The sequence below is a fragment of the Schistocerca nitens genome, chromosome 5, assembly GCF_023898315.1.
Source record: "Schistocerca nitens isolate TAMUIC-IGC-003100 chromosome 5, iqSchNite1.1, whole genome shotgun sequence".
Lineage (NCBI taxonomy): Eukaryota > Metazoa > Arthropoda > Insecta > Orthoptera > Acrididae > Schistocerca > Schistocerca nitens.
Window position 1 is genome coordinate 480916674 of NC_064618.1, and position 224717 is coordinate 481141390.

At 40.7% G+C, this 224717-nt stretch overlaps 1 protein-coding gene across 1 annotated transcript; it reads left to right on the top strand.

Annotated features, from left to right (window-relative positions):
- The first annotated feature begins 60882 nt into the window (after positions 1 to 60882).
- On the top strand, positions 60883 to 218632 carry LOC126259724 (helicase SKI2W). The gene is made up of 19 exons (XM_049956704.1): positions 60883 to 61074; positions 61319 to 61498; positions 66572 to 66800; positions 78030 to 78328; positions 82404 to 82574; positions 95218 to 95330; positions 95489 to 95720; positions 95905 to 96155; positions 116235 to 116571; positions 118533 to 118643; positions 121445 to 121676; positions 139281 to 139558; positions 159021 to 159215; positions 167847 to 168079; positions 177872 to 178079; positions 186338 to 186488; positions 186625 to 186809; positions 199338 to 199481; positions 218331 to 218632. Exons 1-19 carry the CDS (start codon positions 61051 to 61053, stop codon positions 218544 to 218546), a joined length of 3789 nt encoding a protein of 1262 aa, XP_049812661.1. The 5' UTR covers positions 60883 to 61050; the 3' UTR covers positions 218547 to 218632.
- The last annotated feature ends 6085 nt before the right edge of the window (positions 218633 to 224717 follow it).

The following is a 224717-nucleotide window of genomic DNA, read 5'->3' on the forward strand; positions in this document are numbered from 1 at the left end:
TGGGCCCAGGCCGGACAGTGTATCACGAGAGGGTTATTGAAGGCTCCCGGGACATCGCAATTTCGGCTCCGGTAGCCCACTTATACAGGATGGTCCATTGATAGTGACCGGGCCAAATATCTTACGAAATAAGCATCAAATGAAAAAACTACGAAGAACGAAACTTGTCTAGTTTGAAGGGGGAAACCAGATGGCGCTATGGTTGGCCCGCTAGATGGCGCTGTCATAGGTCAAACGGATATCAACTGCGTTTTTTTTAAATAGAAACCCCCATTTTTTATTACATATTCATGTAGTACGTAAAGAAATATGAATGTTTTAGCTGGACCACTTTTTTCGCTTTGTGATAGATGGCGCTGTAATAGTCACAAATGTGGTGTCACCGCTAGACACCACACTTGCTAGGTGGTAACTTAAATCGGCCGCGGTCCTGTAGTACATGTCGGACCCGCGTGTCGCCACTATGTAATCGCAAACCTAGCGCCACCACATGGCAGGTCACAAGACACGGACTTGACCTCGCCCCAGTTGTACGGACGACATAGCTTGCGACAAGACGTATCACGTCTTCCTCTCATTTGCCGAGAGACAGATTAAATAGCCTTCAGCTAGTCCATCGCTACTACCTAGCAAGGCGCCATGTGTATCATTGCTAATTGCTTACTACTATGCAAGAGATGTATTTCAACAAGAAGAACATCATTAAAAGTTAAGTAGATGACAATCTCTCTTCTTTTCTTTATAGTTTTTCATCCAGTCTCCTGTTTCAGAATTTACGCCCGTCTGCGTTAGTTTCGCGTGCACCTAGCCACTCATTGTGTCGAGACCTTAGGGAATCGACACAACAATATTTTGGCGACGAGATGGGATGCCGCGCCCACGTTGCAGTCTTTGTGTTATACTTGCTCTAATTTGCTTGTGTCATGGCTTCGCCGCATTCTCCAGATGTACTGTCCGAATTTTTTCGCTTGCAGAATCAGCAGACGCAGGCGTTATTGGAAGCCCTTGGACAGCTCTTCCAGGGTCAACGTGCGCTGCAAACCGATGCGGCGGCAGCCGCTTCATCGCTACCGCAGCCACACAACGCTGTCGCACCGCCATTTAGGCCCTTTGAGGCCCATAACGAGAGCTGGACTGAGTGGGCCGATCAGTTCCGGTTCCACCTCACAGCTTATGGAATTCAAGGTAAAGAGCGGCAGCCGTTTTTGCTTTCTTGTGTCGGTGTGTCTACCTACCGTGTGATAGTGAAATTGTTTCCCCGACGCGACGTAGCAACTCTGTCCTACGAAGAAATTTTGTCTGCTTTGGATGCCTATTTCAAAGAAACAGTAAACATAGTTGCCAAACGGTATACGTTTTTTCGTACAAAACGTACGGCCGGTCAGACTAACAGGGAGTGGGTAGCAACTTTGCAAGGACTTACTAGAGACTGCGCGTTTGCCTGTGAATGTGGCCTCCCATATTCAGATACTATGGTGCGTGATGCAATTGCACAGAACGTTTCTGATGTTCGCATAAGGGAACAGATTTTGAAGCTAGTTAATCCCTCCCTGCAACAAGTGATAGACATATTGGACAGGCAAGACACACTTGACTTTGCTCAGGCATCATTTGAAACTTCGCCAGCAGTGTGTCACATTAATCGGCCCGCCCGGCCCGCTGCACGGGACGCTAAGCGGCCCTCGCGCCCGACTTCGCAGCGGCCGCCTCGCTTGCAACCACGTGCGCCGCGTAAGCAAGCAAATGCAGTGAAATCTTGCCCGCGGTGTGCCACTAGACATTCGCGTGAACATTGCCCGTCACGCCAAGCTATTTGCTTTTACTGCCAAAAGAAAGGACATGTACAAAGTGTTTGCCAGAAAAAGTTAAGATCAGACAATCACACAAATTCCAGGCCCTTTGCTTCGCGCCGGAATCGAACCCAGGACAATCAGGCTCGTGGACCTTCGCCCATGGACATTCATGTAGTTCATGCCCACCCGTCCAGTGACACTTTAGCTAACAGTGACTGTGTTCGTCCCACCCAACGTGTGCGTCGACGTCGCCGGAAATCCCGTAAAGTTGCAAGTGCTTCTCGACCTGTATCAGTTCAAATTGCACGAGACAGTCGCTCTTGTCGTCAACAAGACAATAAACTTTTTGTGGACTTAGACTTTGCAGGAAAAGTGATACCATTCCAGCTCGATACCGGAGCTGCTGTTTCATTGCTCAATCACGACACGTACAAACAACTGGGCGCCCCGCCATTGCGTGCCGCAAATGTTACGTTAACTAGTTACTCAGGACAGCACATACCTGTGTTAGGACAGTGCAGCCTTCTTGCAACATACAAGGGACAGACAAAACTTGTGTCATTTTATGTTCTTCGTTCCTCTAGTGCAGTGAACTTGTTTGGTTTAGATTTGTTTCAATTGTTTAATATGTCTATTGTAAATCAGGTCCTATCCGTGAATCAGACTGTGCCTTCCGCCAGTGTTTCTAGTCTTTGTGAAGAATTTGCAGACATTTTTGCTCCGGGCCTTGGTTGCGCTAAGAACTATGAAGCGCATTTGGAACTGAAAGATAACGCGCAACCGAAATTTTTCAGAGCGCGCAATGTTCCCCACGCATTGCGTGATGAGGTCGCAAGAACATTAGCCGAATTAGAATCTCAAGGTGTCATTGAACGTGTGCAGGCTTCTCTCTGGGCCTCACCCTTAGTCATTTTGCCAAAACCTTCCGGAAAACTGAGACTTTGCGTGGACTTCAAGGCCACTGTGAATCCACAACTAGTGACTGCTACTTTTCCTTTGCCCCGCCCGGAAGATCTTTTTGACAAACTGTGCCCGGGAAAATATTTTTCAAAATTGGACCTAGCAGATGCGTACTTGCAAATACCTGTGGACGACGAATCCCAGCGCGTCTTGGTGGTAAACACGCATCTTGGCTTGTATCGCTTCAAAAGACTGCCATTCGGGTGTGCATCCGCCCCTGCTTTATTTCAGCAATATTTACAAACTATTTGTGCGTCGGTCCCTACGGCTGCGAACTATCTGGACGATATTGTAATCTCCGGAAAGACAGAAGCAGAACATTTGCAGAATCTCCGAACATTATTTCAGGTATTGCGTCAGAATGGTCTTCGCTTGAGGAAGGACAAATGTGTGTTTTTTGCTCGTGACTTACCGTACCTGGGGCATGTCATAAATGCCCAAGGTATACATCCGAGTCCAGAGCACCTTCGTGCCATTCAGGACTTGCCGTCACCGCAGAACTTAAAACAGCTACAGAGTGTGCTGGGTAAGGTAAATTATTATCACCGATTTGTGCGCAATGCTTCTTCCATTTCAGCTCCGCTTCATCGCTTACGCCGTAAAGGTGTTCCGTTCGTCTGGACGACGGAATGCGAACGCGCCTTTCGCCAGTTGAAATCGGCGTTACTTTCAAATACTTGCCTTACGCCATTCGATCCCCGAAAACCCCTTTTGTTGATGGTAGATGCCTCGGATTTCGGGATCGGTGCTGTGCTTGCGCACAAGGATGGCTCGCATGATCGCCCTATTGCCTTTGCGTCAAAATTGCTCTCATCTGCGCAAAGAAATTATTCCCAAATAGAGAAGGAAGCTTTGGCTCTTGTGTTTGGTGTAACAAAGTTTCACGATTTCTTGTATGGTCGTCACTTTACAATCATCACGGACCACAAACCTTTGACATCACTTTTTCATCCGAACAAGCCTGTACCTCCACGTACAGCGCAGAAATTCATTCGCTGGTCTCTTTTTCTCTCGCAGTACCGCTACGATATCTTGTATCGGTCCACTGCTAAGCACGGCAACGCTGATGCGTTGTCCCGTTTGCCTGTTGCTGAGGATAAAGCATTCGATTCTTCCGAACTTGCTTGCATGTTCATTGATTCGGAAGCCGATGACGTGGTCGCATCGTTTCCGATTGATTTTCGTCGTGTAGCTACTGCCACAGCTGCTGACCCTGTCCTTGCTTCCGTTTTGCGTTTTGTTGCTTCGCAATGGCCCTTATCAAAGTCACGGATCGAGGATCCTTTGGTTCGCCGTTTTTTTGCTCACAAGGAGAGACTTTTTGTACGACGTGGTGTTTTGTTGTTGCGTTCCGATAATGATCAATCCCGAGTCGTGGTCCCACGTTCGTTACAGTCCTCTGTCTTAAAGCTTCTTCACCAAGGACATTGGGGTATAGTGCGAACGAAACAGCTTGCTCGTCAGCAATGTACTTGGTTCGGAATCGATGCTGCGATTACGAATTTGTGCTCCTCTTGTGTGGCGTGTGCCGAACAACAATCCGCACCGCCGCGGAAATTCTTTGCATGGCCGAAAGCCACTTCCCCTTGGCAACGCTTGCACATCGATTTTGCTGGTCCATTCTGGAATGCTCGATGGTTGGTTGTGGTCGATGCTTTCAGTAATTTTCCTTTTGTTGTCCGGATGTCTTCCACGACGTCTTCTGCCACAATCCAAGCCTTGTCTGCTATCTTTTGCATTGAAGGTCTTCCGCAGACTATTGTTTCCGACAATGGCCCACAATTCATGTCCGCAGAATTTCAGTCATTCTGCAAGGCCAATGGTATTCCACATCTGACATCCGCGCCGTTTTCGCCTCAGTCAAACGGTGCCGCTGAACGATTGGTCCGGACTTTCAAGTCGCAGATGTTGAAGTTGAAAGAGTCGCATTCTCGGGAGGACGCTTTGTTGCTCTTTTTGTCTTCATATCGCTCTCAGCCTCGCGATGGTCGCTCGCCGGCTGAATTGCTCCACGGTCGTCCTCATCGAACTTTGATGTCTTTGCTGCATCCGCCACATCGGGTTCCTGTGCAGCGGCAGACACCTGCTTTTGCTCCTGGCGACGTTGTCTCTTATCGCAACTATCGCGGTTCACACCGTTGGCTCGCAGGGCGCATTCTTCGCTGCCTCGGCCGCGCGATGTATTTGGTTTTGGGGGCCTCTGGTGAGGTGCGTCGGCATCTCAATCAGCTGCGCCTCTGTCGTCGCCTGGGTTCTGCCGCTCCCCGTCTGCTTTCAGCGACGGAGCCGTCCGGTCAGCGCCCTGGGGACCCATCTACTGGCTCGCCTCATCCCCAGGTGTTACCGACGATGCCTTCCATTTTGCCTCATGGCGTCGCGCCGCCGCAGCCGCCGCCGGCGCCGCCAGCAGCGGCCGCTTCGCTGCAGCCGCCTCGCGCCTCCCTGGGTCACGCGCCGCCGCTCGCTTCCCGTGACCAGCCGTCCTCCGCCATGGACCTCTTGCCCGCTCCGGACCAGATGTCGTCTTCGCCCGTCGGGTGCTCCGACCACATGGAGGTCGACCCTTCTGTCTCATTACGTGCGCATACACCTCATGTTGACGTGCACCCTGGACTAGGTTTGCAGGCGTTTCCTAGCTCCCCTCGGACCGAATGGCCGGGTGCGGGTGGCACAGCCTCGCCTGTTGTTAGGCTCCCCACCTCATCGCATACGTCAACATGGGGTCCTCCCCACGGCGGGCGGAAGCCTTATCTCACGACCGTTCGCCGATTTGCGGGGGAGGAATGTGGTGTCACCGCTAGACACCACACTTGCTAGGTGGTAACTTAAATCGGCCGCGGTCCTGTAGTACATGTCGGACCCGCGTGTCGCCACTATGTAATCGCAAACCTAGCGCCACCACATGGCAGGTCACAAGACACGGACTTGACCTCGCCCCAGTTGTACGGACGACATAGCTTGCGACAAGACGTATCACGTCTTCCTCTCATTTGCCGAGAGACAGATTAAATAGCCTTCAGCTAGTCCATCGCTACTACCTAGCAAGGCGCCATGTGTATCATTGCTAATTGCTTACTACTATGCAAGAGATGTATTTCAACAAGAAGAACATCATTAAAAGTTAAGTAGATGACAATCTCTCTTCTTTTCTTTATAGTTTTTCATCCAGTCTCCTGTTTCAGAATTTACGCCCGTCTGCGTTAGTTTCGCGTGCACCTAGCCACTCATTGTGTCGAGACCTTAGGGAATCGACACAACAACAAACGTATAAGTACGTGCTATCAGCCGGTCGGAGTGGCCGAGCGGTTCTAGGCGCTTCAGTCTGGGACCGCGCGACCGCTACGGTCGCAGGTTCAATCCCTGCCTCGGGCATGGATGTGTGTGTCGTCCTTAGAATAGTTAGGTTTAAGTAGCTCTAAGTTCTAGGGGACTGATGACCTCAGATGTTAAGTCCCATATTGCTCAGAGCCATTTGAACCATTTACGTGCTATCACGTAACATTCCGCCAGTGCGGCCGGTATTTGCTTCGTTATACATTACACGCGTTAAAATGGACCGTTTACCAATTGCGGAAGAGGTCGATATCGTGTTGATGTATGGCTATTGTGATCAAAATGCCCAGCGGGCGTGTGCTCGTATGCTGCTCGATATTCTGGACGACATCGTCCAAATGTCCGGACAGTTCGCCGGATAGTTACGTTATTTAAGGAAACAGGAAGTGTTCAGCCACATGTGAAACGTCAACCACGACCTGCAACAAATTATGATGCCCAAGTAGGTGATTTAGCTGCTGTCGCGGCTAATCCGCCCATCACTAGCAGAAAACTGCGCGAGAATCTGGAATCTCAAAAACGTCGGTGTTGAGAATGCTACATCTGTGGTGTCACCGCCAGACACCACACTTGCTAGTTGGTAGCCTTTAAATCGGCCGCGGTCCATTAGTATACGTCGGACCCGCGTATCGCCACTGTCAGTGATTGCAGACCGAGCGCCACCACACGGCAGGTCTAGAGAGACGTCCTAGCACTCGCCCCAGTTGTACAGCAGACTTTGCCAGAGATGAATCACTGACAAATACGCTCTCATTTGCCGAGACGATAGTTAGCATAGCCTTCAGCTACGTCATTTGCTACGACCTAATAAGGCGCCATTACCAGTTTATATTGAGATTGTAATTATGGATCATCAAGAGCGATGTTCTCCAATTATGGATTAAAGTTAAGTATTCCAGAAGCTATGTACTATTTTTGGCTACTATAATTACTTTACCTTGTTCCAGACCTCACGCCAGTCTGCGTGAGCTTAAACGCGTGCATTTCGGCCTCCTCTAGCAACACGGTGTTGGCTCTTCTGCCAACACATCAACATCAACATCGATTGCATCCGTACCATATTTCTATGCACCAGGAATTGCATGGCGACGACTTTGAACGTTGTGTACAGTTCTGTCACTGGGCAGAAGAGAAATTACAGGGCGATGACCGATTTTTTGGACGCGCTCTATTTAGCGACGAAGCGTCATTCACCAACAGCGGCAACGTAAACCGGCATAATATGCACTATTGGGCAGCGGAAAATCCACGATGGCTGCGTCAAGTGGAACATCAGCGACCTTGGCGGGTTAATGTATGGTGCGGCATTATGGGAGGAAGGATAATTGCCACCGATTTTATTGATGGCAATCTAAATGGTGCAATGTATGCTGATTTCCTACGTAATGTTCTACCGATGTTACTACAAGATGTTTCACTGCATGACAGAATGGCGATGTACTTCCAACATGATGGATGCCCGGCTCGCGTGCACTTGAAGCGGTATTGAATAGCATATTTCATGACAGGTGGATTGGTCGTTCACCGGATCTGACGTCCCATGATTTCTTTCTGTGGGGAAAGTTGAGGAGTATTTGCTATCGTGATCCACCGACAACGCCTGATAACATGCGTCAGCGCATTGTCAATGCATGTGCGAACATTACGGAAGGCGAACTACTCGCTGTTGAGAGGAATGTCGTTACACGTATTGCCAAATGCACTGAGGTTGACGGACATCATTTTGAGCATTTATTGCATTAATGTGGTATTTTCAGGTAATCACGCTGTAACAGCATGCGTTCTCAGAAATGATAAGTTCAGAAAGGTACATGTATCACATTGGAACAACCGAAATAAAATGTTCAAACGTACCTACGTTCTGTATTTTAATTTTAAAAAACCTACCTGTTACCAACTGTTCGTCTAAAATTGTGAGCCATATGTCTGTGACTATTACAGCGCCATCTATCACAAATCGAAAAAAGTGGTCCAACTAAAACATTCATATTTCTTTAAGTATTACACGAATGTGTAATAAAAATGGGGGTTCCTATTTTAAAAAAAACGCAATTGATATCCTTTTGACCTATGTTAGCGCCATCTAGCGGGCCAACCATAGCGCCATCTGGTTTCCTCTTTCAAGCTAGACAAGTTTCGTTCTTTGTAGTTTTTTCGTTTGACGCTTATTTCGTGAGATATTTGGTCCGGTCACGATCAATGGACCACCCTGTAGAGATGAGATGGGCTACGCAGTTTTCTTTTGACTCCTCTGACAGGGTGTTTTGGTAGTGTGGCGGGCATTTCAATGTATTCCAGAACGACAAAAACAAAAAAAACAAAGAATTAATTACATAAATTTATTTTTCGAGGTGATAATTAAGATTTTGACTATCCTGGAAAACGTACGTGCAACGGCCGCCACAGCCACAGAAGCAGCAGCAGCAGCACCATCAGCACCAGATTTGTTCTCGACTGTTGGTGGGCGACCCTCCTGCGTCTCTGCTACTGCTGACGCCCGTGCAGTCTCCGGTGTCGCTGACGTCACAGCCCGCTGCGTTTAGACTCTCGCGGGTGCACAACAGCCATAGCAGCTGCTAAGACGTGCAGTTTGCACAGCAACATAAAGAATGTCTCTACTAATTACATGAACTCTTTCTCAACACGGGACTGAAAGTGCGCTGTTCCTTTGACTATGGCGTTGCCTTCTTTCACGTACTTTTCGTGGAATTGCTTCTATAAGACGCCATACGGTACGCTGCTTTTGAGTGACATTACTGATGATTTTCTTAAGCAGCGCTAAGTCACTCGGAATTAGATGTAATGGCGATAAGACAGTGTTATGTTAACACTGCTTAGTACCCCTTCGAGAGCGACTACCGAAGTGACGTAATTGAAACTCGATCAGTATACAAGTCATTTCGTATCACTTCCGGTTATGCACGAAGGATACAACTTATTTATTCCCTATACACACTTTGCACGTTTATATGACTTTTTCCCCACATGGACTACAATCCGTTTATGGACCCGACGTACAGCACACACCCCTTTAGTGCAGTCATTAAAATGAGCAAATGTTCTTTTACAGTGTTGTAGAAGCTCTCACATTATGATCGCTAAAATCAGAGCAAAAGTAGAAGCTAAATGCAGTTTCTATAAAAAAAAATACATACATAGTCTTATAGAGATTTATAGCCAATTTAGATCTCCGCTTTTAACACAAAGTTACTAGCGAAGCAAGAGGTTGATCGGAATAGCCTAGTTATGATACTGTTAACAATTGGTACACCTACACTACTGGCCATTAAAATTGCTACACCACGAAGATGACGTGCTACAGACGCGAAATTTAACCGACACGAAGGAGATGCTGTGATATGCAAATGATTAGTTTTTCAGAGCATTCACACAAGGTTGGTGCCGGTGGCGACACCTACAACGTGCTGACATGAGGAAAGTTTCCAACCGATTTCTCATAGACAAACAGCAGTTGACCGGCGTTGCCTGATGAAACGTTGTTGTGATGCCTCGTGTAAGGAGGAGAAATGCGTACCATCACGTTTCCGATTTTGATAAAGGTCAGATTGTAGCCAATCGCGATTGCGGTTTATCGTATCGCGACATTGCTGCTCGCGTTGGTCGAGATCCAATGACTGTTAGCAGAATATGGAATCGGTGGGTTCAGGAGGGTAATACGGAACGCCGTGCAGGATCCCAACGGCCTCGTATCACTAGCAGTCGAGATGACAGGCATCTTATCCGCATGGCTTTAACGGACCGTGCAGCCACGTCTCGATCACTGAGTCAACAGATGGGGCGTTTGCAATACAACAACCATCTGCACGAACAGTTCGACGACGTTTGCTGCAGCATGGACTATCAGCTCGGAGATCATGGCTGCGGTTAAACCTTGACGCTGCATTACAGACAGGAGCGCCTGTGACGGTGTACTCAACGACGAACATGCGTGCAAAAATGGCAAAATGTAATTTTTTCGGATGAATCCTGGTTCTGTTTACAGCATCATGGTGGTCGCATCCTAGTTTGGCGACATCGCGGTGAACGCACATTGGAAGCGTGTATTCGTCATCGCCATACTGGCGTTTCACCCGGCATGATGGTATGGGATGCCATTGGTTACACGTCTCGGTCACCTCTTGTTCGCATTGACGGCACTTTGAACAGTGGACGTTACATTTCAGATGTGTTACGACCCGCGGCTCTACCCTTCATTCGATCCCTGCGAAACCCTACATTTCAGCAGGATAATGGACGACCGCACGCTGAAGGTCCTGTACGGGCCTTTCTGGATACAGAAAATGTACGACTGCTGCCCTGGCCAGCACATTCTCTAGATCTCTCACCAATTAAAACGTCTGGTCAATGGTGGCCCAGCAACTGGCTCGTCACAATACGCCAGTCACTACTCTTGATGAACTGTGGTATCGTGTTGAATCTGCATGGGCAGCTGTACCTGTACACGCCATTCAAGCTCTGTTGAACTCAATGCCCAGGCGTATCAAGGCCGTTATTACGGCCAGAGGTGGTTGTTCTGGGTACTGATTTCTCAGGATCTATGCACCCAAATTGCGTGAAAATGTAATCACATGTCAGTTCTAGTATAATATATTTGTCCAATGAATACCCGTTTATCATCTGCATTTCTTCTTGGTTCAGACGGTTCAAATGGCTCTTAGCACTATGGGACTTAACATCTATGGTCATCAGTACCGTAGAACCTAGAACTACTTAAACCTAACTAACCTAAGGACATCACACAACACGAGGCAGAGAAAATCCCTGACCCCGCCGGGAATCGAACCCGGGAACCCGGGCGCGGGAAGAGAGTACGCTACCGCACGACCACGAGCTGCGGACTCTTCTTGCTGTAGCAATTTTAATGGCCAGTAGTGTATATTTTTCGTTAGTGCACTGTACTAGGGCCGAGCGGTTCTAGGCCCTACAATCTGGAACCGCGCAACCGCTACGGTCGCAGGCTCGAATCCTGCCTCGGGCATGGATGTGTATGATGTCCTTAGGTTAGTTAGGTTTAAGTATTTCTAAGTTCTAGGGGACTGATGACCTCAGATGTTAAGTCCCATAGTGCTCAGAGCCATTTGAACCATTTTTGCATTGTACTATATCAGTCTAATAGCATCTGATTATAAATAGGAATTGGATAACTAATAATTACGAGTAATAGGTTACAACGTTCCAGTTTCAGCCGGGTAATATTTTCAAATGGTTCAAATGGCTCTGAGCTCTATGGGACTTAACTTCTAAGGTCATCAGTCCCCTAGAACTTAGAACTACCTAAACCTAACTAACCTAAGGACATCACACACATCCATGCCCGAGGCAGGATTCGAACCTGCGACCGTAGCGGTCGCGCGGTTCCAGACTGTAGCGCCTAGAACCGCTCGGCCACTCTGTTCGGCGGTAATATTTTCCAGAAACCTCTTAATTACGTAATAGGCCTCACGTTCACCGCGAAGTGGACTGAAACCAGGAAATGCACAAACGGAAAAAAATCGCAACATTAAGAAATAATTAATGTAGCGTGATGAAATTTCTATAATACATTTGTCAAGGTAACATATTTAAGAGATTAACATTACATGATCACAAGTTAATGTAAGAGCGAGATACGTCATTGCTAATGTGAGTTGCTGGTACGTTAATAACCGGTGCAACCGCCAGAATGTTGGATGCAAGCATGCATTGTGTTGTAAAGATGGCGGACGTCAGTTTGACAAGGAGTGCGTGCTGCACTTGGTCGGTCAATACAGGGACCATTAAAGCTGTTTGTGATGACTCCGGAGTTGTCGTCCGATGACACCCCATATGTGCTCGACCGGAGACAGATCTGGTGATCTAGTGATCTGGCCAAGGCAACAAACTTGTCGACACTCTGTAGAGCGTGTCTTATTCTGTTGGAGTGTACCCCCTGGAATGCTATTCATGAATGGCAGCCGGCCGAAGTGGCCGTGCTGTTAAAGGCGCTGCAGTCTGGAACCGCAAGACCGCTACGGTCGCAGGTTCGAATCCTGCCTCGGGCATGGATGTTTGTGATGTCCTTAGGTTAATCAGGTTTAAGTATTTCTAAGTTCTAGGGTACTAATGACCTCAGAAGTTGAGTCCCATAGTGCTCAGAGCCATTTGAACCATGAATGGCAGCACAATAGGTAAACTCACCAGACTGACGTACAAATTTTCAATCATGGTGCATGGGATAACAACGAGAGTGCTCCTGCTGTCATACGTAATCGCACCCCTGACCATAACTCCAGATGTAGGTCCAATGCGTCTAGTCCGCAGACAGGTTGGCTGCAGGATCTCACTTGGACTCCTTCTAACCAACAAACAGCTATCACTGGCATCGAAGCAGATCCAGCTTTCATTAGAAGAAACAACAGAACTCCATCCTGCTCTCCAATAAGCTCTCGCTTGACACTACTGAAGTCGTAAATGGCGGTGGTTTGGGGTCAGTGGAATGCATGCTACAAGGTGTCTGGCACGCATTCGTCATTCAAGTAACCTACACTACTAGCCATTAAAATGGCTACACCAAGAAGAAATGCAGATGATAAACGGGTATTCATTGGACAAATATATTATACTAGAACTGACATGTGATTACATTTTCACGCAATTTGGGTGCATAGATCCTGAGAAATTAGTACCCAGAACAACCAACTCTGCCCGTAATACCGGCCTTGATACGCCTGGGCATTGAGTCAGACAGAGCTTGGATGGCGTGTACAGGTACAGCTGCCCATGCAGCTTCAACACGATACCACAGTTCATCAGGAGTAGTGACTGACGTATTGTGACGAGCCAGTTGCTCGGTCACCATTGACCAGACGTTTTCAATTGGTGAGAGCTCTGGAGAATGTGCTGGCCAGGGTAGCAGTCGAACATTTTCTGTATCCAGAAAGGCCCATACAGGACCTGCAACATGCGGTCTTGCATTATCCTGCTGAAATGTAAGGTTTCGCAGGGATCGGTTGAAGGTTAGAGCCACGGGTCGTAACACATCTGAAATGTAACGTCCACTGTTCAAAGTGCCGTCAATGCGAACAAGAGGTGACCGAGACGTGTTACCAATGGCACCCCATACCATCACGCCAGGTGATACGCCAGTATGGCGATGACGAATACACGCTTCCAATGTGCGTTCACCGCGATGTCGCCAAACACGGATGCGACCTCATGATGCTGTGAACAGAACCTGGATTCATCCGAAAAAATGACGTTTTGCCATTCGTGCACCCAGGTTCGTCGTTGAGTACACCATCGCAGGCGCTCCTGTCTGTGATGCAGCGTCAAAGGTAACCGCAGCCATGGTCTCCGAGCTGATAGTCCATGCTGCTCCAAACGTCGTCGAACTGTTCGTGCAGATGGTTGTTGTATTGCAAACGTCCCCATCTGTTGACTCAGTGATCGAGACGTGGCTGCACGATCCGTTACAGCCATGCGGATAAGATGCCTGTCATCTCGACTGCTAGTGATACGAGGCCGTTGGGATCCAGCACGGCGTTCCGTATTACCCTCCTGAACCCACCGATTCCATATTCTGCTAACAGTCATTGGATCTCGACCAACGCGAGCAGCAACGCGATAGGCTACAATCCGACCTTTATCAAAGTCGGAAACGTGATGGTACGTATTTTTCCTCCTTACACGAGGCATCACAACAACGTTTCACCAGGCAACGCCAGTCAACTGCTATTTGTGTATGAGAAATCGGTTGGAAACTTTCCTCATGTCAGCACGTTGTAGGTGTCGCCACCGGTGCCAACCTTGTGTGAATGCTCTTAAACGCTAATCATTTGCATACCACAGCATCTTCTTTCTGTCGGTTAAATTTCGCTTCTGTAGCACGTTATCTTCGTGGTGTAGCAATTATAATGGCCAGTAGTGTATTTGTTAAAGTTCGTCTTGTCAGTGTGGTGCCAACTGCTGCAGATGCAGTACGATGCGCCAAAGCCAACGCCGAGAACGGTGTGGTCTTACCTCTCGGTGGTGCCACTTGACCGGCCAGACCCCCGGTCTCCTTGCGTTCGTACACTCTCGTGACCGCCGCTGTCAGCAGTCATGTACAGCAGCTACATTCCTGCCGTGTCTTTCTGCACATCAAAGAAGGAACATTCGGCATCTCTTAGCACTATTACACGACCTCATTCAATCTCAGTGACGTGTTCACTAACATCAACCAATCTCAAAGGTATCTAACGCTCACGACGGTTAGAGTGTCTGTCTACAGCAAACCTGATATGCAATATCGCAGTAAAGGTAAGGCGACCGTTCGCGATAAGCGGAAATCCGGGTTTGAGTCGCGCTCCGGCACAAATTTTCACTGTTGTCATTCCATTCTACAGCTGATGGTTGCATTATTCGCAATTGCGAATACATTTAATGCATTTCATAACGTCTCTTGTAGCCGCAGTGTCTATTCCTTTGGACACGGCCAGACTCATGGTTGACGACATATGGGAGTTTTGGTGTGACTGTGAATCGTGCACGGATAGCCAAATGATAAGACGACCGCTCGCGATGAGCGGGAAATGCACAAATTTTCACTGTCGTCATTCCATTCTACAGATGATGATTGTCGTTATCCGCAATTGGGAACACACTTAATGTAACCTGATATGCATCCTCATAGTGGCACTACTAGCTCCACTCTTATTCGACTGGAGCGAAATTTGAATAGACATCATCTATCAGCTGTAGAAACACGCCTACTAACTTTCTTTTATGTCGCACAACACCTTCTTGGAGTTGTGAAATTTTTCCCTCATTTTAATTTTCATTACCGAGGAAATATTTTCTAAGCATTTTATATGGTTCCAGAAATCTTGAATTTTTGTTTCTGTTGCTGGACAAATAAGATTAACTCCGTGAATACGGCATGCAACAAAGGGCAAATTGTCATTCAGTGTACAACTTGCTCAGATATCCGAACGATTAGTATTTGAGCGCTACCGACGAAAGCTGGGATAAGCAGCGCCATCTATATTCCTGAAAAAAAGGAGATATTGTGCAGTAAGTTCCTCACTCATAAATCACATTTTAATGTTTGGTATTTGTGAGGAGACCGTCCTTATGCCTCGCGTAAAGAGGAACATCTACTAGCAAACGTCGCAATGCAGCAGCCTCAGGATCGTGATCTATCAGGGTTGTGTTTCATCTTCTCAAGATATTTCTGCTCGCGTTGATCGGGATCGTACAAATGTTATGTGTACTGGAATCTGTGGGTTCGGGAGGACAATAGTTAACGCCATGCAGGATATCAACGCCACCGAACGACATCGTTGGAGATGACATACCGTTCGCTCCGCCGAGTTTAAACGTAAAGCCACGACACGTGCTTTGAACGCCGTTCCGGCACCTTCTAGGGAAATTTTTTTCACTGGGACAAGTCTGTACCAGAGGTTTAAAATAGTACACTTGTATTAAATCTCGGTGTAACTGTAATTTGCCGGTGCCTCTGTAGCAGTGAACGTGGCAAAAGGTGAGCAACACAATGCGATAGACAGGGTCGTGTTCCGAAGTTGTGGTCTGTACATATCGCTAATCTTCGTGTCGACAGTCTTTTGTTCACGACTGCAGCAATCTCGGAAATCTATGGTACAACCAACATAAGTCATCGTTACATATCGCCTTTTCTTTACGGCTGCCACCTACCTCAGCTGTCTACAAGGCGGTTATAATTAAAGTGCAGCTACTCACTGGGTCCAGTGTGGGCTGTAATCAACGTATGGCAGCGAAACTTCGCAGATAGTCTATTGCTTTAGTGCGGAACCGATAAACGCTGGGAAAAAAGTTTCGGTTTCGGCCACGAGGTGCAAATCTGACGCTGTGAATGCAAGAAAGTATAGACATGTTTCCATGTGTGATGGATTAGGAACGGGACGTGGCCAGAAAGGGTGAAACAAATGAGACAGGAATAACGTTGATTTTATTATTAACGGTCGCTTGCACAATTTCTTCAATATGACCACTGGCAAAGTCGACGATGCTGTGCAGCGCCTGATTTCCACCAGGTGGCCAAATTTCGAACTAATTTTTTACAGCGTAAATCCGTTCCGCATTAGCATATCTACCAAGTTTCCGTGCCATACGATAATTACAGCCTACACTCGACACTGCGATTAGCTGCACTTAGATTAAAACCATCCAGCACCAGCATGGCGACGTCTCGTATTATGTGTGTCAATAAAAAATAAATAACGTAAGGAGTGTTTGAAAATTAGCGTCTGTATAAAGAGCTTTTACGAAATCTTGTTTCTTCTGTGTCGTATTTTATGCCATAGCTGCTGATCAACTGCGTCTCGTAAACATGATTCCCCTCACGTCGCTTTGACCGTGGCGCTCAAGATCTCTCTCTCTTTCCCTGCCCCCCCTTCCTCCCCTCCCCCCCCCCCCCCTTGTTAGAATAATGATCGATGCTCAACTTGTATTATCTATACAGTAGATGGGAGCTCCCAGCCAGAGATACTTTTAACTCCCGATGCTAACTAACATACGTGTTATACGTTTCAGAAACCCGAACTTCAGACCAGTATTATTTTAAAAATTATTTCTCATTGTAAGTCTTATAACAAGTTTTCAAAATTAAAAACTTGCGATTTTGATGGCTGGAGAGAGGCGGAGGGAGGGTGTCTGGATGGCTGAAGACGTGCGTCCCTGCACCTAAAGTTTTAGAAACCAAGCACTGAGTGTGTGGATGCTCCAAGAAGAACGAACGTTGCCTAGGTGCACTCGACATGGTCATACGGGCCCAGCAGCTGGAGTGATGGGTGCCACTGGATACGCAGCACAATCGCTTCTGATGTGCGTAGCCGGCAGTTTTCGTTTGCAGGCGTTACATTTCTGGCATATCAAGGCTAAAGGTTGTGACATGTCTTCGAGATCTCCGTGACGTTTTCTTTCAACCTGTCCTGGAATGTGTAGATACTGAAACGTAACAGCTCATTTTTCTTAAGATTTCGAAGCTAATTTGGGTTGCACGATTAACTGTTATGTCATCAGATACGCCTCATGTAAGTAATTTCGCCTTTTGAGCTCTGAAACGCAATTTTCAACAACTGCATGTCTAGGTACTCATTAATATTACTTCCATCCATTGTTAGGAACATGTATTGTCAATTCGTTTGATTGCAGTTAGGGCTTTTCATTTACGAGCAGTCGACTAACAAAACAGATACCAAATATATGGTAATTGTAATGTCTGAAACCTGTAATAACTATGTTTATCATACTGTTTGCTTGCTATACTTTCGACTAACTCAATATCTAATAACCTCGTATTTATTGTAATTCATAAAACATAGCCAGATTGACAATGCAAAGAAAGTGTTTATTTGTGCAGCTGTATTACATATGGAAATTTTGTTCACGCTCAAAAATAATGTACACATACTTGATACAGGAGACATGGTAGGAATATTCAGTGCAGTTAACAAAAATGTAATTCGCATTGTTTATTCGTATCATTTCACTTATTTTTACGTGAGAACAAGAGATCTGTTATTTTCTTTGTATTTTATTCCATGTATTTCAGTTATAAGCATCGGATGGTAACGTTTTTTGTAATTATAAACAACTTCTGTAATTGTATTTAACGAATTTACTATACGCAAATATACATCACTTGTTAGGAAGAGTATATAAGACCCAGGAGAAATCGTGTGAGCGACCCAGTACGGCGTAAGATCTTGCGCAAGCCTGAGTGACGTAATAAGTTCTACACCTAAAACGATAACCGACTTTTCACGTCTTTTGAGAACCATGGTGTTCTCTGGCCCGTTTTCATTTAAGAAACTTGCAGTAGGAGTCATCTGCCGCGAAGTATTGAAATGAAAATAAGTTCAGATCAAACATTTACTACACTACTGGCCATTAAAATGCAGATGATAAACGGGTATTCATTGGACAAATATATTATACTAGAACAGACATGTGATTACATTTTCACGCAATTTGGGTGCATAGATCCTGAGAAATCAGTACCCAGAATAACCAACTCAGCCCGTAATACCGGCCTTGATACGCCTGGGCATTGAGTCAGACAGAGCTTGGATGGTGTGTACAGGTACAGCTGCCCATGCAGCTTCAACACGATACCACAGTTCATCAGGAGTAGTGACTGGCGTATTGTGACGAGCCAGTTGCTCGGTCACCATTAACCAGACGTTTTCAATTGGTGAGAGCTCTGGAGAATGTGCTGGCCAGGGTAGCAGTCGAACATTTTCTGTATCCAGAAAGGCCTATACAGGACCTGCAACATGCGGTCTAGCATTATCCTGCTGAAATGTAAGGTTTCGCAGGGATCGAATGAAGGGTAGAACCACGGGTCGTAACACATCTCAAATGTAACGTCCACTGTTCAAAGTGCCGTCAGTGGGGACAAGAGGTGACCGAGACGTGTTACCAATGGCATTCCATACCATCACGCCGGGTGAAACGCCAGTATGGCGATGACAATTACACGCTTCCAATGTGCGTTCACCGCGATGTCACCAAACACGGATGCGACCATCATGATGCTGTAAACAGAACCTGGATTCATCCGAAAAAAATGACGTTTTGCCATTCGTGCACCCAGGTTCGTCGTTGAGTGCACCATCGCATGCGCTCCTGTCTGTGATGCAGCGTCAAGCTAATCATTTGCATATCACAGCATCTTCTTCCTGTCGGTTACATTTCGCGTCTGTAGCACGTCATGTTCGTGATGTAGCAATTTTAATGGCCAATAGTGTATTTTGAACAAAGTGAATTGCAACTACCGTATTTTAAGAAAATTTATTTCAGCTGCTGTTGACAAAATTAATATACCATGGTGAAGTTTACTTTCAGTTATTTTCTTTTGGCAACTTTGGTCCCCAGCAAGGCGGATACAGAGGGGCTCGGCTACTGCCGTCGCCTGCACGTCCTCCTGATCTCTCGCCCACTAAACACATCTGGTTGTGTGTTGCCCATACACTGTTACGCCACCACAAGCCAGCCACGGCGCCTGATGAATTTTTAGTGCAGAGCTGAAGCAATAGCAACGTGAAATGTCTGTCGTCCTAGCTCAATCCGACTCGATACCTATCCAACTTAGATCCGCTGTTGTTGCCAGAGGTGGTTGCCCTGTGTCCCAATTTCCGAACCCTTTATACCTTAAACCACTTACAGATTAAAATGGTTAAAATGGCTCTGAGCACTATGCGATTTAACTGCAGAGGTCATCAGTCGCCTAGAACTTACAACTAATTAAACCTAACTAACCTAAGGACATCACACACATCCATGCCCGAGGCAGGATTCGAACCTGCGACCGTAGCGGTCACGCGGTTCCAGACTGAAGCGCCTAGAACCGCACGGCCACACCGGCCGGTTTCAACTACTGCATTCTTTTCATTCCTTAGATGCTTACGATTGCAGTATGGTTTCTGTACAAGTTGTAAACAACTTTTCGCTCTCTCTAATGTGAAAATCTTCATGTTTCTAAATCTGAAAATGTTATAAAAGTAGGTTTGCCTTTCTTTAAACTACACTACTGACCATTAAAATTGCTACACCACGAAGATGACGTGCTACAGACGCGAAATTTAACCGACAGGAAGAAGATGCTGTGATATGCAAATGATTAGCTTTTCAGAGCATTCACACAAGGTTGGCGCCGGTGGCGACACCTACAACGTGCTGACATGAGGGAAGTTTCCAACCGATTTCTCATAGACAAACAGCAGCTGACCGGCGTTGCCTAGTGAAACGTTGTTGTGATGCCTCGTGTAAGGAGGAGAAATGCGAACCATCACGCTTCTGACTTTGATAAAGGTCGGATTGTAGCCTATCGCGATTGGGGTTTATCGTATCGCGACACTGTTGCTCGCGTTGGTCGAGATCCAATGACTGTTAGCAGAATATGGAATCGGTGCGTTCAGGAGGGTAATACGGAACGCCGTGCTGGATCCCAACGGCCTCGTATCACTAGCAGTCGAGATGACAGGCATCTTATCCGCATGGCTATAACGGATCGTGCAGCCACGTCTCGATTCCTGAGTCAACAGATGGGCACGGTTGCAAGACCACAACCATCTGCACGAACAGTTCGACGACGTTTGCAACAGCATGGACTTTCAGCTCGGAGACCATGGCTGTGTTGGAAGCGTGTACTCATCATCGCCATATTGGCGCATCAACCGGCGTGATGGTATGGGGTGCCATTGGTTACACGTCTCGGTCACCTCTTCTTCGCATTGACGGCACTTTGAACAGTAGACGTTACATTTCAGATGTGTTACGACCCATGGCTCCACCCTTCATTCGATCCCTGCGAAACTCTACATTTCAGCAGGATAACGCACGCCCGTACGTTGCAGGTCCTGTACGGGCCTTTCTGGATACAGAAAATGTTCGACTGCTGCCCTGTCCAGCACATTCTCTAGATCTCTCACCAACTGAAAACGTCTGGTCAATGGTGGCCGAGCAACTGGCTCGTCACAATACGCCAGTCACTACTCTTGATGAACTGTGGTATCATGGTGAAACTGCATGGGCAGCTGTACCTGTTCACGCCATCCAAGCTCTGTTTGACTCAATGCCCAGGCGTATCAAGGCCGTTATTACGGCCAGTTGTGGTTGTTCTGGGTACGGATTTGTCAGGATCTATGCACCCAAATTGCTTGAAAATGTAATCACATGTCAGTTCTAGTATAATATATCTGTCCAATGAATACCCGTTTATCATCTGAATTTCTTCTTGGTGTAGCAATTTTAATGGCCAGTAGTGTATGTTGCAAGATAAGTTGTACGGTCATTTATTGCCTCGTGTGTTTCTATATTTCTCTGGAACTCAAACTGATCTTCCGCAAGACTGGCTTCTTTCACTTTTATCAGTTCACATACGAGCTGCTGGGTTTGGGACTGGTAGATGCTTCGTGAACTCAAATTGGAATATTTGGAGGGAAGACGACGTAATCAGAGGAAGTAGTAAAGAACACTAAAGAGAATTTTGCAAAGGGGGCTTAAGTACAGGGAGAACAAATAGAAACTTTGAGGCTAGTTGACGTCATTTTAATTCTGTCAGAGATGGCATGGGACTTAGAAACGTACTTTAACGGAATGGATAATTTCTTGGATCGAGATTATAAAGCGAATATCAACAAAAGCAAAAGAGGGGTGATATAATGACTCGTCTTAAATGAGGCAATGCTGAGAAGATTTAGCTTAGGAAATGAGACAGAGAAAGCAGTCGATGATATGAGCAGCAAAATTACTGATGGCGCCTGAAGTAGTAAAAATACTAAATGTAGACTAGCAGCAGCACGAAAAGCACTTCTGAAGAAGAGAAATTTGTTAATATCGAATATACTTTCAACTTTAGATGTTAAGAAGACTTTTCAGGAGGTATTTGTCTAGTCGACAAACTGCGAACCGACTAGTCGTACGGCATGTGGTTTTCAGACATATTTTGATCTAAGAACTAACAGGCAAGTCCAAAAACATCGACCAACTTTAAAGTCTTCTTGAGAGCGTAACTTTGTTGCACAGTAACTAACAAAAATTCTTGCAGCGACAGTAATATTTTAAGATGTTGTTGTTGTTTTGGTGTTCAGTCCTGAGACTGGTTTGATGCAGCTCTCCATGCTACTCTATCCTGTGCAAGCTTCTTCATCTCCCAGTACTTACTGCAACCTACATCCTTCTGAATCTGCTTAGTGTATTCATCTCTCTACGATTTTTACCCTCCACGCTTCCCTCCAATACTAAATTGGTGATCCCTTGATGCCTCAGAACATGTCCTACCAACCGGTCCCTTCTTCTTGTGAAGTTGTGCCACAAACTCCTCTTCTCCCCAATTCTATTCAATACCTCCTCATTAGTTATGTGATCTACCTGCCCGCATCTCGTGGTCGTGCGGTAGCGTTCTCGCTTCCCACGCCCGGGTTCCCGGGTTCGATTCCCGGCGGGGTCAGGGATTTTCTCTGCCTCGTGATGGCTGGGTGTTGTGTGCTGTCCTTAGGTTAGTTAGGTTTAAGTAGTTCTAAGTTCTAGGGGACTGATGACCATAGATGTTAAGTCCCATAGTGCTCAGAGCCAAATTGTGATCTACCCATCTAATCTTCAGCATTCTTCTGTTGCATCACATTTCGAAAGCTTCTATGCTCTTCTTGTCTAAACTATTCATGGTTCACGTTTCACTTCCATACATGGCTACACTCCATATAAATACTCACAGAAACGACTTCCTGACACTTAAATCTATACTCGATGTTAACAAAATTCTCTTCTTCAGAAACGCTTTCCTTGCCATTGCCAGTCTACATTTTATATCCTCTCTATTTCGACAATCATCAGTTATTTTGCTCCCCAAATAGCAAAACTCCTTTACTACTTTAAGTGTCTCATTTCCTAATATAATTCCCTCGGCATAACCCGACTTAATTCGACTACATTCCATTATCCTCGTTTTGCTTTTGTTGATGTTCATCTTATATCCTTCTTTCAAGACACTGTCCATTCGGTTCAACTGCTCTTCCAAGTCCTTTGCTGTCTCTCACAGAATTACAATGTCATCGGCGAACCTCAAAGTTTTTACTTCTTCTCCATGAATTTTAATACCTACTCCGAATTTTTCTTTTGTTTCCTTTACTGCTTGCTCAATATACAGATTGAATAACATCGGGGAGAGGCTACAACCCTGTCTCACTCCCTTCCCAACCACTGCTTCCCTTTCATGCCCCTCGACTCTTATAACTGCCATCTGGTTTCTGTACAAATTGTAAATAGCCTCTCGCTCCCTGTATTTTACCCCTGCCACCTTCAGAATTTGAAAGAGAGTATTCCAGTCAACATTGTCAAAAGCTTTCTCTAAGTCTACAAATGCTAGAAACGTAGGTTTGCCTTTCCTTAATCTAGCTTCTAAGATACGTCGTAAGGTCAGTATTGCCTCACGTGTTCCAACATTTCTACGGAATCCAAACTGATCTTCCCCGAGGTCGGCTCTTACCAGTTTTTCCATTCGTCTGTAAAGAATTCGCGTTAGTATTTTGCAGCTGTGACTTATTAAACTGATAGTTCGGTAATTTTCACATCTGTCAACACCTGTTTTCTTTGGGATTGGAATTATTATATTCTTCTTGAAGTATGAGGGTATTTCGCCTGTCTCATACATCTTGCTCACCAGATGGTAGGGTTTTGTCAGGGCTGGTTCTCCCAAGGCCGTCAGTAAAGGAATGTTGTCTACTCCCGGGGCCTTGTTTCGACTCAGGTCTTTCAGTACTCTGTCAAACTCTACACGCAGAATCGTATCTCCCATTTCATCTTCATCTACATCCTCTTCCATTTCCATAATATTGTCCTCAAGTACATCGCCCTTGTATAAACCCTCTATATACTCCTTCCACCTTTCTGCTTTCCTTTCTTGGCTTAGGACTGGGTTCCCATGTGAGCTCTTGACATTCATACAAGTGGCTCTCTTTTCTCCAAAGGTCTCTTTAATTTTCCTGTAGGCAGTATCTAATTTGCCGCTAGTGAGATAAGCCTCTACATCCTTACATTTGTCCTCTGTCCATCCCTGCTTAGCCATTTTGCACTTCCTGTCGATCTCATTTTTGAGATGTTTGTATTCCTTTTTGCCTGCTTCATTTACTGCATTGTAATTGACGTTGGTGAATCCGGTCGTGAGCTTAGCAGTCTTGGCCGCTTACCTCAGGGGGAGAGCGGTAAGCAGCGCGGCTTAGAGTATGTGAGAGGGGGAATATCGTACTGTTCGTCTCAGCTCTTGGGCGTGCCTTGCTCTTACATTGGAAATTACCCATCGCAAAAAATGGTTCAAATGATTTAACATCTGAGGTCATCAGTCCCTTGGACTTAGAACTACTTAAACCTAACTAACCTAAGGACATCACACACATCCATGCCAGAGGCAGGATCGAACCCGCGACCGTAGCAGCAGCGCGATTCCGGACTTAAGCGCCTAGAACCGCTCGGCCACAACGGCCAGCTCCCCATCGCACACCGCACCCCTCAGATTTAGTGGTAAGATAGCCCAGTGGATAGCCTATCAAAAACTGAACACAGATCAAGCAAGAAAACACGAAGAAGGTACACTAAACTGTGAAAAAAGAAGCAAAATCGAAATAGTAAACGGTCCAAGCGCAAGATGTCTAAGAGTTACGGCGTCGTCGTTATGTGGTTACGGTGTTGAGTTGCGAAGGGGAAATCACTGTTCAGATCTCCCTCGTGCGCCACTCTTTTTTGACAAGATTATAAACTATCCGCCCTGCCACAGACGTGTCTGTTCGCTGTATTAAATTTGTGTACGTGTCGTGTAATGTCCGGTTGCAACAGCGAGGTGTAAGGAAGCGATCTCCATACGCATGAACGTCCTATTTGTTCTACACAAGTACCATATGTTTTGATTGTTGCTTTCCATGTTGGAAGTCTTGCCTCTCTAATTCCTTTACTGTAACATAGTCCACATCCGATTATTTGTTGTTTTCTTTTTTGTGAGAGTTCTATGCGGCATCTCACCTGCTCGCACTGTGCATCACATTTTCTGGCGACACGTAATATATTCTTACCACATGACTCATATTCTGTAACCAAGGTATAGTATGACGGTTGCCAAGACTACAGAAGGAGAACAGACACTTAAATGACCGGATGGGTTGTTCATAATTTTGTGAAAAAAATGGGGCACGTGCAAGATTACAACACGGATCTCCCGCTTTGCATCCAACACCGTGACCACACAACACCGACGCCGTGGTGCTTGGAATTCGCTCGATGTTGCACATCTATAACTTGGACCGTTCACTGTTTCTATTTTGTTTCTTTTTTTCGCAGTCTAGTACACTTTCTTCCTGTTTTTATATTTGATCTGTGTTCAATTTTTGACGGGCTATCCACTTGGTCATTTTACCACTAAATCTGATGGGGATACGATGAGGAGTTTCCCTTGTTAGTCATCAGCTGTTATTGTATAAATTTTGACACAGAAGTAACACGGATTTGTGAATGAGCATTACACAGGCGATTATCTTCAAATGCGGCGCTTATTTGTAGCTAGGAACATTAAATTAAATAAGGCTGTGGCAAGCCAAGGCCACGAGTAGAAGAAAAAATGCATTAATAAAACATTTAGTGAACATTCGTGATGGCGTCTTATACTGTATAAAAGCTGTTATTAATCAGTTAATTATGCGCTCACACATACAAAACAACAACACTTCGCCAGGCAATTATTGTGTCATAATTTTGGGGACGCTGTGGCAGAGATCTGAAACAAAGAACAGTCGACAGGAAGTGTTTCGAATAGTGAGTACTTTTAACGATCAGCACTTTGAGGCCGGCAGCCATGTTATCTCGCCCTTAATATAGCTAGTTTTTTTCACGGCTCATAACATACTAATTTATGTAGGTTACTAACTAATCATAAGATTGGCACATAGTACCACCCCACTATGAGGTCTTATTGGTTCCTGAGCAAAAAAAGTTTGATGACCACCGGTCGTATAAAAACTTTGAGGTTCGCCGATGACATTGTAATTCTGTCAGAGACAGCAAAGGACTTGGAAGAGCAGTTGAACCGAATGGATAGCGTCTTGAAAGGAGGATATAAGATTAACATCAACAAAAGCAAAACGAGGATAATGGAACGTAGTCGAATTAAGTCGGGTGATACTGAGGGAATTAGATTAGGAAATGAGACACTTAAAGTAGTAAAGGAGTTTTGCTATTTGGGGAGCAAAATAACTGATGATGGTCGAAGTAGAGAAGATATAAAATGTAGACTGGCAATGGCAAGGAAAGCGTTTCTGAAGAAGAGAAATTTGTTGATATCGAGTATAGATTTAAGTGCCAGGAAGTCGTTTCTGAAAGTATTTGTATGGAGTGTAGCCATGTATGGAAGTGAAACATGGACGATAAGTAGTTTAGACAAGAAGAGAATAGAAGCTTTCGAAATGTGATGCTACAGAAGAATGCTGAAGATCAGATGGGTAGATCACATAACTAATGAGGAGGTATTGAATATAATTGGGGAGAAGAGAAATTTGTGGCACAACTTGACTAGAAGGGATCGCTTGGTAGGACGTGTTCTGAGGCATCAAGGGATCGCTAATTTAGTATTGGAGGGCAGCGTGGAGGGTAAAAATCGCAGAGGGAGACCAAGAGATGAATACACTAAGCAGATTCAGAAGGATGTAGGCTGCAGTACGTACTGGGAGATGAAGCAGCTTGCACAAGAGAAAGTAGCATGGGAGCTGCATCAAACCAGTCCCAGGACTGAAGACAACAACAAATCTACTTTTCCAACTTGTTATAGAGAAAATGTGAGCTTAGCCGTGGCCGTCTGGAAGGGACACAAAGCAGATAAGGACGGGGAGCAAACGTAGGTAATTTCCTCCCTCCGACCACCTAACGAATCTGGAATACTGGCCTTTTATTCATTACAATATAATGGTATACCTCAAGAAATCACTGTCTATGATTCTGCTAATCCGCACTTTTAGAAAACTATCACAACGTGGACGGCTACAAAGAGAAAGACTATGGCTTTAACGATCGCTGCATAACTTAATATTTGTTTGGTTGTCACGCTGCTCATGCGAAAGTTCGGTTCTAAATACACAAAATGATTTAATGTAATATGAACAATTTGTTTACATCGGTACGTAATATATTGCAATGGAAGGTTACGAGGCGTCTGGCTTGCCTCCTTCCACTTATTCTAAATGTAACTGCCCCTTGTCACTACTGGAGATAGGGAGGACAAAATTATTAAGGCATTCGTGGCCACTTGTTGGCAAATTGCATGTTGACTTCTGTCTCTGGTTCTTTGGCCGACGTTCGTCTGATGATTTTTCTGACGTTTCGCCACCACGAGTGGCTGGCCTTGTCAAAGATTCACCCTCCCTCAATGGATCCGAAAAACCCGAGACAGAAGCCAACAGGCAGTTTGTCATAGGCAGGACACTTTGTTGCACCTACATATAGTCTCATTATGTTGATTTATTACAGTCAATCGTATTTTATAAAATTTCGGTGGTCGTCGGTAAAGGGTCTCATACTTCCAGTCCGTGAATACGTGAGAAATGCACAGCTCGCGCACTGCTCTGAAAGCGGAAGGTGTGTCGTGGGAACACCGAGCTTTGTCCTGGTTTGCGCGTGTCATTGGCCACTGAAGAAGCTTACGGAACGTACCGGTCCTTTTCACAAAGTCGGGGTTAGCGGTCTGTGGCACGACACGCCTCTTGAGATGGCCCATGGCAACAGTTTCAAGTACTTGCTGGGCCACCACAATTTATGGCGAAAACGTACAAGTCTTGAAATGTAGTCTGGCCTCGGGAAATTCAGAAGTGTTAAACTACGATCTGATTCACTTATCGCCGGCTGACGTCATACGGGAATTTCTAGGACAAACTATCGAGGAAGATGTGTCCTGATTGGCCTGTGGCTGACGATATACCAGGGTGGTGATTTGTTAAATATGGCACTGACACGCTATTGGCGGAAAAGAATTATATTTTCGTGATTGGAGTTTGCGGACAGACTGGTGCAGAACTGCCATGTTGGGAGCTGGTAGGAGAAAAAGAGACACTTTGTGTCGGATTGTGGATGGAGACAGATCGCTGGTTCGAGACGTAGTGGAGTTTGGAGGTGCCCAAGTCCTGAGGAGCCAGATTCTGATTCTCCACTACGACCACGATCCTCCGACTCACCGCCCCAGCGGATTGGTGAAAGCATACAAAAAATGGTTCAAATGGCTCAAGCACTATGGGACTTAACATCTGAGGACATCAGTCCGCTAGAACTTACCACTACTTAAATCTAACTAACCTAAGGACATCACACAGGCTACGGTCGCAGGTTCGAATCCTGCCTCGGGCATGGATGTGTGTGATGTCCGTAGGTGAGTTAGGTTTAAGTAGTTCTAAGTTCTAGGGGACTGATGACCTCAGAAGTTAAGTCCCATAGTGCTCAGAGCCATTTGAACCATTTGACATCACACACATTCACGCCCGAGGCAGGATTCGAACGTGCGACCGCAGGAGGATGTGAGAGGGGGAATATCGTACTGTTCGTCTCAGGTCTTGGGCGTGCCTTGCTCTTACATTGGAAATTACCCATCGCAAAAAATGGTTCAAATGATTTAACATCTGAGGTCATCAGTCCCTTAGACTTAGAACTACTTAAACCTAACTAACCTAAGGACATCACACACATCCATGCCCGAGGCAGGATTCGAACCCGCGACCGTAGCAGCAGCGCGATTCCGGACTGAAGCGCCTAGAGCTGCTCGGCCACAGAAGCCAGCGACAGTATACAGCAGCACAGCTCACTTAGTGGTGATTAATGTTTTAGATAGGAAGCGTACCGTTGTCACAGCTCCACTGAACACGATTCAAGCCTTAGTATTTTTTAATGTCGTATCCGATCAACCACTGCAGTTACTAACTTAATCGTTGGGTTGTAGTGGAATAATGATTTAATGTGCAGCTAGGATATGGTAGCCGTCCCTTTACTTGCCTCTCTTGTTAGTTGTCATCAGCAATTAGCTTTGCTTTTCATAGAACGTTGATGCAAATACTTTGTAAACTGTTAATATAATAAATAATAGGTTTGCGTTCCATTTGCATTTTTATTGGAAGGAGCACATGGTTCTCTTCAGTTCACTGATATATTCTACTGATTGAATGGATAGTTATGTAGCATGATTATTGCAATTTCCCATTTTATGAGTCTATATTAGGGCATTTCAAGATAGAGATTCCGTTGCGTAGTTTACAGTTAACTTGGCGTCTTAAAGGGCGTGTGACAGAAATTGGGTAGGTCCATTATTCTGATAGGTTTCATAGTCTCACACACCGCGGGATATTGCAACATAACTTTCAGGAAATTACAATTCAGAGAAATACATTATCATCAGAAAAGTACTAGTACAAAAATTTGAGAAATACTTGTATCACGCAATCATTTAAGAACTGCATTAGCAACAGACTTTCATAACTTCTACTTCATAATTTATCCGGTATAAAATCGAAATGGCCGCTTACCATTATGTCACACAGCACTACATCTGTAAATGCAGGTCTACAGTCAGTGGACATGTGAGAGTGTAAATGGTGGACATGCTATTTCCTTCAGTCAATTTCGTGTTTCTGTTATTTATTTCCCCTCAGCCTTCCTTACTCGCCTTCTTGTGGTTTGCCCGTTTCACCTGTGGACCCACGAAGTGTGACAAGAGTTGTTAGCAATATGCAGAGCAGCTTGGTAATATTTTTTATACACAACTGCCTTGTGCGACATTTCGCGGGCGCGATGAAAGTCTCGCGTCAAGTAAACACACCTTGAGAAGACAACCGGCGAGGTGACTAATGGGAGTAGCTGCGTCAGCTGAATTCGAGTGCCGTTAAGGTATTGACTCATTTCTGTTCGTACCAACTTAAGACTGAGTTCAGTGGGTCTAAAATAATAATAAATAAAAAGTTTGGAAAATTTGTTATATGTTTTGAGTAATGATTTGTCTAAAAGTAACAAATAAAATAGTTTAGAGAAACACTTGATGCACCTCATTTGGTGTTCATGATTTTGAGCATCATTTTCGTTCTGTATGCATTACAAGTTTAAAAAAACTTCAGCACAGTCGTTTTCGTTCAAGAAATTATGCGAGTGCCTTATTTGTGGCAAGCGTCTCAATTAGTTAATCCAACTGCAACACACACTTTTGTAACTTTAGTCACACCACTAATTTTATATTGTTTATCAATTTGGAAGGAAACTGTCGGTCCAAGTTGTTCAAATCCACCAATATAAAAGGACATTAGCTCGACAACTTGGCAGCAGTGTAAAATGCGAATTAGAGGAAACATAAACGAATTCACTTACCGTGCCTGCTGTTCAGCAAAACTGGGATGCGGTGTGGGAGGAAATAAGTCAAACCTTGGCACCATGAATCTTGGAATCTTGCTAGATAGTGGAATTCCAGCGCTGACTGATGTCCTTCAGATAGCTAAATAACATTTCTTCATGACATTTTCATTTTCCTTCTGGACAAAAATTTACTTGGGATGAACAAGATAAATGGGACATACTGTGTATTGAAACTCTTATTAATTAATCTCATCTTTCCTTTATTCACACTTTAAAAAAAAAAATCTAGCGCATGATGTCTGAGCACCTTGGAGCAATCCAATCCTCGGCGGTAGCCATTAATTCTCTGGAATATAGTACATTCTCTGCATCTCCTATAAAATTTAGTTCTTGCGGCATGACAGCTATCCAAATTTACCACCTCATTTTTAGATTGAAAAAACAGGACAAGTGCAAATAGACTCGCTTTCTGAGGATTCTGTAAAAACTTAATTATGTGTGTGCGTTATGGAGTCCTAAAGCAACGACTGCACACCAACCAGCACAGCCCCACGAAACGGTATCAAGAAGGCGCTGACCCACGCGCCAATGGAAAGAGCACCAGCGCCACACCTCCAGGAAGACAGAGTTCCGTGTCCCCTGTCAACACACTTAAACAGACGCCCATCACTAGTCGGCCCCAGTTCGCTCACAGACTTCGAGAGCATCAGTACTGAGTAATAGGAATGTTACTTAGCCTGCGTTCTGCGAGTAGTACTAGAAAGTAAAGTACTTGTATGTAGGAGGCACAGGAAGCACAGGAATCAACAGAAGTTAAGTTTGTTTTCTACTTGGAAATAAAGTCGTCTGTTAATTAGAAAGTGTTTTGTGCAGATGATTTTGGATTCCTGCCACTGGCCATCGCAACTTCTCTCCTTTCTTGCTTTTGTCGGTGCTTACTCCCATAGTAGCTGACAGAGCATAGATAATAGCAATAATTTCACGTGGCACAATTGTCTCGTGCAACTCTTTCTACTGGGCGCCAATCCGGAGATCTTTGCATCCCTGACTTGCACCAGTTATCCAACTGGGGACTAGAGACCTCCAGTTTAATTCGGAATCCGAACCATGTGTTGTTTCTGACGACTCATCACATCGCTGAAAGGGGAAGGCTAGGCTGAGAAATCAGTGGTCCGATCGAGATTCGATCCCGCGGCCTCTCGGTTTCTAGGCGAGCGCTTTACCGCTCTTTTCCGCCACAGAAAGAAAAAAAAATCAGTTCTAGTTGTGGCCTACAACAATTTTGTGTGTTTTTTCTATAAATTAAACAAAAAAAAACAAGATAAACAGGGCTACAAAAACGAAATAAACTGTCTAACAATACACCTGAAAAGGGACCGTGACGAAAATACCAAGAGGACTGTATAATTCAACACTTTCTTCCTGTGGTTGTTTTTTGTCTAGTTTACCAAAACCATGGAAACAGAAATGAAACATTCGAACAGAAAAGGGATTTTACACTTCATCCAACTCCTTGACGATTAAATACCAGATACAGCATATTCGCAGAAGTTCACGATAGTGCGGCATCCTTTGTCATGTCCAATGACCACGTACTGGTAACAGAGACAAGGGTCCGGGTCATAGCCGCTCCCCCCATTTAATGAACATAATGCCCGACGAGTCACATAACTGTATTGTTCTTCGTTCTGGGAAAGAAGGTTGAATCGAGATGCAGGAGAACCTCACTGGAGATTGCCGTTTCCGTCGTCCCGGCAAGAAGACCAATTGTCGGTGGAGCCAACTCCAATGTCTGTGTACGTAGGCGACCAACCGATGATATAATGTATCTGTTACACTGCAACGATTGCTTCGGTCCGTCTCACAAAGGCCAATGCGAAAAAGTCGAACGTTGATGGGGAAATGATTACGAACGACTTGGTACCATGAGGACGCCACTTCAATAGGAAAAATAGGTAGGCTGACAAACAACCTTCCAGTCTGTTTCTGAGCGTAGGGACTCCACAGAGGAAGCGCGATTCGGAATCGTCCAGCACACAAGAGAGATGTGACTGGGAAATAATATCAACTACCAAATAACTGGCATCAATAAAAAATTCCCGAATATGCTTTAATTTATTATTTATCTTTTCAACATCTACTGGAAGGGTTAAGCTCGCAGATCGGAGACACGCAAAAAGGCGAATTGTAAGTGATTGGGGGACGCCAAGACACGTCAAAACAGTGCTGCACAGAAGTATAGCAGAAGCTTTGGCCCCTACCGCTAGACCACCATCCCTGACATATATATAGAGAGCTCATCTATAGGTTTTGATTAATGAATTTTCACCGAGCGAGGCGGCGCAGTGGTTAACACATTGGACTCGCATTCGGGAGGACGACGGTTCAAATCCGCGTCCGGTCATCCCCATTTAGGTTTTTCGTGATTTACCTAAATCATTTCAGCCAAATTCCGCGGTGGTTCCTTTGCAAGGGCACGACCGACTTCCTTCCCCATCCTTCCATAACTCGATGGGATTGGTGACCTTGATGTTTGGTCCCCTCCCCCAAATCAACAACCAATTAATTTGCGAGTATCAAAATATGTGATATAAATGACTATATCTTTTGATTGCACAGATTTAGAAGCTTAAATTTTTTACACCGCCAAGGGGCAGCAGACTTTGGTATTTGACTTAGACTCAACGTGTCTACCCGTTTCTGAGAAAAAGCGCCTTAAAAGACGGACTGACAGGCAGACAGACAGGCAAGAAACAAAAATAAAATGTAATATAATTACAAATTAACAATTTTCAGTTGTTTTCCTTTATTTGTACTGGGAAACACTGCTTCTTGTCAAATGTCATGAGTCCAGGTCAGCAGGAAGTAAGCTGCAATTTCAGATGAGTGAGTTTGCTGGTATCGAAATATGTGACATAAATGGCCGTACCTTCTGATTTCGTTGACTTACAGGATTAAATTTTCCATAACGGCAAAGGACTACAGACCTTAGTGCGTGACATAAATTTCAAATTGATACCACCCCGCCAGGGAGGCAGACAGACAACGATGAGATCCTTTAAGGGTTCTGTTTTTACCAGCTGAGGTACCGAACCATAAAAATGGCATTTTTATAGTCTTTAACCCTTTGGAAAAATTTCTGCGGACGCACAAGAATCTGTCACAACGAAAACATGCTAGCTATTCAAACTCAGGAAACTGGTGGTAGCTATGTGTTCAGATTTCCAGTGGAGCTGACATGTCCTTTGTTGCACACAGTATTTCGACCACTAACTTAGATGTGCGCTCGCTGCCTGAATTCCAGGTTTTTCCTCATCTTTCACTCCACACCCAAGTGAGCAGTGGAGCTGGTTGTAGAGCACATGGTTCTTTTTGCCAAAATCCCAACGAACTGGGATTGGGACACAGGGACTCCCGGTTGGAAATATCTGGCAGGGTGTTACCATTTCCCACATTTTTGTTTAGTTATTTATGTATTCATTTCACTTAGCAAAATCATCCCCATTGCGATATTCTGAAATACATATCTCATCGTTTTGCTGTTTTAGGGCCTAGCAATCTGATTAAAACCTCAAATGGAGCTTCCCACGATTGTAAATACTTTAGTTGACAGTTATGATGAGAATTCTGGAGATGGTATCCTTGCAGAAATTACGTGTCTAAGAAGATTGATATAGGCTATCAAAGTTCCAAAAGAATATTCTCTTGATTGGACAAGTTTAAAATTATTATAGTTTGTGGATGTATGTGAATTTTCTGAATCTGTTCCCAGCTTCCTTTTGACTTTAAGATTTTCTTAACTTTTTATGTTTCGGTAGCGTTATGTGAGAGGAGCTTTCCAAAACTCATACTAATGAAGAATTTTCTTAGGCCCACTATGAGTCAAGCCCGACTCTCTAGATTGTCAGTTTTGTTGATTAGAAAAAGTGTAGCTAAATGTATCGATTTTGTTGACGCGATTTCAAAATTTGCGGCAGAAAAGTGTGAGAAGCTACGCATTAAAGCTACTAATCACTGAGAAGATCTTTTTTTATTTGAAGGGCTTGTTTCGATAGTGGTACAAGTCGATTTTTGTTCATTCTGAGATACAGAGTCCTCATGTTAAATGAGCGCTAAAAAATCTGCAGTTGAGATAACAGAAATATTCAAGTATATATACTTGAACATTTACCTCAACTGCAGATTTTTCAGCGCTCATTTAACTTTAGGACTCTGTATCTCAGAATGAACAAAAATTAACTTGTGCCACTATTGAAATAAGCCCTTCATTTGTACTGGTTAATTAATATTCAGTTATCTTATTATTCATAAAAATGCGTTTTACGTTTTATTTCCATTCATAAGAATTGTTTACAAAATAGTCAACTTTTCTTACTTAACCAATTGTATGAAAAAATTGCATCATCAAAAACCTGTTCGATGTTTTTCTGAGGTCAGTGGCAAGTTAAAACTCCGCATCGGATGTCAAAATATCTATTTACAGGGATTGCCCAAAAATACGGAAACACCGCGAGAGAATGCATCCATGAACATAAACGCAAATCCTAGCCAAGCCTGCAGGTTCCGCTGTTGTATTTAGCAACGAGCAGCACCTACGCTATGTCCTCAATAAGTTGCAAGTGTCAGTCAAGGCCAGACCAGTGTTCTACGTATTGTGAGCGAAATGCGCTGGAGCTAAGTGAATTCGAACACGGGCAAATTGCTGGTGCTCGTATGATGCGTGCTTCGTCATCAAGGGGACCGAAGTGTTTGATGTTTCAAGAGGCATCATGTCACCATGTCGAAGATTTGGATCGCATACAGGGATGAAGGAAAAACTTTATCTGCGAAGTACACTACTGGCCATTAAAATTGCTACACCACGAAGATGACGTGCTACAGACGCGAAATTTAACCGACAGGAAGAAGATGCTGTGATATGCAAATGATTAGCTTTTCAGAGCATTCACACAAGGTTGGCGCCGGTGGCGACACCTACAACGTGCTGACATGAAAGTTTCCAACCGATTTCTCATACACAAACAGCAGTTGACCGGTGTTGCCTGGTGAAACGTTGTTGTGATGCCTCATGTAAGGAGGAGAAATGCGTACCATCACGTTTCCGACTTTGATAAAGGTCGGATTGTAGCCTATCGCGATTGCGGTTTATCGTATCGCGACATTGCTGCTCGCGTTGGTCGAGATCCAATGACTGTTAGCAGAATATGGAATCGATGCGTTCAGGAGGGTAATACGGAACGCCGTGCTGGATCCCAACGGCCTCGTATCACTAGCAGTCGAGATAACAGGCATCTTATCCGCATGGCTATAACGGATCGTGCAGCCACGTCTCGATTCCTGAGTCAACAGATGGGCACGTTTGCAAGACCACAACCATCTGCACAAACAGATCGACAACGTTTGCAACAGCATGGACTTTCAGCTCGGAGACCATGGCTGCGGTTACCCTTGACGCTGCATCACAGACAGGGGCGCGTGCGATCGTGTACTCAACGATGAACCTGGGTGCACGAATGGCAAATATCATTCTTCCGGATGAATCCAGGTTCTGTTTACAGCATCGTGATGGTCGCATCCGTGTTTGGCGACATCGCGGTGAACGAACATTGGAAGCGTGTACTCATCATCGCCATACTGGCGTGTCAGCCGGCGTGATGGTATTGGATGCCATTTGTTACACGTCTCGGTCACCTCTTGTTCGCATTGACGGCACTTTGAACAGTGGACGTTACATTTCAGATGTGTTAAGGCCCGTGGCTCTACCCTTCATTCGATACCTGTGAAACCCTACATTTCAGCAGGATAAAGCACGACCGCACGTTGCAGGTCCTGTACGGGCCTTTCTGGATACAGAAAATGTTCGACTGCTGCCCTGGCCAGCACATTCTCCAGATCTCTCACCAATAGAAACGTCTGGTCAATGGTGGCCGAGCAACTGGCTCGTCACAATACGCCAGTCACTACTCTTGATGAACTGTGGTATCGTGTTGAAGCTGCATGGGCAGCTGTACCTGTTCACGCTTTCCAAGCTCTGTTTGACTCAATGCCCAGGCGTATCAAGGCCGTTATTACGGCCAGAGTTGGTTGTTCTGGGTACTGATTTCTCAGGATGTATGCACCAAAATTACGTGAAAATGTAATCACATGTCAGTTCTATTATAATATATTTGTCCAATGAATACCCATTTATCATCTGCATTTCTTCTTGGTGCAGTAATTTTAATGGCCAGTAGTGTAATTGTTGAGTGATCGTGATAGACAGTTATTGAACTGTATTTTGACGAAAAATGAGAGGACTGCTGCAAAAATCACTGCAGAACTGTACGACTCACTCGAGGATTCTGTCAGTACCAAAACAACACGAAGGGAACAGCTGGGAACTGCAGAGCGAGCTGGGATTCCAAAATCACCTATCAGTGTCGCAAGACAGGAAGACCTGGTGCCGAAGACGGAAAACCTGGACTACACAGTAAAAGAAGAAATTCATTTGGTCGAATGAGTCTTGTTTCACATTTGTTCCGACTTCTGGCAGAGTTCACGTCCCGAGAGCTGGGGCTTGGTGATGGTTTGGGCTGCCACATCGTGGTATTCTATGGCCCCCATGGTGACTCTGCAAGGTGCCATTAATGCCAATGACTAATTTTGGGTGATCCTGTCCGTCCCAGGGTACAATGTTTGTTTCCCAACAGTGAAGCTGTGTTCCCAGACGATAGGGCCCCTGTTCACACAGAACCCATCGTCGAGGACTCGTTTTGTGAGCGTGAGGAGAAATTGTCGCATCCCCCTGGCCACCACGATCACGAGATCTCAATATTATAGAGCCTTTGTGGTGTACTTTGGTGAGATGGGTGCGTGTTCTCTATCTTCCTCGAGCATCGTTACCTAAACATGCGACAATTTTGGAGGAAGAATGGTATGAGATTCCGTTCGAAACCGCACAGGACCTGCATTCTACATCTACATCATTACTCTGCAACTCACACTTAAGTGCTTGGCAGAGGGTTCATCGAACTACAATCATACTATCTCTCTACCATTCCACTCCCGAACAGCGCGCGGGAAAAACGAACACCTGAACCTTTCTGTTCGAGCTCTGATTTCTCTTATTTTATTTTTATGATCATTCCTACATATGTAGGTTGGGCCCAACAAAATATTTTCGCATTCAGAAGAGAAAGTTGGTACTGAAATTTCGTAAATACATCTCGGCGCGACGAAAAAAGTCTTTGCTTTAATGACTTCCATCCCAACTCGCGTATCATATCTGCCACACTCTCTCCCCTATTACGTGATAATACAAAACGAGCTGCCCTTTTTTGCACCCTTTCGATGTCCTCCGTCAATCCCACCTGCTAAAGATCCCACACCGCGCAGCAATATTCTAACAGAGGACGAACGAGTGTCGTATAAGCTGTCTCTTTAGTGGACTTGTTGCATCTTCTAAGTGTCCTGCCAATGAAACGCAACCTTTGGCTCGCCTTCCCCACAATATTATCTACGTGGTCTTTCCAACTGAAGTTGTTCGTAATTTTTACGCCCAGGTACTTGGTTGAATTGACAGCCTTGAGAATTGTACTATTTATCGAGTAATCGAATTCCAACGGATTTCTTTTGGAACTCATGTGGATCACCTCACACTTTTCGTTATTTAGCGTCAACTGCCACCTGCCACACCATACAGCAATCTTTTCTAAATCGCTTTGCAACTGATACTGGACTTCGGATGACCTTACTAGACGGTAAATTACAGCATCATCTGCGAACAACCTAAGAGAACTGCTCAGATTGTCACCCAGGTCATTTATATAGATCAGGAACAGCAGAGGTCCCAGGACGCTTCCCTGGGGAACACCTGATATCACTTCAGTTTTACTCGATGATTTGCTGTCTATTACTACGAACTGCGACCTTCCTGACAGGAAATCACGAATCCAGTCGCACAACTGAGACGATACCGTGTAGGTCCGCAGCTTGATTAGAAGTCGCTTGTGAGGAACGGTGTCAAAAGCTTTCCGCAAATCTAGAAATGTGTGAGATGAGTGAAAGCTGTTTTTAATGCGAACTGGTTTCCTATACCTTACCAGGCATGGTAACGTGTTGTATTTTTAGTGTTTCCATATTTTTGTCTCATACCTGTAGCTACGCCTCTGCCGAAAGGGAACCTCCGCCAATGACAACAGATGAAGTTTTAATCTCGTCTTCGATGCAGAGTGATTCCGAATAAGGAAGGGAAACCTGCCGAAAACCTTGGTCAGAGCCATGAAACTAGAGCTATTTTTAATTTGTTTACGTGACAACATTATGCCGTATGACCAAGGTGACTTCGCGGTGGCATTTGCGTATAAAATTTTTTCAGTGTCAAAGTCGCATCCTGTGTGATCTAAAACTCGATCTTTCAAAGATATTTCTCCTTTTCCAAGGAGTAAACTTTATATCATATTATCCCAGATGAAAATCAAGATCTAAAATGTGTGTGTGTGTGTGTATGCGTGTGAATAACTGTGGTGGGATCCGAGTTGGCGTCGCAGCCCTGCCCGAAGTCTATTTCGACTCCCAACGTTCGCTACGTCCTTTGACGCACATTTATTTTCTGCACACATGCCGTCATTCTGTGAACTGCAGACACTTCCTCGATATTTTCCGACTCTGAGGCATAAGGTAGACACGCATCTCATCACCCATCTCAGCTGTCAGAACCTTAAAATAACATGCAAGTGTGCTCTCTGATTGGCTGTTCTTCGGAACTGAAACGTGTCTATTGACAGCGGCTTCGTCCGCTAGCACCAGAAGTTGACCTATTCTAGCCGCGTTCATTCATTTTATACCATCAGATTTCGTGCTTTTATATGTTCTTAGCTTTTATTTTATTGCTTGTTTTGTTTTCTTATAAAATTGCGAAAGTTCTACACGGACTTGATTTTTTTCTTCGAGACTTCTTCCATAAGAGACCCTATATCTAAAAACGAAAAAATTATTTGTTTTACGATATCTGTACAAAAAGAACAACATAAAAACAATCATGCAGTTTTCAAACTGAAAATCGCTTCAACAATGACTGGTACTTAAAAGGAAAACGAGAACCGCGGGATGAATCAAAGAAAATACATGTATGGTGTTTCAAATATGTTTTGTTGCGTTTGTATGTACTTATTTCCTCAAGCAAGTAAGAGTTATATTTTGGTATGTTTGTGTAAGAACCCGGTAGTGTGTAGAACTGACCATTCCACCTATTTAGGAGCAACCCTTATGAATTTTACTGTTATAATTAATAAACCCTACTATCGTTGCTGGTTCCTTAATGGTGGAACCATATTCCGATCTTTTGTAAGAACAACCATTATATCAGTTTTCAATACTAGACTCTCAGCGATGCATTGTTAACGTTGACGTATTACATGTGTCCCCCCCCCATGAACCATGGACCTTGCCGTTGGTGGGGAGGCTTGCGTGCCTCAGCGATACAGATGGCCGTACCGTAGGTGCAACCACAACGGAGGGGTATCTGTTGAGAGGCCAGACAAACATGTGGTTCCTGAAGAGGGGCAGCAGCCTTTTCAGTAGTTGCAGGGGCAACAGTCTGGATGATTGACTGATCTGGCCTTGTAACATTAACCAAAACGGCCTTGCTGTGCTGGTACTGCGAACGGCTGAAAGCAAGGGGAAACTACAGTCGTAAATTTTACCGAGTACATCCAGCTTTACTGTATGATTAAATGATGATGGCGTCCTCTTGGGTAAAATATTCCGGAGGTAAAATAGTCTCCCATTCGGATCTCCGGGCGGGGACTACTCAAGAGGACGTCGTTATCAGGAGAAAGAAAACTGACGTTCTACGGATCGGAGCGTGGAATGTCAGATCCCTTAATCGCGCACGTAGGTTAGAAAATTTAAAAAGGGAAATGGATAGGTTAAAGTTAGATATAGTGGGAATTAGTGAAGTTTGGTGGCAGGAGGAACAAGACTTTTGGTCAGGTGATTACAGGGTTATAAATACAAAATCAAATAGGGGTAATGCAGGAGTAGGTATAATAATGAATAAAAAAATAGGAGTGCGGGTTAGCTACTACAAACAGCATAGTGAACGCATTATTGTGGCCAAGATAGACACGAAGCCCACGCCTACTACAGTAGTACAAGTTTATATGCCAACTAGCTCTGCAGATGATGAAGAAATTGATGAAATGTATGACGAGATAAAAGAAATTATTCAGGTAGTGAAGGGAGACGAAAATTTAATAGTCTTGGGTGACTGGAATTCGTCAGTAGGAAAAGGGAGAGAAGGAAACATAGTAGGTGAATATGGATTGGGGGGAAGAAATGAAAGAGCCTTGTAGAATTTTGCACAGAGCATAACTTAATCATAGCTAACACTTGGTTCAAGAATCATAAAAGAAGGTTGTATACCTGGAAGAATCCTGGAGATACTAAAAGGTATCAGATAGATTATATAATGGTAAGACAGAGATTTAGGAACCAGGTTTTAAATTGTAAGACATTTCCAGGGGCAGATGTGGATTCTGACCACAATCTATTGGTTATGAACTGCAGATTGAAACTGAAGAAACTGCAAAAAGGTGGGAATTTAAGGAGATGGGACCTGGATAAACTGAAAAAACCAGAGGTTGTAGAGAGTTCCAGCAAGAGCATAAGGGAACAATTGACAGGAATGGGGGAAAGAAATACAGTAGAAGAAGAATGGGTAGCTCTGAGGGATGAAGTAGTGAAGGCAGCAGAGGATCAAGTAGGTAAAAAGACGAGGGCTAATAGAAATCCTTGGGTAACAGAAGAAATATTGAATTTAATTGATGAAAGGAGAAAATATAAAAATGCAGTAAATGAAGCAGGCAATAAGGAATACAAACGTCTCAAAAATGAGATCGACAGGAAGTGCAAAATGGCTAAGCAGGGATGGCTAGAGGACAAATGTAAGGATGTAGTGGCTTGTCTCACTAGGGGTAAGATAGATACTGCCTACAGGAAAATTAAAGAGACCTTTGGAGAAAAGAGAACCACTTGTATGAATATCAAGAGCTCAGATGGCAACCCAGCTCTAAGCAAAGAAGGGAAGGCAGAAAGGTGGAAGGAGTATGTAGAGGGTTTATACAAGGGCGATGTACTTGAGGACAATATTATGGAAATGGAAGAGGATGTAGATGAAGATGAAATGCGAGATAAGATACTGCGTGAAGAGTTTGACAGAGCACTGAAAGACCTGAGTCGAAACAAGGCCCCGGTAGTAGACAACATTCCATTAGAACTACTGATGGCCTTGGGAGAACCAGTCATGACAAAACTCTACCATCTGGTGAGCAAGATGTATGAGACAGGCGAAATACCCACAGACTTCAAGAAGAATATAATAATTCCAATCCCAAAGAAAGCAGGTGTTGACAGATGTGAAAAGTCACGGATGCAAAATACTAACGCGAATTCTTTACAAACGAATGGAAAAACTGGTAGAAGTGGACCTCGGGGAAGATCAGTTCGGATTCCGTAGAAATGTTGGAACACGTGAGGCAATACTAACCTTACGATTTATCCTAGAAGAAAGATTAAGGAAAGGCAAACCTACGTTTCTAGCATTTGTAGACTTAGAGAAAGCTTTTGACAACGTTAACTGGAATACTCTCTTTCAAATTCTGAAGGTGGCAGGGGTAAAATACAGGGAGCGAGAGGCTATTTACAATTTGTACAGAAACCAGATGGCAGTTATAAGAGTCGAGGGGCATGAAAGGGAAGCAGTGGTTGGGAAGGGAGTGAGACAGGGTTGTAGCCTCTCCCCGATGTTATTCAATCTGTATATTGAGCAAGCAGTAAAGGAAACAAAAGAAAAATTCGGAGTAGGTATTAAAATTCATGGAGAAGAAGTAAAAACTTTGAGGTTCGCCGATGACATTGTAATTCTGTCAGAGACAGCAAAGGACTTGGAAGAGCAGTTGAACGGAATGGACAGTGTCTTGAAAGGAGGATATAAGATGAACATCAACAAAAGCAAAACGAGGATAATGGAATGTAGTCAAATTAAATCGGGTGATAATGAGGGGATTAGATTAGGAAATGAGACACTTAAAGTAGTAAAGGAGTTTTGCTATTTAGGGAGTAAAATAACTGATGATTGTCGAAGTAGAGAGGATATAAAATGTAGACTGGCAATGGCAAGGAAATCGTTTCTGAAGAAGAGAAATTTGTTAACATCGAGTATAGATTTAAGTGTCAGGAAGTCGTTTCTGAAAGTATTTGTATGGAGTGTAGCGATGTATGGAAGTGAAACATGGACGATAACCAGTTTGGACAAGAAGAGAATATAAGCTTTTGAGATGTGGCGCTACAAAGAATGCTGAAGATTAGATGGGTAGATCACATAACTAATGAGGAGGTATTGAAGAGGATTGGGGAGAAGAGAAGTTTGTGGCACAACTTGACTAGAAGAAGAGGTCGGTTGGTAGGACATGTTCTGAGGCATCAAGGGATCACAAATTTAGCATTGGAGGGCAGCGCGGAGGGTAAAAATCGTAGAGGGAGACCAATAGATGAATACACTAAGCAGATTCAGAAGGATGTAGGTTGCAGTAGGTACTGGAAGATGAAGAAGCTTGCACAGGATAGAGTAGCATGGAGAGCTGCATCAAACCAGTCTCAGGACTGAAGACCACAACAACAACAACATTACATGTCTCTAAGAATAATAGCCAATCACGGAACACGGAAGTCCTCTGTCCTATCCTGATCTATGCAGAGGATGTAAACATTTGTACATCAAAGCTCGTAGAGGATACCGCGAGTCGAACTCTGGTGTATGCAACACAATTTTTTCTGAAAGCAAGTTGGTTTCATTCAGGATTACACTACACCATATTATTGCTCACTCTTTTAGCTACAAAACCTATTTTTGAACACAATCTCCGTTCAACTGGCCTTACGCCACCTAACTGGGAGGGCATGTATGGCCCCATGGTAGCACTCTACCGGTCGGCGACGGAACCAACGTCTTGCTGCATCTGCAATCTCGCCACCATCCGCGTACTGCTTCCCACGAAGTTCATCTTTCATTGGGCCAGCGGATGGAATTCGGAAGGTGCGAGATCCGGGCTGTTGGGTGGATGACAAAGAACAGTCCAAATAAGTTTTCTGAGCTACTCTCAGGTGCGCAGACTCGAGGAGGCCTTGCGTTGTCATGGAGAAGTAGACGTTCCTTTGCATTTTTGTGGCGTCGAACACGGTGAAGCCGTTTCTTCAGTTTCACAGCTATGTGCTGCCAACTGGCACGCGGGAGATCGGACAGGTTTGCGCGACATTGTTGATGATGACAGACGCCTCGCCCAACCACTCACCGGGCTTTTGTTCACTGCCAGGTCTCTACAAGCGCCTATAAATATCTGCACTGCTCTGGTTTTTCGCCAAAAGAAACTCAACGACAGCGCTCTACTTGGAACGCAACTCCATTATAGACGTCATTTTGAATGCTACGTATAGCGCTGCCACCTGTCGGAAGTTAATGAAATAATAGGGACTGAAGCGGTTTATATTCCTCGATGTCGCACAACAAATTCTCAATTTTCGAAACCAAAAATGGCCGAGAAAAATAATGTGTTGCATTACTTATTGAACGTCCCACGTAAATAGCGGTGCGACAACGATACGTTATGGTCTAAAATAATTCCGATCCCTCGGTTCCGATTAAAGTTTTCCGGGACATTGTCCTTGTTTGTAAAGAACAGGGTGACAATTGTTGAACTATATGAAAAATTACGGCTTGCACACACTTTATTGAACATGTAAACGTCACTACAGTTATACGGATTTAGGTTACGACATGTTCGATATGCCTGCCACCGTCGGCGATGATATGGTGCAGGCGAATAGCAAAATTCTGCATGACCCGCTGAAGTGTCGGAATATCGATGTTGTCGATGATCTCCTGAATGGCTAGTTTCGGCTCAGCGACGATTTTGAGGTTATTGCTGTACACTTTGTCTTTAATATAGCCCCGCAGAAAGGAGTCGTAAGTTTTCTGATCCGAAGAGGCCGGCCGCTGTGACCGAGAGGCTCTAGGCGCTAGGGTCTGGAACCGCGCGACTGCTGCGGTTGCAGGTGATAATCCTGCCTCGGGCATGGATGTGTGTGATGCCCTTAGATTAGTTAGGTTTAAGTAGTTCTAAGTTCTAGGGGACTGATGACCTAAGATGTTAAGTCCCATAGTGCTCAGAGCCATTTGAACCATTTGAACATCCGAAGGATATGGCGGCCAAACGAAGCACGTGCCAATGGTGGCCTCTGGGTATCCCAGAGTCAAAATGCGGTCCCCAGCGTGTTCCTCCAGGACATTAAACACTCTCCTGCTTCGATGGGGTCGACCCCCGTCTTGTGTGAACTACATATTGTCGAAATCAGGGTCACTTTGGATAATGCGGATGAAATCATCTTCCAAAACTTTCACGTACCGTTCGGTAGTCATGGTGCCTTCAAGGAATATTGCACCGATTATTCCGTGACTCGACACAGCACACCACACAGTCACCTGTTGCAGGTGAAGAGACTTTTCGATCGCCAAATGCGGATTCTCAGTTCCCCAAATGCACCAATTCTGCTTACTGGCGAACCCATTCAAATGAAAGTGGGTTTCGTCCCTAAAGCAAACCATACTGTGCATACTGATTCCCACCATGCCCCGAGGCCAAATGTGCAGTTTGAACGTCCAGACTCCAACCGTTCAAAAGTAATGATGATTTTAGTTCCTATAGTCCAATAATTGTCAACCTGTATTTGTAAAATCCACTCAAAAATTTCCCCAAATGAGACTCCCTACTGGCTCATTGTCAACTCGGTCGGATTTAATTGAAAAGACCCGACAGTGATTCGATATGTAAAACAGCTCACATTGCCCACTAGACAAAGAACTAAAATATAAAGAACCAGTGGAGAAATCCCACAGGAAAGGTTAATATGTTAGTCTTTAAAAGACTCTGGCAGAAAAGTGGGGAACCAAAAATTTTGGCAGGAAACATTTCGCACTCTTTTAACACAGACCATTCTAAACCCTTTTATCCAGTCTCTCTTTGTAGCTAAGTCTTCTTACTCAGCATTTACCTCTCCCTGCCACTGAATACATGTCTCTCTCCCACTGTCTCCTTTTTCTCCCACTGCCACTGTCTTCTCTCGCACACTGTTTCTTTTTGCCCACTACCAATGTCTCCGCTATATCTCGGCGGCTCACATATAATCACGAATTTAAAATTTCAGTGCCAAATGCGCCCTCCACGTGTTAAAGTTCGCGGGTCTGGGAGAAGGGTCCTACATTCCCCCTCACACCAAGCCTATATACAGTCTCCAATCATCTGAATTTTTCATTTGTACTGTCTTCTCTCCCTTTTGTTCTCACTGCTGTTATTTCTAGCCTTCTATCTTTCCTTTTTACTGCCATGCCTCTCACTCACCATCAAAATCTCCTCTATCTGTGGCTCCCACTGCTATTTCCACATGCATCTCTCTTTCTCTTCCAGTGCCACTTTCCCTCCCACTGACACTGTCCCCTCTCTATTTCAACGTCTCTCTGCTACAATCTTTCAGCACAGAAAATCCCGAAATTGTTCGCTTGCCAAAATTTTTGATGAGGAAGGTGGATTGAGGATTCAGGCACCTAGTTTCCCACTTTTCTGTCAGAGTCGTTTAAATAGAAACATATTCGCCCTTTTTGTGCACCGACAGGAGCATTTTTCCGCTGGTATCCCCTCTTTGCTGATTGTAGAGACGAATTCTATAGGTCAGTAAGGTTTTGACAGTTTTTTTATATACTTCGACTCATTTATGTACTTTGATACATTTAAACAACAAATAAGTACGCATAACATAAGTTTATCACAAAATCATTTGCTCTACTTCTTTTCTGGAATGATTAAAATTCTTCGAAAATGCCCGACTTGTGATTTGTATCTTGAAAGAGTTAAAATGTTATTAGAAATATTTTACTGAATCTGCAGTCTTTCCCATTTCACATATTTTTTGAAAGTCATGTTAAATTTTTTCCAGGCACATTAAGACCCATTTTAGCCCACTTTTGTCACCATAGTAGCGCTTTGGGCTTATTTGTATAGGAGTGAAGTGCTCTTTATACAGAAAATTGAGTCAATACATACTTTTATTGGAGAAGGAAATGCTGACTAGTTTGGTAACCTCACAGCTCTTATGAAGACCCTAAAACCCTTGCCATGTGTGCTATACGTCAGTTAAAACTACATTTATGGCTCCGACCCGATATTACGAGGGTTCAATGAAAAGTAATGCCTCCACCTTCGTTAATTTGGTATGGAAGGGAATAATTTAATAAATGAAACGCAGAAATAATCCTTAGAATGTGATCTTTAAGTACCAATATTCATTTTTCCACAATTTGATACATTTCTGCCAGCTGTCACAATTGAATGGATAAAGGCGTCACCTTCGTTCTCGTAACGCGAGAGGAGTTCCTGGCAAATTTCAAGTCTGTGCACTTTCTTTTTTGCAGTCAGCATCCGGGGTACCCATCGTGCACAGATCTTCCGACAGCCAAGCAAAGCAATAATGTGACCCACACGTTCTTGTGAAATGCCAATTGTGCTTGCAGTTTCTCTCTGAGTGATACAACGGTCGTCCTGAATCAATCTGTCAGCATGCCACAGGACGTCCAACTCTTTGTTTGTCATACAGGTAGATGTTCCCGCCTCAACATCTTGAAACTTACTCGCCCAACGACACGCAGTACTCACATAAACACAATCATCATAAAGTGCTTTCATTCTCTGATGAATCTCCTTTGGGGTGAGAGCTTCTGCTGTCAAGAATTAAATGACTGCACCTTGCTTAAATCGCATTGACCGACCGTCTGCGCAGGGTTCCATACTTTACACTGTAACAACACAACCGTTCAGTGCTAAGGCTTCCCACCAACTGGAGCTGTAGAGAAGAAGCTACAGAACAAGCCAGTACCTCCCGCGTAACAATGCTGCCAACTGTCAACCCTCGTATTTTACGTGCGCAAATACGGTAACCTCTGGATCTCGCTAATGGATAATGACATCGAAAAAAAGCTCCGAAGTTCCGTAAGAATATCATCTTAAGAATATAAGGTAAAAATCTCGAAGATTTGCCATGAACAGAAATTATGAAGTGAACATCTCGACAATGGGTACTTCTCGTAACCAAAAACCATGGTTTTCAGGGATTTCTCAGGAACCGCCCATGAACGAATGGTACTTTTGTAAGCCGCCTAAGGCTCACCCCAGACCACACTGAAAGGTCTCTGTTGGATTCCTTTCATGTTTAATTTCTCAAAATTGTTGTCTTTTAAGAAATAAATTCCTCTTCTAAATTTACTGTGGCGTTTCTGACTATCTGGGAGGAGACTGAGTAGTGGAACGTGTTACTTTTACACGTAAACAAGAACGATCTCTCACACTACTACACTTTAAAGCACAGTTTATATGTAATTCTTATATGTAATTCATGTCACACAGTCTCATACGGAACCTACATCCGCTTTCTTTTATATACTGTGTATGATAAGATACTGTCATCCCCCTTCCCTTCTGTGTGAGAGGATGAATGATCAAATGTGTTTGTAGCTGCATGCTTGAGGGTAGCAGACAAGGCTATCTGCTAGAGAACAGTAGGACCAACGTTGAAACAGGTAGCTACGGTTCCTAAAAGCAGAGAGGTTTCCGTTCTTAGTATGGTCCGGTCCGTCCCCTGTCATGTTGGTATAGGAAGCTGCCCCTCTGGCGCCTTCCGTTGGTCTTTGTGAGCGACTCTCGGGAGCACGCTGGGTAGTTCAGTGGGAGTCTGGCAGCTGGAGAGTAAGCAGTTGGAGTCCAGTAGTAGCGCAGGGCAGTCCAGCAGTAGCAGTCTGGCGGTAGCGAGCGTCTGAAGTGGTAAGATCTCCGGCCAAGCGCGTGTCTGTTAAGTCCATAGGACAATGGATTTGTTAAGTTCAGGTTAACTGAGAATTTAATCATTTTATTTCGGGTTAGCTTTAAAATAGCTAAGGTTATCTTTAATTGCAGCGGAGTGTAATTCTCGTGTCCAGTTCAGATCAATTGGCGGTAGTTGCTTTGTTATTACTTTGTGAGTAAAGTGGAACCACGTGTTGGTCAGTAACTCTAAGTAAGATCAGTCTTAAAGGCAAATGCTTGTGTGATTATAACGTATCGTCTTGAAAAGATTTTGAATATACCAACTTTTCTTTATGTTCAACCCACGTGGCGTGTACTTTGTGAGACCAGTACCACGTGCTTATATAACTGTTTGACCCATCAGGTTAGTAGTAAGACGTTAGTAACCAGTTCGAGGTTTTTCTTTTGTAATTTGCTTTTCGATCGAATGTATTTTTATTATCTAAATTATTGTGGAGTTATACGCTTTCTGTAAATCAAGTTGACCACGTGGAGCATGTGGTGTAATCACCAAAGTAGCCATCAGCTATTCTTCTTGGGAAGATTTCACAAAGATTTAATGTGAATTTAGTATACCAGTGTGTGGTAATTACATGACGGACAGGATTGTGCTTCGAACGGAAATTCTTTGGGTAAAAAAAAATTTGAATCTGTTTGTAGTGATTAACTTTCTCTTGCATGCGTTTCAATGTTCTTTGTGTGTTGTTTTATGAATGCAGTGTTGTATCCAGTCTCCCAATCTTGACTCCATATTTTATGTGATCCGTAATATTCCAATCTCACAGTCTCACAATCGTAAATAAGGCACCAGCTCAGTTATAACTCACGTATAATATGCTGAAATTTCAATGAACAATCTTTAAAATAAATTTGCAAATATAAACTGATTTCTTTCTTTTTATTTAAATTCTCCTTTTATATAGATATATTACCGGTTGTTGTATGACTGTAAAAGATTATAATCAATGTTAGTCTGATTGGTAAGGTGGTAAACCTAGACTAGTTACCTGCTGAAACAGTGGCTCAGTAAACGCACGGTTAACCTCCCAAGACAGCTCACAGTTTTAAACCGCTTTCATGGTCTAATTAGCACCCGATTTCAGCATACCAAATTCAAGTCACAATCTTACGCTATTCAGCAAAGCAAATTAGAGTTACAATCTTTCACATGGCGACCCTGTTCTGTGATTCCGCTAGACTCTGGAATCTCTGAGACGTTAGATTGCAAGCGTTGAATAATCTTAATTTTTTTCCCTACAGCGCTCAAACAACTTTTGCGTTGTTTCCGAGCAGACGTTCAAAAGATTCACGGCGTTGTTGATCGGCGTTGCGTTGTTTGTCTTGTTTTGTTTTCTATATTTGTGTGTTTTATATGTGTGTGTGTGTTTTTTTATCTCTAGCTTGTAAATTCCACTGTTTCGATCAAACATAAAAATTTGTTTTGCATGTGAAAAAGTACGTACTAGGTTGGGTATCTTTCTTGTGACTGTCGTAATTTTTGGGGGATACATTTGCTGTGATTAGTGTGTTGCGTACTGGGTATAAACTAAAAGTAAGAGGTCCGACAAATTAAGCAACATGGACCAAGGGGATAATTTGATTTCCAATATTAACGCGTCGGGCGGTTCCGAAAATGCAATGGGGAATACTTCAGACGAAATGCAAAACAGCACGAACGGCCTCACATCAGAGCCACAAATTAATGTGCCTCCAACTAACCAAATTGATTTGGCAGAACTCGTGAAAGCCTTATTACAACAAAATAAAGAATCGTTCCGAGAACAAAAAGAAGCATCAGAAAAATCGTTCCGAGAACAAAAAGAATTATCAGAAAAATTGTTCCGAGAACAAAAATTATCCGAAAAATCGATCCGCGAGCTAGGCGAACAAATGACGCAAAAATCTGAGAAATCGATCCGAGAGCTAGGCGAACAAATAGACGAAAAACTAATCCAGCAGACAAATAAAGTCGACAAGTCGATGCAGAGAGTGTCCGACGATATCTCACAAAGAATAAACAATCTGGCAAGTGAAATAAAAAGTGACATTATGAAAGAATTAGGCCGTACATTTGAACAAATCGATGACCGTCTGCAAGCCCTAGAACAGAGCAAGCGCAGTGGCGAGGCCGAATCTAAAGAAAGCGAAGAACGGATACTTAGGAATTTCCAAGAGCTGAGAGAACAATGCCAAAGAGATCGCCAGCAGGTACTGTCGAGGGTCCAGAAGGCTGAAACGCATTGTCCCACGGCCGTTAGCAACACAATAGCGGACAACAGTTTAGCGATCCACGCGTTGGAACTGCAGGTCGAACAATTGAAGCAGACTGGGGCGGAGGACAAGAGACAAATAGATGAGAAGATCGCGGCATTAGCGGACATTGTAGGCACGATGAAGCTGACGGAAAGCGAGAACAATATCACACAGGTAGCGGCCGCAGAGACCGAAGAAGTGCGTTCGCTTCTTAAATTCCAGAAGGGACAGTTTGAAGTGAACAGACAGCACAAAGCTGTAACAGGCGATTTACAAGAACGCGTGGCGCATCTGGAAAACCGCATGGCGTGTGATTCCGAACTCGCCAATAGCAATAAAAATAGCCGTACGAACAGTGCAGAGAGGGACTCCGGCCACGAGGGAGATTTTGACGACAGGGAAGAATGTAATTTAAGGGGCAGACATGAGACAAATAGAAACATTCAAGGGCCTCGCCAGGAGGAAATGCGGGGATTTGATTTCAAACATTTCCTTACGGTAAGAAAATTTGAGATATTCCGAAATTCTCAAAAAGGCATACATCCACGAGCATGGCTCGAGCAATTTGAGTTCTGTCTTCCTCCCGACTGGGCAAGTTCACATAAGATAGAGTATATGTGTGGCTATTTGGAAGGCGAACCGGCGAGTCGCATGAGGTCGGCAGCGCGTCACTGCAACTCCACTAGGGAGTTTCGACAAGCCTTTCTGTCCGCCTATTGGTCGGAAGCGGCACAAGATAGGGTCAAACATGGCATAATTATGCTGCCAAATTTGAACCAGTCTGGTTTCGGCAGCCCTGCACGCCTATTCGACCACATGCTGCAGGCAAATCAATTTTTATACGACCCATACGGACCTGCGGAACTAATTAGGATATGCATCACCAAATTGCCGATGCACTTGCGGCACGTCATTCTTGCGGGACGATGCAAAGAGGACGTGGAAACGTTTAAAACGCTTCTCCAAGAGTTGGAATACAATACACCAGAATGCCCGCCTAATCAGGCACAAAGTTATTACGGGGCTCAGCAGCGCGATCGCAGTCGTGGCCGTATTACTAATCAACGGCGTGACTGGTCGTCGCGACGCGAACGAAACAATAATCGAGACAGGCCGTATAGAAACTGGGGTAACAGTCGCGAACACAGATGGAGCAACAGAAATGATAGAGGATGGGGACAAGATCGTGAGCGCAACAGGTACGGCAACCAGCATCGTTACTACGATGAACACGGTGGGAGTAGAATTGTAGGCGGAGCCCCACATGATGTCGAAATTCGGCCAGCCAACCCCAGACATAATCCAACAAATGGGAATGAACGAAACCGGCAATGACAAATGATCAGCCCAGAAGGCGCCAAATCGGAACAAATGAGCGACATGGCAAATGAGTACATAGGGTTTATAGAGAGGAGAATGAATTGATTAGTTTAAATTTATGGCGTAGGCATTTTGAATAATATGATGGTAAATATAGTGATAAAGATATTTTTATGTGAGTGATTGAAGTGATGTTGTTAATTTGTTTTCTTTCCTTGTGCAATTAGGATTTAGTTTGATTCAAACGTAAAGATAAAAGGTTTCCTTGTGAACAAGTGAAATGCTTTTTTTTGTGTCAATTGAAAAGAGTTGCTCCTGAGAGAAGCAAGATCGTTGCTGAAATTGCAAAAACTCAGGGGAATATCCGATCTGTGGATATTATGGGTCTGGCAAACCCAGGTCCCCAGCTGTTAGTAGCCTTGTTTCCGATTTTCTGCTTTCAGTGCTACTATCTACCTATTACTATCCTATATCTGTCAGTATAAATGAGGATCTCTTACTATAGTATGCGTGCTGTATGAATATTTTAAGATAGGAGAACTCTGAGAAAGGAATGAGTAAATCTGGAATCTTGAAAACAGGATGTGATAATACGATTGTTTAACCAATGGCTTCCCAATATGCGATGATATGTTAATATTGATAATATATGTTTTTTTTGTTCTTTATAGCTGAGTACGTAAAGTGATGTCTGTGGATCTCGTAAGTATATTGATTCCCTTCAAGGTGAAAGAAGAATTGTGGTTTGTGTAATTTACGTGGCCCTGAAATATTATTGTGGTAGTCATACGAGCGGTTTTTTCAGCAAATGGAGAATGGAACGGAAATATGGATCCTTTTTGTAGTCTTGATTGATGTTGAGCCAAAGCCCGAAAAATTATTCTGCGTTAATACTTGTCCTAGAAAAGCGACGTTTATGTGTTTTGCTGATGCTGTGAGCATTGCAGCTTATTGTTTTCGCTGGTGCGGGATGCACTGCAGCCTATAGGATTTGTACTGAGGAAATTTCCCTCCTGAAGGTAGAGGATGATTAAATAATTTTGATTATGGGAACGAAGGAAAGCTTGGTTTAAGGTAATAAGGATGAAGCAAAACATTTGTCATTTAAACCACAGGAGGATTCGGATCTTTTGTGTCTGTTGTAAGTTCAAATATGTAAAAGATGAAACTGTTTTACAGAATAGAGGTGACCACAATTTTGCCATTCATGAGAAATGAATCCAGAATAACCACCACAGGCGAAATAACTGATTTGAAGGCGAAAGGTAACGTAAAGAAGGAACGAAATCGAAGCAAAATGGGTAAGAAAATGTAATATAACCTGTATAATTAAAATATTTTACCTACTCAGAGCCATCTGTGTGATTAATTCTTGTAATAACGTAATTTTAGATGAAATTTTCTTACTGTGTTATGTGTGAAGATATAAGTATGATAAATGTATAATTGCGAGTCTCTTTTCAGGTGTGCGAACTGGTATAAATGTTTTTGCGTGTAAATAACCATTGTTCTTTTTACTGTGTATGTTTAAGGAAAGTTTCTACATATTTATCATGTGACAAGACGTATGCCGCGAGCGTCAAGAAGAGTACGAAGTAAAAAAAAATGTTGTAGTGGTATATACACGGTGTTGAAATAGCATTGAAGTAGCTTGTTGGATAATTAGTAGTGGATAGAAGTAGAATATTGAGTAATGCATGTTTAGGGGTAGTTAGTTTGTAGAATAGACAACAGGTGTGCATGTGTGTGTGTGTGTGTGTAAATAACATGCGAACCCTATGCTGTCCTGACCTATACTTGCGCAAGGCATAACCCTATTCATTGTAGTGAATTAATAAGTGGCATCTGATTTATTAAAACACAAGTGAACCACATTAGTGATGTGGATTTAAATATTATGTTGTCAGTTCATTTAATTTTTATTTTTACATTGTAAAGTCATTTCACTTTTATTTTTTATATTGTCAAGTCATTTAACTTTTAATTTTATATTGTCGATTCATATAACTTTGTTCTTAAAAATTGTGAAAGACAATACTAAGTGGTATTATGTATGACATTGTGTAATCACATAAGGATGATAAAAAAATTTCTGTGAATGCAGTTGAGAACGTGAAAGCGAACCGGCAAAACTCTTAAGAGACAGCGGGAGCAGCCAGCTAGTTGTAAACTGGCGGGTTTCCCAGCGGGACACGCTGTCAGCCAGGCCACTTCGGGAGCGCGGCCGACAACAAAAGACCCTACGCCGCAAACACTTTCCCGTATACCTGCAGCTAATGGGCGGCCGCCCGCGCGACCCTAGCTGAAGGGAATGACCTGAGATGGGCGAGCGGTCCACCGCGCGGAAATCCATCTCCTGGCAACGCACCTCACGCACGCGACCGTGACGAGACGGCCGCGGTGAAACAAAACAAGGGGCGTGGAGCCTTTTGACAGGTACTGTCCAAAGAAACTTGCAGACGTCAACGACGCCTATCGACATTTCCTGACGGATGCCTACTGTCAAGCGACAGTAATTCATGGTTAGATGTTCTCTGGTCGCTAAGGGTGACACGAAGAAGAGCCATTGAAGTGTCATCCTTGCCCAGGAATATCAACCTGGCATGTCAATCGAGGATACTGCACGAATTTGACAATACAAACATGGAACAAAATCGAGATGTTCGTGACACAAGAGAAACTTCATGAGAGGGCAGAGACGGTGGGATCGCACGCAACAGATGGACAAAAATCCCTACTGACAGCTGCGGCGACGAACCCCCTCCCCCTCCCCTTATCTTGTGCCACGGAACAGTGGAACTAGTGAGTGTATAAGTGAACAGTGATTATACGGTTCTTAGTTCAATGCATATACGTGTGTTTCTGTCACAGAAACTTTGACTCGTGTGTTTTGCAGGGACTCGATTTATTGGTCTTTATTAAACTTTGACTCTTGTATTTTGCAGGTGTTCTATATTTTTTTTAAAACTTTGACTATTGTATTTTGCAGGTGTTTTATTTATTGGTGTTTTGTTTTAGATGTTGACTATTGTACTGTTTTATTGATCAATGTTTGTTCTTGTGTTAGGTATTGGATCTGTGATATTTTGTTTCGAAAATTCATTGCTGTGGCAATGCTTCCTTTATGAGTCAGATAGCTATTCATTCTCATTGGACTGTGATCGATTAGCCTTTGCATGGGGCATATTTATTGTGAGGAACCCCTTAAGGGTAACGATCACACAATTATTGTACTTTCAGTATAATGACACAGTGCTCATTGTTTGCTAAATAACTGAAATATTGTAGAGTGATTAAATTAGTGCCACATAGTTAGGTTAATCCTACAGATTATTAGTTTTATAAGATATAGAATTTTTTGCGATAACCACTTAGTAAAACATGTTTTTTTGTCGATTTTTTGCTTTTGCGAATTGTGCATTGTAATGTTCTACTTTATGATACTGATGTTATTTGATGTTCTTTTTTTTAATTGCTGTGGCACCTTTGCTATTTTCATAAATTTTGCCTGTTAATAAACAGTCATAAATTCGCCTGTGATCAGTTGGCTCTTGCAATGAGCAAATACTGGTGAACTCCATAAGGGTAACAACCAGAAATTGTTTTCATATTAATGACACAGGAACCATTGTTTTTACTTGCTGACCGATTTAGGTCTACATGATCTTTTAAATAGGTGTCACAGATTGTGTGTTTTTATTTTTCTCTCTTTGAAATTGGTAGATTGTAAAGATGTTTGAAATTATTGTGTTTTAGCAAGTAGCTGGTGACCTTTTGCCTTTTTCTTTACACTTTTGGTTTAAGTAGGGTGTGAGAAGCCTGCTTGGGAATGTCCTAGCATGGCCAGAAAATTCCCTGCACAGTCTTTTCCCGGAGCGTTGGGGTTATGAAAGGTCTCTGTTGGATTCCTTTCATGTTTAATTTCTCAAAATTGTTGTCTTTTAAGAAATAAATTCCTCTTCTAAATTTACTGTGGCGTTTCTGACTATCTGGGAGGAGACTGAGTAGTGGAACGTGTTACTTTTACACGTAAACAAGAACGATCTCTCACACTACTACACTTTAAAGCACAGTTTATATGTAATTCTTATATGTAATTCATGTCACACAGTCTCATACGGAACCTACATCCGCTTTCTTTTATATACTGTGTATGATAAGATACTGTCATCCCCCTTCCCTTCTGTGTGAGAGGATGAATGATCAAATGTGTTTGTAGCTGCATGCTTGAGGGTAGCAGACAAGGCTGTCTGCTAGAGAACAGTAGGACCAACGTTGAAACAGGTAGCTACGGTTCCTAAAAGCAGAGAGGTTTCCGTTCTTAGTATGGTCCGGTCCGTCCCCTGTCATGTTGGTATAGGAAGCTGCCCCTCTGGCGCCTTCCGTTGGTCTTTGTGAGCGACTCTCGGGAGCACGCTGGGTAGTTCAGTGGGAGTCTGGCAGCTGGAGAGTAAGCAGTTGGAGTCCAGTAGTAGCGCAGGGCAGTCCAGCAGTAGCAGTCTGGCGGTAGCGAGCGTCTGAAGTGGTAAGATCTCCGGCCAAGCGCGTGTCTGTTAAGTCCATAGGACAATGGATTTGTTAAGTTCAGGTTAACTGAGAATTTAATCATTTTATTTCGGGTTAGCTTTAAAATAGCTAAGGTTATCTTTAATTGCAGCGGAGTGTAATTCTCGTGTCCAGTTCAGATCAATTGGCGGTAGTTGCTTTGTTATTACTTTGTGAGTAAAGTGGAACCACGTGTTGGTCAGTAACTCTAAGTAAGATCAGTCTTAAAGGCAAATGCTTGTGTGATTATAACGTATCGTCTTGAAAAGATTTTGAATATACCAACTTTTCTTTATGTTCAACCCACGTGGCGTGTACTTTGTGAGACCAGTACCACGTGCTTATATAACTGTTTGACCCATCAGGTTAGTAGTAAGACGTTAGTAACCAGTTCGAGGTTTTTCTTTTGTAATTTGCTTTTCGATCGAATGTATTTTTATTATCTAAATTATTGTGGAGTTATACGCTTTCTGTAAATCAAGTTGACCACGTGGAGCATGTGGTGTAATCACCAAAGTAGCCATCAGCTATTCTTCTTGGGAAGATTTCACAAAGATTTAATGTGAATTTAGTATACCAGTGTGTGGTAATTACATGACGGACAGGATTGTGCTTCGAACGGAAATTCTTTGGGTAAAAAAAAATTTGAATCTGTTTGTAGTGATTAACTTTCTCTTGCATGCGTTTCAATGTTCTTTGTGTGTTGTTTTATGAATGCAGTGTTGTATCCAGTCTCCCAATCTTGACTCCATATTTTATGTGATCCGTAATATTCCAATCTCACAGTCTCACAATCGTAAATAAGGCACCAGCTCAGTTATAACTCACGTATAATATGCTGAAATTTCAATGAACAATCTTTAAAATAAATTTGCAAATATAAACTGATTTCTTTCTTTTTATTTAAATTCTCCTTTTATATAGATATATTACCGGTTGTTGTATGACTGTAAAAGATTATAATCAATGTTAGTCTGATTGGTAAGGTGGTAAACCTAGACTAGTTACCTGCTGAAACAGTGGCTCAGTAAACGCACGGTTAACCTCCCAAGACAGCTCACAGTTTTAAACCGCTTTCATGGTCTAATTAGCACCCGATTTCAGCATACCAAATTCAAGTCACAATCTTACGCTATTCAGCAAAGCAAATTAGAGTTACAATCTTTCAACACGTAATGCAAAAGAACCAACCGATTTGTTCAGTTTGCCTGGGCTGGAGGAAGTGTATAATGTTTGAATTTTGTTCCTCACTCTAGGGTAGCTACAGTACGTCTATTCCTCCGATAGATATACAAATGGTCGCTAGTTCAAGGGCTATCCAAAACAGTTGACCCCTTATCGCTGTGGTCAAGTGATCAATAGACCCCGAGTTCCATCTGAAAACCGTTTTTTCGAACATGACTTTTTGCGACATACTGGTTCCGTGCAGCGTACACTGCCGTGCACGGACCGCCAAGATGAAACCCAAACGGGGAGCACATAGAAGACCACCATTAACAGATGGCCACAGGATTAGTCATCTAAATATTGTGCGAAAAAGTGACATCGTTAACTGGGATGAGAACCCGAAAATGTGCAGCCAATCAACTGCATATAAGAATATTCCATAAAATTGTTTGGAAGTACGTCCCTAGCTATTTTCAGTGCAGCAAGAGGAAAAACACATTATGTATTTTAATACAGCCAATACATGGAGCGGGTAAGGTAGCGCTAGAAGAAACAGAACTGAAAATGCTGTGTTTCTCTTAATTTTTTTTATTTTACATCTGAGCGCCGAACAGGTCGAGGAAGTCTTAAAGCAAAAATTCCATCCTATGGTCGTTGGGTGCGAAAAAAATTTTAGAATGCCTTGGTTCTAAGAACAAATGAAATTTTTTATACATATTTGGCAGCTATTTTCTAACTATTTGCGATTTGATTGCCCTGTAGCTTATTCGATTTGCCCTGACCGTCTTTTAATTATTTTAATTTAAAGATTTTGTATTCACTGACACATGAATTTGACTAGAGAACATTTTTGGGCTATGTCTTTTTTAATTTCTATTTTTTAAGAGTTTAAATCGTCATTAAAACCTAAAGAATGTGAAAACAGGTTTAGAAACGCATTTGGTGTAGAAGCCCTATCTAAGATAAAAATTAAATCCAAAACATTTTACATCTACAGTTAGACAAGATAAAACTTTGTTGTCGATGGACTCCACATAAACTGACAACCGATCAAAAACAACAACGCACCGACTACAGCAGAAAAATTCTGGAAAAATTTCACAGCGGCACTTCAAATTTGGTTTGGGTTATCGTTACTGGTGCTAAATGTTGGATTTTTTGTTGTGATCCTGATAAGGAAAGTCAGTCGGCTCAGTGGGTCTCTCTTTCAGAGCCTAAGCCTACAAAAGTCCGATGAATCCGCAGAGCTAGTAAGTAGATGGCTGCTATTTTTTTTTTCTGAAATGGATCATATTGCGGCTGTAGCATTAGAATTTAGAAGTATAGTTGTTGCTGATTTGTACACAAACGTTAGTTTACCGTAAATTTTCGAAAAAGTTCGTGAAAAAGGCCCAAAAGGAAAAATAGTTTTACGTCACTACAGCACACTGTAGCATACAGCAAAACCAACAAGTGAGTATCTGAATACACAAAGGTGAGTAACAGGAAACCACCATCGTACTGCCCTGACCTGGCACCTTGTGAATTCTTTTTGTTTCCAAAAATTAAACATAAAATGCGTGGAATCACTTTTTCGCCATTACAAGAAGCAGTGGAACATTATAAAAACCTGGTTTCTGAAGTTCCGCGGGAAGAGTCACATCATTGCCATGGTTTATGGAATGCAAAAATGTAACGAAGTTACAGGGGAATATTTTAAAAAGCGATAAGATCGCTAAAAAGTTTTAAAAACTAATCTTTGTTTGATTTTCTAAAAATTTTCAGTGTTGCCCAAAAGGAAAAATAGTTTTACGTCACTACAGCACACTGTAGCATACAGCAAAACCAACAACTGTTATTGATTGTTATGTCTGCCAAGCACACGATGTCATTCGCCCCAAAACTGCGTTCGGCCTTGAAATGAAAGAGAAAGCCACAAACTTCTTGGTATAATTTCATCCTGTAAATAACCTCATTTTGTCAGCGAAAAAAGGTCCTCTGCCAGCATTATATTATGTTCATATGAACAATGTATTAGCACGTATAAAACAACGGGAAACATAACTAGAGCATCAGAAATAGTAAGTAACATGCTAACAACGCGATATGATAGTGATTTTCGCCTGAATTAATGAAAAATCGATAAATAGAAAGGTTCTATTGTTTGCAGACGAGAAACTATATAATGTATGATACATATAAAATTAGCAGCACAAAATAACTGATAGCATTTTGTAAGGTATGTGACCAATTGTATAACTATCTTATTTTCCAAATTAGTGTTCTAAGCCTAATTTTCAACACAGCATTAACGAACAACATTTCATGGCTCAGATACGTCATGTATCTTTAGTTATATATTTAACTAACGTAAAGTTTACCGTAAATTTCTGCAAAAGTTCTTTAAAGCGCCAAAAAAAAAAAAAAAAATTACGTCACGGCAGTGCATCGTCGCATACAGCAAAACTGAGTATCTGAGTGCCCTAAAGGTCAGTAATGGATCCTCCACCACACAGCTACGAAACAACATAAGGGAGCGAAATGCATCTCACGGAAACATTCGTGTACACATTAACAAATGATCGGCTCATATCTGCTTTCCACACATCTGGCGAACGCAATCTACGTGGCTGTAGATAATTGTGTATGACTACCTCGCTAGAGATTTTTAAGCGACATTCACGCTCGGTCCTTGATTATGTTTCTGTACCTCTTTAGCAGTTATAAATCTTATCTCATAATTGCTATTTGATCAAAGTCTAACTTAGCTTAACGATATACTGTCAAAGAGTTTAGGTTGTCTCATCACTAGGTCTACCTGGACTTCCAACTGACGCTGCGTCTCGGATACGCAAAAGTTGTTCAAAATGTTCAGCAGCGAACCAATAAATGTCTCTGGGTTGTTTACGGAGAACTTCTTTCGCCAAGCCTTCCAGCACCGCAGCAAGACCAACTGGAACTCCAACAGTCAGCATGTTTTCTCTTGTTCGACAAAGCTTGATGCTTCCTGCTCATGAGAATGAAAAGAAACTACAGTGCGGTGTGTGATGAAGGAAAACACGAAAAGTGAAAACAAGATCAACGCCTACAAAAAAATTAATAGCAGAATGTAATTGACGTCATGCGTAGGTATTTGTATGTGAAGTATTTTGTTATGTTTCTAAATCACCAAAAAGAAGGAAAGTGAAAGTTGCGGCTGCATTAAATCATTAGTTTAAAGCGTGTATTTATATGAACTCTAGGAAAACCGATAGGTTCTACGTGCGGAACTTAACGTATAGCATTCGTTTCCCGTTTGTAGCGTACCTTCGTAACAAATTTACGTGATTCGAAACAACGCAAATTTGTCCTTTGACGCGCTCTTCGTTTTCGAAGATGATGTTAGTTCTTTATCAATCTGCCTGGAATAACGTGATTTACAGCGTGATATTGCTGTCTGGTCAAAACACTGTACTCGTTTAAGTATGCGACGATGAATACCAGGCAACGCTGCTATTGATCAAACACGAAACTAGAGATCACCGCCAAAACGATGTATGTAAATGACCATTTCATTGAAAAAAGGCGCACGTGTTTCATAAAACGTTCTTAAATATTCTTCTGTCGTTGAATATTGTTTCACAATACATGCATTGATTTTATAAAAGTTTTAAAATTACGTGAACAAGCAATACGAAGCGCTGTCACAGTGCGATAACGATTTCGTATAAGTATCGATACGCCTTCTCAGTTCGCAAGCAGAATATCTCTGACACAGCTGTTAAAGACATGTGTTTCACCGGCGAGCGATGTGGAGCTATTAAAACAGCAGAAATGAACTGAAAAAAATAAATAGTTGATTGTTACGTAGAAACGTTATAGTACTTCTTTTTGAACTACATAACTCAGATTGTAACTACTCGTTAGATTTGGTGCTTGCAATGGTAGCTGAACCGGAAGTTTCGGTAAATAACGTAGCAAGCAACACTTCAGATTTTTTACACACATGATTAATTTTAAATGTTATGCATGCGTATATGCTTCGCAAAAAAATAAAGTATTCCCGAAGTATTGTACTTTATATTTAATGTCATCTGTCTTGTGGCTGCATGTCAGAATGAGAAAAGTAGAAACTTAAGTTTATGTTCGTATTATATTCAGTTCAAGAAAGTAATTTACGGTGGTTCATAAATTCTTGCTTAATTCCAGCTGCCTTTCGGGCCACCTCCGGTGCTTCCAGATGTCACCAAGCAGCTGCAGGAGTATCTGTTGTGCCCTGACAGATTACCCATACATGACTACCGCAATGCTCAAGATTTTTGGCCAAGAGTTTCGAATCCACGTTCGTTGTACCATTACGACTTGTCCCCCATCGGTACCACTCTCAAGGTACTAATTATATTCTTCCAGCAGTTTTGTAAGTTTCTTTACCCAGAGTGTGCAGCAGCATCCCTCACCCCCACCCCCAAATGTTGATTTTGGTGACAGATTGATCTGTAGTGCAGCCCAAGGTCTAGCTTTGATTGTGAGTTGGCGAAGCCAACGAATGTTAAAGCCACATAAAGATTGCGGTAATAAATTGACCGGTAGGGTGCAGAATTTTAATTTAGTTTAGTTCATTATTATCCCTTGCATCACTTACCTGATACAGAAATTTTCATAATACTGTAAAGCATATACACAGCCCAAGTGTACAAATTAACATTTTACAATGTATAAAAAAAATTGAACAATGTACTAATTCAGTGGTCTTATTTATGGTCTCTGAACAAGTAAATAATGATCTGACATATGTGCAGAACACTTTGAAAAACAAATTTATCACACCATTTAGAGTGAAAGGAGACTACAAACAACATATAAAATTTGCAGTGAGAACAGCATGATTCAAATGAAGTGAAGGAAATACAAGTATTAGTTAGTGATTTAGTTATTCAAAATATTCCTCTCTGTTATAAAAACAAGTATTTTTGTAAATTCTAACTTAATTTTTCCCTTATATTCCATTCCCTTGAAGCAAATTAGCAGAGCATTATGCAACTTTAGTCCATAACGACTCCACACTGTACTGGAAAATGGAAGGGGGGAGGGGGTCCAATCATGACTTTTATCCTTGCTATTATAAACATACCAGACACATGCCACAAGGAGCCAATCTCCTGTGTGTAGCAAGTTATTTTAATATGCAGTGGTGTGTGTTATAGATTAGTAGCTATGTTCATAATCATTTTGGATTTTTTAGCGCACTAAATAAATCTCATTTGAGATATTTAGATGTGGGCAGTATCTGTGTATATAAAATTAGGAGTACCTCATAAGTACAAAAAAAAATTGAAGTACTCCCTTTTATAAAGACAATTCCCATATTGTGTAGATCAGATAAGCTGATGTTGGGGAGAGGAGTCAGCCACAGAAGTATAGCACATTGTACTCAGTAATGTGTTCTGCTAGTAGGCAGTGAACTTTACTGTGTACCTCAGTTTGACAGTGGCCATTCTTTCAGGTGTACAGTTGTTTGCTGTTCATCTCCATATACAAGAGGCAGTGCAGGAAGGGGCTCTTTCACAGTTGGTTGAAAGTGGCTGTTGAGACTTTAAGGGACATTTGTGGATGTTACTGGGAGGGTAGTGCCTCCCTGTGAAGGCCTTAATAAGATCTCCATCAAGGGATTGATCCATAGGCAACTAGACCATATTGGAGCCATTTTTTAGTGTGGGTGAAGGTACTGTTTATGATTGATGGGCTTTCTAAGAGAAAACTGAATTTTGCACACTTAAAAAGTCTATTTAAGTATACCTCTTACATAGTACACAGTACAGCTGCCACCCGTTCCATACCAGAAGTCCCTTCCATATAGTCCAGCCACCCATGGGTGTCGCATCTGTAGTAATGAACTGTCCATCTTCAAACATACCAAGGGTCTCACTGAGGCCTTCACAGTCCAAAATGACCCATTCAACATTGTACTGAAACAGATCTTCCATTCCTTATCCGTCCAGTCATCTACCACCTCCTACATACTCACCATCCAGCCACAGAGGAGCATTCTGCTCATGACTCAGTACAACCCAGGACTGGAACAACTGAATTGCATTCTCCTCCAGGCTTTCAACTACCTCTCATTATGCCCTGAAATAAGGAATATTCTACCCATTATCCTTTAGCCCCACCCACTGTGGTATTCTGCCACAAACCAAACCTACCAAACCTATGTAATACCTTCGTCCAGCTCTACTCCTACCCTACTCCCAACCCCATGCCTCATGACTCATATTCCTGCAATAGACCTAGATGTGAGACCTGTCTCATATGTCCTCCCACTACCATCTGTTTCAGTCCAGTTACAGGCCTCTCTTATCCGACTAGAGGCAGGGCCACCTGTGAAATCAGACATGTGATCTAAAAACTAAGCTGCAACTACTGTGCTGCTTTCTACAAGGGCATGTTATTCAACAAGCTGTTTGTCCGCATGAATGGCCACCAAAAATTGTGGCCAAGAGACATCTGGACCACCTATTTTCTGAATGTGCTTCTCCTCAATGACTGTTTCAGAGCCTGCGCCATCTGGATCCTTCCTATCCACAACAGCTATTCTGAACGACACAGGAAGCTCTCCCTGCAGCATATCCTCCCTTCCTGTCACCTCATTCTCCCCCCCCCCCCCCCCGCCCTTTCCTCCTACCCATCTCCCTCACCTTAACATTTGCTAGTCCCTCTCCTTCACCTACCTATCCCCTTCCCTGCTCCAACTCCAATACTATACAGCCTTCTACTCCTTCAATGCACCAACTAGTCTTTTCTCCCCCTTGTCTACGACTCCTCTTTACCACTGCCCTTCCTCCCGTAACCTGTTGACTGCACCCAGTAGACCTACCCTATCATCACCACATCCGTGCATGCACTCACAAGCAATGCTACACTTTTCCCCACCCCTATCCTGCTCTCCGTCCAGCATCCCTACCTGCTATCTCTCCATCTCCCTGCCCCAGCCTCCTCCTTGCAATCACCACCCCCAGACTGCTTTCCCATCAACTGCAGTTGCTGTACGTAGTCTGGCTTCAGCAGCCAGAGGCATGTGAGTTGTGCTTGCTTAAGTGTGTGGGTGTGTTTTGTACCTCAGAAGAAGGCCTTTTGGGTGAAAACTCAAATGTATAGCAGTCTTTTGTTGTTCCTATCTTCAAATCAGTGTCTCATCAGCATGGTAAGTAGCAATCTATCCTTTTTGTAATTCATTTGGCTTCAAACAGATCTTGAAGAATAGAAGAAAATTTTACATAAAAACCCACTTTGCCTTAATTAATTCCATAAAAGTTTTTGATGGTTGTGGTGGTGATGGTGGTTGTGACTGTGGTGGTGGCGGTGATTTCGTGTGGCCAGGCAGGTCTTTCAATTGGACGTCAGTTCAGCAACTTGTTTGTCCCTAACCAATCCAGTTATCCAAGTGGGGTAGCTGACCAACAGTTGAACTTGGAATCCAAACCATGTGTCATTGAGAGGCAGAGTAAAAAAATCTGTGGTCCGACTGGGTTTTGATCTTGCAACTTTTGGGTTTCCAGTCACATGCCTCATTGCTAGGCCACCAGGCCCAACGGTATAGCAGATAGCAATTCTGAAACATAATGAAAAAATGGGCAACCTAAACACTTGAATCATGTTATTCAAGATATGTATGACATAGTATCTCACACATCAGTACCACCCCACAGGTGCCACAGTTGGCAATGGAATTGCAAGTTTCTGTCAAGTGGTGATAGTGGTTGTGCAGAATCCGGCAAACCCAATGGTGCCTCTTGTGGCTCTGGACCTACTAGCACCCTCTGTCACCGCAATATAGGACAACTGGCAGCGGCGGCCACATAGCCCATTCACACTTGGAGTCTCTTCGTTATGTGATGCTATGCAGATGCTGCCAATTGCAGCTCTAGCACCATTGTTCGTGCTTTAGCTCAGAGAGGCTCTTCCTTGTTGACATTGAAAGCTGGGCACTGTTTCTTGCTGCATTTGTTGCAATGACACTCTGTACACATGGGAAATGTAAGTTAAGTAAATCTTCTGTACTGTGTTATCTTGTTCGCTAAGCATTTCAGTGCCTGTTCAGCTTTCCTACAACAACAGTTGCTGCACTACTGTGCAACCCACCTGTCCTTACCATTGTATATGAAGTTGTACACAACACATGCAAAGACAAAAATTGTTTTCATCCGGCATAAGTTAATAGAAGAAATTCTGATTAATCGAAGAGTATACCAAGGTTACAGAATTAGCAACTGTAAGGAATATGTGCACCTGGAGTGTACTTAAATAACACTAAATATATAAATACTATGCTTTTTGCAGATAATCAGTTCATCATACAGGATGATGAAGATGAGCTTCAGAAAACATTATGTGCACAAAATATAATTTCTAAAAGATATAATTTTGTTATGTAGGACAAAAGCAAAAGTTATGTTGTGGTAAGGAAAATACACATCAACCAATGGAACAAGTTTCATCTTTCACTTATCCGGGTTGTGATTTATCTTTGAACAATGATATTGAAGTGAAGAAAAAGTTTCATCCATTTCAATACATGTGTGAAACAATTCTGCAAACATGAAAGGGTAATGTGAGAGAAGAGACTTGAACTTAAATTTTCTAAAATTATGACTTGTCAACATTAGCGTACTGAATCGAGATTTGGTTGAATAAAACAAATTATTGAAAGATAACCCCTAATAGGCAAAACTATAATAAATAGTAAGCCAGCAATTAAGTATATTCTCATTGAATGATAGAATTTCCCAAAATGATAGAAATTGGGAAAAATCACATTTTAGAAGGGAGGACAACAGAATTCCGAATCTTGCTCTTAAATATCATCCTACCAGAAGACGAGATGTTGGTTGACCCATGAAGAGCCGGCAGGAAAACTGAGGTCAGAACAGGCTGATAGCCTATCTCGGAAGAAGAAGTTAGTTACTTTTAATAGCAGTCTAGTATCTGAATCTGAGTTGCCAGCCTATTGTTACTTCCAATCTGTTTCTTGTATACTTTGCTTTCTGAATTTGAAACACTTTTTCATTCAACATACATCACTCAAGTCTGTCACCACATTACGTTGTTTACATCCCACAATATTTTCCCAAGGCATCTTCTCAACACTGTCATGTAGTGGCTGCTGGTAAGTAACAACTGCTGCGTGCATACAGTAATTACCAGGCATACCTTGATGATACTGAGTAGATGCCTAGAAGGAACACATGAGAGGTACATAACCTGATACACTGGCATTCCTGAGGACCATATATTGAACAGATCCCTGGGAAAGCTTGATGAGTCACAAGTTTTCATTCCTTTGAGAAACTATACTACATACCATTTATCTTTCCTGTTTTCTATCTTTGCAGGAAGTTTATAAATCTAACATTGTTATTATTTGTTTCAAGTTTTATTTGTGTTACTTTTATGTTTTTGTTACAGGTGGAGAGAGATCCAACAACTGGACGTCTTCTTCAATTTAGGGAAGTGTCTGTTGAAGACATGGGGTCAAGTGCAAGGAATTCCCTGTCTTTCCGACGTGCTCCAGCACCAACTGAATCGGTGAAGGGTGATTCAAGTAACTTCCCTTTCATGCCAGGAGGATTTCCAGATCTCTCAACTGTTTCAGAACATGACAATGGAACACAGGAAGAAATTAATTTTGAGGATGGTAATTATTTAAGATTATAAAATATCTTCTTGTTCAGACTAAGCTTTCTGATACAATTTTGTGTGTTTTGTGTGGCTGATTAGCTAGAAAACCCCATTTTATAATCAGGGATGAACACAGCAAACAGTTGTATATCAATCTGTATTTTGTTGAAGATCTAGCTAGATTTCAACTGCAGTATACCATCGTCAATGCTAAAAGAAAAATATAGGAATCGAATCAAACCTTAGTATTGATGTCGGCTTTGTTGTTGCTGAAATCTAGCTAGATCTGTAATAAAATACAGGCTGATACCCAATTGTTTGTTGTGTTCATCCCTGGTTATAATCATTTCATGGTCACTGAGCGCAACGATTCCTAATGGAACCCACACGATGAAAATCCTATTTTTCTGGTATTCTGTCCCCCATCTGTCCTTGCTTCCCACAATTTTTGTTTCATGCTGAACTATTCTTTTGTTTTAGTATCCAGTCCATATCAAATGTGTTGTTTTTTACTTGATTAATAAGCAAAAACGAACTAAAATTTCATCTGGACCATAGTTTCAGCTACAGATTTAATTGAGTAGATAAAACTTGTTTTGTTTACATATTACAGACCCACTTCATTCCTTCCAGCATTGTACAAATACTATGAGAAGTGTGTAGATGGTAGAATATAGAGACAATTTCTTCATATTCACATCGGCTTGAATTCCATAAACCTATGAGTTCTTAAAGGTCTAAACATCTTAAAGTGTTTTGGTGGAAGACACTAACATATTTTATAGAACTTTTTTAATTTTGGCTTATTAGTATTGGAATGTGATGTGATAGGTTCTACCCATCCATCCTACATAAATGCCTTCTACTCCATCCATTTGGAGATCATTGTAGGACAAACTCGGCTAATTATGCAGTATTAAGGTTTTTTGCCTGTAATATTTAATTTTTGCATTAAATGATAAGTAAAAGTGGTATAATTTGTTGGTATAAATGTTAAATGTTGAAAATTAAATTTCAGATACAAAAAAAGCTTTTTTAAAATAGTGCTAATTTACTGTATTAATAAGAACTCAGGCAATTTCACAACACTACTTGGATAATTTCGCAGTAGCAGTTATGACTCTAAAAAAATACTTTTGTGTCAGCGGAACATGATTTAATGTAATCAAATACATAATACACGTAACATTTACTGTATTTACTATTACTAAATTATTATAAATAATGTAATCAATGGTAATATAATTAATTAATTACATACTTTATCATAGAAATGAATAATAAAATAAATAAAATTAATTACTGCAGTCATACAAAATCTTAAAATCAGAAATTTAGTTGAAGTAAGTTCTTAAAATTGGAAATGTGATTCAAGTTAATCAGAATCAGCCTCAGTGCACAGATGGCATGTGAACTGAGCGTGGTATGCCTTCATTCTTTGGTAAGACAGATGAAACAAGCACTCACACTTCAAATAACAAATCCACTTTTAGCAATCATTGTCATTTTCGTAATTCCCACCACACGACAAACAAATGTTGTCATCCTTTCCTACATTTCTTATTAATATTCTCTGTACAGGCATACACCATCTTGTTGAAGGAACTACTTATGCACACACTTGCTGTTTTCCCATTCTAGCTTTTGAGGTGCTCACTTTTCCTTGTTGCCTCTCTGCTGGCACATTCCCCTTTGATTTGGAATTTTCTCTGTCTGCTTCCCTTTCTTAAGGGATCTTTAGGCCTATTGCAACCAACAAGCCTTCATCAGCAATAACTCTGGGTGAAGTAGCTGCATGTTTCCTCTTTCTCCATGATTTTATGGATTTTGGGAGAGGCATGTTAATTTGCTCCTGTATATTTTCAGTTTGATCTATTGACTCTTCCATCTCAGATGGTACATTAACAACAGCTCCTTTTTGCTCTGCTGATATGCATCCATCTACTTTTCTTTCAGGTAGCTCTACTTGTCCAACATTGAAGGTCTCATGAATGTGGGAAACATTCAGACACCTAGAATGGCATCTCTATTCATGGGGAAAATTACAGTTTTAGAAAAAACACTCTTGATGGTGGCTGGAGTTACAATTTTGTCCATGGACTTCTCGAATAAATGGTAAAAATCCATCCTTGTAGGCTTGTAACAACAAGTTTTCATTAAGTCTCTCACATTCCTTTTCCAAGCCATTTTTAGAGGAGCAAACATAGACATATCACACAGCTGTAAGATCTGAGTGGTGTGTGATGAAAAGGTAACAAAAATAGTGCCATTTTCTTGTCTGAATTTTAGAGCTTCTGGAGAGAGATGGCTAGAATGTGAGTCCGTCATTAGCAGAACAGGATGAGCAGGAGGATTGTGGTTAATGAATGCTTCAAGAACTTCAAGATAATTTCTGAATTTATCCAGCCATTTTATGACACTGCTACCTGGCTCAGTAGAGGAGCATTTTCCTTCAAGCTATTGGTGACACAAATCCCCTTGAAAATAAACGTAGAAGGCACTGCCTGTCCCACAGCATTGGCAGCAATCACAATTGTTGTGGTATCCCACTATTCAGCTGTTGTCTGCTGGTGGACACATTTTGCTCAGCTTGTTCACCATTGAAAATCCCATTTAATGTAGATTCCAAATTAGATTTGGCTTCGTCCTGAGCCCTGTTTTCTCATACACAGTACTTAGAACATCATAAAAATCTTTCAAATTAGAACGATTCGAAGCTGTGGCCCTGCGATATAATAGATTTTCTGGCTGATGTAAACTTAAGCCGTATCATTTCTTAAGTGAACTCCACTAGTCCCAGCCTGCGTTGTCTCTTTCTTCCCCAAATGGGTCCCCGTGAGGTCTCTTTGATGCTAGTTTGTTAGCATAATACCGCATATCATTTACCAACAATCTGAAACCCAGTTTGTTAAAAAGGAAGGGACACCCCTTTCTCACAGGAGCACAGTCCGCAGGATCGGCACAAACTCTTAGTCTATCCTTTAGGGTGTTGTAGGGTATGCCAAAATCTTTACTGGATCTATAAACTGACCAGCCATTCTTTAACACTGTACAGCTTCGTCCAAATCCTTCCTGCAGTACTGTTTTGCACATTTGCCTCTAGGTTTAGACATCTGTAACAAATTAAATTGATAAATACCTTAAGCCTTCCTTTACGAATGTCAGTATTGCATCCAAATCACAAAAGCACTTTAATTTGGCATAACATGTAAAATATGTTCTTTTATTTTATTCATGCGCTCCTCAAACTTCTTTATGTGCCCGCCAGCAGCACCAAACTCATTAAGAACTTCAGTACCAGCAAAAGTGAATTACGAGCAAACTGTTGGTGTCAGAATGGCGAACAGGACCTTAAATTAAACAGAGAACAGTGAAGAATCCATCAGTAAAAGTCTTATACTTACACTTCAGATTATATCAGCAGTATCGATAAAAAAAAAAACAGAAATTTGTCACTGAACACATGCTACACTGAAAATATTCTCAACCACACTGGAAAAAATTCTACCACAGCCACAAGAATACGCTCAGGTAGCTGGTTTCTCTACCACACACTGCTGATAGGTGCTGCTATGTGTGGTGCAATGTTCGTACTTAAAATCAGTTCGTACAATTCCACGGTGAAAGGATATGTATGGTACTGCGAAATTAGCCATACTACAAAATTAGCTGAGTTTGCCCTTTAGGGGAGACGGAGCCTGAATGAATAAATGAAAGAAAAAGCACCGTATCAAGTTGTTATGCAAAGGCTAGGGAATTGCTTTTAACCATTAAGTGGACGTGCATACAAGGACTAGTTTAGCCCATTAAAAAATACCTTCCACTGATCCCTCTCAGCTGATAATGAAACCTACTAAATTTCAAAATGTAATGTAGTACAGAAAAAAACACACACACCAGATTTGATTTTGAAGTAACAGGCATTATCAGTTTCATTGCATCAAACACACAAAAACAGATAAAATCAGTTACTTAAACTTGCTAAGGCACAAAACACTGTGTGTCCAACTGCTCAGACACATAGAAGCACAAAACTGTAGGATCCAAGTCAAAGTCCAGAAAACAGAGGTACACCATGCCCCTGATGTGGACAACAGCACCGTGGTGGTCATAAGCAATGTGTAAGTGCAGAGTAGCACTTACCCACTGCACCCTCTGGCTGACAGGGCTGTGGATGAACTGAAGTGGCATCCAAGTGTTGCTTGGTCAGATGCAGTGCTGTAGACAAACTGGTGTGGTGTATGAATCTATCACGAGGTCAAACACAGTAGGTTTCATAGCAACATTTTTATGTAGTCTCAGATGAGCACTGAAACTTTACAGATAATTCCATTGATGGGTCTGTGAAAATGGGACATTATCTATCACTCAGCAGTTTCCACTAGCAATGTTTTTAAGATGTGGTATCTAGACACCGTACACTGGTGCTCGTGAAATTTGATAAGTGCAAAACTTTTCTCATCTGTTACAATTCTCTGATGTGTCTTCAAACCATTCACAAAGAAATATCTTGCAGACAGAATGGTGCAGATCATCCAAAACACCTGTTGTATACTATAATAGCAAGGAAAGGATTTTCAGGTTGCATGGAGATCATTGGAGACTAGATGGCTAACATTATGGCTGTGAAAAGAATGATTTACTATACATCATCATCTTGGAAGTTATTGCATAGCTGTTAACAAGAAAAGTCATCTCTGTTGGAGAAAGAGTCACCCAGATGAAAATTAGTGATGTGGTCCTGAGCACATTGCCAGCTCATGTGGCAGAGTAATACCATGAGAAATGAGCAATTTTTGGCCAAGTGAGACCGGATCTCTATTTTAACCAATAAAGAGAGAGATTTTAAAATTTTATGTATCATCTTGTCTCTGTAATGGAATTTTGAAGAATATGATACAAATTTCAGATTTTTACAATATTTTTCGTTGTATTTATTTGTTTACAAGGTAGTTCATTTTATTTGTGTATTTAGTAGTTCTTTTTTCATTATATAATGGTGTGTGTGTCAGTGTATTTGCTGCATCTTTTATTTACTACACATTAATGGCAGCAACGTTCATGCTATCTTGTGCCCTAGCCTGATCAGCTAGTATTTGACAAATAATTTCACTACAGTAACTAAGTTTCCATAGATGAAAACAGGAAAAACCATGTGGTGTCATTGATTTTATTAAGGCCTTTGATAATTAAGATGATTAAATGCTATGAAGGTAAATACAAACCCTTTGGTAACTTCAGTCTTACCTCCAGATCAAAAAACACATGTTTTGTTTCAGAGTAAGACATTAAAATTAGTATATACTTCATTGCTGAAGTCATCAGTCCACAAATACTGTAAACATGAAACTTCCTGGCAGATTAAAACTGTGTGCCACACCGAGACTCGAACTCTGGGCTTTTGCCACAACTGGAAGGAATACGGTAGACACCCACCTACCACAAACTGAGATTGTCCTTAATGGGACCTAAAAGGACCTAGTCTTAGATTGAGGTCAGAAAATACATTTCACATCATATTTCTGCAAAATACAACCAATATTTTTGGAGATGCTCCCTGCGCAAGGAAGAAAGGCTGTAGACCTTGTTACCAACTCATTACCATCGCTCAACTGGTGGACAGTCCGTCACTAGCACAACATGTCTCATCTGTCTTTCAGTATATCCATTCTGATGGAAGGTGACCTCAATATGAATTAACTCAACTGGCAGACTCTCAGGGTTTGAAATGACATGGACCCTTTGAACTAAGATACGAAGTGTCCCTTGACGTTGAGATGGATTAGATTAGATTAATACTAGTTCCATGGATCATGAATAAGATACTTCGTAATGATGTGGAACGAGTCAAATTTTCCAATACATGACATAATTAAGTAAATTTAACAACATACTTAAGTTAATATAACAACTTTTTTTATTTTTTGTGTTTTTTTATTTTTTTTATTTTTTTAAACGTATTTTTTTTCTTTTTTTCCTTAATTTATATCTAAAAATTCCTCTATGGAGTAGAAGGAGTTGTCATTCAGAAATTCTTTTAATTTCTTCTTAAATACTTGTTGGTTATCTGTCAGACTTTTGATACTATTTGGTAAGTGACCAAAGACTTTAGTGCCAGTATAATTCACCCCTTTCTGTGCCAAAGTTAGATTTAATCTTGAATAGTGAAGATCATCCTTTCTCCTAGTATTGTAGTTATGCACACTGCTATTACTTTTGAATTGGGTTTGGTTGTTAATAACAAATTTCATAAGAGAGTATATATACTGACAAGCTACTGTGAATATCCCTAGATCCTTAAATAAATGTCTGCAGGATGATCTTGGGTGGACTCCAGCTATTATTCTGATTACACGCTTTTGTGCAATAAATACTTTATTCCTCAGTGATGAATTACCCCAAAATATGATGCCATATGAAAGCAATGAGTGAAAATAGGCGTAGTAAGCTAATTTACTAAGATGTTTATCACCAAAATTTGCAATGACCCTTATTGCATAAGTAGCTGAACTCAAACGTTTCAGCAGATCATCAATGTGTTTCTTCCAATTTAATCTCTCATCAATGGACACACCTAAAAATTTGGAATACTCTACCTTAGCTATATGCTTCTGATTAAGGTCTATATTTATTAATGGCATCATACCATTCACTGTACGGAACTGTATGTACTGTGTCTTATCAAAATTCAGTGAGAGTCCGTTTACAAGGAACCACTTAGTAATTTTCTGAAAGACAATATTGACAATTTCATCAGTTAATTCTTGTTTGTCAGGTGTGATTACTATACTTGTATCATCAGCAAAGAGAACTAACTTTGCCTCTTCCTGAATATAGAATGGCAAGTCATTAATATATATTAAGAACAACAAATGACCCAAGACTGACCCTTGTGGAACCCCATTCTTGATAGTTCCCCAGTTTGAGGAATGTGCTGATCTTTGCATATTATGAGAACTACTTATTTGAACTTTCTGCACTCTTCCAGTTAGGTACGAATTAAACCATTTGTGCACTGTCCCACTCATGCCACAATACTTGAGCTTGTCTAGCAGAATTTCATGATTTACACAATCAAAAGCCTTTGAGAGATCACAAAAAATCCCAATGGGTGGTGTTCGGTTATTCAGATCATTCAAAATTTGATTGGTGAAAGCATATATGGCATTTTCTGTTGAAAAACCTTTCTGGAAACCAAACGAACATTTTGTTAGTACTTCATTTTTACAGATATGTGAGGCTACTCTTGAATACATTACTTTCTCAAAAATTTTGGATAAAGCTGTTAGAAGGGAGATTGGACGGTAATTGTTGACATCAGATCTATCTCCCTTTTTATGCAAAGGTATAACAATAGCATATTTCAGTCTATCAGGGAAAATGCCCTGTTCCAGAGAGCTATTACACAGGTGGCTGAGAATCTTACTTATCTGTTGAGAACAAGCTTTTAGTATTTTGCTGGAAATGCCATCAATTCCATGTGAGTTTTTGCTTTTAAGCAAGTTTATTATTTTCCTAATTTCAGAGGGAGAAGTGGGTGAGATTTCAATTGTATCAAATTGCATAGGTATGGCCTCTTCCATTAACAGCCTAGCATCTTCTAATGAACACCTGGATCCTACTATATCCACAACATTTAGAAAATGATTATTAAAAATATTTTCAACTTCTGACTTTTTGTTCGTAAAGTTTTCATTCAATTTGGTGGTAATACTGTCTTCCTGTGCTCTTGGTTGACCTGTTTCTCTTTTAATAATATTCCAAATTGTTTTAATTTTATTATCAGAGTTGCTGATTTCAGACATGATACACATACTTCTGGATTTTTTAATAACTTTTCTTAACATAACACAGTAGTTTTTATAATGTTCGATAGTTTCTGGGTCACTACTCTTTCTTACTGTCAGATACATTTCCCTTTTCCGGTTACAAGATATTTTTATACCATTAGTAAGCCATGGTTTGCTACAAGGTTTCTTACGAGTATATTTAACTATTTTCTTGGGGAAGCAGTTTTCAAATGCATTTACAAAAATGTCATGAAATAAATTATATTTTAAATTGGCATCAGGTTCACGGTACACCTCATCCCAGTCTAACTGCTGCAGGCTTTCCCTGAAATTTTCAATTGTTAAATCGTTGACTGAACGTACTACTTTGGAGGACTGTTTAGTATTGCTGAATGGAGCTATGTCATATATTGTAACTAGCTGTGCACCATGATCTGAAAGACCATTCTCAACAGGCTGAGCATTTATCTGGTTAAACTTATCTTGATCTATAAAGAAGTTATCTGTCAGTGAGCTGCTATCCTTTACCACCCGAGTAGGAAAATCAATAACGGGTGTCAAATTGAAAGAACCGAGTAATACTTCAAGGTCATTTTTCCTATTACCCTCTTTCAGAGAATCTACATTGAAGTCCCCACAAATAATAATTTGCTTCCCCATGTCTGACAGATAGCACAACAAGGAGTCCAAATTTTTCAGAAACAGATGAACATTTCCTGATGGAGACCTATATACAGTTACAATTATAAATGTGCCTTTATTTAATTTAAGCTCACAGGCACATGCTTCTATATGTTTCTCTAAACAAAACTTTTTTGTTTCTATACTTTTTGCACAATGATAATTTTTGACATATATGGCAACTCCTCCTTTCTCCATATTTTCTCTCATTACATGTGCAGAGAGCTTATATCCACTTACATTTACCTTATCCATATCAGTAACAATGTGATGCTCAGATAGGCATAGTATATCTATTTCATCCTCAGCTTCTAAATCTTCTAAACAAACCAGAAGCTCATCTATTTTATTCTTTAAACTCCCAATATTTTGATGAAATATACTTACATTATTTTTAATTATACTTTTATGAGAACCTTTCCTTATTCTAACATCTGCAGTACTCTCCTGTCTGAGTTTCTCATTGTGCTTAGGCCTAGTTCCTATACCAGTTGTCACATGGTGTTCAGAAAGGCAGATTATGTCAACTGGGTTGGGTGACTTTAATTCATCAATGCAATTACCTAGGACTGAGATACAACTTGGTGGAGATAAAATTTCTGGTGATAGGTGAAAATTTATAATTGACAGCTGTGATTGGTGATCCAATGTGCTAGAATTGTGCTGTTTAATTTCTTTCCTAAACTGAAGATTTGTTTCAATCCTGACCTCTCGTAGAGCTTGACATCTTTCTGTCTTACCTATCCTAAAAAAGGTGCTGCTCCAACACCTGTAACCACTGGTATTTTACCATTCATGGCAGTGCCTCCCCTCCTTAAATTTCCTGCTATTACCCCAGCCAGTTTCCCCCTTCCCTTTCCTGTTGGGATGTAGGCCGTGCCTGGTATAGTCCCACCTACTGAGAGAATCAACAGGAACCACACCAATATGAGCCCCCACACCCTACCCAAGCAGCCGTTCCAACTCCAAATTAACTCTCCCAACAGAAGAGTTCAAATGAGGCCGGTCATGGCATTTCAGGACAGAGACAAATTCAACATTGGTGTGTTTCGATGCCGACGCTATCTTTACCAAGTCACACTCTATACTGTACCCAGGATCTCTGTCGATGCTGTTCCCTGGCCCTCCCACAATAACCACGGTGTCTTCCCTGGTAAATCCTTTACAGAGTGAACCTAAATCCTCTGTCACCTGATCCAGACTAGCACTTGGTTTGAAAAAATTTGTGACCTGGTATTCTGGTCCTAATTCCTCCTGCAGAAGTTGGCCTACACCTCTGGCATGAGAACTGCCTAACAACAAAACTTTCTTCCTTTTCGATGACTTTCCTACATTATTTTTCAATTTCCTATTGAAAGTTTGTTGTGTCCTGTCTACACTTACCTCTGCTTGAGGCTCATCAGTTTCTAACTGAAGCAACAGGTCAAACTTATTTTTGACATTCACCACAAAACTGTCAGACTTAGTTCTAGGCCTGTTCCTTCTGCTACCTGTTGCCACTTCCCACCTCTCTTTGCCCTTCTCCCTCCTTAACCTGTCCAGATCTTCCCTAGCCTGATCTAGCTCAGCCTGAAGGGCAGCAATTTTCCCCTCCTGTTCCACTATCTTTCTATCTCTGCTGCAAATCCTACATAACCACTCATGAGTCTGATCCACTTTCCCGACACCCACGCCACTGCAGTCCCCCCAGTGAAAAAAACTACTGCATCCATCACACCAAACCCCGGAACTAACAATTCTATGGCAAGTCAGGCACTTCTCACTCATGGCAAAAATAATACTTTAGCTAGAATAAATCAATTAAATAACCGAAAATCAAAAAAGACGTTACAAGAATTAAGCCTATTCACAAACGTATATAAGCAAGTTTCTGACTTAAAATTCCGCTGTTATTCTGAGATCTGTATTAAAAACAATGAAGGTATACGCTATTTATTATATATTTCACTCGATGGAATGAAAAAAAGGACAATTAAATGAGATACTTTAACTTTGATTCTCCAAAAATGTTACAAGAATTAGGCCTATAAACAAATGTATATAAGCAAGTTTCTGATATAAAGTTACGCTGTTTTTCTGAAATCTGTATTAAAACAATGAAGTTATACGCTTAGGTGCTGAGAGCTATCAGCCTGTAGATACAAGTCGGTGTGAGTAGGCTTCCTATAAACAGCATGTCTCAATGTACCATCAATGTTCCTCCTGACCAACACATCAAGGAAGATAAGGCAGCAATACTTTACCACCTCCATCATGAAATGAATATTCAGGTGGATTGAATTCAGATGTTCTAAAAAGTCATTCAAGTTCTCACTGCCAAACAACAAAAGTATCATCTACATATCTGAAAAAAACACACAGGTTTCAAAGCCACCGACTCTAAGGCATGTTCCTCGAAGCCTTCCATAAACAATTGTGCAATAATATGTGACAATGGTTTTCCAATTGCATCTCTATCTGTCTGCTCATTGTACTGGTTAGTGAATAAAAAGTGGAAGTCAACACATGTCAAAATAGATTTATTAATTTAACACCAAACCTAACATCAGTTAACCATAATGAATCAGACAGAGTAAAATGAGTGAAGAGAGAGACCAATCACATAGTCATCCAAATGCATTATCTCTAATTGACAGATATCTGCCAGGTCCACTAACTAGTGGACTCAGCAGAGAAAATGGTCTTTTATACCTTATTGAAAAGAAAAAGCATAATATTTTGCTGCTGTTGATAAACAGGAATTATATAGTAACTATGGAAAAGGTTTTTTGCAGATTTGTTGACAGTGGCTCCAGGTTTGGATTATGGAATAGATTTCATGCCAGATGGTTTTACTCCAAGAACTGGAAAAGAAGATTTTCCTGCATTGCCAAAAGTGGAGGAAACTAAACCCATTGCGGAAGTTGAGACAGAAGAATCAGAAGTCAATCTCATGAATATATTGCAACAGGAGGAGCACCTTGTAGATCTGTGGAAGGAGGCAGAATCTGAAACAAAAGTTGAGAAAGATGACAAAAATGTTGTTATTCGAAGTTTGAAAATAGAAGCAGAGGATCTTAAAGTTATTCCTGAGGTAACGTAACTGTATTGTTTTTCCTGATTGCAGGAATCTATAAATGTTATATTTGTATACATATCTATGAAACATGAAATTAAAGATTTTATGTACGAACTTGTTACTTTATCTACAGCCCCCCTCCTCAAGCAACCATACGGTGCAGTGCAGAGGCTATCACATACCACTGTTAGTCATTTCCATTTGTGTTCCACTCACGGATAGATTGAGGGAAAAATGATTGTCTATAAGCCTCCATAAGAGCCCTAGTTTCTGTCACCTTATCTTCATGTTCCTTATACAAAATGTACATTGGCGGCAGTAGAATCGTACTGCAATTGGTCTCAAATGCCAGTTCTTCTAAATTTCCTCAACAGTGCCTCACAAAAAGAACATCATCTTGCTAGGGATTCACATTTGAGTTCACAAAGCCTCTTCATAATATTTGAAGGCTGATCAGATGTACCAGTAAGAAATCTAGCAATCTGAATTGCCTTTATGTCTTCCTGTAATCTGACTTGTTGGGGATCCCAAACACTGGAGGAATAAGGTTTTCAGAAGGTTTTCAGAAATTACTGCAACTGGGTTTCCATTTAAACCTGGTGACTTCGTTTTTAACTATTTGTATTGCTTCTCAGTGCCAGGGGTACCTATTTCTATTTTCTCCATACAGAAGCCTGTGGGACAGTCAAATGGAGGAATACTCAAGAATTGGTCCCGCTAGTCTTCTATATACCATCTCCTCTATCAATGAACTACACTTTCCAAAATTCTCTTAGAAAGCAAAGTTGACCATTCATCTTCTCTATTACCCTTCAATTTCATATCACTTTACAATGTTACACCTGTATATTTAATCAATGGCTATGTCAAGCAGCATTTGAACATTACAGGATTGGAGTTTTCCTACTCATCCAGATACAGTTACACTTTTCCACACTGAGAAAAGCTACCATTCATCACACCAAGTAGAAATTATAAGTCATCTTTTATCCTCCTACTCAGTAATGATACATTCTGTATACCACAGAATCATCAGCAAACAACCATAAAATGCTACTCATCCTGTCCTTCGGATCATTTATTTAAATAAAGAATAAGAACAGCCTCATCACACGCCCATGGAGCACTTCTGATGATTCCCTTGTTTCTGATGAACACTTGCGATTGAGAACAACATACTGGATTCTATTACTTAAGAAGTCTTCGAGCCACTCGCATATCTGGGAAACTAGTCCATATGCTCGATCCTTTGTCAACAGTCTTCTATGGGGCACAGTGTCAAATGCTTTCTGGAACTCTAGGAAAATGGACTCAAACTGTTCCTCTCATCCCTGGCTCATAGGATTTCATGAGAAAAGGGCAAGCTGAGTTGCATGCAGGTGATGGTTTCTAAATCCACATTGATTTGTGGACGGAAGATTTGCTGTGTTGAGGAAATTTATTACATTGAACTCAGAACATATTCAAGAATTCTACAACAAACTGATGTTAAGGATATTGGTGTGTAATTATGCAGGTCCATTCTTATACCTTTCTTATATACAGAAGTCACCCGCACTTTTTTTCCAGTCACTTGGGAGTTTGCTCTGTGCAAGAGACTCATGATAAATGCAAGCTAAGTAAAGGGCCAATGCCACAGAGTGCTCTCTGTAAAATCAAACTGGGTTTCCATTTAAACCTGGTGACTTCGTTTTTAACTATTTGTATTGCTTCTCAGTGCCAGGGGTACCTATTTCTATTTTCTCCATACAGAAGCCTGTGGGACAGTCAAATGATGGTTTGTTTTTGTGATCCTCTCGTATGAGTAATTTCTTAAACGTGAAATTTAAAACTTTAACTTTCCTTTTGGTTTCTTCTATTGCCACCTCAGATTGATCAATGAGTGACTGTTTTATTCGACCTGCTTTGTGATCTTATGTAAGACCAGAATTTTCTCACATTCTTGGTAAAATCTTTTGCTAATGTATGGTGGTGGAAGTGGTTGTGCGCTTCGTTCTTCTTAAGGATGCCCAAATTGGTACTAACTTTTAAGTATTGATACTTGTGCATTACTTTTTGAACTGAGAGTGCAAGAATCTCTGTTTCTTCCCCATTTTCTGAATTTTATTATTAAATCACAGTGGGTCTTTTCCGTCCATAATCCACTTATGTGGTGCATTCATCTCCAGAATGCAATTTGCCCTCAGTGTAAACTTTGCCCATAATTTCTGTGTGTCCATCATATTGGAATTAAATGATGTTCATTCATTGTGTAAGTGGAGTGCGAATAACTACTTATCTACTTCTTCTGGCATAAATACTCTCCTAGATTTCTTGATGGACTTGTTAACTTTAGTAACCTTCATCACTATAATGACATCATGATCACTAATCCCTGTCTCTACTAACACCGTAGGTAAGTTTAGTCTTGTTTGTAGCTGCAAGGTCTAAACTATTTCTGTTGCATGTGGGTTGTCCAATTAGTTGTTCAGGGCATTTTCGGAAAACACTTTTAAAAGTACTTCGCAGGGCTGTCCATACCGCTTGCAATGAATCCACAGGTGTCCCCAGTCTATACTTGTTATATTCAAGTCGACTTCAACTAAGATTTCTTATCTGGGCAGCTCTGCACTAGCGAACACGGACTTTCTCTGAATGATTCTACAGCGGTTATGGTGGAATCAAATGGCTGGTAAAAACTTCCAAAACTGACATGAGTTCACCTAGGCCTGCTACGTGTGTCCAGATAATTCAGCAATCAGACTCAGTTTTGACCGCGATATGCACTATGTTTTTGTTGACAGCAATGAACACTGCCCTTCCTACATCATATAGTCTATCTTTTCGATATACATTTCATGCCTCACTAAATATACTAAAAGTATTATTTATCTCAGTAATAACATTGAAATGCACTTTGAAATGATAACTGAAATGTAGGAACAAACATCAAGTTCCTTCGGGGTATTTTTTTTGGGCCAGGAAGCATGTTGAGATAGTGTAGTATTGAGGCGGCTGCTCACAAAAAGTAGGAAATTCAGAAATGAGTTCTGAACCTGGTACAGATTTTCACTCGTCAAATTAGTACTATTATTTTTTTATGTAGGTATTTTACTCATACAGTAAGTTGTCAGGTTGTAATTCCCCAGCTGTTTATATGAGTTTCACCATTTTCCTTGTTGGTTGCAAGAAATAGAATACGATCCATATGTTTTGATCAATACTTCGTAATGTCAGTGGATATTCCTGATATATTTATTATTCCATCTAGAATTTTCCATTTTTGTTATGTTGTATAACTTCATATATTTTCACGTCTTTTTTGTGTTAGTGTCATTAAATGCTTCGAACAGTTTTTATGTGTCTGTTCACAATCACACATTGCTGTTTAATGCTAATCATGTATTTCCCACTTAAATCAAACAATGGAAAATCCAGGATGGAATGTAACAATATTAGAGAAGGAAAGTTGCTACTCACCATGTAGCGGAGATGCTGAGTCGTGATAGGCACAACAAAAAATGGCCAAAAGCTATAATTGTGTGAATCTTTTTGTTGTGCCTATCGCGACTCAGCATATCCGCTATATGGCGAGTAGCAACTTTCCTTCTCTAATATTGTTATATCCGCTATATGGTGAGTAGCAACTTTCCTTCTCTAATATTGTTATTTCCCCACTTAAACAGTCACAAAATCAAATTGTACTTCACTAGTTTCATTAAGTAATTAATGATCATTTCACTTAACTTGATCCTCATTTTCTGTAGATTTAAGCTGTAGATATCACAAGCAATTGCTCTTATGCACAATTATTTTGCTAATTGTAGTGCCTAATAGTGTATGTGTCAGAATATTAAGGCACTCGTGATTCAACTGTTGTTTCTATAAGCCAGTTTCATCATTATTGTCAATACCATAATGACTGTTGCCACTAAAATTCTTGATAGTTGCTTGGACATATTAATTGTAGAACTAATATGAATTGCATATTATTTCAAGTATTGAGTAAAGGATTTTTTTATATACTATTGTAAATTTTGTAAGAAATATATTTATAAAAATACACTTTACTAAAAAATACCTACATGAACTTTGCCATTTTATTTTATAGAAGGATAACATCCCAGTACTGAAAATTACAGAAACAGCACCTATTAAACAGCCAACAAAAACAAAGTGGGCTGAAGCTGTGGACGTCACGGTGCCTGTTTCAGATTTCCACCAGAAAATTCCAGATATGGCACATAAATTCCCCTTTGAGCTTGACAACTTCCAAAAGCAGGTAATGTTCTTTATTTTGCTCAACATTAATTCCTTTTACATTCTGACTTTGCATCTTCTTAAGTAGCATTTGTAGAAGGTGACAATTAATAAACTCTACAAAATAAAATTATCATAACTTCTGAACGCTTTTTGTTAGGACATTCAAACTGCACAGTTGGCTGCAGGGCATGATGGGAATTAGTATGCACAGTATGGTTTGGTTTAGCAATGAAGCTCTCTTTCATTAGGATGGGTTTGTAAGTAAGTAAAATTAGCACATTTGGGGGATTGAGAATCTGCATTTCGCAATTGAGAAGTCTCTTCACCCTCAATAGATGGCAGTGTGTTGTGCAGTTTCTACTCATGGAATGATTGGTGCAATCTTGCTTGATGCCATGGTGACTACCAAAAGGTACGTGAAGGTTTTGGAAGATGATTTCATCCCCATTATCCAAAGTGATCCTGATTTCGACAAGATGTGGTTCATGCAAGACGGAACTCGACCCCATTGAAGCAGGAGAGTGATGTCCTGGAGGAGCACTTCGGGGGTTACTTTCTGGCTCTGGGATACCCAGAGGCCATTGGCATGAGCCTCGATTGGCCACCATATTCTCCGGATCTGAACACATGCAACTCCTTTTTGTGGAGCTGTATTAAAAACAAGGTGTACATCAATGTCCGCAAAACCATTGCAGAGCTGAAAATAACCATTCTAGAGGTCATTGACAGCATCAATGTTCTGACACTTCAGCGGTCATGCAGAATTTCGTTATTTGTCTGTACTACATCATCGCCAATGATGGCAGCCATATCAAACATGTCATAACCTAAATCTGAATATCTGTAGTGATGTTTACATGTTGAGTGAAGTGTGTGCACACTGTTACATTTTTTTCTTATGTTCAATAACTCTCATCTTGAATCTTAGCTGTGTACTTCAAATAGTCTTAATTAAAAAATGATCTTGGGCATTACATGCCAAGGATAAATGCATTTGCGACTTCTGTGCCAATTTCACTCTTCATTTTTCTGCCAATTTTGTGCGACTCTTTCCAGTTTATGAACTTGTTACCACTCTCTACCATCCATATTCACAAAATGGTGAACTAGATAATTAATACTATGCAGGCATCACTCTGTCAGCCTTATAAGCACAGTTCTTTGAAGGTGGAAATTGATTTGCATTGGAATTACAGCCCTTTTATCATGGAGTTCTGTTGCAGATATTAGTGAGGTCATTGAAGTATATGAAAAGGTTGGAAGGATATGTATTGACTGATGATATAAATTTTGGGCACTAAACAGTGAGCTCAGTAGTTCCTGTTCTCAGTATAGCAGTCACTACAGTTAAAATTAAAGACAAAGATTAAACATGTAAAACACAATCATTAAAATATTGCACAAAGTATTGATAAAACATTTTATTGTAGAAATATTGCCAGTTGATACTGCAGTTAGTAGGATGAATCAGCAATCCAGAAATACATTAAAATCTCTGTCCAATAAAATATTGTAGGGACTCTGGCACCACACAAAATTTCAATATTTTTCTCCACCAGATGTTAAGAAGTGATGACTGTCAGTGTTATTCCACAATCACTGCATTTCAGTGGATCCCCATGCAGCAAGAGTAAGCGTATGTCATTGGGCTATGTCTAACACAATGGTGAGTGAAGATCACTTCATGCCACCTTTGAGATTGGAAGGAAGTGAATGATCATCATAATGGTAGCTTGACTGACTGCAGCTTGTTGTTTCTCATTTCCTGGCACTACCTCTCCTACTATGTTTCTTTGTTACCCATGACTCTACGGCCTCTGTGTGGATATTACAGTTAACTCTTGTGTTTTCCTGGCAGCTTGCTGTCACTACTCAGTTAGCTATCTCATTTCCCTAGATCCCAGTGTATCCAGATTCGTCCAGCAGAATTCCACCTAATTTTTCTGCCTTTGTAGGAAATAGGATAGTGTCTTGGACCATCTGAACTATCTTATCTGCTGGGTACATTTGCTGAATGACTTGCAAAGCACTAAGAGAGTCTGAGCAGACAAGAAATTTCCTCAATCAGAAATCTAATTTGCTTTAGTATCTTATTTATCTTCCAGAGCTCTGTGTTCTACACTGAGAAGTGCCTTGATAATGGGTTTTTATGATTCAGTGAGGAAACATAGCAGGGCTACTGACATTATCCTCATGCTTATATCCATTGGCGAAAAACACCATGTGCTCACAGTATCCAATAAAAAATCGATAAAAACGGTTTTATAATAGTGGGTGGAGTGTTTTTCTTACTGTACTCCATCATGACCAAGTTAATTACTGGCCTGGCTGTCATTCAGGGCTGGCCGCTGTGGCTGAGCAGTTCTAGGCACTTCAATCCAGAACCACGCTGCTGTTACGGATGCAGGTTCGAATCCTGCCTCGGGCATGGATGTGTGTGATGTCCTTAGATTAGTTAGGTTTAAGTAGGTCTAAGTCTAGGGGACTGATGACCTCAGATGTTAAGTCCCATAGTGCTTAGAGCCATTTGAACCATTTGTCATTCAGGGAGGATATTTGTTCCATCCCTGTTTAAGCACTGGTATGTCTACTACGTCAACATATGGTACTTATAAAATCTTCCTGTCACAGATTACAAGTTATGACTGGATCCTTTGTTATGTGAAAGTACAGTACTGATCATGTAACAGGTCTCTAATTGCAGCAGGAAGCAAGCAGTATGAATATTCTTACAAACTTGATGTTAACATTGACCTGTGAAACAACTTCATGTCCAGGAAGTTTTCAGGAAAACAATACAGTATTATAAAACAAGTGTCTTATTATTTAACAATGGGCACTACAGTGGCCAGCAGCTCTGTTTGCCATATAGTCTCATTATCTAAAATATTTCTTCAAAATGCCCCATAGTTTATAGTGATTTGTCAGAGCACAAAACAGATTTGTGCTGTTTTTCTGATCATGATTCATCTCTCTGCAGCTTCACACAGTGATTAGTATCTGTTAGTAAGATGTGTTGTGTGTAGATGACTGCTGAGCTATGAAAACCCAAAATTTTGCTTTTGGCATTATTGTAGTGCATACAGTAAATCATGATAGCAACACAACTGGCACAGTCCCAGGATTTGTCTAAAAGTTTTTTAAAACAGAAATCAGGCAATATTTTTCTTCAGGATAGGATTGTAAAGCCTTAATCATTAAGCACTGTGCCACCTCCGTGTTTCTGAAAGCTGATTTTTATGTAATGTTTTGTTTCCCTTTCAGTCTTGTGGGACTATCATAATTGTTCCTTAAGACTGTTACTACTTAGTATTTGTTCTTGCCATTTGGTGCTACTTTTATGGTTTCCTCCTCCTTTGTTTGTTGTTTGTAAGCTCTATCAGTTTTAGCTGTTTGTCATGTCCAGCGCATTTGATAAGCCACACATGCTGCCCCCCTTCCCCCACACACAAGTGGTGCTAAATGATGAGAGCCTACAAGGATCTGCATTCATTTGCTGGGAACAGGCTTGGCAAACCTCAGTTCCCTGAGCCAGGGACTCAGGGGCTGGTAAGCACTGCCAGTCCTCTGTAAATGTAAGTTCTGGGCATGCATCAGCAGCTGCCATGTAGTGCACTGGTGGAACAATATGTGCCACAGGGAGTGGGAATGTTGACTTAACTGGCCAGGTTGCAAGGACAGTAAAAACCTCCATATAAAATCCCTCAGTCTCAAGATATGCTGCACAAGGATTGTTAAAACCACATTAAAAAATTCCTCAGTCTAAATAAATGCTGTTCACCAATGAGATGTATGACTGTTGAGGCAGAGCTGTCATTTGCGAGTAACCTCCAGGAAATCTGCCACATCTCATTTGTAAAAGGCTCACACAGGCAAGTAGGGCTCCGGGTGGACACTTATTTCCATAGCTACTCATGGGACCGAGAGGAAATCCTCAAACTTAAATTTATCTACTCCCACCATAATGGGTGTACCTTTAGTGGGTATCAACACCTAACCTCACAAGGGGGCTCATCTAGCCAGTCCTCCTAACTTATGAATTATTCACTGTACTTTTTTTTGTAGTAACATAATGCATATTGCTGATCAGAATGTGTTTTTAATAGTTAAAAGGAAAGACTTGTTTCTACAAATCCTCCAAAGTATGTAAATTGCTGTGGGGATCACCTCATCTGGGGTAGGGACTGCAGCTTCTACCTTGATGAAAGGGAGATATGGGACCTGAAACTACTGAAGCATATCCTGTACAGAGAGGCTAAAAGGGTCTACAATGCCATGCAACCTCCCACATTCACTACTTCTTTCACTTCAGCTGTTAAAAAGCCTATTCCAAAATCTGATGTATATACACAAATGAAGGCTGCTAGTGTCAGAACCTCTGCTTGTCAGTGCACTTATAAAGGTGCTATTATATCAGAGCCCATAGCCCCCTCTGCCCCCACCCCCAGAACATCAGAAATAGCCAACATTGCAAAACTTGCAGCATCCCCAAAGGCAGAATCTGCTAAACACAACAGCGCTGCCACTACTACGGCTGCACTTGTTCCTACAAAGCCTTTTCCAGCAAAAACCAAATGGGAAGCTTCAGTAGCAGACAAAACCAGGTAGTAAACCATCAGAGCATATCAACATCATTCTGTCTGATGGTTCTAATTATTCTGTTTTATAGCCAAAGGAAGATGAAGTCTGCCTGCGGCAACCATCTCACTCTCAATCTTGGACTGAGCCTCCATCCCAACCATTACAGGCTCCACACCCAGTCAGGGAGACAGGTGAAAGTAATCACCCACTCCGGCTCTGATAAGCAGTTCTTCCCCATGCCACAGTGGGACATCAATAGGTTCAGGGCACATGTGGAAGGAACTGAAACTCCTAGCACAGGAAAGCCCCCTATGCTTTTGTTTACAAGGAACACATTTTAGAGCTACTGACACCCTTCTGCTACGGAGCTGTACCCACCTTCGCAAGGATGACCTGACTGGGGAAAGGTTCACTACCTACTGCTCTGCTCCCCAGCCCTTGCAGATTTGACTCAAAGGAATGTTGCTCATGACTTACATCCCAGTGGCCGCTTTTCATTCAGGAGTCATCTACTATATGGAGCTCTCCCTGAAAGATCATTGCCAAGATGGATGATCAGCAGAGCTAACTGGATTCTTTTCAAGCAGCTGGTTGTGTTCAGACACCCAAGAATGTGTGAATCAGATCAAATGAGTGATCTATCCCGAAGTCATCATGTCATATTAGTAGGCATCCTGTAGCCTGGTGGACTGATGTGTGCCACTCAGCAACCTGGGTCAGGAATGCAAGACTATGTGACCATTTAAGTGTCACCCATCAGCACAAAATCTCACAGCTTTTCGATTTGTGAGAGCCAAGACGGATGTACACTCAAGGAGAGCAAGAAAAGGTTGTGGCGAGCATTCCTGGGATCTCTCAACAGCTCCACTTGCTCTTAGGAGGTGTGGGAAGACATCCGGATTATGTAGGTGGTTGCCTGCAGCTGTGATGGTGAAATAATAGGTGTCTCCAAACAGTGCTTGGAGATGTCGCTCAGACAATGAAAGAGCATTTTATGATGACTACTGCCACTGCCAGCCAGAATCCAGCATTGTGTCGTTACCATGCCGCCATAAAAATGGATGAGTTGGACCTCAGGTGCAGCAGTTCTGAGTCCCACAACTGCCCATTCTCTGTGTGGCAGATAGATTTGGCATTGTCTGCGGCTTGTGAAACTGCGCCCAGTAATGACCAAAAACAATACTGCAAGCTGTGTAACTTGAAAATGGCATCAAAGGAACTCGTCTTACAATGGGTTTATTCAATATGGCAGACAGGCCAATTTCCCAACTCATGGAGGGAGTCCATTTTGATACCTATCGTCGAACCAGAAAAAGACAGAACTTGCCTCAGTAGTTACCAGAGCACCGCGTTAATGAGGCGTGTAGGAAAGACCCTGGAGCAAAACGTCAACCATCTTCTGGTTTAGATACTAGAGCCCAGGCAGCACCTTAGCCTTCTGTGTGGATTCAGGTAGTATCAATCCACTGTCAGCAGCCTGATCCTGTTAGAGGCAGCTATCCAGCAGACTTTCCTAAGTAAACAGCATTATACTGGTATATTCTTTTACATCAGTAAAGCATGCATCACTATTTTGAAACACAGTATTCAAGGGCAGCTCCAGTGACAGGGCTTCCGTGCCCACCTCCGCTTTGTCATTCAGTCCTTCTTATCTAAGTGCTTTCTTTGGTACAGAGTGGTGACATGCTGTCAGATATCTTTGAACAGGAAACGCTGTTCACCTGGGAAGTGTTTTAAGTGTTACCCTCTTTGCCATAGCCATAAATAGCATAACTTTTACAGTAAAGGGTCCTGGCCAGTACTCTGTATTTGTGGACAAGTTTTCCATTTTCTGTTCCTCTCCAACACAACAATAGTGACTAATCAGTTGCAATGTACACTGAAGAGGTTGGAGGAGTGGGCTGCAAAGATGGGTTTTACATTTTCTGCAAAGGGATAAAGTTCTACCTTTCAAAGACTCGTGAGGTTTCTGGGTCTCATTTTTATTCCAAACTGTCACAGTTACCACACCTAAAGGATAAGAAGGCAAGGATCCAGAAAGCATTGAATATCTTAGAGTGTCTTAGCGGCAATAGCAACTCCACTTTCATAGGGCTTTTGTGAGATTACGGTTAGACTAAGGGTGCACAGTATACGGGTCAGAGAGACGTTCTTACATGGAGGTCGCTGACACTACGCTCCATGAGGGGATCAGGTTGGTCATGGGCGTTTACAGAATCAGTTTCATACCCAGTATCTGTGCTGAGGATGGGGAACTGCCACTCACCATCTGGCTATTTGGGATCTATGTGAAGTTTGAGTTGCAGTCACTTTACGTTGGGCAAGTACAGGCCCAAATCCAGGGTATTAACTGATTGCCATACTGGTTACTGCAGAGGCCCAGTGTAATTTTTGCTAGAGGGTGGGGCAGGAGAGGTTGCCCTCGTGCACATGTTTTGTAATGTGATATTTCTAGCAGATGTAATAGTTCAGGATACCCAGAACATCCTTTTCCATTTACAAAGGCTGGGAAAGAGGTGTGTCTGCTGGATGCCAGGGCACATGAGTATGGGGGAACAAAATGGCGGATGTTGTAGCCAAGGTGGCATGTCATTCCATGTGCCATGCTATCGCCCTGTTGTTGAAGTACAGAGTCTGCATCAGTGAAAAGAAAAGTGGCAGGGAACGACGGACAAGAAACTGCATCTGGCAAAGTCCTCAGCTCAACCACGGCTATCTCCTTCCATCCATGCTGACAGAGTGAAGTCCTCCTCAGCCAGCTTCGCATAGGGCACAACCCTCTTTATTCCTGTGAAGCTATTTTAGTTTTCCTCCTGTCTTGTGTTTTAATTAACATTTTAGAACATCTGACCATTTAAATGTGATCTAACACGATGTGATCTAGTGTGATTGTGCTGTTGATCATGGGTGAGGTGAGGGGAGACTGAGTGTAATTTTGTCTCATATTGCTTTTTATTTCTGTTATCGCATTTTCTACATTTTAACCATACTCATTTCTCTTAATTTTTGCATGAGCACTGATAACCTTGTTGTTGAGTACCTGTAACTTACAAACACAACAATTGAGTGATTGATGCTGCTGCTGCTGCTGCTGCTGTTGTCGCTGTCAGTGTGACTGATATGCAATAGCAGTCACACAGCTGAAACCCACACTTCAGTGGACGCCAACTTCATGACTCACTGATTCAATGTACATCCTGTCCTCGTGGCCAGTATTTATATGCACCAGGGTGGGCTTGTTGTCGGATACTCAACACAGGTGTAACATTTGCCACTTTTCACAACATCATCGAAGTGTCCCAGGTTGCAGTAACTTTGTTGGTCATTGACCAGACAGTCAAGCTGCAGCTCCTAGGCAGCTGTTGTGGCGTACTGCTGTGCCAACTGATCACAGCAAGTAATAAGATTTCAGCAATGAGCCCCTGTCTTGGCTCACACCATTACGATGTATGTACTCTCACAGGTGACCCTACCTCTGATAGGTTAAAATATTCCTAGGTCAGGAATCTGATACCTTGATCTATCAGGCACAAGTGACAGGCATAGCAAGGTGTTGGAAATGAATGTGACATAAGTGTGGAACAGGAAATTGCATAGATTGGGCGGGCACTGGAGTTCCACTTTGGTAAATGGTGGGTGGAGATTTCTCCTTTCAGGGTATAATGAAGGGTAGAGGATATGGTTAAGTTGTTCCAGACTGAAGTGGTATTGGGTAATAAGAGAAGTGCTGGTTGGCAGATGTTTAGTGAATGTGGTTGATGTATGAGGAACATATGTGTATATAGTGTGGGAGATCTGTTTGTGGATTTGGTTTGTGTGGTAGTGCCTGTCTGTTAATTCTTCAGCAAGGTTTCCAGTGTACTGGGTAAAGGACTGATTATCCATATAGATGCTCCATCCTTAACACATGGCAGTTGCAGGACATGTCCGGGCTGTTGGGTGGATGCTCAACGTGCTCCCACTTGAACTTGGCTGTTAGATTTTATGTGACCATAGAGTCGTGTGGATTTGGGTTATTGTAGAGCAGAATCACTTCCTCCATGAGCAGCCCAGGGCATTTGCTCTTGATGGACTTGCATAAGCTGTGGAGTGTTTTACATTACATGTCGCTGGTAATGGTTTTTCCACACTCAGGGAATTTGATGAGTAGTGGGCCTCAAATGTCGAAAAAGAGTGAGCACCATATTGCCTGCTGATGGCAAAGCTTTGAATTTTTTTAAAAGGAAATGACAATGCATTCTTTTATGCAACACTACATTTGCATCGTTAGATGTCTCACAGCACTATCCCAAAGTGGCATATGCAAATTTCAATCAGTTTGTTTGTTACAATGTTTTGTACCTTAAAAGATGGTTTAGTAGGTGTTAGGTGCTTCACTGCGTGTCTTTCATTTTGAAAATGTATTGTATTATCAAACTAAATAAAATTGATTTATTGCTGGGTGAAACTTGGAGAAGTTAAAAGACTGGTTTTTATAGATCCGTCAGATGTAGAAGCCAACTTACAGGAAGGTCATATGTTAATTTAAAAGGGATCACATGAAAGAAATTGAAATAAAAGGTGCTAAAGCTGTGGAGGAATGAGGATCAAGTATCATGTCCCAGGTTATACAGATCTACCAAGTGTTTAGGAGCTAAGGTGATTAAAAGGATTTATCTAGATGCTTTGGTGTATAGAGGTATCATGTGGGTACCCATGGCCATTCCACAGATTTGTTTGTATATCTTTTCTTTGAAGGAGAGGTAGCTGTTGGTTAGGATATAAGCAGCCATGTATAAAAAGGATGGTGGGTCTGGAGCAGGCACAACATTGAGAGAGAGTTTGGCCATTTGAAGGTTGTAGGCATAGGAATATAAGTGTTGAGGGAGTTGGCATCACCCTGCACATGTAATACTGGTGTAGAGATGGTGGAACCTGCCACAGTGGAGCATCCAGGGTGATTAGGATTGTAGTCTATGGAGCATGTGAACAATGGATATGGGGGGGATTGGTGAGAAAGATGAAGGAGTTGGATTTGGGTGAGAGTCTCTCGGGTGGTCCTTCTGTTTTTGCATTGGGGTCGAAAACAGCATTATGATGACAAGGGTTGTTGGTGGAAATGCCGGACAGCTCGCACAGATCTTTTGCAAAGTAATTACTGATTCACTATTATTACTGTATACTTCTTTCTTTAATCTTATTGATGTACATCCTACCACAGAACATAACATGGCTTTCTCATTTTTCTTGTCAAGTACTCTTTAATTCACTGATAATACAGAAGTCAAGAACTGATTTACCTCCATTGTTTCTGCTGCAGAATTGTAGCATATAGTTTTCCCTCAGAACAAGTTTCACCACCTACACTTCCTGCTTTTTCCTGTCACAATCTGTTCTCCAGCCTGTACAATGATCACCATAACAATGACTTGTGGGTTATTTTTTTCAGATGGTGTTCAGAGATAGTACCACAGGAGTTTGTAATACAAATGACTGTTCCATTATGCTTTTCTGTCATTCCTTTGGCTATACAGCAAGCAGGCATTTTAAAGCTGTGTAAAAATGTATCTAGAGAAACTGCGTAACAAAAACCTCACACTTATGTACTCAGTTAGCAAGCTGTAATGAAACTAATTTGGTGTTCTCTGCTGTTTTTTATTCCTCTCATAGTGATAGTTTCTGGTATGTTGACAGTGTTTCACCTTGTTGGTGTGCAAAAGGATACATATTTGTAATACTGTATTAAACTTCCGTATTTTTTAATATTTTTATGTAAGTTTTGTAATGGTACAGTACTGATCTGGCAATAGGAAAGAGCCACATCAAAAACACAAAATTGCAGTATTAATTTTGAGTCTCTTGGTTTATAGAAATCAGGGGTGGAGCGACATGGGTCAACAACAGATTTCTATCCCAGACTACATCAAAACTGACTTTTTGTATTTCTTCATCATGCCATATACAGCATATGAAAATCTAGCAAAGATATATAAATGTAAACCTCTGAGAATTTTGATCACAAGATGGAAAGCATACTACCCGCCAAGCAATGTGGTAATTACTATATAAGGCTGTTGAGTTGAATCAGGGAACATTAGATATAAGTAATAATGGTTATAGGTAAAAGAAAATTAGGTTCCATTTGCATTGGTGTGGTTGTGGTTTGTGTTGGATGTTCCAGGTGGGTGATTGGGGGGGGGGGGGGGGGGTCATTAGACAGCTGCTTGTGACGTCAGACCAGGCAGGTGCTAAGAGTCTGCAGAGCAGTGCAATGTGCCATGGAGCTCAATCTGTGGCAAAGTTTCATGATCATGGGATTTGGTAACTAAGGACATTTATGTTACAAAACAGAACTGAATTTGATTGAGAACCATAAGGAGAGTCTATTCATGTTATTATGTGGTTGTATGAACTTATTGTCAATCAGAAGTTAAACCAGTTTGTAGTTGTTTGTGGACCTACCAGCACCTGTTAATATTAGGCATTTCAGAGGAAAACTCCGGTGGAAGATGAGGTCTCTCCAAAATGAGCAAGAAGACCACTTACAGAAGTAGAGAACACTCACATAAATAAGAATTAACACTTCACACTGAAAGTGAATTTATTAAGCACAGTCAAAAATAAAGACAGCTGAACTGCCTGCCTCAGCAGAGTGTCCTCTTATTTATGCATATACAGAATGTTGTAGTGAATTCCAATATTCCAGAACCTTCAAGAAATTCCAAATATTAAATGATAAATAACTGCAACCATCCCCCTATCCACAAGCAGGTGGTAATGTTGTTATAAGAAAGGTGGATGGAACAAAACACTTTATCCTTGAAACAATACCAACAACAACAAAAGGATCAATTTATGACAGTAGTTTGTTCATCTTTTTAAACAACTGATTAACTGAACTTGCATAACACTTTTATTTCCATATATTTTTATGAACATGTTGCTTACATGACATTTCGAACAGTGGAAACTCCAAGTTGGAACATCAACAATATTAGGACATACATGATCAAACTTAAAATTTTAGTTCACACATTGAATTGTACTCCAGATTATTAATATGTTTACTGCGACTGCTAGGAAAAATAGTTTTTGATTGGGAAATAATACATTAGCATATTAATATAAGGCTAATACAGAAACTAAGGTTACATTAATTTTTTGAAGTACAAAAAATGAAATTATTTTAAGAAAATTTGCATGCATTGTAATATAGGTCTTGAATTATTTTTCCACATAGTCAGCATTTACCTCAATACGTTTTGTCATCTGTGGGACCAGTTTTTTTAATTCCTGTGTTACAGACGTCTCCTGCCATCTTTTTCAGCCAGTTCTTCACTTCGATTTTCTCCTCATCGTTGCCAGAAAAGTGTTATCCCCAAAGGTGTTCCATCAATTTAATGAACAGATGATAGTCACTGGGGTGTGAGATCAGGGCAGTGAGGGAGGTGGCTTAAAACATCCAAACCAAATGAAGTCAACGACCCTTGCATTGCATGAGGGGTGTGCAGACACAGTCACAACAGATGGTGTTCTGCTTCTGTCTTCATCATGGATTTCTGTCCTTCCAAAATTGAAATTCCTTACCCATTTTGTCATATACTGCCTTGACGTGATTCACAATGAATCACAGTGGTATACATGCCTCAGCATTTAGCTAGAGAATTACAGCGTGCAGTTTGCACTTGACGGAAGCTGGAATGAGAACGCTCATCTCTAACAGTCATCACAACACTAATCAACGAGCTACTAATTGCTGGGGATGCTTGTTCCTTCCACTGGCGTCTCGCTACGTGGCAGTGGTACCAACTTCCCACACAGACATTCCATGCTAAGGCTACATGCCTTGTAACCTTAGTTTCCGGATAACCCTCATAGTCAACTTGACAGATTGGGGGTCCATCATTGTTGATCAAGCTAGTAAATTATTCTCATTTGCTGCAAATTTATCATGTATCTTGATGTTTAGTAATCAGCTGTAGTATGTAGTTCAATAGGCAAATCTAGGTCTGTTACATTACAGAATTGCTCTTTACTTAACAACATTCTAAACATGAATTATTGTATGTTATTTTCTGAAGTAACCATGTACCATGTTACAGGCCATTCTCCGAGTTGAGAGACATGAAAATGTTTTCGTTGCTGCCCACACATCAGCAGGAAAAACTGTTGTTGCTGAGTATGCTATAGCATTATCACGCCGGCATATGACACGGTTAGCACAGTATTTCTCAAAATAAATAAATAAATAACATGGAAACACCTCCTAGTGCAATTTGTTTAGTGTATTCTGTGAAACCTTACACTTTTAGTTACCTTAAATGACAGTTTAATTAGGAGAAAAATCACATAAAATTATGCCTTACTTTCCAGAACAGTTTATACATCACCCATTAAAGCTTTATCAAATCAAAAGTACCGTGATTTCAAAGAAACCTTCCAGGATGTTGGTCTTATCACTGGTGACTTTCAGATCAACCAGAAAGCTAACTGTTTAATTATGACAACAGAAATTCTGCGTTCAATGCTTTACCATGGAAGTGAGGCTATTAGAGACCTTGAGTTTGTTATTTTTGATGAAGTCCACTATATAAACGATGCAGAGGTAAGTTTTCTGTAAATTTTTTGAAGTGTTCATATTTGTAAGCTATTTCCTGAATTGTTAAAGTATAGATAGATACTTAACAAGTGAGCTTTTATAAACCAATAATTACAGTAAGAGAACAATTTATTTGTAAGTATGATATACAAAAAAAACATGTTTCATGTCTTGTCACTTTATTTTACAGCGTGGTTATGTGTGGGAGGAGGTTTTGATATTACTACCACAGCATGTTACAGTTGTCATGCTGAGTGCAACAGTTCCTAATACCCTTCAGTTTGCTGACTGGGTTGGAAATATTAAGCAGAAGAAGATCTACGTAATCTCCACTCTTAAAAGACCAGTACCCTTAACACATTACTTGCACATACCTTTCACTAAATTGAAAACTCCATGGTTCTTAATTCTGGATGCAGATCGTAAATTTAATGAAGGAGGGTGAGTTCCACAACTGCTTTTAAGAAAAGCTTCTCAGTTACTCAGTGGCATCACATTGTTTCAGAATTAAAATATATGATTGTTTATATGCAGAGTGGTATCATTTCTTTACAGTTTTACACATGTTGTGTATATTTGATTTTAAAATAAGTGAACAGAGAAAAGGTAGGGGCATAGAAACTTGCAGATATAGGACTGGGCTGTGGCAGTGATTAGTGCTGTAATTCAGAACATCTCAAGAGTTAGAGCAGTAGATGTCATAGCATGGAGAAATCTTGGGATTGGTTCAAGCTTTCATTCCCCACACGATCTAGTGATGTGCATTGGTATAAGACATAAGATGGCTCCCACTGCTGTAATTTATTCTCAGAATCACAATTAGTGTTCATTCTAGTTCTCAGGTGTTTTATTCTGTTTACTTGACATTTAATTTGTAGTCGATTTCCTTCCTTGTTTGACCAAAATGTTCACATTTTGTTTTCAGGCTAAGTTAAAGCTCATAACTTTTTCACATGTTATTTTGGTATATTAACGGAGATTGATATCAACATTATCAACCCACTTGGTAAATATTTATAGTCTATACTAATCAATGAGATATCATAGTCTGTTCACAGTCAGGTAATATTTTAAAGGCCAAAATATCTGTCTTTGACTTGAAAGTTACCATAAATGTTTTTACTAATTGTCTGTTTAATGAGTTATAAGAAACATTTTCTATGATGTCGTAGCAGATATTTGCAGTTTAATTTTTACAATGTACAGATGGAGTTATCCCAAACAAATACTGCTCATCACCAGTTTCTTGCGATTATGGAAATCTCAGTTTGTTCTGGTGAAACTCACCAGGCTGCAGCCAGCTTCACGTTTCACTCTTTTTCATCCAGAAATTTTAGCTCATTGATATGATAGGGCAATTTCTTACATAATATCTTATCTATATGCAGTATATATCAGTATTATCCATTGGAGTGAGTGATGATTGTTGAGGATTTCGTTTTTTTTTTTTTAATTCTTAAATACATGTTAACTTCATTTATATTATAGTTAATGGGGAGTGATATTGTGGCCCATCAATTTCCACTACCCACAGTAGGCACAGTGAATCACTGGATGCACAACAGGTTGGGAGAGGGGGGACAGGGGACACCCAAGTGCACTCCAGCCACCTGAGAGGAAGTCCTGGGCCCATTCTCTTGTGGCTGAGGGCTGCACGAGCCTCTGAGCGGATTAGCGGTGCTTGCAAAGGATGGGACCTGCAAGCTGCAAGTTCAATGCCCACCCTAGATCCCACTGCAATGGTGGATATGAATAAGGAGTTTCTCTGAAGGCTCGTGGCCACCTGCACAGTGCTGCATACCTAGAAAAGATACCATCTTGCTGTGCTGTGGGAGATGCAGGACAGCTCTGTAGCCAAGACTTTGTATCGTGCCACCAGCGCCACAATCATAAACATTGCTAAAACAAATTTACAGAAAGTTTTGGTGAGATGGCTTTTGGTTGCTCAGTACTTGCAACTTTTAGGAGCAGAATTTACCATAGGTCAGCAGACACAGCCTGCCAGAATGTGATGCTGAACATTCTGGACTAAAGTTGTTAGAAGATTTCTGATTGGGAGAATATGGGATGCAGCCTCGGATTATCTTAAACTGCAGTTTTTGGTGGCCTCACACCCCCACACTGCAAGTTCTGGCATTCCAGCTTCAGACTTCAGAGATTTGGCATTCCTTAAAGAGACAGCATTTGAGGTTCAGCATTCTAGATTAGACATTCAGCATTCTTGAGAGCAGATAGGCTGTGTCATGCCAGAGTCCATTACTGGCCATGCCTCGCCTCACTGTCTCTCATACAGTTGGGAAAAGTTTCACAGTGAAGTGGCATACAAAAATCGTTTTGGATTATAATTGCATATTCTCGTATTGATCTTTCTCCTTTACGGTGACCTCTTGGCCGTGAGTTTGCTCTTTGGGGTTCTCATTCCTTAACTCACTAACATTCCAGTGCAATCATCGTCATCAATTTAATTTTTCAGATTAAAAGTCAGCCAGCAAGAGTGGACACATTGTTAGCAATTCAGTTTACTCTGTTAGAGCAGTTCTGTTCCTGTATTTCCCAGGCACCCATGATTATTACTCATTGATATTCATATCTGCACTAATTTTCTCCTAATGAGTTACTTGATTCATTGTCCGTCTTGAGCATTATTATTTGAATTCTCAGTCAGTAAATGTATGTTATTTACAACCCTTGTTTCATTACAGTAATTGATAGGCTCCATCTCTACTTAGTTATTTATTAATGTTTATCAGGGCTTACAACTATGGTTCACATATGAGAGCTACCCTTGCTTCAGTTTCCTCATGCACAGTTAATTTCCTCTCATCTGGACTTTAGTGGCGGCTTGCACCTTGAGAGGAAATGCTCAGTGCATGCCAGTGGCAAATTTTATTGAGTGTATCCCAACAATATGCCAACAGCCTTGCCGCAATGGTAACACTGGTTCCCACCAGACCACTGAAGTTAAGAGCGGCCAGGCTGGCTAGCACTCGGAAGGGTGATTATTCAGTTGCACCAAGTGCTATTAGCAAGTGGAGTACACTCAGCCCTTGTGAGGCCAGTCAAGGAGCTACTTGGTTGAGAAGTAGGAGCTTCAGTAATAAAAACTGACAGTGGCTGGGAGAGTAGTTTGCTGACCGTATGGCCCTCCATATCGGCACCCAGTGACACCTATCGACTGAGAGTGACACAGAAGTGGTCGGTACCTTTGGGCCTAGAGAAATGTTCAGACAGAGAAGAGTGTATGTCCTGATCCAAGGGTGTGTTGCATTGGTTACAACGGACTTTTGTGTGTCTGTTTGATAGAATGATCTCTGAATTGTCTAGTATGGTAGTCAGTTTAACATGTCCTCTACCTCATGCCATATTGGTTTGTATTTATTCACCAAGACTACTTTCTTCAAATTGCCCTTCACATGTAATGCTCCATACATGGAAATGTGGACAACTTGCTGTTATGTTCCATTTTGGGCCCATCGAGCTACTGGTCATATACTGACTTTTACTGTTTATTTAGCCATTAGAAGCTAGCTCATTTATCACATACATTGCTTAGGTAGATCATTGACTTCAAACTAAACATCTTGAATACTCAACAACAAAAAAAGGTAAGCAAAATGTGACAAAAAATATCTTTAGTTACAAGAATAAACCCCAGTTTTCAAGCTGCTGTCATTTTTAACAATGACAACAATAGATTTTGCAGTTTTTGTGAAAGCAATGAGCCCAAATACCTACAGGATGAGCTGTTTGAGACTTTCACAATGTAATAACTGCTTCACTGGTTCACGGGCATCACACTAGAGAATGTTGTGAAAATGGCACAATATTTTAATGAGAGAGATGCTCGTCACCTCCAGGTGCTTACTGAGGTGTGCTGCTGTGGCCCACAAATATATGTGCAGTCTCATTATGCATTTCAACCTGCATGCACTAAACTTCAAGAACACTCAGAAGAAACAGATAACTCCACAAGGGTGCTTTTTGTACCTCGTGTTGGTGGTGTGTCAAAGATCACAGACTGTTCAAGAAACATGAAATAAAATGTGTCTTCCGCTCTCCTGTGACAGTGTGGGGAATCATACAGTGGCCAGACATGTTGCACTGTTAAAGATAAATGTATTGAACACAGACATCACACCAAACTGTGTCAGCTACAAAAGTCTGCTGTTGCTGAACGTTATCTTGCCACGAAACATAGCATGAACTACGGAGAGACAATGATCATCTTGTCCGCCTCCACCTATTGGGACTCCATCATTAAAGAAGCAGTTAAATATGCATAAGTAATGACCTGATTAATAGAAACACAGGATTTCAATTTAGCAAGACATGGGAACCTGTGTTGGCAGTATTGAGGCATCTTCAGCCACAGACCAACGAATCAGAGTCAAAACAGACAAGGAATCGGCTTCTGGGCACACTGCCCACATGCATGCTGGGCTGTGACGTGCAGCCACACTTTTTCTGCATCACACATGTGAAGACTATGGCTCATTTCTCTGGCAGGGGGCACTGGAAGATGTCGTCCTCTATGATTCGTCTACAATAATGTTATAGCGCCACCCCTTGCTGCCTGAACTTTTCTAGAGAGCCAGCATGTATATTGTCAAGTCACTGCAGCGTGTCAATAAGCACCTGCAGGTGACAAGCAGCTGTCTTGTTGTAATATTGTGCAGCTTACACAAACATTATCCAACATGAAGCCCGTAAACCACTGAAGCATCTACAGGAAGCGTTACCAAAATACAGACAAATTTAAATGTATTGCCACATCATTCTTTCACCATAGGTCATTGTTGGTGCTCAGTACTATCAATTGTTTCTAGTGACCAAGACATTGAAATGCAGTGCCAAATATTCCAGTTTACCAGAAAGGAAGCGTAACTCTGAAGACTGCATCGCGAGGGCCCATGAAGTTGTCAAAAGAGATCAAGCATTATTTTCAGAAAATCCAAGTCAAGCATCACAATAAATGATTGGGATTATCAGCATAAGCAAACCAACAATGCCGAGAATTGTTAAGAAGGTTCTTCAATACAAATCAGACACATTAAAAGTAAGACACATGTCCTCCAAGACTGCTTGTTCAAAGCATGTCAGTCACTGTAATTTGCTTCTGTGTTCATTTAAAAATGATGCCATAGAGCATATAAAATTCTTTTCCAAGAGATAAGATTGCTGGGTCACACAGGATTCAAAGGTATCCCCCTTTGTTAACTAGAGCAAACTTTCCTATCAGTCTTTGTATACTAAGAGTTACGTGCAGTGGTATCATCTGATACCCCGTATAGAAAACTGTTATGAAATAAGTTTATCTCAACATTATTTCCAGTAGCATTGTAAAGCCGTGAATACTGTGGTGTCTGGAACTCTACATCAAGATGGTGCTGTTGTGGTTGGCAGGAGAGCCAACACCATGTTACTAGAGGAGGCCGAAATGCACGCGTTTTAGCTCACGCAGGCTGGCATGAGGTCTGGAACAGGACAAGGAAATTAGAATTTAGAAAAAACGGACATAATGGTGGAATACTTAACTTTAATCCATTAATGATGAACGTCGGTCTTGACGGTACTATCGTCTAGGCAAATGAGAACGTAAGTAGGCAGTGAACCATCGCTAGCAAAGTCGGCTGTACAACTGAGCGAGTGCTAGGAAGTCTCTCTAGACTTGCCGTGTGGTGGCGCTCGGTCTGCAATCACTGATAGTGGCGACACGCGGGTCCGACGTATACTAACGGACCGCGGTCGATTTAAAGGCTACCACCTAGCAAGTGTGGTGTCTGGCGGTGACACCACAGGTGCAGTAACCAACCTGAACCATTAGGTACAAAAACTGGATGTCAGACAATTTTGGTATTGTTTAGTCTAAGGAGTTTTGGGCTCCAAGCAGACTTGGTTTAAATTCCCTGGATTTACTCTAAATAGAGCATAGTTGACAAGGTCTCCAACTAATCTCAACATCCCAATGTGATCTCATGATGGATTGCCACTTGAGGTGTCATTCAGATATGTGGATTCAAGATATATTACATTGTGCATGCACACGCTGAAGGCTGAGATCCAAGGCTATTATTCGAACTAAAATAGTGTATATTGAATTATTGTGCTCTATAGGTGATTGATAAGAAAGCAGGACACATGAGCTGCTCAAGTAGAAACACTTGAGTCGAGTAGAGGATACACATTTTAAGTTTTAATTTATTCCAAAAGACATAAAACGAGCTTCATTGGTATTAGCATAAATACTGACTGACTAACTTCCAATGTGATGAATATATTAAAGTTAAATCAGCATTAAATGAAGGAGCAAGGCAACAACCTTACAAGAGGCCGCAATCTTAAAAAATTCATCCCCACCTTTTTTTTCTTAAAAGGGGGAAAAGGAAAAGAATCAAGAAATCACAGGCTCATTTTGCATGACCAATTGTGACAGCACAAGCCACTTAGCCAACTCGATCACACAACTGCACACTGTGCACTAGGCAGGACACTTAGACTATGAGCAGCTAGATCTAAAACGTAAGAAAACACTATTAACACACAGAAGTTGCTTCAGCAACTAAACCTTGCTACATCAGCCAGTAGGCAATTTACAAGCTTGGGCATTGTCATGAACAAGGGCACTACTGGTTAAATTATCTACACGACTATAGCTACTACTCATATTCAAAATTATTTTTCAAAAGGAACGGTGAAGCACAAACCTTAAACGTACCACCAAATACAAATTTTGCACCTTAACTTTCGAGTATGGTATTCTCATAACACCACCCTTTATACATGGCTTAAACAGCCACTAGAAATATTAACACACCAAACAGTTTTGAACTCAGCTTCAACAGCATTTGTTTAACGTATTAACTGGGACAGTCCCATGGTAACAACTAAGGGGAAAAAAATTAAAGCTCTCAACAGAGATAATTACATGCCTTTAGCACAACAAGAAAGCACAGTCAGTTTCCTTTCTATATTCTTAATGCTATGTGCAGAATGGCCAGGACACAGTCAGAACCAAAGAATGAGCTTGGACAAGGCATGAAGTCTGCAAAACTATTAACGCTGGACACAATGGCTTTAATGCCTTAACAACACAGAGTATGAGCTTGCTAAATAGCCAGATGTGGAGCAGTAAATGTGGCTCACTGTTTAATATTAATTCGAGCAGCTCAGCAAGGCAGCCTCTTCCACCACGGTGGCGTTCCTCTGGCTCCCAGGACACGCTGGTATCTGTGGAAATGAGGCGGCCGATATAGCGGCCAAGGCTGCAGTCTCTCTTCTTCGGCCAGCTATTCGATCGATTCCCTTCGCCGATCTACGGAGCATTTTATGTCGTCGTGTTGTTCTTTTATGGCACGCACATTGGTCGACACTTCCCCATAATAAATTGCGGGACGTGAAAGCTCTTCCCTGTGCTTGGACCTCTTCCTCCCAAACGCGTAGTCGGGAGGATGTAATTTTAACTAGACTCCGGATAGGGCACTGTCTTTTTAGCCATCGACATCTTTTAAGCGGCGATCCTCCCCCACTCTGTCCCCACTGCTCTCAGCTATGGACGGTAAGACACCTTTTAATTGAGTGCCCCTATTTTACTCCATTACGCGCCCGTCTACAGCTGTCGCCTGATATATCATCCATTTTAGCAGATGACACGCGCTCGGCCAATCGCATTCTCAATTTTATTAGTGCCAGTGAGATGACGTCAGTCATTTGAAGCTCTTTTTGAGGACAACCAACCCCTTTCTGTAGTGGATTTTTAAGCTTTCCTTCTGCTTTTAGTTTCTCCAACTTTTTGAGTTTCGTTCCCATTGCTGCTGCTTTCCATTTTCGCTTTTTACCGTTTCCTAAGTCACAGTCCAGGCGCTAATGACCATAGCAGTTTTGCGCCCCAAAACCAAAACAAAAAAACAAAAAAAACTTCCCCAGATCAGCCACAGTGAACACAGACAATCATCGAGAGCCCTCGGCAGCGATCATGTCCTCTTCACACCCCAGCCAAACACCAACCAGTTATCAGGAAGACACCACACCATGTTGTCCCAGAGAGCTGTGCTGCTAAACTAACCACCATGCCACACAGTGCCCACTTCTCAGTACCGACTGCCTCCATCGCGAGCTGCTGCCCTCTTTCTTTGTAGAAAGAGCACGGCAGCAATCAACCAACTGCAGTAGCTGCAAGCAACCTTCTACACTCTTGCAGATAAACCAGAGTGAACCGAACCGCTCAGCGAGCCCATTCGAGGCCGGGTGGAATGGTGCCGTGTGTACCTGCTGGATACCATTTAATGTAAAAAATGTCTTAAATTCTGCAGAGGAAAATTGGGGCCCATTGTCTGATACCATCGAGTTGGGGGGGCCCTTCGATGGCAAAAATGCGCGCTAAAGCTTGAATTGTTGCTGCTGACATTGTGGACGTTATCTGTGATACGTAAGGAAAACCCGTCGTGGAGTCGACAACGATTAACCAGTAGTGGCCGAGGAAGGGCCCTGCATAGTCGATGTGAATCCTAGGCCATGGTTTTTCTGCCGTGGGCCACGCAAAATATTTCTTAGGAGGTGCTGTTTGGTGTAGCTGGCACGTCATACAGGGCTATGGTGTCCTCAATTGCGCGAGCGATCCTTCCCGCGCCAGTAGAGCTGTTTGCGGGCCAGCTGTTTAGTCAGTACCATGCCCCAATGTCCTTTATGTAATAGATCCAGTGCTTTCTTGTGCAGGGCCGCTGCAATAATTGCCCTGGTAACGTGGTTTTCACCTGGCAGAAGTATGACGCCGTGCCGTGTCAACAATTCGTGTTGCCTGTCCCAGTATGCCTTAAGGTCTGCGTCCTGTATCTGTTTCCTGTTGCCTGGCCAACCAGTCTTAATGAATCGGAGAAGTTTAAATAGGACTTTGTCTTCAGCCGTATGTTTGGCAATGATTTTTGCATCCAGGGGAAGCTGTGCCAGTAGGTCCTCTGTGTCCTCTTCTAGTTGACAGCTGATGACTGGGTCCATGTCAAAGGCTGGATCGTCTTTTGCCGGGAGCCAAGACATGAAGTCAGCATTCACGTGTCATTCTGATGAACGGTATTGTATGTCATAGTTATACTCTGCCAGGAATAGTGCCCACCGCTGAATTTGACGTGCCGTCCAGATGTGTATGTCGGCCGATGTTTTGAACAGTGGTACCAGAGGCTTGTGGTCCGTCTGTAACACAAAATGTCGGCCGTACAGATATTCGTGGAACTTTTTCACTCTGAATATTATTGCCAAAGCTTCTTTCTCTATTTGGCTGTAATTGCGTTGAGCTGTTGTTAGATACTTTGAGATGAACGCTATTGGTCTTTCCGCACCATTGATCACATTAGAAAGGACTGCTCTAAGGTGGTGCAGTGGTTCCACTATTGGAGCAGCGTGAGGGATATACCACATGAAATAATTGATTTTCCCCAATACTGATTTGAGCTGTGTGGTATCCGTGGGTGGCGCCAGTTTTTGAACGTCCTCTATGTATGCCGGACTGGGTTGTATGCCTGAAGCACTAAATATGTGGCCTAAGTATTCCACTTGTGGCACCCCAAAAAGCACTTCTCTATGTTACATTTCAGATTTGCCTCTTGAAATACTGTAAACACTTCTGAAAGGGTCCTTATGAGCTCCATTGTGTTCCGGCCTGTGACAATGATGTCATCCAAATAATTTGCTGTGCCCGGGATGTGGTGGATTAGTTGTTTGATGAACCGCTCAAAAATCGCCAGAGCACGAGATTCCGAACAGGAGGCGATTGTATTGAAACAACCCAAAAGGTGTGTTGATTACTAATTTTTCTTGTGTCTCTTTGTCAATCGGCAGCTGTAGGTATGCGTCTTTTAAGTCTATTTTCGCAAAGAGTTTTCCTCCAGTGAGTCGAGTGGCAATTTCTTCTATCGTTGGAATAGGGTAGGATTCTGTGACTGTTTGTGCATTGATGGTGCGTTTGAAGTCACTGCAGATTCTGATCGCCCCATTCTGTTTCTCTATTATGACGATTGGCGATGCCCGACGACTGCTTGCTATGGGCGATATGATTCCATCCACCTGTAATCTCTGCAGATTTTAGTTTTTCATGGAGTGCATGTGGGACTGGGCAGCTTTTGCAGAATTTCAAAACTGCCTGAGGTATTAGTTCAATGCTTGCTTGAAAATTCCGTACTCCAGCCGTTGGAAGTTGAAAAACAGAAGGAAACTTTTCCTGGAATTGCACTGCATTAATTTCCGGCTCCACGTTATGAATTTGCATTCCGAGGGCGTAAAAGATGTCCAGTCCCAGAATGTTCGTGGCCGTTGAGCTTGGAACCACCAGAATGCGGCCTGTGACTGTCTGATGTCCGTAGCTGATCGGTGTTGTGAAAGCTCCCTTGACCCGAATGGTATCATTAGTGAAGCTCTTGAGCTTAGATGTAAAGGGGCTGAGAACAGGGGAGCCTAGTTTTTCATATGTCGGTTTATTGATTATTGTTACTGCTGACCCTGTGTCGATTTGCAGCTTGATGTCCTGATCATGAACTTTGACCTGTACGAACATCTTGTGAGACGATGGTGGCATCAGTGCTTTGACCATCGAGACCTCCTGTGGTTCCGAACCTGTGTCGGAAGCAGTATCCTGCGTGAGGTCCACATCCATTTTTCGGTTGAACGACAGACTTCTGCCTTGTGACCCTTACATCCGCATGCTGTGCGTTGAACTCTGCGAAACCTGCAGTCTTGTCTGTTGTGCTTGATGAAACAATACTTGCAGGATGGCAGAGGCTGTCTGCGTTGTTCTAACTGTGGCCTGCACCTAACATTAGTCATTGTGACCCTGTTACTCCGTTGCGGGGGAACTGATGTACTGGAAAAAACTAATGCCAGTTCCTGTGTGGCTCCAACCGAGCACTGTGATTGCTCAAAGGCTCGAATGATTGGTAGGCAAGTTTCTAAGCTTGGGTCTCTTAAGTTTAAGTAGATCATGTCTTAACGACTCATCTGGTGCGTGAACCAGAATCATGTCCCTCATGAGAGAGGCTGAATATGACTTTTGACACCTTACATTGGTGCATGCAAACTTACAGTCCCGTGATAATCCTTGCAACCGGGCTATCCGTTCTTGGTAAGTTTCGTGCTGCCCCTTATGACAGTTGAAAAACATGTGACGAGCTGCCGCTACATGTATTTGTGCGTCAAAGTACTCTGCTAAACTGTTCTTTATCTGCTCGTACCTCAAATTTGGTGGATGCTCATCTGGGTGGAGTTGCGTTATAAGTTGATAGATAGCAGGGCCTGCATGAGCCAATAGAAAAGCGCGTTGCTGCGTCTCACCTGATACTCCAGATGTTGCGAAGTGTTGCTCCAACCGGGCCATACAGCAGCTCCATGGTTCTACCTGACGGTCAAAAACTGGAAAAGGAGGCAGCATTGGGCCAGCCGATGAGGGAGGTGTCATTCGTTCGTTGTCGCGTAGCAACCTCTGCATCTCTTGCACCAGCCTCTCATTGGTGGCTTGTAGATTCTGTATCATGGTCAGCACTGCCTGGCTCATGTCGACTGGCTCCGGATTCGCCATACTGAAAATTGCACCAAGCTTTTATCCTTGTCGCCAACTGTTATATTCTCTGATCAACACCCACATGATAATGAAATTTGATTTATTAGGTGTAGCCAGGACACCACTTAATTTTACACCGGATAACCTTCTTTGGAAAATAAAAGGTCTTTTCTCCTGCCCAAAAATTTAGTATCAAAACACAAATATACAACCTGAATAAAATTGACTTTTATAACTGAACTGATTTTATGTTCGTTGGTAGTGCTCTCTCGATGCTCTCCCACGGATGCCTAGGAGTTAGGCGGGCGCCGCTTCCGGGTCGAAGACTGGCATATTGAAGACGGCACCTGGTCAATCCAGCTGCGACGATGTTTCCTCCTAGTGGCGGGTCGAAAGACACCAGTTTGCTTTCCTGACGGCTATTTAACCCGGCGGCTCTAGTCTTCCTCTGCGGATTCTGTCGTGAGGATTGGCGGCTGTTGGCGATACCCTATTGGCGGATGGTGATGTCGTCGTATTATCATCCGCGTTGGATAAAGGGGTCGCATGTGTGCGTATTCCGCGGCTGCTTTCATGTTTGGCAGGAAACGCCTCTTCTGCCGGCTGACATAACGCGCCGGAACTATGTTGCAGGTGCAGCTTATTCTGCAGCGGTAGCTGCCTGTTGTATTGCCATGGCAGTGTGCACCACGGCAGCTTTAGCAAAAAAAACTGAAAGCTACAGGACAAACATCAGGATTCTGGAGTAGTTTTTATTAACTACATATGAAAGAACTTAGCTTATTTGCTAATGCAGACACCATTCTCCTCCAGCTGCAAAATATTTTCAAGAGGTCAGATAAAAGTTTTTCTTTTTAATTGAATCAACTGCAGGTCCTTGGTGAAACATTTAAATTAACTAAACAGACACTTTTTTGCCTTGTTTCACATTTTGTTATTAATGTTACTGCAAAACCTAGGTTTCGGGTTGTAAGCACATTCTGAAGTACTTTACTGATTCCCAAAGATGATGATGCACAGATAAACATGACAACAAGGCAAAGATAATCGTCTCAACTTCTTAAGGCATTGATCCATAGCTTAATGTAAAATTACATCAGTGGCCATTTTTTGACAAATTTCATATGTTACCATCATTCAGCAATTACATTAACATGACAGGACTGGAAGTTATGCATCAGCCAAGAACTGTTTAACTACGATTGACTAGGGCCCAAAGTTTTGCTTGTATTCTGGGGGTTGTGATCTCATCTAAAAAGAGATGAATAATGGAATTGGGTTTACTTGTTTAATAAAAGGTGTGGGCTGTACACATCTGTCTTTTAATTTCTAAATTTCTAATTTGTTGAGTATAGCCCCCTTCTCCTCTTTGTGAAAGAGTTGTACATCTATTATGTATTTGTGGTTATTGTTCAGGCAATGTTCTACAAAGGCTGTCAGGCTTCTTCAGTCTCCAGCTTCGGTGATGTTCTTTAAGCATGGTGCTGAATGACCTCCCCATCTGTCCAATGTAGCAAGACTGATAGTCATGGTGTGTGATTTTATTAACCCCACTTTTTGTTATCCCTGGTTGTTTGCCTTTTACATTGAACAAGCAACTACCTATTGTCTGAGGGACATAGAAGAACACAGAGAAACCCTTTGCCTTCAAAATGTTACTTATGCTATTTGATGTTTTCTCTATAAAAGGTAATCCGTATCATTTCTTTTCCAGTTTGTCAGTGTTTTTCATTGGGGATGGTAGGGACCTGGCTTGCTTCTTCATCTTTTTGCCTAAAATATTATCAATGATGATAGTGTTAAATTCATTATTTGTGGCTATTGTTTTTATTGTGTTATATTCCTGGTCAAAGTGTTCCTGAGACATAGGGATAGAAAGGAGACAGTGGATCATCTGGTGGAATCCTGCATGTTTGTAGGTTGTAGGATGATTGTGTCAGTGAAGGAGTCTTTTCGATAAATTTTAAGTTTGCGGTTACTTTCTTCTATCTTTAAGCTAATGTCCAGGAAATTTATGCTGGGCTCACCCCACTCCATGCTGACCTTTATGTTAATGTGCCACTGGTTCATATTTCCACAAATTTGTGGAGTTGTCTACTGGAACCTCTCCACATACAAAGAATCTCATCTAAATACCGTTTTGGCTGCAGATTCCCTGACTTGCGCCATAGGGTGGTGGGGTTTCGGGTTCCGCTGAGTAGATCAGGAGTTCACTACACTCAGCTGGTGGCTACACGGGTAGCGGAGGCTGTGTGGCATAGACTGGGCGGTTTTTTAGGTTAGAAGGCCTCGGGAAAGTATGGGGTGGGCTGCAATCTCAAAGGGTGCATGGCAAATACAGGATGTGCTTGGATCAAGGAACAGTCGGAATTGTGGTTGTAAATTGTTGTAGTTGTGCTGGGAAAGTCCCTGAGCTTAAAGTGCTAATAGAAAGCACAGAAGCTGAAATCGTTATAGGTACAGAAAGCTGGCTAAAGCCTGAAATAAGTTCTGCAGAAATTTTTACGAAGTCTCAGACGGTGTTCAGGAAAGATAGATTAGGCAGAATTGGTGGTGGAGTGTTTGTGTCTGTCAGTAGTGGTTTATCTTTTAGTGAAGTCGAAGTAGATACTCCGTGCGAATTGGTATGGGTGGAGGTTATACTTAACAGCTGAACTAAGTTAATAATTGGCTCCTTCTACCGGCCCCCATACTCCGATGATATAGTTGCTGAACAGTTCAGAGAAAATTTGAGTCTCGTAACAAATAAATACCCCACTTGTACGGTTATAGTTGGTGGGGACTTCAACCTTCCCTCGATATGTTGGCAAAAATACTTGTTCAAAACCGGTGGTAGGCAGAAAACATCTTCTGAGATTGTCCTAAATGCTTTCTCCAAAAATTATTTCGAGCAGTTAGTCCACGAACCCACGCGAATTGTAAATGGTCGCGAAAACACACTTGACCTCTTAGCCACAAACAATCCAGAGCTGATAGAGAGCATCATGACTGATACAGGGATTAGTGATCACAAGGTCGTTGTAGCTAGGCTCAATACCGTTTCTTCCAAATTCACCAGAAAAAAACGCAAAATAATTTTATTTAAAAAAGCGGATAAAGTGTCACTAGAAGCCTTCCTAAGAGACAATCTCCATTCCTTCCGAACTGACTATGCAAATGTAGATGAGATGTGGCTCAAATTCAAAGATAAAGTAGCAACAGCAATTGAGAGATTCATACCTCATAAATTGGTAAGAGATGGAACTGTTCCCCCATGGTACACAAAACAGGTCCGAACGCTGTTGCAGAGGCAACAAAAAAAGCATGCAAAGTTCAGAAGAACGCGAAATCCCGAAGATTGGCTAAAATTTACAGAAGCGCGAAATTTGGCATGGACTTCAATGCAAGATGCCTTTAATAGGTTCCACAACGAAACATTGTCTCGAAATTTGGTAGAAAATCCGAAGAAATTCTGGTCGTATGTAAAGTACACAAGCGGCAAGACGCAGTCAATACCTTCGCTGCGCACTGCCGATGGTACTGTTACCGATGACTGTGCCGCTAAAGCGGAGTTATTGAACACAGTTTTCCGAAATTCCTTCACCAGGGAAGATGAATGGGATATTCCAGAATTAGAAACACGAACAGCTGCTAGCATGAGTTTCTTAGAAGTAGATACCTTAGGGGTTGCGAAGCAACTCAAATCGCTTGATATGGGCAAGTCTTCAGGTCCAGATTGTATACCGATTGGGTTCCTTTCAGATTACACTGATACAATAGCTCCCTACTTAGCAATCATATACAACCGCTCGCTCACCAATAGATCTGTACCTACAGATTGGAAAATTGCACAGGTCGCACCAGTGTTTAAGAAGGGTAGTAGGAGTAATCCATTGAACTACAGACCTATATCACTGACATCGGTTTGCAGTAGGGTTTTGGAGCATATACTGTATTCAAACATTATGAATCACCTCGAAGGGAACAGTCTATTGATATGTAATCAGCATGGTTTCAGAAAACATCGTTCTTGTGCAATGCAGCTAACTCTTTATTCGCACGAAGTAATGGCCGCTATCGACAGGGGCTCTCAAGTTGATTCCGTATTTCTAGATTTCCGGAAAGCTTTTGACACCGTTCCTCACAAGCGACTTCTAATCAAGCTGCGGGCCTATGGGGTATTGTCTCAGTTGTGTGACTGGATTCATGATTTCCTGTCAGGAAGGTCGCAGTTCGTAGTAATAGACGGCAAATAATCGAGTAAAACTGAAGTGATATCAGGTGTTCCCCAGGGAAGCGTCCTGGGACCTCTGCTGTTCCTGTTCTATACAAATGATCTGGGTGACAATCTGAGCAGTTCTCTTAGGTTGTTCACAGATGATGCTGTAATTTACACTCTAGTAAGGTCATCCGAAGACCAGTATCAGTTGCAAAGCGATTTAGAAAAGATTGCTGTATGGTGTGGCAGGTGGCAATTGACGCTAAATAATGAAAAGTGTGAGGTGATCCACATTAGTTCCAAAAGAAATCCGTTGGAATTCGATTACTTGATAAATAGTACAATTCTCAAGGCTGTCAATTCAACTAAGTACCTGGGTGTTAAAATTATGGACAACTTCAGTTGGAAAGACCACATGGGTAATATTGTGGGGAAGGCGAGCCAAAGGTTGCGCTTCATTGGCAGGACACTTAGAAGATGCAAAAAGTCCACTAAAGAGACAGCTTACACTACACTCGTTCGTCCTCTGTTAGAATATTGCTGCGCGGTGTGGGATCCTTACCAGGTGGGATTGACGGAGGACATCGAAAGCATGCAAGAAAGGGCAGCTCGTTTTGTATTATCACATAATAGGGGAGAGAGTGTGGCAGGTATGATATGTGAGTTGGGATGGAAGTCATTAAAGCAAAGACTTTTTTCGTCGTGGCGAGATCTATTTACGAAATTTCAGTCACCAACTTTCTCTTCTGAATGCGAAAATATTTTGTTGGGCCCAACCTACATAGCTAGGAATGATCATCAAAATAAAATAAGAGAAATCAGAGCTCGAACAGAAAGGTTTAGGTGTTCGTTTTTCCCGCGCGCTGTTCGGGAGTGGAATGGTAGAGAGATAGTATGATTGTGGTTTGATGAACCCTCTGCCAAGCACTTAAATGTGAATTGCAGAGTAGTCATGTAGATGTAGATGTAAATATCTGTACCAATACACAACGTGTTTTGTCAGTGGTTCTCTCGTCAGAAAATCAGTCTCCCACTTGCCCATGAACAGCTCCCTTGAAAACATAAATAATTTTGATTTAAACAACGTTCCACTGTACTAACAATGCCCAACTGCTCCTCTAGATTAATGTTGTGTGAATACAATGATTGTGACAAAATATCTACACACTCTTTCACTGGAATACATGTGAACAAGCTATGCACATCAAGAGAGACTAATTTTGCATTTGTTGGAACCTTAACATCTGTTAACTTGTTAACTAAATCTAAACTGTTCTTAATGCTATGTTTCCCTTTGAAGTTCAGTTTCTTCTTCAAGATGGTGTTGCAGCTCCTGGCGATCTTGTGTACTGGACCTTGCATTGCAGATACCACAGGACGGATTGGCAGTTCTGGTTTGTGGAGCTTCGGTAAACCATAAAGCTGTGATGCCCGTGGGTTCATTTGCAGAATGCTTGGAAAAGATTTTGGAGCATTTGTTTACTACCCGCTTATGTGGATGATTGTAACTAGCTGTTGAGTCTCTCTGTAGTTTTTGTAGCTGCACTGATTGGAAAAAATCGTCAACTTTGCTTGTATAATCTGTTTCGAAACCTCTTGGCAGATTGAAACTGTGTGCCGGACTGAGACTCGAACTCGGAACCTTTGTCTTTTGTGTGCTAGTACTCTACCATCTGAACTACCCAAGCACGTCTCTTGCCCCCATCCTCACAGATTCGATTCTGCCAGTATCTCATCTCCTACCTTCCAAACTTCACAGAAGCTCACATGCGAGCCTAGCAGAACTAGCACACCCGGAAGAAAGGAGGCAAGGGTCCCAAATTCAAGTTTCGGTCCAGCACACAGTTTCAACCTGCCAGGAAGTTTCATATCAGCACACACTTCGCTGCAGAGTGAAAATTTCATTCTGGAACCATCCTCCAGGTTGTGGCTAAGCCATGTCTCCACAATATCCTTTCTTCCAGGAGTGCTAGTTCTGCTAGGTTCGCAGGTGAGCTTACGTGAAGTTAGGAAGGTAGGAGACGAGATACTGGCAGAATTGAATTTGTGAGGATGGGGCATGAGATGTGCTTGGGTAGTTCAGTTGGTAGAGCACTTGCCCGCAAAAGGCAAAGGTCCCGAGTTCGAGTCTTGGTCCGACACACAGTTTAAATCTGCCAGGAAGTTCCATATTGGTGCATACTCCACTGCAAAGTGAGAATTTCATTCTGGATAATCTGTTTTATTTAACAGCACTACAGTCCCTCCTTTATCTGCCCTAGTCACAAGTGCATTACTGTTTTCAATCCTAGTTTTAATTTCCTTCGTGGTTAAGAACTCATTGTGCTTCTTGTTGTTGTTGTTTCTGTGCCTGCTTGAGTTCTTCTAAACATTGCACTTTCATTACTGTTTCTTTCTGTAGGGCTAGTTCCAGATATACCCTTAGATGGTCTAACACTTGAGGTTTTGTTATCATGTCTGGGGCGTATTTGTGGCCTTATGATAATAACTTTTCTTCTGATTCTGAAAGGGTTAATGTTGATAAATTAACAATTCTATCTGCAAAGTGGATCGTCATTTTTGGGGTTAAGATTCTCTCCTTCACTGATAATAATTGTTCTAACTTCTTCTTTAGACGAAGAAAGATATTATTAATGATGTTTGAAACTGTTTGAAGAGTATTGTCCAACCACATAAATTCACATGGATGAAGCAAGTGAGTAAACTGCTACTATCAAGATCAAAGAAACATCAGCTTCCCAAAGACATGTGAAGAAGGCAGCAGAAAAACTATAGATTAAACAAGAAATGTTGCATTGATATAGAGTTCCTGATAATGTGAGTATGCACCAGAAATTAGTACATATGCAGCTTACTCACTTTCTTCATCCATGTGAATTTAATGGACAGACAGGGAGATTAATCTGCACCAGGCTTAAACAACACCACAGAAGCTGGAGATTGAAGCCTGATTCAGCCTTTGCAAAACATTGCCTGGACAGTAACCACAAATATGTAATAGATGTACAACTCTTACACTCAACCAATTAGAAATTTTAGAAATTGTACATCCCCACAATTATTAAACAAGCAAACCCAATTCAATTATTCACCTCTGTTAGATGAGATCACAATCCCACGATAGAAGCAAAGCTTTGTGCTCCAGTCGATCATAATTAAAAAGTTCTTGACTCATGCATAACTTTAGTCCTGTCATGTAAGTGTAATTTCTGAATTGTGTAATAACGTATGTAATTTGATAAAAATGGTCACTGATGTAATTTTACATTAAGCTAGGGATCGATACCTTAAGAAGTTGAGATGATTATCTTTGCCTTGTCGCCATGTTTATCTGTGCATTATCACCTTTGGGAATCAGTAATTTACTTGAAAATGGGCTTATGACCTGAAACCTTGGTTGTGCAGTAACATTAGTTATAAAATTGTGAAACAAGGCAAAAAGCAGTGTTTGTTTGGTTAAAAAATTTTCTCCTGCAAGGTTTCTTATTACATTGCTTTCGTAAGCTCTCATTCATTACTGTTACTGACTGAACCTCAGTATATTATGTATTCTGTATACCTAGTAATGTTGTTCTGTTTTTGGCAAGGAATTTTTTACTAGTGTAAGGTATAGTGCAAAATGTAGATGCCTTAGAGATAAGGGCATGCCATGAACAGTATCACCAAAGCATACCGTCTGATAACTTTTTTGATAGATAACAGCCCACAATTGCTTATTTTGAGTAAAGTGTGAATGGTACATGTGCCATAGCTGTATTTAGGTTCTGAACTTTCTATTAAATTTTGCGAACTACACATTAATTACAAGGGTAGGAATGAAAGTAGACTATAAGTGTACATATTGGATATTAAAACAAAATGGTATTGCATTTCCTTTGTCTCTGGAGTATGAGCTATAGCTATGGTCTTCAACACGAAGTGGTACATCATGAACTGACATAAAAACAGCAACAGTGCTGCAAAAAATCAGTGCTGATTAGCAGAAATGAGTTTTCATTTTACAATCTTTGGAAACAAGTACTGTTCAAAGAAGATGCACCTGGCTGAAATATTTAAATTTTTATTAAGTTTCTTATAGTAGAGCAAAAATTGTTTGATGCAAATATCATACATAGTATTTTGTTTAAAGTTACTTATTGTAGTGTAGAACAGCAGCAGTCTCGTGAAGTTTTCCTCCCCTCCAGCCACAAAATGTAAAACCAAAACACTCTGCACTGTGGCATTCCTCCACTTCTGAAAATACATAATACTCGCTATGCCATATGCTCTATACAGGAATTTACTGCCAGCCCACACTGTGCTATTTGGCTGCTGTCACTGTGTAACAGGGCTATTTCTTCTCTGTTGAAGTAATGGTACTTCTTCATGCTTTTTTTGTTCCTATTAATACACATTGTTAAACAGAATATCACTGTTTGGCAGCACTGTCAAATGGACAGATATAAGTTCACTTTTAAAAAATATTTTTTATGTAACAAAAAACAAACCAGTGTATCCTGTTTGGCATAGGCATTGCATGAAACATAGAGTGCTTAGTGTTTGATTTGTGCTTAGTGCTAACACATTCCAAGAATAAAAAAAGGGGGGTGGGGACAATATAAACCAATCAAAAAAATAATGGATGCCGGAGCACAGTGTTCTTTGTACATGTAGTATATTCTGAAGAACAACATAACTTTCAAAGCTGGGCTAAAATGTCAACTCTTATTTTATAGTGACTGTTTGTCTTGTGTCATTTCATTGTATGTAAGGATAGTTTCATTCAGTCTGTGCACCATTACAGGTATTATCATGCAGTGGAAGCAATGAAGCCCCCCGCACAACCAGCAGCAAAGGGCCGTGGTGGCAAGCAACAGAATGCCCCACCTCCCCGTGGGCAACTTCGATACCGACTTACATTCAACCAAGAAACTACGTTATGGGTGAACTTACTACAGAACCTTGAGAAAGAGAAGAAATTACCTGTTATTGCATTTACTTTGTCTCGAAAGCGATGTGATACCAATGCTGAGAACCTGAAAGGCATAGATTTCACAACTGAGAAAGAAAAGTGGAAAATATCACAGTTCTTCCAGAAATGTTTGCAGAAACTGAAGGAACCAGACCGGATTTTGCCACAGGTGTGAATCTATTATGAAATGTTATTTTCTCACTACACCAAGGACTTTGCTCTAGATCTGCCTCTTCCTCATCCCCCCATCCATCCCACCACCACCACCACCACCACCACCACCACCACCACCGTCCATTCCACTACATCTATTCCAGCATTTCCTAACAGCTGTACTAACCTGCTCAAAATAGTTTTACACCACTCTCATGACTTCCATGTGTTTTATGTTTATAAAAATCAGTTAAATCTTTCTCAGCATCCTTTTGATGACAGAAAAAAGCTACAAGCCACAACCTGGGTATAGGAGTAAAAATATGTCTTTGTGGGAACTACGTTCCACACTTAAATCAGAACTGTGTTAACAAAAAAATACTTTTCATATTGGTAACACACAGAAGACATTCATCTTAAGCAAGTAAGTACACACAGACAAGGCAGGAAATGGAAAGTACTCCAGAGTAAGTATATCAGTCAAAGCGACCTACAAATTGTCACCCTTACGTATCTCAAGGAGAATGCAACGGAACTGTACACTGTCTTTTTTTATGCAACTGTAAGAGCTATATCAACCAAGATGGTATGCAACCATCTTCACATGATCAATTGGTCCATTACAAACAAAAATGAAAATTCCACAGTATTGTGGCATGCAAAAAAGATAAATAAGGGTGCACTCAGAATGGAACCTGGTTGAGTTGTGTCAGGTGCTCTTCACCAACAAGTGCTGGAGTTGCCTGACATTTGCTGATCGTATGAGATTGTGGAGGTGACCAGGTGACCAATACATTTCTCAGACCTGTAGTCCCACAGCTTCAACACAGAGATGACTCAGTCATTTACTGAAGTGGTATTTTATACAGATGTTAGCGCTTCTCGTCACTTTCGAGAATAATGTGAGGACTGTGCATTGGTATGACAGGATCCCCTAAAACAGCATTTCTCAACCACATATCAGTGTGCCTTGAGATATTTAATGTCTTCTGATTTGCCACAAATAAAATATCTAGAATATAAAAGATTTGTCACCAAATAAATTCTCCGAGTAGTTCAATTTGCAAGAAATCGCCCATCATTGTATGTGATTATAAACATAATAATATAATAATAATAATAATAATAATAATAATAAAAGGGTATGTACTTTAGGCATTTGCTTTTTTGCATCTAGCTAAAAAATCACATTTAGGGACTCGCAAAAGTTTGAAACATATTTTGGTGCACCCCAAAGAAAAAACTGTTGAGAAACGCAGCCCTAAACAATTGTCCACTCCTACAGCCAACTATCTGGTAATGGGTTCATCTTTAAAGGCAATGATGCACAAGCAGCCTATATCGTAAGCATCTGGGAGGTAGTAATCAAATGGCCTGCAAAATCTTGACATTGACATGGCTGAACATATCTAGGACCATTTGAAACTTGAAGTGCATTGTCACAGGAACTGTCCTCACACACTGGATGACCTTAGGACAGCTGCCATTGACAATGGGACAGGCTTGGACAGCAACATCTCATCCACCTTATGGACAGTATGCCAAAGAGGTTCCAAGCATGTTACAGTGCGCAAGCTGGAGCAACGTTGTATTGAATTTTACCCAGCTGTAGATTTTGATTTAACAATTGTGTAAAAGATGTACAGTTTTTAATAGAATGCTTTAATTTCGTTTATTGTTCCATTTTATTGTGCAGCAAATTATTATTTTTGTGATTTTTTTCTGTATAGCTTATTCTTTCATTCCATAATTTCTTTGAATCCAGGCCGAGACAAGTTCAAGATGCGTAGGCAGTGCAAAACTTTTTTAAAAAGTTTATATTATTTTCTTCCACATTCCATTTTTTGTTGTTACTGAAATCAAGAAGTCGTCATGCAAACAGTTACTTCCTTTTTATTACACTACTATAATATTACAGCACATTTATTTCAGAGTAGAGAAATCACAGTGTTAAAAATATCTAATTTTCCATTTCAGGTTGTGAAAATGCAAGAATTACTGCAAAGAGGCATAGGTATTCACCACAGTGGAATTTTGCCCATCCTGAAGGAAATTGTGGAAATGTTGTTTCAAAAGGAGTTAGTGAAGGTACAATGATAATACAGAGCAATACTATATTGTGCTTTTATATGTTTTTAAAGAAAATTTCCTTTCTTCTTCTTCTTTTCTTCTTCTTCTTCTTCTTCTTCTTCTTCCTTTTCTTCCTTTTTTACGGCACCATTGGTCTATTTCAGCCAGTCACTTTCTGGTTATCTTCTTAACTAAGTTTTCTTTCCATATTACCCAATATCTTTTCATTGCTTCTGGTTTTTTTATGTTTTTCAGTTGCTTTAAATTTTTTGTTTTGTTTTGAAAATCATTCAGGGTTAATCCTAGCTCTTTCTTATTCTCCCTGATTTCCTTAATCCATGTTACTTGTTGGTTCATGTTCCAAAGTATCTCTACAATTTTTCTTGGTAATTTGGGTTCTGGTGTCCTCAAAATGTGACCAAAAAAAGAGATCCTTCTCTTCTGTATGGTATCAGTAGTTGGCCCCTATTCACTGTGCACCACTTCATTTGGCACTACCTGCCACTGTTTATCTTTTTGATATTTATTATTTATGCATTTTCTAGTTATTCTTCTCTCTCTTTTTAGGATTTTGTCGATTCTGTTTTTCTGAGTGACTTAGGAAATAGTTTCACTTCCATATGTTACCTCTGGTTGAACCACCATCTTCCAGTATTTAATTTAGTTTTGGTTGATAGACATTATTTATTGCATGTAGACCATGTTAATTTATGATCTTTTATATTTGACTTTCTGTAAATACAAATTAATTTAATATGTAGAATTGTGAAGCAAGTGCTGTGAGGAAAGGCAAATGATCAGTTACTAAACAGATGAAATCACAATGATTACCCTCTGTTACTGGCTGAAACTTCAGTTGTGACTGACTGTCTTTCACACATTTGTGAAAAGTACAGATTATTAAAATGTTACATCCATATGGAGCCATTGTAATTTTGATGAAGAGTTTGCAGTTAACAGCCAAGATGATGACTTCTCTACACCATTAGTCATGTGGCTGTATATCTATTTATTGTCAAACAATAGAAATTCCAGGATGGAATAATGACCATGTTCTGAAAACGGAAGATTGATACTCACCATATAGCGAAGATGCTGAGTCGCAGACAGATATGATGAAAAGACTTACACACGTTGAGCTTCTGGCCAAAAGGCCTTTTTCTAAATCTGATAAAACACACACACACACACACACACACACACACACACACACACACAAATGACTACTGTCACAGCTAGTAGCCAGAGACAGTGGGTGGGTGGGTCTTAGTCTTTTGTGTGTGTGTGTGTGTGTGTGTGTGTGTGTGTGTGTACATGTGCGCGCATGTGTGTGTACGTGTGCGCGCGCGCGTGTGTGTACGTGTGCGCGCGCGCGTTTGTGTACGTGTGCGCGCGCGCGCGTGTGTATACTTAAGAAAAAGGACTTTTGACCAGCAGCTCGACATGTATGGCAGTCTTTCTGTTGTGTCTTTCTGCAACTCAGCATCTCATGTAGGTGGCGATTAGCAATTTTTCCTTTTCTTAATATCATCTATTATAATTTTTGTCTCAGTTACGTGCTTCAATATACAAATGACTATCAAATTAAAGTAAACATCTGAAAGAAGAATACAAGTATTATGGCACTGGATCATCTGTAGCCAATTTTACGACTGTAATTGGCCATATAATAGGTATACACAACTTGTAAAATTTTTAGAGAGGTATTTTATACCATTTGCTACCCCTTTCATCAAATAGTACTGTTTACAATGATGAGAGAGGAAATATGCCATTCATTTTCTATTCTATGTGGCCACAGATCCTAGGTAATGTTAAAAGTTCAGTGAAAGAATAGAGTGAAGGAAATATTTGTTTCCGTGTTTGCCAAAAATCATCAGAACAGAGCTACTAGTGTAAATCTAAGCATTTCCATCTCAAAAGAAAGCATTATTTCATGGGGCAAAGCATCTTTATCATAGGATGCAGTAGTTTGCATAAAACATCCCCCCCCCCCCCCTCCACACACACACACACACACACACACACACACACACACACACACACGTTGCATTGACGTGCATACAGACACAACGAAAAGACTACTAAACATTTAGGTTTTCAGACAAAAGGCCTTCTTTGGAAGTAGAATATTGTTTTGTCATCCTGGACTTTCCATTATTTAAATAAGTTCCTACTGAGCTACATCTTTGTTGTAAGTAAAGTATGAAATGACCCATCAAATATTATTCTTTTTCTCTATCGTAATTTGCCCATGCCACCTGGGATTGTCAGCATTTGTGTCATGTTAATTCATTCTGGATGATAAGTGATTTGAAGACAACCATACAGTTGCAGATGTTCTATGTTTACAGCCTGCATACAGTTGAGACTGCAGAAACAGACTGCTTGAGATACTGATTGATTTCTGTGTAGGATAGTACAGACTGTTGCTGTAGTAAGTGGAGAAAATTACAAGAAAACGCATAAATGAACTGCATTGCCAGAGAAAGATAATCTTATTTTGGTTAATAGAAGTGTGTGTTATGTCTTTTACCGTATTCAGTCAACATTCTGTTTTAATTTGGCACTTGCAAGTATATGTGCTCACTTTCAGAACTGCCATGTCTACTGCTAAGTAATTGGACAAATTATGACTTGAGGATGGCCTGTAAGACCAAAATTGGCCTATCAGGTGAAAATAAAGTAAATGGATGTAAACAACAGCTGAGGTGGAACCATTACAGTGTCCTTCAATTTTTATAATCGTCTGTTCGCAAACTCCTTAATTGTTTGAAATATGGCACTCTTTTTCTGACATATGATTTATGTTTTTGCAGTTACTATTTGCTACTGAAACATTTGCAATGGGTGTGAATATGCCTGCACGTACTGTGGTATTTGATGCCATTCGCAAATTTGATGGTAAAGAGTCAAGGGATCTCCAACCAGCTGAATATATTCAGATGGCAGGAAGGGCCGGCCGAAGAGGTCTTGATGCTACAGGAACTGTGATCATAATTTGCAAAACTGATGTTCCTACAGAAATGAATCTTAAGAATATGATGTTGGGTAAGTTGTATGACTTATGTATGACTGTTCCTTTTATATTAAAGTTCACACTGTAATTAGTAAATTTATAACTGACCATTTGAAAAATATTGAATATAAGTTTCCTGATTATCTATAGGCAATAATATCATTTTTAAAGTCGGTGTGATGTAGAAAATCCATGCTGGAATATAAATAATGCAAGGAATAAAGACACACAGCTAAATTATTCCACTGCTACATCCCAACTGTGTAGCAAGCTTGTGTTGGGTGTAGTGGATGTGAGGAGGAAGGATGTGGGAAGGGGAAGGTTGTGAAGGATGGCTGACAGCTTGCAAGGAGTAGGACACAAATGTGACATCTGTGAGCTCAATCTGAAGCAGACAGAATCAGTTACGTGTGATATATGATGAAGTTGAGGAGTTGGTTGGGAAGTGGGGTAGAGTGGTTTGCAGAGGAAGGAGGAGACTGCAGAGGCTCCTAGCTTCTGTCTCCTCTAGCCCCTTCCCACACTCGCACCCACACCCACTTCCATCCCTGTCTCTGTGCCCCTCACATCTCCCCGTTACCTACACATTCTTCACATTCATTCCTTTCTGCTGTCCTCTCTAACTCCTGCCCCTCCCAACTCATCATATGTGTTACACAACTCCCTGTCAGTGCCAGGATGAGTGCACCTTGCACCATGCTAGTTCGAATCCTTTGGAGTGGGTCCATCTGCAACTGTTTCCTCACCCAGTCACTCCTCCTACCTATCACCTTACTCCTCTGCACCTGACACACAACCCCTCACCCTAGTCAGTCTCCAGTGCCGAGAAAATGTGTGTGTGTGTGTGTGTGTGTGTGTGTGTGCGTGCGTGCATGCGTGTGTGTGCGCGTGCGTGCATGCGTGTGTGCAAAGGAGGACATTGTCTGAAAGCTCAGCCACTTTTCCAATTTTGTTTATGCGTATGTCATCTGCTCAATGTTTCAGCTATATGGTGAACAGTTGCCTTTACTCCTAGCATCGTTTGTAAAGTCACTTTCTTGCAGATTTGTTACTAGCTCTGTTCAACAAGGAAAGAATTGGAGTGTGTCTAACACTATCGTAGGAGAACCTGGAATTTATGTTTCGATTGCACATTCACAGCACAAATCTGAGAGAAGGAAGATCGATTTATCAGTGAAAATGTCATCAAAAGATTGAATATCCACCAGTTAATTTATTAGCATTGGAAACCTCTGCTATCATATGTAATGTGTCCTGTACATAGTAGCAGATTTTCTTATTGTGAAATGTGTGAGCGGACATTATTGGAAACAAGAATGCTTGGCGTACTGTCCCTACTTAAATGGAAAGGGGTGAGTGGCAGGGAATCTTTGCAGCTATTACATAGCCACTGCTGAAGTCCAAAGAAACTCTTGGAAGACATCCTAGTGGAAGAATTTATTTTTCAAGAATGTTTATTGATGCCTTAGTTATTTAGATTGAATGATGATTTTGTTCTGAAAGCCACATTTAACAGATTGGTAGAAGAAATTTCTTCACGAAAGAAAGAACTAGAGTAGATAGGAATGTTATAAATTTTTTATCAGAGAACAATTCTTTAGCATTTCATCAGCAGCTTTCTGTACTAGTGACTTGAATCTTAAGAAGGCTTTTTCAATGGCATGCTGAGGACATTGAAAATGTGTAGGCATACAAAATGAAGAAACATTTTTTTTTCTGTGATGTTCAAATTTTTTTCATAGAAGTAATGATTGTGTTTTTGTAATCTGAGAGATTTGCTGGATCCACCCCTGAAGATTTATGGTACTGAATTCGAAGTTTTTGCAGAATCTGAATATACTTTCCAGTACAAAAAATTTCTGCAGTGGAAAGCTCCCTCTGGCATTTGTCCATTGCTCTCAAGTAATTCGGTAATATTTTAAACTTATCTTCACATATTTCCAGCATTGTGGAGCTTTGTTTGTTTCTAGGCAGACACTTAGATCTTCTTCCAAAGGAGTAGTCTGTGTGCCAGCTCCAAGTTCTTCTCTTTCCTTCATCTTCTAGCATTTTCACCAAGACAGACTCCACACACATTCATCACAGCCATTTACTCTTAGGAGACTTTATATGCAAGCTGCTGGAAAAGTGACAAGTAGAAAGGTGTACACAAGGTAAAGATTTACATGAAAAAAGTATAATTGTGAACATATATAAAGTATTAATTGTTAGTTAAAAACACTGAGACACAGGAACAAAAAACTATCATTCACCAATGAAAGAGCTTACAGAAACATCATTCAACTGATTCTTGAACCTTGCTCAGCAGACTGAGACCCTTAATGGGTAAAATTTAATAGACGAAATAGAGAAGATTGAAAGAAGTTCAACAGGTGTCATCATTAGTTTCATTTAGTAAACTCAAGAATATCACAGAATTGCTCACCTAACTCCAATGGCAGGTGTCAAAAGAGAGGTGTTCAGCCTCATAAAGTGGATTACTGTCACAATTCCAAAAATACCCTTCCCACTGCATGTATTGTGTGCAATGACCATGGTAGTAAAATCAGATAAATTCAGACTCGTACCAAGGCTCATAAACAGTCATTCTTTTCTGTGCATCATTTTCAAATAGAACAAGCAAGGTAGGAGGGAAATGCTAGTGTTACCCAATGTACCCTTCACCAAACACCGTAAGATGGCATGTGAAGTGTAGATGCAAGTGCATTGTGGACTCTCACTCTGGAGTGAAAATGCAAACAGACACAAAATAAATAATACATATCTACATAATATACATATCTACATAATATACATATCTACAAATATTCTTCAAACACCAAAAAAACTGTTGCCAAGGAAACAAACACTACTCCTTTAAACAGTTGCATAAAAATGCTGATATGGCTCTCTGAAGGAGGTCACAGGTCACCAGCTCAGCATGGCACAAAATAATTAGAAACATAATTTCATGTTCAAGTCCTTCGCTGTTTGTGACAGAATTACTGTGTCATTGCCAAACCTCAAGTTTTTTTGTTTTTCTCCCTGGGCTTTAATTCCTACTCCAAATTTTTCTTTTGTGCCCTGTATTGCTTGCTCAATATACAGGTCTAATAATGTATCAGGGATAGACTACAACCCTGCCTTGCTCCCTTCTGAACCACTGTTTCCCATTCATGCCCCTTGACTTTTATAACTGCCATCTGATTTCCCCACAAAGTGTAAATAGCCTTTTGATCCCTGTATTTTACTCCTGCCACCTTTAGAATTTGAAAGAGAGTATTTCAGTCAACACTGTCGAATGCTTTCTCTGAGTCTATAAATGCTACAAAAGTTTGTTTGTTTTTCTGTAACCTATCTTCTGTGACAAGCCATAGGGTCAGTATTGCTTCATGTGTTTCTATAATTCTGTGGAATCCAAATTTATCTTCCCTGAGGTCATCTTCTATCAATTTTTCATTCTTCTGTAAAGACTTCATGATAGTATTTTGCAACCATGACTTATTAAACTGATAGGGTTCGGTAATTTTCACATCTGTCTGCACCTGCTTTCATTGAAATTGGAATTATTCTGGTCTTAAAGTCTGAGGGTATTTCGCCTGTCTCATACATCTTGCTCATCAGATGGAAAAGTATTGTCGTGGCTGGCTCTCCTAAGGCTATCAGCAATTCTGATGGAATGTTGTCTTCTCCCTGGTCCTTGTTTCAACTTAGGTCTTTCAGTGCCACGCAAAATTCTTTACACGGTATCATATCTCCCATTACATCTTTATCTACATCTTCTTCCATTTCCATAATATTTCCCTGAAGTACGTCACCCTTGTATAGATCCTCTATATACTCCTTCCACTTTTTTGCTTTCCCTTCTTTGCTTATGACTGGTTTTCCATTTGAGCTCTTGATATTAATACTGGTGGTCCTCTTTCTCCAAATGTGCCTCTAATTTTCCTGTAGGCAGCATCTATCTTTCCCCACGTGATATATGCTTCTAAATTCTTACATTTGTCCTCTAGCCGTTCCTGGGTAGCTGTTTTGTATTTCCTTCAGTCTCATTGTTTAGACATTTATATTCCCTTTCACCTGCTTCATTTACTGCATTTTTATATTTTCTCCTTTTATCAATTAAATTCAGTACCTCTTGTGTAATCCAAGGCTGTACTTTCACCTTGCTTTCAACTGTTTGCAGTACCAGCACAGCAAGGCCATTTTGGTTGATGTGTTACAAGGCCAGATCAGTCAATCATCCAGACTGTTACCCCTGCACTATTAAAAAGACTGCTGCCTCTCTTAAAAAACCACACATTTGTCTAGCCTGTCAACAGATACCCCTCCATTATGGTTGCACTTCCAAAATGGTTGCACCTATAGTACAACTATCTGTATCCCTCAGGCACACAAGCCTCCCTATCAATGGCAAGGTCAATGGTTCATGGGGGGAGGTCAGAGACAGCGAAGGACACGAAGGAGCAGTTGAACGGAATGGACAGTGTCTTGAAAGGAGGATATAAGATGAACATCAACAAAAGCAAAACAAGGATAATGGACTGAAGTTCAGTTAAATCTAATGGACTGAAGTTCAGTTAAATCAGGTGATGCTGAGGGAATTAGATTAGGAAATGAAACAATTGAAATAGTAGACGAGTTTTGCTATTTGGGCAGCAAAATGACTGATTATGGTCAAAGAAAATAGGATAGAAAATATAGATGCATTGGCAACAAAAGTATTTCTGAAAAAGAGAAATTTGTGAACATCAGTTATAGATTTAAGTGTTAGGAAGTCTTTTCCGAAAGTATTTGTTTTGAGTCTAGCAAAGTATGAAATTGAAATTTGGATGATCAACAGTTTAGACTTGAAGAGAATAGAAGCTTTTGAAATGTGGTGCTACAGAAGAATTCTGAAGATTAGCTGGATAGACCGTGTAACTAATTAGGAGTTACTGAATAGAGTTGGAGACAAAAGAAATTTGTGTCACAAGTGACTAGAAGAAGCGATCGGGTGGTAGGACACATTCTGAGGCATCAAGAGCTCACCAATTTAGTACGGGAAGGAAATGTGAGGGATAAAAATCATAGAGGGAGACTAAGAGATGAATACAGTAAGCAGATTCAGAAGGATGTAAGTTGCAGTAGTTAGTCAGAAATGATGAGGCTTGCACAAGATAGAGGAGCATGGAGAGCTGCATCAAACCAATCTTTGGATTGAAGACCACAACAACAATAATTCCATTTAAGGATAGGTTGACCTGAGACCTTCCTTTATCTAATAGCACACTAACAAGCAACTGATTTATACACATAGACTCAGAACCATGCAACACCCCATTTCACTTTGATGATGAGTGCAATGCATTGTGACACGGACTCAGAGACAACAAAGACATTGGGAAGTCATCTGTATCCATGCTGCTCAACCATCACCAGCAATCCATGTAAACTAAACTACCAGCAATTCATGGAGATTGATCAAAGCTACGTTTCAGGCACACCATCTTACTTGATGGGGTTTAAGATATACGGAGTAAGATTGAGGTCAGGTAAACTGGGAACCATCAAGCTCTCTCAGCTCCATTTAGCATTCCTTAACCAACCTGATACAGTTAGAGAGGAATAGAGTTGTACATTACCTTACTGAAGTTTAGGTTTATCTTCAGAGCAGTATAGGCAAACACAAGGTACATATCATTAGGTAATAGTGCCTTGTATCCGCTAGATTATGATATGCATAGTAGAGCCAGTCATCTCAGCCTCCAGATTAGATTAAAAGCGTGTCGCCACCATGTTGTGTACGTGTAGCCACAAGATGGAATGGAGCAGGATTGCGATGGAAACTGGGCGTGATGAACCTATGCATTCCCACTGCACTTATGTGACTCATAGACACTTGAGTGCCATTTGTCACAGAGCTATGATGATTATGGAGCACCTTCTATGAATTGTAGCAGACCTTCTACTAGACAGACCCGGAATTAACTGGTATAGTCCCAGCTGGAATAATTTCAAACTACTGTTTGGTTAATTTTATTAGGAATTTGGGTCATTTCATGTTAGGTGGACGAGCTGTACACAACTGAGTTACCAGATTTTCCTGAAGCTTCTCATTTGCTCTTACAACTCTTTGTAAGAGTGCAGAAGTTCATACCTCTTTTAGTTTCTGAACAGTAGTGGATTACAACTATAAAAACTAATCTATTTCTTTTTCTCATCATCTAATTTAAGGAATCTATGTTTCACATAAAACTGAAAAATTCAGTCGTGGTAAAGGGATATCACAATGTGTGGCAGTTACAAAAATTTAAAACATAAAATAATTCTTGGGAATGGAATTAGATAAAGTGTTCCTTTGATCCCATCAAACAGTTTGAGCGATATTTCGTATTAACTGAAGGAACTGTCCACATTTCCAACTTGGCACCATTGTGGCAATAATAATCATATTTTCTGCTTTGCTTTTTCCTTGCCTCTAGTTTCAAAAAATATCCTTCATTATTGCCTGAAGTAAAGGAAGCCATGCATTCGGGAGGACGATGGTTCAATCCCGTGTCTGGCCATCCTGATTTAGGTTTTCCGTGATTTCCCTAAATTGCTCCAGGCAAATGCTGAGATGGTTCCTTTGAAAGGGCATGGCCGACTTCCTTCCCTAGATCGATGGCCTCGCTGTCTGGTCTCCTCCCCCAAACAACCCAAAAGGAAGCCATTGATCAGAATGGCTTTTCATCTACGCTGACGATACTGCTGTGGTTGCTCAGGGAAAGACGTTTGAAGAAGTAGAGGAAAGGTTGACTTCTGTGCTAGATACGCTTGGCTCCTACTACAAAGTCAATCATCTAAAGCCAAATCCCAACAAGTCTCAGGTGTACACATTTCACTTGAAGAATAGAGAAGCTCGGCAGGAACTGGACATTACATGGCAAGGCAAACTACTGGAGCATCATTCAACACCAGTATATCTGGGTATTATCCGACCAAACTCTGACCTTCAAGAAACATTGCCGTAACACCAGGCTGAAAGTTAGTTCATGGAATAACATCTTGAGGAAGCTCACATCCACCGCCTGGGAAGCAAGTCCTCCCGTCATGAGAATTTCGGCTCTTGCTTTGTGTGTGTCCGCTGCAGAGTATGCTTCACCTGTGTGGAGTGCATCCACTCACACCAAACAGATAGATATTGCAATCAATGAGACTGTCCGAATCTTGTCGGGATGTATGAAGCTCCAGTCGATAAAATCTACCCGATTGTTAGAACAGCTCCCCCCACTATTAGAAGGGCTGTTGCTGCTGATGTAGAGAGGGCTAAGCAACATCCAACATCCACTGCATGATCATCAGGCTGTAGTCCTTCGACTGAAGTCGAGAAAGAGCTTCATCGCCAGGACTCAACCACTTGAGGGAACACCAGAGTCTAACTGCATCACCAGGTGGAAGAGCAAGCTACCACCTGATATCCCTGTAAAGGAAGAGCTAGCTCCAGGAAATGACTTGCCCTACCCTATTTGGAGATTGCTCAATTGTCTTAGGGTGGGCATTTCTCTATGCCAGACCAACGTGCGAAAATGGGGAATTCTTCCAGCTGGTGGAGATATATCCTGTGAGTGCGGAACAAGACAAGACCTGGCCCACCTGCTAATATGTTCTCAACTTGAACAACCCTGCACAACACAGGACCTGATCGAGGGAACCAGCAAGGCCATTGGAGTTGTTACCATCTAGAAATGCTGACCGGACATGGAAATGAATGAATGAGAATGAGTGTGCTATGACGTGCAATCTCTAGACTGACAATTATTGCAAAAAAAAATAGTATCTTACTGTCACATCCAGTTTTACTGTAGTCTCTGAAGACAGGTATGAACTAAGGAACAATATGCTTCCCACAACAAAGTTTCCAATTGTTATAAAAACAAATGGATATATTCTTACAGATTTACATGAAAAAAGTGTCTGAGATAGATTTATCTCGTCTGGTACTGAGCAAAGTGACATTTGTAAGGGACCAAGGGACGAACATAAAAATATCTGCATAAACATAACATTAAGGCACAGATAAGATGAAAAGTTTCTTAGTGAAGAATTTCCTGATGTTTATAAATCCATCAAGATTGCGTAGAAATGTAGGATATTACATCAAGGCGTTGAAACTAGATTGAATAGCATGTACAAGATATTGAATAAATTCAATTCATGCACAAAAAGAATAAAAACCATTGAGAATTTGCTGTTTGGGAAAAACAAAGAGGAAATGATATGCTTGCATCAGCCTGATCTAATAGATGGTGTAATTAAATTCCTGGAATCTTTTCAAGAAGCCACAAATGATATGGAGGGTGAAACAGTACTGACCCTGTCTTTTGTAGCACTATGCACATTTGGTTTATATAGCAACGTCAAAGTGAAGATGACTGTCGTACTTACATTGCTGATAGGACATACAGAAGATTTCCTAAAGGAGAAGGTTGCTAAGAAACCGCAGTATTCTCACTACATGGCTACATTTTTCCATTCATGTTTCAAGCAACTCTTAGTCATGAGTGAGGAAAAGCAAGAAAATATATAACCAACTGTTAGTTGAAAGCTAGATAGCATAGTTGAGGAAGAACTCGAAACAACATCTCATCTCCTCTTATGTGAAAACATTTTGGAGCAGGCAGTAATCAACTTGTGAACTTAAAGATGAATCTGTGAGATATTTGAACATGGATGGCCCAGGCAATGAATTCAAAAACATTCTATCTTGGTGGAAAGCCAGTGGCCGTGCCCTCTCCCAAGTGACAAAAGAAGTTCTGTTTGTTGACACCATTAGTGATGCAAACAAAAGAAATTTTATCAAGACAAGCTTAATTGTATCAAAGGAGCATTGCTGCATCGATCCAGATGATGTCAATGACATTTTGCTAACGGGGTTTGGACGTCAAACGGGCCAACATGGAGCAGGAGAGGCATCACAGGACCTTTTAATTTCCACTATCTATACTTTTACAAATAAATACATAAAACTTTGTCAGCATGACCAAGAAGCATTCAGGATTCACACTCATAGCAGTGAAAGTTCAACAACATTTTTTGTTTTTGTTTTTCTTGTTTTTACATGTGAAATTTCATCATTTTTTCACTTACTATTAGCTGCATTTGCTATAAGAACACTTTTCTTCATAAGTAAGAGAAATTCTTCAATGAATTTTGCGCTGCTTATTAAACACAAAACTCCTTAATGCAAAACTCTAGAAATTTCCAAATCTATTAAAAACGGTGGTAAAAATTGAGATAATTAACTATAAAATTTGAGTTTTTTTTCTAAAATTGAAGTTTAAAATGTAACAGCTCATTCATTCTTTCATAAATTAAATGAATTCTAGAGTTTCATACATCTGTAAGTATGGTTTGTATGCTGTGCAAAATTCATCAAAGAATCTCTCTTACTTATGAAGAAAAGTATACCTATAGGAACAAATGCAGCCAATAGTAAGCGAAAAAATGATGAAATTTCACATGTAAAAAAAAAATTATATTGCTATATTTTTGAACTTCCCATACTATGAGTGTGAATCCTGAATCCTTCCTGGTCATGCTGACAATGTTTTATGAATTTATTTGTAAAAGTATAGACAGTGAAAACTAAAATGTCCTGTGATGCCTCTCCTGCTCCAAGTTGGCCCATTTGATGTCCTACCCCCCTTAATTCATAACGATAACAGGGTCAAGTAGATTTTTTTCTGAAGACAGTCGTACCATAAGAGAGAAAATGCAAAGAATTTGTGAAAACACAGTTTTCTATTCTGAAGATACTTTTAATGCAATCTAGATACGTAGCAGTCATGTTGTTATATTATTTCTTCCGCTTAATAGTCATGAAATGACTTTATAAATTGAGTATGATAACAAACAAAAGTGTTGCTTCTAGGGACATTATCAACAAATGAGTTGTGTGACCATTTTCTGATACTATGATGTTTAGAAACAAAAGAGCAAGTAAATGCAAAAATCGAAATATTGTAATGTATTCATTCAACATCTATGTATCATGCATTCAGTTTTTAATCACAGGTAATTAATTATCACACTTTGCTGATTTCCCTTCTGTTAAGAGTATGATCAAGTTACGTTTGAGCATGTGTACACGAGCCATGAGTTAATCCCTCCCCCTCTGTTGAGCAAATACCAAGTTTACAAGCAAGCTTGATGCATGTGCTGACCACCATTAGTGCAAAGACTCCAGGCTCTGACATACAGTTTTGTAATTGGGAATGTATATTGCAATTCTTTTGGTCTTCTGTCAATTTACTGGTGATGAAAATACCTTATCTCATTAAGATCCGAATAAGTTAAATTTCACCTTAACATTATACTAAGGCATAAAATGCTATCCTTAGAAATAGACGACGTTCTAGAGAATGTGTGAAGGTGGCGAGCCTTTCACAACTGCTCATGATAATTTTAAATTAGCTGTAAAAATTGTGTTTAATATAATTTTCTTTTTATCCTTTCGATAGTAGGAAAAGGGAGAGAAGGAAATGTAGAAGGTGAATATGGATTGGGGGTAAGAAATGAAAGAGGAAGCTGCCTAGTAGAATTTTGCACAGAGCATAACTTAATCATAGCTAACACTTGGTTCAAGAATCATGAAAGAAGGTTGTATACATGGAAGAATCTTGGAGATACTAGAAGGTATCAGATAGACTATGTAATGGTAAGACAGAGATTTACAAACCAGGTTTCAAATTGTAAGACATTTCCAGGGGCTGATGTGGACTCTGACCACAATATATTGCTTATGAACTGTAGATTAGAGCCGGCCGGAGTGGCCGAGCGGTTAAAGGCGCTACAGTCTGGAACCGCACGACCGCTACGGTCACAGGTTCGAATCCTGCCTCGGGCATGGATGTGTGTGATGTCCTTAGGTTAGTTAGGTTTAAGTAGTTCTAAGTTCTAGGGGACTTATGACCACAGCAGTTGAGTCCCATAGTACTCAGAGCCGTTTGAACCATTTGAACTGTAGATTAGAACTGAAGAAAGTGCCAAAAGGTGGGAATTTAAGGAGATGGGACCAGGATAAACTGACTAAACCACAGGTTGTACAGAGTTTCAGGGAGAGCATAAGGGAACAATTGACAGGAATGGGGGAAAGAAGTACAGTAGAAGAAGAATGGGTAGTTCTGAGGGATCAAGTAGTGAAGGCAGCAGAGCATCAAGTAGGTAAAAAGACGAGGGCTAGTAGAAATCCTTGGGTAACAGAAGAAATATTGAATTTAATTGATGAAAGGAGAAAATATAAAAATGCAGTAAATGAAGCAGGCAGAAAGGAATACAAATGTCTCAAAAATGAGATCGACAGGAAGTGCAATTTACCGAACTATCAGTTTAATAAGCCACGGATGCAAAATACTAACACAAATTCTTTACAGATGAATGGAAATACTTGTAGAAGCTGACCTCGGGGAAGATCAATTTGGATTCCGTAGAAATATTGACGTGAGGCAATATTGACCCTATGACTTACTTAGAAACTAGAATAAGAAAAGGCAAACCTACGTTTCTAGCATTTGTAGACTTAGAGAAAGCTTTTGACAATGTTGACTGGAATACTCTCTTTCAAATTCTGAAGGTGGCAGGGGTATAATTTAGGGAGCGAAAGGCAATTTACAATTTGTAAAGAAACCAGATGGCAGTTACAAGAGTCTAGGGACATGAAAGGGAAGCAGTGGTTGGGAAGGGAGTGAGACAGGGTTGTAGACTCTCCCCGATGTTATTCAATCTGTATATTGAGCAAGCAGTAAAGGAAACAAAAGAAAAATTCGGAGTAGGTATTAAAACCCATGGAGAAGAAATAAAAACTTTGAGGTTTGCCTATGACATTGTAATTCTGTCAGAGACAGCAAAGGACTTGGAAGAGCAGTTGAATGGAATGGACAGTGTCTTGAAAGGAGGATATAAGATGAACATCAACAAAAGCAAAACGAGGATAATGGAATGTAGTCGAATTAAGTCGGGTGATGCTGAGGGAATTAGATTAGGAAATGAGACCGTTAAAGTAGTAAAGGAGTTTTGCTATTTGGGGAGCAAAATAACTGATGATGGTGAGAAGTACAGAGGATATAAAATGGAGATTGACAATGGCAAGGAAAGCATTTCTGAAGAAGAGAAATTTGTTAACATCAAGTATAGATTTAAGTGTCAGGAAGGCGTTTCTGAAAGTATTTGTACGGAGTGTAGCCATATATGGAAGTGAAACATGGACGATAAATAGTTTAGACAAGAAGAGAATAGAAGCTTTCGAAATGTGGTGCTACAGAAGAATGCTGAAGATTAGATGGGTAGACCACATAACTAATGAGGAGGTACTGAATAGAATTGGAGAGAAGAGGAGTCTGTGGCACAACTTGACTAGAAGAAGGGATCGGTTGATAGGACATGTTCTGAGGCATCAAGGGATCACCAATTTAGCATTGAAGGGCAGTGTGGAGGGTAAAAATCTTAGAGGGAGACCAAAAGATGAATACACTAAGCAGATTCAGAGGGATGTAGGTTGCAGTAGGTACTGGGAGATGAAGAAGCTTGCACAGGATAGAGTAGCATGGAGAGCTGCATCAAACCAGTCTCAGGACTGAAGACCACAACAACAACACAACTCCTCCCCTGCATGTCATGTCCGTCAGATACTCCCTCTTTATGTCCTATTTTACTGGAATATATGTTTCAGTGTACATTCATTCAGTCCATTCCATTCCATAGATTCCAACGAAGGGAGAAATGCGGAGATGCGAAACAAATCTAGATGTGCATTAACATAAGACAAGCAATTCATAAATCTCAAGTTGTATGCGTAAATTGTTAATGCTAGCTGTGCTTATAGCGAATAAATTAGAAGGAAAATACTTCTTTCAACAGAGCTGCTGTGTAATCATTTATATTGAATACTTGTGTGTCAGCTTAGTATTCACTTGTTTACTCTGGTTTCAAAGAAAGTAGTTGCTTACATATGTAAATACTGAATCTTGTTCGCAATACATTACCACTTAGCATGTAACTTTAGAATGAACACTTAACTGAACTTTTCAATCCATTTATCTAGCTATTCAGATAACAGGTAGGAGTGACTAGTGAGGTTTGTTTTTAATTTTTTTTAAAGTGATTGACATTCCTGATCCCTTTCTTTATGTTAGACAGGGGTTTGTGGGATACCTGTGCACCAGAGTACATAATTCCACTCTGAACTGTAGACAAGGAGGCAGAGTCAACATGAAATAATCATCAAACCACTGTGAGGTGTATGGTGGAGGGAACCTCCCACTGTGCCACATATTAAGGCTTCTCCCTGTTCCATTTGCATGTGTAATGCTGGAAGAATGATTGCATAAACACCTCTGTGCATGCTGTACTTAGTCTATTTTGTCTTTGCAATTACTGTGTGAACCATGTGTGGAGAAGTATAATACATTACAAAGTACCTCACTTAAAACTGGTTCTTGGGACTTTATAATTAGGACAGTTTGTGTCTAGCTTCGTGTTATATGGACAGAAAATAAATAAACAAATGTGTCTGCCAGTTCAGTTTTTTCGGTCTCTCTGACACACTCTACTATGGGTCAAACAAACCTGCAACTGTTTGTGCAGCCCTTCTTTGTGTACATTCAGTGCTCCTGTTAGTCCTATTTGATATGGATCCCACATTCTTGACCAGTCTTTTAGGATGAGTTAGGTAAGTGTTTGTAAGCAATTTTGTAGACTGGCTGCATTTTCTTAGAGTCTTACCCATGACCCATAATCTACCACTTACTTTACCTGCTACTGAACATGTATGTTCATTCCATCCCTACAAATTGTTACAGTAACCTATTTTCGTGTTGACCAATTCTAATTAAGAGGCACTGATGAGTAAATAGTAAAAGTTTTATTTGTCTATGGACCATTCTGTACAATATGTCATGTTTACATGGAGGTTTATTTTTTTATTTTAAATTATATGAATATGTCAATAAAATATATAGTTATCTTAATTTAAGAAGCTAAAAACACTGACAAACACACAGATTGTATTAGTATGATTCATGGAGCTACACAAATCTATTTCAACGAATTCCATTTAGGCCTATATTACTAAGAGATTGTCCTGGATCTAGTTGCAGTTTGCTTATCTGACATCTTCCAGGGCCAACAAGAATTTGATTTTCAATACTTTGTGCAGTTATTGATAGAATTTAAAAATTTAAAATTCTTTCATAATGTACTCATTAAGAGGTATATTCTTGTGTTAAAAGTTTAACACAATAAGACAAGTGTTAAAGTTAGAAACTGTATGTTTCTCTTGAGGCAGCATATCTGGCAGTGAGTGAATACCTGAGCTTTATTCATCCATTGCTTGAGAATGAGAGCACTTAAGAACTTACAACAAGCTTCGCATATAATTTCAAACCTTCACAAAATGATGAAAGGAGAAAAGTTTATCTCATACTACATTTGTGCTGTTGATGCAGTACAACTTTACATCGGGCAAGGCATTTTAATTTATTACTTTGTTGCTGCCCAACACAGTTTTCAGACAGTATCCACATATACTACTAAATGTACTTGCAAATTGTATCATTGTATAACTCCTAAGTCAGGAGATAGGACATTATAGACATTTAGAGGTGTAAAAAACTAGCTTCTGCTTAAAATGCTCTGCAGTAAAACTTCTACATCAGGCATGGAGTTTTGATATATTACCTCTTTATTACTAACTTTATTTGCAACACGCTATGCAGACAGTACCTACATATATCAGTGAATGTATCTACAAAATTACATTCTTGTATGGCACATAGCTCAGGAGATATGACACCATAAGGATTGAGAAGTATGAAAAACTTGCTTTTTGCTTAGAATTGGGCACAAATTATCTAGACCGTATCCAACCAGTGTTTAATAATTACAGAACTTTGTGACTCCCAACAAAGTTTAAGCATCATTTCCAATCTTTTATAAACTATTGTGGTTTTTATGTGTAAAGTCAAATATTTAACATATTAACTCATTTGTAATCAGATGTTTGAAGCTGTTTCATATGCGGTAGCTTCACTGTTCAATCAGGAGTTTACTGGTTCTTATCTATGTTAAAATAACAAAAAAGAACAATGATTGCATACAGATGAATATAACATATATTAAAGTCAATTGGTGCTTTCTGAAAAATTTTACACACATTTATACTGTTACGTACAAATGTACTACTTTAATTTTTAGCTGCAAAACATTCTTCAACACTATATGGATGGATATTAACCAAGTGGCATTTTAGTTCACTTTTGAAAACAGCAATATTTTCTGTCATTTTTGTATAGTGTGATAAACAATTGTATAGAAAGCACCCACCATTTGCAGGCTACTCATCAGTTAATTTGGGCTGACTTCCATCATTGTAATAATCGTTTTTACATATCTTACAGTCCTGTGTATCTCTGTTTAACAATGCAGCACAGTTAGTTTTTGCGGAAGTAATTGTTTCAGACACCTATAGTGATGATACTGTTAGTATGCTTATTCCCCCGAATTCAGTTCTGCAGGATTACCTAGGAAATCATTTTGTTATATACTATACAGCTTTCTTTTGTAGCTTCAGTAATATTTTGTATATGCACATTTTCAGTAGTTCCCCAAACCAGGATATCATATGATAGTTCAAAAGGACTAGCCTGTGGTACAATGTTAGTAATGTTTGTGTGTTCACTGACATGGTATTTTTCCCATGAAAATACTCTTGAACATATTTTATGACAGTTGTTATTTATATTATTCTCCCATCTCAAGTACCTATCCACCATCATGCCCAAGAATTAATAATTTTCTGTCTCACTTAGATGCAAATCTCCAAACTTGATAGTAGTAGTGTTCAATTTATGTGCTTTGTTTGTGTATGCGCAAATGTGTGTGGAAGTGATTTCATGAATTCAAAGGTACTTAAAAAGGTCTCTGCAGTTCAAGGGCACCCATATCTGGGGGCCTGGGGAGAGGGCACCCCATCCCACACATCCCCGAAAAAATAGTCAGATGTTTTTCTTCCAAGAAAACCATTTAAAAGTCAGTATTACACAGGTTTTTAACAGAGTTGGAACTGGAACCTTTTTTATTGCTACTTGTGAGTTGCCATCAGTCTTTCCAAAATACTAAAATACTCCACACTCACAAGTCTAGCACACCCCTCCTCCCCAACAACATAAGGGCATCCTTCTGCAGTTATCTACTTGATACAATATTTTTACAGCTTTTTTTCTGCTGAATAAATATTTCATGTACTTTAGATGCACTGCCTACAAGAATTATTCTACAAGACATCAGGCAGTGAAAATATGAAAAAATAAGCCAATACCCTAAAAAAGACAATTCTAAGAACATACCATACTGGACTGAATGTAATATTTTTTTCTATACTTTCACTCCATTTTAACTTATCTAGCTGGGCCACAGGGAATATTTTACACATAGTGATTCATTTTGTATGTTACCATTAATTTCTCATGAAGTGAAGGGAACAACTTACTAACACACACACACACCTACCTCTGTACAGCAATATTGTGCCGAGCTCAATAATTTATGAAGGCTTTAGAACAAGAGTGGGCCCAGTATCGATCATTGTGGAGCCTCTGTTACATTGCTCCGTTCTGTGGCTTGTTTCATACCTGTGACACAGTCTGTGAATGAGAACATCTGCTTTCTGTTGTGAAGGTAAGATTCCATCCATGGAAGAGAGGTGCCATTAATGCCATAAAATTTTAGTTTGCTAAGTAGAATATTGTGGCCCACACATTCAAAGGATTGTTCTCTGTATAAAATATGTTAATCTGAGAAATTACCATCCGTTATCCTTGCTTTTGTTCAGTTTTACCCTTGGTTGGTTTCAGGGGAAATGAGATTCATAGGACTGTAAAAATGTTTAAAAAAGAGTTAAATTTTCCATCTCTGCTCTGTTTTATAGATCTCTTTCCAGCATTTTTTGAACACCATGATCGAGTCACTGTTCATGATTCTGTGATACAGTACTTTTCTTCTTGATCTTGTTAACATCTGTCCATCATGGTCAAATAAAATATTGGTTTTATATCTAAATCACTGAAGGCATTCTCCAATGTGTTCACACTACCACACTCTTCTGTAGACTCATTTAAATTATGGCAAATATAATTTCTTTGCTCTTTCACATTAAAACAGACCAGAGACTTAAAAATATTTAGTGACAGTCCTATGGGACCGTTTGTGCTAGCTTTACATGAATGTGCACTTAAACACACATCCATGCATACCTTACTAACTTTATTTTTCTGTTTCTGCTACTGCTGCCCTATTATGTATTGGTTTATGTCTATAATGCTTAAAAAATTAATGTACCACACCATACCATATTTTTGAAATATAACGAATAAAGACAACCACTCACTGCAAAAGTTTGAATGACGAACTACAGTGCTTAGTTTCGTCTTTGTCTGTCAGTGTACTGCTCAGCACTTCTGTGTACTGTGAGCAGTTGTCTATGTTCACAACATTTTTCATACTCACCCAGGATTTTCCGTTATCACATTGAACATATTTATTTTTTAATCTTTTACTGTGCATTTGTTTCTTTTCTTTCTTTTTGCATATATCATATGGATATAAGTGTATATAAGAATGTGAATTTTTCACTGTTTTAGGCAGTCCAAAGGAATTGGTGTCCAAATTTCGACTGACTTATTCAATGATACTGAGACTTTTACGTGTAGAGAAGATTTCTGTGGAAGACATGATGTCCCGATCATTCATGGAATCTGGGAAAAAGCAAAAAGAGGAGAAGATAAAGAAAGATTTGCAGGAAGTGGAAAGTAAATTGGCTGAGCAACCTTCACAGTCATATCTTGGCTCCCTCTTCTCAGAAATGGCAGCATTTTATGATGTAGCTACAGAATATATTGAACTGTTGAACACATTGAGGGTATGTACTTGTTGTCTTTGCTGTTAGTTGATAAAATGACAAGATTGACATGAAGAGAAAAATTTCCTTGGGCCATGTTTGTAATTTCATATTTGATTTCTTCTTCTTACTTTATTTATTTATTTATTTATTTACTTATTTATATCTGAAAACAAAGATGATGTAACTTACCAAATGAAAGCGTTGGTATGTTGACAGAGACACTAACAAACACAAACACACAAAATTCAAGCTTTCGCAACCCACGGTTGCTTCATCAGGAAAGAGGGAAGGAGAGGGAAAGACGAAAGGATGTGTGTTTTAAGGGAGAGGGTAAGGAGTCATTCCAACCCCGGAAGCGGAAAGACTTACCTTAGGGGGAAAAAGGGACAGGTATAGACTCGCGCGCGCCCACACACACACACACACACACACACACACACACACACACACACACAAGCAGACATATGTGTTTGTGCGAGTGTATACCTGTCCCTTTTTCCCCCTAAGGTAAGTCTTTCCGCTCCCGGGATTGGAATGACTCCTTACCCTCTCCCTTAAAACACACATCCTTTCGTCTTTCCCTCTCCTTCCCTCTTTCCTGATGAAGCAACCATGGGTTGCGAAAGCTTGAATTTTGTGTGTGTGTTTGTGTTTGTTAGTGTCTCTATCAACATACCAACGCTTTCATTTCGTAAGTTACATCATCTTTGTTTTTAGATATATTTTTCCCACATGGAATGTTTCCCTATATTATATTTACTTATTTATTTACTTTTAAATGTGACAAAACATGCACGAGCTTAAAAGTATGAGACTGTACATATAATTCTTTTGAAACCCAAATTAACAGCATAACACTGTGGATTTAAAATGCACACATTCTTAACTTACACAGTTACATTTATAGGAAAAAGCACTAATAGTACAGTGCTTTAGATCTTATTTTTACTCAGCTCCATGATTCAGTTCTGGGTCAAATGGACACTTGCAGATGCCATTTCTTCTGAGCCCTCTTAAATTTTTCAACCACCACCTTTTTGAGCTCAGTGATTAAAAAGGAGTCTAGTACATGACTCCTTTGATTCATGGATTGCTTTCCATAGTCTGTCTCTTCTAGAGTATAAGTGAAAATCTTCTCTCCTCCATGTATTTTATCATGAAATTCCATATTTCTGCTAGTAAATTTTATGTCCTCTATTACTATTTTAATTGTTTAGTACATGCACATTGTGTATACAGTTGAAAATTAAAATTTATAAATAAATCTTTGCATGTAGTTCTCAATTTGACTTTAGCTACTATCCTCAATGCTTTCTTCTGTAATATGAAGACTTCATTCATGGATATTTGACATGTTCCCCCGTAGTAAAATATCATATGACAGAAAATGGTACACATGTCCAAAATATATTATCCATACTCTTTCTAAATTTAGATATGAGGTTATCCTTCTTCAAGCATATAAACTAGTTGTTAGTATCAGATTTATTACACTGAACTAGTGTCCTTTAGAATGAATGACAAAAGACAGAGAATGCATATAATGATGAACAAAGAGTAAATGTGTACACATCTCTGAAAACTAGAAACTTTATCCTTAAGCATGCTGAAGCTAATTGGAAGCACGGAAAACCTTTACAACAACCTTGCTGTTTCAGCAATTGTGTATGTCCTTTTACATTATTAAGTTTTGCAAATAAACTTATTTTTGCTACATGATGTCACCAGTTTAATCAGCATCTGAACAAACTACTTTAGTTATCTAACACTGCTGGAGTACTTTATACCATCATCTTCTGTTTCAGTCAGATACCAGAAAACTCTCTTTACCACTTGCTGATATGCCTTATTATGATCATTCAGAAAACAGCTCACACTGTTGACAAATGAAATGCCTGGTTGTGGGTGGATAAGAGGCAAAAGCATAAGTGATCTTACTGCTCATGGTACAGTATTTTCTCAACCTTGGATAGTTTTCTTGGTGGATAATAAATGTACATTAGGATCGACTGGAACACTTAAACCATTTGCATCACTCATTCCAAACTCTTCAATTATTATTTTTGTGTCAGTGTCCCATATTAACATTTTCTTTCATGCGTGGTCTCACTCACTCCCACTTCCATCTCTGATAGTAATCTCACGAAACAGTGATCATCTCTGATTATAATACAAAAAGATTTGTCTGGTGATGTGACAGCTTTATGAATCGCTTCTCTCTATTTTGATGCCATAAGCCCATCATCTGCATATAATGCTAACATCACAACTACACCACTGATTTTACCATGTAACAAATGGGGATCAGTGTCATCTGTTTGAAAATTAAGCTGAAAAAGAAAATTTAAAAACTTCTTGTTTTAGCATGAAGGAACCTGCTTGAGCTTGTATAGTGACATCTCAAGCTTTCAGACTACAGGATACTTTGTGACAATACCACCCCCTCAGATAGTTGCCATGTAGAAATGCAGTGCCAATGTGAACTGCATCATCTCTAGATCTTATTATGTGACAGTTCCCAGGAAAACTCTTTAAGAGTCATACTGTATAGTTGACATACTCCTGTTTGAAGCTTTTCACACAAAGCTGTTCTTTCTAGAGAGCAATCTTGCCTTTGGCATCAGATAGGACTTTGAAAGATCCACTTTGAGCCAGTAACTTGCTGACTACTCGTTTTAGGAACAATCTTCCAAGTTTTGTTCTCCTCATGAGATTCCAGTTCCTTTGCACATTGTGTTTCTTGAGCATTTTGAGTTAGGAACAGAAACTGCTCCCCTGAAACTATTAGACGCATAATATTTGATGAAATCAGCTTCACATCTTTCTCACTTAAAATTTCTAGACACAGAACATTCCCTTGAGAACGATGTAAACATGTGCAAAGGAATAAAAGACTGTGTGCTGTTCAGAAGCAGCAAAGATAGTAAAACATCAGGCATATGAAAACATTATATCAGCACAACAGGGTATACTACACAACACTCCCACTCTTGTTTGTTGGTTTTAGAGACTCAATCAATGCTGATTTACAATTAGCCTGAAACTTTTCTTCTGACAGTGCTTCTGTAAACTGGGTGCCAGTTGATCTTCTGGCTTAACATAAGGAACAATAACAGTATCATAATTTATTTTTTCAGGAACATAATGGGAATTTATATCGATATGTTTAATCCTTTTGTGATGTTCATTGTTTCTCATTAATAGTAATGCACTTTGGTTGCCAACAAGAAATGGTGTAGGTTGCCCCATGTTAACTCCAAGCTCTTTTAACAGTGTACAAAGCCAGTTGATTTCAGTAACTGTATCAGATGCTGTAACATAATCTGCTTCTTTCATAGATCTGGCTACACATTTTTGCCTACAAGATGTCCATGTAATGTGTCAGCTGGTCAATGCCTGTTGTTGAATAGGGAGTATCAATATCTCCAGCAAAATCAGCATCTAAATGCATATGAAGTTTAAGCTTATTACTATAGTGTTCAATTCTGCTGTCTGTTGTGCCTTGAAGATATTTTAGGATTTGTTTAACACCAGTCCAATGCTCAGGCCCAGAGTTGTTAAGAAACTGACTGACTTAACTTGGCAGAAAAATATCAGGTCATGTCACTGTGTCAGCAAACGTCAGTCTACCTACAGCCTCATGAAATGGAACATTTTCCATAGATTTCTTGTCTTCATTCACTAGGCACTATCCTAAATGCAACAGTAACCTTAATCTGCAATCAGTGGATGTTGCATAGGGCCTGCAACTGTTCATGTTGAATTTTTCTGAGGATGACTAATGTAGCCTTCTTCATAGATAAACAGTTCTTTACTTTCATGGTCTTACTTGATTTCCAATCCCAAAGAGTAACTGGGATTGTCAGCCACAATTTCAAAACACATTTTGAATTATTCAAGTATTTTATTTGTAATTGCTGTTGCTTTACTCATAATCAGTCCAGCATCAACGAAAATAACCAAAAATACTTCTTGGTCGTCAGCTTGAGCACAAAATACTCAGTAATCTGAATGAAGCTGTTTGAAATCAAAACACTTAAAAAAAATTGAAAAAAATTTTGATTCCAGCATCAAGGAATCTGCTTCAGCAAAAAAATCCTTTTGTTTAATTTTTGTACTAAATTTGCATTTTCACTAATGAAGCCTTCAGGATGTTTCATGAATATCTTCTTGCAAATCACCATTGAGAAAATAAGTTTTCATATAAAATTGCTTCATGTCCATATCTTGCACTCCTGCCAAAGCCAAAAGAATGTGAATTGATCCATACCAAACAGCAGGTGAATAGGTTTCTCCATAATCAAGTCTAGTTTTCTGAGAATAACCTTTTGCACATAATCTAGCTTTATACCTCATTAAGCTACCACTCATTTTACGTTTAATTTTGTGAAACCACTTACAACCAACAGTGTGGCAGTCTGGAGATAGATACACTAAAACCCAGGTATTATTTAGATCCAATGAAGATATTGCATCTCTCATTGCTTCACATCTTTTTTCAGAGCCTCCATGCCATTGCCTCCTTGAAAGTTTGCTCATGATCAATAATTGCTGCATAAATCAGATAATTTCAGAAATGAACAGGAGCGCAAAACTCATCATGATGCCTGAAGTTTTTTCCCTGTTTGAGAAGCCTAATCAGTAACATAGGCTCCATGGTCTTGCACAAATTCCTCTTTGTTTTCAACAGGTTGTTTAAATTCATGTCAGGAAACTGTATTCGTATATAATGTTGTTGGCCTTGAGTTCTGTAGGATATCCTGTGGCATTTTCATTGAAAATAACGTCTTGTGACACAGTTGTCTTCCTTGTTACAGCCTATAATTGTTACTGTAATCAACCAGTACCATCTTCTTTGAGTTACTTGGAAATTTAGATTGAAATTGTTTGCCAGTATGCATAAAGCATTCAGCACCAAATCTTCTCATATGCTTTAATGCTCATTTCTTCCTAAACCATTTCTCATAAAGTATCTCCACTGACAAAACCGTTTGTATGAATTTCTAGTGGGGCAATTGGTTTCTCCCACCACCCTTACATATAATGATGGCCTCCGTTTGGCCACTGGTGCCGTTTACACTAGCTCAGTTGAGAGTCTGTTTGCTTGAACTATCACTGTCCTACCACTGTGACTTTCTCCTCAGCAGGTATGCATGCCGTTTGCCATGCTTGGCCAGCCATCATATGCCGCCTCCTTCGCTGACTCCTTTGATCACCAGTATGGGGTGCGTCCTTCTTCTCTGTTACCTCCTGGAGTCTGCTTTTGGCTGTTGCTCTGGTGGCTTAACTTGACACTAACTGCAACTTTCCTGGTGGATGTGAAACCTTCACGACCTTGGCTTTGTGCAGCGGCCCATGTTCACCTTGGACTTCATTTGCTTCCTAAGAGCTTACTCCAGCCCCGCTCAGTCACCTTCAATTTCATGACCTTCACATGGAACTTTGCAATACTACTTTTGTGTACACTGATGGCTCTCGGATTGCCCATGGTGTCGAGTGTGTCTTCATCATTGGCACTGACGTTTTTCGGTATCAGCTTCTGGTACACTGCTCAGTATTTACAGCAGAGTCCTTTGCCCTGTATCAAGCCACAGAGGACATCCAGCGACACAGGCTTTTCAATTGTGTCCTCTGCTCAGACACTCTCAGTGCCCTTCAAAGTCTCTGTGCACTGTACACTGCTCATCCCTTAGTGCAACGGATCCAGGAAAACTGTCACTTGCTGATTCTATATAGAGCCACTGTGATGTTTATGTGGGTTCTTGGTCATGTGAGTCTGCCAGGAAACGAGGCTGCTGGCACTGCTGCCAAGGCTGCAGTCCTCATACCTCAGCCCACTAGTTCCTATATTCCCACTGATGATCTCTGTGATGCTGTCTGTCAGGAGGTGGTGTCACTTTGGCATCACCATTGGTCCTCCCTTCGTGATAAGCTCCACATTATTAAGCCTCTCCCAGCGGCTTGGACGACCTCCTATCTGCCCTCCTGCTGTGAGGAAGTCATTTTAACTAGATTGCATACTGGGCACTGCATTTTTAGCTGTTGCCTTTTGTGAAGTGGTGCTCCCCCACCACTTTGTGTACATTATGCCCATATTTTAACTGTCTGCCATTTCCTGACAGAATGCCCATTTTTTAACTGTTTACGTTCCAACTTGGGTTTGCCATCTGAGTTATTGGCTGTTTTAGGAACAGCACGTGGGCTGTCAACTGGGATTTTACTTTTTATCCTTCATAGCAATATGGCAAAGGCCATTTAATTTTTAGTTATGAACCTCCGTTTCTCTGTAATGTATTTTATAGACCTTTCTCCATGTCCCTGTTTTTAGCTGTCTTCTCTTACGTCTATTGGGACTGACATGTAGTCGTTTTTTAACTCCTCTCTGTCTTCGTGTTCTATAGTTTTGACTTGAGCTCATATGACCCCAGTTGTTTCTGTGCCCTAAAACAAAACAATCCAATCATAAGGCACCTCATCACAATTAGGCTTACATGTACAGTGATTTAATGTACAGACTGCTGTACTGCCAACTCTGTCCAAAGAGTATTTGGAAGACCAAAATCGATAAGCATTGTTCAAGCACTTTTCACTATAGATCTGATTTCAGATTTAGATTTACCATTCTGCTCTGATGTATATGGTGAACCAGTTTCATGGATGATACCAGGCTTCTAGAAATGGTTATGAAGCTTATAATTAACCAAGTCTGTTCCATTTACAGTACTAATAACTTAAAGCTTAATCCTTTCTTGCCCTTTCCCCAACTGTTGAAACCCTGAGAACATAGAAGCAACATCACTTGGTCTTGAGAAAATATACAAACCTATATGAAGTACAGTCATCTTCAAATACAACAAAATAGTTGGGTCCACCTAGTGATGTGTGTGGTATCTCTCCACATACATCAGCATGAATAAATTCTTCTGGAGCACAGGCACGAGTCTGAAAACTTGATCTAAATCCCTTCCTATGCAGCTTGTATCATATTGACATGTTTCACAGAAAAACTTAAAAGCTTACATAAGGCATTTGATTTTATTTCTGGAATCAAACCACAGTTGGGCACTTACTTTAAGTTTTTGGAATTGACATCTCCCAACCTCTTGTGCAATAAGTCAGATGATGCACAATTTCTTGCTCCACATTGTCCATACAAAATAACATCCCGTAACACTGATTTTCAGCTTTTACACCACCTGCCCCCAGCCCCTCACCAAGTACATTGATCTTATTGTTTGTTAAATATGACTTCCAAACTAATTACACACAATGTATTGTCCAGTGTACGAGGTTCCCTTACACCATTTACTAGTGCATTCAACTTGACTGATCCAATACCTTGAGCATTCACATTTGAATTATCTCTTATGTGAACAGGGACTTCAAACTTCCCTAGTGGTTTAAGCATTAAAAACCATTCCTTGTGTGACATCATGTGGTTTGATGTTGTGCTATCAGCAAGTCAAACATTTTCACAATTAGTAGCTAAAATGTTCCTAATTTCTGCACTCAGAACTTGATGTTTAGGTTCTTGATTTTCACTTGACAATTTCATCAGTCTTTCCTTGCACTCGGCCTTATAATGCCAATAACAGCACTCAACATTCTTCTTATTCACAGAACTTTTGCTTAAATTGCTGAAGCTTTTCCTTCTGTGATTACCATTAACAGCAGCAAATGCAGTCGTCATTTCATCAGTCTGCGGCAAATGTTGCTCCTCTGTCAGTAACGTTGCTGTTAAGGTGCATTTACACTGCGATTTGTATCGGCACATGTATGAGATACATGTATATGCGACTTTGCGACATGTATCGCGACTTGTATGAGTTGACAAGTATCAACCTCATACATGTATGAGCGTGCGTTTACACAGGTTGATATGTATCACTGTGCGATAGCTTCCGACGACGATTTGGAAGATTTCACATTTTTATGTGCTGATACACTTGCTCTTTTGGAAGATGATAGGAAGAAAAGGCGGAGGAAGCGTAGATGGTGGCACAGAGAGTTTCTCGCGAATTAACACTAGAGGATGTCGCATATTTTAGAAATTATGTTAGGATGAGTATGGAGGATTTCCGCGGTTTGTTATCACTTGTGGCTCCTCTTGTGTCCAAAACCAACACAAACTTTCGGGAAGCGATTCCACCAGAGGATCAGTTGGCAGTAACACTTCGTTTTTTAGCCACTGGGGATTCCTCGTAAAACGAAGATTTCATGACAAAACATTTGCATTGTCGCGCGATTGCTAATGCCAACGTCTCACACACGATTGTCAGCATCCGTTGTCAACATTATCACGCGAGGCCGCCGGAATAATAGCAAAATATTGATATACATGCCAGATGCATGAAAAAATTATATAATGTATTACATACACTGATATATATATAAAACTTTTACCTTCACTTCTTGGGATAAAACTTGCACAATGGCCTCGCAAACACGAAGAATAATGTTGAATATGGCACTTTTTGATATTCTACGCAGCTACATTAATGTCGAAATGACAGTCGGCACCTTCAAAACTCACACAGCCGCCAAAGAGCCTGGTACTACGCATGCGCTAATCGTCGAAATAAGCGGCAGTCGACAAGACGACAGGAAATGATAGTACTGCGCATGCGCGAGTTCTTCAAATGTCGCTCATACATGTAGCGTATATGGCCAAAAAGCGATATACAAAATGTATACGCGACATGTATGAGCTGGAGGGTCCGCATACAAGTTCCGTGAATTTTTGTATGAGGTGATGTATCGCGACATGTCAAATTGACATGTCGCTCATACATGTCGCGATACATGTATCCCAGTGTAAACGTACCTTTAAATTATCAGAAGTCTGCCTCTTTTCATCACACGAGTCCCACCTTGTAACAAAGGAACCATATTTTGCCGGAAGCCCACCTAAAACTTTGGCAGTCTTGTCTGTATCTCCCAATGGTTCACAAACATCTGCAAGTAACTGTGCTAATGTTTTAACTTTAGTAATATGTTGTGAAGTAGTATCACAGAGTGCCATCTTGTAACTAAAGAACTGTTGTTTCAGTGCTGCTTTATTTATTGTAGATCATGACTCTTGAATCATCTTAAGCCTATTCCGTGTACATTTGCTGTAGCACATGCTATAACAGTTTACAGTTGGTCAAATTCCATACCAGACAAAATAAGAAGTGCAAGTTCTGTGCACCCCTGCATTCACTAGTCTTACTTTACTTTCGTTAACATCATCTAGCAATTTCTCAGCTCAAAAGATAATTTCCATTTGATACTTCCATAAATGAAAATTACCTCCATCAGATTTTTTGGTGCTGAAAAGCTTCATTCACTACATGTTTTACTTTTTCACTTTCCAAGTAAAGCCTTCAACGTAACTGAATGCCCTTTGGAGATTTGATTGATGCAAAGAAAGTAAAGCCGTATCACAGTAAATTAATGTTTTTCTGGTGTTATTAGCTATTGGAAAGGCTGTGATTAAATTGTAACAACATATGATGAATGAATTTCATTTCTTGAATAAAACAAACACACTCAAGGCACAGAACATTTCCTTGAAAACAATGTAAACATATACAAAAGAATAAAGACCATGTGCTGGTCACCAGCAGCAAAGATAGTTGAACATCTGGTAGACAGACATTGTATCAGCACAGTAAGCCATGCTAGGCAATACCTGTAAATGGTACAGATATTGTAGCCATGTCCATTGTATTTGACTAGGTTGCTCTTCTGTTAGCTGTTGTGCTGCTCTTATATATCAGTTTATGGAGGCTCTGTCTCTTCCTGTACTTGTAATGGCCCAATGTGAGCTTGCTTGTCATGATCCATGAATTCTCGTTCATCATCATAAGTGATCTCCAGGCATATGTCATCAACTTCTTGTGTTGCTGGTGTTGTGCTGCTACTAATTGAATGTGACATCGCACGATCCATACATAAACTTTCTGATTTGTGGGGTAAAAAACTTTTGTCAGTTCTCCTTGGTACTCAACAAATATAACTTTTTGGGCTTTGGCATTGTGTCAACAGTTTTTAGATTGTCTCTCTTGGATCTGCCATTCTGCTGCCATTCTGTTGTGGTGTGTATGGTGTGGTAATTTCCAGCTATACTGCAAGGTTTCTCAGAAGCTGTTTCATGTCGCAATTAATGCACTCAATAGTATTGTTCACAGACAGTGTTTTGATTCTTTGACCAAACTTGTTCAATGCTAGAGTGTTAAATTCATGAAACTGATCAGTATTATTTGATTTGTTTCTGAGAAAATAAATGATCGTGTATCTAGTTGCATTTTTTAATGTGACAAAAACTTTGCACCTCCAACTGATTCAAGTGACATTGAACTGCAGATGTACAAAAGCATAAATTCACAAGTGTTTGAAGAACAAATTATGTCTTAGGTGTTGAAGTGAAGTCTAGCTGACAGGGTTATATGAAGGCCTTCAACAATCGCCTTGACCAACATATGCTGAAGTATCAATCTTATTGACGTGCATCAGTTTTTCATACCACTGTTTCAGGTTATACATTGCAACAATTACTTCATCACTTGCTCAAATGGATTTCATAATGAAAAACAACCTACAAATAGTGTTTCCTTGCTGCACAATTTCTGCCACAGTATCATTGTTGTGCAGTAATATAACTTGACCTTCTTCAAAAAATGCAGAGATTTTCTCTGAAGTACATATTCTGACACTAAACAAGTTCTTGTTAGTAGCTACTATGTGCAAAATACAAAATGTATAAGATGTACCTCACTCATTTATCATCAACTTATTTGTTGACAATTTTAGTTCCCATTCAGGTGATTTCACATTTTTTATTATTGTTGAGTGATACACATTCTGTTACAGACCAAAACTACAAGAAATATACCCATTGAAATATCAAGTGATATAACGTACCACTATCCATCAACTATACGTCTGATTGTATTCGAGTCGTTTCACACAAGTCTCACATGACATTTTGGCAACAGGACATATTTTATCTGTTGAGACAATAAGTGTACTGTCATATACGTCTTTGACACATTTATGTTTCGCCACACATCACTTTTTCTTCCAGCAGTCCTGAGCAAAATGACCACACTTTTTGCTGTAAGAATACTCATATTTTTTGCTCTTCCTAATAGTTGGTTTTATGAGATTAAATTGACTTCTTATTTTGCTTAGTGATCACCAATGCTGAAAACTTACCGAATTTATCATCCATGACCAATTGGTACTCTACTGTAATAAGCATTCTGTCAGTATTTCCACATTTTGTTGATCAGTTGGCATGCTATTTTAAATGCATTGTACCTTAAAGTCAATGATGTGGTGATTTGCATCATTGTTGCTACATCTGATACACTTTCTCAAACATTTTGGAGCTGCGATGGCAGATTTTGGACTTTAGCTATGTGCATAATGACCAAATCATTTGTATCTATCTGATGGACATGAAAATGCTACATTAATGTTAACTTACTTGTTTCTGATTGTTAGTTTTGAACAAAACTCAACTTGTTCCAGAATGCATATGTTATTTTACAAGCTAATGGTTTTTACAATTGATCTTTGTCTAATGATGTGGAAATTAGGAACATAACCTTGGCATTGTCTTATCCATGCCTTCAGGGCCACATCAGTTTTAGTGGTTGTACTCATGTTCCAATCGCAACATGAAAATTCCATAGGCCTTGAGAACTGCCATGTTCTGGTATGTCCAGGCTTGATCATTATTCTCACTTAATGTTGCAATACACCTCCCACAAAATTTCTTCAGCCATTGTAGATTATTTTTTGTTTAAGCACATCACAAGCAGGGTAACAACATTTTGCCTAGTAACTACAACTGACAGTGTTTCTCTGAGTAATTTCTCGTGCTACCACTTGTCCAGTCCTCTCAGGTAAAGCACACACTGGGTCCATGACCCAGTGTGTGTTTCTTCCATAGATCATGCCATGTAGGAAGGCAGAGAGTCACAGCAACAGGTAAGTTTGGTGGGGATGAGGTTTCTGTAGTGCAGTGGCAGTGTGTGAGCAAACCATGTCCACTTTGCCAGTGTGTGTTGCTGCACACAACAGTCAGGTGCATTTACCTGTGAACATGGTATTATACATTCATATCTATGAGAAGAAAATAAATTTTAAAACCGATTTGAATCAACTGTCTACATGAGAGATGTGCTGCTCCACAGCTTGCGTGTGATGCTGGAAGGCAAGAACAGCTGACACAACTTTATGAATATGTCAAAATGCAATTTTTCTCAAAAAGAGAATTGTATAAAGCTAAGGTCATCGAAACTGGCTGCAATATTTATCATCAAACACCAACCAAAATCATTATTAATTGTGTGTGTGTGTGTGTGTGTGTGTGTGTGTGTGTGTGTGTGTGTGTGTGTTTTTGCCTGCAGTTACGTGTAAATCACTGTACACAAAATAAAATTACTGGTAGCAAAGACTCGGGCAAAAGACTATCGTGTAAATGGTCAGTGTGTTGAGTCATCATCATCATCTTGGACAGTTTCCAGCCACTGGCTGGATCTGTCGGGAACACAAGCCTCTCCATCATGTTCTGTCTTTCCACCATTCCCCCTCTTCCACCTTCGTCCAGTTCTCTCCTCTTCTCATCACACATTCCTTCACTCCCTTCACCCATCTATCTCTTGGTCTTCCTCTGGGCCTCTTCCCCTCCAGTTGCAGATCAAACATCCTCTTTGGAATTCTTCCCTCATCCATTCTCTTCATGTGTCCATACCACTGCAGTCTTGATTTTTATATCCTGTCCTGTACTGGTTCCTCCTTTAGTCTTTCCCTCACATACACATTTCGCAATCTGTCTCGTCTTGTTACACTCAACCTGCTCCTCTGGAACTTCATTTCACTAGCCTGTATTCTACTTTTGTCGCTTTTGTGCATTACCCATGTCTCACTTCCGTATGCCAATATGGGGACAAAGTAGGTTCGGTATATAATTCCCTTGGATTTCTGTGGCACCTCCTTGCTCCAAATAAGCCCCCTAATCCATTTGTAGAACTGCCCTGCTTTTCTGCACCTTTCATTTATTTCCATTGTGTTTCCCCCCTTACTTTCAATCATGCTTCCCAGGTACTTGAAGTTCTCTACCACTTGTAGTTTTTCCCCTCCACAAGTTATATCCACATTTGGCCTATTCTTCTTCCTTGTTGTGACAATTATTTCACTTTTCTTTGCAGAGAAATGCATTCCATATTGTGCTGCCATTGCCTCCCATGCATCTAACTGCTCTTGCACCTCCTTCTCGCAATTTCCCCATAACATCAGGTCATCGGCAAAAAGCACTGCCTATAGGGGCGATGTACAGCGGGGACTTCGTGTGCCCCAGGACCGCTACGGTAGCTGGGAAGGCCCTATGGGAACCCTGAAATGTGACGGCTAACGGGGCTGTGGTGAAGCTGCGATAGGCCTAGCAAGCCAATAGTGGATAAATCAACTGCTTTTAAAAAGGGAACATGCCTCGGATCACGGAACGGAGTGTGTTGAGTGAGAGACCACATTTATGATAAATGGAAGAAGCAAACAACTAATCATCTTCTTAGAATAAGTGAAGGGAATGCTTCATGATAACATTGAGAACCACTGATATCTCAACAGGTAATCTCTCTGTCGTTTTCCAGGTTGTGCCTTAAAAATGACAGGGGTTACCTGTCAAGATATCAGAGTTTTTGATTACTTTCATTCTTGCAAGTCATTAGAGCATAATGCATGCTGGGAAAAGCTAAAATTTCACAATTAGCTAGCTCCTTCTCCTTGGGCAATAAGTTAAAAATTGTAGTTATAACACTCAAAAGTGAATGCCTGCATACTCCTTAGGGTGAAAATTACCAATCAATAAATGATACAAAATTCTCATGTACTATTAAATTGCTGTGTTGACAAACAAAAACATTTTTTAATTCACGAGTCATTAAAACCAAGATTTATTATTACCTTACCTTGTACCAATGTCTAAATCATAATACAATCATGACTGCTGTCTGAGTCCATATCTGAACTTATGATTACAAATTTTTGATGATACGTTCAAGGTTATATCGATGGTAGACAATGAAAACCTTGTAACTCTATTTTGTTAAATTTTACAGGATAAGCAAAAATGATTTCTTAAAAAATATAGAAAGTTATAATATACTGCCCAAACTCTTTGTCTTTAAATATGTCTGCTTGTGAGATGTCTGCTTGTGTCTGTATATGTGTGGATGGATATGTGTGTGTGCGAGTGTATACCCGTCCTTTTTTCCCCCTAAGGTAAGTCTTTCCGCTCCCGGGATTGGAATGACTCCTTACCTTCTCCCTTAAAACCCACATCCTTTCGTCTTTCCCTCTCCTTCCCTCTTTCCTGATGAGGCAACAGTTTGTTGCGAAAGCTTGAATTTTGTGTGTATGTTTGTGTTCGTTTGTGTGTCTGTCGACCTGCCAGCACTTTCATTTGGTAAGTCACATCGTCTTTGTTTTTAGATATATAAAATATAGAAAGTGATAGACGTAACATTGCTACATGAGTAATTACATAGTAGAAGCCTAGTTATTGACAAATTAGAAAATCCCACACACTTTCAAATCTCTCTTTGATAAAGAAGCTACTAGTTTCTGGAATTAAGAGATTTTCATAGACAGATGGAGTTAAGAGGTTTTCATTGCCTACCACCAACATCTGCCTTCACCTCCTTATCAAAGACCTCTTCCAAAAGCAATGCAGCGTCAATCTGCCCATACTGAAGGGAAGATGCTGTCTATTACTTCATGCTCAAGCATTTATTATCTGCATTGTCTTGTTCTTTTCCACCACATAATTTTTAACCAGTGCCCAAATTAATCCAACCCGATTATACTGAGAGTGCTGTGGGTTAAACACAAAATTGTGTAACCTCATTCGTGTGAAAAAAAAAGAAGAAGAAAGAAAACAACAAAGTTCGTACATGTTGTCGAACAACTCGTCTAAATTAACGAGTTGCAGGAGTTTGACGCAAGCCTGATTCATACTGTGCAGAGCAGTTTTATATTTTAAGCCAGAACACAATACCTGCTTTTCTGGTGTTTGTACTTTGTTTTCTGTCTGTAACAGCATTGACCATTACAGTAACCAACTTCAGAGCAAGATATGGCAAGAACTATTTAGTGAACCAGTTCTTGAAATTGACAGCATTCATTTCCACATGTTAATCGCTGGTGCTCTCCCTCCCTCCCTCCCTCCCTCCCTCCCACCTAAATACAAGTTTTATCTCAAGAACAAAACTAGAAGAAGAGCTGTAATGCTTAATAATTGCTGAGAACTTTTTCCTGTGAGGACCTTAAAACCACCACCACACACGATTTTGATTCACCCATGTCTCACCAAGGTGATGTGCTGTTGAATGACCTTCTTCTCTTATTATGTGCATTGTTCCAAGGAATGTGGCTTGTGCTATCACCTTTTCCATTGAAAACTTTCTCCCATCTTTCCTTTTTACATAGTTGAAACCAAGGCCTTTTAAAATTCATTGTACTGATGAAGTGCTTGCTTTGAAGGCAATTTTCTCATGCTTAGCTGTAACACGTTTTTGTGATCATACATACCAAATACGGAGTGCCTTAAAACACTCTTCTCAAAACCATTCATTTGTGTTATAGCTTTCATGCAACATGAAATCAATATTTCCTGGTGTTTCCACAGCTATTCTCTGTACAGTTCATTCTTGTATCTTCAAAAGTTGACCAAAATGTCAACAGTAGGAGTCCCGCTTTCAGATTCACATTTTAAAAAGCTATAAACACAGTAAATAAAACTTCCTGGCAGATTAAAACTGTGTGCCGGACCAAGACGCAAACTCGGGACCTTTGCCTTTCGCGGGCAAGTGCTCTACCAACTGAGCTACCCAAGCACGACTCACGCCCCATCCTCACAGCTTTACTTCTGCCAGTATCTCGTCTCCTACCTTCCAACTTTACAGAAGCTCTCCTGTGAACCATGCAGAACTAGCACTCCTGAAAGAGGATATTGCGGAGACATGGCTTAGCCACAATTGGAAGGACAGATTCAGCATATAGAAAATGCTTGTCGCCAAACTGGTCTACAAGCAGGTGGACCATCCATTTGTTGGGCATGCAGCCCAATATGATGTGCTTCAGTTCAGTGACTGCATTACAGTGGTGCTATATAGATTCTTCACACCACCACCACCACCACCACCACCAGCTGCCACAGCCTTCCTGAATTGTGCAGGTGGGAATTCTTTCACTACAACAATTTATCCTTGATTCCCATAACCCCTCTGACCTCCCTACCCCTACTCCAATACATATGCCTTCCAACGCACCTACAGGCCCTTTCCTCTAACCTGCTTCTCTCGTCTGTCCCGCTTCTCTCCTCTGTCCCGCTTCTCTCCTCTGTCCCGCTTCTCTCCTCTGTCCCGCTTCTCTCCTCTGTCCCGCTTCTCTCCTCTGTCCCGCTTCTCTCCTCTGTCCCGCTTCTCTCCTCTGTCCCGCTTCTCTCCTCTCCTCTCCCTCCCACCACACAACTTCACTGTGCTGCACCTAGCAGCCCTACCCTGTCCCCACCATATCTATGCACACTTCCACAGGCAGCATGAGCATCTCCCCCACCTGTACTCTGCTATGCCTTGCCCTTGCCACCCCATGCCCATTCCTTACCCCTACTCTGCTGTGCCTCCCCCTCTCCACCCCATGCCACTTCCTTAACCCTACTACCCACCCCCAGCTGAACTGCTGCTCACATCAAACATAGCCACGCCATTGTGTCCGGAGACATTGGCCATGTATATGTGAGCTGTTGTGGTGTGAATGCTTTGGAAGGAGGACTTCATCCAAAAGCTGAAAATGTTCCTGGGTATGCCTCACAATGCAATATCTGATTTTGGAATTTCTGCCTGACCGTGATGTAATCCAGCTGGAATCTTTAAGTGTTTCTGCACCTTTTACATGTACACTTCCTCCTCCTGTGATTCTTGAACAAAGTATTCATTATTACAACTATTTATTCACAACTGATACAAAAGAGTATGTTTGCACCTGTTACTGTCCTTCAAAGTAGTCACCAGCATTGTGTAGAACCAGTTGCCAGCGATATGGAAGGTGTAGTATACCGTTAGCAGAGCCTTTTATGTTGATGATGTGAATGGAGCGGTCTAAAGTTACGGTGATTCTCGTGTACGACTGTGATGGTGTTAACCTAACGCATTATGTTCCTCCAGGCATACTGTCAATGCACATTATTACTGTTTGTTTTTGGAGCATCACCTGCAACGAGCTTTGCAAAAGAAGCGGCGACACTTTCTGCACAACCCACCCGTCACTCTGCACGACAATGCATGAGCACATATAGCACAAGCTGTGGCTGCTCTGTTCAGTCGATGGGACTGGGAAGTACTGTACGATCCACCTTACTCAGCGGACTTAACTCCTTGTGACTTTGATTTGATTCTGAAGATGAAGGAACCACTTCATGGCATTCGCTTCAGTACTGTTCCAGAAATTCAACAGGCAGTAGACCGCTCCATTCGCACAATCAACAGAACAGGCTCTGCTAACGGTATACCACACCTTCCGCATCACTGGCAATGGGTTCTACAAAACGCTGATGACTAGTTTGAAGGGCAGTAGCAGGTGCAAACATGTAACTCTTTTGTATCGATTGTGAATAAATAGTTGCCACTATTTAAGTTCCAACCCTCATATATTCCTTGTGATCTGTACCTACTTTTCACTTCACTTCCATGATGAAAGCAATATTGCAAATAAAGCAAGAAAACACTGCTGACCATCACAGTTGCCATGAATACTAAAGAAAATTGAGGAGGAGGAGGAGGAGGAGAAGAAGAAGAAGAAGAAGAAGAAGGAGAAGAAATTAGCAAAAGCTCTCTGTTCTGTGATGATGGAGTAAGACATTCATCTGAACACTTAGCTGATAACCAAAGAACAAACTGTGTGTCAAAAGTTGGCAGAATGAGATGTAATGTTTCACTTTCAACAAGGACAAAAATTGTATTATTAATTTCCCCGCAGTTCACAGAAATAGAAGATGCCACAAATGGCAAAAATGTTTGATCAGGTTGTTACCTTGTAATTGTTGACTGATAAAATTGTTAGCAAACAAGAAAAAAATTTTACTTTGTTGTCCCATGCACCATACCACATCCCAATTATGTCAATTGCAATAATTATAGAATATCTTAACTAGAACTGTCATCTGAAAATGAACTGATTCGAAACAGGTGATAGTACTGACACACAATATTTAATAGTGACTTGTGGCTATTTTACTTTCAGTAAGAATCAGCTTGTATCAGCACACAGTCAGTGTCTCATGACAATATTTTTTGATGTCATAAGAGGTGTGTTGTCATTAATTTGGCAACAGGTACCATAAATAGCTCCTCTTCTCCTAAAATTTACTTCGTGATCCGCTCTCTGTTCAGAAGTTCCTCCTTCTCTATTTTTTTTAAAAAAAAAAATCAAACATGGTGTGCAAATAAATTGGTGAGTAATATGAAGTTAAGTGGTCCAGGGAAGCCATTTAGACTGGCAGTCTTATACAGTGAAAAGTGAAATCTGATGAACAATACTCAATCAACAGTCAAAAACTGCAAGCTTGCTATAAGAAGTAGATATTTCAGAAAAAAGTATACAATCACCAGAGTTTATAGCAGTTTTAGTAACACATGACAGACCTTCCACAGCTTCTGTAAACCCTACAAATGAAATATTTATTTTCAAAAGTCAGTGGATTCTAGAGATATTTAAATTATAAATAGCAATTTTATGATTATTAATATTATTTTAAATCATGGTGTTTGAAGTTCATGAGGAAGTAGTAAAACATTTACCCACTTTTTAAACTTATTATTTATTTTACTTGTAGCCAGATACTACAATTTTTCAGATGGTTATAATTAGTAAACAAACTAGTAATTTTATGAACTTGGGAAAATAGTGATGAAGGCATTAAAGCAATATTTACCATTAAAAGCAATAAAAATTAAAAGCTTATCAGAGATATCACCTTATCCAGTAAACTAGTAGAATAACAGGTAGTCATGAGTTTACTCTGAGACTAAACTGAAGCCATGGATTCACATACACTGGACTGTGTGTCTCTTTTTTTCTGTACCATTTAGTTGCATAAGTGTGAAAAAAATAAGTGTATACATCTAGTTCCAAGTACATAGATTTAGTTTACAATAATTGCTTCTCTTTTGTTGATAGATACATTGACCCTTTTGACATCCCTGAAGGCTCTCTTCCGTCAAGGGATCTATAGTATATGACGAATGAATGAAGGAGAAATATTTATACCTAAGAGATGAAGATTCAGTAAAGCCTTACTGCACTGTTATTTTAACTGTAGATGATTGCATGTCTTTTAGTTTATTTTATGCTTACAGGAAGTCATTTGTTTTATCACTTATGAACTTCCTCATTGCTGGTCATAAGAAAACTCATTCTATTTTATTTTTAGGTGAAAACAATGACAAGGCCAAAAGTAGTTCGTGAAATGGTGCCTGGACGAGTGTTACTGATTTCTCACAAAGAACACGTCAATAAGTTAGCACTTCTGCTATCTTTCTCATCAGACTACAGACGCTCTTTATATAAAGTACTTGTACTCTGTGATTCCGTATCACAAAACAGTTCAGGAGAGATACGATTGGAGGTGAGTTTAATGTTTGTTTCTTGCCCTGTAATTTTTGCCAGATTGCATAATTCGAAACTGGAAGTGTTTCAGTTATATGTTGGACATAAATTTCTTTATTCATCATATATGGTTTATGTACAGAACTTAAAAACTTGTGTGATATATAAATATGTTTTTGGTTCTTTTGGAAGAATTATCAAGTTATTAAAAATACAAAGAAAAAGTAAGAACATCATTTAATTCAAGTTTTAGTTCTATTGACTTTTCAAGATCATTGTAGTGTAAAAGAACTGAATGAGTCGTAATTAAAATGAGATTAGCTTGTATAAAGGACATTTTCCTACCTCATTCCAAGTTAAATTTTTTTGTATCTGGTGTGCACTAATAGTGCTATGTTGCAATATGAAAGTTGCTGTCTGGTCTTCCAGTTGCTAAATTATCAAATATTATGTTATTGGTTTTCTTTTGGTTATGGAGAAACAATGATATAAATGTAAAGCAATTACTTTGTATAAGTAGTATCTAGTATTTTTTCACAGATCAAAACTCATATAAATGGATAAATTGTTGATTACTTATTTAAAGGAAAATTTACTTAAGAAATTTGTTTTAATTCATAATGAGACAGATGAGCTGGCTAGTATCTAATTTTAGCAGATGCAGCTCTCAACACAGGCTATAGAAACACATCAGAATGAATAAAAAAATAGTATTCTCAGCTTTTGAACCATGTGTTTCTTCTTCATTGCAAAGAGAAAATTATTGTGTGAAGTCGTAGATCCAGATACGGACTCACAAAATATGAAGAGGGAAGGAGATAGAGATCAGTTACTGTTTACTTCCCATCTGCCCAGTGACCTTTGTCTGTCTGTATGTATTCTTTCCTTGTTTGACACCTCTATCTTATAGTGATAAATTTTGCCTCCCTATTGCCTTATAGCTATCAGTTTCTGAATAATCATTCTCCTTCCAACCACACACCAACTACATCTACATTTTCTCTCCTGAAGAAAAAGCCAAATGCTACAGTGTTAATTTTTATTTATTGTGCACACAGTATTTCAGTAATACAGTTCACTAAATGCAAAAGCCAGTGCACATTTTCCTTGATTCTCTAGCATGTCTCAGGGCCATCAGCTGCCACTTTAAAGGTCAAAACTTAATTTTATGTCAGTAATAACAAATTAATTATTGCAGTATCATACTAAAACTTTTTACCACAATCGTTTTACTTCCTGGTTGACAGAGCTTAACCTTATTTAAAATTACTGTGTTCAGAGATGGAACTCATTTTGCGACTTTTTACTTTCTCCCTTTTCACCACTTTGTTATGGTGTGAATTCACGTGGGAACTACTGAATGTTGAATCACATAAGACAGGCAACCCACTGTAAGACAATATGCAACACAAGTGAAAAGAAATTTGTATGATGTTAAAAAAATGAAAATATAGCAATCAAACAATGGAAAGTCCAGTCTGGAATAACAAGAAAATGAAAAGGATAAATTGCTACTTACCTCATAGAGGAGTAGTTCAGTCACAGACCGATACAATGAAAAGACTACTTAACTTTTAGCTTTCAAACAAAGAAGTTCTCCTTCAGAAGCAGAAAATAAACACCCCCCCCCCCCACACACACACAAAGCAAGTGCACCATAGCGGAGTGGCCAGAGGTAGCAGTCATGTCTGCATGAGGTGTGCTTGCTTGTGTGAACACATGTGTTTTCCTTTCTGAAGAAGGCTTTGGCCAAAAGCTCATTTTGTAAGATTCTTTTCATTGTGCCTGTTTCCAACTCAAGACGTCATCTTTACAGTGAACAGTAAATGTTTCATAATGTTGTAGAACTTTTACTTATTCAATACAAAGCTGTCATCTAACATAAAGTGCAAAACTGGGAATCCATACCATTTTGAAAGAAAATTATAAACATACCTCTTTAGCCACTCCTTCAACAAATTATTTTATCATCTAGGTTCGAAGATTAAAAATCACTGTTAGGTACGTAGCAACTGTTAATTTATTGTAAACATGTCACTGTTCTCAAAATTTTCTTTGAAAAATAGCAATGCAGGCAAGTAAATGTTAACCTAACAGTTGGATATAAAAAAAGCAGTTAAATTAAATAACTAAGGAAGCAAGAGTCTTTTTCTCCAAAATTGTGGCTTTTCTTCTCATTTACTATTTTACATTTAGCTAGCATCAGCACAAATTGTGTAGAGTTGTATAGTAGTAGTTTCTTTGTAATATAATGTAAAGATTAATATAATAGAGGGAAACACTCCACATGGGAAAAATATATCTAAAAACAAAGATGATGTGACTTACCAAACGAAAGCGCTGGCAGGTTGATAGACACACAAACAAACACAAACATACACACAAAATTCATGCTTTCGCAACCAACGGTTGCTTCATCAGGAAAGAGGGAAGGAGAGGGAAAGACGAAAGGATGTGGGTTTTAAGGGAGAGGGTAAGGAGTCATTCCAATCCTGGGGGCGGAAAGACTTACCTTAGGGGGAAAAAAGGACGGGTATACACTCGCTCGCTCGCGCGCGCGCGCGCGCACACACACACACACACACACACACACACACACACACACACACACACACACATATCCATCTGCACATACACAGACACAAGCAGACATTTGTAAAGGCAAAGAGTTTGGGCAGAGATGTCAGTCGAGGCGGAAGTACAGAGGCAAAGATGTTGTTGAAAGACAGGTGAGGTATGAGTGGCGGCTACTTGAAATTAGCGGGGGTTGAGGCCTGGCGGATAACGAGAAGAGAGGATATACTGAAGGGCAAGTTCCCATCTCCGGAGTTCTGACAGGTTGGTTTTAGTGGGAAGTATCCAGATAACCCGGATGGTGTAAAACTGTGCCAAGATGTACTGGCCGTGCACCAAGGCATGTTTAGCCACAGGGTGATCCTCATTACCAACAAACACTGTCTGCCTGTGTCCATTCATGCGAATGGACAGTTTGTTGCTGGTCATTCCCACATAGAAAGCTTCACAGTGTAGGCAGGTCAGTTGGTAAATCACGTGGGTGCTTTCACACGTGACTCTGCCTTTGATCGTGTATACCTTCCGGGTTACAGGACTGGAGTAGGTGGTGGTGGGAGGGTGCATGGGACAGGTTTTACACTGGGGGCAGTTACAAGGGTAGGAGCCAGAGGGTAGGGAAGGTGGTTTGGGGATTTCATAGGGATGAACTAAGAGGTTACGAAGGTTAGGTGGATGGCGGAAAGACACTCTTGGTGGAGTGGGGAGGATTTCATGAAGGATGGATCTCATTTCAGGGCAGGATTTGAGGAAGTCGTATCCCTGCTGGAGAGCCACATTCAGAGTCTGATCCAGTCGAAAGTATCCTGTCACAAGTGGGGCAGTTTTGGGGTTCTTCTGTGGGAGGTTCTGGGTTTGAAGGGATGAGGAAGTGGCTCTGGTTATTTGCTTCTGTACCAGGTCGGGAGGGTAGTGCGGGATGCTAAAGCGGTTTTCAGGTTGTTGGTGCAATGGTTCAGGGATTCCGGACTGGAGCAGATTCGATTGCCACAAAGACCTAGGCTGTAGGGAAGCGATTGTTTGATGTGGAATGGGTGGCAGCTGTCATAATGGAGGTACTGTTGCTTGTTGGTGGGTTTGATGTGGACGGACGTGTGAAGCTGGCCATTGGACAGATGGAGGTCAACGTCAAGGAAAGTGGCGTGGGATTTGGAGTAGGACCAGGTGAATCTGATGGAAGCAAAGGAGTTGAGGTTGGAGAGGAAATTCTGGAGTTCTTCTTCACTGTGAGTCCAGATCATGAAGATGTCATCAATAAATCTGTACCAAACTTTGGGTTGGCAGGCCTGGGTAACCAAGAAGGCTTCCTCTAAGCAACCCATGAATAGGTTGGCGTACGAGGGGGCCATCCTGGTACCCATGGCTGTTCCCTGTAATTGTTGTTATGTCCGGCCTTCGAAAGTGAAGAAGTTGTGGGTCAGGCTGAAGCTGGCTAAGATAATGAGGAAAGAGGTTTTAGGTAGGGTGGCAGGTGATCGGCGTAAAAGGAAGTGCTCCATCACAGCGAGGCCCTGGACATGCGGAATATTTGTGTATAAGGAAGTGGCATCAATGGTTACAAGGATGGTTTCCGGGGGTAACATATTGGGTAAGGATTCCAGGCATTCGAGAAAGTGGTTGGTGTCTTTGATGAAGGATGGGAGACTGCATGTAATGGGTTGAAGGTGTTGATCAACGTAGGCAGAGATACGTTCTGTGGGGGCTTGGTAGCCAGCTACAGTGGGACGGCCGGGATGATTGGGTTTGTGAATTTTAGGAAGAAGGTAGGGGTGCGGGGTGTTGGTGGGGTCAGGAAGTTGATGGAGTCAGGTGAAAGGTTTTGTAGGGGGCCTAAGGTTCTGAGGATTCCTTGAAGCTCCGCCTAGACATCAGGAATGGGATTACCTTGGCAAACTTTGTATGTAGTGTTGTCTGAAAGCTGACGCAGTCCCTCAGCCACATACTCCTGACGATCAAGTACCACAGTCGTGGAACCCTTGTCCGCCGGAAGAATGACGATGGATCGGTCAGCCTTCAGATCATGGATAGCCTGGGCTTCAGCAGTGGTGATGTTGGGAGTAGGATTAAGGTTTTTTAAGGAGGATTGAGAGGCAAGGCTGGAAGTCAGAAATTCCTGGAAGGTTTGGAGAGGATGATTTTGAGGAAGAGGAGGTGGGTCCTGCTGTGACGGAGGACAGAACTGTTCCAGGCAGGGTTCAATTTGGATAGTGTCTTGGGGAATTGGATCATTACGAGTAGGATTAGGATCATTTTTCTTCATGGCAAAGTGATATTTCCAGCAGAGAGTACGAGTGTAGGACAGTAAATCTTTGACGAGGGCTGTTTGGTTGAATCTGGGAGTGGGGCTGAAGGTGAGGCCTTTGGATAGCACAGAGGTTTTGGATTGGGAGAGAGGTTTGCAGGAAAGTTTAACTACTGAATTAGGGTGTTGTGGTTCCAGATTGTGAGGATTGGAATTTTGAGGTTTAATGGATCGCTTAGAGGAAGCCTTCTTGGTTACCCAGGCCTGCCAACCCAAAGTTTGGTACAGATTTATTGATGACATCTTCATGATCTGGACTCACAGTGAAGAACTACTCCAGAATTTCCTCTCCAACCTCAACTCCTTTGGTTCCATCAGATTCACCTGGTCCTACTACAAATCCCATGCCACTTTCCTTGACGTTGACCTCCAGCTGTCCAATGGCCAGCTTCACACGTCCGTCCACATCAAGCCCACCAACAAGCAACAGTACCTCCATTATGACAGCTGCCACCCATTCCACATCAAACGGTCTCTTCCCTACAGCCTAGGTCTTCATGGCAAACGAATCTGCTCCAGTCCGGAATCCCTCAACCATTACACCCACAACCTGACAACAGCTTTCGCATCTCGCAACTACCCTCCCGACCTGGTACAGAAGCAAATAACCAGAGCCACCTCCTCATCCCCTCGAACCCAGAATCCCCCACAGAAGAACCACAAAAGAGCCCCACTTGTGACAGGATACTTTCCCGGACTGGACCAGACTCTGAATGTGGCTCTCCAGCAGGGATACGACTTCCTCAAATCTTGTCCTGAAATGAGATCCATCCTTCATGAAATCCTCCCCACTCCACCAAGAGTGTCTTTCCGCCATCCACCTAACCTTCATAACCTGTTAGTTCATCCCTATGAAATTCCCAAACCACCTTCCCTACCCTCTGGCTCCTACCCTTGTAACCGCCCCCAGTGTAAAACCTGTCCGATGCACCCTCCCACCACCACCTACTCCAGTCCAGAAGGTGTACACGATCAAAGGCAGAGCAACGTGTGAAAGCACCCACGTGATTTACCAACTGACCTGCCTACACTGTGAAGCTTTCTATGTGGGAATGACCAGCAACAAACTGTCCATTCGCATGAATGGACACAGGCAGACAGTGTTTGTTGGTAATGAGGATCACCCTGTGGCTAAACATGCCTTGGTGCACGGCCAGCGCATCTTGGCACAGTTTTACACCGTCCGGGTTATCTGGATACTTCCCGCTAATACGAACCTGTCAGAACTCCGGAGATGGGAACTTGCCCTTCAGTATATCCTCTCTTCTCGTTATCCGCCAGGCCTCAACCTCCGCTAATTTCAAGTTGCCGCCACTCATACCTCACCTGTCTTTCAACAACATCTTTGCCTCTGTACTTCCGCCTCGACTGACATCTCTGCCCAAACTCTTTGCCTTTACAAATGTCTGCTTGTGTCTGTGTATGTGCAGATGGATATGTGTGTGTGTGTGTGTGTGTGTGTGTGTGTGTGTGTGTGTGTGGGCGCGCGCGCGCACGAGCGCGAGTGTATACCCGTCCTTTTTTCCCCCCTAAGGTAAGTCTTTCCACTCCCGGGATTGGAATGACTCCTTACCCTCTCCCTTAAAACCCACATCCTTTCGTCTTTCCCTCTCCTTCCCTCTTTCCTGATGAAGCAACCATTGGTTGCAAAAGCTTGAATTTTGTGTGTATGTTTGTGTTTGTTTGTGTGTCTATCAACCTGCCAGCGCTTTCGTTTGGTAAGTCACATCATCTTTGTTTTTAGATATAATGTATAGATTAATTTCTACAAACTATTTATCTGTTGTTAAAGTATACCTTTACTTGCACCACATCCTTGGAGGTTCTCCATCTTGGTGGAATCTATGGAATATAATGGATGGGTGGATTGATGGATGTATAAATGAGTGATGAATTGATCAGTTAAGTAGTTTTAAAATCTACCTGCACAAATGATTTCACAGTAAAGGGGAAAAGATAAAACATACCATCAAAATCATAACAGTGAAAAAATGTTCATATGAGTAAATTCCACACATAACAACTGGAGTCTGTTGTTTCATGTGAGAAAAAATTGCACAGTTACTACTTATGAATAGATTTTTTTTAAAGAGATAGCTGAATATAAAACAGTGTCATGATATACTGTCTGCAATAATTCTTTTTCACATATTGATTCATATTATAAAACTGTTTCTCAAATTTTATGCTGAGACTTAGCTGTTGTGTTATGTATTGCAGCAACAGTTGGGGACAGCACCCCAGGTATGATATGTAACTACTTTGGCACTAATATAGTATTGGTGTAGTGGCTGGGACATCACATTTGATATCTGTCCTCATAGTGTCAGATGACATCTGTATTATGCAGAGTAATAGTTCCACAAATGTAAATCATTTCAAACCTCTCACAATGGGGAAATGAGCGAAGAAAGCTCAGTTCCAGTACCATAACTGAAAATGTGCATTCTGATGGGCATAATCTATCTAGAAAAACAAATTTAAATACATATCTGAAATACCACAGAAGCTACTTCATTGAGTAATCATTAACGTCGCTCAAAATTTAACTAACTGGTAACAGGTAAATTGTTATGTGATACGTATGGACATAGTATTGGTACACGCTTATTTACATTGTCAAGCTTTGGATGAAATCTTCTTAGTTTGTCAACTGAGTGGCAACGTTGTTTTGAACCAGCTTTTCAGTGGATTTCCTGCTCATCATCTTCTGGCGGAGTCACTTTGCTGAAGATGAAGAGTAAGAAACTTATTGAAATGTCAGTTCACCTCAAGGTGATAAGCAGCTGAATCATTGAGATGTTGCTTCAAGATGGTAATGCCACCTGATTGATAACCCAAGATTTTATCAGTGAAGTTCATTGAGAAAGCCTGCATTTCCGTAGGACCATAGGAAATAGTGTACACACTGAGGTTATTGTTGTCTGAACTTATTGTGTGGAGGAAGTTGGCTGCTTGTGACAGCAACTGCTTGCTCTGTAGATGTGTGCTCTTTAGCATCATCAGCATCTCTTGTCAGAAATTCTCAAGTTCACCAAAGGTGGCAGCACAATTGGTAGCTTTCAAGAAAAACAACATTATGGGCTGTAAACCTTAAAATAATGACAGTAAAAAATAATGGCTTTTGTAAGTACAGTGACTGCGTGCTATTTCTGTATCTTTCTGTTGACTGTATTGGTAGTTGTATCTCCTGAAGGTAAGTAATGGGCAACCAATCAGACTGAGGGACTGTTCTCTGCATTTAGAGAAAGCTACACAAACTTTCTTTCCTCTTCTAAGCACTTCTCAGTCTCTCTATTCATCTCTGAGCTATAATGTTTCTCACCTCTTTGGTGTGTCTATTCCATTACCTTTGTGACATGTACCAGAGAAACTCACCAAGACTAGTGTGGACCTCATACTTCCTTACAAATGCAAAGTATCTGTTTTATTGTCTGTACTGAACATATGCCATTGTTCCAATCACAATGTAGTACCCTTGTGATGTCAGCCTCATCTTGAATCTATGCTCTGAAATCTTCAACTATCACACTTTAGTGTGACCTTCATTTGTTTAATGGCAGTTCTGTTCCCAAGAATTCTCCATATCCAACATTATTTCACTGTCTTTTTCCCTGTTCCTCCTAATTATATGCTAAAAGTACTGATTCATATACCATTTCGTTCACATTACATTATCTGTGTTGTGGCTTGTAAAACACAATAAACTAAGTATTTGCACCAGAGATATCATATCATTACTTTTAAATTAACTGATTAGTTCTCTCCTTTTTTAAGGTGAGGAATGAAGATAAAAGTCGGAAGGAACCTCCAGAAAAACCTGAAATTTGGTATCGTATGATGGGCTTGATTGGAGGGGGTACAAGTGTTTTTGTACCAGATGGAGTTGGTGGTCATGCAGTACTTGCAATTGGACCAGCTGACATTCTCGAAATTTCTGATAAAACTGTCAGGATTAACGTTGAACGTGTAATTCAGGATTGGGATAAACGGCAACTACCAAGATTTAGGTGTGTGAGTATTGTACTGTATTGTATATTTATTGGTCCTGTGAATCATACACCTTACAGGGGTTACATAATGATATAGGACAAGTCAAATAATTTGCAATAAAGTTTAATGGAAAAACTTTTGTATGGTTTTCAGTATATACCAACATAACTCTAACATATAGGAATAACATTTCACAAATACACAAATTTTACACGCGCACATTTCATACTTTCAGCCTTGATTGTACAGACACACACACATATGTAATAGACCACATATAATACAGATAAATCTACATGTACACCTTTCTTATTTTGGCCTTAATTGTATAAGCTATTTAAATTTTTCACATATTTATATTGTAGATAAAAATTCATCAACACCATTGTAGCAATTCTGTAGCAAGTAGTCACTCAGTGCAGTTTTGAATTTATGCATGCCAGTTATTGCCTTAATTTTTTTAGGTAGTTTGTTATACAGTTTTCTTCCTGCTTGCAAGGGTCCTTTTTGTTGTAGTGTTGTATGTGAAAACTGCATATGGAAACTGATTATTCCTTGTGTTATATGAATGGATATTTTGGTTTTTTGGAGCAATCTTGCTATTTTCATCTACGATTTTCCTTATAAACATTATTGTTTCTAGGATATATAGACATGGTAATGGAAGAATATGAAGCTTTTTAAATGAGGGTTTGCATGAAGATAGAGGTTCTGAGCCTTCCATGGCTCTTATAATTCTTTTTCGTACAATAAAACAGCTTTTGCTGGGTGGTGAATTTCCCCAGCAAATTAAACCATATCTTAGTAGTGATTCTGCTTGGGCGTAATACACATTTTTTATGGCTTGCATTGGTGTGTATCCAGCAAGAATTTTTATACAATAACAAATGGTATTTAATTTACTACATAGGTGCTGTGTGTGTTTGTGCCATCTTAGGTCATCTTGGATCCAAACTCCCAAAAATTTGGTGCTGTTTACAATTTCAAGTCTTTCGCCTAACAGTTCTATGGTTGCAGTTAAAGGCTGTTTATTCTGCATGTGTGTGGATGCATAGTATTTGTTTTGTGTGTGTTTATTATTAAGTTGTTCATTGCGAACCATTCTGATACATGTGAAGTGCTCTTTTTTATTTCATTTTGGAGCTCTTCTGGGATAACAAGATTGGTCCCAGTACGGAACCCTGCGGCACACCGTATTTAACACACTGTTTTTTCTGATTGATAGGAAGTTAAATTTTTTCCTTTTTTGTACAAGACTTCAACTATTTTGTGTCTGTTTTGTAGATATGACTTTACCCACTCATAGGCTGGGCCTCTGACACCAACATTTTCTAAACAATAGACCATGGTTAATGATGTCAAATGCTTTCGAAAGATCTAGGAATATTGCTGCTATGTGTTCATTTTTATATAATGCATTTAAAGCTTCATTTAAGGAATAGCTGTCTCAGTGGACTTACATTTTCGGAAACCATGCTGTGTACCTGAGAAAAGTTTATTTTTTTTCAATGAAATCTAAGAGTCTTTTATAAAAGATTTTTTCAATTATTTTAGAAAAAACAGATAGTAGAGAGACTGGCCTATAATTTGTTATATCTGTTTTTTCACCCTTTTTGTACAATGGCTTCACGTTAGCTATTTTTAACCTTTCTGGGAAGATTCCCTGAGAAAGTGAACTATTGCATATGTCTGCCATGGGCCTAACTACTAAGGGTGCACATTTTTTAATGATGTGGCCTGGTATGTTGTCAGTACCAGAGGAAAATTTTGATTTTAGCTCCCCTATTGTTTTTAGCATTTCCTGTTCATCTGTTGGGTATAGGAAGAGAGACTTGTTACTAGGGATAGTTTTAATCTGATTTGCAGTGACAGCATATTGAAAGTTTTGCTTCACCAGAATCTCAGCTGCCTCAGAGAAATATGAGTTAAAATTATTTGCTATCAATCACCTGACTTTGTTACTGCTTCAGAAGTCATTTTTAAACTATGACAATAGAGTGTTACGCTATAATGTACTATAAATGAAAAAAAGTTGTATCTCAGTTCTTTTCACAAGACCAACTCGTAGATTACAATTTTCAAGCAATAAAATTTTGAATAAGACAACAATAATAAGAAACTTCCTTGCAGATTAAAACTTCCTTTGCCCGCGAAAGGCAAAGGTCCCGAGTTCGAGTCTCGGTCGGGCACACAGTTTTAATCTGCCAGGAAGTTTCATATCAGCGCACACTCCGCTGCAGAGTGAAAATCTCATTCTGGAAACATCCCCCAGGCTGTGGCCAAGCCATGTCTCCACAATATCCTTTCTTTCAGGAGTGCTAGTTCTGCAAGGTTCGCAGGAGAGCTTCTGTTAAGTTTGGAAGGTGGGAGACAAGATGCTGGCAGAAGTAAAGCTGTGAGTACCGGGCGTGAGTCGTGCTTCAGTAGCTCAGTTGGTAGAGCACTTGCCCACAAAAGGCAAAGGTCCCGAGTTCGAGTCTCGGTCGGGCACACAGTTTTAATCTGCCAGGAAGTTTCAACAATAATAAGGGTTTCATCTTTATTTTTTGGAGGAAGTGTGATAGTACTGAAAATGTGGTCTAATAAAGGATATACAATACGAAATTGTTACGCCATGGTAAAACAGTGGTAACAAAAAAACTGATAAACTGATCTGTACTTGAGTCTGTTCAAATAATTATACCCAGGAAGAAAATTCCTCTTCTTGGTTAGTTTGGATTGTCTTAGGTTCTTCACTGACATTACTTTGCCTGTGCCAATAATTTGAAAAAATGCCTTTTTCTAATCTTTTCAATGACTTACACCCTTTATTGCACTGAGGTGCCTAGAAGCCAATGGAAGTAAGTGCAGTTTTCCAGATTTATGAAGTTAGTACAGCATTGAATGGATTACAATTTTCGATTCTCATCTGTTGAGAGAATGAGGAAATGTGTTGAGAATCCAGCAAGTGCTGAGATCCAATGGCAGAAAAAAGTACAAAGTCTAATTACTTGTACTACTTGTTCACCAAAGGAGATAAATGCATAACCCAATTGTCCCCTACATTGCTACTCTCAGAAAGTGTGCTGAAATTTGAAAGTGGTTAATATGGATATTGAGATGGATTCTGAACTTAAAAACATATTAAGAGGTACATTTTTCACGCACAAGTTTTTGAAAATAACAAGAAATAATTTTAGGGTTACAGAATTTCCTGCAAACATTACTTCCAGGTCTGAAGACAGTTATAATTGTGGGAGGCAAAACAAAACCCACCTTGCTGTAAAGCTGGCTATGCTTGTGAACAGTACAGTGACTGAAACAGTTAACCATAAGAACTTGCTGAGTGGACATCCTTTTTATGAGTGAGATCAGGGTTTCTGGATCATTGAGAACACACATCATTGTTAGTGGTAAATGTGTAGCAGAACACAATCAGCAGATAGTTGCAAAAGCTTCCAATTGGTTTACTGCCACAGGAAGGAACAGACAGATTCAAAACAGTCCCTGAAACATTGCATTAAGGTTAGAGAGAAAGGCATATACAGCATCTTTTTAAGAAAGAATGACCAATAAGACTGTTTTGTAACTAACAAGTGAACACGATCCTGGATGTTTGAGAACAAGTTTTAAGTGCAGATTCATTGAAGAAGCATAGACTAGTTGTACTTCCTGTGGAATGGCCTTGAAGACACCGTAAGTTGAAGATAAAGCACTTGAAATAAAAGAACATTATTGATTTACTGTCCTTCATACTACTGATTTTTCATCCATTCCACAGAAGTCATCCACACAAAAAGAACCAAAATGGTCACCCATGTCATTAACAGACCCAGCAAGCAGACTATGGTGGAGAACAATGTACACTTATAAGACAAGACTCTGCAAATCAGAAGGATAGGTGCTGAACATATATAAAGTTGTGGACTTTTACAGTAAATTTTATCAGAATACTTTTTATTGTCCTATGAAGAAACTGTAAAAAGGTGGGAATTTAAGGAAATGGGACCTGGGTAAACTGACTAAACCAGAGGTTGTACAGAGTTTCAGGGAGAGCATAAGGGAACAATTGACAGGAATGGGGGAAAGAAATATAGTAGAAGGAGAATGGGTAGCTCTGAGGGATGAAGTAGTGAAAGGCAGCAGAGGATCAAGTAGGTAAAAAGACAAGGGCTAGTAGAAATCTTTGGGTAACAGAAGAAATATTGAATTTAATTGATGAAAGGAGAAAATATAAAAATGCAATAAATGAAACAGGCAAAAAGGAATACAAACGTCTCAAAAATGAGAGCGACAGGAAGTACAAAATGGCTAAGCAGGGATGGCTAGAGCACAAATGTAAGGATGTAGAGGCTTATCTCACTCGGGGCAAGATAGATACTGCCTACAGGAAAATTAAAGAGACCTTTGGAGAAAAGAGAGCCAATTGTATGAATATCAAGAGCTTTGATGGAAACCCAGCTCTAAGCAAAGAAGGGAAAGCAGAAAGGCGGAAGGAGTATATAGAGGGTCTATACAAGGGCGATGTACTTCAGGACAATATTATAGAAATGGAAGAGGATGTAGGTGAAGATGAAATGGGAGATACAATACTGCGGGAAGAGTTTGACAGAGCACTGAAAGACCTGAGTCGAAACAAGGCCCCGGGAGTAGACAACATTCCATTAGAACTACTGACGCCCTTGGGATAGCCAGTCCTGACAAAACTCTACCATCTGGTGAGCAAGATGTATGAGACAGGTGAAATACCCTCAGTCTTGAAGAAGAATATAATAATTCCAATCCCAAAGAAAGCAGGTGTCGACAGATGTGAAAATTACCGAACTATCAGTTTACTAAGTGACAACTGCAAAATACTAACACGAATTCTTTACAGACAAATGGAAAAACTGGTAGAAGCCGACCTCGGGGAAGATCAGTTTGGATTCTGTAGAAATGTTGGAACACTTGAGGCAATACTGACCTTACGACTTATCTTAGAAAAAAGGTTAAGGAAAGGCAAACCTACGTTTCTAGCATTTGTAGACTTAGAGAAAGCTTTTGACAATGTTGACTGGAATACTCTCTTTCAAATTCTAAAGGTGGCAGGGGTGAAATACAGGGAGCGAAGGGCTATTTACAATTTGTACAGAAACCAGATGGCAGTTATAAGAGTCGAGGGGCACGAAAGGGAAGCAGTGGTTGGGAAGGGAGCCTCTCCCCAATGTTATTCAATCTGTATATTGAGCAAGCAGTAAAGGAAACAAAAGAAAAATTTGGTGTAGGTATTAAAATCCATGGAGAAGAAATAAAAACTTTGAAGTTCGCCGATGACATTGTAATTCTGTCACAGACAGCAAAGGACTTGGAAGAGCAGTTGAATGGAATGGACAGTGTCTTGAAAGGAGGATATAAGATGAACATCAACAAAAGCAAAACGAGGATAATGGAACGTAGTCGAATTAAGTCGGGTGATGCTGAGGGAATTAGATTAGGAAATGAGGCACTTAAAGTAGTAAAGGAGTTTTGCTATTTGGGGAGCAAAATAACTGATGATGGTCAAAGTAGAGAGGATATAAAATGTAGACTAGCAATGGCAAGGAAAGCGTTTCTGAAGAAGAGAAATTTGTTAACATCGAGTATAGTTTTAAGTGTCAGGAAGTCGTTTCTGGAAGTATTTGTTTGGAGTGTAGCCATGTATGGAAGTGAAACATGGACGATAAATGACAAGACGAGATAGAAGCTTTCGAAATGTGGTGCTACAGAAGAATGCTGAAGATTAGATGGGTAGATCACATAACTAATGAGGAGGTATTGAATATAATTGGGGAGAAGAGGAGTTTGTGGCACAACTTGACAAGAAGGGACCGGTTGGTAAGACATGTTCTGAGGCATCAGGGGATCACAAATTTAGCATTGGAGGGCAGTGTGGAGTGTAAAAATCGTAGAGGGAGACCAAGAGATGAATACACTAAGCAGATTCAGAAGGATGTAGGTTGCAGTAAGTACTGGGAGATGAAGAAACTTGCACAGGATAGAGTAGCATGGAGAGCTCCATCAAACCAGTCTCAGGACTGAAGACCACAACAACAAAAACAACAACAACAACATGAAGATTTAAAATACAGAAGCCAAAGAAGATAAGTGCAAAAGACTATTATATAGTCACTATTCATTGATATTTAGTAGATTTAAGTCTTTGGTGCAAATAATCAGTGTATAGGTAAAATGGAAACCAAATTATGTATCAGATTAATGCAGCCAAAGAGTATTAATAAATTATATAACACTGTTTGGATCACAGTTCTATTATTGGTTACTACCAGTTTTGATCTGCACTGCAGATCACCTTCAGATCTGTTGCCACAGTGTGTGGTTAAGCAGTAATGGTCCAAATGATATACAACTAGTTTTGTATCATTTGCACCACTCTTGACAAACCGCACCTTTCAGCATCAGGCATGAAAATGATCTGCAGGGCACATCAAAACAGGTAGTTGCCAATAAATGACACTGTGATTGTGATGGTATTTTTTTTTTTTCATTTATTAATATAACTGACATCATGGTTGCTGTGAAATGGTGTCAACCATGCAGCCGAAGAGTGTATCACTCACTTGTTTTTACCTCATTTTGAGAAAATCTAGTGCAAATTGCACTTACTTCCCTTTGACTCTAGGCACCTCAGTTTGGTTTTTCTTGCATGTCATTGTTAAATTTATTTTTTTCTTCAAATGTCTGGCCAACAGGCTGAGGTTAACAGCCATAACATTTGCTTACAACTAAGTCTGTCATAAGAAGATATGTTGCAAAGGTTAGAGTTTAACATCTGGTAGGCCTTGATATTGCTAGAGAAAGAACAGTATTCTAGCCATGCAAGGACTCCATATCAAACCAGCAATAGCCCTGTTAAAATAACTGTCTCATCATTTACCAGAAGTGATTCAAGAAAACCTCAGTAAACCTAAATTGGAATGGTTAGATGATAGTTTGAACTTTGAACTTTGCAAGCATGATTTAAGTTTCTTACTTCTTAATCTAAAACTTAGATTCTCTAGCAGAGTACTGAGCATGGGTTATAGTGATCATGAGGCACAGTTGCTGTGTATAGAAATTCTAACAAGTAGTGGAAGTTCCAGAAAAGTAGTTGAAAAAAAGAACCTTTTCTGAAGATAACATTAGAATTTTTAATCTCTTACTGGTGAAGGAAAACTGGGAAAGCATTGCCACTCAGAACAATGTGATAGTATGTACATGAGTTTTCAGAGCATCTTTCTTCACTATTTTAATGTAGCATTCCAAAAGTAGTAAAAACAGTACAACCTAACAATAATAAGCAATGGGTAACTAAAAGCATAAAAATTTCCAGTGAGAGAAACAGATTTCTGCAGTACTCTTGTAAGAAATATAGAGTAACCGAAGAATTCACAGATTATTCAAAAGCCTACAAAAGAATCTATGGTAGAGTAGTCAAAGAGGCAGAAACTCATCTAACAAAATGAGATCCACGTGGAGAGTTATAAAGAAAGAAACTTGTAGTTCAGTGCCAAAGAAAAAGAATGTATCATTAACACTAGAAGGCTCAAAAGTCACAGACCCAAATTCAGTAGTGGAAAAATTCAATAAATACTTCACCTCACTAGCTGAAGACCTCATTCAAGTACACTGTCAAGGATCAGTCCCAAGTTTCTCCAGAAAGTCAGTGGTCTCGACTGCTTCTATGTATGTGTATGAAACAAACCCCAATGAAATTATAAGTAAAATTAAATCATTAAGCAATAAAATGTCAAGTGGTCTTGATGAAGTACCTGATTTCATATTAAAAGAATGTGCTCACCACATAGAAAACCCCTTGGCAAAAATTTTCAACCTCTCTTTACAAACTGGTGTATTTCCAGATACTTTTAAAATAGCAAAAGTTTCACCACTGCTAAAAAAAGGTTCTTCTGAAAAAATATCTAACTACCGTGAAAAAATATCTAACTACCGACCTGTGTCACAGTTCCTTCTCAAAAATTCTAGAAAAACTCTTCTATGACAGGCTTTTAAGTTTCATAAATAAATATGTACCTCTTACAGTACAACAACATGGCTTTAGAAAGTCTAAATCTACACAGACAGCAATTTTCGAATTCTTAGGCTGCATTTTAAAATCCCTTGATCAACATAAATTAGCTGCAGGTATTTTTCTAGATCTATCAAAAGCCTTCGACGTGTTGGCCTATAACATTCTGCTCGAAAAATTAGAAATACGAGGAGTAAGAGGTGTAGCACATAGCTGGTTGTGTTCATACCTAAAAAACCGTAGGCAGAAAGTATCACTTCAGTATGAATTCAATAAAATGAATAAAACAAGAAACGACTCCTTTCTTTCTAGGGAATTACCAATAAAATATGGCATACCACAGGGCTCAATCTTAGGTCCACTACTCTTCTTGATTTATGTGGACGACTTAGTTGAACATATGAGTCCCACAAAAACTATCCTGTTTGCCGATGACACCAGCATATTGCTCACTGGATCCAGTCCAGAAACTTTGCGGTCCACAGCAGAAAGTTCTATGAAAAGACTTTCTGAGTGGTTCACGAAAAACATACTCGTTATAAATACTGAAAAAACTGTGTGTGTCGATTTCCATTTAATTGCCCTAACTAATCAAGTGTCTATTCAAGCCCAATTAAAAAATGATCCCCTAGAAAATGTGTCACAAAATTCTTGGGTCTTTGGGTTCAGCAAGACTGAAAGTGGGACACACATATAAATTACTTGTGTAGAAAACTATCATCTGTGTGCTATGGCCTAAGAATTTTAAAGGCTGCAACAATCAAAACAACAGTACTGCAGGCATACTATGCACAGTTCCAACCACTAAGCCGATATGGGATCATTTTCTGGGGATACTCAACTCACAGTGTAAAGGTTTTTAGAATGCAAAAAAGAGCTTTAAGAATAATTTGTGGCCTTAAAAAGATAGAGTCCTGTAAATCCCATTTTACTGAGCTTGGTGTTCTAAATGTTCCAAGTATATTCGTTTATGAAACTATCTTGTTCACTAGGGACTACCTCCTGAAAACAGGCAAACTGATACAGAACAAAAATGTACCAGAAGCAAATCAAATATACATAAAAAATATCACAGAACAACCACCTATCAGAGGAGCATAGTTAACACTGGTGTAATACTACACAATAAGGTACCAGAGGAAATAAAAAATACTACTCATCCAATGTTTAAAGCTAAACTAAAGGCATTTCTAATAAAGCACTGTTTCTATTCTGTCAGAGAATTTCTGAATAAGTAACAAAATTAGTTGTAATAGGTACCTAATTTTAATTTGCCTACTATTTTGCTAATACTATGTATTATTGTAACTTATCTTCGGCCTGTCCAGTATCAATTTTACAATTTGTGTTATATGATAAAACTGGACCAATAAAAAATCAAATCAAATCAAATCAAAAATGTGTCATGAGTCACTTTCTCATTTTTTACTGCAATAATATGTAATATTATGTTTTATGAATTATGCGGTGCCATGACAATTGTGTTTTTAATAGAGGTTGATTTCAGGAAAACCTAAAACCATTTCATGGAATAGCTGACATATCTGTAGTGAGAGATCTTAAATGTTATTTTCACCTTCGCAGTATCTAATCTCCCTCTGAAGTGCAGTAATTGATTCACATGACTGTTGAAGTCTACAAATTTGTGTCATGGACAACAGCAAATACGCAATGTAGTTTTGAAAAAAGTTCATTTCCTCACCGAGCCTAGTGCCAATATCGCTTTCATTATTACAATTTTAGTTTTGTTTCACAATGACTGTTGAAATAATTTTTATTTTACCAGGGATGCACCTGTTGGAGAATCATGCAACTATGCTCTTCAAGAACTTCTGAGAATAACCCACTCTCATTTTGCAGAAAAAACTTTTTTCTTTTTTGACACATTCAGAGAAATTGCCGCAACAAATATGGATGACTTCCAGAGATTACATAGGTTAAAAGAAGAAATCAAAACTTTTGATTTCTCAAGGGTTCCACATTTTGAAAAACAGGTGGGTTTTCACTTTTAATCAGTTTTACTTTGATTTCCATTTAAATAAACATTTGAGTGTCCCTTATTCAACAACTTCAAAATCTTTTGGTGCATGCTGCCCCCCACCCCCCACCCCCACCCCCACCCCCTCACCCCCACCCACTTCATCAACTAGTTGTTGTACAAAATATGGCAGTATTGCAACTTTGTTGTTGTTGTACATGGCAGTGCTTTGCAAACTATCAAACAAAAACATGATAGAACCTGTAACCGATCATTAAATAACAACAGTACACTTGTTACAAAAACTTAATTGGTGTATTTTGGTCATGGGCCGTCATCAAATATCAGAAACAAACTTGATATAAAGTATCATGTCACATGATAATTGTGCTTAAGCACCAATGTTAGTAGAGTTACCACTTGACATTATAGTTTGTATCAATTTGGTTTCTGATATGTTTATGATGAGCTGTGCCCAGAATATGTCAATAAAGTTTTTGTAACAGATAGATTCTTGTTATTTAGTGACCCAAAGCAATGTTAAGGGCATGGCAAGTTAATCATATAGTGCTTTATGACCTTGTGCTACAAGTTCTTTACTATGATAAAGAGAGCAAGAAAGAATAGTCTGTCTTCAACTTGTAGACACAAGGCTCTCAAAAAAGAGCAAAGAACAAAGAACAAGGAAGAAGAAAATAGAAGACCAGAAAACACATGAGAAACAGCAAATTGAAGCATCCACACCCACAACTGCATCACTTGAGTCATTGTTTGATGATTCAGTCAAAATACTTCTCATTTCTGGTGAAAGTGGTAGGAGAATGTTTCTGGTCTAATTTACTACTCCAGGTCAGAGTGCTTGAAAACAACATTATAAAGATTTTTGACTGCACAATTAGTGTCTTCTTTAGACTGATGTCAGTACAGTGTTGATATTTTTCTGCCTGCAGCAGAAGTACTTGCTCACTGTATTGACCATCTTCCTATTAATAAATCTAGGTATTCATTAAAACTGATGGAGGTGAGATAGAACCATGCTGAAACTATTTAATAATAATATTCCTTCAATTCTGCCTGCTCTTTAGGGTGCCAAATTGCTGCCTGCCTTAGGGTATTAGGAAATCAAATGAATAAAGTCTGGCAATAGTGGTTTCATTCAGGGAAAAAGAGCAGCTCATTTTTCATTCAAAAAACACAAAATTCTTTTCAAAAAAACCGAGCGCAAGCTATTTGAAGTGCATTAACAAGGTAGGCATTAGACGGCGATGTAAAACTTCTTTGTGGTTATACTGGTAATGGTCACTTTAAAGTGCATGTTCCACATTGAGCACAAATTTGATGAAAAAATGGATTCTCCTTCCTATCATCACTTTTATGAATAATTTTCACAAAACATCATTGAAAGTAAAATATTAAAGATTACAGATAGTCCTGTCACACCTCTTTTCAAACGTCCCAGAGAAACATGGATCATTATCACTGCTCATGATGTTCATTAAGGTGAGAAGTGTATGGAAAACCATTTTTATGCTTCAGAAATTAATAATATTCTTCATGTAATTACCTTACCTTCTGATGAAGTCACCCTTAGATGTGAAGAAATCTGGTCAAGGTATATAGAAAACCTATGCAACTGGTTGGCAGATTTTACATATTTTTCAAATAACGTTCTTGAAATTAAACAATGGAATATCCAAGGAAGAATAATGACAGTATTAAGAAAAGGATAGATTGCTAATCACCATATAGTGGATATGTTGAGTCACAGACAAGCACAACAAAAAGTCTTCTAAAGAAGTAAGCTTTCAGGCAGAGGGCTTTCTTCTGAATTAGACAACACACACACACACACACACACACACACACACACACACACACACACACACACACACACACACATTCGCTCAAACCTGACTCATAAACATGACCACTGTCTGTGGCTGCCAAGGCCAGACTGAGAGCAACAGCACATGACGGGAGAAACAATCTTGGTGGTAGGAGTAAGGAGGAGGCTGGGACAGGGAAGGGGAGGGATAGCAGGGTAGGTGTGGTGGACAGTAAAGTACTGCTTGTGGGAGCATACAGGATCGAGGTGGGGATAGGGTAGGATGGCTAAGTGCACTTGGGAGGTTAAGCAGATGGTGGGGAGAGTGGAAAATGAGAGAAATGTTAAGACTGTGGGTGTGTTGGTCCTGGAGTGGGAACAGGGAAGCGGATAGGTGGGTGAAGGACAGTGACTAACGAAGGTTGAGGCCAGGAGGGTTACAAGAATGTAGGATGTATTGCAGGGAGAGTTTCCGTGTGTGCAATTCAGAAAATCTGGTGTTTGTAGGAAGGATCCAGATGGCACAGGCTGTGAAGCAGTCATTGAAATGAAGAATGTTGTGTTGGGCAGCATGCTCAGCAACTGGGTGGTCCAGCTGTTTCTTGGCTACAGTACATTGGTGGCCAGACATCTAGGCAGACAGCTTGTTGGTTGTCATGCCCACATAGAATGCAGCACAGTGGTTGCAGCTTAGCTTGTAGATCAAATGACTAGTTTCACAGGTAGCCTTGTCTTTGATGGGATAGGTGATGCTTGTGACTGGACTGGAGTAAGTGGTGGTGGTGGTGGTGGGGGTGGTGGTGGTGGTGGTGGTGGTAGGGAAGATGTATAGGGCAGGCCTTGCATCTAGGTCTATTACAGGGATATGTGCCATGAAGCAAGAGGTTGGGAGCAAGGGTTGAATAGTGATGGACAAGAATATTGTGCAGGTTTGGTGGGTGATGGAATAGCTCTGTGAGAGGGGTGGGAAGGATAGTGGGTAAGACATTCCTCATTTCAGAGTATGATGAAGTAAGTCAAAACCCTGGCTTAGAATGTGATTCAGTTGCTCGAGTCCTAGGAGGTACTCAGTCATGAGGGGAATGCTCCTGTATAGCCAGACGGTGGGACTTTGGGAAGTGGTGGGTGACTGGAGAAATAAGGCATGGAAGATCTATTTCTTTGCAAGGTTGGGAGGGAAATTACAGTCTGTGAAGGCCTCAGTGAGACCCTTGATATATTCGGGAGGGACTGCTCATCACAACAGATGCGATGGCCAGAAGGCCACAAGTGGCCTTCTTGGTATGGAAAGAGTTGTAGGTATCAAAATGGAGATGTTGCTGGTGGTTGGTAGGTTTGATGTGGACATAGGTACTGATGTAGCCATCTTGGAGATGGAGGTAACACAAAGGGAGGTGGCTTGTTGGGTGGAGGTGACCAGGTGAAGCGAATGGGGAAGATGGTGTTGAGGTTCTGGAAGAATGTGGATAGGGTGTCGTCACCCTTAATCCAGATCATGAAGGTGGCATTACTGAATCTGAACCAGGTGAGGGGTTTGGAATTCTGGTTGGTTAGGAAGGATTCCTCTAGGTGGCCCATTGCCATAACCCAGGGTATGGCAATGGGCATTCGCATGTCATGTCTACATCTACATACATACTCCGCTAGCCACCAAGCAGCGGTGTGTGGCAGAGGGCACAATTCGCGTCAAAGTATTATTTCCTCCCCTCTGTTCCACTCGCGGATTGCGCGAGGGAAAAACGACTGTACTGAACACCTCAGTACGAGCTCTTATCTCCCTTACCTTTGAATCATGATCATTGCGTGATTTGAAAGTTGGTGGTAATAATATATGCTCTACATCCTTGGTGAAGATTGGATTTCGAAATTTAGTGAGCAGCCTCTTCCGTTTAGCGCGCCATCTATCTGCAAGTGTGTCCCACTTTAAACTTTCTATGAGATTTGTGATGCTCTCGCGATGGCTAAATATACCAGTCATGAATCTTGCCACTCTTCTTTGGACCTTCTCAATCTCTGAATCAGACCCAACTGCTAAGGGTCCCATACAGATGAACAATACTCAAAGACTGGACGCACTAAGATATTGTAAGCTATTTCCTTTGTTGAAGGACTACATCACTTCAGGATTCTACCAATAAACCGCAATCTAGAGTTTGCCTTACCTGTTACTTGTGTAATTTGATCATTCCATTTGAGATCATTTCAAATAGTAACACCCAGATACTTGACTGATGCTACCACTTCCAAAGACTGGGCATTTATTTTGTACTCATACATTAATGGGGATTTTCGCCTTTTTATATGCAGTAAGTTACACTTTCTAATATTGAGAGACAACTGTCAGTCATTACACCACGCATTTATTTTCTGCAAATCCTCATTGATTTTTTCACAACTTTCATGTGATACTATTTTCCTGTAGTCTACAGCATCATTGGCAAACAGTCTAAGGTCACTGTCAATACCATCAACCAGATCGTTTATGTAAATCGTAAAAAGCAGACGACCTATTACGCTACCCTGGGGCACACCTGAAGTTAGGCTCGTTTCTGTTGAAGTCACCCTGTTCAGGACAACATACTGCTTCCTGTCTGTTAGAAAACTTTCTATTCAACCGCATATGTCATTGGGTAGACCATAAGTGCGCACTTTTTGTAGCAAAGTGACAGTGCAGAACTGAGTTGAACGCCTTTTGAAAGTCGAGAAATATGGCATCAACCTGGGAGCCGGTATCTAGAGCCTGTTGTATATCATGCACAAAGAGGGCCAGCTGTGTCTCGCATGACCGCTGTCTCCTAAAACTGTGCTGGTTTCTGCAGATGAGCTTCTCAGAGTCTAGAAAGGTCATTATGTCTGAACACAAAATATGTTCCATGATTCTACAACAAATCGATGTCAGTGAAATTGGCCGGTAATTACGTGCGTCCAATTTTCTACCCTTTTTATAGATTGCTATGACCTGGGCCTTCTTCCAGTCCCGTGGAACTTTCTGCTGTTCCAATGATCTCTGATAGATGACAGATAAGAATGGTGCTATATTTGTAGCATAGTCAACGTAAAATCTTACGGGGATACCGTCTGGGCCAGATGCCTTCCTGGCATCTAAGGATCTTAACTGTTTTACAATCCCAGAAACACTAAACACTATGTCAGCCATCCTTTCGTTTATTTGATAATTGAAAGGGGGAATGGTGCTGCAGTCTTCTATCGTAAACGAGTTTTTGAAAGCTATGTTTAGAATTTTGACCTTCTGTTTATCATCATCAGTTACATTACCCATGCTGTCAGCAAGCGAAGGTATTGAATTATTTGTAGCATTCATAGATTTTACGTACGACCAAAATTTTTGGGGGTTATTTTTAGAATCTGCAGATGAAATATTGCTTTCAAATTCGTTCTTCTGACAGCTGCTTTCTGTTTGTCAGCAGGGCAGTGACTATGTTTAAAATGACTGTGCAAAATTCTCTGCTTTCTGAGCAACTTCCTAATATGTTTGTTGAACCAAGGTGGATCCTTTCCCTCCCCTATACTTTTGCTAGGCGCATACTTCTCTAGCACATCGTGGACAATATCTTTAAATTCCAACCAAAGATGCTCAATATTTTGTGTCCCACGGTGAATGCTTGGAGCTGACTATGAAGATATTCATTAATGACACTTTTATTTGCTTTCCCAAATAAGAAAACTCTATGCCGGGTTTTTTTTTTTTTTTTTTTTTTTTTTTTTTTTTTTTTTTTTTTTTTTTTTTTTTTTTCAGGCTCCACCGACATGGAAGCCACAATGACATTATGGTCGCTAATACCTTTTTCTAGATTAACTTCCTCAAAAATATCAGGTATGTTTGTCGCCATGATATCTAATATGTTCCCATTTTGAGTTGGTTTTCTAACCAATTGCTCAAGGTTGTATGTTCAGAGCGCTCCTAGAATAACTTCACACGTATCTTTGCTTGTGCCCCCTGTGATAAATGTGTAATTTTCCCAGTCAGTGGATGCTAGATTAAAGTCTCCACCTATAACTAATGGATAATTTGGATATTTACTTCCTCTGTACTCAAGACTTTACCTGAAATGTTCTACGGCGTTTGTTGCGCATGCTGGTGGTCTATAAAAAAATACAATGGTCAATCATTGTCTGATTAACAGCTTTACCCAGACTATTTCACAGTCCGACCCAGTATCGATCTCAACTGTGTTTAAACAGCTTTTAACTGCAATGAACACACCACCTCCCATAGCATCAGTCCTATCCTTCCTAAACATTGTGTAATCAGAGTTCAAAATTTCACTGCTTTTTATGTCTGGTTTCAACCTAATACAATATTGGCATTGCTACTGTTTATTTCAGAGAGTAACTCGGGGATCTTGCTACAGACAGTTAGACAATTTACTAACATGAGATTAAGCATATTTAAATCCTTTGGAATGACCTGTTTAGGTGAACTAACAATTTTTACAGTTGGAACACACACATCAGTGTCATGAACCGGTAATTTTTCAGGCCAGCGGTTTGTTTCCCATGGGGAGGACCCTAATCTAAAAAAAAACCATGTGCTTGCCACAAGTACTGTGCTACCCATGTAGCTGCTTCCTGTGTGTAGTGCACCCCTGATCTATCGAGGGGCGTCCTACAACCTTCCACTCCATAGCATAGGTCGAGGAATCTACAACCATTTTCGTCACACAGTCGACGTAGCCTCTGGTTTAGATTCTCCACTCGACTCCAAACCAGAGGACCCCGGTCCACCCTGGGTACAATGCTGCAGATTGTCAGCTTGGCTTCCACTCCTCGAGAGATGGAGGCCGCCTTCACCAATTTAGCCAGCCGTCGAAAGGACCCAATGATTTTCTCGGAACCCTGACGACAGGCATCGTTGGTGCCGACATGTGCAACAATCTGCAACTAGCTGCACCCCATACACTCGATAGCTGCCGGAAGAGCCTCTTCCACATCCCAGACAAGGCCCCCGGCAAGCACATCGAGTGAACATTGGACTTCCCCGCCCTAGCCGCTATGTTCCTGAGGGGCACCGTGACCCGCCTAACATTGGAGCTCCCAATAACTAAAAAACCCCTACCCCCACGTGCCTGTCCGGACCTTGCTGAAGGAGCGGCCACTATCCTGGCAGAAGGTGCATTCAGATCCGGCTAAGCCTCCCCCCCCCCCCCCTTCTTCCCCCAGCATCAGATAGGACACTGAATCTATTAGCAAAGTGCATGGGATTTAGCGGGAGTCTGCGTTTCCCCATGCAGCCTGTCAGATGTGACACATTTCCCCTTAGTGTGGTTAAATCGACAGACTTTCCAGACTTTGTGTGTTCTACAACAAATATTCAGCTCATTTTCCTCTAACACTTCTAAGTTAGATATCAGTGCACATTTTTATAGGCACACCTCTACTAAACCAAAATTGTCTACACTGATGGGCACTACCCAGCTTCTATCAGTTTCCTGCACAAAAGATAAACTACATCATATGCAACATTGTGCCTGTCCCAGTTCCTCTTTTTCTGGCTAGGCCTCCACTACATATAAAGTATTAACTGGTGGATAAGTTCATCCAAAGCAACCTTCATGTACCTTTCAGTACTATGTCCCATTAGTCAAGCCTAAGAGACGAAATATGCACTTTAACTAGCTTAAATGATGCCTCAGGTGTTCCTCTTTACAGTTCAGTTCTTTCAGCAATAAAACTGAGACAGAATGCTGTCCTATCCACCTCCAATATGTGCTGTTGTAGATCCACTTTGGGATGATTATTAACTAAAAAGCAAACTTAGGAATGATGTTGTACCTGGTGTTCACGCTAGGGAGAACTTCCACGTGCACATGGAAGTATATCCTCTCACATCGAAATCCAGTAATGCTGATTTGAGGAAGGGAAAACTACTACCACCTATATCACATAATTTATGGTGTGGTGGGTTCAAATTTATAACACCAAATACACTCTGGTTAGCCATGGACCCTCTTACGTAGCCAGTTAGACAAATGTCTGCCGCTGCTTTCACAAAGATGTATCCCACAGTCACAGTTTCTGGAAGGGTTGTGCAGTGGTCGCACTGCTCCCTGCCCTGTTTAATGTAGGGGTGTAAATGTTATCCTGATTCCACCTTCTACATGCCTGAAAACTTTTTATATTGATGTGCTCACCCGTTTGCACCTTTGATGCTGTGGCTTCCTACAAAACTGCTGAATGTGGCCAAGAGAGCTATATCTATAAAATATTATCTCTGTATTAAAAACTACTTACTTCTCTCAAGCCATATGTATTTATGTTGAACTTGATTTAAAAGCAAATTTTATAAAGTTGAATTTGTAGCTATAAGTTGCTAACTGCACACAGCTTACATTAATCATATCATGTGGTTTTAATGGTAAAGTAAACAGTCAATATGATCAAATTTAAAAACAAAAAATTCAGTTTCTGTATTTTGTTTTATATTACAGTTTGAAAATGTATTTGCAAGAAAGGAACTGGAAAGGAAACGTGAACAGTTGAAGTTTAGTCAGTCACATAGGAGCATGACCTTATTTCCTGAATATGAGAAAAAAGTGAAGTTACTGCAAAAATTAAAATATATAGATGCCAACAAGTGTGGTAATTATACTATTTATTACTTAAAGAAACAGTAAAATATTAGAAAAATATTGTTAAGTTGTTTTGTTGTGTGATTATTATTAATAGTTCCAAAACCTGATATATTTGTTAATATTTTTTGTATTGTTCCCTGCAGTGGAAATGAAAGGTCGTGTTGCTATCAAAATGCGCAATCATGAACTGATGATCACAGAGTTAGTGTTACGTAACATACTAACAGACCTTCGACCTGCAGAGATTGCAGCAGTGCTGTCTAGCCTGGTCTTTGAAGGAAAGACTGATGCTGAACCGAAGGAAGTAGCTGCCACTGCCCTAGCAGCGGTATGTATGGAATGCTCCAATCCTTGTATACATATATTCTTTTTAAATAGACAGTTAGCTTAAAATCTACTAACTACTCAAGTGACTGTTGTGAGGTTTCCTGGGTTATTTGTTGGTGTTAATTTGCCCTGTGAGTCACTGGTAGCAGCAATGAATATTACTGGAATTTATTTGATTATAATCAAGTTCTATGTGCTGTTTGGTTTTCTGTTTGAATAGACATATTTTTGGTTTGTGTTTCATAAGGAGGCTGACTTATATAGTAACAGTGTAGGCAGAAGTTTCACCCCAAATAATTTTTATGCATTCTGCAGAATGTACTAACACATTATTTTTGTGCTTAAATTCACTGTTGCCTTCCATGACTTGGATCACATGACTGACAACTTCCACAAGTAAATCTTTCATGATATGGACTGTTGCAATTTGAGGCTTACATATTGCCATTTGAACTAAAAATACAAACACAATTAATGTCCTTGGCTCTCTACTGCCTAGAGAATTTCCCATCCATCATTGTCTGTTCAGTTAATAAACAGTTGCACCCAATTTCTTTCAAGTAAGCAGTAATTCACTGCTAAGTTAATGATAGGGGCAAGTTACTATAAATCACTGTAGTCAAAAAGCACCCGTTTGTGACGAAATTAAAAGTATATTTGACTAAAAATCACATGAACTAGTGGCTGCTACATAACTCTGAGCCTATCATGGATACTAACCTGACACAAAGTCAACTACTGATTGCTAATTCCTGCACCAAGAGTGTCCTGAAGAGAAGTTAAAGTCCATAGACCAACTTGTGAGCCCCTATTTCATATAGACAACACTACAAATACCAAATACTCTTACTCAGAGTAATCACTGTCCAAAAAAGCCACAAATAAATGCAAGTCCCCTCTGTGGCTAATGTATGAAAAAATAAAATCCTCATTCATCATACACTATTGAAACTATCACAAGTTCTCATCGGCCTCACTCAAATAATCGGCAAAGTTTGAGAAGCCACTAAATAAAACAAGTCTAATCATGACTCAACTCCACAAATTTCATGAGTGATAAGGGCAGACACATGAAGGACTATAAATTGAAACTGAAAGTTGTAACTAATAGTCCATACAGAGTATTGCACATCCAGCATCCACCATAGTCTCATTCTGAATGCCCAGTCCAAGGCTCTGGCCAGACTTTCAGTAACTACCAGTAATTAAGCTCAAAATTTGCATCAGTACAAATTTCATTATCCATATTCTTATTACTAACTAAAATCTAATCACATGCTTGTGTGCTGATTAATCCGATGTGTCACAGTCAGATGTAGAGTGAATAGTTCACCTAGAGTTAATAAAAACATAATTATATCTAAAAACAAAGATGATGTAACTTACCGAACGGCGCTGGCAGGTCGATAGACACACAAACAAACACAAACACACACACAAAATTCAAGCTTTCGCAACAAACTGTTGCCTCATCAGGAAAGAGGGAAGGAGAGGGAAAGACTAAAGGATGTGGGTTTTAGGAGAGAGGGTAAGGAGTCAATCCAATCCCGGGAGCGGAAAGACTTACCTTAGGGGGGAAAAAAGGACGGGTATACACTCGCACACACACACATATCCATCCACACATATACAGACACAAGCAGACATCTCACAAGCAGACATATTTAAAGACAAAGAGTTTGGGCAGAGATGTCAGTCGAGGCAGAAGTGAAGAGGCAAAGATGATGTTGAATGACAGGTGAGGTATGAGTGGCGGTAACTTGAAATTAGCCGATGAACCAACCACTTTCTCGAACGCTTGGAATCCTTACCCAATCTGTTACCCCCGGAAACCATCCTTGTAACCATTGATGCCACTTCCTTATACACAAATATTCCGCACGTCCAGGGCCTCGCTACGATGGAGCATTTCCTTTCACGCCGATCACCTGCCACCCTACCTAAAACCTCTTTCCTCATCACTTTAGCCAGCTTCATCTTGACCCACAACTTCTTCACTTTTGAAGGCCAGACATACCAACAATTAAAGGGAACAGCCATGGGTACCAGGATGGCCCCCTCGTACGCCAACCTATTCATGGGTCGCTTAGAGGAAGCCTTCTTGGTTACCCAGGCCTGCCAACCCAAAGTTTGGTACAGATTTATTGATGACATCTTCATGATCTGGACTCACAGTGAAGAACTACTCCAGAATTTCCTCTCCAACCTCAACTCCTTTGGTTCCATCAGATTCACCTGGTCCTACTACAAATCCCATGCCACTTTCCTTGACGTTGACCTCCACCTGTCCAATGGCCAGCTTCACACGTCCGTCCACATCAAACCCACCAACAAGCAACAGTACCTCCATTATGACAGCTGCCACCCATTCCACATCAAACGGTCCCTTCCCTACAGCCTAGGTCTTCGTGGCAAACAAATCTGCTCCAGTCCGGAATCCCTCAACCATTACACCCACAACCTGACAACAGCTTTCGCATCTCGCAACTACCCTCCCGACCTGGTACAGAAGCAAATAACCAGAGCCACCTCCTCATCCCCTCGAACCCAGAATCCCCCACAGAAGAACCACAAAAGCGCCCCACTTGTGACAGGATACTTTCCGGGACTGGACCAGACTCTGAATGTGGCTCTCCAGCAGGGATACGACTTCCTCAAATCTTGCCCTGAAATGAGATGCATCCTTCATGAAATCCTCCCCACTCCACCAAGAGTGTCTTTCCGCCGTCCACCTAACCTTCGTAACCTGTTAGTTCATCCCTATGAAATCCCCAAACCACCTTCCCTACCCTCTGGCTCCTATCCTTGGAACCGCCCCCGGTGTAAAACCTGTCCCATGCACCCTCCCACCACCACCTACTGCAGTCCTGTTACCCGGGAGGTGTACACGATCAAAGGCAGAGCCACCTGTGAAAGCACCCACGTGATTTACCAACTGACCTGCCTACACTGTGATGCATTCTATGTGGGAATGACCAGCAACAAACTGTCCATTCGCATGAATGGACACAGGCAGACAGTGTTTGTTGGTAATGAGGATCACCCTGTGGCTAAACATGCCTTGGTGCACGGCCAGCACATCTTGGCACAGTGTTACACCGTCCGGGTTATCTGGATACTTCCCACCAACACCAACCTATCCGAACTCCGGAGATGGGAACTTGCTCTTCAATATATCCTCTCTTCCCGTTACCCACCAGGCCTCAATCTCCGCTAATTTCAAGTTGCCGCCACTCATACCTCACCTGTCATTCAGCATCATCTTTGCCTCTTCACTTCTGCCTCGACTGACATCTCTGCCCAAACTCTTTGTCTTTAAATATGTCTGCTTGTGAGATGTCTGCTTGTGTCTGTATATGTGTGGATGGATATGTGTGTGTGTGCGAGTGTATACCCGTCCTTTTTTCCCCCTAAGGTAAGTCTTTCCGCTCCCGGGATTGGAATGACTCCTTACCCTCTCCCCTAAAACCCACATCCTTTAGTCTTTCCCTCTCCTTCCCTCTTTCCTGATGAGGCAACAGTTTGTTGCGAAAGCTTGAATTTTGTGTGTGTGTTTGTGCTTGTTTGTGTGTCTATCGATCTGCCAGCGCTTTCGTTTGGTAAGTCACATCACCTTTGTTTTTAGATATATTTTTCCCACGTGGAATGTTTCCCTCTATTATATTAAAAACATAATTAGTAAGACTGCACAGTTTTATTATTGGGGTCAGACAAAAATATGCAGATGCCAGCCAAGCGTGCAGGTTGCACTAGCATATTTGACCGTGTACAGCAACTGTGCAGTGTACTCAATAAGTTGCAAGTATCAGTTGGCAGTCTGAATAGTTGAGAATGATGGAAGAGGAAGATTGACAATACGAAAAGAAACTGAAGTAGTAGCATTGTCAATAACTGGAGCGCCTGGTGTTCGTCAAACACCAAGCACTGCGTAGGTTGCAATGCTGTCTGAGGTCTCACTATTTTTTCTTGTACCACCTTCATTTCCTCAGGTTCCACCCCCCCCCCCCCCCACACACACACACAACATCCCCATACTCATTGTAGCCCTCTACATTCCCCACCCTTGTACAGTACCTAATTGGTATACTGGCTACTTCTTCTTTGGTCAAATTATTTTTTTGAAAAATGGTACAACCACATCTTTCCCATTTATTTCAAAAATTACTACATTTTCAATAAAATTTAATCTCCCTTTGTACTGGTTAAAGAAATCTATGCCAATTAGCGTTTTTGTACATAGATCAGGGATTACAAGGAAGTTATGGAGTACTTGCACACCATTTATTTTTACTGGCAACAAAACTTTGTGTTTAAAAGGTTTTTTTAACTTTTCCTGTAGCTACAATTATCGCATCCCCATTACTGGCATTATTACTAGTTCATTTCTATTTGGCAATGATTCAACCAACTTTACTCACAGTACATAAATCACTGCCACTATCTGCTAAACACTGTACTTCTTCGTCACGCACTTGCAGACTAATTACTGGCCTTCCTTTCATTGCTAGTGTCAGAACCCTCCTCCAGCAAATCATTCACAACCTCCCTTTTGTCTAAACCTTCCCTGTTTCCAGAAATTACACAGTTTTCTTGCAGAATTACCCACATCACTTTCTCTCCCATACTAATTATTCTGTCCACTAATGACAGCTCCAATAATTTTACCAGCATTTTGCCATTCTCTCTCTCTCTCTCTCTCTCTCTCTCTCTCTCTCTCTCTGTCTGTCTCTCTCTTCCCTTTTTTCTACAGTTAGTTAGCTGACCCTCATTTTGGTCACCATTTTCCTGCCTCTCCCTTATAGCTTCACAAATATCATCATTTATAGATGCTAGTATTTTTCTACACTGACATCACTAATCTCCTGTAATTTTGCAGCTTCTGTACTTTCTCCTTCCCCAGAATACAACTCAACTTGGTTGCTAAAGAGTTTCTGGCAAACAGGTTCTGTCACATTTTCCGCTAATACATCACCCATTTTGTGTGCAATACAGCGCTTATTTTGTTTATGCCTGTCCAAAAACTCACTTAAACCTCCGCTAGATGTACAGATTTTTGTGTAGCTCGTTTTGTCTGTTGTTACTACCTTCTTCGGCTCCTCACATATGATCCCTGCCTGTCTAGTGCTAAAACATACAAAGGATTTTGCTTGCATATTCAAATTACTACTTCCCGTCTTGTAAATGCTAGCCCTTTCATGGATGGCATTTAGTTTCACGGATTCTGGGATTCTGTACCATGTCTTATGTTTACCCTCATTTACTGTCGCCTTGGCGCAACATCATCCTCTCGCACCTGAGAATACGACCAATACTTGTGCACCTGCTCCCCATTATTTCGCCTATCATTTATTGGATAGCGCCACATCCCAGCACCTCTGCTCCTGCTGTTTCCACAGTACATACCAATTCTGTTAAAGTTCACATTCTGCAGTGGTTCTGCATTATTTGGTGGTTGTACATTACGATTTGCATGCTCCTCTTCATGTGAGAGCTTCTCAACTCCCTCCAAATAACTAATGAATTTATGAAAAAGTCATCCTTCGGAGCTGCAATAATTTTGTTTCACCAGTTCATGGGCAGTTTACCTTCCAGACCCATAACAATCTGTTCTGGCTCAACTTCATTGTTTAAATGTGACAAGTTTGTCATCCATTTTAACAGAAACTTTCTTGTGCTTTCCTCTCTGGGATTAAACTTTTCCCCAGGCCAGAAGCTATTTAGCTTGCCCCAATATTCTTTAAAAAATGCTAGAGTATTGTACTGTGCAGTAGCGATATTCCCCCAAATTCTATGCTCTCCCAAGAATTTAGATGTAATGAACCCTGTTTTTTTCTGTCTGACCACAAACTAGGTAGAACACCTTCAAAGTCATTCCAAAATTCTTTTGGATGTACATTTCCTGTTGGGTCAAAACGTAAAAAGTGCCTGTTAGTGACATGTGATATTTCAGACAATTCTGCTACAATACTACACCCACTACTGTCAGTTTCATGTCTGAGGTTGGTTTCAACTTGGCATAATGTACTGCTATGCTCATCCAACTATTTTCAACCTCTTCTACCTGGTTAGTTAGCTGAAGGACATTTTCTTAAGACACACCCATTCGGTCCGACACACATTTTACTTCATTCATACATTTGGCATATTCAGAACTGATTTTACTGTCTAATAATTTGTGATCATTTACACTTATAGACTCTACCGCCACTATTTTGACCTCTACATTCTGCACACTTTTTTATCACATCTACCTTTTGTTTGTTTCCAATACAACTTTTTTCAAGGTATCTGTTAATCCAATTTTTACAGTTTTAGTTAATTGCTGGCAGTTATTCTCAACTTCAGAAATTTTTCCATCCACTTTACTTTCTAAGAACTTCAAATTGTTTTCCCACACTTCTTTTAAAACCACAGTCTGCTTTTCAAGTTTTTCATTGATTTTCTGAACAATTGTTTCAGCCAAATTAGTATGTCCATCTTTTATAGAACGCATTAATGCTGCAATCATTTCTTGCGTACTTCCTGGTTCTATTTTCTGCATTACTGTTTCCTATTTATCTTGTTCCACCAGTACTATACCAAATTTGGTATCCACATTTGACACATTTGATTCAGTAACACTACCAACATTGTCATCACACAATTGGTTGTTACCGATTTCATGCTTAATGTCACTTTAGGGATTTACATTATCTCCACTGGTTACATTAACAGACATACTTGAAGCAGAGTCTACTCCACCATCCATGAATAACAAAGAAATATCGCCAAAAACCTCCTCTTTTATTTTAACATCTACTCCTTCTCTCTGTTCAGATGTGGTAGTTTGTGAAGCACTTACACCAAATGAAAGTCCTTCTTCATTATTCATATTTACAAAATCATTATCACTTTCCATGCTACTCAGTCTTTCAGCACGTGCACACACACACACACACACACACACACACACAACAAATGTAACAAGCTTAACTTATCTTTCGATGAATGCTGTAGCCTCAGCGTGTTGAAACTGCGAGCTCAACCTCCTCCGTCTGCTTAACTAGTTTCAGGGTCCCCACTCATCATGTAAGTTGGCAGCACTACCCTGCTGTACTGCTGCTCATTGATACTGCCATGACTCTGTCTGTTTTGCCAGCCAATGTACCGTGTGTGGCGATGTAGTTCCTTTCTGGCATTATACCAGCACCTACCTGTGAACTCGTCGTAGCAGATCGCCGGTAGGAAAGCCGAGAAGAAACCTTCCATACTGCAACTCACACAAGGCTGCATACAATGTAACTATTCTAAAAATCGGGGGAAGGTCTTAACTATGAATGAAGGGTGGAAATACTGGTAAAACTTTGGTATATTCTGAAGTTGAGAATTACAAGTTCACTGCCTAGCTCATGCTAATCCTAACACAGTCATGCACAAACCCTTTCATTCACGTTAGCAAGTTTATGGTAATGTATTTCCCAAAATCTGAACAGCTAATAAGTACAGAATGCTCTTAAATGAAAATGCACTCAAATTTTTGGTCACCGATCTGCTCAATATGCCACGCGGAACTACTGTCTTTTCTCATACACAAAATTACTTAAAAAATCCATACTTTCTAAAAAAAAAAATACACCGGAATATATTTGCCTTCACTTTAAAACACTTTTGAGGTATGTGCCACAACTAAAACCGGCAACTTTAACTTCCTTCTGAGCTCATATTACACACGAACATGCCGTTGAAAGGCTGGGCTCTGACTCCTTAGACTGCTCTAACCATTCTCTATCTCTAAGAGAAAAGACGCACGAAGAATACTCCATTCTGATTGGTCAATTTTCTTTAAGGCCAATAGAAAAATATTATTCTCCCGTGTTAGTCCACGCTTTTCATGACTAACCAATCACAGCAAATAACACACTTTCGAGTTGTATTTTTTCATGACATAAATATTTCATATTCTGATATTTTATTTATACTTAACATTATTGACTATTTTCATTTGCACTCGAATTAGCTTACCTTTTACCATAAACATACTTAACATATTACAATACAAAATTCCCCTTGTCTATATTCACACTGTCTTAAAAATTTCTCATGCTAGTTCATGCAGCATTTGTCAGTATAACAATGATCTACATATTTACTTTAGATCACATTCACGCATCATTCACACTACTAAAAACATACACAAAACTGTACAAACATAAATAAACAAAAAAAACCTTCAAGAAAAAAACAGAACAATTCACAAAAACATTCTCTTGACCTGTTTCTTGAATGTCTCTGTCCGCTAATGTACTCTGGTGGATGAAGATTATTAGAACTATGAACTCGACTGAACCTGCTTCAGACCATCTGTCACTGTGCACGCATGAGTCATTCTCCCAATACACAGGCTCCAGACAGGAGTGATATAAAGGCGCCACGCCTGCAGTAGATCTGTATTAAGGGATAAATCGTGTTCCAGAGTTGTAACATGGTTGGGGGGAGGGGGGGGGGGAGTCGTGTGGGGTAGAAGTGTGAGGGAAGGCAGGTCACCGGATTGTGTTCATGTATAAACCTTCCTTCATAAGTCTGCAAACTGGAGGTTGAGCAAGTGATTCCCCACTGCATCAATAGGGTGATTCACAAAGTTGCACGGATCCTCCAGTGTGCACCATACGAATCACTGGTGACACAGTGTGCAGATGTGTCCAGGAAGTGTTTATCTTGCACAAAACCCATTAACACTACATGGAATGAATATTTGAGGTACTAATAGCACTGATGTGGGTCATGCGTATGGACAGAATATAAGTAAATCTCTGCACATTGTTCTGCACTGCTAGAGGAGAAACTGATCCGTAGTCATTCTGCATGGCTGAGCCCAGCTAGCTTTTCAGTTGTCAGACAACTACTCCTTCCCAGCATTTCGTATCCAGTTCTCTTTCCTAAGTAGTCTTCACTGAGCTTATGTGTGTACAGTGTAGTTATTTTAAGTTTATTGAGTGAGTGCTTATTTGCAGTTGTTAAATGAGCTATTATTTCAAAAAACTCAACAGCTGGAGCTGTTAACTGTCTTCCACACTGAAGAACCTTTTCCAGTTGTAACATGCTGTCAATATGTAATCAACAATGTTGATTTCATTTGTCTCCACTATCACTGTCTGGAATACTTTTCACGGCATGAGGGGTATTACCCCATCCTCAGCTCTCCCAAAATCTGAAGAGGGCCAGAAGCTTAAATTGGCTCCCTCTGCAATAGAAGTAGGTCAACTAGATGTTAAAGAACTCCTTATATTTGAACATAATTCAAACAGTCCATTACAGCAGATTACTGTTCTAGACTTGAACATGATCAATCTCATTCCATCAGACACATTCACACCAATTTTGGAAGATATACTGTGGATGTGTCATAAGTGGCTCCACTCAGTGCAGCCCACTCTACAAGTGCCAGCGATTCTTTAATGGACCATATTTATGCATTCCACGTCTAACACAATTAATGAAGAGAGAAGTGCAATAACTTTTTGGTCATTCATGACATTAAAACAATTTACAGGGCTTTACAATATTCTGTCAACGATAGACGGCATGAAGGTGCCACATTTATCAATCCAATTCCTTTGCCACCATCACCACATATGCACTGTCAATGTCACACTAAAAAAATTAAACACACAGGAATGTATTTTACATAATACCTCAATTAATAGCTGCAATTAAGTACTCACTTGTGACTCTTGAAATTTTCCCGGCGTATCGAATATTCCACAAGATTTCAGGATTGCAGCCGGATCTCATCGACTTCTTTCCACGATATTTTGGCTGACACTCGCCTGAAGATGGCTGTAAGGTTGTCAACCGAAATATCGTGGAAAGAAGTCGATGAGATCCGGCTGCAATCCCGAAATCTTGTGGAAAGTACTCACTTAATAAACTGAAAATAACTCCAATATGTAAACACGAGCTTGGTGCAGCTTTGTCTGCACACTTAAGAGACCTAGACATGAAATTCTGGGGAGTTTTAGTCTGTCTGAGCAGCACTCATGTTGGAGAAAGCTGTCTTTCCTGGAAGAACACTGCAGCTGCCATGCAGGATGACAAAAAATTAATTTCTCCTCTAGGAGCGTAGCACAGTGTGCAGAGATTTACATGTGTTCTATCCATGAGCATGACCTGTTTCAGTGTTGGTGGTAACTAATATCTGTATTCCATGTAGTGTTGACACATTTTGTGCAAAATAAACACCCCCGAGCATGTGCGCACACTGCATCACCAGTAATTACGAGGGCTATCCACAAAGTACATTACGTTTTGGAATTAAAAATAAAAAAAGTATTGGAAAATTTTTTTATTATATACAGATGAAAGCCACACTTAAATACTACTTTTCTACATAGTTGCCATTTAAATTAAGGCACTTATCGTAGCGATGGACGAGCTTGGAAATTCCTTCGTTGTAAAATTCAGCCGCCTGCGCCTTCAATTAGACTTTTTAAATTTTCTATCATCTCACAGGTTAAAACAAGGCTGGAAAAGCTTTTCTAGGCTGATTTAGTAGTGTAGTTCTGCAGAGGATTAACCTATGTTTGCCTTCAAATCTTTGTCAGTTAATTTGACTCGTGCACTGCGCATCTCTAAGAGTGCGCAGATTCTGGCTTTGGCCAGCAATGGAGGTTGGTGCAAACTCTGTGGACGCTCAGAGGATGGATGTAAGAAATGTTTGAGCTTTCTGACTCTTTTCTAACACTGTTGTTTTGCACCATAATATTGCCAGATTACCAATTGCAAGTGTTGTAACTCAAATGTGCTGCAAGAAAAATGACAGCAATTTGCAGTTCAAAGTTGTATATTTAATACCTCTACAACATGTATGTATTAGATCCCATTAGTCGTTATCATTTTGGCCTTTTTGGGGAGTAAATGCATGTTTTGAAGAATTCATCAGTACGAGATTAATTTAGATCTTTACATGCATGGTATATCATTTTTATGGCCTCAGTACACATATTGCAATAATTTTTATCATATCCCCTTTGTTGGAGGTTTCTTTTTTCATGTGAATTGTACCAAAAGAACAGACCATGAGCAGTTTTGCAAATTTTGTTGCAGTCTGTAAACTTCATAGTGAGCCCATGTACCATGCTACAGCTTGGTTGATGTTCATAAAAGTCAGTATACTTCATGCTGATAAATTTAAATAAAAAAAAGGGCTTATTGTTGTTAAGTGATGCCACCCCATATTTGATGAAGACCAGGATAGCAGTTAAAATATTTGATAAAATATTTGATGCTAACCTAAAGCTTGTTACATGTTCAGCATAAGTGCAATGTCATGTAGCTGAAACAGTGTGCCTACAATATAACAATGTGAAGGCACAAACAAAGTAAACAACGGACAAAATACAAATGTTTGATATTATTTCTGACAGTATTAATTACATCAGTATGCTGACTTTTTTGCTACTGAAGATATTCTTGAAAGCACTTATTTGTATTGCCACATTTAGAGATACACTGAGAGATTTAGCTTTTCCACCACAACCTATTTTAACTAGATTGGGTTCCTGGAAAATGCAGCCCTCTTTCACTATGATAATGTTCATGAAGTTAAGTTGGTAAAAGACCATACAGTCCCCCATATTTATTGGAGTTAACAACTGTCTACTTCATACTATTGAAAAGCCTTCCATTACTGCCCCGTAACTATTTTTTCTTCCAGTTTTGGGTTGTAGACACTTTCAAAGCCACTAATACTACTTGCAGAAGTGGCATTCAAGAAAACCGTGTGAAGAAAGACCAATTCACATCCTATCAAATTTTGCACATTAGCCTGTGGCAATAACAAAGCAACTCATGGAATCTCTGACAATTACTGAAGAGAAGTGGGTGTTGAAGCAAAAGATAAGATGAACCAAGTTATCAAATCAAATCGTGATTTTGAGTTTATGAAGTTGACAGCAAAAGGAAAAAATGTAAATTACCTTCAACTTGATTTGACTTTATCTGAAATGTCTTCACTTAAATTACATATTGTCACTTCTTGTGACATAGTAAGGTCATTTTCTATGTACAGAAATGTTTTGTCTGATAAAAGAATGAGGCTAAGTTAAAAGGATTTGGAGAAATTGACTATTGTTGTGTACTATTTTTATTGTTTTGCTGCCACATTGTGATTCTGCGTGTTTAATGGTATGACGCAGCATGTATGAATTCATCTTTTACAATTTGATAGTGCATAAAAATTCAGGCTGTAGTCATTGTGCTTGTATGCCATGTTTTGTGTAAATGCTTTGTACTAACTGTCTTCTTGTATGGTTAGCATTTTTGCTTTCTGCTATTAAACTGGAGATTTAACTATAAATAATGACTTCATAAGTTTGTGTCCCTGTTGTAATGTGAGACAGGTCTTTTTATATCGTATGTATATAAAAAGATGTATGCCTGCTAATGACCATTGGATAAGTTTGGAGATCTGGCATTAAGACTGGCGTTCTTTTAAAAACAACGTATTGTAATATTTGCTACAGAGAGGTGTCTATTGTTGATGTTCTTATAGGCCAAACAGAAAGTTATGGAAACTGAGAAAGAATTAAGGGATGCCGAAATCAGCCTTAATATTGGAAACCAGGATGACGAGTCCAGTGTTCAAGAACTTAATTTTGGACTAATGGAAGTTGTTTATGAATGGGCAATGGGAAAGGTATGTCATTTTAGTTTACGTCCACTTCATAATGCTGTATTTCAAACTTTGTTTAGCAGTAATTGATTCATATCTTCCTAGGATTAGTGTCCTAATACGGTGCGTAATGTAACCTAATTGTGATTCATGAAAGTACTATGACTTTATATACTGTGTAATGATACATCATATTTTTGTTGTTATATATCTTATAAGTATCACATAACAAAGGAATGAAATGTACTAAAAGTAAATTCTTGCAGGATTACCAGATTGTAGCAAAGCTTTTGATCTGTAACAAAATTTTAGGTGTTCCACTTTGTCCATTGTTTACATTGCCTTCAAAAGCCCCATGCCATATTGTACTAGCTGTATCTGTTTCTTTTATAAAACAGTGTTGTTCAGTAAGAGCTTGTCACCTAATGCTTGTATTAAAATTATAATAATTATACTCTGAAAAATCCATGTAGAGAACGCGCAAAACAATTACCTACTTAATGTTTCTTATGTTTAATAATATGTTTGATGGAGAAGAATACTTGTGGCTGAAATACTTAAACTTATACAATTTATCTTGTGTGATTTGATGTTTTTCTTCAGAGATTTTTTGTCGTTAGCCACAGTAGTGTACCATTTGACGAAAAACTTGGAGAATGTTATGTGTAAATTTGCTGATTATTTTACAACATTAGGAGAAGATTTCAACATAATATCTGTAGAGTGGGAGACTCGGTGATTATGACAAATAATGAGGACAGGGAACTGTGTGAAACTGTTCCAAATTCCTCATCTGAAAATTACCTTGAGCAGTCAGAGAACTGACTTGCGAAGGTAACATCTTAGATCTTCTGGTTACAGACCCAAACTGTTTGACTCAGTTCATGTAGAACAGGGAATTGGTGATCATAGGACCATTATACACGGTTTTAAAAAGAAGCATCAAATATTTTTAGAGGAAGGATAGTCACTCATGTCGAAGTTTGTGCATGAATGTGAAATGAAGACAGTAGAATGCCTTCCTTACGCCAAGTGTTTTCGCCGCTAGGGGCATGGTGATTTGTCTGCAGTGATGCGCCACATTTGTTCTGAAAATAGCAGAGCAACTACCTATTTTTATTCTTTGTTGTTTGTAGAGATTCTGTGACCTGTTGTTACAGTAATGCTTGCACTCAACTGCAAATGTGGAGAGTTAATAAATCTGTTTGAAATTCCATCTCGTCTTTGATTGTACAGAAGTTCAAGTGTGGGATTTTCTCTCACAGTTATACCTATCGTCAGTGGTGACCCCAACAAAATTTAGCCATATGGAACTAGCAAACATCGATGGAATCGTCTACTGAATCACACCTGGCCACCCATTTGGCCCACAATCCCATATTGTGGTTTGCTCAGGTAGAAACAAGCTTTTCCTATGCCGGAATAATCGCTGATAAAACAAAATTTTCTTTGGTTGTAAGCCAGCTCGACCAGCAATATGCCACAGAGGTCCAAGACATTATAACAGCTTCTCTGATGGAAAACGCTCGGCATAAGGAGTGCAGTCTACTGTCTTGATTTCGCACTCATGTGCGAACATCGATGCAAGTGATTATCACGCGTGCCAACTGCAGTGTCACTATGTAGTAGTTGCCAAAGGAGCCCCATTGGTGAGAGCAGAGTGTGATAAGTCTTCTCTGTACGTGGCAGGAAAATGAACTTGTCTTCCTGAGCGAGTCATGCGTTTTGCTTCAACTTGATGTGGTTGAGGTGGTGGTGGACTGGGAGGCTGGATTGTAGTCCCTTCCTTCTCCTCTCTGGAAATCTTTAGAAGTGTCATTGGCACATCTTTGAACATGTAGGCTGGCTTAACTTTATTAATTGAAACTGTAGCTTGTTTGCCATTAATGAGAATGTCCATGGTATGTAAACTCCTGCGCAGCACATGGTGTGGTCCAGTGTAGGATGGTTGCAGTGGCACTTTGACGACGTCCGTGTGAAGCATAATGTCTGTGCACGTGTCCAGATCCTTATGCATGAATGTGCCCAAATTAGTGCCCGGATTCCTCACAATAGCAAAGGCAGAGTTTGATCTTACGTTGAAGGAGGGAATTATTCGCCCATTGTCCAGTCTGTGGGCATCAGCATTACACCTAGCAAGTAAAAAAGGTGGAGCCCAGTGTCCATGCGGCAGTTATCGAGAGCTGAATGCCATGACTATTCCTGACCACTACCCAGTACCATTAGTACGCGATTACAATCATGCTCTTCCTGGCTCAACAATATTTAGTGTCATTGACTGTGTGAAGGCTTACATGCAGATCCTGGTTGCACCAGAGGACAAATCAAGCACTTCAGACCACAGGTTGAGGCACGGGGTTTCGCGGTTTATACCAATCACAAACCATTGGTATACACATTCAGTAAGAACAGTGACAAGTGCTCACCATGTCAGTACTCTCAACTCGAGTTTATAAGGCAATTCACTACAGACTTGCTGCACATTGCCGGATTGACCAACATGGTGGCCGACTGCTTATCTAGAGTATCTGGTATTTCACAAACATTGAACATGACAGAGCTAGCAGTTGTGCAGCAAGAAGACCTTGAACTACAAGCAATAGTTCGCGATGACAAAAATTCGCTAAAATTGCATTGGTCGACATTCCGGGTGAAACTAGCAAGGTCTAGTGCATGGCAGATCACGACCATATGTACCGCCAAACAGTGTTTGATAACCTCCATAACCTGTGTCACCCAGGAGTGTGTGCAATGGTTAAGCTGGTGTCAAAGAGGTTTGTGTGGCTGGGCATGGACAGAGATTGTCATCAGTGGACTAGAGTTTGTCTGTGTTGCCAGTTATGTAAAGTTGCCCACCAAGTGCATGCTCCAATAGGGGAGTTCCCGGATGTCAGCTCGCATTTTGCTCACATTCACTGAGATGTGGTAGGACTACTGCCTCCCTCAGACGGCCGTCGCTATTTAATGACAATGACCGACAGGTACACGCGTTGGCCGAAAGCAGTACCTACTGACGACATTTGAGCAGAAATGCTAGCAGCAGCTTTCATGTCAACACGGCTGCCAGATTCAGTTGCCCTCTCCATATAACAACCGACGGGGAGGCAGTTTGAGTCTGAATTGTTCATTCTGCTAGCCAAGTCCTGCAGATACTCACAGCATAAGGCCACTGCCTACCACCCAGCTAGTAATGGCATGCTGGAAAGATGGCACCGCACTCTGAAGGCAGTACAGATGTGCCACGGGACCCTATTAACTTCAGCATTGCCCATTGTTCTACTTGGCCTAAGGACTGCATTCAAACCAGACATTGCGGCTTCCCCAACAGAGCTTGTATATCAAGAGTCACTGCGTCTACTGGGTGAATTCGTCAATGCCACAAAGATATGCAATGTTAACAATCAACCGCAATTCCTACATACTTTACGGGAGACTGTGGACCACATGAAGCCAGGGAAAGCCACTAGGTACAGACAGCACATGACGTTCATGCATAAAAATCTGGACACATGCACGCACATTATGCTTCACACAGATGCTGTCAAACTGCCACTGCAACAACATTACACTGGACCACACCGTGCATTGCGCAGAAGTTTACATACCATGGACATTCTCATTAATAGCAAACAACCTACAGTTTCAATGAATAGAGTTAAGCCAGCCTACATGTTCAAAGAGGTGCCAACTTCACTGCCAAAGATTTCAAGAGAAGAGAAGAGAAGGAAGAGACTACAATCCAGCTTCTTATTTCACTACTACTTCAACCACATCAAGACAAACTGCTTGACTCGCTCAGGAAGACATGTTCATTTTCTGGACAGATACAGAGAAGACTTACCACGCTCCACTCTCGCCAAGGGGGCTCCTATAGTGACTACTACACACTGACACTGCAGTCGGCACATGCAATAATCATGTCAAAGTTCACACGTAAGTGCAAAATGAAGACTGTAGAATGCCGTCCTTACGCCGAGTGTTTTCACCGCTAGGGGCACGGTGATTCGCGTGCAGCGATGCGCCATATTTGCTCTGAGAATAGCTGAGACTCTGTGATTCTTCTTGTTATAGTAACACTGCAAATGTGGAGAATTAATAAATCTGTTTGAAGTTCCATCTCGTCTTTGCTTGTACGGAAGTTCAGGTGCAGGATATTCTCACACAAGCACATGTTCAGCTGAAGAGACTTGTTTCACAGATAAACAAGTGTTCATACCCTATGAGATATGCATGTTAGAGCCCATATTTACTGGACATTTTTTTCTTGTTCTTGTCCATACTATGTCCTCCCATAACATGGAAAACAAAGAGCTTGCAGTAGAAGAGATGTGTTTTACAATTTCGGAGATGAATATGGACTGAGTTCCCCCCACTACCACCTCACAAAATATTTGACACTTTTTTCAAAGAATACAGCAGTAAATAGGAACGTAAAGAAAGGTAGAACAATATTTGTGTTTAGCAGATATGAGAAAAAACACATTTCAGATTACTTGAAGAGTCAACATGAAACATTCATCTCTGAGGCTAAAGATGTTGAGTATAATTGAATGACATTCAAGATTAGGCACTATTGTACAATAAACCTTAGGCAGATGTGTGCTGAGTAAAGTTGTTAGGGATGCGAAATACACACTGTAGTTAAGCAGTAATGTCGGAAAGCTACTACAAAAGAAAACCGAGCGTCATCACAGATTGAACCATAGCCAAAGCCTCGTAGAAAAGCACAACTGAATGAAGCTAAAATTAGCATAATGAGGGCCATGTGTGAAGTGTTAACTGAATTCAAAAATAAAATTCTGTCTACTGGTGTGATGAAAATTCTTATGTTGAAAGACTCATGTTAAAAGAGTAACATGGTCAAAGCCATCTGTCCAGACACTTTGTGATCATAATGGCATCTAAACAGGATGACAGAGAGAAGACTGAAATACTGAAGTCCAATTGTATTGTGTTCCTTCCTTTAAATCATCACACAGATGTCAAAATGACAAATGTCAATATAAGTGAATGGGGGACAGAAAAATCAAGTGAAATATCTCAACAGAAGAAAGATGACTGGACCTAATTGGATATCTATATGAATCTACAAAAAGTATGTAAAAGAATTTGCTTTACCATCAGTGTACTGTAGGTTGCTGGAGGAGTGAAGCATTCTCAAAGATTGGAAAAATGTACACATTTCCAAGAAGGATCGCCAAACACACACACAGAACTACGGATCTACATTGCTGACATCAGTATTCTGTAGAAATTTGGAATTCATTTTATGCTTGCATATTACATACAACTTTTCTGGAGACCAAAAATTTCCTCTGTAAGAATCAACATGGATTCTGCAAATAACAATCATGTAAAACTCAACTTGCTCTGTTAGTCCAAGCGACCCGTAAGTCAGTGTATTTCGAGGCCCATGTTTATACTGTGTTCCTTAACTTTCAGAAGGCATTTGATGTAGTTCACATTGATGCCTAATGAGCAAAATATGTATCCATGGAATATCATCAGACCAAATTTTTAATTGAGTTCCAATGTTTCTAGCAAGTAGAACACAGCATGTGAGTCCTAATGGAGGGAAATCTTCAAACATAAAAATTTCATACGGCCTTCAAGGAATTGTTATAAGACCATTACTTTTCACAAAATGTATATGAATGACCTAGTGGGTAAAGTCAGAAGTTGCATGAAGGTTTTCTCAGATGAGTCTGTTGTTACAGAATTGTAGTGAAATGCTCGAACACCTGCAGAGGATTTACACTTAGTGCAAGGATTGGCAATTGCCCGTCAACAAGACCTATTATTGTATGAAAACACAATTGCAGAACAATCACTGGAATCAGTCACATATGTTAAATATATGGGAGTATGTATAATGTGTAATTTAAAGTGAATGACTCCACAGAAATAATTGCAGACAATTCAGATGCCAGATTGAGATTTATTAGAAGAACCCTTGGGAAGTGTAGTCCACTCACGGAGGAGGTAGTTTACAATACCCTCATTGAACAAATACTCGAATATTGCTTGTCAATCTAGGACCTGTGCCACGTTAGACTTGATCAAAGAAATACAGAAAATTCAAGGAAGAACAACTCGTTGCATCACAGGTTCATTTAGTTATCGTGAAAGTGTAGCAGGTATGCTTGTCCAACTCCAGTGGCAGACACTAAAAAACGTGTTGTGCATTACAATTTGGTTCGCAATAAAAATTGAGAGAGCATACTTTCCTAGAAGAGTTCACCAATATATTGCTTCCTCTTCAATATATCTTGTGAAAAAAGCACACAGGTAAAATTTAGGTGATCAAGTTCTCACATATTCTCGTCAACAGTCATTGAACCATTCACAACCAGAACAGAAAAAGGGGGTGAGGGACGGAGACAGAGGTACATAAAGTACTCTCCACCACAGTCCTTTTTGCCATTAGTGACAATCGTGGCATTACGTCACCATGAGCACCGCCTTCTTTTAGTCTCATAGTGACCACTGGCTGGTCAATACCAGATACTGCATTGCAAAAAATGTTCATGGTTGAGTCATAAAAGTATAAAAAAATAACTCAGAACATTTAGTTCTGATCTGGCAAATGCAGAACAATTGTGGTTAAAGCTGAAGGATGTTATAAACTGCAGGCTAGATAAATATGTATCAAGTACTAAAAGACAGAAAACAGAGACTACTGCTATCTTGCTACAAAAGAGGCTGTAGGGAAACATATAAAGAAAATGTAGTAGTAATGCATCCATTCATCGGAAGTGTAATGCTTGAGCCTACAATAGTTTTCATAGATGATGGTGAAAAATCTATCAGAAAATTCTAGGAAGTTCTCGTCATATGTAAAGTCAGTTTATGGATCCAAACCTTCCATTCAATCTCTCATGGATGTGTCTGGTATTGAAACTGAAGACAGCAAATGGAAAGCAGAAATTCTAAATCCTGTATTTAAAAATGTATTTATACACAAGGACACTACTGTACCAAATGTTATGAATGAGGGGTATACCTATTAGTATTGCAGTATTGAAAACAATTAGAGACTACTTAAAACCAAGCAAGGTACCTGTCCCTGGTCGAATTCATTAGAATGTGCTTCAGAATTAGCTCTTTTCCCAGCTCGAGAATGTCTTGTGCAGCAACTAGTCTTGTACAACTGAAAAAGAGTGCAGCACACCTGTTAAAAAACCATAAAAGATTGAATGCACAGAATTATGGAGCAGTATTGCTGATAACTATCTGCTGTAGGATCTTAGAACATATTCTAAGGTCACACTTTATGATGTTCCTGGATGGAAACAAGTTTCTCTCAGTATGGATTCAGGAAAAGTACATCATATGTATCACAGCCTCCCCTATTTATACACTGCATCTTGCCAACAGTAAATGCAGGCGAATAGGTGGAACCCTGTAGTGCATGGTTGACTACTAACCAAGACACTATCATACATAGTATCTTCATAGATATATAATTGATTCAATGAATATCTGACTAATAGAACCCATTATGGTATAGTGAATATTGAATGTTGAACAGAAATGACAGTAACATCTTAAGTTCCCCAAAGAAAACTAAGAGGGCCTCTAGTCATCTCCATAAACAATTTATCGGGAATGATCAAAAGCACTATAAGATTTTTTACTGATGATGCTGTTGTCTACACAAAAGTAAGGTCAGTGGACAATTGTCAGTGCAGAAAACTTGTTCAAAATCACTGCTTGGTGTAATTAATAACAGATTTCTTTAAATGCGGGTAGTTGCAAAATAATGGCTTTACCAAAGTGGAAGAATCTGATGATACCCAATTACAAGATTGTGGGGAATATATTGAGCATCTCACATCCTGTAAGCAAGTAGGTATAAAAGGTTTTAGTGCTAGTTTTCAGGATGACATTGGGCCCTACCACCTGGTAATGGTGGGTTCAGTGGGTTGGCAAGGAATGCAGGAGTCCATCAGAGATGAAGGTGGCTCCAACAAGACAGGTGGTATACTCATTAACTCCTAGTTGTTCCAACAAGGATAGAACAGATGCAATTGTGTATTCTTGTCCCATGGTGCATCCCATTGTCAATCCATGGCATCCATGCTTTACAGCATGGTCAATTGTCAATTTCTCGCTCATAGGAAGTAACAATGCACTGCAGCATGGTGTCTTGGCAGTGATGACACACTGGGTGCTGAGGCAGGAGCTGATGGTCAGGACTCCCGCAACTCAGCAGGCATTGACCTGTGAAGCCCAAAGCACTAGGCAGTAGCGCAAAGGTGAGGCAACACAGCACCCCAAACTTCAAACTTTGGCATACAAGTGGTGGGCTGATCATGATGATGGCTGTCCAGCTGATGCTGGAGGGTCCAGCAGCCACTGGTTATAGATGCTGACTCAGACCTTTGCCGGGTGGCTCAATTAGCGCTTATGAATAATAGCCTGGTGACTGTTTGGCTGTCTGGCAGTGAGGGAATGCACCGCCACTTGGTGCAATACTGTGTTGACGGTCATTACAAGATTGTTTCCATGTGATGATGTAACAACATACGCATTCTGTGGGTCAGCTGTGTCTCAGTGGCATGCCTTTGGGAAGTCAATTGGAACACCATGTCCTGAATTTCCTTGGCATCATAATACTTCATCTATTCTGAAATGTAAAAGTGATACTAACAAGTTGTATGAAATGCGGTGAGCATGTAAAGTCAGCAGTAGGGAAAGCAAATGAAAAGCTTAAATTTGTTCAAAGTGCTACTGGAAATCACACCACATCTATAAAGGAAATTTCATACAAGATGCTAGATAGTGTAGAGTAACAGAAATGCATGCGTTACTTAAATGGGAATCCTTGGAAGAAGGACTCTATAATTCTTGTGGAACTTTGTAGTGTAAATTTAGAGAACCGGTATTCAAGGAAGATTATGGAACCATGCTGATGCTACCATTGTATTTCCTGCTTAGGGATCATGATGATAGGATAAGAGACATTAGCATGCATATAGAGGTGTATACTGAGATGAAAAAAAGTCATGGGATATCTCCTAATATTAAGTCAGACCTCCTTTCGCCCAGTGTAGTGCAGAAACTCGACAAGTCATCAGGAGTCCTCTGCAGAAATATCGAGCCATGCTGCTTCCACACCCATACATAACTTCCAAAGTGTTACTGGTGCAGGATTTTATCCATGAATTGACATCTCAATTATGTCCCATAAATATTTAATGAGAGTCATGTCAGATGATCTGGATGGCCAAATCATTTGCTCAAATTGTTTAGAATGTTCTTCAACCAATTGCAAACAATTGTGGTCCGTTGACAGGGTGCATTGCCACCCATAAAAGTTAACCATTGTTTGGGTACATGAAGTCCATGAATGGCTGCAAATGGTCTTCAAGTAGCTGATCATAACCATTTGCAATCAATGATTAGTTCAGTTGGACCAAAGGACCCAGTTCCGTGTAAACACAGTGCACTCCATTACGGGGCCACCATCAGCTTGCTCAGTGCCTTGTTGACAACTTGAGTCCATAGCTTTGTGGGATCTGCACCACACTCACACCCTACTATCAGCTCCTGCCAACTGAAATTGGCCCAGGAGAGGTGCTGTAGGTAATGTCTTGCTGCTAGCAAAGGCACTCACATCAATCATTTGCTACCATGGCCCATTAATGCCAAATTTAATGGCACTATCCTAAAAGATAAGTTTATCATTCATCCCATATTGATTTCTGCTATTACTTCTCACAATGTTGCTTGTCTGTTAGCACTGACAGCTCTATGCAAACACTGCTGCTCTCGGTTGTTAAGTGGTGGCTATCAACCATTGCATTGTCTGTGTGGTGAGAGCTAATGTCTGAAGATTGGTATTCTTGGCACGCTCTTGACATTGTTGATCTCAAAATATTGAATTCCTTAACAATTCCCAAAATGGAGTGTCCCATGCATCTAGCACCAATTACCATTCCCTATTCAAAAGCCAGTAATTCATGTTGTGCAACCATAATCACACTGAAAACCTTTTCATGTGTATCACCTGAGTTCAAATGATTGCTCTGCCCTTTTATACCTTGCGTACGCGATACTACTGCCATCTGTATATGTGGATATCACTATCCCATGACTTTTGTCACCTCAGTGTATAGATACTCATTATTTGCTCATGCAATAAGCAAATGGCTTAGGACAGCAAATCACTAATACTGATGTGAGGTACCTTCCACAAACACTGTACAATTGCCTGTGGAGTCTGTATGTAGAAGTGGGTGATGCTGTGGGGGAAAGGGGGTTGGTGGAGGAGGCAGTTGAATTCAGGATTTATTCTTTTTATGCTACCTGAAGCAGAGGCACTAACTGACATGCTGGAAGATGATGATCAAATTATAGTTGTTAGTTGTAAAATCAGTTTTAATTGTACATTTCAGTCCCACTGTGAAATTCTAAGGCACAATGCATTTAAAATTTGACTGCAGTGACAATAAAGTTTTCAGATGTTGCCCTTCCTGCAACCTTTCATTTGGCTACTTAATACATCACACTGATTTAGTGTGACTAGTTGTAGTGTGTCAAATACTTTCAGTGTTCTCAGTAAAAGTTGGTCACTACCAACCATTTAAAACTGTCTTATCATTCTTTCACCATCTTCATAAAATAAGAATTGTGAACTGTGTGAATGGTGATTTACTAGTTTCATAGTATACACATCTGAACCATATGATTAGGGTACAGGTGATACGTCAGAAATTTGTAATAAAACTTCATACAAGTGGTGTATAACCAATGCTATAAAGACTAATCTAAAAGTGATATAGTAAAAGAAAGATATTTAATAAATCTAATACAAAGTGACACTTTACTTAAATTATCAGTTTATGAATTCTTGTACTAAATAACAATATATCTCCCTCAGGCTGTTCTGTAGACTTATTATGGTGGATCTGGTGTCGCAATGAATTTGTTTTTGCCATTTGATTTAGTATATGTTTTCATAACCCATATAATGTGATGACTGTGCTTATAAATTCACTTAGTACGTAGGAAGCATAAAGTTTTCCTCAAATAATTATGGTCTGCTGTGTAAAACCATTTAAATTTCATAAAGGTGTAGGGAGCACAGTTAGTAGCTTTAGTTTCTGAAATAATGGGCAACAAAATTCTTTGGTTGTACAATACACATCTAATATTTTTCATTCTACAACTCCTGTACCTGAGATTGCTTTTTTAACTTCCCCAGAAAACTATAACACACCTAATGACAAATTCAAAATAATTATTTTTCTTGTGTTGACATCAGTAGCATTTGCTAGCATTTTCATTTCAAATGCAAAATTCCTTAATTTCTTTGCTAGAAATTCAGCATGTGTATTCCAGCTTAAATTCTTGATCAAATTTAATCCTAGGAATTTTATTCAGTTTCACAGCCTTCCCTTTATTCTCAATATGTGTCTGCTGCATTTCATTTTTTACAAATGTCTGCTTGTGTCTGTGTATGTGCGGATGGATATGTGTGTGTGTACGAGTGTATACCTGTCCTGTTTTCCCCCAAGGTAAGTCTTTCCACTCCTGGGATTGGAGTGACTCCTTACCCTCTCCCTTAAAACCCACATCCTTTCGTCTTTCCCTCTCCTTCCCTCTTTCCTGATGAAGCAACAGTTTGTTGCGAAAGCTTGAATTTCGTGTGTATGTTTGCGTTTGTTTGTGTGTCTATCGACCTGCCAGCACTTTCGTTCGGTAAGTCACATCATCTTTGTTTTTAGATATATTTTTCCCACGTGGAATGTTTCTGATGTGTCGGCAGCTGGGCCAACACCTTGTAGATAGAGGTGGCTTAAAAGGCACGCTAGACTAACGCAGACGGGCGTGAAGTACTGGAACAGGATACGTAATTAATGCTATGAAGAAAAGTACGTAGCTGGTATAATACTTATCTTTAATCAATCATTGTGGTACATCGCACAAAGGAGACTTTAATTACAATCACTGTAAGGCTAATGGCGCCTTGCTAGTTCGTAGCCATTAACTTAGCTGAAGGCTATTCTGTCTCTCGGCTAATGAGAGAGAAAGGCTTCGTACGTCTAGTCGCTAGCTCTGTCGTCCGTACAACTGGGCTGAGTTCGAGTCAGTCTCTCGAGACCTGCCTTGTGGTGGCGCTAGGTTTGCGATCACACAGTGGCGACACGCGGGTCCGACATGTACTACAGGACCGCGGCCGATTTAAGCTACCACCTAGCACGTGTGGTGTCTGGCTGTGACACCACATTCCTCCCCCGCAAATCGGCGAACGGTTGTGAGATAAGGCTTCCGCCCGCCGTGGGGAGGACCCCATGTTGACGTATGCGATGAGGTGGGGAGCCTAACAACAGGCGAGGCTGTGCCACCCGCACCCGGCCATTCGGTCCGAGGGGAGCTAGGAAACGCCTGAAAACCTAGTCCAGGGTGCACGTCAACATGCGGTGTATGCGCCCGTAAAGAGACAGGAGGGGCTGAAGGGTCGACCTCCATGTGGTCGGAGAATCCGACGCGCGATGACGACATCCGGTCCGGAGCGGGCAAGAGTTCCATGGCGGAGGACAGCTGGTCACGGGAAGCGATCGGCGGCGCGTGACCCAGGGAGGCGCGGTGCGGCTGCAGCGAAGCGTCCACTGCGGGCGGCGCCGGAGGCGGCTGCGGCGGCGGCGCGACGCCATGAGGCAAAACGGAAGGCAGCGTCGGTAACACCTGGGGATGAGGCGAGCCAGTAGATGGGTCCCCAGGGTGCTGACCTGACGGCTCCGTCGCTGAAAGCAGACGGGGAGCGGCAGAACCCGGGCGACGACAGAGGTGCAGCTGATTGAGATGCCGACGCACCTCACCAGAGGCCCCCAAAACCAAATACATCGCGCAGCCGAGGCAGCGAAGAATGCGCCCTGCGAGCCAACGCCGTGAACCGCGATAGGTGCGATAGAAGACAACGTCGCCAGGAGCAAATGCAGGAGTCTGCCGCTGCACAGGAACCTGATGTGGCGGATGCAGCAAAGACATCAAGGTTCGATGAGAACGACCATGGAGCAACTCAGCCGGCGAGCGACCATCGTGGGGCTGAGAGCGATACGAGGACAAAAAGAGCAAGAATGCATCCTCCCGAGAATGCGACGCTTTCAATTTCAACATCTGTGACTTGAAAGTCCGGACCAATCGTTCCGCGGCACCGTTTGACTGAGGCGAAAACGGCGCGGACGTCAGATGTTGAATACCATTGGCCTTGCAGAAGGACTGAAATTCTGCGGACATGAATTGTGGGCCATTGTCGGAAACAATAGTCTGCGGAAGACCTTCAATGCAAAAGATAGCAGACAAGGCTTGGATTGTGGCAGAAGACGACGTGGAAGACATCCGGACAACAAAAGGAAAATTACTGAAAGCATCGACCACAACCAACCAACGAGCATTCCAGAATGGACCAGCAAGATCGATGTGCAAGCGTTGCCAAGGGGAAGTGGCTTTCGGCCATGCAAAGAATTTCCGCGGCGGTGCGGATTGTTGTTCGGCACATGCCACGCAAGAGGAGCACATATTCGTAATTGCAGCATCGATTCCGAACCAAGTACAGTGCTGACGAGCAAGTTGTTTCGTACGCACTATACCCCAATGTCCGTGGTGAAGAAGCCGTAAGACAGAGGACTGTAACGAACGTGGGACCACGACTCGGGACTGATCATCATCAGAACACAACAACAAACACCACGTCGTACAAAAAGTCTCTCCTTGTGAGCAAAAAATCGGCGAACCAGCGGATCCTCGATCCGTGACTTGGACAAGGGCCATTGCGTAGCAACAAAACGCAAAACGGGAGCAAGGACAGGGTCAGCAGCCGTGGCTGTAGCGACACGACGAAAATCAATCGGAAACGATGCGACCACGTCATCGGTTTCCGCATCAATGAACATGCAAGCAAGTTCGGAAGAATCGAATGCTTTATCCGCAGCAACAGGCAAACGGGACAACGCATCAGTGTTTCTGTGCTTAGCAGTGGACCGATACAAGATATCGTAGCGGTACTGCGAGAGGAAAAGAGACCAGCGAATGAATTTCTGCGCCGTACGCGGAGGTACCGGCTTGTTCGGATGAAAAAGCGATGTCAAAGGTTTGTGGTCCGTGATGATGGTAAAGTGACGACCATACAAGAAATTGTGAAACTTAGTAACACCAAACACGAGAGCTAAAGCCTCTTTCTCTATCTGTGAAGAATTTCTTTGCGCAGATGAGAGCAATTTTGACGCAAAGGCAATAGGGCGATCATGCGATCCATCTTTGTGCGCAAGCACAGCACCGATCCCGAAATCCGATGCATCTACCATCAACAAAAGGGGTTTCTGGGGATCGAACGGCGTAAGGCAAGTATGTGAAAGCAACGCCGATTTCAACTGGCGAAAGGCGCGTTCGCATTCCGTCGTCCAGACGAATGGAACACCTTTACGGCGTAAGCGATGAAGCGGAGCTGAAATGGAAGAGGCATGGGGAACATATTTATGGTAGTAATTAATTTTCCCCAACACACGTTGCAGCTGTTTCAAGTTCTGCAGTGACGGCAAATCCTGTATGGCACGGAGGTGCTCTGGACTCGGATGTATTCCTTGGGCATTGAGGACATGGCCCAGGTAGGGTAAATCCCGAGCAAAAAACACACATTTGTCCTTCCTCAAGCGAAGACCATTTTGTCGCAAGACCTGAAATAATGTTTGGAGATTTTGCAAATGTTCGGCTTCTGTCTTTCCGGAGATCACAATATCGTCCAGATAGTTCGCAGCAGTAGGGACCGATGCACAAATACTTTGTAAATATTGCTGAAACAATGCAGGGGCGGATGCACACCCGAAAGGCAGTCTTTTGAAGCGATACAAGCCAAGATGCGTGTTTACCACCAAGACGCGCTGGGATTCTTCGTCCACAGGTATTTGCAAGTACGCATCTGCTAGGTCCAACTTTGAAAAATATTTTCCCGGGCACAGTTTGTCAAAAAGATCTTCCGGGCGGGGCAAAGGAAAAGTAGCAGTTACTAGTTGTGGATTCACAGTTGCCTTGAAGTCCACACAAAGTCTCAATTTTCCGGAAGGTTTTGGCAAAATTACTAAGGGTGAGGCCCAGAGAGAAGCCTGCACACGTTCAATTACACCTTGAGATTCTAAATCGTTTAATGTTCTTGCGACCTCATCACGCAATGCGTGGGGAACATTGCGCGCTCTGAAAAACTTCGGTTGCGCGTTTGCTTTCAGTTCCAAATGTGCGTCATAGTTCTTAGCGCAACCAAGGCCCGGTGCAAAAATGTCCGCAAATTCTTCACATAGACTAGAAACACTGGCGGAAGGCACAGTCTGAATCACTGAGAGGACCTGATTTACTATAGACAAGTTAAACAACTGAAATAAATCTAAACCAAACAAGTTCACTGCAGTAGAAGAACGAAGAACGTAAAATGACACAAGTTTTGTTTGTCCCTTGTATGTTGCAAGAAGGCTGCACTGTCCTAACACTGGTATTTTCTGGCCTGAGTAACTATTGAGCTGAACATTTGCGGCACGCAACGGAGGTTTGCCCAGTTGGTTGTACGTGTCGTGATTGAGCAATGAAACTGCAGCTCCGGTATCGAGCTGGAATGGTATCACTTTGCCTGCAAAGTCTAAGTCGACAAAAAGTTTATTGTCCTGCTGACGACAAAAGCGACTGTGTTGTGCATCTGGAACAGACACTGGGACAGAATCACGTGCGACGTGACGGGACGTCCGTCGACGTCGACGCACACTTTTTGTGGAATGAACACTGTCACCGGACGGGGTGGAATGAACTACATGAATATCCATGGGCGAAGGTTCACGAGCCTGAGTTTCCTTGGTTCGATTCCGGCGCGAAGCAAAGGGCCTGGAATTGGTGTGAGTGTCTGATCTGAGCTTTTTCTGACAAACACTTTGGACATGTCCTTTCTTATGACAGTAAAAGCAAATAGCTTGGCGTGACGGGCAATTTTCACGCGAATGTCGAGTTGCACACCGCGGGCATGATTTCACTGCATTAGCTTGCTTACGCGGCGCACGTGTTTGCGAGCTAGGCTGCCGCTGCGCTGACGGCCGCGAGGGCTGCTGAGCGTCACGTGCAGCGGGCCCGGCGGGCCGGTTAATGTGACACACTGCCGGCGAAGTTGCAAATGAGTCCTGAGCAAAGTCAAGTGTGTCTTGCCTATCCAATATGTCTATCACTTGTTGAAGGGAGGGATTAACTAGTTTCAAAATCTGTTCCCGTATGCGAACATCAGAAACGTTCTGTGCTATTGCATCACGCACCATAGTATCTGAATAAGGAAGTCCACATTCGCATTCAAACGCACACTCCCTAGTAAGTCCTTGCAATGTCGCAACCCACTCCCTATTAGTCTGACCGGCCGTACGTTTTGTACGAAAGAACGTATACCTTTTTGCAACGACATTTGCTGTTTCCTTGAAATAGGCATCTAAAGCAGACAAAAGTTCTTCGTAGGACAGAGTTGCTACGTCGCGCCGGGGAAACAACTTCACTATCACACGGTAGGTGGACACACCGACACAAGAATGCAAAAACGGCTGCCGCTCATTACCTTGAATTCTGTAGGCGGCGAGGTGGAAGGCGAATTGACGGAACCACTCTTGCCAGGACTCGTGGGTTGCATCAAAGGGTCTGAATTGAGGTGCAACAGCATGTTGTGGCTGCGGTAGCGATGAAGCGGCGGCGGCCGCATCGGTGTGCAGCGCACGTTGACCCTGGACGAGCTGTCCAAGAGCATCCAATAACGCCTGCGTCTGCTGATTCTGCAAGCGATAAAATTCGGACAGTACATCTGGAGATTGTGGCGAAGCCATGACACAAAGAAATTAGGGCAAAGTAAAACACAAGATCCTTTGTAGACTCGTCGCCATGTGATGTGTCGGCAGCTGGGCCAACACCTTGTAGATAGAGGTGGCTTAAAAGGCACGCTAGACTAACGCAGACGGGCGTGAAGTACTGGAACAGGATACGTAATTAATGCTATGAAGAAAAGTACATAGCTGGTATAATACTTATCTTTAATCAATCATTGTGGTACATCGCACAAAGGAGACTTTAATTACAATCACTGTAAGGCTAATGGCGCCTTGCTAGTTCGTAGCCATTAACTTAGCTGAAGGCTATTCTGTCTCTCGGCTAATGAGAGAGAAAGGCTTCGTACGTCTAGTCGCTAGCTCTGTCGTCCGTACAACTGGGCTGAGTTCGAGTCAGTCTCTCGAGACCTGCCTTGTGGTGGCGCTAGGTTTGCGATCACACAGTGGCGACACGCGGGTCCGACATGTACTACAGGACCGAGGCCGATTTAAGCTACCACCTAGCACGTGTGGTGTCTGGCTGTGACACCACAGTTTCCCTCTATTATATTCGTATCATTAACTTATATTAACACACAATTATCATCTGCAAACAGAATTGATGAAGAATTTATATTTTCGGATAAGTATTTTATGTAGATTATAAACAAAATTGACTCTGTGATGGAGCCTTGAGGCACACCTTGTGGTACTGCATTCCATGTAGAATAATAATAATTCGCTGCATTCAAAGTGATAATTACTCTGTATGTTTTGTTTTGCACGTAATCTAATGAAGAACACTGCCCTTAATTCCATAGTTATCTAATTTTTAGATAAACTAGGGTTTGTTTACTGATCTGATAGTCTCTGTAAGATTGTATAATATACTTACAAATTTACTCCTCTGATTTAATGCTTTACTTACTTTTTCAACAAATATTTTCACTACTACCACAGTACTTTTTCCTACAAAGCGGTATTCGGGAGGACAATGGTTCAAACCCGCATCTGGCCGTCCTGATTTAGGTTTTCTGTGATTTCCCTAAATCGCTTCAGGCGAATACCGAGACAGTTCCTTTGAAAGGGCACAGCCAACTTCCTTCCCCATCATTCCCTAATCCAATGGGACCAATGACCTCGCTGTTTTGTCCCCTCCCCCAAATCAACCAGCCGACCAACCAGTACAAAGTGGTTACTTAATGTAATACATTTTATAATATTATTTTGAATATGGATTGCAGATACTTTTTCCAAAACTTTTGACAGAATTGAAAGAATAAAAGCAGAGTAATAATTTCTCATGTTTTCCTGTGACCTGTTTTTGAACAGAGTTTTAACTTAAGACTTGAACTAGGCACTTCAGCATTTGAGAATCAATGTATTTCTGTTGCTTATTTGTGTGTCCACATTGCATTAGACTAAAGCCAGCTATCCTGAAAGTATTTGAAGGAGATGGAACTATAGAAACTTCAGTGCAACTTGAATTTTTCTGTTTTCTCCAATTTGCAGCAGTATGGGTTGCAATTGGACCTGCCAAAAAGGTTTGTAGAAGGGACACAGTAATACAATAACAAATAATGTCAGTATTAAAGTATGCATACAGTCTTTCCAGTGCAAATAACAACAGTCCATCAATATGTGTTCGTTTATAAGTGTGAAATGTGTAGAAGGAAACAAACAGGTGGTGGATATTATTACTGAAAACAAAGCCACCTTTTTCACTGAAGAAAATTTCAGGCTAATTAAGGTGTTTGCTTACAACTGCTTCGGATTGTAAAGTGTAGTCAGAATCTCTTCTTAATAGCATAAGTAGACTTACATTTATGTTTGTTACTCATTAATGTACCATACTGGTAATATTGATCACAACTTCACCCTATCTTTCTCCTAGTGTAATACTTGACTGAGTACTGCACTGAGTAATTTGAGCTGGTCCCAAGAAAAAGAATTTGAAACATGTAAAATGTTATCTTTCTAATGTCAGTCAGTCATTATTTTAAAGCAATGACTATTTTCATCTACTTTAGTATGTTGTTCATTTTGTTTACAGCCTTTCGCAGAAATCATGGAGATGACAGATGTTCAGGAGGGAATAATTGTTCGATGCATTCAGCGATTGAATGATACATTGCGTGATGTCAAAGATGCAGCAACAATGATTGGAGACACAGTTTTGTGTCAGAAAATGGAAGAAGCAGCAAATGCTATAAAGCGTGATATAGTGTTCGCTGCGAGCTTGTACACTAGTGGAATGTCAGTGTTCTAAAGACTGTAAATTTTGTAAACTATTTATTTTATTGTTAATTATATTAACGAAACAAAGAAATAAATTTATTCAATGTTTTGATTTGATGTGCTAGTGAATCCTTCCTCCCAATTTTGTCATCCCTAATATAGCCATCTGTTAACTGCCATACAGTTTGTCCAACATAACATTTTTACAGCGTACTGATGTTTCTCTGTACGTTCTGTGTCTCCATCTTTGTGCCTAGTCATAAGGCAGAGGTTAGTCATTGCATTTTTCTTGCAAATATCAAAATCCCCTTGTCACCAGTGAAACAGCCAAGTTGACTGTCATGGCATTAATTCTGCACATGAATGACTGTTAAAAGGCAGTGTTATTGTGCCAGTCTATTAAAAACCTTTACACTGCAGGTATACATGAAATACTATTTTGTACACAGATATGACTATGAAGAAACTGAGACTGGTTGTAACGTTATTCCAAATTCTTGAATGAATGTGAGAACAGTGTGTGCAAGCTAGAGCAAAATCTCAGAACTGTCATGGGCAGTCTGGAACAATACCAACAATTCGAGAGCTTGACATTTTCAGAGCACTCAAGAACTTCAACAAAAATACTGAAATTGCCTGTGATAAACTAGGCATGCATATTTTGACAACTGTTATGAATGGGAATCACAGAGTTGGAGAAAAAACGGTGCTGCTGTCCTGAGGCCTGTTACTGTCAAATCTGTTTCATTCCAAAAGGGAACTGATGTTTTCCACATAAAGTTTGCAAAAACTGGTGTTAGTGAAGACTTCATGTCCTAGTGACTCAATATAGTACTAAATGCAGCTATATTGCATTTCAGCTTAACAAGTGTTTGTACTTCAGACAGAAGACTAATGTGTTGAGAAATCTGTGAATGGCGAGCGAAGTGTCAACAGCAGTGTTGATTTGTTAAATACCAAATAAGCTGACTTATCGTTTGAATGGTAACAATTTTTTTAGTTTTTCCAGTAGTTAATATTAATTGCTGTTCACTTATAGTTTAGACTGGTTCTCTTTTTATCATTTAATTTATTTTTAAAAATTTTCTACTACATCGTTTTCATGAGTGGATATTTTTCCTCTTTAGTTATTAATATTATTAATTATAAATAGTCTATTAAAATAGTTCTTCACTTCAATTTACTGGCAGTTTGTGTTTTAATAGTTTCATATTCTGTTTAAAAATTTATTTTTAATCCCTTATGTTCTTCTGTTGCTTTCATGTCTACAGAAATTGCTCACGTAGTAACATCTCTCATTCCTGTTTAAATGTATACTCTGTACTTAAGTAGTAATTTCTTATCATACCTCTGCTATTTTTTATATGAGGACTTGTTAACCACATCTCAGTTTAGCTTTTGTAATGGATTCTCTACACAGAAAGCAATACAGAACATCACAAATGAAGTATTAGCAGGACTAAACAAAAAAATTATCCTGCTGATATAGTTTGTGATCTTACCAAATCCATTGACTGTGTGGATCATAAAATTCTACTTAGCAAACTGAAGTCTGATAGCTTCAGTGGCATCCCTCTTGCATGGATGGAATCTTAACCGCATAACAAAAGCTGAGGTCTCATCAACAGACAGTATCTCAGACGTGCAAATAATGTCACTGTGGGGGACATAACAGGTAGAATGCTGTAGGGTTCGGTACTGGGCCTACTCTTGTTTCTAACCTACATAAAGGGTTTTCCAGCAGTTTTAAAGAACAATTCAAAAACCGGAATGTCTGCTAATGATACAAGTACACTAATCAAAGGTCCAAACTCAAATCTAGCAGAAAAGCTCAGGTAATAGCTAAACAGTCCTGTAAGTGTAACAGCTAACAATTTAAACCTTAACTTTGCAGATAATCACATTGTGCAATTTCAGAAAGCAATAATGGCCTTTTAGCGCCAGAATACATTAATAGTCATACACTAAATGAAGCACATTTTGTAAAATTCCTTGTGATCCAGCTGCATAACAAATTAAAATTGAGGCAAAGTGTGGATAAGCTAATCAAAAAACTCTGATCAGGATCTTATCCCTTTAGAAGCTTCTCCCATTTTGATGACTTATGGAGAAGAGTTTGGCTTGTTTTGCATATTTTCTCTACCTCTTGTTGTACAGAATTACCATCAGGGATAGAACACCTGAAGTAAATAAAGTGTTGAGTAAACATGACTAGTAATAACACTGTATAAGGTAGATAATTACACATCTTGCAGAAGCCTTCTTAAGGAGCTTAGGACTCTTACCCTCACTTCCCAATACATTTACTCCTGAATGGTTTTGGTTCTGTGATAAAAATCCATTTCAGCTGAATTGTGACACACACAGTCAGAATACAAGACACAAAAATGATTTTTGCCTCCTTGCCCAGAATTCAGAACAGAGTTATGTACTGGTGGTAAGGTATTTAACAGGCTCTCACCTAACATAAAGCAAGAAATTGATAACTCATGCCAATTCAAAAGAAAATTAATAACGTATCTCATTAGCCACTCTTTCTCTAAATTATCTGAATACCTAGATTCAGGGACCGAAAAGGTCTTGTCAGCCAGATAACAAGTAGTAATGTTTGTTATAAAGCTCTATGGCACATACATAATAATGTGCTCTAAAGAGGACTCAGAATTTGCAGATGTAAAAATATTTTCTTTGAAAAGCACCATTGCAGTCAAGTAAATATTAAGCTTCTTTCTTTCTCTGCCCCTAGCATTTATCCCCATCTAAATAGGGTCCATTTTTTTCAGGGTTTTCTTTATTAGGTTGGCACATAAGTTTGTAGCATTTTTGTTTTGCGGGTTGCTATGGGTTTATTTATTGATTGTTAATTTTTATTTGTAGTTCACTGTTTCTATTTGAATTTAGATATTGCCATTTACTCATCTGGAGATATTCAGTGGAGATGTGGATGCTAGAAAATAAAGTGCCAAGAGGAGAAATTGGAACATTTCCAACATATTCTTCTTTTTGAGTTCAATAAAGGGATGACAGCAGTGGAGACAACCATAAACATTTGTGCCATGTATGGGGATAATGGCATTGGACAGAGCATGACAAGAAAATGGTTTTCTTGTTTTGAGGAGGATCGTTTTGACAGTAGTGACTCCACATTCAGGAAGAACTATGGGATTCAACGAAGATTGTTTAAACACATTAATCCACAATGAGCTACATCAGTGTACTTGAGAACTGGCAAATGTGATGAGCTGTGATCACTCTGTCATCATGCGACATTTACACGCAACAAAGAAGGTTCAAAAATCAAGTTTGGGGGGACTGCATGCTCTAAAAAAGCCAAAATCACAAAAATTGGCAGGTTTCCGTGTGTGCATCTCTTCTAGCTTTCCATCAATTTGCTCTTGAACGACTCTGACCATTCCTAACCTGCATCATTACTGGTGATGAGAAATGGTGTTTTTATGTTTACATAAGGAACAGCAAGGAATGGATGAGCCCAAACAAAGCAGCAACTCCCCATATGAAGACCTGGGGGCATCCACAAAAGATAATGTTATGCATCTGGTGAAACAGCAATGGTGCGGTGTATCACGAATTGCTTCTCTGAGATGTAATCATCACTGCTGACATTTATTGTCATCAACTGAGAGGTCTTGCAGATGCAATCCAAGAACAATGAACAGGAAGAGTGGGTGGAGTGATGCTACTACATGATAATACCCACCTGCATTCTGCTAGACTGACAAAAATCACTATACAGGAATTGGTTGCATAGTTATTCTGCACCCACCTTGTTCACCTGATCTTGCATCATCAGATTTTCACCTTTTCTGTTCTCTATCGAATAGCCTTTAAGGAGACCTGAGTTTCTCCTGGCGTATACAACTTTCAAATAACTTCCGGGAATTCAGCCAGGTAACACTTTCAGCGACCGCCGATATTTCGGCGGGAGAACACCCCGCCATTTTCAAGGCAAACTGCAACGGACAGGCGGCGTACATGCAAATTTAATACCTCGGTTCTCCGACAGAAGCAGGAAAGATAACACACACACACACACTGAACACTAGTGCCACCAAAGATGACCAAAGTCAGAGCTATCGATAGTGAGACTATGAATTCGCAGGAGAGGCAGCATTGACTCTGTTCCTCTGTTTTTTGACAAGGGAATGCTTGGATACTGGTCACCCCATGTTATATAATAACACCGAGATATTGGCATGCACGTCCAGCTATTGGGATAGTGTCATTAGGGAGGCAGTTGAGATTAAATTAGCGAGCAACCTCGTTAACAGGGATGGAGGTTTCTGTTTAAACTCTGTTTGGAATCCGGCTCTCTCCCTTGTCAAAAAACAGAGGAACAGAGTCAATGCTGCCTCTCCTGCGAATTCATAGTCTCACTATCGATAGCTCTGACTTTGGTCATCTTTGGTGGCACTAGTGTTCAGTGTGTGTGTGTGTTATCTTTCCTGCTTCTGTCGGAGAACCGAGGTATTAAATTTGCATGTACGCCGCCTGTCCGTTGCAGTTTGCCTTGAAAATGGCGGGGTGTTCTCCCGCCGAAATATCGGCGGTCGCTGAAAGTGTTACCTGGCTGAATTCCCGGAAGTTATTTGAAAGCCTTTAAGGAACTTCCTTCCCAGATGAAAATGCTCTCCAAACATGGCTCGATGAGTTCTTCGCCTCATAACCACATGATTTATACAGCCACAGAATCAAAAAGCTATCCCAGCATTAGCAGACTGATATAAATCGTGCAGGAGACTATATTGCTGATGAGTAATGTCTCTGTTATGAGCATCTGTTGAGTTATTAAACTTGTGGAAAAATGTTACAACTTGTGCACCAACTAGTAGTTATGTAACCTTATAGCTGGACCAGTCATTTGATCTACAAGCTAAGCTGCAACCACTGTGCTGCACTCTTTGTAGGCATGACAACCAACAAACTGTCAGGCCGCATGAATGGCCACCAACAAACTGTGGCCAAGATACAAGTGGGCCATCCTGCTGCTGAACACTCTGCCAAACATGATATCCCTCATTTCAATGACTGCTTTCACAGCCTGTGCCATATGGAGCCTTCCCACAAACACCAGCTGTTCTAAATTGCACATGTGGGAACTTTCCCTGCAATACATCTTACGTTCCCGTAACTCTCCTGGCCTCAACCTTCATTAGTCACTGTCCCCATCCATCCAGCCTCTTCCCTGTTCCCATTCCAGCACTACACAGCCGCCATTCCATCAGCACGCCCAGTCTTTTTATTTCTCTCCTTTTCCACTACTTCCAACCCTCCTCACCTCCCCCCTGCTCTCCATCTAACATGCAGCACTTCACTGTCTGCCACCCCCACCATACTATCCCTCCCTCTCCCCGCCCCAGCCTCATCATTACCTCCACCCAGCTGCCACTCCCATCATGCACTGGTACTGCTGCTCACAGTGTGGTTTCAGTTGCCTGAGACTGCAGTCTCTGTGTGTGTGTGTGTGTGTGTGTGTGTGTGTGTGTGTGTGTGTGTGTGTTTTGACAAAGGCCTTAATGGCTGAAAGCTTTAATTGTGAGAGTCTTTTTGTTGTGCCTAGCTGTGATTCAGCATCTCCACTATATGATATTGTAAGTCTGTCAGAGACAGCAAAGGACTTGGAAGAGCAGTTGCATGGAATGTACATACTCTTGAAAGGAGAATGTAATATGAATATCATCAAAAGCAAAACCAGGACAATGGAGTCTAGCTGGATTAAATCAGGTGATGCTGAGGAAATCAGATATGGAACAAGGCACTAAAAGTAGTAGATGAGTTTCACTATTTGGGTAGCAGAATAACTGATGATGATTGAAGTAGAGAGGACATAAAATGTAAACTGGCAATAGAAAGAAAAGGATCTCTGTAAAAAAGAAATTTGTTAACATCGAATATAAATTTAAGTGCCAGGAAGTCATTTCTGAAGGCATTTATCTGACATTTAGCCAAGTATGGAACTGAAACAAGAAAAATAAACAGTTTAGATGAGAAGAGAGTAGTGAGTTTTGAAATGTGGAGCTGCACAAGAATGCTGAAGAATAGATGGGTACATGGACTATCTACTGAGGAGGTGCTGAATAGAATTGGGAAGAAAAGGAATTTGAGGCACATCTTAACTAAAAGAAGGATAGGACAATTCTGAGACATCAAGGGATCTTCAATTCAGTATTAGAGGGAAGTGTGG

What these genes read in the sequence shown, in the direction of transcription:
- LOC126259724 (XM_049956704.1), top strand. Translation starts at nt 61,051, where the DNA reads ATGGTAGCTGAACCGGAAGTTTCG. An exon ending in ATCTTAAAGTTATTCCTGAG is followed by an intron (nt 78,329 to 82,403) that starts GTAACGTAACTG and finishes TTTATTTTATAG; the next exon opens with AAGGATAACATCCCAGTACT. An exon ending in CGGCAACTACCAAGATTTAG is followed by an intron (nt 168,080 to 177,871) that starts GTGTGTGAGTAT and finishes TTATTTTACCAG; the next exon opens with GGATGCACCTGTTGGAGAAT.